The sequence below is a fragment of the Delphinus delphis genome, chromosome 4 (genome assembly GCF_949987515.2).
Source record: "Delphinus delphis chromosome 4, mDelDel1.2, whole genome shotgun sequence".
NCBI lineage: Eukaryota > Metazoa > Chordata > Mammalia > Artiodactyla > Delphinidae > Delphinus > Delphinus delphis.
This window is the reverse complement of record NC_082686.1, coordinates 73,303,428-73,591,785: the sequence shown is the minus strand read 5'-3', so window position 1 is coordinate 73,591,785 and position 288,358 is coordinate 73,303,428. Positions and strand designations below refer to the sequence as shown.

General features: G+C 46.2%; 1 protein-coding gene and 2 pseudogenes across 1 annotated transcript; 1 reads left to right on the top strand and 2 right to left on the bottom strand.

Annotated features, from left to right (window-relative positions):
- Positions 1-91,851: 91,851 nt before the first annotated feature.
- On the bottom strand, positions 91,852-282,033 carry XXYLT1 (xyloside xylosyltransferase 1). Its single transcript, XM_060010913.1, has 4 exons — positions 281,434-282,033; positions 249,234-249,381; positions 166,902-167,034; positions 91,852-93,403 (listed from the first exon to the last, which is right to left on the bottom strand). The coding sequence occupies exons 1-4, from the start codon at positions 281,935-281,937 to the stop codon at positions 93,007-93,009; spliced, it is 1,182 nt and encodes a 393-aa protein (XP_059866896.1). The 5' UTR covers positions 281,938-282,033; the 3' UTR covers positions 91,852-93,006.
- On the bottom strand, positions 169,147-169,949 carry LOC132424130 (NADH dehydrogenase [ubiquinone] flavoprotein 2, mitochondrial pseudogene; annotated as a pseudogene).
- Positions 281,936-285,078, top strand: LOC132424408 (heterogeneous nuclear ribonucleoprotein D-like pseudogene; annotated as a pseudogene).
- The last annotated feature ends 3,280 nt before the right edge of the window (positions 285,079-288,358 follow it).

Genomic DNA, 288,358 nt, shown 5'->3' with positions numbered 1-288,358 from the left:
ATTTTTAGGTTTACAGAAAGGTTGAAAAGGGTACAGAGTTCCCATATACTCTTCCTTTGTGCCTTTTTAACAACTGATAATACTCCTCATGTGGATGTTCCACAATTTATTAAACAAATCCCTACTGATAGTTATTTAGGTTACTTGCAATCATTTACAATGACAAAAGTTTGCAATTAATGCTCTTAAACATGAGTTATCTTGTACATGTGTAGGTATATCTGTAAGATAAGTTCATAAAGGTAGATTTGCTGGATCCATGTGTAGGTATATCTGTAAGATAAGTTCATAAAGGTAGATTTGCTGGATCAAAGGGTTGTGTAACTTTTTGCAGGATGTTGCTAGTGCTCTTCAGAACAGTTGTACCCACTTACACCCCCGTTAATAAGAGTGTAACAGAGCTTGTTTCTTCCCACCCTCACTACTTCACCACATTTTCCAGCTTTATTATCTTTGCCAGTCTGACAGGCAGTGGTTGTAGATCATTGTAATTTAATTTGCATTTCATTTTTATAAATGAAGTTGAATATCTTTTCATTTATTTAAAAATTATTTGTATTTTCTCTTCTGTGCATTTTCTATTCACATCATTTGCCCATTTTTCTATTGGGCTGTAGGTCTTTTTTTTATGGCTTTGTAGGGGTTCTTAAATATTAAGAGGCTTTTATTTATGATATAATTTGTAATTTTCCTAATTTATATCCAGACTTTATGATGTTTCTTTCTATACTGAGCTTTTTTTAAAAAATTATGTACCTAAATTTATGTGTTTCTTATGGATTCTGGGTTTGCAGTTATAGTGAGAAAGAACTTCCCTACACTGAAAAATGAAAAACAAAAAATCTCTCATGGTCTCCTATAATATTTTTATATTTAAACATTTGATCCATTTGGAAATTTATTTTGATGCAAAACATGAAGTATAGATCCAAGTTAATTTTTTTCCAGACAACTAATGATTGTACCAATTCTATTTATTAAATAATCCATATTTGTATCACTTATTTGAAATGCCTTTAACTTGCTGGTGTATTTTTTTTTTTTTTTTTTTTTTTTGGTTCTCGGGCCTCTCACTGTTGTGGCCTCTCCCGTTGCGGAGCACAGGCTCTGGACACGCAGGCTCAGCGGCCATGGCTCACGGGCCCAGCCGCTCCACGGCATGTGGGATCTTCCCAGACCGGGGCACGAACCCGTGTCCCCTGCATCAGCAGGCAGACTCTCAACCACTGCGCCACCAGGGAAGCCCTTGCTGGTGTATTCTTTTGGCTAATACTTCATTTTGGATTTCTATGCATTGATAATCAAAAGTGAAACGGGTTTGCAGTTTTCTTTCTTGTGTGTGCTTTTCTGGGTTTTGGTATCAATGTTATGTGTCATAAAAAGAATTTCCCTGTGCTCTGGAATAACAAGTAGCATTACTGCTATCTATCCTTTTAGATTTTCATGGAATTCTCCTGTGAAACCATCCGAGTCTCCTGATATTTTTAGTAGCTGTTTGACAATATTTTCTCTCTGTTCTTTATTAATTTTTCCATTTACATGTTCTGTTTGGGGGTAAGTTTGGGCAATATATACTCTCTTATAAAATAATCTATTTCATCCAGATTTTCAAAATGATTTGCATAGAGTGGAACAAAGTAACATCATACAACCCTCTTAGTTTGCTCTGTATCTGAGAATATTACCCTCTTATCAAGAAATAAGTTAATAACTAAATACATTAAAGATTTTCTAATCTTTAGATTAGAAAAATAATAAAAATTAATAAATCTGAGAACTGCTTCTTTAAGGTAAAAAAAAGATGAACTATTGGCCAACCTGATTAACCACTAATCTTTTTACTATCTCCATAGTTTTGCTCTTTCCAGAATGTCATATAGTTAGAATCATTTGGTTGTGTAGCCTTTACAGGTTGACTTCTTTCACTTAGTGAGATGCATTTAAGATTTATGTGTCTTTTAGTGACTTGATATCTCATTTCTTTTTAGCACTGAATAATATTCTATTGTGTGGATGTACCACAGTTTATTTATCCATTCACCTACTGGAGGACATCTTTGTTGTTTCCACGTTTTAGCAATTATGAATAAAACTGCTATAAACTCTTGTTTGTAGATCTTCATGTGGACATCTTAGTCAGCTAGGGCTGCTGTAACAAGATACCATAGACTGGGTGGTTTAAAAAACAGACATTGATTTCTCACAGTTCTGGAGGCTGGAATTCCACAGTCAGGGTGCTAGCATGGTCAGGTTCTGGTGAGAGCCCCCTTCCTGGCTTGTAGACAGCTGCCTTCTTCCTGAATCCTCACCAGTGGAGATCTGGTCTCTTCTTAAAAGGACACTAATCCCATCATGAGGACCCCACCATCATGACCACCTCTAAAACTAATCACCTCCCAAAAGTCCCATCTCAAAATACTGTCACATTGGGGATTAGGGCTTCAATACATGAATTTTTAAAGGACACAAATATTCAGTCCTTAACAGTAGACATCTGCTTTCAACTTATGTGGGTAAGTAGCAAGTAGTGTCATGCTGGCAAGAGTGTATTAGCCTGGTAAGAAACCCCCAAACTGTCTTCCAAGGTGGCTGTACCATTTTCCATTCCCACCAGCAATGAATGAGAGCTCCTGTTACACCACATCCTCACCAGCATGTGGTGTTGTCAGTGTTCTGGAGTTTGGCCATTCTAACTGGTATGTAGTGGTATCTCATTGTTGTTTCAGTTTGCTTTTCCCTAATGGTATATGGTGTGGAACCTTTTTTCATATGCTTATTTACCATCTGTATATCTTTTTTTTTGGTGAGGTGTCTGTTTAGGTCTTTTGCCCACTTTTTAATCAAGTTGTTTGTTTCCTTATCATTGAGTTTTAAGAGTTCTTTGCATACTTTGGATAGCAGTCCTTTATGAGATATAATTTTTGCAAATATTTTTTCCCAGTCTATGTGTTGTTTTCTCATTCTCTTGTATCTTTCACAGAGTGGAAGTTTCTAACTCACAGAGTTGTCCACACTTAAGCCTTCAGCAATCATTGATTACAATTCAGGTTTTCCTAACTTGGTACTGGTTCCCATGGAGGGTTCTGCTCTACTAAGTGGTGATTCTCTGTCTCTTCAGTTTTGGGGGCAGTGGTTTGCCCTGTGATCTCCCTTCTCTGACTGATCTAAGAAGAGTTGTTGATTTTTCAGTTCGTTCAGACTTTTACTTGTTATTAGGATCAATTGGCAAGTTCCAAGCTCTTACATGCTAGGCCAGGACCCAGAAGAACAAAATTTGGTTTTATTTTTTTTAATTTAAATAATAGGGATTTTTGCTTCTAGTTTTATCCATTTTTATTTGTATTGCATTGAGATCAAAGAAAGTCTATAGTAGTTCTACTTCCTGGAACTTACTGAGCTTGCCCTTGTGGGTAGCAATAAGGTTTGATCATAGCCATCATATTTTATGTTGATTTTTGTTTCAGCACAGTCTGGAGGAAGGCCTGAGTCAAGGTGGTGGGGAAATGTAAGGAGAGGTCTGGGTATAGTAACAATTCTGTTCTATTTAGCTGTGGAGAAAACAGTGCCAGCTATAATTTTTGTTTGCCCTGAGCCCTTTCACTTTCTCTTTTCTTCTGCTAATAGAACCCTTCCTTAAAAGTGGGAGCCCATGGAATTCGCTGGTGGCACAGTGGTTAAGAATCCACTTGCCAATACAGGGACATGGGTTTGAGCCCTGGTCCAGGAAGATCCCACATGACACTGAGCAACTAAGCCTGTGCGCCACAACTACTGAGCATGCACTCTAGAGCCTGAGAGCCATACTGAGCCCATGTGACACAACTACTGAAGCCCACGCACCTAGAGCCCATACTCCACAAGAGAAGCCACCACAATGAGAAGCCCATGAACCACAACAAAGAGTAGCCCCTGCTCACCACAGCTAGTGAAAGACCACATGCAGCAACAAAGACCCAACACAGCCAAAAATTTTTAAATAACATAAAATAAATAAATTTTTTTTAAATGTAGCCTCATCCACCAGAAGGCAGACAGCAGAAGCAAGAAGAACAAAAATCCTGCAGCCTGTGGAATGAAAACCACATTCACAGAAAGACAGAGGAAATGAAAAGGCAGAGGACTATGATGAAGGAATAAGATAAAACCCCAGAAAAACAACTACATGAAGTGGAGACAGGCAAATTCCAGAAAAATAATTCATAATAATGATAGTGAAGATGATCCAGGACCTCGGAAAAAGAATGGAGGTAAAGACTGAGAAGATGCAAGAAATGTTTAACAAAGACCTAGAAGAATTAAAGAACAAACAAATAGAGATCAACAATACAATAACTGAAATGAAAAATACACTAGAAGGAAACAATAGCAGAATAACTGAGGCAGAAGAATGGGTAAGTGACATGGAAGACAGAATGGTGGAATTCACTGCTGTCATAAAGAACAGAATAAAGACAAAAGAATGAAAAGAAATGAAGACAGCCTAAGAGACTTCTGGGACAATATTAAATGCACCAACATTCACATTATAAGGGTTCCAGAAGGTGAAGAGAGAGAGAAAGGACCCAAGAAAATATCTGAAGAGATTATAGTCAAAAACTTCCCTAACATGGGAAGGGAAACAGCCACCCAAGTCCAGGAAATGCAGAGAGTCCCAGGCAGGATAAACCCAAGGAGAAACATGCCAAGACACAGAGTAATCAAATTGACAAAAGTTAAAGACAAAGAAAAATTATTAAAAGCAACAAGGGAAAAATGACAACATACAAGGGAACTCCCGTAAGTTTAACAGCTGATTTCTCAGAAGAAACTCTACAAGCCAGAAGGGAGTGGCATGATATATTTAAAGTGATGAAAGGGAAGAACCTACAACCAAGATTACTCTACCCAGCAAGGTTCTCATTCAGATTCGACAGAGAAATCAAAAGCTTTACAAACAAGCAAAAGCTAAGAGAATTCAGAAGCACCAAACCAGCTCTACAACAAATGCTAAAGGAACTTCTCTAAGTGGGAAACACAAGAGAAGAAAAGGACCTACAAAAACAAACCCAAAACAGTTAAGAAAATGATAATAGGAACATACATATTGATAATTACCTTAAATGGGAATGGATTAAATGCTCCAATCAAAAGACACAGGCTCACTGAATGGATACAAAAACAAGACCCATATACATGCGGTCTACCAGAGACAAACTTCACACCGAGGGACACATACAGACTGAAAGTGAGGGGCTGGAAAAGAATTTTCCACACAAACTGAAATCAAAAGAAACCTGGAGTAGCAATACTCATATCAGATAAAATAGACTTTAAAATAAAGAATGTTACAAGAGACAGAGAAGGACACTACATAATGATCAACTGATCAGTCTGAGAAGAAGATATAAAAATTATAAATATATACAGACCCAACGTAGGAGCACCTCAATATATAAAGCAAATGCTAACAGCTATAAAAGAGGAAATCAACAGTAACACAATAATAGTGGGGGATTTTAACACCTCACTTAAACCAATGGAAAGATCAAGCAGACAGAAAATTAATAAGGAAACACAAGCTTTAAAGGACACAATAGACCAGATAGATTTAATTGATATTTATACAACATACCATCCAAAAACAGCAGATTACACTTTCTTCTCAAGAGCACAAAGAATATTCTCCAGGATAGATCACATCTTGGGTCACAAATCAAGTCTCAGTAAATTTAAGAAAATTGAAATCATTTCAAGCATCGTTTCTGACCATGATGCTATGAGATTAGAAATAAATTACAGGAAAAAAACATAAAAAATACAAATACATGGAGGCTAAACCTTACATTACTAAATAACCAACAGATCACTGAAGAAATCAAAGAGGAAATCAAAAAATACCTAGAGACAAATGACAACAAAAACAAGACGATCCAAAACTTTTGGGATATAGCAAAAGCAGTTCTAAGAGGGAAGTTTATAGCAATACAATCCTACCTCAAGAAACAAGAAAAATCTCAAAATAAACAAACTAACATTACACCTAAAGGAACTAGAGAAAGAAGAACAAACAAAACCCAAAGTTAGTAGAAGGAAAGAAATCATAAAGATCAGAGCAGAGATAAATGAAATGGAAACAAAGAAAATAATAGCAAAGATCAATAAAACTAAAAGCTGGTTCTTTGAGAAGGTAAAATTGATAAACGTTTACCCAGACTCATCAAGAAAAAGAAGGCAAGGACTCAAATCAATTAAATTAGAAACGAAAAAGGAGAAGTTACAATGGACACCGCAGAAATACAAAGCATCCTAAAGACTACAACAAGCAACTCTATGCCAATCAAATGGACAACCTGGAAGAAATGGACAAAATATAGAAAGATATAGCCTTCCAAGATTGAACCAGGAAGAAATAGAAAATAGGAACAGACCAATCCCAAGTGATTAAATTGAAACTGTGATTAAAAAATCTTCTAACAAACAGAAGGCCAGGAACAGATGGTTTCACAAGAGAATTCTATCAAACATTTAGAGAAGAGCTAACACCCATCTTTCTCAAACTTTTCCAAAAAACTGCAGAGGAAGGAACACTCCCAAACTCGTTCTACGAGGCCACCATCACCATTATATGAAAACCAGACAAGATACTACAAAAAAAATTACAGACCAATATCATTGATGAATATAGATACAAAAATCCTCAACAAAACACTATCAAACAGAATCCAGCAGCACATTAAAAGGATTATACACCATGATCAAGTGGGATTTATCCCAGGGATGCAAGGATTCTTCAATATACGCAAATCAATCAATGTGATACACCATATTAACAAATTGAAGAATAAAAACCATATGATCATCTCAGTAGATGCAGAACAAGCTTTTGACAAAATTCAACACCCATTTATGATAAAAACTCTCCAGAAAGTGGGCATAGAGGGAACCAACCTCAACATAATAAGAGCCATATACGACAAACCCACAGCAAACATCATTCTCAATGGTGAAAAAATTGAAAGCATTTCCTCTAAGATCAGGAAAAGACAAAGATGTCCACTCTTGCCACTATTATCCAACATAGTTTTGGAAGTCCTAGCCATCGCAATCAGAGAAGAAAAAGAAATAAAAGGAATCCAAATCAGAAAAGAAGAAGTAAAACTGTCACTGTTTGCAGGTGACATGATACTATACATAGATAATCCTAAAGATGCGACCAGAAAACTACCAGAGCTAATGGATGAATTTGGTAAAGTTGCAGGATATAAAATTAATGCACAGAAATCTCTTGCATTTCTATATACTAACAATGAAAGATCAGAAAGAGAAATTAAGGAAACAATCCCATTGCAACAAAAAGAATAAAATACCCAGGAATAAACCTACCTAAGGAGGTAAAAGACCTGTACTCAGAAAACTATAAGACACTGATGAAAGAAATCAAAGATGACACAAACAGATGGAGAGATATACCATGTTCTTGGACTGGAAGAATCAATGTTGTGAAAATGAATATACTAAATCAATCTACAGATTCAATGAAGCCCTATCAAATTACCAATGGCATTTTTTACAGAACTAGAACAAAAAAAATCTTAAAATTTGTATGGAGACACAAAAGACCCTGAATACCATAAGGAATCTTGAGGGAAAAAACGGAGCTGGAGAAATCAGACTCCCTGACTTCAGACTATACTACAAAGCTACAGTAATCAAGACAATCTGGTACTGGCATAAAAACAGAAATATAGATCAATGGAACACGATAGAAAGGCCAGAGATAAACCCACACACATGTGGTCACCTAATCTATGTCAAAGGTGGCAAGGGTATGCAATGGAGAAAACACGGCCTCTTCAATAAGTGGTGCTGGGAGAACTGGACAGCTACAAGTAAAAGAATGAAACTAGAACACTTCCTAACACCATACACAAAAATAAACTCAAAATGGATTAAAGACCTAAATGTAAGGCCAGACACTATCAAAGTCTTAGAGGAAAACATAGGAAGAACACTCTTTGACATAAATCACAGCAAGATCTTTTCTGACCCACCTTCTAGAGTAATGGAATTAAAAACAAAAATAAATAAATGGTACCTAATGAAACTTAAAAGCTTTTGCACAGCAAAGGAAACTATAAACAAGATGAAAAGACAACCCTCAGAATGGGAGAAAATATTTACCAATGAACCAACGGACAAAGGAGTAATCTCCAAAATATACAAACAGCTCATGCAGCTCAATATTAAAAAAGAAAAAAACCCAATCAAAAAAATAAACAGAAGACATAAATAGACATTTATCCAAAGAAGACATACAGATGGCCAAGAGGCACATAAAAAAGACTCAACATCACTAATTATTAGAGAAATGCAAATAAAAACTACAATTAGGTATCACCTCACACAGATCAGAATGGGCATCATAAGAAAATCTACAAACAGTAAATGCTGGAGAGGGTATGGAGAAAAGGGAACCCTCTTGCATTGTTGGTGGGAATGGAAATTGATACAGCCATTATGGAGAACAGTATGGAGGTTCCTTAAAAAACTAAAAATAGAATTACCATATGACCCAGCAATCCCACTACTGGGCATATACTATGAGAAAACCATAATTCAAAAAGACACATGCACCACAATGTTCATAGCAGCAGTATTTACAATAGTCAGGACATGGAAGCAACCTAAATGCCTATCGACAGACTAATGGATAAAGAAGATGTAGTACATATATACAAAGGAATATTACTGAGCCATAAAAAGGAAAGATATTGGGTCATTTGTATAGATGTGGATGGACCTAGAAACTGTCATACAGAGTGAAGTAAGTAAGAACAAGAAAAATATTGTATATTAACGCATATATGTGGAATCTAGATAAACGGTACAGATGAACTGGTTTGCAAAGCAGAAGTAGAGACACAGATGTAGAGAACATATGTATGGACACCAAGAGGGAAAAGTGGGGTGGGGGTGGGGGTGTTATGAATTGGGAGATTGGAATTGACATATATGCACTGATATGTACGAAATAGATAACTAATAAGAACCAGCTGTATAAAAAAATAAATAAAATTTTTAACAAAAGCTATACATAAAAAAAGGAATAATTTCTATAGCCCTTGGGAGGAACTAAAGTTCCTTGACTTTGTTTAATAGCTAAATTATTGTTTTTTTTTCTTTATTTTAAACATCTTTATTGACATATATTTGCTTTACAATGGTGTGTTAGTTTCTGCTTTATAACAAAGTAAATCAGTTATACATATACATATGTTCCCATATCTCTTCACTCTTGCATCTCCCTCCCTCCCACCCTCCCTATACCACCCTTCTAGGTGGTCACAAACCACTGAGCTGATCTCCCTGTGCTATGCGGCTACTTCCCACTAGCTATCTATTTTACTTTGGTAGTGTATATATGTCCATGCCACTCTCTCACTTTGTCACAGCTTACCCTTCCCCCTCCCCATATCCTCAAGTCCATGCTCTAGTAGGTCTGTGTCTTTATTCCCATCTTACTCCTAGGTTTTTCATGACTTTTTATTTTTTCTTACATTCCATATATATGTATTAGCATACGGTATTTGTTTTTCTCTTTCTGACTTACTTCACTCTGTATGGCAGACTCTAGGTCCATCCACCTCACTACAAATAACTCAGTTTCGTTTCTTTTTATGGCTGAGTAATATTCTATTGTATATATGTGCCACATCTTCTTTATCCATTCATCTGTTGATGGACACTTAGGTGGCTTCCATTCTTGGCTATTGTAAATAGAGCTGCAATGAACATTTTGGTACATGACTTTTTTAATTTTTATTTTTGCTGTACGTGGGCCTCTCACTGCCATGGCCCCTCCTGTTGCAGAGCACAGGCTCCGGACACGCAGGCTCAGCGGCCATGGCTAATGGGCCCAGCCACTCCGTGGCATGTGGGGTCTACCCAGACCGGGGCACGAACCCGTGTCCCCTGCATCAGCAGGCGGACTCTCAACCACTGCGCCACCAGGGCAGTGACTCTTTTTGAATTATGGTTTTCTCAGGGTATATACCCAGGAGTGGGATTGCTGGGTCATATTGTCGTTCTATTGGTAGTTTTCTAAGGAACCTCTATACTGTTATCCATAGTGGCTGTATCAATTTACATTCCCACCAGCAGTGCAAGAGGGTTGGTTCCCTTATCTCCACACCCTCTCCAGCATTTATTGTTTCTAGATTTTTTGATGATGGCCATTCTGACCGGTGTGAGATGATATCTCATTGTAGTTTTGATTTCCATTTCTCTAATGATTAATGATGCTGAGCATTCTTTCATGTGTTTGTTGGCAATCTGTATATCTTCTTTGGAGAAAAGTCTATTTAGGTCTTCTGCCCATTTTTGGATTGAGTTATTTGTTTTTTTGTTATTGAGCTGCATGAGCTGCTTGTAAATCTTGGCGATTAATCCTTTGTCCATTGATTCATTGGCAAATATTTTCTCCCATTCTGAGGGTCGTCTTTTCATCTTGTTTATGGTTTCCTTTGCTGTGCAAAAGCTTTGAAGTTTCATTAGGTCTCATTTGTTTATTTTTGTTTTTATTTCCATTTCTCTAGGAGGTGGGTCAAAAAGAATCTTGCTGTGATTTATATAATAGACTGTTCTACCTATGTTTTCCTCTAAGAGTTTGATAGTGTCTGGCCTTACATTTAGGTCTTTAATCCATTTTGAGTTTAGTTTTGTGTATGGTGTTAGGGAGTGTTCTAATTTCATACTTTTACATGTACCTGTCCAGTTTTCCCAGCACCACTTATTGAAGAGGCTGTCTTTTCTCCACTGTATATTCTTGCCTCCTTTATCAAAGATAATGTGACCATATGTGTGTGGGTTTATCTCTGGGCTTTCTATCCTGTTCCATTGATCTATATTTCTGTTTGTGTGTCAGTACCATACTGTCTTGATTCCTGTAGCTTTGTAGTATAGTCTGAAGTCAGGGAGCCTGATTCTTCCACCCCATTTTTCGTTCTGAAGGTTGCTTTGGCTATTCGGGGTGTTTTGTGTTTCCATACAAATTGTGAAATGTTTTGTTCTAGTTCTGTGAAAAATGCCAGTGGTAGTTTGATAGGGATTGCATTGAATCTGTAGATTGCTTTGGGTAGTAGAGTCATTTTCACAATGTTGATTCTTCCAATGCAAGAACATGGTATATCTCTCCATCTATTTGTATCATCCTTAATTTCTTTCATCAGTGTCATAATTTTCTGCATACATGTCTTTTGTCTCCTTAGGTAGGTTTATTCCTAGATATATTATTTTTTTTCTTGCAGTGGTAAATGGGACTGTTTTCTTAATTTCATTTTCAGGTATTTCATCATTAGTGTATAAGAATGGCAGAGATTTCTGTGCGTTAATTTTGTATCCTGCTACTTTACCAAATTCATTGATTAGCTCTAGTAGTTTTCTGGTAGCATCTTTAGGATTCTCTATGTATAGTATAATGTCATTTGCAAAAAGTAACAGCTTTACTTCTTCTTTTCCGATTTGGATTCCTTTTATTTCCTTTTCTTCTCTGATTGCTGTGGCTAAAACTTCCAAAACTATTTTGAATAAGAGTGGTGAGAGTGGGCAACCTTGTCTTGTTCCTAATCTTAGTGGAAATGCTTTCAATTTTTCACCATTAAGCACGATGTTGGCTGTGGGTTTGTCATATATGGCCTTTATTATGTTGAGGAAAGTTCCCTCTATGCCTACTTTCAGCAGGGTTTTTATCATAAATGGGTGTTGAATTCTGTTGAAAGCTTTCTCTGCATCTATTGAGATGATCATATGGTTTTTCTCCTTCAGTTTGTTAATATGGTGTATCACGTTGATTGATGTGTGTATATTGAAGAATCCTTGTATTCCTGGAATAAACCCCACTTGATCATGGTGTATGATCCTTTCAATGTACTGTTGGATTCTGTTTGCTAGTAGTTTGTTGAGGATTTTTGCATCTATGTTCATCAGAGACATTGGCCTGTAGGTTTCTTTCTTTGTGACCTCCTTGTCTGGTTTTGGTATCAGGGTGATGGTGGCCTCGTAGAATGAGTTTGGGAGTGTTCCTCCCTCTGCTATATTTTGGAAGAGTTTGAGAAGGATAGGTGTTAACTCTTCTCTAAATGTTTGATAGAATTTGCCTGTGAAGCCATCTGGTCCTGGGCTTTTGTTTGTTGGAAGATTTTTAATCACAGTTTCAATTTCAGTGCTTGTGATTGGTCTGTTCATTTTCTATTTCTTCCTGGTTCAGTCTCAGCAAGTTGTGCATTTCTAAGAATTTGTCCATTTCTTCCAGTTTGTCCATTTTATTGGCATAGAGTTGCTTGTAGTAATCTGTCATGATCTTTTGTCTTTCTTCAGTGTCAGTTGTTACTTCTCCTTTTTCATTTCTAATTCTATTGATTTGAGTCTTCTCCCTTTTTTTCTTGATGAGTCTGGCTAATGGTTTATCCATTTTGTTTATCTTCTCAAAGAACCAGCTTTTAGTTTTTTTGATCTTTGCTATCATTTCCTTCATTTATTTCTGAGCTGATCTTTATGATTTCTTTCCTTCTGCTCACTTTGGGGTTTTTTTGTTCTTCTTTCTCTAATTGCTTTAGGTGCAAGGTTAGGTTGTTTATTTAACATGCTTCCAGTTTCTTAAGGTAGGATTGTTGCTGTAAACTTCCCTCTTAGAACTGCTTTTGCTGCATCCCATAGGTTTTGGTTCGTCATGTCTCCATTTTCATTTGTTTCTAGGTATTTTTTGATTTCCTCTTTGATTTCTTCAGTGATTACTTCGTTATTAAGTAGTGTATTGTTTAGCCTCCATGTGTTTGTATTTTTGACAGATCTTTTCCTGTATTTGATATCTAGTCTCATAGTGTTGTGGTCGGAAAAGATACTTGATACGATTTCAATTTTCTTAAATTTACCAAGGCTAGATTTGTGACCCAAGATATGATCTATCCTGGAGAATGTTCCATGAGCACTTGAGAAAAATGTGTATTCTGTTGTTTTTGGATGGAATGTCCTATAAATATCAGTTAAGTCCACCTTTTTTAATGTATCATTTAAAGCTTGTGTTTCCTTATTTATTTTCATTTTGGATGATCTGTCCATTGGTGACAGTGGGGTGTTAAAGTCCCCTACTATGATTGTGTTACTGTCGATTTCCCCTTTTATGTTTATTTGTATTTGCCTTATGTATTGAGGTGCTCCTATGTTGGGTGCATAAATATTTACAATTGTTATATCTTCTTGGATCGATCCCTTGATCATTAAGTAGTTTCCTTCTTTGTCTCTTTTAATAGTCTTTATTTTAAAGTCTCTTTTGTCTGATATGAGAATTGCTACTCCAGCTTTCTTCTGATTTCCATTTGCATGGAATATCTTTTTCCATCCCCTCACTTCAGTCTGTATGTGTCCCTAGGTCTGAAGTGGTTCTCTTGTAGACAGCATATATACGGGTCTTGTTTTTGTATCCATTCATCCAGTCTATGTCTTTTGGTGGGAGCATTTAATCCTTTTACATTTAAGGTAATTATCGATATGTATTTTCCTATTCCCATTGTCTTAATTGTTTTGAGTTTGTTGTTATAGGTCTTTTCCTTCTCTTGTGTTTCTTGCCTAGAGAAGTTCCTTTAGCATTTGTTGTAAAGCTGGTTTGGTGGTGCTGAACTCTCTCAGCTTTTGCTTGTCTGTAAAGGTTTTAATTTCTCCATCAAATCTGAATGAGATGCTCGCTGAGTAGAGTAATCTTTGTTGCAGGTTTTTCTCCTTCATCACTTTATATATATCCTGCCACTCCCTTCTTGCTTGCTGAGTTTCTGCTGACAGATCAGCTGTTAACCTTATGGGGATTCCCTTGTGTGTTATTTGTTGTTTTTCCCTTACTGCTTTTAATATGTTTTCTTTGTATTTAATTTTTGGCAGTTTTATTAATATGTGTCTTGGCGTGTTTCTCCTTGAATTTATCCTGTATGGAACTCTCTGTGCTTCCTGGACTTGATTGACTATTTCCTTTCCCATATTAGGGAAGTTTTCAACTATAATCTCTTCAAATATTTTCTCAGTCTCTTTCTTTTTCTCTTCTTCTTCTGGGACCCCTGTAATTTGAATGTTGGTGCATTTAATGTTGTCCCAGGCGTCTCTGAGATTGTTCTCAGTTCTCTTCATTCCTTTTTCTTTATTCTGCTCTGCAGTAGTTATTTCCACTATTTTATCTTCCAGGTGACTTATCCGTTCTTCTGCCTCAGTTATTCTGCTATTGATCCCTTCTAGAGTATTTTTCATTGCATTTATTGTGTTGTTCATCATTGCTTGCTTCCTCTTTAGTTCTTCTAGGTCCTTGTTAAATGTTTCTTGCATTTTGTCTATTCTATTTCCAAGATTTTGGATCATCTTTACTATCATTATTCTGAATTCTTTTTCAGGCAGACTGCCTATTTCCTCTTCATTTGTTAGGTCTGGTGGGTTTTTATCTTGCTCCTTCATCTGCTGTGTGTTTTTCTGTCTTTTCATTTTGCTTATCTTACTGTGTTTGGGGTCTCCTTTCTGCTGGCTGCAGGTTCGTAGTTCCTGTTGTTTTTGGTGTCTGTCCCCAGTGGCTTAGGTTGTTTCAGTGGGTTGTGTAGGTTTCCTGGTGGAGGGGACTAGTGCCTGTGTTCTGGTGGATGAGGCTGAATCTTGCCTTTCTGTGGGCAGGTCCACGTCTAGTGGTGTGTTTTGGGGTGTCTGTGGCCTTATTATGATTTTAGGCAGCCTCTCTGCTAATGGATGGGGCTGTGTTCCTGTCTTGCTACTTGTTTGGCATAGGGTATCCAGCACTGTATCTTGCTGGTCATTGAGTGAAGCTGGGTCTTGGTGTTGAGATGGAGATCTCTGGGAGATTTTTGCTGTTTGATATTACATGGAGCTGGGAGATCTCTTGTGGACCAGTGTCCTGAAGTTGGCTCTCCCACCTCAGTGGCACATCCCTGATGCCTGGCTGGAGCACCAAGAGCCTGTCCTCCACACAGCATTTAAGGCAGTTCCTGCGGCCATATGCTGTGGAGTTACTAAATGTCAACAATTCCCCTAAATATGTTATTCATCTCAAGTTCAACTGCATATCACCTGAGCACCTAAGCGCGGAGCCCGCTACAGCTTCGGATGCGGCACCAGCACAGTCCGATTGTCCCAGTGTAGTGGCAAAAGCTTCCTACTTGCAACCAATCCTGGTGTTGAAGCCAGTGTTATGTCTCTATTACTTTTTCTTGCTTGAGTTTTTCCTTTGTTTCTTCATTTTTTCATTTCTCTGATTAAATTTGTCTTTTGGAACTCGAGGAAGGCCTAGGAGGCTAAAGTTTTCCTATGAACAAGAGGCAGGTGGAGGACATGGGGCAGGGGACTGTGGACCTCTGCACTGGGAAGGCCGCATAGGGTCCTGCTCAGTTACGCAAGTGCATCTGAGAGCAGGTGGTTGGGAGTACAGGAAAGAGAGGTGGTAGGTGTGCCACCCTGGCATTAAAAGACTGCTTATGCACCAGTAGAACACAGTTGTTTTGCAGAGAAACTTCCCTCCCTTCCAACCAGGAAGAGTGTTGATACTGTAGGCCTAACAACAAGAGCTAATGTTAAATGAGTGTATGTGAGGGACCAGGCACAGTGCTAAACACTTTGTATGCATGCACTGACTCATTTAACCCTCCCAATCCTGTGGGGTATGTGCTCTCATTATCCTCATTTTACAGATGAGGAAATTGAAGCACAGAGAGGTCATATAATATGCCCTGGGTCACGCAGCTGGGAAGCACTGGAGCTTCAGTTAACCCAGGAACTTTGCTTCCAGACACTATGTGATCAATTACTATTTTCAAAGGAGAGGCTGTTCAGTGGAGACAGTCACTCAACACTTGGTTTACAGTCATGTATAGGAGGATTTGGTGGGAGGAGACCATATTGGGAGCTGGGTGCTGCCTCCACCATCTTCTTTCACAGGAGTCATGAGTTGGGAGTTGGCCCTTCTCCTGTCCTGCTCTCCATGACAGCTGGGTGAGTGGCTGGGAGAGATTACCCCTTCTATCCCCGTTTCCTTCCAGACCAGCACAGACTAGGTGGCCCCCAGATCTTTGCTCAACTGAAACTTGACTTTAATTTGCCAAAAATATGCAAAACCATGGGCAATTCATGCTCCTCCCTAGAAAGTTTCTTGACTTGGCAAACATAACCAATCCCATCCACTGACCTCAATGTTTTTTCTCCCTTTCCCTCCAGCTCAGGAGTCCCCAATCCTAGCTGTTTATTAAAGCCATTTGTGGCACTTTTAGAAATGTCCATGTCTGGGCTCTCAAATCAGTTAGATTCCAATGTGGGTGGAGGGGCATCAGGTGATTCTACTGCAGAGCCAGGCTGAGAATCACTGCTCCCATCTCCTTACAACATCCCAATCAAAGCCACAGGTCAGGGTCATTTCTTTCTCTCCTCAAACAAGATAAATCAGGGGCACTATACTGAGAATGATTTTAAAAGCAATTGCTTCTCCAAAGACCATTTTTACCCAGACCAACACTACATAAGATATTCCAGGTTGGGCAGGCTGATCCTCAGGCCCCTGAGTGGTCTGTCAGGCTGGGGGGGAGGCGTAGCACATGTTCTGGGGAAATTGCATGGCAATATGGCCCATTAAACTCAGTTGAACACCTGCCTCATCTGAGAGAGACCCAGGCTTTCCAGAAGAACTGGAGCAAAGCCCTTATCAGCCAGGAATGCCAGCTGGGACAGGGTCCAGGATTCGGTTGGAAGTAGGTCCAGAATTTATAAATTAAACAAGATAATTGCATTCTGTGAAGTGTTAGAACCCATCTCTTATAAGTAATGGAAAATGAGAAATTTTCCTCAGCAGAAACAGAGGGAGTTACAAGGAACCATGATTTAAGTTCTGGGCTCTCTTCAGCCCAGAGACAAGTTCCCCTTACACAGACATCTAATTCTCTAGTACCAGGACAAAGGTGAAGTAACAGGATGGGCCCTAAATTTTCAGATCAAAAAAAAAACTGGATTTGAAGGCCAGTGCTGCCCTCCACTCACTCCTGGCAGGTGTGACCTGGCTTCCCCATTTCTCTGGCCTTTGTTCTCCCAATCTTTGCAAAGAGTGCATCAGACCCAAGAACACTCAGATTCCCCTAGCTCAAAGGCTCTGGGGTTTCTCCCTTCCTGTGGAAAGGACTTTTCCTCTCCTACTCTCATTCTGGAATAGCCAGCAAGCTTCATGGATAGTTCTTACTCCTGAGAAATTTACCCTGTGGACTTCAAGGGACAAGTTCTCTGGAGAATATGAACTTTGTTTAACATCTTTTAATTGCCAGTAGCCTGTGATCCTGAAGGAAAGGGTATGACTCCTCTGAGGTCCCTCCCCCATAGGAGTTCTGGGGTTCTGACCTTTATGATTGCTTTCTTTCTACTAACTTTGGGTTTTGCTTGTTCTTCTTTATGGAATTCCTTTAGGTGTAAGGTTAGGTTGGTTACTTGAGATTTTTCTTGTTTCCCAAGGTAAGCTTATACCACTATAAACTTCCCTCTTAGAACTGCTTTTGCTGCAGCCGATAGGTTTTGGATTGTTGTCTTTTTGTTTTCATTTGTCTCTAGGTAATTTTTAATTTACTCTTTGATTTCTTCAGTGATCCATTGGTTGTTCAGTAGCATATTGTTTAGCCTCCATGTGTTTGTGTTTTTTGCAGTTTTTTTCTTATAGTTGATTTCTAGCCTCATAGCCTTGTGGTCAGGAAAGATGCCTGATATGATTTCAGTTTTCTTAAATTGACTCAGGCTTTCTTTTTTGTCCAGCATGTGATCTGTTTTGGACAATATTCCATGTGCACTTGAAAAGGCTGTGTATTCTGCTGCTTTCAGATGGAATGCTCTATATGTATCACTTAAGTTCATCTGATCTAATGTGTCATTTAATGTCAGTGTTTCCTTACTGATTTTCTGTCTGGATGATCTGTCCATTGATGTAAGTGGGGTGTTAAAGTCCCCCACAATTATTGTTACTGTCAATTTCTCCTTTTATGTCTTTTAACATTTGCCTTATATATTGAGGTGCTCCTGTGTTGGGTGTATATATATTTACAATTGTTACATCTTCTTCTTGAATTGATTCCTTGATCATTATGTAGTGTCCTTTTTTGTCTCTTGTGACAGTCTTTACTTTAAAGTCTACTCTGTCTGATATAAGTACTGCTACTCCAGCTTTCATTTGATTTCCATTCACATGGAATACCTTTTTCCATCCCCTCACTTTCAGTGTGTAGGTGTCTCTAGGTCCGAAGTGAGTCTCTTGTAGCCAGCAAATATACAGGTCTTATTTTTGTATCCATTAAGCCAGTCTCTGTCTCTTGGTTGGAGCATTTAGTCCATTTACATTTAAGGTAATTATCAATATGTATGTTCCTCTTGCCATTTTGTTCATTGTTTTGGATTTGTTTTTGTAGGTCTTTTTTCTCCTTTCTTCTTTTGTTCTCTTCTCTTGTGATGTGATGAATATCTTTAATTTTATGTGTGGATTCCTTTATCTTTTTTATGTGTATAGCTGTTATAGATTTTTGTTTTGTGCTTACCATGAGGTTTTTATATAGGAGTCTGTATTTATACATGCTTGTTTTAAGTTGCTGATCTCTTAATTTCAAATGCATTTTAGTGACCCTGCATTTGTACTCTCCTCTTCTCACAATTGCTGTTTTTAATATTGTATTTTACATCTAATTGTTTTATGTATCCCTTAACTGCTTATTGTGGACAAAAATGATTTTACTACTTTTGTCTTTTAACCTCCCTACTAGCTTTGTGGGTGGATGATTTCCTACCTTTATTGTATGTTTGCTTTTACCAGTGAGATTTTCCATTTTGTAATTTTCTTGTTTCTTGTTGTGGCCTTTTCTTTTCTATCTAGAGAAGTTTTTTTAGCATTTGTGTAAAGCTGGTTTGGTAGTGCCAAATTCTTTTAGCTTTTGCTTGCCTATATAGCTTTTTTTTAATTATTATTCACTCAGTAAACTGCAAGTTTTATTTCTAAGGAAGTAGGGAGAATAGCTATTGGCACCTATGCTCTGTTGGGATTTTGGGTAGTTCATGGAACTGAAGGTCAGGAACATCTCAGGGATTCACAGAAAGTCTCTTTAGGAAGCTGTTGTGGGATAATTTTGCCCTGCTTCTTCAATCCCTGGGAGCCCACTCAAGATTCAAATTCCCAGGAGAAAGAGTCTAAATTTAAGTTTGCCTTAGCTGCTCGCTGGGGGATCGGAAAAGTGGACCTCCATTGTTGACTCTCCACCAATTATAAGGACTGGGCCAGGATCCTTCCTCAAAAGAAGGGATTCTGGGCAGAAAAAAGTCACAAGTGTCTCCCAGGCTTCATTTGTTGTCTCATTTTGTTCTCTTTCTTCCAGCCCCAGATTCTTCTTAGCAGAGAGAAGGCATGGTAGGGTGTGGAGTGGAAACAACAGTGTTTTTGAAATTAACACACCTGGGTTTACTCACAGTTCTGCATTTACCAGGTGTATGACATTGGACCTGTATTACTTCACTTGGCTGAGCCTCAGTTTCCCCAGCTATTGGAAAGGGGATAATCTTACGTGCCTTAAAATTGGTTGTGAGGATTAACATAGTGGAATTGCCACAGTCTCAGTATCACTAGTCTTGAGGATGAATAGGGCCACTTTGACAGTGGTAATCTAAGTTTCACTGGTTCTCCATGACCTGTGAACCCCCACTTCCGCTGCTTCAAGTATTTGTGAGGGCAGTTAGGGAATGCCCTACACTACATAGCTTTTGATATCTCCATCAAAACTGAACAAGAGTCTTCCTGGGTAGAGTATTCTTGGTTGTGGGTTTTTCTCTTCCATCACTTTAAGTATATCATTCCACTCCCTTCTGACCTGCAGAGTTTCTGCTGAAAAATCAGCTGATAGCCTTATGGGAGTTCCCTTGTATGTTATTTGTTGCTTTTCCCTTGTTGCTGTTAATATTCTTTCTTTAACTTTCATTTTTGTCATTTTGATTACAATGTGTCATGGTGTATTCCTCTGTGGGTTAATCCTGTATGGGATTCTGCATTTCCTGGACTTGAGTGACTGTTTCCTTCCATGAGATAAGGAAGTTTTCAGCTATTATGTCTTCAAATATGTTCTCAGGCCCTTTGTCTCTCTCTTCTCCTCTGGGACCCCTATAATATTAGCATGCTTGGTGTTGTCCCAAAGGTCTCTTAAACCAGCCTCATTTCTTTTCATTCTTTTTTCTTTTTTCTGTTCAGTGGTGATTTCCTCTACTCTGTCTTCCAGCTCACTGATCCATTCTTCTGTATCACTAAGTCTACTACTGATTCCTTCTACTGTATTTTTCATTTCAGTTATTGTATTTTCATCTCTGTTTGGTTGTTCTTTACATTTTCTGACTCTTTGTTAAAAACTTCTAGCTTCTTCCTTTGTGCATCCATTCTTATCCCGAGTTCTTTGATCATCTTTATGATCCTCACTCTGAACTCTTTTTTGGATAGATTGCCTATCTCCTCTTCACTTAGTTCTTCTTCTGGGGTTTTATCTTTTTCCTTCATCTGGAACATGTTCCTCTGACCCCTCATTTTGCCAAAGTTGCTGTTTGCATTTTTATGTATCTGGTATGTTAGTTACAGTTCCTGACCTTGGAGAAGTGGCCTTTTATAGGAGATGTCCCATGTGCCCCATTAGAGCACTCCCCTCTCATCACCCAAGCTATGTGCCCTAGGGATTCCCCCAATGAGGGCTGCATGTGTCCTTATGTTGTGGCAGGCTGACTCTGTGGGTGATCTGGTATGCTTGTTTGGCCCCTAGTCCAGTTGGTTGCCAGACCCAGCCTTGTGCAGAGGCTGCCAGCTGCTGGTTGGCAGGGCCTGGTCATGAGACAGCTGACTGCAGAACCCCAGGGCTAGTGCTGGCTCTCTGATTGGTGGAGTCAGGGTCCAGAAAACTCCAGGGCAGTTGCCTGCCCACTGGTGAGTGAAGCTGGGTTCTGGAGTTAGGACCAGACTACTGGCAAACAGAGCCAGAACCTGGAGTATGGCTAGAGAGCCCAAGGATCCCAGAGCTGGTGTCAGATCGATTGGGGGCAGGGGGAGGTTTCTGACACATTTGGGTGAGAGGTATGGTGTGTCCCAATGCTTGTGTTGGCCTGCTAGTGGGCAGGGCCAGGGCCCAGCTGGTAATAGGGCAGGGTTGGTCCTACTGTGGGCAAGCTCAGTCCACACGTTGCTGGATTGTGGTTTTCTTGCATCTGTTGCTTGCCCACTAGTGGGTCAAGTTCAGTCCTGGCCCTCTGGTGGGCAGGGTCATGTCAAGAGGCAAGTCTAGGTAGCTGTGGGCTCAGGAAGACATTAGGCAGCCTGTCTTCTGATGGGTGGGGTTATGTCCCCATTGAGTTATTTGCCCAGTCTGAGGTGTCCAGCTTTGGTGCCTACAGGATGTTGGGTGGGGCCAGGCCTTGGTGATAATGAGCTACAGGGAGAACCACAATGGCATCCGCCAGTACCAGTGTCCATGCAGCAGAAGAAGCTCCCAAAAGTAGTTGCCACTAGTGTTTATGTCCCCAGGGTCAGCCACAGCTGCCCCCCACTTCTCTGGGAGACTCTCCAAGACCAGGAGGTATGTCTGGCTTAGACTTCTATCAAATTACTACTTTTACCCTGGGTTCTGGAGTGTGAGATTGTTTGTGTGCCTTTTAAGAGTAAGTCTTTATTTCCCCCAGTCCTTTGGGGCTCCTGAAATTAAGCCCCACTGGTCATCAAGGTCAAATACTCTGGGGAATCACCTTCTGGGTTCAGGACCCACAGGCTGGGGAGCCCAACATGGGACTCAGAACTCTCACTGCTCTGGAGAATCACTGCAATATAATAATTCTCCAGGTTGTGGGTCACCCACCCAGGGTTATGGGACTTGATTATATTGCACGTCTGCTCCTCCTACCTGTCTCATTGTGGTTTGTTCTTTATGTCTTTAGTTATAGAAGATCTTTTCTGGTAGGTTCTGTTCTTTTTCATTGATGGTTGTTCTGCTGATAATTGTGATTTTGGTATGTTTGTGAGAGGAGGTGAGCTCAGGATCTTTCTACTCTGTCATCTTAGCCAATTACCAAAAGATATTTTTGGTTGTTAACATATATTTGATTTACAATGTTGTATTAGTTTCAGGTGTACAGAAAAGTGATTTATTTATATATGTATTTTCAGATTCTTTTTCATTATAGGTTATTACAAAATATAGAATACAGTACCCTGTGCTATACAGTAAATTGTTGATTATTTTATATATAGTATTGTGTATAATCCCAAACTCCTATTTATCCCTTGCCCACCCACCACTTTCCATTTCAGTAACCATAAGTTTCTTTTCTATGTCTGAGTCTGTTTCTGTTTCTGTAAATAAATACATGTATATTATTTCTTAGATTCTACATATAAGTGATATCATATATTTGTCTTTCTCTGTATGACTTATTTCACTTAATATGATAATCTCTAGGTCCAACCATGTTGCTGCAAATGGCAGTATTTCATTCTTTTCATAATGGAGAAGTATTCCATTGTATATATGTACCACATCTTCTTTATCCATTCATCTGTTGATGCACACTTAGATTGCTTCCATGTCTTGGCTATTGTAAAGATTGCTGCTATGAACATTGTGGTGCATGTATCTTTTTGAATTAAAGTTTTCATTTTTTCCAGATATATGCCTAGGAGTGGGATTGCTGGATCATATGGTAGTTCTATTTTTAGTTTCTTTTTAAAGAACCTTGATACTGTTTTCCATAGTGGCTGCACCAATTTACATTCTCACCACCAGTGTAGTAGGGTTCCCTTTTCTCCACACCCTCTCCAGCATTTATTATTTGTAGACTTTTTAATGATAGTTATTCTAATTGGTGTGAGGTGATACCTCATTGTAGTTTTGATTTGCATTTCTCTAATACTAGCGATTTTGAGCATCTTTTCAGGTGCCTGTTGACCATCTGTATATCTTCTTTGGAGAAATGTCTATTTAGGACTTCTTCCCATTTCTTGGTTGGGTTGTGGGGTTTTTTGATATTGAGTTGCATGAGCTCTTTGTATAGTTTAGAAATTAACCCTTTGTCAGCCATGTAGCTTGCAAATATTTTCTACCCCTTTTGTAGGTTGTCTTTTTGTTTTGTTTCCTTTGCTGTGCAAAAGTTTTTAAGTTTGATTAGATCCCATTTGGGTTTTCTTGCTTTTATTTCTTTTGCCTTGCCTGATCTAAGAAATATTGCTACAATTTAGTCTGAAAATGTTTTACCTAAGTTTTCTTCTAGGAGTTTTCTGGTGTCATGTCTTTGATTTTTAAACATAAATTTTGAGCTTATTTTTGTATATGGTATGAGGGAGTGTTCTAATTTCATTGATTTACATGTGGCTGTCCAGCTTTCCCAACACCACTTGTTCTCAGTTATATACTCTTGCCTCCTTTTTCAAAGATTAACTGACGATAGGTGTGTGGGTTGATTCTGGGCTCTCTATTCTCTTCCATAGATCTATATGTTTGTTTTTTGCCAATATCACATTGTTTTGATAACTGTAGATTTGTAGTATTGTCTGAAGTCTGGGAGTCTTATGCCTCTAGTTTTGTTCTTTTTTCTCAGAATTGCTTTGGCAATTCTGGGTCTTCTGTGATTCTATATAATTTTTATGATTATTTATTCTAGTTCTGTGAAAATATCATGGGTAATTTGATAGGGACAGTATTTCTGTAGATTGCTCTGGGTAGCTTGGCCATTTTAGCAATATTACTTCTTCCAATCCAAGAACATGGGATATCTTTCCATTGCAGTGAATCATTTTCAACTTCCTTTATCAGTGTTTTATAATTCTCACTATAAAGATCTTTCACTGCCTTGGTTAGTTTTATTCCTAGGTATTTTATTTTTTGATGCAATTTTAAATGGGAATTTTTTTTTTACTTTCTCTTTCTGATATTTCATGGCTAATGTAAGTAAATGCAACAGATTTCTGTATATTAATCTTGTATCCTGCTATATTACTGAATTCATTTGTTACTTCTAATAGTTTTTGTGTGGCATCTTTAGGGTTTTCTATATAGAGTGTCTTGTCATCTACATATAATGACAATTTTACCTCTTCCTTCCAATTTGGATACATTTTATTTCTTTTTCTTATGTGATTGCTGTGGCTAGGACTTCTAATACTGCATTGAATAGAAGTGGTGAGAATGAGCATCCTTGTCTTGGAATCGTGAATTTAGTAGGACAGCTTTCAGCTTTTCACCATTTAGTATTATGTTGGCTATGATTTTGTCATAAAATAGCTTTTATTATGTTGAGATATGTTCCACCTATACCCACTTTGGTGAGAGTTTTTATCATGAATGGATGTTGAATTTTATCAGATGCTCTTTCTTCACCTATTGATATGACCATGAGTTTTTGTTTTTCCTTTTGTTAATGTGGTGTATCACATTAATTGATTTGTGTATGTTGAATCACCCTGGATTGAATCCAACTTCATCATGGTGTATAATCCTTTTTATGTATTGTTGGCTTCAGTTTGCTCATATTTTGTTGAGGATTTTTGCATCTATATCCATCAAAGATATTGGCCTGTAATTTTCTTTTTTTCTTTTTTTTTGTAGGGTCTCTTTCTGGTTTTGTATCAAGTTGATGGTGGCTTCATAGAATGAATTTGGGAGTGTTCCCTCCTCTTCAGTCTTTTGGAAGAGTTTGAGAAGGATTGGTATAAGTTCTTCTTTGTATATTTGATAGAATTCTCCAGTGAAGCCATCCCATCATGGACTTTTGTTTGCAGGGAGGTTTTTTTTTTTAGTACAGATTCTATTTCACTTCTAGCAATCAGTCTGTTCAAATTATCTGTTTCTTCTTGGCTCAGTTGTGGTTGGCTGTATTTTTCTAGAAACTTGTCCATTTCTTCTACATTGTCCAATTTTTTTGGCATATAACTATTTGTAGTATTTTCTTATTTTTTTTTTTGTATTTCTGTGGTATCAGTTGTTGTTTCTCCTCTTTAATTTCTTATTTTGTTTATTTGAGTCCTCTCTTCTTTTTGGTGAGCCTGGCCAGGGGTTTGTTGATTTTGTTTATCCTTTCAAACAAACAGCTCTGGGATTTATTGATCTTTTCTATGTTTTTATTTCTCTTTTATTTATTTCCTCTCCGATTTTATTATTTTCTTCCTACTGTTGACTTTGGGTTTTGTTTGTTCTTCATTTTCTAATTCTTTTAGGTGTTAGGTTAGGTTGTTTATTTGAAATTTTTCTTGTTTCTCAATGAAGGCCTGTATCGCTATGAACTTTCCTCTTAGAACTGCTTTTGTTGTAACCCATAGATGTTGTAAGGTGGTGTTTTCATTATCATTTTGTCTCAAGGTATATCTGATTTCCTCTTTGATTCCATTATTGACCCATTGTGTTTTTAGAAGCATGTTGTTTAGTCTTCATGTGTTCTTTTTGCCCCCACTTTTCTTTCTGTGGTTGATTTATAGTTTCATACCATTGTGGTCAGAAAAGATGCTTGAAACAATTTCTAGTCTCTTAAATTTGTTGAGGCTTGTTTTATGTCCTAGTATGTGGTCTATCCTAGAGAATGTTCCATGCATGCTTAAAAAGAATGTGCATTCTGTGTTTTTGTTTTTGTTTGTTTGTTTTGGGTATATATTGTCCTGTAGATACCAATTATGTCCAACTGTTTTATTGTGTCATTTAGGATCTCTGTTACTTATTGATTTTCTGTCTGGAAGATCTGTCCTTTGATGTCAGGGGCTGTTAAAGTCTCCTACTATTGTGTTCTTGTCAACTTCTCACTTTATGTCTGTTAGTATTTGTTTTATGTATTTAGGTACTCCTATATTGGGTGCATATATGTTAACAAGTGTAATATCCTCTTCTTTTAATGCCTCCTTTATCATTATTTAGTGTCCTTCTTTGTCTTTCTTTATGGGCTTTTTAAAAAGTCTCTTTTGTCTGATATGAGTATTGTCTACCTCCACTTTCATGTCCTTTCCATTTGCATGAAATATCTTTTTCCATCTCTTAACTTTCAATCTATATGTTTCTTTCAGCCTAAAGTGAGACTCTTGTAGGCAGCATGCTGTAGGTTCTTATTTTTTTATCCAATCTGCCACTCAATGTCTTTTGATTGAGGCATTTAGTCCATTGACATTTAAAGTAATTATTGATAAGTATGTATTTATTGTCATTTTAAACCTTGTTTTCCAGTGGATTTTGTAGTTCTTTTTTCTTTCTTCTTTTTGTTTTTACTTTTCTGGTTTTATAGTTTTCTTTTGTATTATAGTTGTGTTCCTTTCTTTTTGGTTTTTGTGACTCTTTTATTTTTTTGATTTGTGGTTATGCTGGTTTTCATGTATGTTAACCCATAACTATATCTACTTTTTGTAAACTGATAGTCATACAAGTTCAAACACATTCTAAAAGATCTACTTTTTTTACTCCCCTCCCCACACTTTGTGACTTTGATATCCTATTTTACATCTTTATGTTTGTCCATTTGCTATTATTATAGTTACAATTGCTTTTATGAAAAATTTTAATTGTTTTTTAATCTATGTACTGGCTTAAGTTATCTTCAATCCTTTTACATATTTGCCTTTCCTATTATGTTTTTTCCTTTCCTATGGATTCTTTCTCTTTTCTGTTTAGAGAAGACCTTACAATATTTCTTTTAGGGTAGGTTTAGCACTGCTGCATTGTTTTGTTGTTCTTTGTTTCCCCTCCTATTCTAAATGATAATCTTGCTGGGTAGAGTATTCTAGGTTGCAGGCTTTTCCCTTTCAGGGCTTCAAATATATCATGCCACTCTCTTCTGGATGGCAAAGTTTCTGTACAGAAATTAGCTGATAGCCTCATTGGGACTCTCTTGTAAATGACTGATTTTTCTCTCACTGCCTTTAGAATACTCTCTTTTTCTTCAACTTTTTCCAATTTAATTATGTTTTGCTGTGGGTCTGTTTGGGTTCATCTTCTTTGGGACCCTCTGTGCTTCCTATACCTAAATATCTGTTTCCTTCTTTAGGTTTGGGAAGTTTTTAGCCATAATTTCTTCAAATACATTTTTGATCCCCCTTTCTCTTTCTTTTCCTTCTGGAACCCCTATAGTTTGGTGTGCTTTATATTATCCCATAGATCTTGTATGTTGCTTTCATTTTTTTCATTTGTCTTTCTGTCTGCTGATTGGGTTATTTCCATTATTCTAGCTTCCAGATCACTTATTCATTCTTCTGTACTATTTAGTCTGCTATTGATTGCTTCTAGATTGGTTTCTATCTCAGCAATTGTATTGTCTAATTTTGATTGGTTCCTCTTTATAGTTTCTAGTACCTTCTTACAGTGATCTGCACTTCTTTTGATAATCTTTCTTAATTCCTTTAGTATTTTTAGTACTTCCTTTTTGGACCTGGGGTCTGGTAGAATGGAGAGGTCTGTTTCATTGTTTGTTCTTTCAGGGGATTTCTCTTGCTCTTTTAATTGGCAGTAGTTCCTGTGCTTTTTCATTTTACTTAAGTTTCTCTGACTCTGTATTTAGGAGAAAAAGTTATCTACTGTGGTCTTGAAGGCTGTTTTTCTGTGGCAGCATCCCTGTGTAGACTGTGTGCATCCAAAATTTTTGGTGTGAGGACTGTTTTCGGTATGGATGCCAGCTATGTCTTTCCTCAGAGTGTGCTGGTCATTGTCCCCTTGGTAGGAGGTGTATTTTTTGTTGTGGTGATTAGAGCCTGCACTGGTTGTTGGGCAAATCCTCCTCTTTGTTCTATGGCTGTCACAGCCCTGTCAGGGGCAGGGTCTGGTCCCCAGTTGTTGGAGTAGAAACCCCCAGATCTGGCTGTAAGCTGTGGTGTGAGGTAGGTGGGACTGGAGCCCTCCCACTGGGAAATGAATCACTGCATATTCCTCCCACAGGGCTTTTTACCATGGACATGAGATTCTGTTACACTGCCCACCACCCTCTGTGTGGATCAACAAAGTCCACTGCTCGTGGACCCGCCTCCAGACTTGGCTCCAATACCCTGCCTCCCATGAGTGAGCCCTCACAAAGCCTGCCATGGCCAGAGCTGCATGCTACTATGAGAACAGTGACAGTGGGTATCTTATGACAGACCCACATCCCACCCTGCATGTGCTGATAAAGGGGCTCCTATGGCAGACCTGTACCATTTTGCACATGTTAACAATGGTGGCCTGGACCACACCCTAGGCCCTTCAGGCTGTCTCTGCACAGCTAAACTGAGTCTTCTCTCAGGGTCTGTACTCTGAAACCCGAGTTTCAGTACCTAGCCACTGCACGTACTAGCAGGCACGTGTTTCGGGCTGGGAGGTGCGGTGACCATGGCAGCCATTACTGCCAGTCTCTCTTTGCCCTGATTGCTAGCAAACCAGCACCTGCACACTCCTCTTGAGCAAAGTACAGGTGACTCCACCACCGTATATGCCCAGGTGGACCTCCCTGCCAGTGAAGGGGATTCCCAGGGCAAGGGAACTTTTCCTCTTTCACAGCTTCCTCCCAGGGGCACAGGTTCCATTCCAATTCCTTCCTTTTTTTTTTTCTTTTTTCATTCTACCTGGTTATGTGGGGATCTTTCTTGCAGTTTTGGTTGTATAAAAGATCTTCTGCCAGCTTTCAGTTGGTTTTCTGTGAGAATTGTTCCACATGTAAATGTATTATTATGTGTTTGTGGGGGGAGGTGAGCTCCACATCCTACTCCACCATCTTGATCTCTGCCCCTGAAAGATTTTTTTTAAGTTGGCAAGAGTTAAAATATCACCAAGACAATTATCCAAGGTATGTAGTGCTTTTTTATTTTGCAATATCTTAGATTCACAGAAAAGTTGTAGAGATAGTACAGAAAGTCTCCCTACACCCTTCACCCAGCTTCCCTCATGTTCATGTCTTACATAATAGATACATTTATCAAAACTGAGAGGTTAACGTTGGTACAATTAAATTATAGACTTTATTTGGATTTTACTAATGTCCTTTTTTTGTTCCAGCATCCAATCCAGGAGACCACATCATTATGTTTCCTCAGTGTCTTACCGTCTGTGACAATTTTTCAGAGCCTGCTGCTGTAAATCAGGGGTTCTCAGCCCTGACTGTCCACTAGAATCACTTAGGAAGCCTTTGAGGAGCACCAAGGCCAGAGCCACTCACCAATTACACCAGAGTTGCTGGGTGTGGCCGGGACCAGTATCAGTTTTTCTGTAGCTCCAGGTGATTCTGATGTGCAGCCAGCCAGAGTTAACATATCAGAATTCCTACTCATCCAGCCAAAGTTCTTCTTAGCATGAGCCAATGACTATTTATAACTTAATTTTTAATGACACATGAATATTTAAATACATTTCTTACATAGTGCTTACTAGTGCTTTATAACTATTTTATCACATCAGAACATTGCAGACAAAGGTTGTCTCTTTTAATTACCCCTCAGTTATAGGGATAATTAAGAGACTTCCCCTTCTCCAGAAACACAGACACTCACCCTTATGACTTTGGTTTGTATCTTTACTGACTTTTTTCTATGATTTTTCATCAAAACATTAGGAAACAAGATGGCACTGTGTGTTTATGGTTTTAAATGTGTTTATGGTTTTAAATGGTATCATGTAACATTCTACAGTATGTTTTTTCACTTGATATGTCTCAGAGATTTATCCACATTGTGATTATAAGTCTAGCTCATTCATTTTAATAGTTTCATAGTATTTCATAGTATGAAAATACACTAACTTGTTTATTTATGGACATTTAACTTATATCTCTGTGTTTGCTCTTGCAAGCCCTGCTGCCATGTGCATCCTTTGGTATGTCACAGAATGCTCCTTACAGTATAGCATTTATGTCAATAAATACAACACCATCTGGTTTCCAGCATGTTTCTATGTAAAAGAATGAATATCTAGAAATAGAAGTGTTAGACCTCAAAGGGTGTGGAGTCTGCATGTTTTGTTTTAGTTGATATTATCTTATTCCCATCCTTACCAGCTTTCCCAATTGATTCTCACTTTATTCTCCCAGAAGCAGTGTATGAGAGTACCAGTTATCCCAACATCTTTGCCAACACTTAATTTATCAAACTTTTTAATGCTTGCCAACAAACAGGTAATAAATGTTATCTCATTCTTTTAATTTGCATTCAGTGACTATTTTAATAGAACTGTAAAACACCAGAGTTGAAAGAGACCTCATTGATCATATAGTCCAACCCCTCTGTTTAAAGAAGAATTTTTTAAATTGCATGTAAGTAATACATGAACACATTATCATGATGAAAGTCTAAAATGAAATTGCAATGTATTGAATAAAAATGAAAGTCCTCTTTTGCATCTTCCTCTGACCCCCTTACTGAGAAGTAAACTAATGTTGATTTGTTGGTATATTATGATGGCTCATTTACTACATATGTATCAATACATGCATATGTAAATGCACAAAAAATATAGCAGGTGGAGATGGTGTTTTATGTAAAAGGAATATAGCTCTGTGTATTTTTCTGTGGTTATCATTTTCTCAAAACAACATATCTTAGAAACCTTTCCATATCAGCACACAAAGGTTGGTCTATTTTTAAACTGTTGCCTAAAATTCTATAGTATGGCATGTATTAGCTATTTATTGCTGTGTAACAAATTATCCCCCAATTTAGCACTTTAAAACAACACACATTTATTATCTACTCAGTTTCTGAGACCAGGAATCTGGGAACAACTTATCCTGGTGGTTCTGGATCAGAGTCTCTCATGAGGTTGCAGTTGAACTGTGGGCCAGGGCTACAGTCAACTGAAGACTTGGCTGGGAGTAAAACATTGGCGTACAAGGTATAAGCCATCACTTACATGGGTATTGGCAAGAAGACTCAGTCTTTCTGTGCATGGGGCTTTCTATAAGGCTGCTCACAGCAAGGCAGCTTCCTTAGTGATGAGAAAGAGGGAGAGAACCCAAGATGGAAGCTGATGTCTTTTTATAGCCTAAGTTCAAGAATGGCATGCCATCACTCTGCCATGTGCTATTGGCTATTGGTCATGCATAACAACCCTGGTTCAATGGGAGAGGACTACACCTGGGGCAATACCAGGAGGTGGGGTCATTGAGGGCCAACTTGGATGTTGGCTACCACATGAGGTTACTGTGGTGGTTTTCAGGTTTTCAAAGTCACATGCAGCGCTGCCATGAACATACTTGGGCATGCTTCTTGATGCACCTGTACTTCTCTCCAAGTCTTAAAGTAGAATTGTGTTCTTTTTCATTTTCAAATAGGGAAATTGAAACTAGAGAAAAGCGACTTCTCCAAGGTTACACTGCTAGTCCCCTGCTAGTCCAGGATTACAACTTCAATCACCTGACTTTCAGTCCATTCCACCTCCAGAGCCTTTCTGTGGGCAAGGTAAATATGGGCTGAGATTTCAAAACATAACCTGAGATAAAGCCTCACTGGTAATTGTCAACAGTCATTTCCCAGAATACCAGCAAATGTGTAACGGCGAATGTTGCTTTGTAGGTGCTAAATATACGTCACTGCACTCAAAGGCTAGCTTAGCCAATGTGTGAATCCCTGGTCTGCCTTGATTAAAAAGAAGCTGATGGAAACAAGGAATCCTTTCTGTGCCATAATCAACAGAAACACTGGAGTCAGACAGACCTGTATTTGAATTCCAGCTCTAGCTCTATGACGGTGAGCCAGCCACGTAATTCCTCTGATCCTGTTTTTTCACCTATAAAATGGGAATGTGCAGAGTACCTATTGCACAGGGTCGTGCTGAGGATTACTCGTGCTGATATATGTGATGCGCCAGCTCAGGGGCTGGCCTGCTCCATGGAGGAGCACCATGGGGCTGCTATTCTCTGTACTTTTCCTGGTGGACCCACTTGAGCTATCCATCAAGCTTCCTGAATGAATGAACTACAATTTTCTAACAATAAGTGATGCAGACAGAGCCTAGTTTATACCCTTTTCACATCTCCTGATTCTCTGCTGTTTACACTGACCACTATATTGTGGCCTGTGTTTCCTGTTGCAAGCGATCCAGATATTTGGTGAATGGGTGTGCAGTAAGCATGGAGCCCACTGAGGGCTGCCCTCCAGCTCGGTACACAGTGCTCTTGCTGGCCCAGGTGTGGGTGGTAGTTGTCTATGCTACTCTCCCATCAGGCCTAACCTGAATCTTCCTCACCTCTGCGACTCTAGCTCCAGCAGAGGGCCCCAGCACCTTAGAAGTGTCTGGAATGAATGAACGAATAACTGAATGAATGAAAAGAGATCAATTTAACCAAATCAAGTGAAATAGGGGTTGTCATAATGGACATCTTTGGGACATCAGATAATCACCTGGATTTTGATTTAAGATGTTAAGAGGTTTGGGGGATGTGGAATAACTTTGAGTTCTCAGATGTCCAGCAGAAGGAAGGAGGGTAGAGTAGGACAAGAAGATGGAAGAGGGGCAGGTGGGGAGCTAGTTTCTATGTGGTCATTTTATGGTGCCCTTGGGACTTACAGAATAGACATCATCTACTGGGTGGAGCTTGAGAGAGACACCATGACTTTTCACCAGCTGATAAGCAAATGGACTTTTGACCATAGGTCACTGGATTTCCTTGAGCTTCAGGAAAGGATTTCTGGGACCCCAACTGTTCTTTAGCATGTAAAGGACACACAGGGTTTCTGCCCAGCACCAGACAAGGACAGAGATGTATAGATATAAAGGGGAAGTGACAAATGTCACAGGCAAGTGATTCCCAAGGCCATTACCAGAAGGACACAAGCATTCTCTCTCTTTTAGGATCCTGGAAGGTCCAATGACACCCCCACAGGGAACATGTGAGTTTGGCTTCCCAACCCTACCCCTCGCCCCAGCATTTCCTCCACAGCCCTGAAGAAGACCCAGCTCCTGGAGGGAGGCTGGCTCACTGGCTTCAGTGGCAAAGACTCATTTCCTCCTCTGCTTGGGAAGCTGCAGGGAGCCAGACTGGGTCCATCAGCTGCCCTCGCTGGCTCAGAGGGAGGTGCACCCCTGGAGGGACCTAGGTGGGAAGGGCAGGGGCTCCAGGGTACCCATGCAGCGCTAGCGCTCAGCGCAGCCACAGTGCCACTCCTGGCGAGGCTCCGTGGGGCACGCCAGGCACTAACCCTGACAGGCAAAGGCCTGCACAGGCCAAGTTTCACACAGTGCTCTCGCTCCAAACCCCTCCACTGTTCTTCCTCGGGAAGCTTCCTGTTGAAAGATAAATGTTTTGCCCGTGACCAAATGGATTGATATTTATTTATTTTCCTTTCCTTCCAGGCCTGTGCCAGCCCAGACAGGTCAAAGGGCAGGATTCCAAGCAGCTGAGATGATCTCTAGAGAAACCTGGAACTTCCCTGTGACACAAGTGTGGCAGAAAGAGGCAGGCCCAGGGGTTGCCAGCACCCCACGATCCCTTGGCAAGTGGGGCACCCCTCAGGGTGGGAAGGGGCCCCTACCTGTTTGGTGAACCTGGCCACTGGTTCCTGAATCTCTGCTTTCAAGGGCCTTGAGTGGCTTATGTCCCAGGAACATGGAGTCATCACAGAGCACTTACATCCAAAATCCATTTTCCTTCAAAAGAGTGCCCTGGTCAGAGTAAGTAAAGGCGATCCTGTACACTTTGGTAAATCAGTGATTGATCTATACTGTAACTGGGCCTTTAGAACTGACAGTGAGCTTCCCGATGTGATTCTCACAGGAGAGCGCTGCAGAGTTCCTGGAAAATCCCCTATCGACCCTGCCAGGAAACAGGGGTTCCACAGAGGTGACTGTGGCGGACAAGTAAAGACAATTCCAAAGTGTAAACATATTTTTTATAATTTAGATATAAAACATCAGAAGAACACTGTACTTACCTTATACTCTGAAATAAATTGAACAAAACAGTGAAGTCAAAGACAAATATTGTATGATACCACTTATGTGTGGAATCTAAAAAATAATACAATTGAATCTATGTACAAAACAAAAACAGACTCATGGACAGAAAACAAACTTATGGTTACCAAAGGGGAAAGAGGGCGGGGCAGGGATAAATTAGGAGTATGGGACTGACAGATACACACTACTAAACATAAAATAGATAAGCAACAAGGACTTGCTGTAATATGGCAACACAGGGAACTATATTCAATATCTTATAATAACCTGTAATGGAAAATAATCTGGAAATATATATATAACTGAAGCACTTTGCTGTCCACCTGAAACTAACACAATATTATAAATCAACTCTACTCAGTTTTTTAAATTGAGCATAATTTGATAGCTCAGGCCCACTGGGGAGGGTGGAGCAAGTGCCCCTACACAGGTGGCCCCCGAGAGTCCTGCATTTGAGTTCCTGCTGTTGTTGGCTTATTATAATTTTGTGACCTGCCCCTTTGTCAAGCTGTCAGCATGTGACCCTCAGCAGCTTCTCTACCTCCTTGAAGTTACTGCTTCCAGGATTGGATCCAAAATGTGGTACATGGGGAGGGGCCGAGGGGGCAGGGGAGGGGGCGAGGAAGTGTGGTTCTACCTTCGTCCTCCATCCTGGAGTGTGTAACTTCTCTGCTGTGGACCCCAGGCTCCCCATCTGAAATACAGGGAATTAGAAAAAGTGACTCCGTAAGGCTCTAAGCTTGGGAATTCCCATGAGGATGCTCTGAAGTGATCTCAAACTCAGCGTATCAACCCGAATGAGATTAAACTGTGGTTGTCTGTGTAGCTACCTCACTCCTCCTGTAATCGGTGCCCTCCTATGGGCAGGGACCATCTTATAGTCATCCTCCAGCGCCTGGCAGGTAGCAGGGCTGTGATATACAAGGGTGGACAAGCAAATGGACCGGCCAGCTGAGACCGAAGCACTGATTCTCTCCAGCTGTGAACCTCTCACCTGTCTCCTCAGCTCAGTCACAAGCTCTCTGGGAGCGAAGAATAGATCTTTTCTTCACGAGGTCTCCAAGCAGGGCTGATGGGCACTCAGGGTGCACTTGTGTGTCCAGGTCAGTTGTGAAAATACTGAAAAACTTCCGTACAGTTGCTGCCTGAGCCCTAGAGTGCCCCCCACCCCTAGATGCCCAGCACCTCATCCAATGCCCCCAGCTCCCTGTCTGGCTGCTAAAGGGTGATGTCTGGCCTAGCAGGGCCTCCAGGACTCTGCTCCAGCTCTATGGCTGCATCCTTCTCACTGGTCAGTGTATTGCCGTGCTATTGTTAAATGTCCGAGCGATGGACCAGCCCGATGCAGATGATAGGGATGCAGCAGGTGCCTGGTAAATGCTATTTGTTACCTGAGAATCGATATATGTGGGCTCTGGTCTCCCAGTGGACTGACGGAGTTCTCAGCAAGGAAGTGGGCAGTGTGCTGCCTGATGCCCAAAGACAAGTTTACAGGGTCCCTGGCTGGACAACATAAGGCCCTCCAAGGACACCCGCAGGGGAAGGAAAGTATAGACTTGCTGTCCTTGCCACTCTCATCCCTGTCAATCCATCCGTCCGTCCATCCATCTGTCCACCCATCCACTGTTTGGGGCCCACACTTCAGGCACATCAGCTCCAGGAAGACCAGAGAGCAGGTCATGCCATACAGTGAGCTGGGCCAGGCGGGCAGGGGCAGTAGGAAGAGGTCAGACTTGGTGCTGGGGGTCGGAGTCGGGGTCGCTGGTCTGAGCCCCAGCCCTCTGACCAGCCTGGCGGCCAGACTCTCGGAGCCTGTATTTCCTCTTCGGCACAAGTAACAGAGTTAAACCTACTTTTAGCTTGTTGTGAGGCCTGGTGAGTCTAACGAAGGCTCTGATCTGGGCCCACAGTTGGGGCTTCTCCTCTAGATGGAATCTTATTTGGAGAAATCAGGACTTGAAAAATGACAGAGTGGTTACACAGGTATGTCTTGTTTGCAAAGACGCATCGAGCTGTACACTTATGTATGCCCTTCTGTACGCAAGGTAGATACAGTAAAAAGCTAAAACACCAAACGTTCTCAGGCATCGAAAATATTATCAGGAAAAAAGTTGAGATGCTAAAACAGATAGCTGAGAAAAATCTAGGATTTTAGTCGGTTTTAGTCGATTTAGTCGATTTTAGCAGGGGGTCAGTACATTCCAGGCCACGGATCATTATAAACAAAGGTAGGACAGGCTTTTCACAAGGCTGTGGGAGGACAGGGGTAAGGCGGGCACGGGGCCAGGACAAGGCCCTGAGCTATGTGAGGAGGTCTGTGTAAGAAGCCATGCAGCAGTGGGCAGGGGAAATGAACGCCAAGAGCCTCTCAGGACCTCCCATGTTCCTGAAGCCTGGATGCCCCAAGGCAGGCACAGATGGAATCCTCCGGACAACTTCTCTCTGCAACTCATCCAGCTCCTCTCCAGGTTTTCTCCTCTGCAGGTGGAGGGGCCCAGGGCCTGGCGAGGCCACCCCTGTCCACGTGGGAAAAGTGGAGGTAGGTCCAAGAGACAGAATCTCCTTCCTCACCGTGGGGAGAGGAGGGGTGTGTGTCTCCTTCAGCTCCTGGGTCAGCCTTCCCGCCTGGGGCCTCAGAGAAGCCTCAGAGACAGGACCCCTCCTTTCCGGGGCCAAATCTTCAGATCAATGGGTTCATGCCACCGAGGTTGTGCAGACAATCCCCCACTACACCCCTCTCCTCCTGGAAGAGCTCTTTCTGGAGCAGCTGAAATGGTGTAGGTAACTTTCTGTGCTTTCCCAGGGAAGTCAGAAGTCAGAGACAGCCGGCCAAGCTCTTGTGGGTTCATTCATCTGGATACCAGATGGGAGGGGCAGAAAGAGGGCTCCTTAAAGCAAAAGGAAATGAGAGCTGAAGACAAAGTCTGCAAGCAGCCAGAGGCCCGCCCACCTGTAGCAGCCGAGGCTTGTTGGTCCCAAAATCTGTTCTCCACTGTTCCATGGGATATTTAGCTGAGAATATGGCCACTCAGAAGGAAGACTACATTTCCCAGCGTTTCTTACAGTAGATATGGCCATGTGACTAACATCTAGTTAACAGGTAAGTGCCATTTCAGGGACGTTTATTTAAAGGGAAGAGATAGACCTTTTCTCCTTTTCCTCCTTGGTGTCTGGAATGTGGGTTTAATGGCTGGAACTGGAGCAGCCATTTTGGACCATGAGGTAATCTTGGGACTGAAGCAATATATAGAAAAGCAACAAGGCAGAAGGATACTGTGGGTTCTTGACCTCATGGAGCTGCTATACTAGCACTAGGCCACCTACCTCTGACTAGTTATGTGAAAAGAAAGAGCCTTGTATTTTGCTTAAGTCATTTGCTGTTTTGGATTTCTCTGGTACTAACAGTCAAACTTAATATTACACCATTTTTCAAGGTGCAAATCCAGCCTCCTCCAAGAAACGCTGCCAGATGGTGTGTTGCTACTTGCAAAGTCCTTTCACATGCATTTAAAAAAATCCATTTCCTGTTTTCTGCACAATCACCTCTAGGTAGGTATTATTGCCAGCATACCACAGGTAAGGAGGAGGAGGCGGCTCAGGGGGTAAACGGTTTTCTGGTTTGGCAACACTCTTCAGCTTAAATATGAATTACTAATGCCTGTGTTGATCTCCCCTCCTGCCCGTGATCTTCTCCGTGGCCCAGAGGGGGCTGATTCAACTCTGATTCCCTCCAGGGCTGAGGGCTCCACCCACAGCTGGTGCTCTGTAAATTTGTGCCAAATTGATTTACTGTGTATGCAGCAAGTTCTCCTCCATCCAAAGACATTGATTTCTTCTAAACTCCATTTCTCTCTTTGACATTCTCTAAGAAAGGGAGAAAAACTCCAAGGAGAGAAAAGAGCTTGGTCCTTTTGGGTGAATCTTTGGCCTGTAGAGGGCCAGGTGGCCAAGGCTTGGTAGTGTATGAAGGGACCTGCTCTGGGGTGTCAGAGGACCCAGGACAAAGTACCAGGGACCCGGAGCTGGGGCTGCAAGAGAAAAGTGTGGGGAGGAGGGGCCTCTGAAGCTGGGGGCCTGGCAAGGGTTCCACCCAGCTCCCTCTCTGGGGGCAGGGAGGTGGGCATGCAGAGCCCAGGGAAAGCAATGAAAGGAGCTGGTTTCATAGCCAGATGGTTTTTGCAAGTATTACTTCATTGAACCTCACAGCACTCCTCTGGAGTTGGGTGGCAGGCAATTTCATCTTTTGAAGGGGATGGAGAGCTGAAGGAGGAGAAAGAAAACGAAATCTGGTGACCCGGCTATGAGGAAAAAACACTGCCCCAGATTTGCAAATCTCCTGCGAGGAAGGAGGGACCCAAGGATTCTACCTCATGATGAAAATAACTGTTCTCCCCCCATATTCAACCAATGGCTCTTTACTGGGTCCATAGGCCAGCAACTTTGATCTGCCCAACAATTCCTGGAGGACAGAGGCAGGCATTGCCCCTTTCAACAGATGAGGAACCTGAAACCCAGAAAGGGAAAGTGACTTGCCCAAGGTCACACAGCAAGGGCAGGGGCAAAACCAGGACTGCAGTCACTTCTTGGTCTTAGCAATGGAGAAGGGGCCTTGTGTGCCACAGGCTCCCATAACCATGTACAGATGTAACCTGGGACTTCAGACTCCTTCTTCTGGCACCTTCTGTTGACAAGGGCTTACGTAGGAGACTGGCTTCCCTGGAGAGACAGTACTGCTTGTCCTAAGCATCCCAAGACCCTACTTGGGTGCTACTTTATTCATTCATTCATTCATTCATTCATTCATTCATTTATGGTTGCATTGGGTCTTCGTTGCTGTGCATGGGCTTTCTCTAGTTGCGGCGAGCGGGGGCTGCTCTTCATTGCGGTGTGCGGGCTTCTCATTGCGGTGGCTTCTTTTGTGGAGCACGGGCTCTAGGAGTGCAGGCTTCAGTAGTTGTGGCACACGGGCTCAGTAGTTGTGGTGCACAGGCTTAGTTGCTCTGCAGCACATGGGATCTTCCCAGACCAGGGCTTGAACCCGTGTCCCCTGCACTGGCAGGCGGATTCTTAACCACTGTGCCACCAGGGAAGCCCCTCGGATGCTACTTTCTTCAAGGAGTTGTCATTCATCTTCCCTCCCCCACGGTCCTCCAATACGTGTGACACACTGTCTGTGCCCTGTCACTCGTGTCACATATAATCCTTGACCCAGGTCTTGGCTCTCTGACTACTGGGTGCACCCAGGGCGTGACCGCCATGCCTGGGTACCCCTCACGCTCCTTGGGTATGAGAGACGAGTTGGAGTGACCTCCTGATGGAATGAAGTCAGCTGTGGCTGTGAGATGCTGGGCCAGAGGATGCCGCTAAGTGCCTGTGGTATACACTGGGCCCTGGGAGGGCAGTCTCGAAGGCTGGGGGTATGCGAAGGAATGGCAGCCTCTCAGCAGTGCTCTAGGCCAGGCCTTTCCCTGAGGGGTTTGCAGAGCTAAGGAGAAGCATCCATGAAACAACCCAGGGTCCGTCTCCCAGTGATTGTAGCTGCAGTCCTTTAAGAAACCTGCTAGTGGAGACTGTTTCAGATGCCCAGGAAGGGCCCCTTCTGCAAAGGAGAGGCGCCAAGCCAGACCCCATCACCCAGATGGGCCTTCCTGAGCTGCCCTGGAGTCTGTCTGTCTGGGGGCGATGGGCTCAGCCCCGGCAGCCACAGTCCCATCACACTCTGCCGGGGCGCTGAGCAGTGTAACACCCTCCCCCAAATCCTGGGCTCCCACCTCCATGCCGTGGTTGATAGCTGTAAGTGTAATTTAAATAAATAGCAGCACAAAGCCAACCACAACGAGTAATCTTATTTTTTTTTGCGGTACACGGGCCTCTCACTGTTGTGGCCCCTCCCGTTGCGGAGCACAGGCTGCGGATGCGCAGGCTCAGCGGCCATGGCTCACGGGCCCAGCCACTCCGCGGCATGTGGGATCCTCCCGGACCGGGGCACGAACCTGCGTCCCTGTATCAGCAGGCAGACTCTCAACCACTGCGCCACCAGGGAAGCCCCACAATGAGTAATCTTAAAACTAATAAGAACCTTAAGCCAAAAGGATCGTTTTCCCTCTTGTGTCTTAATGCTGCTTTCCGGGGTGGGGGCAGATGGCTGGCTGCTCAGGGGCTGGAGAGCAAACGAGGTGAGGGCACACGCCTCACCCTCACCCTTGGTCCTTCTCTGTCTTCCCAGACGTTTCTAAGTGTGATTTTGTTTGTTTGTTTGTTTTTTAACATCTTTATTGGAGTATAATTGCTTTACAATGGTGTGTTAGTTTCTGCTTTATATCAAAGTGAATCAATTATACATATACATATGTTCCCATTATCTCTTCCCTCTTGCATCTCCCTCCCTCCCACCCTCCCTATCCCACCCATCTAGGTCACAAAGCACCAAGCTGATCTCCCTGTGCCATGCGGCTTCTTCCCACTAGCTATCTATTTTACGTTTGGTAGTTTTGAGGAACGCAAAAACGCTAGACACACAGGCCCAGTCACATATATGAAAGAGGTTATCTCTTCATTTCTTATTAACTTCAGCCCACAACTTCCTCAAAGACATCTCCCAGGACTGCAGCATCTAAATGCTTCTGCACATGAACTTTATTCCTTTGATTTCCCCTTCATGGTGTTTCAGCAGGATTTTGCAACAGCATTCTCACTCTGCTCGGCTCCCTGCCCCCAGCCCTCCTTGGAGGGCCCCTTCTAAAACTCCAACGGGGTCTTCGCTCTCCTGCGTCAAATTCTTCCATGGCTCTCCAATACCCAGAGCAGGCTCTCAGCCTACACAGCAGAATCACCTGGGAGCTTTAAAAAAAAATTGATGCTTAAGCCCCAACCAGACCAATTAAATCAGAATTTGGAGGGCAGGCACTAATCATTTCTTTTTTTTTAACATCTTTATTGGAGTGTAATTGCTTTACAATGGTGTGTTAGTTTCTGCTGTGTAACAGTGAATCAGCTATACATATACATATATCCCTATATTTCCTCCCTCTTGCGTCTTCCTCCCTATCCCACCCCTCTAGGTGGTCACAAAGTACTGAGCTGATCTCCCTGTGCCATGCAGCTGCTTCCCACTAGCTATCTATTTTACATTTGGGAGTGTATATATGTCCATGCAACTCTCTCACTTCAGCCCAGCTTACCCTCCCCCCTCCCTGTCTCCTCAAGTCCATTCTCTACGTCTGCATCTTTATTCCTGTCCTGCCCGTAGGTTCATCAGAACCATTTTTATTTTTTTTAGATTCCATATATATGTGTTAGCATATGGTATTTGTTTTTCTCTTTCTGACTTACTTCACTCTGTATGACAGACTCTAGGTCCATCCACCTCACTACAAATAACTCAATTTCATTTCTTTTTATGGCTCAGTAATATTCCATTATATATATGCAGGCACTAATCATTTTTAAAAGCTCGCAGGTAATTCAAATACAGAGCCATTGGTCTAAAGGGTAAAGTAAAGAGAGAGAAAGCTCCTCTAATCCAGAAGGAATTAGAGAATTAGCAAAGCACCATTTGCAACCACTGATAGAATAATGGACACCTGCAAGTCAATAGATGCTAAAACCATTGGGTGAGAGGTCTTTGAGGAGCAGGATATTCACACAGTCCCCAAATAATACTCTGTGTGCCGGGTATAAAAAGATGAGACTAGAACAGTGTGCTCAGAATGTGGTCCCCTGGGGTGGCAGCAGCATCACCACCTGGGAGCAAATTCTCGGGCCCACCTGGGACCCGCTGAACAGAAACTCTAGCACTTGGGGCTCCAGTGATGGTTTAACACAGCCTCCAGGTGATGTGGGTTTGAGAACCACTTCGCTCAAGGACCTCTGGGGCGGGCATCACCAGGAGCTGCTCAGACCCCCTTAGGAAAGAAGGATTCATCATCCCTGGTGCTAAGAGCATGGTCAGACAGCAGCCTGCACGCGGCCCGTGAGGCTGGGCTGAGCCGAAGAAACCTGCCTGGAGCAAGATCTCCCCTCCCTCCGGGGCCGTCCCACAGTGGGTGAGTGATCAACTTAGTGGTATAAATGTCTGGCCCCTCCCCCCAACACAGGACAACACCGAAGCAACCCCGCCCCCGCCCCCGCCCCCGCTCCCAGCCCCTGGAGTCAGCTGAAGCTTCCACTTCTTCCCTTATGCAATCCTGCGTCCACCCTTCCCCTCCCCCGCACAGGTGTAGCTCCTAACAGCTCTTGGCTGTACGACCCCGAGAGGCTGCTCTTCATCTCAGAGTCCATTTCCGAGAGAGGCTGTGCTAGCAGCTCCGGAGGGGTCTGCCCCGAGTCGTCATCGGCAGCGCCGTCTGCTTCGTCCTCACCACGCGAATCACTCGCTCACTGTGTGCAGAGCCGGCAGCGGAGAACGCTAAGTGCATTTTTCCCTTCAGTTCTCAGGCCCACCCTGCGTCTCCGTCTCACAGGTGAGGCTCAGAGAGGTGAAGGTGGAGGGCCAGGGCTGGTCTCTCTGACGCCAGTATCACTCTTCTATCTACCAAGCTTCCATCTACTCACTCTTCTGTCTCCCAGGGGTGCCCACACTCATGAGGGTCTGTGGGATCAGGGTGGGGTGTAGAGGGGCCGGGAACAGGGTCCCAGAAGCTTGATACACTCGGGGAAGTGCTGGGCTGACCCCAGGCTTTCCACGGTAACCCCTGAGCCAGCAGCCAGGGCTCTTGAACCACTCAAACAAACAGTCCTGAGCGGGGGGGCTTCCCTGGTGGCGCAGTGGTTGGGAGTCCACCTGCCGATGCAGGGGACACGGGTTCGTGCCCCGGTCCGGGAGGATCCCACATGCCACGGAGCGGCTGGGCCCGTGAGCCATGGCCGCTGAGCCTGCGCGTCCGGAGCCTGTGCTCCGCAACGGGAGAGGCCACAACAGTAAGAGGCCTGCGTACCGCAAAAATAACGAAGAAAAACAAAAAAACCAGTCGTGAGGGGAAGCAAGCACATGTATGTCTGTAATATAAGGCCGACTATGACGGGCACCAGGAATGAGAACGGGGAGGGGGCACAGGGAGGGCAACGGGAGAACTGGGGGAGACTTCCTGCGGCGGGTGAGGTGCTGGACACCAAGCAGAAACCCAGGAAGACCAAATACTTGGTGAGCCTGGGGTGTGGGGTGGCAGCCAGGCCACAGAGCAGCCGTGGCACAGAGACGGGGCCAGGGCCCAAACAGCTCTGCAGGGGCAGCTACCCTGGGGGGCTGAGTGGAGGAGCTCCATGCATGGGGAGGGCTTGCCCGGGCCCAGAAGGCGATGGGAACAGCTGCAGCTCATGCCCAGAAAGGGAGAAAGAACACAAGCCGATCCCAGGCCTCTCTACCCTCCTGGGAGATGCACGGTGGGGAGGGAAGGGCAGGGGGCTCAGAATCAGATGCTCTGGCCACATCTCAGCTCCACCACTTGCTGACTGTGAAGCTTTGAGTCAGTAATTTAATATCAGTAAGCCTCATATTCCTCATCTGTTAAATTGGTGCAATATGCCCTCCTCTCAGAGTTTTTCATTAGGTTTAAATAACATGAGAGATGTAAAAAGCGCCTGGAACACAGGAGGCCCATAATGTTTTTTCCATCCTGTTTTACTTTACCCTGTGGCCAGTGACTTGGAAATAAACATGAAATGACCACAATTATCCCTGGAATCAGCCAGGTCATACCGAATGGTCCCTACCTGCAAAAGGTTCTTACCCATCCTTGAAGATACTCTAAAACAGCAATTCTTTAAAAAGGATTCTGTGATGAAATAAATTTGACACATCTTAGAATAAAAATAGACATAGTTCTCTCCTGCAGGACTTCTCAGAGCCTTTAATATGTACACAAGAACACTGCAAATCTCTGAGAAAGGGATCCAGTATGGGGCTAGGATTTTCCGAACATTTGTCCAAGAAACCTTCTGACTTCTGACCACAAATTTTTTTTTTTTTTAAATAGCCATTAACATGTTCTGAGAGATGCTGATCTAAGCTCATTCCGTTCCTTTACAGATGGAAAATTGAGGCCCAGAGGGATGAATTAACATACTCAGGGTCACAGAGAAACAGAGCTGGGATGAGAACCCAGCCCTCCACCATTTCCAGGAGCCCGGAAAACGGTAGGAGGTGTTTCCTGACATTCTTGAGCAAGATGGGGTGGGGGCGGGGGCAGGTACTGGGGGGTTAAGGGTGCCGTGCTTGGTTTCTCCAGTGGAAGCAGGTCACACAACAGCCCGCTGCCATTCACACCTGTCATTATTAGGGAGTTCCTGATTATGCCGGTCCCTTCATATTCTGTTGCACCAGTGACTGCCTGAGTTTACCAGCAATTTCTGTATAATCTGAGCTGTGTACCTAGCTCTTCACTTGCCTAGCTGCCAGCAAGGCTCCATGAAAGTGAGGAGTATGTCAGTGAGGCGTGGTGCTGTCAGCCTCCAGTGCTGCGTGTGTGGCGGGCAGTGAAACGGGCAGGGGACAGCTTGACACCAAGGCCACTTACAGGCATGAAGAGACTAAAAGGCAGCCTCTTCCCTCTGCAAGGAAGGCTTTCCTTCTCCTAGCAATATCGGTGGAGATATCCCACTTCTCCAAGCAAGCTGCCACTTCTCCGTGTTTAGGCAAGACTGAGCCGACTGATGATACTTTTAGCTAAGAACAGACATTTGGCAGCTAGAGTCAGGCCCTCATGTTGCTCTGCTGTTCATGCACTGGGAATGTGGTCTTTAGGCTCCAGGGACTGTCAGAAAGGGAGGGGCCTTCCAATCGCACTGCCAGGTAGCCAACCAGCCACATAACCAACCAACCAACCAGCAATCGGCCCATTCATCCAACTGTATATCCAAGAGGAATATGCAAAGAATTGTATAAGTAGTGATATAGTGGTATATGCTTAACCACTGGCAATCTGGGGGAAAAAGCCCTGGTTTGTGCTGTTTGCCACTTTCTGCAGTGTAAATATTCTCACTGTGGTCGAATTCAAACTACCAATGTGATGTCATCAATGCAGAGTCAAGAAAGATGCTCAGTAGCCTGATTTTATTTTTTTATTATTATTTTTTTTTTTTTGCGGTACGCGGGCCTCTCACTGTTGTGGCCTCTCCAGTTGCGGAGCACAGGCTCCAGATGCGCAGGCTCAGCGGCCATGGCTCACGGGCCCAGCCGCTCCGCGGCATGTGAGATCTTCCCGGACCGGGGCACTTTCTCGCGTCCCCTGCATCGGCAGGCGGACTCTCAACTACTGCGCCACCAGGGAAGCCCCCAGTAGCCTGATTTTAGATGGTATTTCCACCATACAGATACAGATAACTTCAAGAGCATAGATAATTATAAAATGGTGTAAAATCATTAGGAAGTGATGTTTTGAGTATCCGTTATTTTTGCTATTAAGATAATTTAATTGAAAGTTTATATAGTGATGGTTGTATTTAACAACCTAAAAGGTAGTTCTGATCACTAACTCCAATGTATGGGTGTATGTGCATGGGGGTGGGGGACAGTTGTCCTGACACCAACCAGAAATTCTTAAGACACAACCTGACCATTCTACAGTTTAACTCAATTCTGACACTATCTACCCAGAGACAGCATCAGATCCCCCAGGTTAAGGGCTCAGCACTACAAAACTGCCCCCTCCCCAACTTCAGATACCAGTCACAAGTCTAGACTGTCACCTGTGCTTGAGACTGACCAGCCATAGATCAGAGGTTCCCATGACCCCATTCTTGGGTTCAGTTAATTTGCTAGAGCAGTTCAGGGAATTCAGAGAAATATTTTACTGACTAGATTACCAGGTTATATAAAAAGATATAACTTAGGACCAACAGATGGACGAGATGCATAGGGTGAGGTATGTGGGAGGGACTCCCATGTCCTCTCCAGGTGTGCCATTCTACCTGAATCTCTATGTGTTCAACCAGGAAACTCTCCAAATTCCATCCTTTTGGGGTTTTGTGGAGGCTTCATACATAGGCATGGTTCATTAAATCATTGGCCATTGGTGACTGATCCAACCTTCAGCCCCTCTCCCCTCCCCAGGGGTCAAAGGGTGGGACAGGTGGCATTGAAAGTTCCAACCCCAGTCACAGGGTTGTTTCCTCTTGCAACCAGCCTCCATCCTTAGGTGACCTAGGGACATCCCAAAAGTCACCTCATTAACATAACAAAAGACACCTTTATCCCTCAATATCACACAACCACATTGCAAAATTCCTGACAAATTATCAGCTCTTGTAAGCTGATATGAGCCAGCCCCAGCACAAAGTAGATTTAGGGCACAGGGGAGAAAGTTGTTCGCTACTGGGGACAGGCATTGAAAAGAGATCGCTAGTGATATGACAGCCAAAAGTTTTAAATCTATAGTGGTGGGAGAAGACCAGTCTGATTTAGCTGAGTCTGAGTTCATGTTGATTGCACTGATATAGTCCTTCTGGCATTCTTTGGATTGGGCATTATGTCCTCCAGTTCTGGGAACTTTTCTTATGTTATTTCTTCTATTTTCTCACATGTCTTATATTATTCCTCTGGTAATGTCCTCCCAATTACTTTCTCTGATTTCTCTTTCTAGAGCTCCTATTGGACCTTCTGAAATTATATTCTAATTTATTATTTTTTATTGATGTATAGTTGATTTACAATGTTGTGTTAGTTTCTGCTGTACAGTAAAGTAATTCAGTTATACATATGTACACACTTTTTTATACTTTTTCCATTATGGTTTATCACAGGATACTGAATATAGTTCCCTGTGCTATACAGCAGGACCTTGTTGTTTATCCATTCTATATATAATAGTTTGCATCTGCTAATCCCAAACTCCCAATCCATCCCACTCCCATCCCTCCTCCCCCTTGGCAACCACAAGTCTGTTGGCTATGTCTGTGAGTCTGTTTCTGTTTTATAAATAAGTTCATTTATGTCATATTTTACATTCCACATATAAGTGATATCATACGGTATTTCTCTTTCTCTGTCTGACTTACTTCATTTAGTATGATAATATCTAGGTCTATCCATGTTGTTGCAAATGGCATTATTTCATTCTTTTTTATGGCTGAGTAATATTCCATTGTATATATGTACCACATCTTTATCCATTCATCTGTTGATGGACATCCAGGTTGTTTCCATGTCTTGGCTATTGTGAATAGTGCTGCTATGAACATAAGGATACACGTATCTTTTTGAGTTATAGTTTTGTCTGGACATATGCTCAGAGGTGGGACTGCTGGATCATATGACAGCTCTATTTTTAGTTTTTTGAGGAACCTCCATATTGCTTTTGCACCAATTTACATTCCCAAAAACAGTGTAGGAGGGTTCCCTTTTTTGTACCCTATCCATCATTTGTTATTTGTAGATTTTTCAATGAAGGCCATTCTGACTGGTGTGAGGTGGTACCTCACTGTGGTTTTGATTTGCATTTCACTAATAATTAATGATGTTGAGCATCCTTTCATGTGCCCCTTGACCATCTGTATATCCTCCTTGGAGAGATGTCTGTTTAGGGCTTCTGCTCATTTTTTGATTCAGTTGTTTCTTTTTATGATATTGAGCTCCATGAGCTGTTTGTATATTTTGCAGATTAATCCTTTGTTGCTTCTTTGTAAATATTTTCTCTCATTCTTTTTTTTTAACATCTTTATTGGAGTATAATTGCTTTACAATGGTGTGTTAGTTTCTGCTTTACAACAAAATGAATCAGTTATATATATACATATATTCCCATATCTCTTCCCTCCTGCGTCTCCCTCCTTCCCACCCTCCCTATCCCACCACTCCAGGTGATCACAGAGCACCGAGCTGATCTCCCTGGGCTATGTGGCTGCTTCCCACTAGCTATCTACCTTACGTTTCGTAGTGTGTATATGTCCATGCCTCTCTCTCGCTTTGTCACAGCTTACCCTTCCCCCTCCCCATATCCTCAAGTCCATTCTCTAGTAGGTCTGTGTCTTTATTTCTGTCTTACCCCTAGGTTCTTCATGACATTTTTTTTTCTTAAATTCCATATATATGTGTTAGCATACAGTATTTGTCTCTCGCTATCTGACTGACTTCACTCTGTATGAAAGACTCTAGGTCTATCAACCTCATTACAAATAGCTCAATTTCATTTCTTTTTATGGCTGAGTAGTATTCCATTGTATACATGTGCCACATCTTCTTTATCCATTCATCCGATGATGGACACTTAGGTTATTTCCATCTCCAGGCTATTGTAAATAGAGCGGCAATGAACATTTTGGTACATGACTCTTTTTGAATTTTGGTTTTCTCAGGGTATATGCCCAGTAGTGGGATTGCTGGTTCATGTGGTAGTTCTATCTGTAGTTTTTTAAGGAACCTCCATACTGTTCTCCACAGTGGCTGTATCAATTTACATTCCCACCAACAGTGCAAAAGGGTTCCCTTTTCTCCACACCCTCTCCAGCATTTATTGTTTCTAGATTTTTTGATGATGGCCATTCTGACTGGTGTGAGATGATAGCTCATTGTAGTTTTGATTTGCATTTCTCTAATTATTCGTGTTGTTGAGCATTCTTTCATGTGTTTGTTGGCAGTCTGTATATCTTCTTTGGAGAAATGTCTATTGAGGTCTTCTGCCCATTTTTGGATTGGGTTGTTTGTTTTTTTGTTATTGAGCTGCATGAGCTGCTTATAAATATTGGAGATTAATCCTTTGTCAGTTGCTTCATTTGTAAATATTTTCTCCCATTCTGAGGGTTGTCTTTTGGTCTTGTTTATGGTTTCCTTTGCTGTGCAAAAGCTTTGAAGTTTCATTAGGTCCCATTTGTTTATTTTTGTTTTTATTTCCTTTCTGTAGGAGGTGGGTCAAAAAGGATCTTGCTGTGATTTATGTCATAGAGTGTCCTGCCTATGTTTTCCTCTAAGAGTTTGATAGTTTCTGGCCTTACATTTAGGTCTTTAACCCATTTTGAGCTTATTTTTGTGTATGGTGTTAGGGAGTGATCTAATTTCATACTTTTACATGTACCGGTCCAGTTTTCCCAGCACCACTTATTGAAGAGGCTATCCTTTCTCCACTGTACATTCCTGCCTCCTTTATCAAAGATAAGGTGACCATATGTGTGTGGGTTTATCTTTGGGCTTTCTATCCTGTTCCATTGATCTATCTTTCTGTTTTTGTGCCAGTACCATACTGTCTTGATTACTGTAGTTTTGTAGTATAGTCTGAAGTCAGGGAGCCTGATTCCTCCAGCTTCGTTTTTTGTTCTCAAGATTGCTTTGGCTATTCGGGGTCTTTTGTGTTTCCATACAAATTGTGAAAAGTTTTGTTCTAGTTCTGTGAAAAATGCCAGTGGTAGTTTGATAGGGATTGCATTGAATCTGTAGATTGCTTTGGGTAGTAGAGTCATTTTCACAATGTTGATTCTTCCAATCCAAGAACATGGTATATCTCTCCATCTATTTGTATCATCTTTAATTTCTTTCATCAGTGTCTTATAATTTTCTGCATACAGGTCTTTTGTCTCCTTAGTTAGGTTTATTCCTAGATATTTTATTCTTTTTGTTGCAATGGTAAATGGGAGTGTTTTCTTGATTTCATTTTCAGATTTTTCTTCATTAGTGTATAGAAATGCCAGAGATTTCACTGCATTAATTTTGTATCCTGCAACTTTACCAAATACATTGATTAGCTCTAGTAGTTTTGTGGTAGCATCTTTAGGATTCTCTATGTATACTATCATGTCATCTACAAAGAGTGACAGCTTTACTTCTTCTTTTACCATTTGGATTGCTTTTCTTCTCTGATTGCTGTGGCTAAAACTTCCAAAACTATGTTGAATAAGAGTGGTGAGAGTGGGCAACCTTGTCTTGTTCCTGATCTTAGTGGAAATGCTTTCAGTTTTTCACCATTGACGACGATGTTGGCTGTGGGTTTGTCATATATGGCCTTTATTATGTTGAGGAAAGATCCCTCTATACCTACTTTCTGCAGGGTTTTTATCATAAATGGGTGTTGAATTTTGTCAAAAGCTTTTCTGCATCTATTGAGATGATCATATGGTTTTTCTCCTTCAGTTTGTTAATATGGTGTATCACGTTGATTGATTTGCGTATATTGAAGAATCCTTGCATTCCTGGAATAAACCCCACCTTATCATGGTATATGATCCTTTTAATGTGCTGTTGGATTCTGTTTGCTAGTATTTTGTTGAGGATTTTTGCATCTATGTTCATCAGTGATATTGGCCTGTAGTTTTCTTTCTTTGTGACATCCTTGTCTGGTTTTGGTATCAGGGTGATGGTGGCCTTGTAGAATGAGTTTGGGAGTGTTCCTCCCTCTGCTATATTTTGGAAGAGTTTGAGAAGGATAGGTGTTAGCTCTTCTCTAAATGTTTCATAGAATTTGCCTGTGAAGCCCTCTGGGCCTGGGCTTTTGTTTGTCGAAAGATTTTTAATCACAGTTTCAGTTTCAGTGCTTGTGATTGGTCTGTTCATATTTTCTATTTCTTCCTGATTCAGTCTTGGCTGGTTGTGCATTTCTACGAATTTGTCCATTTCTTCCAGTTTGTCCATTTTATTGGCATAAAGTTGCTTGTAGTAATCTCTCATGATCTTTTGTCTTTCTGCAGTGTCAGGTGTTACTTCTCCTTTTTCATTTCTAAATCTGTTGATTTGAGTGTTCTCCCTTTTTTTCTTGATGAGTCTGGCTAATGGTTTATCCATTTTGTTTATCTTCTCAAAGAACCAGCTTTTAGTTTTATTGATCTTTGCTATCGTTTCCTTCATTTCTTTTTCATTTATTTCTGATCTGATTTTTATGATTTCTTTCCTTCTGCTAACTTTGGGGTTTTTTTGTTCTTCTTTCTCTAACTGCCTTAGGTGCAAGGTTAGGTTGTTTATTTGAGATGTTTCCTGTTTCTTAAGGTAGGATTGTATTACTATAAACTTCCCTCTTAGAACTGCTTTTGCTGCATCCCATAGATTTTGGGTCGTCGTGTCTCTATTGTCATTTGTTTCTAGGTATTTTTTAATTTCCTCTTTGATTTCTTCAGTGATCACTTCGTTATTAAGTAGTGTATTGTTTAGCCTCCATGTGTTTGTATTTTTGACAGATCTTTTCCTGTAATTGATATCTAGTCTCATGGCGTTGTGGTCGGAAAAGAAACTTGATACAATTTCAATTTTCTTAAATTTACCAAGTCTTGATTTGTGACCCAAGATATGATCTATCCTGGAGAATGTTCCATGAGCACCTGAGAAAAATGTATATTCTGTTTTTTTGGATGGAATGTCCTATAAATATCAGTTAAGTCCACCTTGTTTAATGTATCATTTAAAGCTTGTGTTTCCTTATTTATTTTCATTTTGGATGATCTGTCCATTGGTGAAAGTGGGGTGTTAAAGTCCCCTACTATGAATGTGTTACTGTCATTTTCCCCTTTTATGGCTGTTAGTATTTGCCTTATGTATTGAGGTGCTCCTATGTTGGGTGCATAAATATTTACAATTGTTATATCTTCTTCTTGTATCGATCCCTTGATAATTATGTAGTGTCCTTCTTTGTCTCTTCTAATAGTCTTTATTTTAAAGTCTATTTTGTCTGATATGAGGATTGCTACTCCAGCTTTCTTTTGGTTTCCATTTGCATGAAATATCTTTTTCCATCCCCTTACTTTCAGTCTGTATGTGTCTCTAGGTATGAAGTGGGTCTCTTGTAGACAGCAAATATATGGGTCTTGATTTGTATCCATTCAGCCAATCTGTGTCTTTTGGTGGGAGTATTAATCCATTTAAATTCAAGGTAATTATTGATATGTATGTTCCTATTCCCATTTTCTTAATTGTTTTGGGTTTGTTATTGTAGGTCTTTTCCTTCTCTTGTGTTTCTTGCCTAGAGAAGTTCCTTTAGCAGTTGTTGTAGAGCTGGTTTGGTGTTGCTGAACTCTCTCAGCTTTTGCTTGTCTGTAAAGGTTTTAATTTCTCCATCAAATCTGAATGAGATCCTTGCTGGGTAGAGTAATCTTGGTTGCAGATTTTTCTCCTTCATCACTTTAAATATGTCCTGCCTGTCCCTTCTGGCTTGCAGGGTTTCTGCTGAAAGATCATCTGTTAACCTTGTGGGGATTCCCTTGTGTGTTATTTGTTGTTTTTCCCTTGCTGCTTTTAATATTTTTTCTTTGTATTTAATTTTTGACAGTTTGATAAATATGTGTCTTGGTGTATTTCTCCTTGAATTTATCCTGTATGGGTCTCTCTATGCTTCCTGGATTTGATTAACTATTTCCTTTCCCATATTAGGTAAGTTTTCAACTATAATCTCTTCAAATATTTTCTCAGTCCCTTTCTTTTTCTATTCTTCTCCTGGAACCCCTATAATTTGAATGTTGGTGTGTTTAATGTTGTCCCAGAGGTCTCTGAGACTGTCCTCAGTTCTTCTCATTCTTTTTTCTTTATTCTGCTCTGCAGTAGTTATTTCCACTATTTTATCTTCCAGGTCACTTATCCATTCTTCTGCCTCAGTTATCCTGCTATTGATCGCATCTAGAGTATTTTTCATTTCATTTATTGTGTTGTTCATCATTGTTTGTTTCATCTTTAGTTATTCTAGGTCTTTGTTAAATGTTTCTTGCATTTTGTCTATTCTATTTCCAAGATTTTGGATCATCTTTACTCTCATTATTCTGAATTCTTTTTCAGGTAGACTGCCTGTTTCCTCTTCATTTGTTAGGTCTGGTGGGTTTTTATCTTGCTCCTTCATCTGCTGTGTGTTTTTCTGTCTTCTCATTTTGCTTATCTTACTGTGTTTGGGGTCTTCTTTTTGCAGGCTGCGGGTTCGTGGTTCCCATTGTTTTTGGTGTCCCCAGTGGCTAAGGTTGGTTCAGTGGGTTTTGTAGGCTTCCTGGTGGAGGGGACTAGTGCCTGTGTTCTGGTGGATGAGGCTGGATCTTGTCTTTCTGGTGGGCAGGTCCACATCTAGTGGTGTGTTTTGGGGTGTCTGTGGACTTATGATTTTAGGCAGCCTCTCTGCTAATGGGTGGGGCTGTGTTCCTGTCTTGTTAGTTGTTTGGCATAGGATGTTCAGCACTGTAGCTTGCTGGTCGTTGAGTGAAGGTGGGTGCTGGTGTTGAGATGGAGATCTCTAGGAGATTTTCGCCATTTGATATTATGTGGAGCTGGGAGGTCTCTTGTGGACCAGTGTCCTGAAGTTGGCTCTCCCACCTCAGAGGCACAGCACTGACTCCTGGCTGCAGCACCATGAGCCTCTCTTTCTAGCAAAGATCCAGGCTTCTCTACGTGGGAATCTCCCTCTGGCTGTCCATGCACAGGGGTAGGGTGGGGGTGATCACCCACCGGTCCAATGTGGCAACCATGCCGGAGATCCTGGCTGGTCTCTTCTGCCTTTCCAGCCACGACCAGGGAGTGGACTGGGTCTCCTCCTCCAGCCCTCCCAAAGGGAAGGACCTCTCAGTTTTCTGGAAGGAAAGGGTGCAGGGGAGCTGGGTGGGTGTCTCTGGTCTTACTCTCTTCAGAGGGATGGTTCCCCAGGAAGTTCGTGCCCCCTTTTAACCCCCAGCTTTAGACGGTTTCAACAGCATAGCTTTCTTGAGAAAATGCTTGTCATGGCAACAGCTCCAGCCAACTCAGGCAGACTCTGGCTCACCAGCCCAGCCGGAGCGGGAGGAGAAAGGGGAGGCTATTTTCTCTCATTCTGAGGGTTGTCTTTTCATCTTGTTTATATTTTCCTTTGCTGTGCAAAAGCTTTTAAGTTTCATTAGGTCCCATTTTTAAATTTTTGTTTTTATTTTCATTACTCTAGGAGGTGGATCAAAAAAAGATCTTGCTGTGATTTATGTCAAAGTGTGTTCTTCCTATGTTTTTCCTCTAATAGTTTTATAGTGTCCAGTCTTACATTTAGGTCTTTAATCCATTTTGAGTTTATTTTTGTGCATGGTGTTGGGGAGTGTTCTAATTTCATTCTTTTACATGTAGCTGTCCAGTTTTCCCAGCACCACTCATTGAAGAGGCTGTCTTTTCTCCATTGCATACCCTTGCCACCTTTGACATAGATTAGGTGACCATATGTGTGTGGGTTTATCTCTGGGCTTTCTATCCTGTACCATTGATCTATATTTCTGTTTTTGTGCCAGCACCATACTGTCTTGATTATTGTTGACTTGTAGTATAATATGAAGTCAGGGAGCCTGATTCCTCCAGCTCCAATTTTCTTTCTCAAGATTGCTTTGGCTTTTCAGAGTCTTTTGTGTTTCCATACAAATTGTAAAATATTTTTTTCTAATTCTGTAAAGAATGCCATTGGTAATTTTATAGAGATTGCATTGAATCTGTAGTATAATACCCAACTGCTTTGGGTAGTATATTCATTTTCACAATATTGATTCTTCAATCCAAAAATGTGGTATGTCTCTCCATCTGTTTGTCATCTTTGATTTCTTTCATCAGTGTCTGATAGTTTTCTGAGTACAGGTGTTTTGCCTCCTTAGGTAGGTTTATTCCTAGGTATTTTATTCTTTTTGTTGTGATGGTAAACAGAATTGTTTCCTTAAGTTCTCTTTCTGATCTTTTGTTCTTAGTGTATAGGAATGCAAGAGATTTCTGTGCATTAGTTTTGTATCCTGCAACTTTACCAAATTCATTGATTAGCTCTAGTAGTTTTCTGGTGGCATCTTTAGGATTTTCTATGTATAGAATCATGTTATATGCAAACAGTGACAGTTTTACTTCCTCTTTTCCAATTTGTATTTTTTATTTCCTTTTCTTCTCTGATTGCTGAGGCTAGGACTTCCATAACTATGTTGAGTAAGAGTGGAGATAGTGGACATCCTTCTCTTGTTCCTGATCTTAGTGGAAATGCTTTCAATTCTTCACCATTGAGAATGATGTTTGCTGTGGGTTTGTCATATATGGCCTTTATTACGTTGAGGTAGGTTCCCTCTATGCCCACTTTCTGGAGAGTTTTTATCACAAATGGGTGTTGAATTTTGTGAAAAGCTTTTCCTGCATCTATTGAGATGATCATACGGTTTTTATTCCTTAATTTGTTAATATGGTGTATCACATTGATTGATGTGCATATATTGAAGAATCCTTGCATTCCTGGAACAAATCCCACTTGATCATGGTGTATGATCCTTTTAATGTGTTGTTGGATTCTGTTTGCTAGTATTTTGTTGAGGATCTTTGCGTCTATATTCATCAGTGATATTGGTCTGTAAGTTTCTTTTTTTGTGATGTCTTTGTCTGGTTTTGGTATAATAGTGATGGTGGCCTCGTAGAACAAATTTGGGAGTGTTCCTCCCTCTGCAATTTCTTGGAAGATTTTGAGAAGGATGGGCGTTAGCTCTTCTCTAAATGTTTGATAGAATTCACCTGTGAAGCCATCTGGTCCTGGACTTGTGTTTGTTGGAAGACTTTTAATTACAGTTTCAATTTCACTACCTGTGATACGTCTGTTTATATTTTCCAGTTCTTCTTGGTTCAGTCTTGGAAAATTGTACCTTTCCAAGAATTTGTCCATTTCTTCATTTTATTGGCATATAGTTCCTTGTAGTAGTCTCTTATAATCCTTTGTATTTCTGCAGTGTCAGTTGTAATTTCTCCTTTTTCATGTCTAATTTTATTAAGTCCCCTCCCTTTTTTTCTTGATGAGTCTGGCTAAAGGTTTATCAAATTTGTTTAACATCTCAATGAACCAGCTTTTAGTTTTATTGATCTTTGCTATCATCTTCTTCATTTTTATTTCATTTATTTCTGCTCTGATCTTTATGCTTTCTTTCCTACTACTGACTTTGGGTTTTCTTTGTTCTTCTTTCTCTAGTTGCTTTAGGTGTAAGGTTAGATTGTTTATTTGAGATTTTTCTTGTTTATTAAGGTGAGATTGAATTGCTATAAATTTCCCTCCTAGGACTGCTTTTGCAGGTTTTGGATCATTGTGTTTCCACTGTCATTTGTTTCTATGTATTTTTTAAAATTTCCTCTTGGATTTCTCCAGTGATCTCTTGGTTATTTAGTAGCACACTATTTAGCCTCCATGTATTCGTGTTTTTTACTATTTTTTTTTTCCTGTAATTGATTTCTAATCTCATAACATTGTGGTCAGAAAAGGTGCTTGATATGATTTCAGTTTTCTTAAATTTTCTGAGGCTTTATTTGTGACCCAAGATGTGATCTATCCTGCACAATGTTCTGTGTGCACTTGAGAAGAAAGTGTATTCTGCCACTTGTGGGTGGAATGTCCTATAAATGTCAATCAAATCTATCTGGTCTATTGTGTCATTTAAAGCTTGTGTTTCCTTATTTATTTTGTTTGGATCTGTCCATTCGTGTAAGTGGGGTGTTAAAGTACCCCACTATTACTGTGTTGCTGTCGATTTCTCCTTTTATGGTTGTTGGTATTTGCCTTATGTATTGAGGTGCTCCTATGTTGGGTGCATAAATATTATAATTGTTATATCTTCTCAGATTGATCCCTTGATCATTATGTAGTGTCCTTCCTTATCTCTCACAACAGTCTTTATTTTAACATCTATTTTATCTGATATGAGTATTGCTACTCCAGCTTTCTTTTGATTTCCATTTGCATGGAATATCTTTTTCCATCCTCTCACTTTCAGTCTGTATGTGTCCCTAGCACTGAAGTGGTCTCTTGTAGACAGCATATATATATGGGTCTTGTTTTTGTATCCATTCAGCCAGTCTGAGTCTTTTGGTTGGGGCATTTAATCCATTTATATTTAAGGTAATTATCGATATGTATGTTCCTATTACCATTTTGTTAATTATTTTAGGTTTGTTTTTGTGGGTCTTTTTCTTCTCTGTGTTTCCCACCTAGAGAAGTTCCTTTAGCATTTGTTGTAAAGCTGGTTTGGGGATGCTGAATTCTCTTAGCTTTTTCTTGTCTGTAAAGCATTTGATTTCTCCATCAAATCTGAATGAGATCTTTGTTGGGTGGAGTAATCTTGGTTGCAGGTTCTTCTCTTTCATCACTTTGAATATATCCTGCCATTCCCTTCTGGCCTGCAGAGTTTCTGTTGAAAAATCAGCTGATAACCTTATGGGGATTCCCTTGTATGTTATTCTTTTGCTTTTCCCTTGCTGCTTTTAATATTTTTTCCTTGAATTTAATGTTTGTTAGTTTGATTAATATGTTTCTTGTTGTGTTTCTCCTTGGGTTTATCCTGTATGGGACTCTCTGCACTTCCTGGACTTGGGTGGCTATTTCCTTTCCCATGTTAGGGACGTTTTTGACTATAATCTCTTCAAATATTTTCTCAGACCCTTTCTTTTTCTCTTCTTCTTCTGGGACCCCTATAATTTGAATGTTGGTGTGTTTAGTGTTGTCCCAGAGGTCTCTGAGACTGTCTTCAATTCTTTCATTCTTTTTACTTTATTCTGCTCCTCAGCAGTTATTTCCACCATTCTATCTTCCAGCTCACTTATTCATTCTTCTGCCTCAGTTATTCTCCTGTTGATTCCTTCTAGTGTATTTTTCATTTCAGTTATTGTGTTGTTCTTCTCTGTTTGTTTGTTCTTTAGTTCTTCTAGGTCTTTGTTAAACATTTCTTGTATTTTCTCGATCCGTGCCTCCATTCTATTTCCAAGATTTTGGATCATCTTTATTATCATTACTCTGAATTCTTTTTCAGGTAGATTGCCTATTTCCTCTTCATTGGCTATTGTGAATAGGAAAGCAAGGCTTAGAGAGGTAGTGAATTTCCCAATTCAATAATGAATTTCCCATTCATTATTGGTTTTTACTTTGCTCCTTCATCAGTAACATATTTTTTTGCCAGCCGTCTTTTTTTTTCATGGGTGGGACTGTGTTGCTGTCTTACTGGTTGTTTTGCCTGAGGCTTTCAGCACTGGAGTTTGTAGGCTATTGGGTAGAGCTGGGTCTTGGTGCCAAGATGAGGACCTCTGGGAGACCTCACTCTGATTGATATTTCCTGGGGTTTGAGGTTCTCTGAAGTCCAGTGGTTCAGACTCGGTGCTCCCACCACAGGAGCTCAGGCCCAGCCCCCAGCCCGTGAACCAAGATCCTTCAAGCTGTGCAGGGTGGCAATAAAAAAAAGGGCAGAACGATAACAAAGAGTAAAAAATAAAATAAGATTAGAAAACTAACAGATATGTTAGAAAAAATAAAATATAAATAAACAACAACCAGAAGGTAAACAGAACCACTTTAGAAAAAAACAGAAGGAAAAAAAAAGCCAGAAAAGGCCTTGGCTGTGGGGGACAGGGCTTAGGTGGGGGTGGGGCTTAGGCAGGGGTGGGACCTAGGCTTAGGACCCAGGTGCCAGAAAAGGCCTTGCGGGGTGCGGGTGGGGGGGCGGGGGGGCTGGGCTTAGGCTCAGCCTGGCCAGAGGGCCTCCGGAGTGCCTCTGGACTTGGAGTGCGAATGATCAGGCCCGGGACCTCAGCAGGCTCCCCGTTCACCTCTGCTCTTCTTACCCCCTGCCACGCCCCTAGGACCCACATGGCAGAGGGGGCCACAGAGGGCAGAGGACCATGTCCAGGACACCAGCAGGCTCCCTGGGGCTCGAGTGGGCAGGGGAAATGCAAGCTGCATTCCCTCCCTGATCCTCCGATCCCCAAGGTTCCCTCCCCATTCATCTCTACTCTTCTTACCCCATCTCCCTCCCACACCCCTAGGACCCATGTGGCAGGAGGGGGCCCCTGAGGGTGGAGGACCTGGCCCAGGACCCCAGCAGGCTTCCCGGGGCCTCAGTGAGCAGGGGAAAGGCCAGCCGTGTTCCCACGCCCCACCCCTCCCCCATCCTCCAAACCTCCGAGGGTCCCTCCAGGCACGGGAACCCCTCCCCTCCCACGGCCACCCCTCAGGGGCACTGGTCCCATCTGACCTCCACTTCTCCTCCCCCCTTGCTTCCCCCCACATCCTACCTGGTCACTCTGTGGTTCCTCCCATCCCCTTGGGTGTCGAGGTTCCCCACCAGCATCTGGTAGGTGCCCTAGTTGTGGGGAGATGCTAACTCAGCATCAGCATTTCTCTAATAAATAGCAATGTTGAGCATCTTTTCCTGTGCCTGTTGGTCATCTGTATGTCTTCTTTGAAGAAATGTCTATTTAGGTCTTCTGCCCATTTTTTAATCAGGTTGTTTTTTGTTGTTGTTGAGTTGTATGAGCTCAACATACATGTTTTTATATTTTGGAAACTAAGCCCTTGTCAGTCACAACATTTGTAAATATTTTCTCCCAGTCTGTAGGTTGTCTTTTGATTTTATTTATGGTTTCCTTTGCTGTACAGAAGCTTGTAAATTTGATTAGGTCCCATTTGTTTATTTTTGCTTTTGTTTCTATTGCCTTGGGAGACTGACCTAAGAAAACATTGGTACAATTTATGTCAGAGAATGTTTTGCCTGAGTTTGTCTTCTAGGAGTTTCATGGTGTCATGTCTTATATTTAAGTCTTTAAACCATTTTGAGTTTATTTTTGTGTATGATGTGAGGGTGTGTTCTAACTTCATTGATATACATGCAGCTGTCCAACTATCCCAATACTACTTGTTGAAGAGACTCTTTTTTCCATTGTATACTGCCTCCTTTGTCTAGGATTAATTGACTGTAGGTGTGTGGGTTTATTTCTGGGCTCTCTGTTCTCTTGCATTGGTCAATATGTCTGTTTTTTGCCAATATCATGTTGTTTTGATAACTGTAGCCTTGTAGTGTTGTTTGAAGTCTGGGAGTCTTATGCCTCTAGTTTTGTTCTTTTTTTCTCAGGATTACTTTGGCAATTCTGGGTCTTCTGGTTCTATATTAGGATTATTGGTTCTAGTTCTGTTAAAATTGTCATAGGTAATTTGATAGGAATCACATTAAATCTGTAGATTGCTCTGGGTAGCTTGGCCATTTTAACAATATTAATTCTTCCAATCCAACAGCATGGGGTATCTTTCCATTTCTGTGAATCATCTTCAATTTCAATTTCCTAAATATTTTATAGTTCTCACTGTATAGGTCTTTCACTGCCTTGGTTAAGTTTATTCCTAGGTATTTTATTTTTTGATGCAGTTTTAAATGAGATTGTTTTCTTACTTTCTGACATTTCATGGCTAGTGTAAAGAAATGCAACAGTTTTCTGTATATTAGTCTTGTATCCTGTTACATTACTGAATTCATTTATTACTTCTAATAGTTTTTGTGTGGAGTCTTTAGGGTTTTCGATATATAGTATCATGTCATCTGCATAGACCTTCTAATTAAAAAAAACTTTACTGCTTTCCACCTTTGTCCTCCACCCCGTTTTCCGGTGATCTTTCCCAAATTTATCATTCAACCCTATTATTAAATTTTTTATTTTAGTATCATTTCTAATTTCCAAGAATATGTTATGATCTCTGGCTGTTCCTTTTTTTAATAGCTTCTATTTGTGTCTCATGAATTTAATACCGTCTCTTCTTAGGATATTATCATTTATTTTGACATTTTCTTTATCTCTGGGTATTATCTACTTCTTCTGGGTGCCTTTTTTTGATTGTCTTGATCTGTGTTGTGTTGGAGGTTTTCCTCAAATATTTGATGGAACTTGACTGTGCCTTTGTGTCCAAATGTTATGGGAAACTAAGGCACAGGTGGGATGTAGGAGACTGGCGAGCTGCCTTGTGGGGTGAGCAGGTCCATGGTATTTTCACTTGGGGTCCCAAAGTCAGTAGCTGTGGGTACTGGGCACTTCAGTTTCTCTAGAGAATAGAAAGCTCCTCCTCTTCCTGCCTGCCCAAGGATAGATGCCTAGCTTCTAGGGAAGAGGCTGGGGCAGGCTCATCTGTCAGGTTACAAATTCTTGTTTAGTCTGTTGTACTTAGGGCTTCGTCACTGCCCTCCCACTCTCAGGCCTCCCTGGTTCATTATTCAGAAAACAAAGTTCCAGTTTCCTGCCAGATTGGGGAAAGGGTACTCATTGGTGAGTATCTGGGCAAGGACTACTTTTCCTCACATGGATTTTCAAAATCCTCTCCCTCTTTTCAGCTCCCATTTCCCTGGCATCACCCCCATCTTTCTCATCTAGTGCCCCCTACTCCTGTGCTTCACAGGGGTTCTGTAAGGTGGACCAGATTCCTTCCTGCTGGTACCCCCTGACCTCAGGTGCTTAGATTTGGGCTTTCTCCTCTCTGCTAAATCATTTCTCGTCCCTCTGTCTACTTCCCATCTTCATATATTGTGGTTTGAAGTTACAGACTTCTCCTCACTTCATCAGACTTGGAGTTTTATTTTAGGTTTTTGTTTTATATTGTTTTGGAGGTGATTTTCAAGAGGATAAGGAGGCGGGTACAATATGGCCTCATTTAACCATCCTGAAACCACAAATCTGACTCTCAGATGGATAGCCCATAACCAATCTCTCCCCTGAACTCTGACAGTATGTTTGAAACTTCTACTTGGTTGTTTTTTTAAAAAAAGAATCTCACATTTGTTTTCAACAAGACACGATTTCTTCTCCCCTTAAAAAAAAAAAAAAAAAAAAGGGCTGCTTCTCTCTAAGCCTTCTCTATCTTAAGAAAGGCATGCATCAAATTGCTCGAGCTGAAAACACACGAGAAAGCTGTAATCCCCCTCTTTTATTCATACCAGCCTGCCTGCAGCCCTTTTCCTTGGCAAGGCCTGGCTGCTACCCCTTCAAAATATATCCCGTTCTTTCATTTCTTATTCCACCTTAACTGGTCACCAGTTCAAGCCTACATCTTTCTATCACCTTTTGCCTAAACTGTTTTATCACCTCCTAACCAGTCTTCCTCCTGACACACTTGCCCACCTATACTCTACTTTCTATACAATGACCAGATCATGTCACTTCCCTAATTCAAATTCTCCAGTGTCTTCCCATCACACTTTGGATAAAACCCCATTCCTTCCTGTGGAAGATGAGGCCCTCCTGATATGACCTCTCATTCTGACCCTACCTCCCTCCCTGGCCCTCCTCTCTGTCCTCAGCTACCCTGGCCCTCTGACAGTCTTTTTCCTTCCTTGGTGCCTTTGTTATTGCTGTTCCCTCTGCCTGGCATCCTCTTCCCCCAGGGTTTCACAGGGCTGTCTCCTTGTTCAGTTCTTGGTTCAAATGTCACCTACTTCCCTGACCATTAGTTCTAAAGCAGCACCTCCCACTCCAGTCACTATGAAATCACCTTTATACCACTCATCACTGTGTAAGATGATCTTGCTTGTTTATTGGTTTATTTCTTTGTTACCTGTCTCTTTTCATTAGAAGATAAGCTCCATGAGGGCAGGGACCATGTCTCTCCTGATCACTGCTGTATCTCTAGTGCCTTGAATAGTGTTTGATACACAGCAGGAACCAAATAAAGACTTGTTGAATGATAGAAAAGCTGGAAGCCAGGAGTCCTTTGCTATCGTACCAGTTCTACAACTTTCAGGCTAGGCAAGCTTAAGCAAAGAACTTGACCTCTGTGAGCTTCAGTTTATCTTATATGTACCATGGGGATAATGGTCCTTTCCTTTCCATCTTTGATGGCGGGGGGAGGTGGTTGGTACACTGTTGTAAGGCTAAATGAGGTGGTGAAAGTGGAGACCCTCTGCAAGAGCTTGTTTATGAACTGTGAAATCCTCTGAACATGTACAGGAAGGCTCCCATTTGCATACTTCCCCTGCCACTCCATTTATCCCAAGAGGGAGTGGAAGTGAAAGGAGGGCTGGAAAGGGAAGAGGGTAACTGGGTTTAATATTTAATACCCTTATTTCAGAGAGAAAGGCCCCACTGCCATTTGTACAGCAGGAAGCCGCTGGATGGTGTGTCTATAGTTGTTACACACTCCAGACCTGAGGCTAGTGGGGCTCCTGTGCTTCCCTGCAAGCTGAACCCAGAGAGGGCTTAAGCCAACCTGGTGTCAATCTGTGACCAGAGACTTCTTGGATTACACTCACTCAGCTGTAGTCCAGAGCATCTATAGTGTTTGTCGATGACCTCTATTTTTGTCTTCTTTTTCTTTTTGCGTTATGCGGGCCTCTCACTGTTGTGGCCTCCTCCGTTGCAGAGCACAGGCTCCGGACACGCAGGCTCGGCGGTCATGACTCACGGGCCCAGCCGCTCCGCGGCATGTGGGATCTTCCGGGACCGGGGCACGAACCCGTGTCCCCTGCATCGGCAGGCGGACTCTCAACCACTGCGCCACCAGGGAAGCCCCATTTTTCTTTTTTTTTTTAAGAAAAAGAAATCACAGCAAGCACTGTCTGGTACTGGTAAATGTCAGGATGGCTCTTTCTCCATTTTGCTAAGATCACTAACCTTATTTTTAATGTTGGCTGTAATTTTTTTAAAGGATTTTTTTGCTTTCTAATGCGGCTTTTATTAATCCCCCTCCCTTCTCAGGGTTTTAGCCCACGTGTGTGGCTTGAACTGGGAGCTGAGCAGCACATGGGCTAGAACTACAAATCAAATCCCTGTGGCAGCATGAGTTTCCATCAAGCCCCTTTTCACCAACTTTCAAGCCAGACCCAGCCTGATTCCCCTTCCCCAAACCATCTCCCTCCCTTCCGGCTCTCTGTTTGCCTGTGGGATGCCTAGTGTGACTTTCTTTAGTACTTCTTACAAGAAGTTAAGATTACCACATGGAAAGGGGGGAAGGGAGAGTGATGAGAGTATGGAAGGGATTTTCATAGGATCCTGGTCCTGTAGTTTTTAGACAGGAGTCTCCTTTCTAGAAGTAGGCAGAGCCTCTAGAACTGGAACCTGAAAATGCTCAGGTGTAGAGGGTAAATGTTTCTTAATGAGGTTAATTGTGGAGAAAAGGGCAGGGAATAGGCTTGGAAATCGAGAATCTTAGGGTCATCAGGAACACCAAGGTCAGACCATTCGAGCTCCCATCTGTTGCTGAACATTCATCTCATGTTCTCTCACAAGAGGCTGTGCAGCCTCTGCTGGCATACCTTCAGTGACGTGGAGCTCAATACCTCTCTAAGCCTCTCTTTCCCACTCTACCTGCACCTCAGGATTATCCTCCTCGGTCCCACTGAGCAGGGCTAAGGGAACATTTGTGGGCATCCTCTAATCAGATACTGGAAATTTTATGGGCAAAACAATTGCCACAGGGACTGTCAAGTCCCAGGAATTAATTTAGCTTGAAGAAAGGACCAATGTAAGTGCAGAATATTCATTAAATGGGGACACAGAGGGAGCTTTCCTGGCATGAGTGTTGACTTCTGGGCCTCCACCCATCTTCCCCAATTTGGCTCTAATGCTACATCCTCCCAGTTACCCAGTGCTCTTCCATTGCCCCTCCTTTGGCCCTTACTGGGATTCTATGATGTGGGCAACTCTGGGCCTCTCTCCACTCTTCCCTCTTGCTCCAAAACCCACTGGTACCATTTTTCTTCTCTACTCAAGTTGTGAGCATGGTTTTCACTTATTCATGCAATCAAAATGACAAAGATTGAATGAGTGCCCACCATGTGTCAGGGTGCTGGGGGCACAAGGATGCAGGGGTTCCTGCCTTCGAGCTGTGCAGAGATTACCAGCAGAGTTGGAAGATTGGCAAGGCAGCAAGGTTACAGTGGTGTCTGGCCAACAAACCCGTGGGCTCCACGTGACCCAGTCCCAGCCTTTTGTGGCATCCAACATCATGTAGTCCAGCAGCCAAAGTTAAATGCAACAGCAAGGTCAATCTCTATTTATGTTTTGTGAAAAACGGGAAAGGTGATCCCATTCATAATGCCCTGCCACCAGTGTCATCATCTCTTATACTTCCTGGAAAATTCCTCATGTCTCCACATGCCCCCCGTACTCTGGATCCCTCACTCATGATTCTTTCCTTAAAACAGGCCCTAGCACTTCTCTGTCCTTTCCCCCTGATAGTCCAGGCCTCACAGCCGCCTGTCAAGGGGCCCCTGGATTCCTGCTTCCCTCTGCAGGCCAGGCCGGAGACTATAGGATGCTACGAGTCAGAGGGTCCCGGACCTCCTAAATGCCTGCTGCGCAGGAGATGTGGCCCTCTGCTCAGCGTGACTGCTTTCTCTTACAAGAAACCCTTGACACACGAAATTCTCCACACTGTTACAGAGGGATGCACAAGTGTTGTGGGTGACAGAGCAGGGATATCTAACCTCAGGTGGGAGTTCAGAGGAGGCTTCCTCTGGCCCTGAGCTGAACAGTCATGGAGGAACAGGACCGGGCCATTTGTTCCTTCATCTTCAAAGGCTATTGACTAGAAAGACTGGATGTGGATCAAAGCGAGCTCTTCCCCTGAAGGCAGATCCACAGATGTGAGGCAGCAGCCACTCTCTGCACTTCATACATTTTCCACTTTCTTGCCATTTGGTACCAAGTGACAGCAAGCACAGGTTTCAGACTCCCCCACTGAGTAGGTAGGTCAAGGGCAGTCATCCAGACTCCACTTGCCTCACCCAGACTATGCCTGGGGGGCTTCCCCACCCCATTGGTGACTCCCTAGAATACGAAGATGTCAGGTTGGATTTTATTTAGTTATTTATTAAAGTATTGTTGATTTAAAATAGTGTGTTAGTTTCAGGTATACAGCAAAGTGATTCAGATTATTTTCTATTATAGGTTATTGCAAGACTGAATATAGTTCCCTGAGCTATACACTAAATCCTTGTTGCATATCTATTTTATGTATAGTATTTTGTATCTGTTAATCCCACACTCCTAATTTATTCCTCCCCCCTCCTTTCCCCTTTGGTAACCATAAGTTTGTTTTCTGTGTCTGTGTGTCTATTTCTGTTTTGTATATAAGTTCATTTCTATCATTGTTTTTTAGATTCCATGTATAAGCGATATCATATATTTGTCTTTCTCTGTCTGGCTTACTTCACTTAGTATGATAATCTCTAGGTTCATCCATGTTGCTGCAAACGGCAGTATTTCATTCTTTTTTATGGCTGAGTAATATTCCATTGTATATATATACCACATCTTTATCCATTCATCTGCTGATGGACATCTGAGTTGCTTCCATGTCTTGGCTATTGTAAATAGTACTTCTATGAACATTGGGGTGTATGTATCTTTTCAAATTAGAGTTTTCGTCTTTGCCAGACATATGCCCAGAAGTGGGATTGCTGGATCATGTGGTAGTTCAATTTTTAGCGTTTTAAGGAACTTCCATACTGTTTTTCATAGTGGCTGCACCAATTTACATTCCCACCAATAGTGTAGGAGGGTTTCCTTTTCTCCACACCCTCTCCAGCATTTATTATTTGTAGACTTTTTGACAATGGCCATTCTGACTGGTGTGAGATGATGCTTCATTGTGGTTTTTATTTGCATTTCTCTAATAATTAGTGATGTGAAACATCTCTTCATGTGCCTGTTGGCCACCTGTATGTCTTTGAAGAAATATCTGAGTCTTCTGCCCATTTTTTGACTGTTTTTTGGGTTTTTTTTTTGATACTGAGTTGTACGAGCTGTTTGTGTGTGTGTGTGTGTGTGTGTGTGTGTGTGTGTGTGTGTGTATGCATATATATGTATATACTTTTTTTTTGGCCATGCCACACACCATGTGGGATCTTAGCTCCCCAACTAGGGATAGAACCTGAGCCCCCTGCATTGGAAGCATGGAGTCTTAACCACTGGAACACCAGAAAAATCCCTGTATATCTTGGATATTAACCCCTTGTTGGTCATATCATTTACAAATATTTTCTCCCATTCCATAAGTGGTATTTTCATTTTGTTGATGGTTTCTTTTGCTGTGCAAAAGCTTGTAAGTTTAATTAGGTCCCATTTGTTTATTATTGCTTTTAACTCTTTTTGTCTTGGGACACTGATCTATGAAAATATTGCTACAATTTATGTCTGAGAATGTTTTGCCTATGTTCTCTTCTAGGAGTTTTCTGGTGTCATGTCTTATATTTAGGTCTTTAAACCTAAATTTTGAGTTTATTTTTGTATATGGTGTGAGGGTGTGTTCTAATTTCATTGATTTACATGTAGCTGTCCAGGTTTCCCAACACCACTTGCTAAAGAGACTCTTTTCTCCATTGTATATTCTTGCCTATTTGTCAAAGATTAATTGACCATGGGTGTGTGGGTTTATTTCTGGGCTCTCTATTTCATTGATCTGTATGTCTGTTTTGGTGCCAATACCATGCTGTTTTGATTACTGTAGCTTTGTAGTATTGTCTGAAGTCTGGGAGGAATATGCCTCCAGCTTTTTTCTCTTTCAGGATTGCCTTAGCAATTCGAAGTCTTTTTGTGGTTCCATATAAATTTTAGGATTTGTTCTAGTTCTGTGAAAAATGTCATGGGTATTTTGATAGGGATCACATTAAATCTGTAGATTGCTTTGGGTAGTACGGACATTTTAACAGTATTAATTCTTCTAATCCAAGACCAAAGGATATCTCTCCATTTCTTTTCATCAACTTCAGTTTCCTTTATCAATGTTTTATAGTTTTCAGCAGATAGGTCTTTCACTTCCTTGGTTAAATTTATTCCTAGATATTTTATTGTTTTTTCTGACATGATTTTGAATGGGATTGTTTTTTTACTTTCTCTTTCTGATATTATTTCATTGTTAGCATAAAGAAATGCAACAGATTTCTGTATATTAATCTTGTATCCTGCTACCTTGCTGAATTCATTTATTTCTTCTAATAGTTTTTGTGTGGCGCCTTTAGGGTTTTCTGTGTATAGAGGAGTATCATGTCATCTGCAAATAGTGACTGTTTTACCTCTTCCCTTCCAATTTGAATAATTTTTAATTTATTTTTATTGTCTGATTGCTGTGGCTAGGACTTCCAATACTATGTGGGATAGAAGTGGTGAGAGTGGGATCCTTGTCTTGGAATCCTGAATTTAGCAGAATGGCTTTTAGCTTTTCACCACTGTGTACTATGTTGGCTATGGGTTCATCATAAATGGCCTTTATTATGTTGATATATGTTCCATCTATACCCACTCTGGTGAGAGTTTTTATCATGAATACATTTCATCAAATGCTTTTTCTGCATTGATCATATTGTTTTTGTCTTTCTTTTTATTGCTGTGGTGTATCAAATTGATTGATTTGTATGATGAACAATCCTTGCAACACTGGAATGAATCCAACTTTATCATGGTGTATGATCCTTTTTATATATTGTCGGATTTGGTTTGCTCATATTTTGTTGAGGATTTTTGCATCTATATTCATCAAAGATATTGGCCTGTAATTTTGGTTTTTTTGTAGTGTGTCTGGTCTTGTATCAGGGTGGTGGTGGCTTCATAGAATGACTTTGGGAGTGTTTCCTCCTCTTCAATCTTTTGGAAGTGTTTGAGAAGGATCAGTATAAGTTTTTTGTATGTTTGATAGAATTCCCCAATGAAGCCATCTGGTCCTGGACTTTTGTTTGCAGGGATTTTTTTTTTTTTAAAGAGATTCTATTCACTTCTAGTGATTGGTCTGTTCAAATTACCTGTTTCTTCCTGACTCAGTTTTGGAAGACTGTATATTTCTAGAAACTTGTCCGTTTCTTCTAGGTTGTCCGATTTGTTGGTACATAACTGTTTGTAGTATTTTCTTATGGTTTTTTGTATTTCTGCGGTACTGATTGTTATTTCTCCTCTTTCATTTCTTATTTTGTTTATTTGTGTTCTCTTTCTTTTCTTCTTGGTGAGCCTAGCTAGAGTTTTATCAATTTTGTTTAAATTTTCAAAAATGACAGCTCTTGGTGTTATTGATCTTTCCTATTTTTTTGATCTCTCTTTTATGTATTTCCTCTCTGATCTTATTTCTTTCTTTCTGCTGACTTTGAGTTTTATTTGTTCTTCTTTTTACAATTATTTTAGGTGGTAGGTTAGGTTGTTTGAGATTTTTCTTGTGTTTTGAGGAAGGCATGTATCACTATGAACTTCCCTCTTAGAACCGCTTTTGCTGCATCCCATAGATGCTGTGAGGTTCATTTTTATTTGTCTCGAGGTATTTTCTGATTTCCTCTTTGATTTTATTGTTGACCCACTTGATTTTTAGTAGCATGCTGTTTAGTCTCCATGTGATCATTTTATTCCTGTTTTTCTCTCTGTGGTTGATGTCTAGTCTCATACCTTTGTGGTCAGAAAAGATGCTTGAAATGATTTCAGTCCTCTTAAATCTGTTGAGGATTGTTTTGTGTCTGAGTATGTGGTCAGTCCTAGAGAATGTTCCATGTGCACTTGAATAGAATGTGTATTCTGGGTTTTTTTGGATGTAGTGTCCTGTAGATACAATTAAGTCCAACTGTTCTATTATGTCATTTATGACCTCTGTTGTCTTATTGATTTTTCTGTCTGGAAGATATGTCCATTGATGTCAAAGGGATATTAAAATCTCCTGTTATAATTGTATTCCTGTTATTTCTCCCTTTATATCTGCTTGTATTTGTTCTGTGTATTTAAGTGTTCCTATATTGGGTGCATATATGTTAACCAGTGTAATATCCTCTTGTACTGATCCCTGTATCATTATATAGTGTCCTTCTTTGTCTTTCTTTATGGACTTTGTTTCAGAGTCTATTGTGTCTGATATGAGTATTGCCTCCTCTCACTTTCTTTTCATTTCCATTTGCATGAAATACCTTTTTCCATGCCCTCCCTTTCAATCTATGTGTGTCTTTCACCATAAAGTGGGTCTCTTACAGGCTGCATATTGAAGGTCCATTTTTTTTTTAATCCAATCTGCCACTCAATGTCTTTCGATTGGGGCATGTAGGCCATTGACATTTAAAGTAATTACTGATAAGTATGTATTTATTGTCATTTTAAACCTTTTTTTTCCAGTTGACTTTGTAGTTCTTCTTTGTTCCTTTCTCCTTTTTGTTTTTCCTTCTGTGGTTTGATGGGAGTGTTTTTGGTATTATGCTTGTGTCCCTTTTTTTTTTTTTCCAGTTTCTGTGAATCTATTGTAAGTTTTTGAGTTGTGGTTACCCTGGTTTTCAAGTACATTAGCCGATAACTGTATCTACTTGCTTTAGACTGGTAGTCATATAGGTTCAAACACACTCTAAGAGGTCTACATTATTTTACCCCCCTCCCCCACATTCTGTGATTTTGGTGTCCTATTTTACATCTTTTTTCCCATTTTTAAAAAAATTATACTTGATTTACAATGTGTGTTAGTTTCAGTTGTGTTAGTTTCAGGTGTATAGCAAAGTGATTCTGTTATACACACACACACACATATATTTTTTTCAGGTTCTTTTCCCTTCTAGGTTATTACAAAATATTGAGTATAGTTCCCTGTGCTATACAGGAGGTCCTTGTTGGTGATCTACTTTATATATAATAGTGTATATGTTAATCCCAAACTCCTAATTTATTCCTCCCCCCTCCTTTCCCCTTTGGTAACCATAAGTTTGTTTTCTGTGTCTGTGTGTCTATTTCTGTTTTGTATATAAGTTCATTTCTATCAGTTTTTTAGATTCCATGTATAAGTGATATCATATATTTGTCTTTCTCTGTCTGGCTTACTTCACTTAGTATGATAATCTCTAGGTTCATCCATGTTGCTGCAAATGGCAGTATTTCATTCTTTTTATGGCTGAGTAATATTCCATTGTATATATATATATCACATCTTTACATCTTTATCCATTCATCTGCTGATGGACATCTGAGTTGCTTCCATGTCTTGGCTATTGTAAATAGTGCTGCTATGAACACTAGGGTGCATGTATCTTTTCGAATTATGGTGTTCTCCAGATATATGCCCAGTAGTGAGACTGCTGGATCATATGGTAATTCTATTTTTAGTTTTCTAAGGACCCTCCATACTGTTCTCCATAGTGACTGTATCAATTTACATTCCCACCAACAGTGTAGGAGGGTTCCTTTTTCTCTACACCCTCTCCAGTATTTATTATTTGTAGACTTTTTGATTGATGGCCATTCTGACTGGTGTGAGGTGATACCTCATTGTAGTTTTGATTTGCATTTATTTCTCTAATAGTTAGTGATATTGAGCATTTCTTTTCAAGGGCCTTTTGGCCATCTGTTTGTCTTCTTTGGAGAAATGTCTATCTAGATCTTCTGCCCATTTTTTGAGTGGGTTGTTTGTCTTTTTGATATTGAGCTGCATGAGCTGTTTGTATATTTTGGAGATTAATCCCTGGTTGGCTGCATCATTTGCAAATATTTTCTCCCATAGGTGGTCTTTTTGTCGTGTTTATGGTTTCCTTTGCTGTGCAAAAACTTTTAAGTTTAATTAGGTCCCGATGATTAGGTTTTCAAGTATGTTAACCCATAACTAAATCTACCTACTTTAGACTGGTAGTCATATAGGCTCAAATACATTATAAGAGGTCTACATTTTGTTACTCCCCTGCCCCACCCACATTCTGTGCTTTTGATGTCCTATTTTACATCTTCACATTTATCCTTTTGCTACTAATGTAGTAGTTATACCTTTTACAGTTTTTTGATTGTTTTTTTTAACATATGTACTGGCTTATTTAAGTGATATTCAATCCTTTTATTTATTTGCCTTTCCTATTGTGATTTTCCCTTTCCTATAGATTCTTCTTTGTTTTCTATTTAGAAAAGATCTTTCAATATTTCTTCTAGGGTAGGTTTAGTATTGCTGTATTCTTTTAGTTTTTGCTTGTCTGAGAAATTCTTTTTTTCCTTTTTTTTTTTTTTTTTTTTTTTTTTGCGGTACTTGGGCCTCTCACTGTTGTGGCCTCTCCTGTTGCGGAGCAGAGGCTTCGGACGTGCAGGCTCAGCGGCCATGGCTCACGGGTCTAGCCGCTCTGCAGCATGTGGGATCTTCCCGGACCAGAGCACGAATCCGTGTCCCCTGCATCGGCAGGTGGACTGTCAACCACTGCGCCACCAGGGAAGCCCATCTATGACTATTCTAAATGATAATCTTGCTGGGTAGAGTATCGCAGGTTGCCTTTTTGCCTTTCAAGATTTTGGATATACAGTGCCACTCCCTTCTGGCCTACAAAGTTTCTGTAGAGAAGTCATCTGATAGTTTTTTGGAGGTTCCCTTGTAACTGATTCTTTGGTTTTCTCTTGCTGCCTTTAGAATCCCCTCTTTAATAGTGTCCTGGTGTGGGTCTGTTTGGTTTCATCTTGTTTGGGACCCTCTGTGCTTCCTTAATATCTCTTTCCTTCTATAGCTTGGGGAGATTTTCAGCCATAATTTCTTCAAATACATTTTTGATCCCCCTTTCTCTTTTTTCCCCTTCTGGAACCCCTATTATATGTAGGTTGGCACCGCTTATATTATCCCATAGATCTCATGTGTTGCTTTCGTTTTTTTTTTTCCCATTTGTCTTTCTGTCTGCTTTTCTGATTGGGTGATTTCCAGTATTCTATCTTCCAGATCACTTATTTGTTCTTCTGCATTATTTAGTGTGCTATTCATTGCTTCTAGATTGGTTTTTTTTTAACATCTTTATTGGAGTATAATTGCTTTACAATGGTGTGTTAGTTTCTGCTTTATAACAAAGTGAATCAGTTATACATATACATATGTTCCCATATCTCTTCCCTCTTGTGTCTCCTTCACTCCCACCCTCCCTATCCCACCCCTCCAGGCGGTCACAAAGCACCCAGATGATCTCCCTGTGCTATGTGGCTGCTTCCCACTAGCTATCTACCTTACGTCTGGTAGTGTATATATGTCCATGCCTCTCTCTTGCTTTGGCACACTTTACCTTTCCCCCTTCCCATATCCTCAAGTCCATTCTCTAGTAGGTCTAGTAGGACACAGTCTTTAATCCTATCTTACCCCTAGGTTCTTCATGACAGTTTTTTTTCCTTAAATTCCATATATATGTGTTAGCATACGGTATTTGTCTTTCTCTTTCTGACTTACTTCACTCTGTATGAAAGACTCTAGGTCTATCCACCTCATTACAAAAAGCTCAATTTCGTTTCCTTTTATGGCTGAGTAATATTCCATTGTATATATGTGCCACATCTTCTTTATCCATTCATCCGATGATGGACACTTAGGTTGTTTCCATCTCCAGGCTATTGTAAATAGAGCGGCAATGAACATTTTGGTACATGACTCTTTTTGAATTATGGTTTTCTCAGGGTATATGCCCAGTAGTGGGATTGCTGGGTCATATGGTAGTTCTATTTGTAGTTTTTTAAGGAACCTCCATACTGTTCTCCACAGTGGCTGTATCAATTTACATTCCCACCAACAGTGCAAGAGGATTCCCTTTTTTCCACACCCTCTCCAGCATTTATTGTTTCTAGATTTTTTGATGATTACCATTCTGAGTGGTGTGAGATGATAGCTCACTGTAGTTTTGATTTGCATTTCTCTAATTATTCGTGTTGTTGAGCATTCTTTCATGTGTTTGTTGGCAGTCTGTATATCTTCTTTGGAGAAATGTCTATTGAGGTCTTCTGCCCATTTTTGGATTGGGTTGTTTGTTTTTTTGTTATTAAGCTGCATGAGCTGCTTATAAACTTTGGAGATTAATCCTTTGTCAGTTGCTTCATTTGCAAATATTTTCTCCCATTCTGAGGGTTGTCTTTTGGTCTTGTTTATGGTTTCCTTTGCTGTGCAAAAGCTTTGAAGTTTCATTAGATCCCATTTGTTTATTTTTGTTTTTATTTCCATTTCTCTAGGAGGTGGGTCAAAAATGATCTTGCTGTGATTTATGTCATAGAGTGTCCTGCCTACGTTTTCCTCTAAGAGTTTGATAGTTTCTGGCCTTACATTTAGGTCTTTAATACATTTTGAGCTTATTTTTGTGTATGGTGTTAGGGAGTGATCTAATTTCATACTTTTACATGTAGCTGTCCAGTTCTCCCAGCACCACTTATTGAAGAGGCTGTCCTTTCTCCACTGTACATTCCTGCCTCCTTTATCAAAGACAAGGTGACCATATGTGCGTGGGTGTATCTCTGGACTTTCTATCCTGTTCCACTGATCTATCTTTCTGTTTTTGTGCCAGTACCATACTGTCTTGATTACGTAGCTTTGTAGTATAGTCTGAAGTCAGGGAGCCTGATTCCTCTAGCTCCGTTTTTCGTTCTCAAGATTGCTTTGGCTATTCGGGGTCTTTTGTGTTTCCATACAAATTGTGAAAAGTTTTGTTCTAGTTCTGTGAAAAATGCCAGTGGTAGTTTGATAGGGATTGCATTGAATCTGTAGATTGCTTTGGGTAGTAGAGTCATTTTCACAGTGTTGATTCTTCCAATCCAAGAACATGGTGTATCTCTCGATCTATTTGTATCATCTTTAATTTCTTTCATCAGTGTCTTATAATCTTCTGCATACAGGTCTTTTGTCTCCTTAGGTAGGTTTATTCCTAGATATTTTATTCTTTTTGTTGCAGTGGTAAATGGGAGTGTTTTCTTGATTTCACTTTCAGATTTTTCATCATTAGTGTATAGAAATGCCAGAGATTTCTGTGCATTAATTTTGTATCCTGCTACTTGACCAAATTCATTGATTAGCTCTAGTAGTTTTCTGGTAGCATCTTTAGGATTCTCTATGTATAGTATCAAGTCATCTGCAAACAGCGACAGCCTTACTTCCTCTTTTCCAATTTGGATTCCTTTTATTTCCTTTTCTTCTCTGATTGCTGTGGCTAAAACTTCCAAAACTATGTTGAATAAAAGTGGTGAGAGTGGGCAACCTTGTCTTGTTCCTGATCTTAGTGGAAATGCTTTCAGTTTTTCACCATTGAGGACGATGTTGGCTGTGGGTTGTGCATAATGGCCTTTATTATGTTGAGGAAAGTTCCCTCTATGCCTACTTTCTGCAGGGGTTTTTATCATAAATGCGTGTTGAATTCCGTCGAAAGCTTTCTCTGCATCTATTGAGATGATCATATGGTTATTCTCCTTCAATTTTTTAATATGGTGTATCACGTTGATTGATTTGTGTATATTGAAGAATCCTTGCATTCCTGGGATAAACCTCACTTGATCATGGTATATGATCCTTTTAATGTGCTGTTGGATTCTGTTTGCTAGTATTTTGTTGAATATTTTTGCATCCATGTTCATCAGTGATATTGGCCTGTAGTTTTCTTTCTTTGTGACATCCTTGTCTGGTTTTGGTATCAGGGTGATGGTGGCCTCGTAGAATGAGTTTGGGAGTGTTCCTCCCTCTGCTATATTTTGGAAGAGTTTGAGAAGGATATGTGTTAGCTCTTCTCTAAATGTTTGATAGACTTCGCCTGTGAAGCCGTCTGGGCCTGGGCTTTTGTTTGTCAGAAGATTTTTAATCACAGTTTCAATTTCAATGCTTGTGATTGGTCTGTTCATATTTTCTATTTCTTCCTGGTTCAGTCTCAGCAGGTTGTGCATTTCTAAGAATTTGTCCATTTCTTCCAGGTTGTCCATATTATTGGCATAGAGTTGCTTGTAGTAATCTCTCATGATCTTTTGTCTTTCTGCAGTGTCAGTTGTTACTTCTCCTTTTTCATTTCTAATTCTATTGATTTGAGTCTTCTCCCCTTTTTTCTTGATGAGTCTGGCTAATGGTTTATCCATCTTGTTTATCTTCTCAAAGAACCAGCTTTTAGTTTTATTGATCTTTGCTATCGTTTCCTTCATTTCTTTTTCATTTATTTCTGATCTGATTTTTATGATCTTTCCTTCTGCTAACTTTGGGGTTTTTTTGTTCTTCTTTCTCTAATTGCTTTAGGTGCAAGGTTAGGTTGTTTATTCGAGATGTTTCCTGTTTCTTAAGGTAGGATTGTATTGCTATAAACTTCCCTCTTAGAACTGCTTTTGCTGCATCCCATAGATTTTGGGTCGTCCTGTCTCCATTGTCATTTGTTTCTAGGTATTTTTTGATTTACTCTTTGATTTCTTCAGTGATCACTTCGTTAAGTAGTGTATTGTTTAGCCTCCATGTGTTTGTATTTTTGACAGATCTTTTCCTGTAATTGATATCTAGTCTCATAGCATTGTGGTCAGAAAAGATACTTGATACAATTTCAATTTTCTTAAATTTACCAAGGCTTGATTTGTGACCCAAGATATGATCTATCCTGGAGAATGTTCCATGAGCACTTGAGAAAAATGTGTATTCTGTTGTTTTTGGATGGAATGTCCTATAAATATCAATTAAGTCCATCTTGCTTAATGTATTATTTAAAGCCTGTGTTTCCTTATTTTCATTTTGGATGATCTGTCCATTGGTGAAAGTGGGGTGTTAAAGTCCCCTACTATGAATGTGTTACTGTCGATTTCCCCTTTTATGGCTGTTAGTATTTGCCTTATGTATTGAGGTGCTCCTTTGTTGGGTGCGTATATATTTAGAATTGTTATATATTCTTCTTGGATCAATCCCTTGATCGTTATGTAGTGTCCTTCTTTGTCTCTTCTAATAGTCTTTATTTTAAAGTCTCTTTTGTCTGATATGAGAATTGCTACTCCAGCTTTTTTTTGGTTTCCATTTGCATGAAATATCTTTTTCCATCCCCTTACTTTCAGTCTGTATGTGTCTCTAGGTCTGAAGTGGGTCTCTTGTAGACAGCATATATATGGGTCTTGTTTTTGTATCCATTCAGCCAATCTGTGTCTTTTGGTGGCAGCATTTTTATCTTGGCAGTTGAGTTAACTTGGCAGTTGGTTCTTCTTTATAGTTTCTAGTTTCTTATTGCAGTGATCTGCATTTGTATCAGTAATCTTTCTTAATTCCGTCAGTATTTTTACTGCCTCCTTTTTGAACTTGGGGTCTAGTAGACCGGTGCCGTCTGTTTCCTTGTTCTTTCAAAGGATTTCTCTTGCTCTTTTAATTGGGAGTAGTTCCTGTACTTTTCCATTTTACTTAGCTTTCTCTATCTCTATGAATTTAGGAGAAACTGTTATCTACTGTGGTCTTGAAGGGCTCTTTATGTGACAGCATCCCTGTGTAGATGGTGTGAGTCCAATATTTTTGGTGCAAGGGCTGTTTTCGGTATGGATGCCATCTAGATCTTTCCTCAGAGTGTGTTGGCCATTATCCCCTTAATAAGGGGAGAGTGTGATTAGTGTTGTGGTGACCAGAGCCTGTACTGGATGTTGGGCAGAGCCTCCTCTGTGCTTTGGGGCTGTCATAGCACTGTCAGGAGTGAGGTCTGCTCCCCAGTTGTTGGAGTAGAAACCTTGAGGGTCAGGTTTCATAAGCCTCCATTGCCCTTGAGTGCATGCTCTGTCCCAAAGGAGGTGATCACTGAAGCAAGTGAGGCTTGTGTGGTCACGGAGAACCTAGATGCTTGCACAGGTGGCGCATGTGTTTCTGCCCAGAAGCAGCCCAAGGTCATGTCAGTTTCTCTGTTGTGTTTGTCCCAAACCTAGTGCTAGGCTGTGGTGTGTGTGGGTCAGCACTGGGGGCCAGGAACTGTGGCTACAGGAATTGAAGTGGTTGTGCTACTGCCTGGGACCTGGGCTGCCTCTTTGGCAGGCTTCTCTCAGGACTTGTGAGCCCCAGATCTGGCTCCAAGCTGAGGTGTGGGGTGGGCAGAGCTGGAGCGCACTGAACCACTGTGCACTCCTCCCCAAGGGCTGTCCACCCGAGACGTGAGTTTCTGTGGCACCACCTGGTGTTCGCTCCAACAAAGTCAGATGTGGCCTGACCCGCCTTCACTGTGCACGCCAACGAAGTCTGCCCAGAGGACCTGCCCTGCTGTGCACATGCTGAGAGTGGGCTCTGAGGTTCAGACTGGACCACACTCGTTGAGGGCAGAGTCCAGGCCCCTCCAGCCCCTCGATCTGTCCCAGTGGACCTCCCAGCAGATGAAGGGGCTCCCCAGGGCAAGGGCCTACCCCTGTGGACCTTCTATCTTTTTTATTTATTTATTTTAGTTTTTTCTTTTTTGGTTGTGTTGGGTCTTCATTTCTGTGTGAGGGCTTTCTCTAGTTGCGGTGAGCGGGGGCCACTCTTCATCGTGGTGCGCGGGCCTTTCACTGTCGTGGCCTCTCTTGTTGCGGAGCACAGGCTCCAGACGCGCAGGCTCAGTAGTTGTGGCTCACGGGCCCAGTTGCTCCGCGGCATGTGGGATCTTCCCAGACCAGGGCTCAAACCCGTGTCCCCTGCATTGGCAGGCAGATTCTCAACCACTGTGCCACGAGGGAAGCCCTGGACCTTCTATCTTTCATAGATCCCTCCCAGGGGCGCTGGCTCCACCCTGTCTTTTTTTTTTTTTGGTCCTACCTGGTTATGTGGAGATCTTTCTTACAGCTTTGTTTGTATAAGAGTTCTTCTGCCAGTTTCCAGTTTGTTTTCTCTGAGAATTGTTCCACATGTACATTTTCTTGGATGTGTTTGTGGGGGGAAGTGAGCTCCACTTCATCCTACTCTACCATCTTGATCCCTCCTCCCCAACGTGGATTTTAAATGTTTATTTCCAGCTAGGCCTTGAAGTACAGACTCTGATCCAACTCCTTTCTGTTACAAAGGATGTAGGTAAGATTAGAGATGGGATGTAAGGTGCTCGGGGTCACACGGCAAGTCGGTGGCTGTAGCAGGGCAAGACTGAGAACCCTAGCAGCCCAAGTCCCACCCAGATCCTGGATAGAACAAAGTCCTTAGCTCATACTTATCCACAGAGCTCAGGGAATTACCTCATTCCCAGAAAATGGCAGCTCCCTTTATCTATCATAGTAATAGCCACCATGTGTTGGAACTCTGGTCTGTGAGTTGGGACCAGAGACTACGATACTTATGTTATTTCACTTAGTCCTCACAATGGCCAGCAGGTGGGTATAACTGGGAGACTCAGAGAGGTCAAGTATGTGCCTCAAGGCCACACAGCCATGCTCTCTCTCACCAGGGGTTGGGGTTCTTGTCGCATACTCCAGGACACATCCCTCACCCCTAGTCCAGGTCCTAGGGTACCCCTCTGTATGCACCCATAGCCCCTTCTCAGAGCACCCATGGTAGTGAGACTACCTCACTCTGTGAGAACTTCTGCTGGAGTAGGGATTGGCTCACACTCCTCACCACTGTGACCCCAGAATCTAACCCCCAGCGGGGGCTTGGTAAATATCTATGACACATACAGATGAACAGTGTCACAGGTGGGGTATCAGCTTGGGTCCCCCTCCTCCAAAGCCTGTGCTCTCTGCACAGAATTATTCCTCTGTCCTTTTCCCTACAGTACACGGGAGGTAACCCCAGTAGAGGCTCACAACTTTAACATCAGCCCTGGCAACGGCAGATGCTCCCTTGTGTTTGGTGGGGTTCCTGACCTTTGGAGAGCACCCCACCTGTCAAGTTGGCCAAGGTATTGCTCTTCCTGCCAACTGGAATCCCTACAGCCTGTCTGTGCGCCCTGGGCCACACACAGATCTTGGAGAGTGCAGAGGCAGGTAGGATCCAAGTCTGGAGGGAAGGGACAGCAGATAAGGCCTTGCTCCCTACAAACATCAGATGACCTTCCCTTGTGTTGCCAGTAGGACTGGCCTGGCACCTTGGGGTATGCTGGCTGTAAGAGCAGGACAGTGTCACCAGGGAGCCTGGGCCTGGACTCCTGCTCAAAGAAGGGGCCAGGAAACCCAGAAGAGGGCAGAGCTGAAGCAGGAAATGCCCACAGCTGAAGGACTTTGAGAGAAAGAGCAAAGAGTAGTTCAGAGGAAAGCCAAGGAGGAAGATGCAGGAGGAGGGCTGTGGGCAGCTGGGCTGCAGGGCCAGGGCTTCCAGAGTGGACACTGGTGTGTTGCCCAGAATCCCCCTGGAGCAGCCTGTGTCATGACTGGACAGGAGAGGGTTGAAGGCCCTGCTGCCAGGCTCCATCCAGGGCTCCTCTGCAAGGCTGCCCCAGCTCCGGAGTTCTGTACGAGACTGGTTGAGGCCTTCATCATGACTGCTTCACAGCTCAGCTTCTCCCTGCCCAGTCCTGCTCCCCTCCTCGCCCACAGAACCCTCCCCAGGAAGCCTCCTGCACATAAGTCACCTCAGAGCCTGCTTCCTGGGGGGGCAGCATAAGCCCTGTAAGGAGAGGTGGGGAGTCATGTGAGATCATAGCACACAGTGGTTTGGACACAGGCTGAGATGGTGGGAGCCCCAGCTGGGAAGTTTCAAAGCATGTGGGGTGGTAGTAGGGGATCCTGGGGACCCCTGGGGAAGGAGGCTGGGCCAGGGAAGGCGGGTGGGAGAGGAGAGGCCACGGGCTCCCAGGGAGATGCTGCAGGGGAGGAGGGTTGTCATGGCTTCCTGGATTAGAGATAAGGTTAGTTTCCCTGAAAGGTAGGACAGGATGAGATGGACCCAAGTTTACACTGAAGCTGCCTGTGACTGTGAACAGGGACTTACCTCTTTTTTTTTTTTTTTTTTTTTTGCGGTACACGGGCCTCTCACTGCTGTGGCCTCTCCTGTCGCGGAGCACAGGCTCCGGACGCGCAGGCTCAGCGGCCATGGCTCACAGGCTCAGCCGCTCCGCGGCATGTGGGATCTTCCCGGACCGGGGCACGAACCCGTGTCCCCTGCATCGGCAGGCGGACTCTCAACCACTGCGCCACCAGGGAAGCCCTAGGACTTACATTTTTCAAAGCATGTGTTCACTTAGCCTTGGAAGATTATCGACATCTCTGCCACTTTAGGGCTCAGATTGTTGCTAACAAAAGAGGATTACTTACATCTCTGACAGCGCGCCTTCAAGCACAGAAGCTCTCCACACATCTAGCAGGAGCCCTTAGCCCAGCTTCGTGCTTCGGGTAAAAGCATTCTGTGCTTTGGGAAGTGCCAGGCCCAGGTTGGATGAGGGTTAGAGCGTTACAGCTTCCTGGCTGCCTGGGATGTGACAGAGGAGGCCTTCCTGAGAGAGGGCAGGATGACATAATGGGGGAACACTGGGTTCTGCCTGGGGCAGCTTGGATGTGGTTCTTGTCTTTCCTTTTGTTGACGTGGTCTATCATATGGATTGATTTGAACATACTGAACCATCCTTGCAACCCTGGAATGAATCCGACTAGATCATGGTGTATGATCCTTTCTATGTGTTGTTGGCTTCAGTTTGCTCACATTTTGTTGAGGATTTTTGCATCTATATTCATCAAAGATATTGGCCTATAATTTTGTGTTCTTTTGTAGTGTCTCTGTCTGATTTTGTATCAGGGCGATAGTAGCTTCGTAGAATAACTTTGGGAATGTTCCCTCCTCCTCAGTCTTTTGGAGGAGTTTGAGAAGGATCAGTATAAGTTCTGTATGTTTGGTATAATTCCCCAGTGAAGCCATCGGGTCCTGGACTTCTGTTTGCAGGGAGTTGGTTTTTTTTTTTTTTTTTTTTTTTTTTAAATTACAGATTCGATTTCACTTCTAGTGATCAGTCTGTTCATGTTATCTTTCTTCTTGACTCAGTTTTGGCACCCAGAGGGACTCCACACCAGGGCCAGAAACACCCCAGGCTCTGCTCTGTGTTGCATGGTCCTGCTCAGGCCTGTGTACAGGGAGCGGGGTTCAGAGGATTTGCCCCAGTCCTCCCATGAGGGAAGGGGGGCTGGAGATAGCAGCTGGCCTCTAAGGCGCTGAGAATGTGGGGTGCTCGCGAGGCTGCAGGGTCTGCATGGAGCAGACAGGTCTCCCTCAGAATGCGGGTACACCTGGAGACACCCTGGGAGCTGAGCCAGCCCCAGTTAAAGAAGCCTTCACGCCGGAAGTGTTTTTGATCTTAAGCACCTTAGGGAGTGACTGGCCAGTCCGCTCAATGTGTCCTGCAGGGCATCTCTACTGGCTGGGGGACTCAAGGCTCAGGCCTCCCCAGGGTGAGACCCGTGGTGGTGTGGGTCCATCTATCAAGCAGCTCTGCCTGGGAGGCACTCGGGCTGGTCACATGAGCTGAAAGCTCAGACAAGATTTTTGGTTCTCTCTCGATTTTAAATACCACTCCCGGCCCCCCAGTTTGTCTGTATTCCTCACTTTGCCTATCCTGTTTGAGGGGAAGGGAGTGTGCTAACAGTATACTTTGAGTGAGTTTCCATTTGAATGGTCATAAATTCCAAGTTGGTGACTGGTGAGTGAAAGTCTGAAGGTTCTGCATTTGATTTCAACTCCCTGCCATGTGCACCCCAATGCATGCAGAAAAACATGTTACTTCCAACAGAGCCAGGGCGGGGGGCTGCTTGGAGATCTAGGCCAGTCCACTTATCCCCTTGTTTTCACAAATGAAGAAACTGATCCTAGAGAGGGGTGAGGGTTTACCCAAGGACCCCCAACCTCCTGGGCACACCCAGGCCTCTGCAGAGTGGCGTGGCTAACAGAAACTCAGAGAGCCTACAGGCGAGTGTCTGGTCACCCAGTGAGTTTAGGGATGACATTTAATGTGCCCCAAATGGCTCATTTATTATTTTAAAACAGTGTTTTCAGTAGTAACTCTAAGAATTCCCTTGCATCTGTGTATTATTTCTCAGCCTACCAAGCCCTTACACAACTCTTTGCTTCCAACAACACTGCTTTGAAGGAGTTCTCGTTACTTGTGTCTAGAAATGAGGAAAGAGGTGATCTTGCTTGTCCAAGATTGCCCAGGTAGTGAGGGCAGAACGTGGACTCAAAGCCAGGCCTGTCTCAGGTGAGAGGTTCTCTCTATCGTACCACCTTGCTTACTCAGAAATCTCTGCTCGCCCTGCCAAACTCCATGTTCAGCCCAACCTCGGGGCTCCATGCTGAGATCAGGTCTTAGGATAAGTAGAGGTTTGGCCTTTGGTTAAAACGTGCCAAGTCACGGCTGCACTTGCCCCCTTAGCCCATGAGCCCCCGGGGTATCCTACGTTGGGCCCACTGAACCAGCACGTCACTCCTTAGCTTGATGAGATGTTATGGAAAGGGGGATGCTGTAGTTTGGTTTTGACACATATACAAGAATAAATCTCTTCAGCGAGGCCGCAAGCCTTCCAAAGGCCATTGTCATTTGTGTACACACAAAAGATGACGGTATCAGAAATGAAAACAGTCTAGAGATGCTATTATGAGGTCCTTTTTATTTGGAGAACTAGGGCATCCATAGGGAAAGTTGAAAACCCAGAGCCTATTTAACCAAGATTATGTTTTCTTATCGATGATGGTAACCATGGCCAACTGTGAGCTGTAAAGTGGCTGGGATGATGCTTACCTGTAATTGGAGGGAAAGCGGGTTGGCTAGAATTTTATAGCCTTTATTGTTTATCTTTAAAAGTAGTTTTCACTATGGAAAATATAGAAGTAAATACAGATGAAAATTAAAAAGCACTTAATCCTACTACCCAGAAAGGTTCTCTTTTTGGATTTCTGTTCAATTCATACTACAGGCATATGTTCCACTCACACAGCACAATTAATTATGTTTGTGTTGCATTGATTATAACAGGATCCCAATCAGGAACCAGCCTTCCAGGATTTGTCAAAAAGTTGCTTGTGGAAAAGCACAGGAGCACATGATGGCTTTGTTAGTCTGGCTGGGTTTCCTGTTGAGTTATTTTGCTGTTCACCATGGAGTTGTAAGGTCAAGGTTACTTGTGACAGAGAAGGGGGAAACTCCTGAGTAGGTGACCTCAAAGGTCACCTACTGTTTGGCTTTTGCCCATTTTGATCAATCAGTTTATTGCTTTTTCCTTGTAATGACAAAATTCATTCATAGCTAAAGAAATACTGTAACTACTGAAATTATTGCAGGAAAAATACCTTTGCTATTGTGAGTCTAAAATGCTCCAGTGTTTCACTCACTATTTTCCCCATTAAAATAATTGGTTTTTTTAATGTGGTGTTTGAAACACGTGATTATTTTTAGGAGTTAAACTAATGAAATACAGCGGAACAGGCAAGCTTTCTGTCTCTTTATATATTTACATACACATATACATAATTTAAAAAATAAAATTAGGATCATACTATGCATATAATCTTATATTTTGCATTCGTTACTGAATAGCATATTATAAGCATTTTCCAAGGCATTTGTCAAAAATATGATTTTTCTTTTACATCTTTATTGGGGTATAATTGCTTTACAATGGTGTGTTAGTTTCTGCTTTATAACAAAGTGAATCAGTTATACATATACATATATTCCCATATCTCTTCCCTCTTGCGGCTCCCTCCCTCCCACCATCCCTATCGCACCCCTCTAGGTCACAAAGCACTGAGCTGATCTCCCTGTGCTATGCGGCTGCTTCCCACTAGCTATGTACCTTACGTTTGGTAGTGTACATATGTCCATGCCACTCTCTCACTTTGTCACAGCTTACCCTTCCCCCTCCCCATGTCCTCAAGTCCATTCTCTAGTAGGTCTGTGTCTTTATTCCTGTCTTACCCCTAGGTGCTTCATGACATTTTTTGCTTTCTTAAATTCCATATATATGTGTTAGCATACGGTATTTGTCTTTCTCTTTCTGACTTACTTCACTCTGTATGACAGACTCTAGGTCCATCCACCTCATTACAAATAGCTCAATTTCGTTTCCTTTTACGGCTGAGTAATATTCCATTGTATATACGTGCCACATCTTCTTTATGCATTCATCCGATGATGGACACAGGTCGTTTCCATCTCTGGGCTATTGTGAATAGAGCTGCAATGAACATTTTGGTACATGACTCTTTTTGAATTACGGTTTTTCAGGGTATATGCCCAGTAGTGGGATTGCTGGGTCATATGGTAGTTCTATTTGTAGTTTTTTAAGGAACCTCCATACCGTTCTCCATAGTGGCTGTACCAATTCATATTCCCAGCAGCAGTGCAAGAGTGTTCCCTTTTCTCCACACCCTCTCCAATTTATTGTTTCTAGATTTTTTGATGATGGCCATTCTGACCAGTGTGAGATGATATCTCATTGTAGTTTTGATTTGCATTTCTCTAATGGTTAATGATGTTGAGCATTCTTTCATGTGTTTGTTGGCAGTCTGTATATCTTCTTTGGAGAAATGTCTATTGAGGTCTTCTGCCCATTTTTGGATTGGGTTGTTTGTATTTTTGTTATTGAGCTGCATGAGCTCCTTAAAATTTTGGAGATTAATCCTTTGTCAGTTGATTCATTTGCAAATATTTTCTCCCATTCTGAGGGTTGTCTTTGGTCTTCTTTATGGTTTCCTTTGCTGTGCAAAAGCTTTGAAGTTTCATTAGATCCCATTTGTTTATTTTTGTTTTTATTTCCATTTCTCTAGGAGGTGGGTCAAAAAGAACCTTGCTGTGATTTATGTCATAGAGTGTTCTGCCTGTGTTTTCCTCTAAGAGTTTGATGGTTTCTGGCCTTACATTTAGGTCTTTAATCCATTTTGAGCTTATTTTTGTATATGGTGTTAGGGAGTGATCTAATCTCATACTTTTACATGTACCTGTCCAGTCTTCCCAGCACGACTTATTAAAGAAGCTATCCTTTCTCCACTGTACATTCCTGCCTCCTTTATCAAAGATAAGGTGACCATATGTACGTGGGTGTATCTCTGGGCTTTCTATCCTGCTCCACTGATCTATCTTTCTGTTTTTGTGCCAGTACCATACTGTCTTGATTACGGTAGCTTTGTAGTATAGTCTGAAGTCAGGGAGCCTGATTCCTCTAGCTACGTTTTTCGTTCTCAAGATTGCTTTGGCTATTCGGGGTTTTTTGTGTTTCCATAAAAATTGTGAAATTTTTTGTTCTAGTTCTGTGAAAAATGCCAGTGGTAGTTTGATAGGGATTACATTGAATCTGTAGATTGCTTTGGGTAGTAGAGTCATCTTCACAATGTTGATTCTTCCAATCCAAGAACATGGTGTATCTCTCCATCTATTTGTATCATCTTTAATTTCTTTCATCAGTGTCTTATAATTTTCTGCATACAGGTCTTTTGTCTCCTTAGGTAGGTTTATTCCTAGATATTTTATTCTTTTTGTTGCAATGGTAAATGGGAGTGTTTTCTTGATTTCACTTTCAGATTTTTCATCATTAGTGTATAGGAATGCCAGAGATTTCTGTGCATTAATTCTGTATCCTGCTACTTTACCAAATTCATTGATTAGCTCTAGTAGTTTTGTGGTAGCATCTTTAGGATTCTCTATGTATAGTATCATGTCATCTGCAAACAGCGACAGCTTTACTTCTTCTTTTCTGATTTGGATTCCTTTTATTTCCTTTTCTTCTCTGATTGCTGTGGCTAAAACTTCCAAAACTATGTTGAATAAGAGTGGTGAGAGTGGGCAACCTTGTCTTGTTCCTGATCTTAGTGGAAATGCTTTCAGTTTTTCACCATTGAGGACGATGTTGGCAGTGGGTTTGTCATATATGGCCTTTATTATGTTGAGGAAAGTTCCCTCTATGCCTACTTTCTGCAGGGTTTTTATCATAAATGGGTGTTGAATCTTGTCGAAAGCTTTCTCTGCATCTATTGAGATGATCATATGGTTTTTCTCCTTCAATTTGTTAATATGGTGTATCACGTTGATTGATTTGCGTGTATTGAAGAATCCTTGCATTCCTGGAATAAACCCCACTTGATCATGGTGTATGATCCTTTTAATGTGCTGTTTGATTCTGTTTGCTAGTATTTTGTTGAATATTTTTGCATCTATGTTCATCAGTGATATTGGCCTGTAGGTTTCTTCCTTTGTGACATCCTTGTCTGGTTTTGGTATCAGGGTGATGGTGGCCTCGTAGAATGAGTTTGGGAGTGTTCCTCCCTCTGCTATATTTTGGAAGAGTTTGAGAAGGATATGTGTTAGCTCTTCTCTAAATGTTTGATAGAATTCGTCTGCGAAGCCATCTGGTCCTGGGCTTTTGTTTGTCGGAAGATTTTTAATCACAGTTTCAATTTCAATGCTTGTGATTGGTCTGTTCATATTTTCTATTTCTTCCTGGTTCAGTCTTGGCAGGTTGTGCATTTCTAAGAATTTGTCCATTTCTTCCAGGTTGTCCATATTATTGGCATAGAGCTGCTTGTAGTAATCTCTCATGATCTTTTGTCTTTCTGCAGTGTCAGTTGTTACTTCTCCTTTTTCATTACTAATTCTATTGATTTGAGTCTTCTCCCCTTTTTTCTTGATGAGTCTGGCTAATGGTTTATCCATTTTGTTTATCTTCTCAAAGAACCACGTTTTAGTTTTATTGATCTTTGCTATCGTTTCCTTCATTTCTTTTTCATTTATTTCTGATCTGATTTTTATGATTTCTTTCCTTCTGCTAACTTTGGGGTTTTTTTGTTCTTCTTTCTCTAATTGCTTTATGTGCAAGGTTAGGTTGTTTATTCGAGATGTTTCCTGTTTCTTAAGGTAGGATTGTATTGCTATAAACTTCCCTCTTAGAACTGCTTTTGCTGCATCCCATAGATTTTGGGTCATCGTGTCTCCATTGTCATTTGTTTCTAGGTATTTTTTGATTTCCTCTTTGATTCCTTCAGTGATCACTTTGTTATTAAGTAGTGTATTGTTTAGCCTCCATGTGTTTGTATTTTTGACAGATCGTTTCCTGTAATTGATATCTAGTCTCATAGCGTTGTGGTCAGAAAAGATATTGATACAATTTCAATTTTCTTAAATTTACCAAGACTTGATTTGTGACCCAGGATATGATCTATCCTGGAGAATGTTCCATGAGCACTTGAGAAAAATGTGTATTCTGTTGTTTTGGATGGAATGTCCTATAAATATCAATTAAGTCCATCTTGCTTAATGTATCATTTAAAGCTTGTGTTTCCTTATTTATTTTCATCTTGGATGATCTGTCCATTGGTGAAAGTGGGGTGTTAAAGTCCCCTACTATGAATGTGTTACTGTCGATTTCCCCTTTTATGGCTGTTAGTATTTGCCTTATATATTGAGGTGCTCCTATGTTGGGTGCATCAATATTTACAATTGTTATATCTTCTTCTTGGATCGATCCCTTGATCATTATGTAGTGTCCTCCTTTGTCTCTTCTAATAGTCTTTATTTTAAAGTCTCTTTTGTCTGATATGAGAATTGCTACTCCAGCTTTCTTTTGGTTTCCATTTGCATGGAATATCTTTTTCCATCCCCTTACCTTCAGTCTGTATGTGTCTCTAGGTCTGAAGTGGGTCTCTTGTATACAGCATATATATGGGTCTTGTTTTTGTATCCATTCAGCCAGTCTGTGTCTTTTGTGGGAGCATTTAGTCCATTTACATTCAAGGTAATTATCGATATGTATGTTCCTATTCCCATTTTCTTAATTGTTTTGGGTTCGTTATTGTAGGTCTTTTCCTTCTCTTGTGTTTCTTGCCTAGAGAAGTTCCTTTAGCAGTTGTTGTAAAGCTGGTTTGGTGGTGCTGAACTCTCTCAGCTTTTGCTTGTCTGTAAAGGTTTTAATTTCTCCATCAAATCTGAATGAGATCCTTGCTGGATAGAGTAATCTTTGTTGCAGGTTTTTCTCCTTCATCACTTTAAATATGTCCTGCCAGTCCCTTCTGGCTTGCAGAGTTTCTGCTGACAGATCAGCTGTTAACCTTATGGGGATTCCCTTGTGTGTTATTTGTTGTTTTTCTCTTGCTGCTTTTAATGTGTTTTCTTTGTATTTAATTTTTGACAGTTTGATTAATATGTGTCTTGGCATATTTCTCCTTGGATTTATCCTGTATGGGACTCTCTGTGCGTCCAGGACTTGATTAACTGTTTCCTTTCCCATATTAGAGAAGTTTTCAACTATAATCTCTTCAAATATTTTCTCAGTCCATTTCTTTTTCTCTTCTTCTTCTGGAACCCCTATAATTTGAATGTTGGTGTGTTTAATGTTGTCCCAGAGGTCTCTGAGACTGTCCTCAGTTCTTTTCATTCTTTTTTCTTTATTCTGCTCTGCAGTAGTTATTTCCACTATATTATCTTCCAGGTCACTTATCCGTTCTTCTGCCTCTATTGATCCCATCTAAAGTATTTGTAATTTCATTTATTGTGTTGTTCATCGTTGCTTGTTTCATCCTTCATTCTTCTAGGTCCTTGTTAAATGTTTCTTGCATTTTCTCTATTGTATTTCCTAGATTTTGGATCATCTTTACTATCATTATTCTGAATTCTTTTTCAGGCAGACTGCCTATTTCCTCTTTATTTGTTAGTTCTGGTGGGTTTTTATCTTGCTCCTTCATCTGCTGTGTGTTTTTCTGTTTTCTCATTTTGCTTATCTTACTGTGTTTGGGGTCTCCTTGTGGCAGGCTGCAGGTTCGTAGTTCCTGTTGTTTTTGGTGTCTGTCCCCAGTGGCTAAAGTTGGTTCAGTGGGTTGTGTAGGTTTCCTGGTGGAGGGGACTAGTGCCTGTGTTCTGGTGGATGAGGCTGGAGCTTGTCTTTCTGGTGGGCAGGTCCACGTCTGGTGGTGTGTTTTGGGGTGTCTGTGGCCTTATTATGATTTTAGGCAGCCTCTCTGCTAATGGGTGGGGTTGTGTTCCTGTTGCTGGTTGTTTGGCATAGGGTATCCCACACTGTAGCTTGCTGGTCGTTGAGTGAAGCTGGGTGCTGGTGTTGAGATGGAGATCTCTGGGAGATTTTCGCCGTTTGATATTATGTGGAGCTGGGAGGTCTCTGGTGGACCCGTGTCCTGAACTTGGCTCTCCCACCTCACAGGAACAGCACTGAATCCTGGCTGCAGCACCAAGAGCCTTTCATCCACATGGCTCAGAATAAAAGGGAGAAAAAGTAGAAAGAAAGGAAGGAAGCAAAGGAGGGAGGAAGGGAGGAAGGAGGGAAGGAAAGAAAGAAAGAAAGAAAAGATAAAATAAAATAAGATAAAATAAAGTTATTAAAATAAAAAATAATTATTAAGAAAAAAAAATCTTTTTAAGAAAGAAACGGACGGATAGAACACTAGGACAAATGGTGGAAGCAAAGCTATACAGACAAAATGTCACACAGAAGCATACACATACACAGTCACAAAAAGAGGAAAAGGGGAAAAAATAATAAATCTTGCTCTCAAAGTCCACCTCCTTAATTTGGGATGATTCGTTGTCTATTCATGTATTCCACAGATGCAGGGTACATCAAGTTGATTGTGGAGCTTTAATCCGCTGCTTCTGAGGCTGCTGGGAGAGATTTCCCGTTCTCTTCTTTGTTCTCACAGCTCCCAGGGCTCAGTTTTGGATTTGGCCCCGCCTCTGCATGTAGGTCGCCTGAGGGCGTCTGTTCTTCGCTCAGATAGGACGGGGTTAAAGAAGCAGCTGCTTCGGGGACTCTGGCTCACTCAGGCTGGGGGGAGGGAGAGGTACAGAGTGCGGGGTGAGCCTGCGGTAGCAGAGGCCAGCATGACGTTGCACCAGCCTGAGGTGCACCGTGCATTCTCCTGGGGAAGTTGTCCCTGGATCCCAGGACCCTGGCAGTGGCGGGCTGCACAGGCTCCCTGGAAGACGGGTGTGGATTGTGACCTGTGCTCGCACACAGGCTTCTTGGTGGCGGCAGCAGTAGCCTTAGCGTCTCATGCCCGTCTCTGGGGTCCGCACTTTTAGCCGCGGCTCGTGCCCATCGCTGGAGCTCCTTTAAGCAGCGCTCTTAATTCCCTCTCCTCGCGCACCAGGAAACAAAGAGGGAAGAAAAAGTCTCTTGCCTCTTCGGCAGGTCCAGACTTTTCCCTGGACTCTGCCTGGCTAGCCGTGGCACACTAACCCCCTGCAGGCTGTGTTCACACCACCAACCCCAGTCCTCTCCCTGCGCTCCGATCGAAGCCCGAACCTCAGCTCCCAGGCCCGCCTGCCCCGGCAGGTGAGCAGACAAGCCTCTCGGGCTGGTGAGTGCTGGTCGGCCCTCTGTGCCGGAATCTCTCCGCTTTGCCCTCCGCACCCCTGTCGCTGTCGCTGTGTTCTCCTCTGAGGCTCTGAAGCTTCCCCCCTCCACCACCTGCAGTCTCCGCCCGCAAAGGGGCTTCCTAGTGTGTGGAAACCTTTCCTCCTTCACGGCTCCCTCCCACTGGTGCAGGTCCTGTCCCTATCCTTTTGTCTCTGTTTATTCTTTTCTCTTTTGCTCTACCCAGGTACGTGGGGACTTTCTTGCCTTTTGGGAGGTCTGAGGTCTTCTGCCAGCATTCAGTAGGTGTTCTGTAGTTGTTCCACGTGTAGATGTATTTCTGGTTTATCTGTGGGGAGGATGGTGATCTCCGCGTCTTATTCTTCCGCCATCTTCCCCTCCCACCCAAAAATATGATTTTTAATGCCTAAAGTATTCCATTATATAGCTGTAACACACATTATTTATCCACTCCCCTATTCAGCATTTTGTTGCTCCCAATTTTTTTCTATTATAAAAAAGGCTGTGGTAAACAGTGACTCTGTCCACATCTCTTATTTTACTGCAATAAATTTTAGAATCTGAATTACCTTAATGAGGTTTTCACAAGTATCAGTGATAGTGTGTCATTATCACACGTAATACAATGCTAGGCACACAGCAGACATTCAATAATTGGTAGCAGTTGGACTTTCCTGGTGGCGCAGTGGTTGAGAATCTGCCTGCCAGTGCAGGGGACACAGGTTCAATCCCTAGTCCAGGAAGGTCCCACATGCCACGGAGCAATTGAGCCCGTGCACCACAACTACTGAGCCTGTGCTCTAGATCCCACGAGCCACAACTACTGAAGCCCGTGCACCCAGAGCCCATGCTCCGCAACAAGAGAAGCCACCGCAATGAGAAGCCCGTGCACTGCAACAGTAGCTCCTCACTCGCTGCAACCAGAGAAAGCCTGCACGCAGCCACAAAGACCCAACACAGCCAATAAATAAGTAAGTAAGTAAGATTGCTGTCTCTCAAAAACCACTAAAAAATAATTGGTAGCAATAAATAGGAAATCAAGTCCCTAAGCGGACAGACCTGTTCTGTCAGAGCTGAGAGTTAGGAGAGACGTGTGTTCCGTTTCATCAGGGGATGATGTAGGCAGACAGTTGGGGTAAGCAGATGAGAAGGGATGCGGTGGTGGGTTTTGCTCCCAGAATTAGACCGGCCTGTCAATACCTGAAATGAAATAATTCTCCATTTTGAGCCCAATATAACCTTCTCAGATGTGGTCCCCCTTAGGCCCCAGAGACCCACTGTGAGCACACTTACTAGCTTAATCACGTGGGGAGGCAGACTCTGAACGACATTGATCACACTCTTGATTCAGATCCTTCAGGTAGCTGGAAACTGTGATCAGAGAGCAAACAACATAAATCATTGTGTTCTCAAAGATTATTTATTAGCTATTCTCACTCACGGTGGAAAAAAATAAAATAAATGAAATTGAATTAAAATAAGATGAAAATCCAACAACACTTCTTTCCCGAGGACCCCAGGTGGATTATACAAAATGGACCAATAGAGGCTTCATATTTGTAGCTCACTTACAGGAGAACTCATTAAAGCAGAAATCAAGTAATGACAGCCTAATTTCTTGTAAGGTATAGGGTCTGACCTGGTGCGATAAAGTCACACAGATGATTCTTCCAAATAAAGAGACTAGAATGCTTATAAGTCTAAGAGCGACACCCCTTCCAAGCTGCACGGTTACACTAGGGCACTGCTGGGCTCCTCTTTGGAATGAGTCTTCCCAATCCAGACAATTCCATCACCTGTCCTTGCGGGTGGCCAGTCTCTTTGATGGCAGATTTGATTTCAGAGCAGAGTCTGGTCACCTGGAGCTGGATCAGATGAATAAGGGATAATGAGGTTCTGTGATGCAGTTGGGAGGTAAATGCTGTGAAGGTTAAAATAATGAGATCCGGTTTTCTTACGTGGGCCACAGGTGCTGTTGAGGGCCCTCCCCAAAGAGGTGGGATCTTTACATCTCCACCAGGTGCCACGAGCATCGTGAGACTAACCACACGGCCTCCTAGGATGCGCGTGTGGAAGGCCAGCATTCCTTTGGATGCTTAAACTCTGGGCTGGTTGTTAAAACCCTGGCTCATGCATTTAGAGCTCACTGGGAGCTACAGCAGTACTGTTTGCTCTGTCTCGCCTGTCGATGTAAAATAAGTTTATATTTGGTCTAAGAAAGCCCAGTTCTTAAAAGGATTTCCATTCTTTGGGGGCTGAAGGCAAGAGGCACCGTTTTGTTTTTCTTCCTTCTTTTCAAATGCTCGCTTCCTAGCCCACCGGAAGAGGTCTATGTGTTTGTCCTTCATGACGCCTGGTCCTTGGAGGCAGAGGGTCCAGAGCACCAGTGGGGGCAAAGGGTCCAGTCGTCATGGGATGGCTTCAGGACAGCGATGTGTGCTGGGAGAGCTGCAGCACCTGATCACAAGGACGTCCTTGCCGTGTCTCTCTAGGAGTTCAGACACTGCCCCAGGCCTGTCCGAGAGGCGCCCCTCTCCTTCCCCAGATCGGGTGAGGAGGCGCCTAGGCCTCTGGGATAGGGGTGTTGCAGTTCCCATGGTAGATCCTGACGTGGCCCTCACACCGGAAGTAGGCATCGAAGACGTCGCTGTAGCCATGGTCCCTCCACCAGGTGCAAAGCTGCCGGTTCCAGGTACAGTCCAGCACGTGGAAGAGCTCAGGGTGCTCCATGCCAATCATGGTGAAGAAGTCCTGGTCCCCGAGGTGACCCCGGAAGTGGTACTTGTTGGCCAGCTGCTGCACCTGTGCTGGCTCCAGCAGGCGGCCGTACAGTGGGGACTGGCGCATGGCCTCCAGGTTGAGCAGCATCACCCCGCTGTTGAAGCCGGGGAGCCCCTCAGGGGGAGGGCCCCCGACCTGGGTCTTGGGGTTCTCATGACGGAACTGCCAGAATGTGTGCCTGGGAAGGGGAAAGAGAACAGATTTAGCCTGACGTGTGTGTGTGTGGGTGGGAACAGTCTGCCAGTCCTGTTCCTCTGGGTCCTCACAACCACCCAGGAGGGAGGTTCCATTTTCACTCGTTTTACAGCGACGAGGACTGAGCCATTCTGAGGCTCAGAATCTGTATCACACTGCCAGCAAGAGGCAGAGCCGGCCTGAGTCTCCCAAGTCCAAGCCTCACGTTCTTCCCACCACCCTCAGGATGACATCATCAGCTCCATCAATCACATCTGTACAGACTTCGTGAGCACCAGGCACTACATCCTATGAGACGGGTGTTCTCAGAGGCAATATGTCACCTCACGCCTGAGGAAACTGCACAGAGAGGTTCAGAGACTTCCCCAAAGCCACACAATCAGCAAATAGCACAAGCAGGGACTCAACCCAGGCATCCGGCTCCAGCGTCCACTTCTGAGGTTAGTAACAATCTAGGTGGAACTTTCCACCCCCTTGTTTTTGTCTGTGATCTTGAAAAGGAGAGGAGAGAGAAAAGTTGGGAAACAGTTCTGAATGGTGATCAGGTAAAGACATAGGGAGCTAAACACAGGCTGAATCAAAATCATTTTTTTGCTTCAGAACAAGTCTCATTCATTAAAACCCCATGCCTAGCATTTCTGAAACAGCTCAGGTCCACCGGTGGGTCAAGTGAAAGTGGCTATGGGACAGCCAAGTAGAATTATAGCAATTTTAGAGAGCAGGTCCACTCAATTTCAGTTTCTCTCTAGGCAGATTTAGAAATCTGCTCTAAGTCCACTGGATGTTAGAGCCAAGGGGCCCCTCCTAGGTCCTTTATCCAGATGTTTCCATCTGGAGACAGGAAGTCAGATCCAGAAATCTCCCCGTGGGTGACAAGGTTAGAGCACGAGCCACTGTGTTCTCTAGCCTCTTTAACAGCAAGTTCCTGCACAGAATGGGCACAGGAAGGGGCAAAGAGAGACCCAGGCTCCATTCCTGCAGAGATGCTGTAACAGCAGAGGGGCTTCGACTTGGAGGAAGGAGGAAAGACGGAGGACCCTCTGTCGTGGGCAAGGGCAGGAGTGGGCTGGGGCGTGTCCTGCATCAGGCTCCATCCCACCTGTTTTACCAGCTTTGCCTCTTCCCTAGAGTCCGTAGGATGGGGATGCAGCATAGCAAAACCAGCTCTGCCCCCGGCCTGGAAATGCCACCCTCTGGCCTCCCACAGAGCAGCTTCCTGACCAACGACAGGGAGGAGCTGTGCAGTGAAGTGGGCAGTACAGGGGAAAGAAAACCAGAGGCCTGACCCGGGGTGGGCCACCCTGATGCATTTTCCAGTTCAACACATTTCTCCAGGTCTGGGAATAGAGAAAGCTTCCTTGAGGTCTCGCATATCACAAGGGGGCCGAGAGTTTGCTCCTGGCCAGGGTAAAGCATTCCATTTGGACATTCTTACAAGTGGAATACACAGGTTCATTGTCTGAATTTCACCATAATTGGACTGTGAATGGAACAGAGCTCTGGTGCCTACTTGGTGATAACAACCTTGGCAAAAATAAGCTTCCAAAGCAAACAGAGATGCTAGATCTTTCTAGCCACTAAAGCCTGCAGTGATGGGATCATAGCAGGGTTAGAATGCCGTTTGACAACTGTTAGTTCATTTTACCATATTTCTTCCAAATAGTTAATTTCAGGAACAGGTTGCAAACCAGCTAAAATTCTACCAAATAGACCTGGGCTACCACGGCATGGTAGAGGAGGGACCCTCAAACCAGGCGAGGTTTTTTTTGTTTTTTCACTATTCTAGTTGGAAATTTTATTACCCCACTCTCAGTAACCGATAGAGCAACTAGACAAAGGATGTGGAAGATCTGAATAAAGCTATCAACCAACTTGACCTAGTCGACATCTGTGGAACTCTCTACTCTACAACAGCAGCAGAACACACATTCTTTTCTCCTGCAAATGGAACATTCACCAAGATAGACCATACGCTGGAGGACAAAACAAGTCTCAGTACATTGAAAAAAGTTAAAAGTCATATAAAGAATGCTCCCTAACCAAAATGGAACTGCACTTGAAATAAACTAGAGAAAATTTCTAAATATTTAGAAATTAAGCAACACACCTTTAAAACAATCCACTGGCCAAAGAAGAAATCATAAGGAAAATCAAAGTATTGCAAATTGAATGAATAGTCCTGTACCCTTTCATTTTCAAAAGCAGGTGACCAGCTGTCCCATGTCCTGAGAAACTGTCCTAGTCTCAGGCAAACCAGGACGGTTGGTCATCCATTGAAATGTCTGGGTTCAGACTACAAGTTATGTGTCACCTTAGGTACAGGGCTTCTCTCTCCCGCTATCTTTTTTAAGGGGAGGGCTGTTCTATTGCCAAAGCACTGGATTCATTCTCCAGAGAGGAGAGACCCAGGGGAAAGGAGAAGATGGCAGCCAAGAGGCAGAGTCGGTGCGCGTGGAGCCCCTGGACACCTCATGCCCCATCAAGCCCACCGGTCCTTCTGTACTTCCCCCACGGTCTGTCCTCCCCTCCCAGAGGACGGGCGGGGGAACGTGGCACGGGCTGGTGGTGTGGGCGCGGCGGTCACGTCTGTGAGGTCCCCCAGCACCGCCATCGCCTCTGCCTGCTCAGCACCTGGCACAGTAGCGCCTCAGGAACCATGAAGTGATGATAAGGACTGAGGAAAAGGTCAGTGCAGCTCAGGCTACATGGCCTCCGATGTCACCTGGCACCAGGGGCAGGAAGAGGTCAGGACAGTTGCCGCTGCCGAGAAAAAACCTGCTGCTTCTCTGAGCCCTGGATCCACCGCTGCCAGGTCTGTTTTGGGGGAGAGGAACAGGGACCCACGAGAGGGTGCTCAGATGTTTGAGAAAGGTTCAGAAGGGTTTCAACCCTTGAGCAAGCTGGGAGCAGAGGGGCCATTGGCAGCCCCAGGACGCCCTTACCAACCTCAGCAGGGAAGCTCCCCCAGCTCTTCTTGTCTACACAAGAGTGACCTGGCACCGGACTTGCTGGGCTCCGGAGGGCAGGGCCAGAGGCGGAGAGGTAGGTGGAATCCTTCCAGGCGGAGACCATAACCTAGGTGGCTCTTAGGGAACGTGCTGCCTAGGACCACTGCTTAATCAAGACATAAGAGGCATTTTATGACAAAGAGCCAGAAAGAACCAGGTCTGGGACATCAGTACATTATGATTTGTAAGGAGAAGCCAGGGAGGGAAAGGAAATTGGAAATGCAAGCTGCCTGGGGTGTCTGAAGCAGAAACACAGCCTGAAAATGAACCAACGATTCTCTAAGTACAAAATTACTGCCGTTATTTAAAGTGTTCCTACTACCCCAAGACGCACCCAGAAAAACCGAGCAGCTGCTTAGGGGAATGGTGGGTTTCTCAGGCTTCCACGGCAGCTGGTCCTTGTGGAGGAGCTGTGCTAGGCTTGGGGTAGAGAGTGATAGAGGGACGTGGAAGGGATGAGAACTCACGTAGGGGCCTCTGATCCCACGTGGCGTGGCCTAACGGGGCGGGGTCTCCACTTCCACAGCCGCGGCAGCACATGTGGGCTGCAAAGCCCTCTTACGATTCTCTACCTCACTCCTCTCCCAGCAGTTCAGGGACATTGTTGCCTGCATTTTAACAGAGCGAACAGAGGCCCTCGGTTGTGAGGGGCAGGGCCCCGACTCGGATCCAGGGCCTCTGACCTCCAAGGTCCCTTTAATCTTTGACTACTTCAGATTCCACCACAGGCTAATGTTCCAAGGAGCAGCACTTGGATTTCAATAGTATTTCTGACTTTGGTTGGCAGACCCCAAGGCCACGGGTGCTGGGGACCAGGCCATCAGGTGAGGCAGCAGCTGCTGGCTTGGAGGGTGGTGGTCAGAGAGCACCCCAGACCCTTGCCTTCCTCGCGGGGCCTGGGCTGACCATGTGTATTCCCAGGGCACTGCCAGTAGCACGTGCTGAGGCTGCAGGAAACGTCTGTATGAATGAAGGAATCCGATTCTGAGAGCTTCCAGAAGTTTCTCAGATTAACCTCCATGGCCACAGCCCAGCCATGTGGTGCTGCCTAATTGTTTCATTTGGGCCTGTGTGGAGTCTTGTTCCCACCCCCATGGTCACCTGGAGACCCACACTAGAGGGGATAAGGTTTCTTCCCCCTTAGAAATAAACTTAACTGTAAAACGAGGCCTAGTGCAGATGGTCCGTTGTAAATACCGAGTCCTTCCAGAAGTCGACGAGGCTTGCTGGGAGAGCACAAGTGAGGAGCCTTCAGGCACATTCTACTAGTTATGGGTGATGCATTTTCTAATTTTTTTATATCGAATACATCCTAATTAATAATCATAAAAAGGACTATTAAAAGCTAGTGGACTAGTTCTAGTGAGGAAAACCCATCCTTACAGGAAGGGGTGTTTGAAGTATTATAGTTTTGAAAAAGCAGAGCCATCTCCTCCCTCAGGTCTTTTCTCTGATGATCTTTTCTCTGATGATCATTGCTAAGGTCACTCCAACAAGTCTCTCAACCAGAGGCCCTGGCTGAGAACCTAAAGCTCACGCTCTCCAGAAAAGGACTCACGTTGCCGTGAATCTCCCTTCCTCCTCCCCACACACCACCCCAAATCACAGACTCTCTTGCCTCCCTGTTTCTTCATGATTTTTTTCTCCTGGGTTGGCCTTTCTCAGCTCCTAAGGCTCAGTTTTCTACTTTCACTTCCAAGAGGGGAGAAGCAAAGATGGGAACACACACTGGGCCCGGGCAGTCTGCACAGCACCCCTCAGGAAGGTTCTGGAAGCCTGTGCCGACTCAGGTTGAGTTCAAGCCGTAGGTTCTCAGGCTGAGAAGGCCCTGTTGTAGGTGTGGGATTCACAAGGACGGCCTCACACGCGGCACATCTCACCATGGCTCACCCCTTGAGTGTGCCTCAGAGTCAAGGGCAAAGTCTCTAAGGAGCAAGGGAGGCCGGCCTCTACCCGGGGAAAGCTTGCCGTCTAATCAGCAAAGACTGGAATCAGGAAACACTACTTCCCTCATGGCCGTGCTTGTGTACCAGGCCCAATCAGCTCTTGTTTGGCTTGGAAGGGACCCTGTTTTCCAGTCGTCTGAGAGGAAAGGCCAGGAGTGAAGAGCCATGCTCAGAGGCAGCCCAGCGTTCCACCCAGCCCCGGTCCTGAGAGGTGACGGGACAGTTCTAGGGGATGATTTCACAGCAGTGGCACTGTCTCTCCATCCTGCCTTGGGCTGAGGCTGAGGTTCTGTGGGACGCGCGCTGACCCTTCATTCTCTAGGGGAACCACTGTCTTGTGGTATCCAACTGGAGAGGGCGTGGACCGCGTGGGGCTGTGGGCTCCGCGAAGCTTTAAACTGCCTGTTGCTCTAGGGCATTTCTTACCACCGAGAGTCACAGCTGACCCTTGTTAGGATCTCCTGCTGGCAAGGCCTGAAGCAGGGAGGTCTCTGACTCCGCTGGTCTGAGAGGGTACGAAATGTTCCCAAAGTCACACAGGTTATCAGTGGTAGGACTGACAGGGACCCCCTCGTCGGCACTGGTCAGTCAGCAGAGAGATGCCCAAAAGTCCACTCTCCCGTGTCTCCTAGTTCTTCATGAGATGAACAGGAACAACAAAGAGCACACTGAACTGAGATCAATTGCCGATCACTCAGCTATTTAACAGACCCAACCCATACAGAGGTGAGTGGAACATCCCTGCCCTCAGGAAACAGGCAGTGCAGCATGGAGCTGAGACCTGGGTGTGAACACACCAGCGGTGGTGGTCCTGGGGTGGGGCTGGGGGGCTGCGCCTGGACCCTGGACGCCTGGGCTAGGGACCAGCGGGGTGAGCCCCTGGGCCTCTCAGGGCCTTGGTTTGCTCAGCGATCGCGTAGGGATGGGGATGAGACACCCCTTAGGGCCGTCCTGGACTCCAGGAGCAAACACATGCCAGACCCTGCCCAGCGCCTGGGCTGTCACCATGGGTGCTCAGCACCGAAGGCAGACGCCCTTCCTGCCCAGGCTCTTCTCAGGGTGTGGTGGTATCTCAGGGACCAGCCCTCGTCCACCAGCCAGGCGTCTGCAGGTTTTTGTTTAGACACGGCTTCCTGCTCCAGGGAGTCTGGAATGACTGTCTGTCTCGTTACCAAAGCAGCACCGGCTATGATCTGTCCACCTCTGTGGGACTCTAAAACCTGGCAGAGCACTGGAATCATGGAGCGTGAACACCCCTGCTGGCAAGGCTCTGACCTGCTGCAGGACAGCTCTCCTGACGCCCCCAGTCCTCCTTTGCTCTGGAGCCCTATGGGCGGCTTCAGTGGACCTGAGGCCTCCCCTGGCACAGCACCACCAGGGCGCCAGCCGCTCCCCCGTGCCCTCAGGAGGGGTGGGATGCCCCTTCCTAAAGCATCCATCCCCATCCCTGGCCCTCCTGTCGTTCCCCGGCCCGCCGGCCGGACGTCTCGGCTTTCCTCCCACACCTGCTGTCCTAGAGCTGTGAACAGGTGGGTGGGGCTGGAGAACCCATCACCACTCAATCTGACAAATGGCTCTAGAGCACTGAGGTGCCGCCACTGGGCTGGGCCCTGGAGGGCTGCATGGCAAGGAACTGGGGGAGGCACAAGGGACAGAGATGATGGAGGAAGAGGCATTGCAGGGTTCAGCCAGGCAGACGGAGCTCGGAGGGGCTTCAGGCCTAGGCTACCTCAGGGGTGGCGGAGCTGCCAACAGCACGGCAGGGCTGGGAGGATGCAGAGGGGAGTGACCCCGTTCAGTCTCGAACAGATGCCCAGCAGGAAGCTGGACACAGGTGTGTCACAAGCACAGTGCAAAGCAGGCAGGACAGAATTCTGGAGAGTGCTGACATTTAGGGAATGGAGGATGAGGAGTGAGGACACAGGTAGGACCTCTGAGTAGCCTGTCCCCAACACTGACACGGGCCGTGGGGCCCCCTGAGGAGCTGCACCGACCTCCAGCTGGACCTGCAGGCCCACTGTGTGCACTTTAACCCTGCATGCCCCAGCCCTGTGTCCCAGGTGCCCGAAGCGCCCCCAGCCTTCCTCCTTCACCTTCATCCCCATCCAATCCAGTGGCCTCCAGGCCTTCTCTCCCCAGGTGCTGCCCTCCAAACCCTCTTACTGACAGCAACTGCCCATTCTCTGCCTCCCATCTGAACAAACACGGATCAGGACAGAATGACACCCCAGACAGCACTAAGTATCTCCAGCCCTCCCTCCCCAAGTAGAAGCCAATCCTGCTGCCACTCCCCCAGACTGCAGGGATGCACGCTGCCTCCCCCGACACACCCTTCCAGAGCTGTCCCCCCACCACGCACTGCAGCCACACCATCAGTCTAGCTGCCTCCTTGCCTCCCTGCTCATCACCTCTGCCCACCACCCATACCCTCTTCTTCTCTGCTCCATCCCTAGGGCAGCCTCAGTAATTTCAACAGCCGTGATAAGAGCTTCACCTTGGCCTCAGGGTTCTTCAAGCCCTAACTAACTGAGCTAGCCACTTGGCTCCCCCTTCTGTGCACCTTGCCACCAGAAGGCACTCTTCTCCAGATTTAATGTGATTCTTATCAAATTACCCATGACTTCTTTTCCACAGAATTAGAACAAGCAATCCTAAAATTTATATGAAACCATAAAAGACCCAGAATTGCCAAAGCAATTCTGAGGAAAAAGAACAAAGCAGGAGGCATAAGACTCCCAGACTTCAGACAATACTACAAAGCTACAGTAATCAAAACAGCATGGTACTGGCACAAAAACAGACATATGGATCAATGGAACAGAATAGAGAGCCCAGAAATAAACTCACACACCTATGGTCAATTAGTCTTCGACAACGGTGGCAAGAATATACAATGGGAAAAAAACCAGTCTCTTCAACAAGTAGTGTTGGGATAGTTGGACAGCCGGATGTAAATCAATGAAGTTAGAACACACCCTCACACCATACACAAAAATAAACTCAAAATGGCATAAAGAGGGCTTCCCTGGTGGCACAGTGGTTGAGAGTCTGCCTGCCGATGCAGGGGATACGGGTTCGTGCCCCGGTCCGGGAAGATCCCGCATGCCGCAGAGCGGCTGAGCCTGCGCGTCTGGAGCCTGTGCTCCGCAACGGGAGAGGCCACAACAGTGAGAGGCCCGCATACAGCAAAAAAAAAAAAAAAAAAAAAATTGGCGTAAAGAATTATAAGACATGACACCATACAATTCTTAGAAGAGTACACAGGCAAAACATTCTCTGACATAATCATACCAATGTTTTCTTAGGTCAGTCTCCCAAGGCAATAGAAATAAAAGCAAAAACAAACAAATGGGACCTAATCAAACTTACAAGCTTTTGTACAGCAAAGGAAACCATAAACAAAATGAAAAGAGAACCTATGGACTGGGAGAAAATATTTGCAAGCAATGCAACCAACAAGGGCTTAATTTCCAAAATACAGAAACAGCTCATACAACTCAATAACAGAAAAACAAACAACCCAATCAAAAAATGGGCACAAGACCCAGACAGACATTTCTCCAAAGAAGACATACAGATGGCCAACAGGCACATGGAAAGATGCTCAACGCAGCTAATTATTAGATAAATGCAAATAAAAATAACAATAAGGTATCACCTCATACTGGTCAGAATGGCCATCATTAAAAAATCTACAAATAACAAACGCTAGAGAGGGTATGGAGAAAAGGGAACCCTCCCACACTGCTGGTGGGAATGTAAGTAGGTGCAGCCACTATGGAAAACAGTAAGGAGGTTCCTCAAAAAACTAAAAATAGAGTTGCCATATGATCCAGCAATCCCACTCCTGGGTATACATCCAGACAAAACTATAGTTCAAAAAGATACATGCACCTCTATGTTCACAGCAGTACTATTCACAACAGCCAAGACATGGAAACAACCTAAATGTCCATCAACACATGAATGGATAAAGATGTGGTACATATATACAATGGACTACTACTTAGCCATAAAAAAGAATGAACTAATGCCATTTGCAGAAACATGGGTGGACACAGAGATGATCCTACTAAGTGAAGTCAGAAAGAGAAAGACAAATACCGTATGATATCACTTACGTGTGGAATCTAAAATATGACACAAACGAATTTATCTATGAAACAGAAATAGACTCACAGACATAGAGAACAGACTTCTTGTTGCCAAGGGGGAGGAGGAGATGGGGCGAGATGGACTGGGCGTTTGGGATTAGCAAACGCAAACTATTATACATAGGATGGATAAAACAACAAGGTCCTACAGTATAGCACAGGGAACTATATTCAACTACTGTATAGCACAGGGAACTGTTCAATACCCTGTGATAGACCATAATGGAAAAGAATATGAAAAAGAATGTATATATATGTATAACTGAATCATTTTTCTATGCAGCATTAACACATCACTGTTTATCAACTATACTTAATAAAATTAAAAAAAAAAAGGCACTCTCCTCCAGGGACAGGGAGCTGAGATAGATCCCCTCTGACCACATACCCATGGAAGCTGCCAGTTGGCCCCTTGGGAGTCTCTGGGGCCCACCTCTCCTTATTTTCTAGATTGTCAGTCTTTCCTGGCTCCCCTGGTTCCCCCCCACAGTCTGAACTGCCCCCCAGCACCTCACCACATGCCTGGAACGTGACAGTGTTGAAAGCCGTAGAGAATGGAGACCCAGAAATGCTGCAGGAGATGCCCGAGACCTTTGAGAGGTGAGTGATGGAGCCTAAGAGGCCAGACACTTGGCCCTGGGGACACAAGAGCAGGGGGAGCAGAGGCAGGGCAGGCAGATACACCAGCAGCAAAGAGAGGGCAGAGGGAAGCGTATTTACAGAGAGGGAAGCGAAGCCACATGTCAAGGGAAAGGGATGCGTGTGCCAGACTGAAGAGACAGGAAACAGGATGAATGGCAGGGTGGCACTTTGAGGAACGCTAATCATGATAATGGCTAATATTTAGTGAGTACTATGTGCCAGGCCGTTTTAAGTTCTCATGTAACGTTTGTAACAAACCCATGAGGTAAGAACTATTATCTCCATTTTATAGATAAGTGTGAAAGGAAGATATAAAACATTTGCCCAAGGTCAGAGGAGCCAGGCAGAAGAGTTTGCCGAGAAGAGGGAAATCCTGGGACGCATCTGAGCCTGAAGGAGGGACAGAAGTAAGAAGGTGCAGTGGCTCTGAGGTGGGAGCAAGGGATATTTTAAAAGCTCATTTTTGGTCAACTCTAAATCTTGGGAAGGTAAGAGGTGAAGTCATCTCAGAAGATAGAGGAACTGGGGTGCAAGAAGGGCCTGAGAAAGGGAAATCGTCTATGAGGGCCCCTCGGAAATGCAATAAGGAATCAATAAAAGATGAATGAAAGAACTTGCTGGAGTAGCGAGGGCGTGAGGAAGCTCTGGATTGATAACCAGGGTATGCCTTATTCACCTTTATGTCTTGAGAGCCTAGCATGGGCATTTGATTCCCAGCACACCCGTGAGAACTGCTAAGTTTCAAATGAATGGATTAAAGAATGAATGAACAAAAGAATAAGGGACTGTAAGATCAGATAGCAGAAATTTAAAAGAGGAGAATGTTGATGAAGGTGGTAGAACAAAAGTTCAGAAAGGCAGTTGGGAGACAGCGCGCCCTGGACCCTGTGAGCTGGGGCCATGCGGTCTTCACCCGGGGAAGCCAGGTCTCCAGGGTGAGGACAGAGAAGGCAAGGGAGCAAAGGTGGTCCCATGAGCTCTAGAATCCACACCTGTGATGAGATGCGGGTGTGACAAAGGTGAGCCATGAAGAGCCGCAGATGGTAACCTGACCCAGTGGCGCCCACAGCCCTGTGGACAGTGTCCTTCCCAGCGCTGGCTCTGGAAGAGCCCCTAGCTTCCAAGTAGCGGGGCTTGTACATCACTGCTAGGGAGCAGCTCAGATCTGGTGTGAGCCCTGGGACCAACCAGGAGACTGCAGGGCCTGCAGCCAGCAGGCTGGGTTGGTCACAACCCACGTGCAGGGGGCCCCAGCTCAGCTCCACAATCCTGCCCTTTCCCAGAAGTCGGGCTGAGGGAGGGACTTTCATCAGGGTGAAGACAAAGCCAGAGAGAGTCACCTTCAGAATTGGCTCACTGCTCCCAACAGCCCCGTGGCACTAGGGGACACAGGAGAGAAGTGCCCAGGACACATGCCGGGTGTTTTCCGGGGCAGTCAGCAGAGCGTAGGCGTGTGCAGTAAGGGTGATGGGGAGGACCACGGGTGGAATTTAACCTCGTGCCCGAATTAAGCTCAACACCAGTCCAGCCCGGTGTCCTTCACCCTGGTGTGGCTGAGCCGGGCACAAAGGCAACCGAGCTCCAGGAAAATGTGTTACTTCCCAAGCCCAGAAGCAGTCTGTGAGCTGTCCCACTTCACCTCAGCTGACCTCTGCCTGCCCCTGCTCGCTGTCCCACACACTGTGGCATGGGTCTTGGTCAAGGGTAAAACAAGTGATCAGCATGTTGACACAAACACTGGGGATCTCCTCTCACCTGTCAGGCACACGGCAAGGCACCGCAGGGGGACAGCGACGGGCCAGACACAGGCCCTGCCCCACGGGAGCCTATCACGGGCAACAGCACTTCTCAGATGTCACCATGCCAGGGACTCACCTGAGATCTTGTTAAAATGCAGATTCTCATTCAGATGCTGCATTTCTGACAAGCTCCCAGGTAATGCTGATGCTGCTGGCCCGACGATCATACTCAGAGGGGAAAAAAGAGGTATTTTTAATAATCTTATAAAGAAATGAAAACCACGTGAGTAGCAGTGATATTTTATCATGAAAATGGCCATGAAATAGGTGGCTCGGCCACTTGCAAATTTTTATGCTAATATTTGCTGAGCCTTCTCACGTTGCACAGTCCTGGGGGGCTGCTGGGGAGATGCTTCCTGGAAGCAGGGCGCTTATGGTGCCAGGAGGGAGGGCCCAGGTCTGCCGCCTTCCATCCCCAGGGATTAGCAGTCAGTCTGGGGTGGAGGGGGAGGCAGGTATGTATTAGCTGTCCACTGACTTGAAAAAAAGTGCCGGTGCGTGACGGGGTTAAGAGGTTCTGAGGCAGACAGTCCGCGTTCAAATCCCGGTGCTTTGCTCACTAACCTGCACAAGGTGCTACAGTGCTTTGTGCTTCAGTCTTCCCGTATGGAAACAGGGTTGTTGTGAGGATTTTATGAGATAACGCAGGTAAAACAATCCCATCAGATGAGATGATGGAAGCCAAAGACACACGTCACCTTCAGTGGGAAGCAGTGTGGATTCTCTGTGGCTCTGTTCCCACCCCTGCCCCATTGAGATGACCCCTGGGGTCTCTCCTCCAGTTTCCCCAGCACCAGAGGCCTCTGTCCTCATCAACTCCTTCTCACCCATATCCCTAAGTCTTCAGCAAATGTTCCAAGCCCGGTACAGACCAAGCGCCGCACCTGAAATAATGAGGAGGAGGAAGAGGAGTTGCCATCACTTGGGCAGCCCTTACTCAGCTTTACATACATTCTCTCAATCCCTCACGACAACATCTATGGTCAGTAAGGATGAGGAAGTGAAGGCTCAGAGAGGTTAAGCAATGTGCTTATGGTCACACAGCCCTCTTGCGAGGCTAAGCCCAGAGGTGAGGCTGCGGGGCAGGAGGAAGTGCCCTCCCTGCTCAGTGTTGCGCTCCCAGAGGGGCCCATGAAGTTGTGGAGCCTACAGGGTGGGCTCTCAATCTCCTGTGCTCTCACCAAGTTCAGAGCTGGAATGAGAAAGAACTCAGAGAATGGATTCTCAGGGGAGGTCTGGTTGGTAGAGCAGAAGACAGGATAGGGGATTCCACACACCAAGACTGGGGGTGGGGTGTGAATTTCGTCAGACCAGTTCCAACCGTGGAGCAGGCTATGTAAGGGTAGAGGGATAGCAGGAGTGAGCCAGTGTGCTCCCTGCCCCAGGTGCACTTAGATAGAGGCAGGAAGCCTGGTTTCAGTCGTGGCTCTGGCCCTGGAACCAAAATCCCGTAGGTGAAAAAACCTATAGAGATCACCCAGGAACACAGAGAGTGGAAGCAACTTGCACAAGATCCCCCAGCTGAGACGTAACAGCTCACATGCCCGGGCACCACAAAGCTGCCTGAGGGCCCTCCCACACCAGCAAGACGGCAGCCTCAGCTTTTGTCTCATGCTTTTCCAGATTCTGACCAAGGAAAACCACACACTTTTTTAGGGTCATAGGACATCAGTTCTTTCCCTAAAATACTTAGGTCAGCCCTTGCTGCCTGTTCTTCACTTGCCGTCATCTAGTAAGTTTAATCACCCAAGGATGCTCTCTGCAAACCCCCCACCCCTGCACACAATCCCAGGACCCCAACAGCCTTCGGAACCCAACCGCAGGGACCCATCCCAGCGGCCTAGAGTGTGCAGGGCACTGAGGACACAAAGGTGAATCACACAGAGACCTCTGTCCCGCAGGAACCACTTAGGATGGGACAAGTAGTCACCACACTGGGGACGGCTCACCTTGGCTCTGGGCAGGGAAGTCTCTCTGGCAATGCCGGAGACGGGCATCCTGCCAGCCAAAGGAGCTCAGGGTAAGAAAGGGAGGCCACAGAGGCAGCCACTCCCAAATTCTCTCAAAACACTGAAACCCTCCAGAGTCCATGCTTCATCTGTGTGGCCGCAATGTCTTCATGTGGACAAAGGGCCATCCCCATGAGACTTAAATTATTCAAGCATTCTGAATCCTCCTGCATGAGGTCAAGTAGGCAAAGAAATTGTTGTCACTTGGAAGTTCAGGTTGAGGACAAAAGGAGGCTCAGTGGGGTCCCTGCAGGATGGTTCAGAGAAGGGGTGTGTGCTCTGGAGAGAGAATATCTAGGTTTGCCCCCAAGGCTCCACCCCTTTCCAGCCTCTCTGCAAGGGACAGTGACTTGGGACCAGTGTCAGAGAGTCCCATCCCCAGCCCTGGCCCCGCAGTGAAGTCAGAGAGAAAGGGAGCAGGCGTTCACCTCCCTGTGCCCCTCGCATCCCAAGAGCCCTGCCCTGCCTGTGGGCTGTGGTGGGCACTTATGAGCCACCATCTGTGTATGGTGACAAGCTGATAGAGTCCAGGACAGATGAAGGGAGACCACCCCCATCCTGGGCTCATTCTGACCATTCCCCCAGCGGCTGGCCCGGTTTAGTTCATGCTCTTGGGCCCCTGAGAGCCTCGTCCTTTGCGGGTGGTGATGGCACAACCAATGTGCTCAGCACAGGAAAGAGGCCCTGGATGGCGGGGCTGGCCCGGAGGCAGCCATGCCTTCACCTCTGCCTTGTGTGCTGTGTGGGCCTCCTGCAACTCCGTGGTGGCCCAGATGCAGAAGGACTCTGGGGCTCTTTAAGCCTCTCCTCACGCAAGGGCAGCACGGGGGCCGTGTGCAGGGCGGGGTGGGGCGGCAGCATTAGAGGTCATCTGTACGGAGCACACCTGAGCCACACAGGCCTGGCCTCCAGCCCACCCAAACACGCAGCTTGTTCCTGGCCTGCCAGCGTCCCCTCACGGCTGGCTGCCTTCTGTGGTCCGAAGCCCCGCGGCTTGGCCCTCCACTGCGCTGTCTTCTCTGTTTCCTTTCTTTTAAAGAAGGAAAGAAGAAGAAATTCCACAAAACAAGCTGTCCTCCTGACAGGCCAGCTCAGATCGCAGTTGAGCTAGGCTGAATCAAAGAGCAACGTTACCAGGGGGTTATCAGAACTGTCTGGCTCAGAAAATAAACAACTCCTCAAAGATGGCCTGGAATCTTGGCAGCTCCCTGTGCGTGGGTTGCTGGGACTGAGGCCCCTCCCGGTCTCTAAACATGCCAGGGGGTCCAGCAGAGACCGCAGACCTGCAGTTCCATTCAACAAGCACAGGGATTCAGAGCAGGGGCTGTGGAGTCAGGCCTGGGCTGCCGTCTCAGGGCTGCCCCTTCCCAGAGGTAGGGCCTGCAGCCAGTTACTTAACCCTCTTGAGTGTGGTCATCTGTAAACCTGAGAGGATGAGATCTCTTTGAGGCTTAAGTTGAAGTGCCAGGGGAGAGCCTGGCACATTTATTAATTGAAGAAATACTTACTGAAAACCTACTATGTGCTAGACACCATTCTAGGCCCTGGGATACAACAGTAAACAGGAAAGACAACTATAATTCCTACCCTCGTGGAGCTCAGTGTCTGGGAAGGATGCAGACCAGCCAACAGGCAATCACAATTCTGGGTGATAAGAGACAGGATGGCGCAGCAATGGGGAGTTTTAAGACCCCCAAAGAGAGGCTCCTCACCCAGTCTTGAGGGGTTCAAGGAAGCCTTCCTGGAGAAACTGGTATGTGAGCCCCGATGTGAAGACTCAGGCAGGTGAAGAGCAGAGGTGGGCCACAGTGCACCTGGCCTGGGGAACTGAGCACAGTCCAGCCTGGCTGGACTGAGATGGGCGGCGGGCAGGGGCCAGACTAGGAAGGGTCCTGTGAGGAAGGTCAGGGAGGCTGACCTTGATGCCGAGGATAACAAAGGGTTAAAGCAAGGCAGCCTGTGTATGACGAAGGTCACCGGCTGGGCGAGGGATGGCCTGGAGAAGGCAGGGCTGGAAGCAGCCAGACAGCTGGGGGCTGCCGCAGTGACCCAGGGGAGCATGGCAGTGGTGTCAGGGCAGGAGGGAAGCGGAGCATTCAGGAGATGGTCAGCAGGCGCGGGACAGGACCTGAGGACTGACAGGTGGATAGAGGGACTGACGGAGGGTAGGAGCTCCGAGCCCAGGTTTCTGTCCTGAGCACTCTGGGCGTGGCATAAATGGCAACAGCTACATAACCATGATCACCGACTGGCGCAGGGACACGGGCCAGGTCATTGCCCTGTCTGGGCCTCGTTCTCCTGCCTGTACAGCAAGGAGACGCGCCCAGCGCAGACCTGTGTGTCTCTGTGCCACCCCCAACAACCGCCTGAGTGCCGGCACATGCTCACTCGTCCCGCCTTTGTGCATTTCTCCAAACACAGGACCAGGCCGGGAGGACGCAGACAGGGACAGCTGTGAGACGCTGGCCGGCGTGGCCCATTAAATGCCGACTTCTTTGCAGACGACGTAGAGCAAACCTGCCTTTCCCCTGCTTCTTCTGGACCACAGTCACCCTCACCTCGTCCAGGGCTGGTGAGCGTCCCTTGCTTCCCTGCCACATGGGGCCGATTTCCTAGGGAGATGTTCTCCCCTTTAATATGGAAGCGTGCCCCTTAGCTGCCTCCTTGGATCTGATCTGCTCAAGTCTCTTCTCTATGCCTTCTAGATGGATCACCAGAATCTTGCCGAGTCTGGGGGTCTCCCTCTAAAGGCAGAGAAGGATGGGAACTACCCTGGCCCTCTGTCCCCACCCAGCTCTCTACTCAGGCGCCCACAGGAATGCCTGGGGCTCCTGGAGCTGGAAGAGCGCTGTGGAGAGGAACTGCAGCCCCACAGCACTCAGGGCCTGGGACTTCTCAGCTCTCTCTGCGGTGGAGGGCCGGAGCCTAGCCTGAACCAGAACCACCAACTGGATTTGAGTGCCCATGAAGAGGGGAATTAAAAAAAGACAGATCAAAACTGGCCTTAAAATTAGACGCTAGTCTAAGCCACTACCTGCGGAGAGAGATTAGAATCCTCTGCAACGACAGCAGGCTGCTGGACTCCTGGAGCTGTTCTTCTGGAATTCTCTGGCTGTTCAGGGGGCAGCTCTTCCTCCCCCAGGGCTCCTGGCCACCCTCTCCCTGCCTTTCTCCCCATGGCCGTTCAGGCTGCCCAGTTGCTGACTGAGGAAGAAGCGTCCTGACTAGAACCACAGCCCAAAGAATCAGGTGCTTATTTGCACCCCAGGGGGCCCTCATCCTGAAAATTCTGGTACTGCCAAGGGTCAGGGGGGGTGCTGAGCTGCTCTGCTCTCCGCCCTGTGTGGAACCTGCAGGGCCGTTTTGCTGGGGAGGCCCCAAGTTCCCAACTAGTTCCCAGCCTGAGAAAAAGCAAGAAACCTGGGCTGCGGACACACCTTGGGAAGGAGGCAAAGAAGACAAGGAATGAACCCACACAGCAGAGCCGGGCCAGGCCCCACGGAGCCCAGCGCCAGCACCCTGCCCACAGCTGCACCATACCACGGGTGGGCCTGCATCTTCAACACTCCCTTTCCCTGCCAGACCTCCTCCTTCCCCTCCCCAGAGCCGCCTGGCTCCTCGCCCAAGACCTAGACACCTGCCCACACGCACAGAGCCCACAGGGGCCCGATCAGGTCTCCTGCCGTTCATTCCGCCCAGACGCATGTGCGCAGGGCTGCTGACCCAGGATGCTCCCCCTCCTCGCTCAGAGCCGGACTCCTCGTGGGATCTCAGGAAACTTCTACCAAACGAAGCCCTTCTAGCCTCTGCCCTCCTCCTCAGAGGCCATCCAGGTGCAGATGTCTCCAGGAGCCGGCTCCGAGTTGCCCGCTTCTCCCAGCAGCCCCAGTCTCCGGATGCAGATGCATGGGGCCACAAGGCCCGTGAAGGTGCCGATTCTTCCCTCTTCACGCCGTCTGCTCGTCCACATGGGCAGGAACCTCGAGGCTGCACGGTCAGGGGCCCCTCTCGCATGGGCTGGGCAGGTATTGCTGATGCCGTTCTGAGCAGACGGTGCTGCCTCTCCTCCGTGGCACTCCCGTGTGACTCGGCTCAAGTCTACCCCTAGGAAGGTTTTCTCAGCTAAGTCCGCTCTTCCTCTTCCCGGCTCAGGCTTCTCTTCCCTAAGAGCTGTGTGGTGAATGGCAGGGCTGTGCAAACCTTACTGTGCACACAAAATGTCTGTCTGGAGATCCAGTTAAATGTAGCTGGGGTTCAGCAGGTGAGAGGAGTGGGATCCTGCATTTCTGACAAGCTCCCAGGTGATGCTGCTGTGGTCCACAGGCAACACTTTGGGGAGTGAGAAAGTAGACGAAAGAGACTTGGGATGTCTGCAATGTTCCTGCATTACGTGAGGTAATGCAGAGCCGAGAGCCCCTGAAGCCACGGGTGCCCACAAATGCAAGTTCTGTTCCTTTTGCTTCAGTTTTCTCCCTGTAATAGTAGGAACGAGAGACCTCGCGAGAGGTATTGCCAGAGAATTAAATGAAATAACATCTGAAGACCGTGCTGCACAGCAGGTGACAGATGATGAGAGTTCTCCCTCCTTTCCTTCTGCTGCTAGCCCTGTGTCTGGCACATAACCTGTGTCCCATATGATCAGGGAGGGGGCTGGGAGGGCCCGGAGGCCTGTCTCTTAGACGAAGGGTCTCCACACCCAGCTCTGAGTGCCTGTGCGTGTGGTACTGGAGAAGTGGGCTGTTCAGGTCATGCTGAAGGGTGATTCCTCAAGCGATTTTGTTACTTGGATACATGTGCATGAGCAAGAACGCCTGCTAACACGTGGGAGGGGTCATACAGAGCAAGGACCTACAGATGGCAGCCAGCCTGGAGAGCCCTGGGTAAGGCCCCAAGCCCTGCTGCCTCTTGGTCGGGGCAGCGACCACCGGAGACTTGGTCTGATTCTCACTGCAGGTCAGCAGCTCAATAGAAGAAAGGTAGGTGCTTTTAGAATCTGCATTAACCAGTCTGGCCAGGGAAAGGACCATTCATCAGAACCCCTCCTTTTTCCTGGCCTATAGGTACTCAAGCTGCTTCAGAGATCTTGCTTGTTTCCAGAAAAAGGCTAGGGGCTCAGGGAACCAAGCTCAACATGTGATATATAGCAGTGTTGCTTCTAAGGTTTAAGGCAAAGGCAAGAGGAGAAATTAGACTGATGGCCAATTCATCTTCAGTAAGCATTTACTGACAGCCAGTCTGCATCGTAGCCTCCCTTGCCCCCCCCACATATACTTAATGTTTTCTGATTAAGATCAAAAGTAAACCCCTTTGATCTTAATCAGAAAATGACGCTGTTTCAGCTCATACAACTCAATATCAAAAGAACAAACAACCCAATCAAAAATGGGCAGAAGACCTAAATAGACATTTCTCCAAAGAAGACATGCAAATAGCCAACAGGCACTTGAAAAGATACTCAACATTGCTAATTATTAGAGAAATGCAAATCAAAACCACAATGAAGCAGCACCTCACACCTGTCAGAATGGCCATCATCAAAAAGTCTACAAAGAATAAATGCTGGAGAGGGTGTGGAGAAAAGGGAACCCTCCTGCACTGTTGGTGGGAATGTAATTTCGTACAACCACTATGGAGAACAGTATGGAGGTTCCTTAAAAAACTAAAAATAAAGCTACCATATAATCCTGCAATCCCACTCCTGGGTATATATGTGGAAAAGATAAAAAGTCTAATTTGAAGAGATATATGCACCCCAATGTTCATAACAGCATTATTTACAATAGCCAAGACATGGAAACAACCCAAATGCCCATCAACAGATGACTGGCTTAAGAAGATGTGGTACATATGCACAATGGAACGCCACTCAGCCATAAAAAGAATGAAATATTGCCATTTGCAGCAACATGGATGGACCTAGATAATATCATATTAAGTGAAGTCAGTCAGACAGAAAAAGACAAATATTGTAGATATCACATATATGTGGAAACTAAAAAATAATACCAATGAGTCTATATACAAAACAGAAAGAGACTCACAGACATAGAAAACAAACATGTTTACCAAAAGGGAAAGGGCGGGGAACAGGGATAAATTAGGAGTATGGGATTAACAGATACAAACTACTACGCATAAAATGGATAGGCAACAGGAATTTACTGTATAGCACAGGGAGCTATATTCAATATCTTATAATATCCTATAATGGAAAATAATCTGAAAAATACATAAATATAAATGAATCACTTTGCTGTATACCTGAAACTAACATGATATTGTAAATCAACTATACTTTAATTCAAAAAGAATAATGCTGTTTCATCATACTTGTAGAGGGTACCTGCTGAGACTGGGGGATCCCTCTGGCATGGTACCAGCCCACATCCAGTGCAGAGGGACACATGTGGCCAGAGAGGGAGCACTGAAAGTGATGGTGGTGCAAACACAGAGGTCAAGGGCTCTGAGTAGCAGAGATGACATGTGAGCCCCAGAAGCCATGCTCTGTTCCCAGAGTGCATCCCTAATATACATACACACATGTGCACATGCACACACATACACACATGTATTTCCTCTGCCTTCGGGAAGCTGAGGTTCAACTTCCCAGCTAGTTCTGAGTTCTGCTTTCTTCAGAAAGAGGTACAAATTTGCCAGGAGGCCATTCCTCCTCCAGCCCCGGCCCTTCTCCATGCCCTGATAACATTTCACGCAGCTATTTAAGAAGCAGGGTTAAGGTTTCTTTTAACTGGCTATTAAAATCAGAGCACAGAGACAAGTTTTGTAAAGCTTGGTTTCCATAAAGGATAACTTTTCTTCTGTGGGTTTAAAAAAATGAGAATCTTGATGGAAACTGTAGGCAGCCACATAAACAGTAAAGCCCACTCAGTCTTCCAGATGCCGACAGAATGTGAGGATCTTTTCCCTGAGGTTAAAAGGAATGCAAATTCATATGATTTGTTTCCAAATTTTTAAGAAAGGTGAAAATGCTAGTAAGACTGCTGTGAACTCAGATGACACCTCCAAGTGCAGGCTGTACTGATTTTTACCTCGCCACACTCCTAAGAAGACCTTCCCTTGGCATCCAGCTTCTGAGGCTTCCTCTTTCTCTGTTCTTGTCTTCAAAAGAACAGGAAATGCCAGCAGGTTTGTTTTTCTCTGCCCCCGGGGTGCTCCCATCCCTTTTATCAGAACAGTGGAAACTTCAAGTTAGAGGCAGCCCCTGGGACTAGTTTCAGAGCTGAGCTGGTTTTGTTGTAAAAATACATACATACATATGCTCACATGCACGCGCGCGCACACACACACACATACACTGGTAGCTGACATTTACTAAATGCTTATTACATGCCAGCCACTTTAAAAACAACTTACATGAATTATTTCATCCTCACGACTTTGTGACGTAGGTTACAACAATGGCAATGATAATGGCAAACACTTATAAAGCAGCACGTGTCAGCACACGTAAGCACGTTCTAAGTGTTTCACACACTTGACGCATTTACTCTTCACAAGCTTGTAAGGTAGGCGCTATTATTATCCTCACTTTATAGGTGAGGAACCTGAGGCTTACAGAGGTTAAGAAATTTAGCTGAAGCCACTCACCTAATAAGTGGTGAAGCCTGGGTTCAAATACAGGCAGCCAGGCCCCAGCGCCCCTCTGACAATTCCATCCTCGCCACCCCTCAGTGGACAGGAGCGCCCTGGGGTCATTCCATCTAGACAGGCACAGCCCTGAGCATCTACTCTGCGCAGTCCTGCTGCTCCCTCCAGGGGCTCCTTGTTCAGCAAGGGAGTGTGGGTGCATTAAAGACCTTTACACAGAGCAGTCAGCTGGGCTGAAAGACCTCTTCAAACCAAATGTTCCAGACAGAGAAAGATCAGATTAGTGGAGGGAAATCAAGAAAGTCCCATGGAAAAAGAGATAAGCAACAAAGATATACTGTATATCCTTGTTTTGTTTTTTAATTCATATATATATTTTAAAATCAAACACAATTAAATAGAATATGGCTTAAGTACATGAATACTTCGCTTTAGAATAACAGAGGTGGCACATAGTACCAAAAACTCACACACAGCCTTTCCACTTCTTCTGTTGATGAAACAGTGTGCATCTATACAATCAAATACTGCAGTGGAGTAAATTCTCTAGTCATTCAAGACTTTCTCAAAGACAGGTGATTAATAATTATACATTCATATGTACATATATATATACAGAGAATTATAGCCACTATCTTCTAATAACCTATAATGGAGTATAATCAGCAAAAATACTAAATCACTATGTTGTACACCTGAAACTAAATAATATAATCTTGTAAATCAACTATAATTAATTTAAAAACAAAGAAAGAAAGGCCCATGGAGAGTACAGTGAATGAGGAAGGACTGACAGAGGCCCGGTGTTGGGGGTGGAGGGGTGAGTGCTCCAGGGGCCTGGAGGCGACAGAGTGGCGGAGGAGACAAATACTGTGAGTCCACACGTATGAACCACCTAGAACAGGTCAATTCACAGGCACAGAAAGGAGACTAGAGGGTACTAGAGGCGGAGGGCAGGGGGATACGGAGCTATTGCTTAACAGGTACAGAGCTTCTGTCTGGGGGTTATGAAAATATTTCGGAAATAGTGGTGATGGTTGCACAACACTGTGAATGGAATTAATGCCAATGACGGAACACTTAAAAACAGTTAAAATGGCAAATTTTATGTTATATATATTTTAACACACACACACACACACACACACACGCTGAGGAGAAGCAGCCAGTGGGCCCAGACTGTCAAGGTCCCGGGAACCACCCTGTCACTGCGCTGCCCCGCTGCTGAGCCCAGGTGCCAGGGCTGTCATTCCTTCCCTTCGGGATCTGAGAGCTGGAGCCCTGGTGCCCGGCGATAGAATCCGACGGCCTGACAGCCTTGCTCTTTGCCTGCGTCCCTAAGGCCAGCTGCTCAGTGGACCCCACCCGGGGCCTCTCTGCCCTCAGGCTGCCAGTCTCCGAGCCGCCTCAGGGCCCTCGGGGGCCCGCAGAGCTGTGGCTTTCCTTTTCTCACCGCTTCAAGTTCTGCAATCACAATCTGTTTTCCAAAGCCGTGGCAGCAGCAGACTGTAATTAACGTGGAACGTTCTGAGGGAGCGGAGGACATGTGGGACAGAGGTCAGGCTCTCCAACAACAACGCTTTCTGCTGCAAGAGGACTGTTTTCTCCTCTCCTTCTCCCTTCCCGGGATGTCAAAACAATAAACCTCTGGGAGACAAAGAAATAAACCTGTCCTGCTTCACACGTACAAAGCAGGCCCTGGTGCAGGTGCGGGGACCCGCATACGGGGCAACAGTTGGACAGACGGTGCTCTGCCTCGCTCACCACCTGGGCCTCCTGACCGCAGAGACACACCTACAAACATACACCATCGAAGCTCCCATCAACCCAGCAGGGCCATATGGGGCCTGCACTGTCAGTCTGCATGCAGTCAAGTCACTAGAAGGAAAGTCCACTTTTTAAAAAAATAATAAACTGGTTCATAAGCCCCTTTTCCTGTGAAAGTGAGCAAAGACAGAACTATTGAATAGAGAAATAAATGCACTAACTGTATTTGAAATCCTGTCCAGTATAGAGGTTCTTGAGAAAAATTTCTGTTTTTCAGGTGTAGCTTTGGTGACATTTGGGATCTGTTTATTGCCGGGCACAAAAAGGAGAGGGAAGAAAAAAAGTCTCACTTATCTATACTTAAAAAAAAAAAAAAAAAGGAAGCCAGATTAAATAAAGTACCATAAATAATTCTCCAGAAGAAAAGTTTGGTGGAATCTGGAATTTCGAACTCCTATATAAAATCTTCTGAGAGGCTGCCTTTGAAATGAATCTTTGCCACTGCTTCATATCACTGCTATATGACTGCTCACAACACGTGGTCCAGCCATGTCCGTCCCCCTCTCCCCCCGTGGCCTGTGGACCTCTGACAGACAGGGCTAGGTGGACAGGGCAGGTGGACAGGGCTAGTTTCCTATTCATCTCTGAATCTCTGGTCTGCAACTAGCTTGGGATCTTGCTCAGAAAGTGTGGCCTATACCCATACATGGAAGTGAGTTACAACTCAGCATTCTGACTGCCAAAATAACAAGATGGCATGATTTAGCTAGGGCGGCGTCAGGGTTCAACCCCTCTCGCAGAAGGCAGATGTCTACAGAGTCTTCTGTGTTGACCCTGGGGTGACGTCATGCTCCTCACTGCCTCTGGAATTAACTGCAACTCCTTAGCACAATACACGAGACTCCCACGACCCAGCCCCTGCCTGTGTCTGACCACATCCTCTGCTGCCCCCCAGCCCTGCCCCTTGTGCTCATCCAGCCCGGAGCAGCTGGAGTCCCTGCACGTGCCACCTACCAAGGCCTCTGTGCTGCTGTTCGTCTCGGCCGCAGTGTCCTTATCCCTCCTCTTCATTAAAGCCCAGCTCAGAGGCCACAGCCTCTGTGTAGTTCCTTCCTCCGGGCCTTGGACACGTCCGTGGTTACGGTGCCTATAATCATCCTGTGTGCCTCTCTGACCGATCAAGCTGGGAGTTCTTGGAGGACAGGGCCTGTGTCTCTTTATATCTGAATCCCTGCTGCCTAGCCCAGTGCCTGGCAGGAAGTAGGGACTCAGTCTATATTTATTAAAGTGAATTTTTCTAGACAGGCACACTCTCACCCCCACATAGTAAGGATAAAACATGCCTTTTCCGCAACGGCTAGACTCCACACTGTGACCACCCAGCCAAGGCCGTGGCCAGTGTCTGTGAAGGGCTTTGGGAGCAACGGAAGCCACAGCCAGCCTCAGTGGGGTAGCCACAGAGCACCTCACAGCATAAGATAGTGAGGCTGCAACCAATAAATACCTCGTTAGCTTCAGAGCCTGCTGGGCCACTTGCCAGGGCCGTGCTATACCCTTTCAGAGCCTGGACGTGCACCACCAGACTGAACGTAATCTACTTAATTAATTTACAGCACAGAATAAACACTGTACCCTCAGTGCTGCCCTCATTCAAGCTGCTCAAATCACATTGGGAAAAACCCACAGTGTCTCCCTGGCAGGTTAGCACCATCACTCCCAGGGCATCGCCATGGTGAAACTGGTAAACACACCCCCTTTTGCAAAACCTCTCCCTTCCCTCTTATTAATTTTTCTAGAAATGTATACAACTTTCATCTGCTTTAAGTAAATGTTTGCAAACGTTAATTAGCCCCAGGGATACTCCCTTTGTACACTATACATTTCAGTGAGATTTGGGCAAAATATGGTGGTCATACATGTATTTCTGATTAGCATATGTTCTGAATGAAAATGAGAGCACCTGGCCCTTAACTAAGATGAAATATATGAAATTGGGATGTGTCAGAAAACATGCCTGCAGGTCTGGTTCTGATCCTGCATTTTTCGAACAGTGAAGTTAGACTGAATGTTTTCTGATTTGGCTACTTTTGACATCTCTAAGGAATGAAAAGCCAGTACCTGATGGGGACAACGAGGGCTAAAGCTAGTGACCATCAGTGCTCCAGGCAGCGGATGGAAGGTGAGGCTTAGAATCTTACACGGAAATGGCGATTTCCTCAGGACAAGAGACTGGGATTTGGGGCCATGAGGGTGGGCCTCGTTTCTCAATGCCAGCCATCCATCCGGTGGTTTGGTTGCAAGAAAGGCAATTCCACCCAGCAGCCTATATTCATCATTTCTGGAATAGTAAGGCATACACGCTGTCAGGGCCCAGAGAGAATCAATCTAGGTAAGGCAAGAGAGGGGTTAGATTTTAAAAGGAAAATGTTCTTTGCCTTTCAAAGCCTTTCAAGGGTTACTGACATTCACCATCTCTGTGCTCTTACCTACTCAGATAAATGAGGGAAGAGGCGATGCTCTGTGACACCTCTGGAATCCACCAAGGGGCAAGTTGCTAGGCAAGAGAACTGTGATTCAGGGCTTGGGCCACTAGAATAAAAACTAAGAGAAACAATGCAGTCCTGTCAAGTAGCCAATCTGAATGGCATCCTTTGACCTCATGGAATAAAAGAGAGCCCCTGTAGTATCTCAGAAGAAAACAGGAGCAGGGGTCATGCCTCTGACTGCTGAGCAGGGCCAGCAGAGGCCGACGGTACCCCCTGTTCCTGCCAAGCCGTGTGTTCAGACACGGCCATCCAACAAGCGTACAGAAATACCACGCTCTAAAGGCACATAGCTTCCAGTCTGTTGTTTGGAATTCTGAACACGACTTCCCATAAAAACTATCTCCTCATGGTGTTCGGGTTCCTTCTTATACATGAAACACAGAATGACCTAGAGTTTAGAATGGGAGGACCAATGGTGAAGGGAAAAGGGGCATTCATGGCCATGAAACTGACTGGTCAGCAGGGGCACTCTGGGACCACATTTCCATGATGATGGCCAGGAGGGATCCACGTGTGTGCGCGCGTGTGTGTGTTTTGTGGGAGAGCACGTCTGTGAGAGAAACATGGGGCTCCAGAAACAGAAACTCAGGGAAGGAACTGAAAGACAAGGAGAAGTACCAAGCAGAGGTGAGGATTCTGAGTCCCAGTAACTCCTCAGTTGAAGTCTTTCTCTCTAAAAGGACTCACTTCCCAGGTGGGAACAAGGGTGAGCTGTTTCGCTGAGGCCAGGAGAGGGGAGGGGGGGCAGCAACAGACTCCCGCTGTTTGCTGGACCGGGATGCCCGTAACTCAGCTGTTCGCTATGATTAAGGAACACTATGCAGGACCACGTGTTCACCAAGCAGGGTCAAGACCTCCAGCGCCCATAGGGCCAGACGGTGACGTGAGCCAGTGAGACTGGGGCAGTGTGTGTGGCAGAGGTGCTGGGGAGGGCTGGAGAGTATGGGCCATCAACACAGCCGCCACGCCTCAGTCCTGGCCATGGGACCTGGAGAGAAGGCAGACACAGGGCTGTCCTGCCTTCTGAGTTTTAAATAAAAGTATAAAATACCCTGATTTTAAATGGTGGCAACTAATGCATATTAAGAAAAAAATGCCACAGGAAAAAAAGAAAACCAAAACACTCTTCTGCCTGGTTGGTGGGATACTAGTTTGCAGCCCCTTTCCCAGTGCCTATAGTCAGAAAAAACTGTTTGGTTCTTTGGTTCCCAAAGCTAGTTACAGACCAGAATCACTTAGGGTGTAGGTCCAAAATGCAGATTTAGAGACCCACCGTAGACCAACTGAATCCGAATCCCTCTGGGAGAAACCTAGGAACCTGTATCTTGAGGTTGTGATTATGATGTGGCCGCACTGACTCTGAGGAACCCCTGACATGTTTGTGTTACTTTCCTTGGCTTCGCAGGTATAACCAAACCCTCACTTTTGTCTCATACCTCTAGCTCATAATGAGAAAATAATATTATAAGAAAAATAAAATGATAACACCACAAAAAATACCGACCAAGGCTTCTAACACTTCTCTCCAGGGAAAGGACAGAGGCAAGCGTATGGGAGACCTGGGACACAGCTGTTGCCTAGTGTGTAAAATTGTGTCTTCTCTAAAAGCTTTATAAAACTTTAATATTCTACTCTATAATATACCCATATATATTTTAATATACCAATTTTCCCCCTACCAAATCTTTGAGAAAAACTGACTCTGGAGGAAGATGCAGTATGTTTATCCTGTGATTTGGAGAGCCCCCAAGAATTCCCCCAGCACAAGTGTTTCGGGATGTTTAGCAAAGTTTGAGAAGCACACACATATCTACAGATCTATAATCCACACTATTTCATTTCATCTAGGCCCACTGGCAAAATGCCACAGTAAGTCCACAGGTGGGAGGCTACATGCAGAATTATTTGGCTTCTATTAAGACTTCTATTTAAATTTCTGCTCCAAAAAAGGCATGTGTGTATGTTAGAAACGTGTTAGATGGGGGAGAAAATGATGACATAATGACAAGAAATCATCCTTCAACAACATACAGCTTTCAAAGGTTAATGGCTTAAGAGCGGTTTATTTACATTTTTTTTTTTTTTAATAAAAAAGAAGCAGTCAAAGGAAATTAGGCGCTTAAACTGCTCTGAAGGCCCTGCTCATCTGGGCAGCGAGGGTCACTTCTGGAGGATTTGCTCACTGTGCGGCTTTGTGGACTCCTTGGGAAATAACAACCCATCCCGGAAGCTCCAGCCACGTGTATATACCTCCTGTCTACACACAGGCCCCAGAGCAATGGCCTGCAGACCTGTTTCAGCCCCCCAGTGGGGTCTGAGGAACCTGAGTGCTATCTACAGGCAGCAGAGCCCCTGCAGGCATTCTGCCATTGTCTGCATTGTGGGGCTTCAAGGAAACCAAGGTATTCCTGCTGGGCTTAACTTTTCCTTTCTTGGTGACATCGCCAACTGCCACCAGCCTTTAAAGTCACACCTCCTGTTTTCCTACCTTCTCTTACCCTAATATCATTACTTCTTAGTAAGCTTAAAGCTAGGTTCCCTGGAGATATTACATTTTAGTAAGTGTGAGAATTCCTGATTAATTTCGGGCAGCATTTCACTGCTGTGTAGCACTTAACTATTGATCTGAATGCCCCAGGTGTTGATTCCTATGGAAAAGATGCTTTAAATTAAATGTGGGCTCTTTATGTCACAGTGCCCAACCTGTCATGAATAAAGTGATGATCACACAATCAATAAAGTTACTTCATATTATTACACTAAGGAAAGTGATAAAAGCTCTTTGTGGAAGCCAAATACACACCGTCATTCCCTCAGCCACTAATGTTCACGATGGAGAGATGCTCTGGCTTTATTCTCACCCTCACCCCACCCCCAAGAAAGTTCTGCCCCAGCTGGGACCCAAACCCACCTTCTCTCAAGGGATCAGCCACTTCCTCTCTGGGAGCCTCAAAATGGTGTCTAAGTCCCCTCAGCTGGAACGTTCCAGAGCTCAGTGCTTCTAAGCTGTTGTGAGGGAGGAGCCTCGAGAAGGTTCTCCCACCTGCATGCAGCCCCGGGAGTGGCACAGGCGAGACCCCTGCTGGCGAGGCGTGACCCTGCACCCACACCAAGGGGAGGGGGGCCTCCCAGCAAAGAAGCTCTCAGGGTGCCGCATCCTCTTTCCAGCTTGCTTTCACCACTGTCTCCTCTGACTCAGGATATAATCCACTCCCCCTCCTATACCGACACGCTGGACAGCCCACTCCCCAGACAGGCGACAGAACCCGACCGTCAGCACTTACCCCCCCTGGGCCTCAGCTGAATTCTCAGACCACCCCCTAGAAGGATGGGGGCGGGGAGGGGAGAACACACTTGGAGCCCTGGATACCTGGCCAGGGTGCCCACACATGACAAACTTCCTGCTTCCGATGGTAATAAAATCAGGGGCTCCTCGGAGTCTTCTGTTGCTAACAGGATTAGAAAATAAAAATAAATCCCAAACACACAGAGGCACGCTGCCTCTGCCTTGTGGAGAGAGAACATTAGTTCTGTTTTGCCTAGAACGACCTTCCACCTTCCGATGACAGCTTCCCTTCAACAAGACTAAAAGCTGCCTCCAAACCCCTTTCAAAAAGAAGCAAGGGGGCCACAAGGTGCCAGGGTGCAAAACTGACAACAGCAATCTGTACTCTCCCCACCGTTAACCCCTTCCCAGTGTTTCCCACTTGGAGTGGATCTGATGATCAAGTTCGGTCAGGGCTTTAACCCTCCCGGCCTCAGGAGGCAGGCTCGGGGGAGAAGGCCACCTCACACCTTAAAGGGACACGTCGCCCTCCAGCCACGGCCTCCTGGGCAGCAGGACCCTTCTTCCACGCCGGCTGCTTGACACGACACAACAAACAAAAACAGTCCTGTCGCGGTGACACAGCTCTAACGCCATTCAGCTCTCACAAAATCGAGCTCTGTCCCATTTGAAGTATGGTGACAACATCCCTCCCCCACTGACCCGGCTTCAGCAGCCTTCTGTCCTCACCCCGCCCGCACGGGGGAGCCGAGCCTCTCAACTCACCGGCCTGCAGGGGGCACCCTGGGTCGCCGGCTCGGACTTCCAGTTCTGGGCCGCGTCAACCACAGCCTACCGTCCCTCCCTCCGCTCTTGTTTTTCTTTACTAAATATAACTGCATATTCAACCAACCAGGCATAAACATTAATTAGAAGTGCAAGTCACTACATTTACAAAAACATGCCATCTGAGCAAGACATAAAAAAAGCCTAAGAACTAGGTATAAGTGGAACCTTTCTCAAAAACCTTCAACTGTTATCGAATCGCTGACTTTAACTCTTACTCATTTGAGACTTAGTAAAATCTTTCTCCTTTAAAAAAAATCAATTTCTTGTTTGTAAAATACATGTTCAAAATAAAAAAGCTGGAAAACTCTATAAACCATAAAGAGAGAATAACACACACAACAATCTCTCTCTCATACACACGCACAGAGACCCGAAGCTAGAATTCAGGGTGTTTCAGCAAAGCAAACCCCAGGATTGCCCTCTACCACATGCTACTGTTACAGTCATTTCCCACAAAGTGTTTATCAATAAGAAGTAAGGCAGCTATCATCTTGTAAATCAAGCATCACGCTCAGAGTTTTACCTGCGTTTTCTTTAGTTCTCAAAACAACCCCAAAGGCAGTAGTATTATTTCCAATATATCAACAAGGTAGCAAAGTCTCAGGGAAGTGAAATAAACTAGAAAATGGCACAGTTGGGATTTTAGATCACTGCAGTCCATCTACCCTAAAAACACATGCTCTCTGCATCACACCAGATGCTTTCTCTTTTGTTTTTACAGACCTCCACTCCTGAGCACGAGCAGTTTTAAAAAGGAAGGCACATGCATGGTGCTTCCACGTGAGACGCCAACACCTCCACAGTCACCTTCATTACAACTAAGAAGTTCCTGGAGAGAGAGAGAGAGAGAGAGAGAGAGAGAGAGAGAGAGAGAGAGAGAGAGAGAGAGAGAGGGAGGGAGGGAGGGAGGGAGGGAGGGAGAGAGAGAGAGAGGAGAGGGGAGAGAGAGAGAGAGAGAGAGAGAGAGAGGAGAGAGGGGGAGAGAGAGAGAGAGAGAGAGAGAGAGAGAGAGAGAGAGAGAGAGAGAGAGAGAGAGAGAGAGAGAGTTCGTTTGCTAGGGCTGCTGTAACAAAGTACCACAAACTGGGTAGCTAAACAACAGACATTTCTTGTCCCACAGTTTTAGAGGCTAGAAGTCTGAGATCAAGGTGTCAGCAGGGTTGTTCCTCCTGGGGGCTGTGAGAACCCCATCTGCTGCCTGCCTCTCCCCTGGCTTCTGGTGGTTTGTTAGCGATCTTTGGTGTCCTTCGCTTATAGAAGCAAAGCCCGATCTCTGCCTTCACGTCCACATGGCACTCTCCCTGTGTAAGTATGCCTGTGTCCCGATTTCCCCTTTTAGTAAGGACATCAATCATATTGTATTAGGACACACCCTCATGATATCACCTTAACTAATTATATCTGTAATGACCCTATTTCTAAATAAGGTCACATTCTGAGGCACTGGGGGTTAGGACTCCAACATATGAATTTGTGGGGGAACACAATTCAACACATAACAGTGAGTGAGAAAGAGAGACATATGGGGCAGGGAGGCAGAGGATGGAAGGGAGGATCGAAGGGAGAGAGTAAGAGAGGGAGGAGGGGAGGGAGAGGGAGGGAGAGCTGGAAAGGAGAGGAGGGGGCTGGGCTGACTGGGGCTGGGCTGTGTGCACTCCCTCTGGCCAGGACACATCCCCAGGGCAGGTGTGGGATGTGGGATGGTGTCGGTGTTTCTTATGAAAGGGGTGCCCCATCATTGTGAACATCTGTAAGCAGTAGGTAAGGGACATGCTAATTGTGACCAAGTTTGAATACCACTGTGCCATCGCTGGCCCACCCACTGTCCACCACTGGTAGTGACTCTTGAATCATATATTGTCCCACAGAATTCTTCAAGCTGGTAAGGCTGACAGATGGGCTTTGAATATAAGCTGCCTCAGAGAACCTTGGGGTGAACTTACCTGTCAAGACAGAATAGAATTTTCAAAAATACAAACTCAACTTAAAGATTTAAAATAGAGGTAAGGTGTCCTTATCCCATGCCTCTTGCAGGGAAAAAATACGTAAATATAAGACATCATTTGCTCACCCCAATGGTGAAAGCTTGCTTCAAATAGAGCAGGCATGCTATATATGCGAAGTGTACATTAAGATGGGCTGTAAACGCCGTAGGAACTCATTTCTTCTGGTTTACTTGGCATTACTGTCGCTGCATAAATGTTGTGCAAATGATGTTGGTGCTAGTATCAATCAGCAAATTGGTATACCACATCAGCTGAAGTGAGAAGAAATGGTTGTAATTATTCTTAAAACCAACAGGACCTTTTCTAACAAACAAGAGAAGCCATAGACTAAGAAACCGAAACAAGGCTTGCTGACACCTCAGTGACATTTTGGCAAAAGGATACAGGAATCCAGGTCAGATTCTGTGAACTGTTACAGCTCAACACAGGGCAACTGATAAACACCGGTTTAATGGATGCCAGTGGGTTTTCCAGGCCCGGGAAGATCTGCACACACCATCCACTCTTCCCACTCCTGGCACCTGTACTGCTCCCCTGTGAGGCAACACGGGGCAGGGCCGATACACCCACCCTGCCCCCGCTGGGACCACGCACATACTCATCGCCAGGCCCCAGGAGGTGGGGGAACCACACAAGGCAGCCAAGAGAACACAGGTTTTGGAGTCTGATCTGCTTTTCAGCTGCAAGCCATGCCACTCACTAGCTGAGCTCTTTGAGCTTCAGCTCCCTGTAAGATGGGAATATTATTACACGTCTAGAGGCTGCTGTAAAGATTAAACAGCATTTTGTACAAGTAGCCGTCGCACAGAGCCTGGCCATAGAGCCAGTCCTCGGGCAGTGGAACTTTCTGCCCTTCTTCCCTTCCATGAGAAGGATGGAGCCCTCTCAGGGAACAATCTCCATCTGACTGGACTGCAAGTATGAGATTTAAACAGAGGTGGAGATCCAGCGGGAGCTCAGAAGACCCCCAACATCTGGCACTGTCTTCTGACAAGCAAGTAAGAAAGTGTTGAAAGTGTATTTGGGGAAGAGGGGTGTACTAACATACATTTACACTTCTTATGTGCCAGGCACTGTTCTAAGAACTTTATATACTTTATAATAGTTGAATTCTCACAACAGTGAGGTAGGTTTTATCCTTATCCTTACTTAACAGAGGAGGAAACTGAGGCACAGAGAGGTTAAGTGGCTTGCCTAAGGTCACAGAATAAGTGGTGGAGTCAGGACCAAACCCAGGCAGTGTGGACCTAGCACCCATGAGCTTAACCACACTACTACGCTGCCCTTTCTTGTCCGAATCCTTTCTCTGCAGCTGGTTTGGGATTTCCCCCTCAGTTTAATGGATGTTTTGCTCCACTTTTTGCTATTGTTGTTGGAGCTAGATATAATTTTTTATTGAAGTATAGGTGATTTACAATGCTGTATTAATTTTCCCTTCACTTTTTTTTTTAACATCTTTATTGGAGTATAATCGCTTTACAATGGTGTGTTAGTTTCTGCTTTGTAACAAAGTGAATCAGTTACACATTCCCTTCACTTTTTTTTTGTTTTTTTTTTGTGGTACACAGGCCTCTCACTGTTGTGGCCTCTCCCGTTGCGGAGCACAGGCTCCGGATGCGCAGGCTCAGCGGCCATGGCTCACGGGCCTAGCCACTCCGCGGCATGTGGGATCCTCCCGGACCGGGGCACGAACCCGTGTCCCCGGCATCGGCAGGCGGACTCTCAACCACTGTGCCGCCAGGGAAGCCCCTCCCTTCACTTTTTTTTTTTTTGCGGTACGCGGGCCTCTCACTGTTGTGGCCTCTCCTGTTGCGGAGCACAGGCTCCGGATGCGCAGGCTCAGCGGCCATGGCTCACGGGCCCAGTCGCTCCGCGGCATGTGGGATCCTCCCGGACCGGGGCACGAACCCGTGTCCCCGGCATCGGCAGGCGGACTCTCAACCACTGCACCACCAGGGAAGCCCTCCCTTCACTTTTTAATCATTCACTCCACAAACAATTGTTGACACTGACTCTGAGCCAGAAGCTGGGAAGACGCAGCTGGGCTGGGAGGGAGGCCTGTAGGGCATCCACAGGCCTAATGAATGGGCAGAAAGGGGCGAGGGCCAGGAGAGGAGGAGAGAAAAGTGCTCTGGGTGTTCAGATAGGGCGAGAGTGGTCTCCTGTGGCTGATGGTCACAGGATGCTATGGAGAAGGTGTGATCGAGCTGGCCGTGAAAGACAGAGAGGGTTTCGCAAGGGGGAGACAAGTGAAGAGAAGCCCCCCAGGAGGCAGCGGGGGCTCAAGCAAAGATAAGAAGGTGAGCGCCTGGCACAGCAGTTAAGGAAGCATGAGCGTCCAATCTGGCTGGAGCGCACCGGGCCAGTCACAAAGGCCTTGGATGCCAGGCCCCACAGGGGCTAAAATTCACAGTGCATCCCAGCACTCAGTTATGGAAGCAGGGTGAGGATCTGCTGTAGAACTCCCTCTGGATTCTGCTCCATAAGGCTGGTAACCCATCCTCCTGCAAAAACCGTGCCCCATTCCAAACCCTCTCCAGGAAAGCTACAGGGGGCCACCTTCTCTCTCCTCAACCTGGAGCCCTGAATACAGCTGCCCTGACTTGTCCCCCCAAAACAGGGGGCCTGAGGGATGATTACTGCCTGCAGAGCTGGGAGAAGCCGAGAATCATGAGCCTCCTAACTCCCACCCACATTGAATCTCTTTTTATTTCCTTGCATGTAATAAATAAACCGTTTTGAGCACCTCCTCTGCATAAGGTGCTGTGTCAGGATCTGAGAGGAGGTCAAGAGGCTGCTGCCCAGGGCACACGATAGCTCCTGAATTCCATTTTGCCCCTTTTTCAAATCACCCCTTGCCTCCAGGCACTAAACTCCCTGCCAGTTCTGCAGCCAGAAGTTGCTTTCAGCTTTCACACCCCCAAACTCAGAACTCTCCCACAGGCCCCCTTGAGACCCAAATCATTGTCATTTCTCTGACACCTAAAACACATCCCCCCTCCCCCGCCCCCGCAAGGCCCACAGGCAGTCATGTTACACAACCATGGCATGAGCAGGAAAAAGTGCTTGCTAATTACAGGGCTGGGAGAACATCCCTTTTCATGTTTAATAATGAGGACCAGAATCGGACATGAAATCCTAATGACCCACAACAAACACCGTCTCATACTGAAGCTGGCATGACTTAGTTCAGTCATATTTCCTGCACCTCTATCGAGCTTGTCACTCTGGAATCAGGCAAAACTAGGTAAAAATAACAATATAAAGCTTTTGGAGCACTCAGGAAGGCAGCAATGCTTTATGTGCCTAGAACGGCAGAGAGACGTGAAGGAACTCTGTCAGCGCAGTGGAAACACGTCCCTGGGGAGAGAAGAACCTACCCACAGAGGTGGCCACCACATACAGAAGGCACTGCAGCCCGGTCTGGGAAGAACCCGGGGTCTGGCCTCTGTGCCGTCATTCCCTGGGGCTGGGTGGAGGCTGAATTCTGGACTGTGAGTGCAGAATGCCCCCACCCATCCCCACCGGTCAAAATCCTACCTGTCTGAGGTAGACATGCAGTTGGTTCTCCCCAGACCTCCTTCTCACTCTCCTCTCAGGAGATCAGACCTGGGGAAACTACGTTTCGCAGACTCCCAGGCAGCCGGAGCTCTGCGTGTAAGTCAGGGTCTGCCGAGCACAAGTCCATGAGATGTGGAGGGAGGGAATGCAGCTCCTGGCTGTCACTGCTGGTCACCCCGAAACCAGATGTCCTGCTGCCGCTTCCAGGTATCCAAGAAGCAGGGCAGTGGAGGCAGCTTCTTGTCCAAACTCTAATCCCTGGACCTCACCTTAGGGTTGAGATCCTTCAGCTTCCTGGAGAGTCCAGTAACAGCTGTGGGGCTGGCAGCTGTACAATCTAGGAGTCATTCAAAAGGCCCAGCCTAGAACCAGCCCCTTCACCGATGCTATAAGCACCGAATTCCCAGTACTAAACCCCTTCTGCTTATAACACCTGAGTGGATTCTGTTTCCAGCACTGACCCCTGGTGGATAAACCACCTGGATAAACCGAGCAAGTCCGAATGCCACGGAACCATGGTAGAAATGCTCCCGGGAGCACTGCTATTTAAACTAGTCAGTCCCCAGGGCAGCTCTGGAGGAAGGCCCTAGGTATTCTCACCTTGGAGCTGAGACGGAGGGTGGGGGGAATGGGGGGCATGTCTGTGTGGAGGTAGATGGCGGAAAGCGCAGGCCAAGTGTGTCCGTGCCAGGACCGGGGCTCCGTTACCTAGAGGCTGACGAGGTCTGAACTCAGTGTGAAAACTGGAGAAGTGGAGCCAGTAGCCAGGCTCAAAGGAGAAAGGCTGAAGCTGGGTGACAGAGCCAGTGGTGAGCAGCTGGGAACACAGAAGTGTGCACGGGACTGAGAGTCAGGGCAGCTGAAGCATCCAGGGTCTGCCAGGCAGGCAGCTGGGGTGCTGGAGCAGCCTGGTGATTAGTGGGACCCCGGGGTTCCCATGAGGCTCAACGACAGGGAGAACCAATTGGATTTGGGTGTGCTGAGTTTTCTTAAACTGAGGTATCCCTGTCACCAAGGGAGAGGGGTGCTGCATTCTGTTAGGTGACATTACTAAGAGACCTCACGGTCAAGAGGCAAGAACCTGTGCTACTGTGAGCCGTCTAGTCCATACAATACTGGATCTACTGGTGCATCTCAAAAGTGTGCAATGGCAGCAACATTTCTGGGCAAGTGGTACTATTTTTTTTTCTCACAGCTTTAATCAATGTGCTTTAAGCCAGTGCTTCTCAACCTTTAATGTGCATCCGAATCCCTTGCGGGGGGTGGGGGTGGGGGTCTTTTGAAAATGCAGGGTCTGATTCAGTGGGTCTGGGTGCAGTCCAAGATTCTGTATTGCTGGTGCAGACCACACGATGAGTAGCCAGACTTGAAGCTTGGTAAGCATCAGTTAACATGTGAACTACTTACAGATGCATTACCAAGTGCCAAGTGTCTGTTCCCTATTTCACGGATGCAGATTTCACATCAGCAAAAAGTTAAGGAGCTAGCCCAGGGCCTCTCAAGGGACAAGGAGCAACTAACCCACACGCCAGCCTGCCAGCTCTCACCTGCTTACAGCTCTGTTTTCTGCTTTCCCTTACCCTACCCTGGGCCCTTGGGAGAATGTGATTTAATTTCTCATTTCTGTGGACTCTAAAACCTGTGCCAGGGCAGAGAGGTGGGGAAGAGAAGGGAGGGGGAGGGGAGGGAGACAGAGATGGAGGAGGGAGGGGGAGGGGAGGGGGAAGGGCACTGAGAGCCGACTGTCACCCAGGACCAGGTGAAGGCTGTTTACACCGTTTCTTGCCAGTTGACCCAGAGTCTTGTTGGTCCCTTCCCCTGGGATCCTAGGAGGCAATTCATGGCAGAACAAGGCAAATGGCAAATAATCGTATGAAGGATGCTCAGACTCGACAGGAGTCAGAGAAATGAAAATCAAAGTAACAAGGAGATATTACTGTTTACCCATCAGAAGGCTAACACTAACAAGGAAGTAACCATGCTGTGGGGATGGGGAAACAGGTACTCTCACCAACTGCTAATGGAAATGAGAACTGCTGTAGTTTTTTGGGAACACAATCTGGAAACGTCTATCAAAAATAAAAATACTGGGTTCCCTAGTGGCGCAGTGATTGAGAATCCGCCTGCCAATGCAGGGGACACAGGTTCGAGCCCTGGTCCAGGAAGATCCCACATGCTGCGGAGTAACTGAGCCCGTGCGCTACAACTACTGAGCCTGTGCTCCAGAGCCCGTGAGCCACAACTACTGAGCCCGCGAGCCACAACTACTGAAGCCTGCATGCCTAGAACCTCTGCTCCGTAACAAGAGAAGCCACTGCAATGAGAAGCCCGTGCACCACAACGAAGAGTAGCCCCCGCTCGCCACAACTAGAGAAAGCCCGTGCACAGCAACAAAGACCCAACACAGCCAAAACTAAATAAAATAAATTTATAAAAAGAAATAAAATAAAATAAAAATACTATACCCTTCAGCTCAGCGCTCCTACTCTTGGGAATCTACCCCTGGGAAATAAAAGCAGTAGTTCGTAAGGATACACACACATATACAAGGATGTTTATGGAAGCAGTTTATGGATGTCTATGGAGGTAGTTATTTGTAAAAAAACAAAACTGCAGACAAAGTGAATACCCATCAATATAAGAATGGTTGAATAAAATAAAGACCATCCCTTCCAGGGAATAAAAAGAATGAAATAGGAGGTATACCAGCTGGCTTGGAGGGATTTTTCTATGAATTATTGATGAATAAGAAAAGCAGTATGCAGTGAATGTGATTAATTTTATAAAAAATTACTTAAAAAATCTTGCAGACATATGTATATGTTTATGTGTGTGTCTAACTGTATAATTTTTATAAGCATAGTTAAAAGTATGGAAAGATGCCAAGTTATTTAAATGAGTTATTTATGTGGAGCTCGCACAGGGAAACAACGAACACAAAACCAGTGCGTCTCTCCCTATGCCATTCTGTGTGTGTGTGTGTGTCTCTCTCTCTTTCTCTCTCTCACACACACACATGTTCCTGCATTGAAGAATGATGAAGTATGAAAAGGTCACAATGTGTGGAGTCCTTGCTCTCCTCCATCCACGCTGCCAACTTACAAGGCTGCTGGAAGGGCAGACCTGCCGCTCTGCCACACTGCTGTTTCCAGCAGATTTCCTCCATTGCCTGCAAGGTGTGAATCTGGAAGGTGTCGTGCCAGCAGTCACGACAGCCCAGCTACATGCCAACTAAGCTCTTTTTTCTACAGAAGAGGCCCATGTTTTCACTGATAGGCTCTTGCTGCTACCATTACCACCATCACCATCCTGCTCACCCAGAGAAATGAAGGCTAAGACCAAAAGCATGGGCCGCACATGGGGAGAGAGGCCAGTGGCCTCCCCTTTCCCTGATCCTCTTCATCCTTTGGGGTGCCTCCTGGAGCCCGAGCCTGGATTGGCTCAGTCCTTGTGGGCAGCTGTCCCTAAGGACACCGTGGAGGGCGCCATCACAGGCCAATAGGTGTAGAGGTAAATGGCCGTCTCATTCTCCACTCAGGGCTGGAGTTGCCACTCCCTAAAGCCCACGTCACAGCCTCCTCATCAGAGGAACACAAATTTCCAGGCAGAGGAAATTCACTCTGCTCTGGACAACATTCTATTTTCTGAAAACTCTCCTTTTAGTGAGTTCCTTTTTACATTGTGCTGAATGTCACCCCGTCCAAGCTTCTACTCTCTGGTCTAAGTCCTGCCCCTGCCCCCGCCCCCGGAGACATAAGGAACAAGCGTATTTCCTCTCTCACATGAAGACAGGGATCATATCCCCATGGGCTCTCTCTTATCTTGACTAAACATCCCCAGTTCCTCAGACTGGTGCTGAGCATACATCTCAGGAATTTCCTGATGGCAGGTCAAGTTGTTACTCCTCCAGTGAAGCCCAGGGATTTTGACAGGATACGAGCAAAGACGCCATGTGTCCAAGCCCTCCAAAGGAACAACCCTGCACCATCTCCAGCAGAAGAAATCTGAAGGAGATACGGAGCAGGCTGGGGAGGCAGGCAGTTCCAAAGGCCCTTCTAATTCCCCAAGAGCCTTCATCTGAAGAACGTGAAGGAGGCCCACCACTGGTGTTCCAACACAAATCACTGCAACCCAGCTTCCACGCTCAGTCCCAAGTGCATCCCACTGAGCTTGTCTGGCCGTGACTTACACAGGGAAGGCTGCACAGATTAAACCAGGCATGGACAGGAGGAACGGGGAGAGGCAATTAAGCTGTGTGTCCTCGAGAAGGCAATGAGCGTCTTGGCTCCCTTACAACTGCCTGCTGAAGGGCTGTGGGCTGGAGCGAGGGCGCTGGGCACAGCAGGCTCATTGGCTGGCTGTGGGCGCCTGGGCCACCACAGGAGAAATGAACCAATTCAGATTTAGAGAGACCTGGGCCTGGGATTTTAGAGCTTCAATCCTAGAAAGAGCTTTCAAGGATAAAGACAACAGTGGGTCTTTAGAACTTCCCAAGAAGCGGAGGCAGTAAGCTTTCAAAATTTAGTTCCTTGAAGAAGGAATCTTAGTAGGGTTCTAAGAGCACTGTGTTCATCAGGGATCTGTGTTATTAGCTGAGCAACATCGGGCAGGTCACTTCCCTGCTTCGAACCTCAGTCCTGCCTTTGATAAAACAGATATCACTTCCAGGCAATGAAACAGAAATAAAGATCCAATAAGGAAAATTACTATGTACACTGGATTGCTATATGACTGGCAGTTAAAGGTATCCAGTAAGAGATAGGGTAGCTAGTAACTAGTATGAAACTATGGTGACCAGGTGATAGCTTTGAGCCGCTTTTCCCAACAAGATGAAAAAAATGGACTAGATAGAAACTGAGTGAGCATTAAAGCTGATTGCAAGTATAACTGTGTCCCTCGCTCAGGCCCCGCACAGAGGAGGCGGCTGCCACTGGGAGATGGGCTAAGGACATTCCACAGCCATCGGATGGATGCTCCCAAGGGGAGGGGAGAAGGGGCAGTTTCAACCCCGCTCCCCCGGAACAATGCTGAGTCTCCTGAATGCCTCTTTTGTTCCACGCAGCACAAAAATCACAAATATTTTCTAACTACCCTGTGTTTTTGTAGCTGTTTGTTCTCTTCTCAAAGGTCCTAAGATCACAGAAAGACTTCCAAGAACAATAGCTAGTAACCTGCTCTATGCAGTTGAAACAACAAAGCTGAGGGTTTCTGGCTGAAGAAGGGAAGGCTGGCAGAAGGGTCCAGGCTGGGCCAGTGGGGTGCAGCCCTGTCCCTGTGCTCCCCCTGGAACGGGAAGTTCTCACTGGGTCTGCAGGATTCCTGTGGGATGATTGGGGCACTTGCTGCATTTCTCCAGGATCAGATTCCAGTCAAAACTCACATGGTCTCTCTGCTCTCTGAAAATGAAAAGCTTAGGTTTCTACCCTGTTTTCTGTCTAAGGCCTCCATCAAGGCCCCAGGAAGGGGATGATCTGCTCAAAGAAGTAAACAGCCTAGACGTCCAGCGGAGGGCCTCCCCTCTGCCACTCTGCTGCTGTAGCTGTCCCATCCTCTTGGGGTGTCCTCCCTTCAAACACCACTGTCGCCCCTCGCTGCTCAAATGCCCCCACACGGACCACGGAGAAGGACAGCTTAGTAAAGAGCCTCAGACTGTGCGTGGAATCATGGCTCCACTACTTCTTGGCTCTGAGGCTGACCTTGAATGAGCATGTCAACGATCTGTGCCTCAGTGGTCTCATCTGGAAAATGGGGGTAATAATAATGATTTCACAGAATTGCTGTGAGGATTAAATAACATTCCACATAAAGTGCTTAGCACAGTGCCTGGCACAGGGTGTGCACCCATAAACGTTACCTTTATCATTCCCATCAGCAGTAACAGTACAAGTACAAGCAACTCTGTGTTCCTATTGGCGTCACTAGCATTAGTAATACTTCATCAGTGTTCTCCTCAGAGGAGTTGGGGTCCGTGAAGAGTGCTTGGTAATTGCTAAAAAGCAAAAGCTCAGCCCCTGTTTCCACCTGGTTCTGATTTCACTCAAGATGTCCCTTCTCTGCGGCTCAGTCACTGGAGGGGAGGACAAGGTGAGCCCCATGCCAGCCCTTAGGGTGCTTACTGGAAGAATGGCGTGGGGGTGAGGCCCTGGGCAATACAGCTCCTGCACCCCGTGCCCTGCCCCGCACCCGAGTTTCCGCAGAGCCAAGGCTCCAGGACTTGTTTCCCGGAACGCTCACCTGCCACGGGGCCTGGGCAGTGCTCCCTGCTCCGTAGTCACAGGCAGGGCTGCGCAAGTCACGGGTTAAGGGTGGCCAAGGTTGGAGTCGGGGGGCGGGGGGCCCATGAGCTATGTCTGTCCGCTGCCACCTCCTCCTTGAGCCCCTCCCCTGCGGCCCCCAAACCTGAACCCACATACCTGCATCATGGCATCCTCAGTTCAGCTGACACGTTGCCCTTGGAAACACTACACTTACTGAAAGTCTCACTGAGGTACGTGGAGGCCTTGGAGTCACCAGCGGGTCTGAGGCTGCCGGGCCAGCCAGGTGTCTGTCTTTCCACCTGAGGACGTGGTCAACCCTACCCTCAGGCCGGCCTGGGCCCTGTCTGGCTGCAGCTGCCCACGACTTCCAGGCAGAAACAGCCAAGTACCGCCCCAGCTTAAAATTCAGAACAGACAGGTTAGGAGAGGAGGGGGTCCCTCTAGTGCAGAGAGGAAGTGAAGGAAGTCTGGGTCCCTGTGTCAGAACTGGTGCAGAGAGGCACCCGGGACCCCCTGGCTTGTCCCAGCTCTGCTCCTTTACCTCCTACTGGCCCTCACACGCTCCTGAGCGCCCTCAGAGCACAGATTCCCTGGGCATTCGTTCCTCTACTGAACAGCCCCTGAAGGCCTGTTGGCTGCCCGGCCCAGCCAACTCTTACCTGTCTCTACACCTCACTATCAAACTCCCATGGACCACAGCAGAGTGCTCTCTCCTCCCTAAACCTGCTCTGTACTTTCTAACCACTGGGGTTTGGGGCTGAGACACGCTGGTTGCGCACTGGAAAGCGACACCCCAAACTAGAAAGGCGGAAGGCCTATAGCTGAGACTCCATGAAAAACAGGGTAGAAATCTAAGGTTCACCCCAGTTCTGCCATCAACTGGCCCTGCAACCTTAAACGAGGCTGACCCCTCTCCAGGCCTCGGGGTCCTTAATATAAATAGCAGGTACAGGACCCAGTCATCTCCAAAGGTACTTCTGGCACTGAGACTCCATGAGAAACTGAAGATCCCAGGGCCCTTGTTCGTCATCCTTGCTCCCCATGCAGACAGGGGAGGTAGGCTCTCTGATCTCCCCCTTCCCGCCCCTCCTCTCCAGGCTCCAGGGGAAGGTGGAAAAACCAGCTCAGTGTCTAGCCAGGAAGTAGCCCATGGCTGAGCACCGGCAGCCAGGCCCAGCAGTCTCCACAAGAGGATGAGAAGGGCTGGCTCCCAAGCCCTGCTTCCCCTGAGCAGCCAGGCTCAACTCCCCTGGAGGCAAGTCTCTCCAAGGGGAGAGGGGACTTGAAGAGGTGACAGCCAGCGCTAATGACCACAAATTAGCAGGGAAGCTGAGAGAAGGAGAGATGACAGCCCAGCTTCTTTTTTAACCTTATCAATGGCACATAAACCTGCCTCACAGCCCCATCAGCGTGACAGCCAGGATGGATGTGCTACCCTCGGCATCACAGCGCCTGAGAAGGAAAAGAGCATCTGGTGTCCCAACATCACTGTGCCTGGGACTGCTTGCAGCACTCCAAGAAGAACGCTCTGCACACTGTGCTCAGGGCAGGGCGTGTGACACGCTGGAAAGGACACGGGGCTGTAAGCCAGGAGGCCCGGGTACCGGGCAGGCTCTGCACGAACCAGCTGGGTAACCTTGACAGTCACTTTCCTCTGGTCTCATTTTCCTACACTGAGAAATGAAGGAGCTGGGTGAGATGACTTCTATGTTCCCATTCAGCTGTGACATTCTAGAAGTCTACTAAATGGGAATGAGAATCAGTGCTAATCAGCTAGAACGAATTCAACCAATATTTTTAGGTATCTCTAACTTGCAAAAAAAAAAAAAAAAAAGATCCTACATATTTTTTTTCTGAATGGCTGGGGATGCTACAGACAGAAGAAGGAATCTATCGCAGTGGATATAAGCCCCCCACCACCCCAGCACAAGAGGCTTTTTGCCTGAAGCCTGCGGTGGGCATCTACCCCCTAGAACCTCACTGTCCACAAGCCCACCCAACCCTCTGAGCTGGCTGATATAATTAGAGTGGGATTAACCTGTATCAATATTCCCTCTTCCGACTGATGAGGCTTTGGGGACTCTGGGACAGCATCGAAGTACTACTGTCTGAGTCATTAACATCTGTAACATAACAGAGAACTCTCCCTGGAACATCTCTGGAGGCAGAAGACAAGTGAGTCCCAAGGGTTAGAAGGCCTGCGTCTGGAGAAGCTCGTCCACTGAATTATTAATGAAACCCTGAACGCTGCTCAAGTTTCCCATGACAGATGGCTTTGCAAGCTGATGGTTCTGAGGCCAATTAAGAACGATTGTGGATTCCGAGGCAGTGCCACCAACAGTGAGTGTCTTCAAATGTCTCCAGAATCTGCTGCAGAACATTTGGTCAGCTGTCTCCTCGAACACAGACGTGATAATCGCAAAGGAGGAAGGGGTGCCAGATGCTATGGGCTCTGGGACCACCGCCCCACACCAACTCCTGTCCTACAGCACAGAGCATCACCAGAGCCCTAGTTACAGAGTGCTAGAGCAGAAGGGGCCTTCAGAGGTCTCTGCATAAGCAGGCTCTGTGGAGTAGCAAAGCCTCGGGAAAGTAGGCGCCACGTGAAAAAAGGAATCTGGGTCCAAAAGTTTAAAAAAGGTTGCACTCAATGAAGCCAGGCCAGATTGCATACTCTAGAACTTCTCAGAGCCTTTAATGTGCTCTGTGAATTGAGAAAAGGACACATATATTTACATAAAATATTCAATTTCCCAAACTTATCTCATCATGAGATCCTTTTCTCCAGGACATGTTCAGAGATTGGTTTTCCACGGAGCTCACCTTGAGAAATGTAACCCTAGACCACACAGCCCTCATTTTACAGACGAAGAGACCGAGGACCAGAGCAGTCACAGTGAGCCGGAGCCTAAGCAGAGCGCTTCATGCTAAACGGTCATGTTCCAGGTGCTTGGCACTGCTTTAGGGTAAACGTCAAGGCTTTCTCCAGGAGCTGACAAAAGAGCTGGGGGCCGAAATGCTTCTGGGAAAACAATGGGCGTGAATCTAAGCCCTAGGACCAACCTGGAGGGAAATGGTTTGTATTAACAGTGTGAGAGAGTTCTGATACCTTCTGGCTTGGTACAGAAGAACACTTTCTTCCCTGTTAATAATTTGCTTAATGTTTCTATGTCTGCCCTGCTAGACTGTGAGCTCCAAGGGGTAGGGACCATGCCTATTTTATTCATGAATGCAGCCCCTACCGCTGGCACAGGGCCTGGCAAGCAGACAGCGCTCGGTAAATATTTGCTGACCGATGGACTAATGAACACGTGCCTTAATATCTACTTCCAAGGACTCAAGACACCTTGACGATGAGCCCTCTTGCTTCCAGATGCAAGAGCCCCATGGAGAAATGAATACAGACTGTTCCTCAGCACCATGGGCCTGCCCCTGCTGCTTGGGGATGTGGTCAGCCAGGCTCCCACTAAAGCCGACCAGAGTGCAGAAAGGGCTTGACTCCAGAAAGGCTGGAGTCAGAGCCAGCATTGGAACCATCTTCACGGATGCAAGACACATCTGTATTTCCTAACAATGATGCAGGGTGAGCAAGGTAGCCACGAGTTATCTGAAATATGTGGGAGAAAGCAGATGCAGTAGGAACATATGGTATCCCAACTTCCTTCAAGCCAACCCAGGATCCATTCATTTATTACATATTTACTGACCAGTTACTCACGAGGAAAAAGAAAGAAATGAAAGGCTTGGTCTCCGCCCTCAAGAAGCTTATAGCCTAGAACGAGAGAAAAGATGTGTGTAGAAGTAACCACAGAACAAAGACGACAGTTACCAGAAATACACAGAGAAACTCTTTCCCTAAGAATAGGACAAAGAGTCTGATTTTGACAGAAAGCTGCAGTGATATTAAATTTGGGGCCTGAAAAAGGATGCTTGTAGCCTCCACTCCTCCCTTTGACTACAACAGTCCCAAAAATGTAAGGGATGAGGTGAAGGTGGGGAAAGCCTGGGGCCCGGATTCCTTTCATTCCCATCCCCTTCCTCTGGAGGCCTCAGGAGTTAGGACGCAGCCCAGGGCAGGCCTCCTTAGGAAGTGCTATGAAATAGCAGGGGCCTAGCCAGCAGGGTCCTAACCAGGAGGGGTGTGGGAGGGAGCTTCCAGGAGGGGCGGAGTAGCAGAGCCCAGGGTGAGCAGAGGAGGGCTGTGACAGCCATCCTCCAGGCTGGCCACCTGCTTCAAACCTCTTGGGGTGGGGAGTGGTTCCCAATGAGAATCTAAGCTCAGTGAATTTCCCGGTAGTACTGGGTGGCCCTCAGGCTTCCAAATACAAATTATCCCAACAACGTCAAGAAACCACATTGCTTTTCAACCGAAATCCTGTCTGAAATAAGCTGAAATGTCCACAATCAGGATCTGCGGCCAGCAGTGGGGTCAGACCGCAAGGCCCTGATGGCGTCAGTCTGGAAGCAGGGGCTGAGCCCTGCATGGGGACAATCCCAGGAGTCAGGGGCTTTCAGTCCACACACACCCATCTTCCACAACAGCGGAGCTCGATCAGACGACAGCGCCCGCTATCAGGGAAAGTGGGCAGAGGGCAGTTCTGGGCAAGACAGACAAAGGAGAGCCCTGTCCGTGAGTCCTTTCCTTCGCCCTTGTCACGAAACGGTCTCCTCTGAGAAGTGACGGTGAAAACAGGAGAGAGGATGTCTGGAGATGGAAATGGAAATATGGGGGCTGCTGTTCCTTGAGGGGGCCCCTGAGCTCAACTAAGGGTGGCCTTAATATGCACATGCCCACTGAGCCTCCCTGAATGGGAGAGACGCAGAGGAAACAGTGCTACCCAGGAATCACGGTAGTGGGGCCTGAGAGGGGCCAGGAAGACAAGGGACACCGTGAAACCAACATGAGGGTGCGTTATCTAGACTGCAGCTGGAGGCATGGGTGCTCAGTCTAGCCAGAACCCAGACGAACGTACAGGGGCCTCCCAGAACTGCTCTCCAAATGGCCAGGAGGTTGGCGCCTTCGCCCCCAGTTCCCATGCCCTACAGATGCCCCAGGGCGTGTCTGAGCTCTCACGAGACCGCTCACTACAACTGGAGCTGAAATCTGAGCTGGCCGAGGGCATGTGACTCCACAGGCTTCTGCTGCAAAAATGTATCACGTATTTCACCATATCTATTTTTTTTCTTGGTCTCCAAGAAGCTAAGCGCTGACTGAATCCTCAATAAAAGCAATTAAAATATCTTACTTTTTACTTCCTCTTCCTAGATTAAAAAAAATCTTTTTTCTATTTTAACATTACCTATAATATCTCCTTTATTAGATGCCACCTTAAAAATCTTTGCAAGTAGATGGGGGTCTGAGGTATAAATAAATCAATAAAAATACGTGAATTAAAATTTTGATTCAAGCAACTTTTTGGCAAGTTCATGACAACCCTTGAGATCACAGAGCAAGATAGCAGGGAGAACTATAAAACGACATCTAGGAATTACTGCTCTGCAGTCAGCAAATGAAAACTGTCAACACCGACAAACGGCCACATCACATACACACTCTGTAAGGTTATTTTTAAATTTCTCTTTTGTCGTAGACCTTCCTTGAGCAAGCTGATGCAGTCTTCCTTTCCTTTCCTTTTATTTTTTAATGGGCTGCGTTCCACTCCTAATTCACGGAGGTGGAAACCCACTCCCACTGTCAGCCTGAGGCAGGGTAAGGCCCTGCCCAAAGGCCATCAGACTCCGTCTGAAGAAGCTGCACCAGCACCATAGCAATGGGGGGCGGGGGCGGGTATTTATTCATCCGCCCGCCCTCCCGGTGCTGGGCTGGCCTATGGGTACAGATGAGGCCGAGACACCACCTGTGCTTGAGAACGCACAGTCCACTAGGCGCTAACAGAATCACATCCCCCCTGGTGGAGGAAGGTCAGAGTCGCCCCCTCATTGGTAACCCAGACCTGTCATTCTGCAGTTCCTTCATTCACTTAGCGAATGTTCTCAGAGACCCTGCGTGCCAAGCACTGTGTCAAGTACTGGAGACATAGAGGTGATGAAGACACAAGTCCTGTCCTCTAGGAAGGAGCTCACGGATTTAGACTGGACCTTCCAACTCTGACATTCCTCAGTCCTGTTCAGTCTTGACAAAGACCCCACAGGACAAGAGACTTCCAGGGAAACAAACATGCAGGAACAGAACGTCCATTCTTGAGAAAGAGGTGATACAGGAAAACAGACAGTCCTGAAGGGCTCCTCCTCCTTCTCTCAACCTGATCCCACCCCCCCAGGCCCCGACCCAGAGAAAACAGTCAACAACAAGGCCACATGTCTGTCAGCTGGCAGGGGGGTGGGTGTGGGGGTGAGGGTGGTGTGGGGGGGGGGTGACTCCGCCTCTCAGAAGCCCTCGTTCTGCCCTGGTCGCCTAGTGGAAAAACACTGGAAATCTGGTGGGAGGTGATTTGATTTTCTTGCCTGGTTGTGATGCAATTATAATGCTATAAAGCAGAGGGGCCAAAACACTCTCAGAGGGAAACAGAAAGAAAAGAGTCCTTTCATCTTCGTCTGTACCCTTCTGCAACTCGAGGACAGCAACCAACACCTGGTCCATTTTACAGAATGCTCTCCTTGTGGATTTTCAGGACCAGGCTAAGAAATTAAAAGAAGAGGGTCTGAGGGGTAAGGGTGGGAAGAACTTGAGCTACCCGGGAGGGGAATCGTCTTTTGGAAGAGTCCTTGGGAAAAGACTCAGCTCCCAAGTAAATCTGAATGTTCAGAGATTAGTGCTTGAAAGAGAGGCCTTGGGAAGGCAGGGACAGCAAAACCGAAATCTAAGCTTTTGGAATTCTCTCCCAGTGGACAGATGATCAGAAAGGAATCTGAAGTGTCTCTGAAATGATTATGTAAATCATCAAAAGAGGTGATTGTGCAAATGTATAATCTCCCATCACACAGAACGATATACTATCAGAACTGGAAGGGAGCGTAAAGATCAGTAAATCCACCTCCCATTGGACAGACCATTAGTGAACCCAGAGTCCAGAGAAGTGAAAGAGCCTGGCATGCCAGGAGCCCAGACCCCACGGGGACCATGACCTGTAACTGCGCATGGGCACACCGCTGGCTGCTGGCTGACTCAGGGACACATGTGTTCCAGGCCTGCTAATGCCAACATGGATAGCTCAGAGCCAGTGCGGCCCCCAGGAGGCAAATGACCAACCAAAGCCTGCATGTCCCCCAGTGTCTCCAACCTCACAAACAGACACCATCACCCACCAGAATGTCCAAGCCAGAACTCTGAGTAGCATCCTTGACCCCATGGTGCCCTCGCCCTCTTACCCAACTCTCCCTCCCTAAATCTCACCCCTGGCCCAGGCATTCATGCTCTCACTCCTCTCCAGACTAATCTCTATCAGGCAGCCAACCTGACCTTCCTAAAATGAAATGAAATCAGGCCTCCCCCTCCCCCCACAGGACAAAGAACAGATGCACTCCATGTCTGACCCTGCCCCTGCCCACCTTGGCACCCGGGACTGAACTCTCACAGTTCCCTGAAGCCCCCTGGCCGCTGCCGGTGCAGCAGTAAAACTCTCTTTACCTAAAATGTCCTTTCTTCTTGGCCAATTCCTATTTGTCTTCCAATAAGTCACCTTTTCCTGATGCCTGCCCTGATTACCCCTAGTTGAGTTCAGGAGCCTCTCGATGTGTTTACAGAGCCCCCATCACAATACTGATATCCGTTCATTATTTGCTTACGTGAATGTCTCACCCATTGTACTGTAAGCTCCTTGATGGGGGAAACTTTTATTTCTGTCTCTTCAGATACCAAAACACTGGCACACAATAAATGTTTGCAGTGAAAGAAAGAATGAATGAATGAACGAATGAGTGAAAGCAACCACCAACACCGAAAGATTAGTCAAGCTGTCTTGTCCCAGTGGCCAAGAAAGGAATCCAAATGCAAGCTGAGTCATTTTAATTCTCTTGGAAAATAAAAGGGCAGCTCGATCATAAAAGTGAAAAGAATTTTTCATCTTAAAAAAAATGACTTTATACAGATTTGTCAGTTACTTATGTGTGTTCCATTCTGGAAAAAATATTGCGTGGGGGAAAGGTGATAGGATACAGATAGACAGGGAGAGCATTAAAAGATGTCTCCTTCCGTGAAAAACAAAGTTTAGCACATACATTGACGTCTACACTTAAATTGCAGCAGTATATCTACTCCCACGCTTGTTTTTTTTATAACACTTTTATCGACACATAATTCACACACCATACAAATCATCCATTTAAAGTATAAAATTCAGTGGTCTTTAGTATATTTACAGAGTTGTGCAGGTATCACCACAATCAACTTTAGACCATTTTCATCACCTCAAAAAGAAAGCCAGTCCCCGTTAGCGATCACTACCACAAACTAACCAAACCCAACTGCCCCAGCCCTAAGCAACTATTTTGGCCTATTCAGGACATTTCATACAAATGAAAGCATAGACTATGTGGTCTTTTGTGACTGGCTTCTTTCATTAAGCATAATGTTTTCATTTCATCCACGTTGCAGCATGTGTCAACACTTCATTCCTTTTTATGGCCGAATAATATTCCCTTATATGGATATACCACATTTTACTTATACATCATCAGTTGATGGACATTTGGGATGTTTCCACCGTGTGCCTCTCATGAATAATGCTGCTGTGAGCACTCATGTACAAGCTTTTGAGTGGACATATATTTTCAATTTCTTGGGCACATATACATAGGAGGAGAATGGCTGGGTTATGTGGCTAACTATGTTTAACTTTTTGAGGAACAGCCAGGCTGTTTTCCAAAGTGACTGCACCATTTTATGTCCCCATCAGCAGTGCGTGAGGGTTCCAATTTCTCCATATCCTTGCCAACACTTGTTACTGTCTGTCTTTTTCATTACAGTCATCCCAGTAGGTGTGTAGTGGTATCTCACTGTGGTTCTGATTTCCATTTCTCTGATGACTAATGATGCCGAGTATCTTCTTTTGTGCTTTTTGGCCATTTGTATATCTCTCCTGCTTTCTTTCCAGGCTCAGCAAATACTCAGTGTAATGCACTTTTCCCAGGACTTCCTGGTAGATCTCTGGGTCCCTCTCTGAGGAACACTGGGTACAGCTCCTGCAGCTCCTCTGTGGAAAGGACTCACTCACTAGCCCTTTGGAGATGACTCTGGAGCTGACTTTGAAGTGACAATGATTCAACTCAATAGACAGGGGACCGTGCAGCCTGAGGTCTTCTAGAAACTACTAGGAGGGGCTTGGCTGGGAGTGAAAGGTTCAGAGATGAGTGAGGATAGAACTTGCTTGCTTTCAAAAACTTTACATTCGAGCTGTGGTGACACCACAGCCATAAGCAAGGAGCTTCAGAAGCAAAGGGAAAGGGAGATGTGCTTCCACCTTACGGGGGATGCGTAGATCAGGGAAGCCTTCGTGCAAGTAGCTATGCTTGAGCTCAGCTTACAAAACAAGTAGGATTTCAACAGCTGGAGTTGGGGAAGGGCATACCACGCCGAGGAGAGGCATGCGCAAAGCCTTGGAGGGAAAGGAGAACAGAGGTAACGGGCGATCTTGAGGGGCTGGACTCAGGCCAGCACCTTTGAGAATCTGAACAGATGCACCCAGACCCACACACAGCTCACTGTGCATACAGCTTCAGGGCAGGGGGAGGGGAGTGGATGGAAATGGGTCTGAAAGATCAGGTTGAAGCCAGATCAAAAGGGGCCTTCACACCATACTGTATGTGGCTTTGTCCTGCAAGCCACAAGGAAGGGAGGACAACAGGGCCCCATGGTGGCAGGATCCCCAAGGGTCTGCGCAGCTCAGGACCTGCAAATGCAATGCCACGGCCAAGACCTGCAAGCGGCAACATTCAGGCGCCTCCCTCCATGATGCCATGCGGCCCCCTCCCCTGCAGCCTGCCCTCAGAAATGAATCACAAAAGCTGACCTGTTCCTCCAGCTTGTTCCTCCACCACTGCTGGGAGCAGCAGCCTCTCTCTGGCACAAGCATCCTAACTGCCAAAGCTCTGACCCCCATGTGGCTCAATCACCCTAGAATCAGAACCCGAACCAGCTGGAGAAGGTCTCTCTTCTCACCTCCTTCCCCATCCCCACTCATTTCTAAACACACACAGTCATCACCCATGAAAGGGCCATGCAGGCCACTGCCAGCACGACACGTGCTCTGACTTGGTCTCCCACAATGCAGGTGGGTTTTTCAGCTCTAGCTCCACGTTCTCACCCGCACCATGCAAGCAAGGGCAGGCCCTGGCTTTGCAGCTACCCGTCCTGCAGCAAACTAGATATATAGCATTTGGCTTGCTATCTCATGGCTATTTCCGTTACTGCAGCAAAATGCACACATCAGCAGTCATGAAGAATGGCTTGGAATCTGCTGCAGCAGGAAAATGCATCTACAGAAAGCCCCACTCCATTTGTAAGACACTTTTTCTACTCTCTTTCCTCCACGGTGGTTACAAGTCAATGACGCAGTGACGCTTCAAACTGCGAGGTGAGAATCTCCTTCTGAGAAGACTGTTCTCTGAGCGTGAGCTGGGTAGGGCTGGGCTGGCAGAGCAGCCAGCAGGTGACAAAATGCTATGGTAAGTGTTTATCAGTGGCCCGGCATAGCAGGCTATTTTCACCACACAGGATGCAATGTTACGATACAGTAAAAAGAATACCGGATTACGCTTCAGGCCTGGGGCCTCCATGTTCTAGTTTTATGACTTCGGGTAAATTCTGTAAAATGGGGACACTAACTCCCTGGTTCTCCCCTAAGGGCCTCAGCGACTACATGTGGCAATAAAGAAGTCTGGGCAGGTGGTCAGCATCTGGGAGGGCCAACAGGAAGATGCCAGAAGCCAGCCAAGCCAGCAAGACTTCAGAGAGCGAAGCAGGGCCTCCCTCCTAAAGAACTAAGGAACCCAACAGGGCTGAGGCAGTAGGAACTCAGGCGTGGGGGCTGAGGCTGGAGCCTGGCTGCTGGGCCGGAGGCTGCGGGCCCAGGGCCTGCCTGGTGCTGTCGCTGGGCCATGTCTGCACCGTACACATTCAGCCTCAGGAGCTCTCCCCCACCTTCAGGGTCCTCAACCTCAGTACCACGAGGGCAGCTGGCCCACGTCTGACTCCTTTCTGTGTCCCCAGCGCCCGTGGCTGCCTCGACAGAGCAGGCCCCCAACACCAGCGATAAGCTTCATTCTTATTTCAACTTTAAGGAAAAGGTACCAGACGAACCACATGGGTCCTTGGCGCCTCCAGGTGACCACATACTCCACAGTCAGAGCGTCAGCCCGAGCGCAGGGCTCAACACTGGGGCCCCAGGGAAGGGGCCGGCCTCAGCCACAGGTCAGTGAGGGAGCAGCTGCAAAACCCGGATGCCGATTCTCACGTTGTCAGTGCCTGCCCTCAATTCCTGTCTAAACAGACCCAACAGCACGGGACACAACGCTTCCTTCGCATCCTCTCAGAAACACAGACCACCACCACCGTCCCCCCCCGCCCCCCCAAGCAGGAAACAGACTGAGATTCTCGCAGGCAGCTAAGCATAGCGAGTCATCTCAGGAGAGCGTTCCTTCTTTGGGGGCTGGACAACCACAAAGGGGCACCCCTGGGGCCCATCAGTGCCAACCTGCACACCCAGGAAACAAGGGCAGCACAGGGGTCAGGGGCGGTGTCAAGGTCTGAACCCGGTCTCCACATTTACAGGCTGTAACACCCTGGGCGTGAGTTTTGCCTTTCTGGGCCTCTATTCCGTCATCTGTAACATGGGGAGAGAAACAGTGCTGACCTCATGGAGCTGGGATAATTAAACGTCCAAACACTTTGAACGGTGCTTGACACATGACCCACGTTCACTAGTTATGAATTATTATTGTTATTACACAGTCTACTTCTGTTCCCCCTTAATTTAAACTGCAACAAAGGGGAAAAAAAGCTTCAGAGGCGCCAATGACATCGGCCTCGCTGGGGAGAGGATGTATAGCCTTCTTGATGTACCAAGTCAGAGTGAAGAGGCAAGGAGTGATGCCACATCTTTATTCTTCATTTACAGAGAGGAGACCCCGATGAAGCTGGATGCTTAAAGTCTAATAATAAATTAATCTTTCAGAGACGTATGTAGCACTGTAAGGTTTCTGCAGATTTTCTAACTCTGTGAGACACACAATATGACTCTCGTTTTACCACTGAAGAAAGTGTAGAAGACAATTCAGTTTGCTTCATTTCACGCATAATCCTCTATCAAAACCGTATATTCCGACAAACTGGATTTTCTAGTTTAACAAAGGCAGAAGTAGCGACATTCTGTAAACTGAATCTTCCGGTTAATGGAGTTCCAGGGAAACAGAATCTTACAGCATCTTATCCAGAAAGACCTTTTTTGGGGTGGAGGTGGTGATGGTCTCAGGGGCCATGGAATGCGGACAGTGCAGACAAGGAATCAGGCAGATCAAGGAGCATGAAATGGGGAGAGAGAGGCAGCTGAAGCTTGAAATGCAACTCCTGCTACACGGGAAGGCGGCTGCTAGGCTGTGACGAGCAGCGGAAAGTTAACGTTTCCCGAATTACATCGGAGTCACAGCAGCTACATCTGCAGGTAGACAGCTTTGCCAGCTCTGTGGAGGGAGAAGAAGGGAGGGGACTTTCTCCCACAGTAGGAAGAAGAAAACATGCTGGCGCGTCCAATAGGTGCCCAACAGTTCTAGAAGGACTGCAGGCAAACACGTGACCAAAGACCGCCTAGAGAAATTGTCCCATAAGTGACAGCATCTACCGGGCCCTAAAAGAATGTGTCAGCCCCCAGAAAACCAGATTTTCAGCCTCTCAAATGATAACGTTCCATATTTTAACCACCTCTGCTGGAAGAACCACCACAAGGAGACGATCTGCTGTTTAAACCTCTCGGATGCGTTTTCCTTGCGAACAGTCACCATGTGCCGCGTTGCGTATTTAACACAACTGCTTTACTAATTTTACAAATACTCACACAGCACTTGTACCTGGCGTTGTTCTAGGCACTGGACAAGCATTAACTTGTTCAATCCTCACAGTTCCATCCCTACCCACGAGGAAGGTACTGTTTTACAGATGATGCCCCCAGGCACAGTGAGGTCAAGGGGCCAGTTCAAGGTCACTCAGGCAGTGAGTGGCAGAGCCAGAATGCAACCCCAGTCCGGCCTGTGCCCTGAACCTCTCCACTATGCTGCCTCGAGAGCATCACCCTCAGCCCAGTTCTGAGAGAGAGGAATGAGGTGACCCAGCTTCCCGAACCTTCCTCTCTGCAAATGCTGGGACCCCCTGCTCCCCAGAACCTCCTGGCCGGCTGCACAGTCAGAGCCCTGGATGCCAGGGCAGAACGACAGCTGCACACCAGCATCCCCTGCGTGCGAAGCTTAAGCTTTTCAAAACCCCTGGAGATCAGCCCAGATGTGTACCAGAGACATCTAGGGGTTCAGTGCACTTTTATCCCCATATAAAATTTAAGCTGATTTTTAGGTGATGATAGAAGCAGTATGGTCTCAAAGCTGCCTTAGAGAAATCCCCCAAAGCTGTGACTAACGCCCCATGGCCATGAAATCCAGCTGTCAGGAAGCTCCAGGGAGCAGAGGCCCTTGGAGCTAACAGCTGTGAAAATGTACTGTCCTCACCTGGCGGGAACACCAGAAGGGGCAGGCCCCACCCAGACGGCAGGAAGAAAGAGCAGGTCTTTAGGACAGCATGGTTTGGAAAAGAGTGACAGACTGTGCTCGTCCCTGCTTGAAGCTGCTAACATCCATCTCACCCTGGTTCTCTGGCCTGAGACGGCCAAGTCAGCCCACCCGTCAGGAGAAATGACACAAACACAGAGAATCTATTTTTTCCTTAAAATGGAGACGGCAGACTATAAGCGAAGAGGGGAAAGCAAGAGAAAGTGGTCTGCGCAGCCACATCTGGGTAAGTCCCTAAGTCCCTGCAGGCCCTGAAGTCCTTCCAGGCGACTCCCAACAAACTGAAACATTTCTTCCAGAGCCTGGCTGTCCCAAAGCTTTCTTCTTTGTCCCTTTCTTCTTTGAATAGCTCCAGACATCCTGAAAACCTTGCTGGTCCCTGTGCTCAGAACATGAGCATGACCCCTGCTGATCATTATGCCCCTGGGCTGCGTGCAAGGCCCGGGAACGGGGTCCTGTAGGGAGTCGGCACACACATTTGTATCCCTGCAGCAGTCAGTCAACCCTTGGAGGCTGGGTGGGACTCAGGGAAAGCTACAAGCGGGGGCCCTGGTTTCCCAGGTAAGAAAAGCGTGCCCACGGAGCCTTGCTCCAGAGTGGTCTCCTTCCTGCTGCTTGGTGCCTGGGCCAAGATGGAAGGCTTTTCCATCCGTATTTCCAACTTGCTGATGTTCAGAAGTGGAATGACCTTCCTTGTGTGAGGGAAGGGCTATTAGCCACACAAAAGATCACTCAGAGGAAATGAGAGCTTCTCTGCACATCTGAATATCTGAAGGACTTTTGCGGGGAGGAGTACACACACACACACACACACACACACACACACACACACACACACCTTTGTGTGGCCCCAGAGTACCAAAGTGAGGACGATGGGTAGAAACCACAGGGAAGCAATTTTTATTTAACTTTATATACAGAGAAACATTCCAGTGAACTTGACCAGCAATAAAATAATGGGCTGCTCTGGAAGTGGCAAGTTCTCCATCACGGGAGGTAATCAAGCTGAGACCTAATAAGTCAGGGACGCTTTAGGGAGAATTTAAACACAGGAAGAGATGCCCTCAGCTGTTTCTCCTATTCCTGAGATTCTGTAATTATTTTAACAGAATCTATAATTGTCTGTTTGAGTTAGGAGAGACATTTCAATTCATCCTTCTCAGGTTATAAAAGAGGAACCCAGGGCAGGTAGAGAGGAGGTGACTTGACTGGAGCCACCCAGGGCTGTCTCTCCGTCCCCTCATCCAGCACCCATTCAGCAGGATGAGGCAGGCTTGTTAAGCATGTCAGTGAGAGCAAAGAGGCAGCAAGGAGATGGGAGGGAAGGAGGCAAAGTACAGGTGGATTAAATTTCCAAGAGCTGGTGACACTCTGAGCACCTTCACACCACCCTGGAGACCCCAGGCTGGCTCTGTACACAGTCCCCAGGCCTCAGCACCAGGAGGTTGAGACCACAGGAGAGATACTATAGTAGAAACGGGCTGCTCTTGCAGTAAAGAGCAGGAAGGGATTTCTGTAAATTATGGGGTAGGTACTGAAACTCATCAGATTCAAAGACACCCACAGTAAATCTTTCCTATCATCTTAGATGGGTCACGGATGAGGAATGGATGGATGGAGGGAGGGAAGGAAAGAAGGAAGAAAGGAAAATGCTCTAATGCCTCCCTAACAGTAAGAGATATTTAATCCAAGTCAAGCTGCAGACTAACACAAAAATGAAGCCCATGTCCTCTAATAACTAAAAACATTCCCTCTTTGGTATAAAAGCTATGAGTGGCCTGACCAGACACAATTCACACTAAAACCTACACCACTGAGATTCTGCCAAAACCCAAAATCCCAAGAAACAGACTGAGAATAGCCATCCACAAGTCTCTTTAATTACACACTCATCACAGCATCCATCACCAGGGACATCACTGTGCTGTGAGGAAAAGTGATAAAACTATTTTTGCCAGAGGGACCTGTACAGGTCAGAGCAGAAATCCAGCCTTTACCAAATATAACTGTGAACAGAGGTAGGAGGGCAGTTTGCACGGGGCTCAAACACTAAGGAGGAACTTGAGCGCTCTTAAAGTTTTTAATGGAGAGACTGTGCGTCTTTAACATGCAAGTAAGTACAGTCTTTCCTGGGTATGTGTGGGGCACTGGTGCCAGGACCCCCCCCCAGGAATACCAAAATCTGTGGATGCTCGAGTTCTTTATATAAAATGGAGTAGTACTTGCATATAAACTACATATATCCTCCCATGTACTTTAAATCATCTCTAGATTACTTATCATATCTAACACAATGTAAATAGTTGTAAATACAATAAAATTCTATGTTAATAGTTGCCAGTGTGTGGCAAATTCAAGTTTCGCTTTTTGGAATTTTCTGGATTTTTTTTTGACCTGTGTTTGATTGAATCATGGATGTGGAACCTGGGAATAGTAGTTGGAGGGGTGCAACTGTATATGCTGTAAATTCCAAAAAAGGGGACTCAGGCTGGGAGATGGCTGGGCGTGAGGCTGCAAAACCTCTCCAGATCTGCTGCCTCATAATTCAGGAAACAGAGGGCAGGGGCCAGGAACGAGCCCTCTGGGACCTCAGGCACAGAGGAGACAGGGACCCGAGCTCTAGTCCTGACCATGTGACTGAGTGACGCTGGGCAAATCTAACCCACGCCCAAATCAGTCTCTTCTGCAAAACAGGGATAAAACTATCTGCCTTCCCACTTTGCTGAGTTAGTATGAGGAGCAGATGTGAAACCAACCTGGAAACAGTTGAGCCCTGCTCGAGCCTAAGGGACTGCAGTGCTGTTCCAACCACTGGCAGGAACTAAGAAGCTGCGGCGGGAAGCTCACAGCTCACAGCACGCACCTGAGCTGCCAGCAAGGAGACCACATGGCTGTCCAAGGACCTGGACAAGAAAGGATCAAACGGAGGTCTGAGGAAGCAAATAGCTTATTCTTTGCCTCTGAACAAAAGCCTTCGTCACACGAGTCTAGATGCAGAAGACAGGTTCTCAAACTGAGACATGACCCCAGAGAACAAGTGTCTAGAAGGAGGTGGACAGACTTTAACTCGGTCAGGTACCGGGAGGCTGTCCATAAGCTCAGGCTTAGCTGTGGGCAGCCCTGGTCACCCCGCACGGTTATGCCAGGCCATGGTGCCCATGCGCCTCAGAGACCGTGCTCGTATCAGCCAGCTTGGAGAAGCCGGGGCAGAGAAGGGGCCCTGAGACAGTGGAGTGAGAGAGAGAGTGGAGTGTGACACTCCTCTGGGGTATGGGGGTGGAGTGGCACGCAGGGATGGTCACATTATAAGGAGAAGCTTGAAATGCTTTAATACTGGTACTTCGAAAACCCTTGACACCGTATGCTGTGAGCTGTTTTCAGTCTGTAATTTCCAAAACACAGATGGCTACTCACGGTCAGCTCCAATCTGGCCAGTTTCTGCACCTTTGCCATTGGGTTTTCCACACTGGTCTCTGGACCACGGAATAGAAAAGCAAAGTCATATTTTTGATCATGGCCAAGGGCATGCAACTGGCCTGGAACCCCAAAGACTGTGAAAAGAAAAGGGTCAGCGGCAGCTTCGTATAATACAGGATGCAGCCTCTTCCTGCACAGCACGCTGCCTTTCCAAGCCCGGACAAAGTCCTCCTGGCTTCAAAAGGAGGCCCCACCTCCCGCTCTGCAGTATCCCCTCTGGGGACATTGTCCACTACTGACCAGCACCAAGGGAAGATGTGGATTGTGTAGGACGGCGGGCTGGGGGGCGCGCACGTTGCTCACTGAGCACCTCTGTGCCTGGTGTTGTGTGATGTGTATATGACATCACTTCATTCTCAACTGTTCATTGAGCACCCACAGGACTAAGCCAGTGATGCTCAAACAGGGGAAAGTGAAGGCAGAAACTCCAACATCAGGATCACCAAGAAGGCTTTTCCAAACACATCCTTTCACCTGCATTGCAACACGTGAGTCACATATCTCAAATATGCCATGGCACAGGGAGCAGAAATCACTTTATAGCCAATATGCTGGGCATATCCCCATTTCACAGATGAGGAAACTGAGGCTTTAAAAGGTTTCAATATATTATGCAAAGTAATATGACTAGCAAAGTGGTGGAACCAGGAGTCTACCCAGCTCTGTCTGACTTCAAGGTCGGATAATTTCCCGACATTCTAGTCTATCTTCACAATGCAATGAGAGCATGTACAATATAACCCCAGAAAACCAAGTGATTTGGTTTTATCCCTATGGCTAAAGTTCAGTCTCCTCTACTTCCTTGATCCTTCATGCCATTATTTGAAAATAATAACCAAGCCTTAAAACTCCAAGATGTTCTTAGAGGACCAGAGTTGGACGATGGCTACGGGAATGGTTTCAGTTCAAGGCTTCCAAATTGTACTTTGAGACTGGGAGAGAGAATGGTAATGTTTTATCAGCCAAGGGCCCCGTCTGCAAAGAGTTCATACCTTTGTCGGGGGACACACACACACACACACACACACACACACGAAGCATCTGGCCTCCAAGTTATGACCTGCTGAACGATCTCAGAGCAGTTAGCGCTGAGGAGTGGGGTTTACAGCTGGGAGCAAGGAGGCCCTCAGTGGGCTCTCTGGAAGTGGGGGCTTCCCACGTGGGCCTTGAAGGACGACCGGGGCGAAGAGCAGGATGGAGGGAGAGCATCCTAGGCAGAGGGAAGGTCATCCCCAAAGGCCACACATGTGGGTGAGCACCTGTTTGGGAGATAGCAGGGGTTCAGGGTTCCTGTACAAAAGGTACAGGGAGCTGGTGGGATGGGGGAAGGTGGGGATGTGGGGAAAGGCAGACTGCAAAGGTCCCCGAGTGGCGGGCTAAGGCGTGTGGACTTTAGAATTGGCACAACGCCTGGCATACAGGAGGTGGTCAAGAGAGTGTGTGAGAGTTAAGTCATCAGTTAATTTGGGGCCAGGGAGGACAGGGATGGGGTAGGCTGCCCCTTGGCTGCAAAACACGCAGCTGTCAGTGAGCCAAGACACGGTGTCCAGCGTGAAATGAAACTGAAAATCAAGTGGACACTCTGGCTAAGGAGCTTCTAGGCAGCAGATAACGGTGTGAGTGATGCAGAGGGAACCAGGGCCTTCAGCGTCAGAAAGAGCAGCAGGAAGGAAGCAAGGTCCGGAGGTACCTCTGAGTTACGGGAGTGCGACCGCTGAGAATTTTACAGGGTGCTCAGTCCCTCGGCTGCAGGCAGGGCCTGCTGTCCAGACTGTATACTCTTGAGGGTGGGGCCTGTGGCTTGTCCACTGAGTCTGGTGTAGAGAAGGCCCTCAACAGATACCTGTGGAATCCTTAACAGCTAAGCTACTAGTCACCAAGTTAGCATGGATAAACTCAAATGTCCTGGGATGACAGGACAAGGGCCACCTCCCCAAAATGCACCCAAGACCGAAATGTCCAGCTCTCGTTAATTGCCTAAGGTCTTCATCTTGGGTGAAGCCAGGGCCAGCCCCGTGAAATCCGCAGAGTCTGAGTTTCCACTCCATTCCCCTCCTGGAGTTGGGCTGTGCTGGGCTGGGCTGCCCTCACCTACAGCCCCAGCTGGTTGCTCCCAGACGAGGACCCCTCCCAGCTTCTGGAGATTCTGCTCTAGATGTAATACAAGTCCATGCAGGAGGCAGAGGCGACATTTCCTGAGCCCTCCTCCCGCATCTGGGAGTGCACAGAAGCACAGGGTCAGCCTTTCCCAGTCACAGGCTGAAAGCGTGCAGCCCTGGCGAAATTCTGACATGCGGCGAGTGCACACTAAAAGCTCTGGGGAATTTTTGAGACCAGCCAAGAATCAATAGTGAAAACAAAGCATTTACACTTTTGAGAGGCAGTCGTCTCACCTTCACTTCTTTCCTCTGATTCCTTCCACATGGAATTATGGCCAAATCCCAGTGGTTAGTTCCCAAGTTAGTATCTACATAGTCTGAGCACTACCCAAGAGGGAAGCTCAATCTTCCCATTCAATCCAGGGCCAATCACAACTCCCGCACTGACACGGAAAACCAGGAGAAGTGGGGGGCAGGCCTGGTAAGACGCATTCACAGAGATGGGCTGCTTTCACTCTTCACCTTGGCAGTCCAGTCAATAGCCAAATTCCAGCCCAAGAATGGCCCAACATCCCCTTCCTGGTTCTAACAGATGGTGAATCCAGATACACTGCCAACCTCAGCAGTATTTCTGACCCTAACTACCTTAGCCTCTCACAGCTTCCTCCCCCTGCCTCATTCCCGGCCCAGTCTTTTTTTTTTTTTTTTTTGCGGTACGCGGGCCTCTCACTGTTGTGGCCTCTCCTCGTTGCTGAGCACAGGCTCCAGACGCGCAGGCCCAGCGGCCACGGCTCACAGGCCCAGACGCTCCACGGCACGTGGGGTTTTCCCCGACCGGGGCACGAACCCGTGTCCCCTGCATCGGCAGGCGGACTCTCAACCACTGCGCCACCAGGGAAGCCCGTCCGGCCCAGTCTTTTTCCTTACATCCTTCCCTGATCTGCCGCCTCGAGCTTAGAGTGGTAACACATCCTCGGGTGGCCCAGGACAGACTTGGTTTGCCCTTGAGGTCCTGGGGTGATTATGAACAGCATTCCCTTTTCACTCTCAAAGTATTCTAGTTTAAACAATAAATTAATGGTGAAATTAAATGGTCACCCCACCCATGCTGCACTTCCTCCAGGACTACTTCTCACAATGTTTATCTTTAATTACAACAGTCAGCCGGATCTAGAAAGTGGAGACTCATCCAGGCTACATCCAGCTTCCTTCCCTCCTTCTCTCCTTTCCTTTAAATTTTAACCCCCATTTTGTTCCAAAAGGATTTATCTTAGCTAGCAAAGATGCCAGCAGGCATCCTATAGAGAGCCACAAGCTTACTACAGGTGTACCCAAGTTTGGCTCTAAGATTTCTGTTAGTGAACTGAAAGCAAAGGACATGTAAACAGTTGTACAGAAGGGGAAACCAATTCATTATCCAGGAGAAATAGGACTATTCGTGACTCTAAGACCAGGGAGAAGAGTCTCCAGCTGGGCCGTCAAGGAAGCCATTCTGTGTGTATTGACAACATCCCAACATCCTCACTTCCATGCCTGTGCAGACAGCAAGGCCCGGGGGCTGGAGTCTCCGTGGGCCATCACTTCCCTGGCTTGTTCACGAGGCAGCACCGAACAGACAGGATGGTGGATGAGAAGCAGTGAATGTACAACTGCCGCATGACTCCAGGCCTCTCCTCCTTCCCTCTTGCCTTGGGTTTCTCTCCTCCTCTCCTCCCCGTCTAGACCTTCAAGCTCCTCAAAGCACCTTCAGACACTGAGAGTAGTTCACAGATGTTCGCATACACATTAAAGTAGTTGCCCACTCTGATAAATCGTAAGTCTGGGGATCTTTTTATTTCCTTCCCAAATTACACTTCTGGACGAGAATTATGATTGGCCTTGGCATTTTATGATTAGGTAAGTGTGAGGTCAATTAGGAAAATCATTTGATGGAATTTTAAATTACCAATAAAAATCAACTATTTCAAGTATAGGGAGAAAATATTTGAGGAAAAGTTTGAGCACCCAAAAACTTTTACCATCAGCCTCCAAGGACCAGCCAACGACCGACCAAAGCCTTCGGAAGGTCCAGGCCAACTGGAGGAGGCATTTGGTCAATTTTTTGCCTCAATGAACTTTCAGACCCAAAGTCTCAAACTGGCAGTTCTTGGGCTGAATCTGGTGCACCATTTTGTTTTGTTTGGCCAGCAGACTGTTTGCTTAATTGCCACTATTTTAAAATCAGGAGATTTTACATTAATAACACATATTTCTGGCTTTTTTTAGAAAAAAAAAAAATCAAAACACCAGGCAACACTGGGCCCATATTCATGCAAAATAAACAAGATAATCAAAAACACCACTTAAGGGCTTCCCTGGTGGCGCAGTGGTTGAGAGTTCGCCTGCCGATGCAGGGGACACAGGTTCGTGCCCCGGTCCGGGAGGATCCCACATGCCGCAGAGCGGCTAGGCCCATGAGCCATGGCCGCTGAGCCTGCGCGTCCGGAGCCTGTGCTCCGCAACGGAAGAGGCCACAACAGTGAGAGGCCTGCGTACCGCAAAAAAAAAAAAAAAAAACACCAGTTAAGAACCAGGGCATAGATGGGTTTTCAATCAACGGCTCTCCTTCCTTCTGTGTCACAATCCATCTTTAAACCTTCAAAAACTTGTATTACTTCCTGGAGGCATTTACCTGAAACTAAACTGCTACAGGCTGGATCCTGAGTTCCTGAATCACAAATGATTCTTGTGCCTGTTACAAGGTATTATGTTCACTGGATGATCCTCTTTTCTTTTCAGAGCCTAACCAGATGTTCTCTCATTTTACACTTTTTAAAACAAAAAGCCACTCAGTATCTGATCCTGAATGTGACATGGCACGTGGACTGGAGACTGGGGCTCCTTTGCTCTGGTCTGTGCAGGTGGCTGGTGGGCACCTATCCTCACAGATATTCCATTTACCCACACATCTCTCCTACGTTCCAGCTGGCTGTTTCAGCCCCCTCTGCACCAACAAGGCCTCAAAGGCTCTCTCTACTCCTTTTATACAAAATGTATTGCTTGATCATCTATCTGATGCATTTAACCTTTGACAGCAGCTGAAAGGATGTGAGGTGTCAGTGGAAAGGGGGCCTGAAGGACCAAAGTCACGCCGTATTCTTCCCAAACCCTGCTGACATCTTGGCAGGAAAGAGGAGGCAGAAGAAATGCGGATGCCTCTCCTCTCCTCTAGTCATTCCTTCTAAACACACGACTCACCTTTATGCTTCTACCTTGCTTACACGCCAACTTCCAGGCTGAGAGCTGAATACCAATGAACTACAGTTACATTATTAGGAACATGAAAATCTTGTTCGCTGCTGAGCCAAGTTAGAGCACTAGAATTAGACTGTCTTCTTTACAGTTCCAAGCTCATGATCCTTGGGTCCAACAAGATAAGATGGTCCTAGCAGTTAGGGAAAGGGTTGCCCTTGCTTATACTCTGTGTAGACACCGGGCTTCATGTTATTAAGGGAGACAGTGTTTCCTTACAGGACCAAGCGGTCAAGGAGAACCAGAGAAGCACCCAAGTGCACTGGCACGCACTCCACGCTGCCTGGCAGTAATGAGGCCCCATGAGCATCTCCATGACCTCACGTTTCTGAAAACCCATCAGGAGCAGCACGCCTCATAATGAGTGCTCATCTGCAGAGGTGGGGACAGGCAGATTATTATACAGGAAGCAATTCTGGTTCCTAAATATGCAGCTCCTTTTACAAACAGTGACAGAAAAGTCTTGAAGACAAGCACACCAGGGACGGCTAGGTGCCTGGATCAACACGCTCCTACGGGCAGCTCCTTGATGGTCAGTTCTGCCCCCTCCAAACAGAAGATCATGGGAACGCTCTACGATCAACAGCAAATGGCTTGTTTAAAGAAGTCCCTCAACGCAGGAGTTGGAGGTAAGGCGTTCAGTTCAAACTCAAGTCCAGTTTAAAAGCTTGATATTTCTGCAATATCAATTCTGCAGCTAACCTAGTGGCAGAGGCCTGGGGACTGAATATCCATCACACTTAATCACCTGCAGAAATGCAGTCATGTGGCTGAAATGTGTACCCGAGGTAGCCACGGAGCCATATTGAAATTCTCCTCACGTGGAGCCAGCCATGCCTAACTTAGCCCTGTTCACACACTGTTTGTCACAGAAAGTTCCTCTTGTACCTACGTCACTGTGATTCAACTCTATTTTGCCTCTTTTCCCCAGGAAGATGCTTACAGATAAGTCTTTTTTGCCGCCTAGATTACAAATGAGGTTCTCTCAACAAGATGTTTATTTGGCAAAAGAAACAAGTTGTAATGCAAAAAAAGGATAGTCCTCCCGGGCCTGTCATCCTTTGCTGGGCCTCCGTTGGAGCACCTGCCCAGGCCCACCCCCCAGGGAAGCCATCCAGGGCGGCAGTCCCTCCAGCTAGGCTGCCAGCTCCCGGAGGACAGGGTCTAGTTTCTCTCTCCTGCTCAGCCAGGCTCACAGTAAAAGCCCACTGGGGGAGTCTTCTATTTGTGCACAGGGCCAGGTCCGTCCTAAGCACGCTTCCTGGAGGCTATACCCACATAGCAAATCCAAGGGCCCTTCCAGAGACCTTTCAGAAGAAAGAAGCATCACACACACACACACACACACACACACACACACACCTTAGAATTCTGAAGGCAGAATATTAAACTGAGGATGACGTTGGCCACACAGTGAAGCTCTCAGTCCCACGTATTTGTGGCTCATCCAAGGGAAACCTCTGAACAGCAGCACTGACTTGGCGTTTGCACCTTTGGCATTTGTGTCTTTACTGAATTTCATCTGCCCTATCTCCCTCACGTTATAATCTCCATGAAAGCAGGAACCATGTGTTCTACCTCGTAATTCCTCAAAGCACCTAATCTTACGGTTCACACGCGATGAACCCAATAAAAATTAAGAATAACAATGTTTCCTGTGGATTGTCGTTAAAAAGAAAAATGTGAAAGCAGTTTCTATAAAAACGCCAGTGATGGACTCTAGACCCTTACTTAACAGCTGGCCAACACACTGCTGAGGAAGCATCCTCTGATTAAACGATGGTTCCTTCATGTGTTCAATCAACAGCTACTACGTGCCTGGCACTCGGTCTGCACACCCTAAAGTTAGCATGCAACCTGGCCTCACCCCATCCGCTCCTTCATTTCCTCATTCATTCTTCCAATGACATCTGTGTCAGTCAGGTACCATGCCATGGATCTTACTTATTGATTCAGTAGTGCCAGAGGACTCATAATGCACAGGATGACAGAAGAGCTGAAATGAGTAGTGTTTTCAGAGGAGGGAAGCCCCTCACATGGTCCCCACCAGGACCTCATCTCAGCCTGAGCATTCAGCCTTTGGGAGCCTCCCTGACCCCCGTGGCCTTCAGATGACAGCAGATGTTCACAGCTTCCCTGGCGGGCACAGCCGTCAGAGAGGAAATAATTACATTAACAGTAACAGAATTCCACTCAGGTTTTCTGTATGCAGCTTTTTCCTTTTAAAATATATTTTCCCAGTGGGGTCATTAAAAAATAATGAGCTTCTAATAGATATTTTTATCTCCACCGCAGGGCAGGTATTTCTCTCCCCTTTTGCTAGTGATTCCTGGAGGGGCTACACCACTGCCTGCAGGTTACACGGGCTCCGCAAAAGCAGCCAGCCCTGTCTTCCAAATCCCAGGGAAGAAGGAATACGGGGCTTCTTTATCAGTCACTAGTTTAAAAGCCGGCAAGCTTTTTTCTCTTTACTCAGATTTAACTCTAATAGAAACTGACAGGTTCAATCTTGGTTAATTTTTTAAAAAACACGAGAACGAAGAGGCAAGAAGTTGATCCTCAGGTGTCAGGAGAAAATCTACTACCTTTCACCTCCAAGCCCCGTGCTTACTCATCCTGGAACGACGGCGGGGACAGGTTCTCTTACAAGCAGAGCTTCATGCCTAGTGAGCAATGGACCTGAATTTATATTGGCCATAGAATCTTCAAGACACTACTGCTACATTAACATCCTGACATAAGACAATCTGGAGAGTGATGGAAGATGCTGCTTGGCTAGGTGTTAGAGCCATGTCCTTCTGTTTTCCTCCCTCATACAAACTGATTTCAGACAGAGAAACTTGAAGACAAAATGACACCACGAGTTCACACAACCTCTCAGCTCCAAACCCAGAAACAAGCACATAGAATTGTTTTTTTTAAAAATAATGGATTTTAAATGACATTTACTGATGAAATGGTATGCTGTCTGGGTTTGCTTCAAAATAATGGGGGTGGCTGGGGAGGAGGGAAGAGGAAAAGTGGATGGGGGTAAAGATGAAACAAGGTTGGCTCAGAGTTGATAATTACTGAAGCTCCATGAACATTACAATACTGAAGCACCCAGAATACTAGACTCTAGACAGAACACATGATTCTGTCCACCTCTATGTTGGAAGTTTTCCAAAATAAAACGTAAAAAAAAAAAAAAATTATATTGGGAGACTAGCAATGTTTAATAAAGGAATACTGAGTTAGGTATAAGGATGGCCAAGATACACTGTTTAGCAAATAAAAAAAGATGCACAAGGGTATATAAAGTATGAGTCCACTTATACACACTACGCACACACACACACACACACAACTGATAAATCTGTAGAAAATTTCTGGAAAAATAATAATCCTCGCATACTGTTTGAATTTTTAATGAAAATGTATTACTCTTATATAATAATATTTTAAATTCAAGGAATGTAGCAGGGGAAGGGAAATAATAGGGGTGAAAAATGAGATGAACATCTCCATGAACCAGAAACCACTAGAGCCAAGGGCTGGAGTCCAGAAGCAGGTAGTGACCGGAAGGTCATGCTCTGGAGGGCACTGAAATACCGCAGGCCCCCAGCCAGGCTCACGGTGTGAAACAGGGGACCGGTGCCTGCCTCAGGCACAGTCTGTCCTCCTCACGTCCCCCGCCCCCCCTTTTCCTTCCTCCTCTGCTGCGATCTTCTGTATGCCTACCTTCCACCTCTCTGAGCTCTTGGTTTCTGATAGAGGCATGTTAACATGTCACTCCATCATTGTGGACTCTGTTTTCTCCTTGTAATACTGTCAGTTTCTGTTCTGCAAGTACCTTATATTGCTTAGGGTATATAGTAAAAGTATAAAACAAGCCTGCATAGATGCTAAATTGCTGAGGGTGCTTTCCTCAGGGGAGGGAGGGAAGAAGGGGAACACAGCGACAACACCCTAGCTGCAAGGAGTCCAGGAAAGAGAGTCTCCAGCCTGTTTGTCTTCCATAAAGGGAGGCAGGCTTCTATGGCAGGACATTCCTCAAACATGGGAAGGGGGTTCAGATGCTGAGAAGCCAAAGTATCAGCACTAATTATGCTAAATTATCAGTTGCTCCAGTTTCACATACCATGAGGAAGCTGAACCTCAGAGGTTAAATGATTTCCCTAAGGTCACAGAACCAAGTGGCTGAGTGGGACTGGATAAAATTGCTGCCACCAGTAGGAAGTGCTACTCTGTGCCAGGCACACTGTTTAATTTAGCCTCCAGTCAACTCCACCATATACAGTACTGTACAGTGCTATAATCTCCAGGTCTCAGATAAAGAAACTGAAGCTCAGAGAGATCAAGAAACTTCCCCAAGGTCACACAGCCTTGAGTGGCAGAGGTGGTATCAGTCCACTTCCTCCCCTCCTACTTCTGTGCTAGTCCTCACCTCCTTCCCAATGTCCCGGAGAGCCCTTCTCCAGTCCCAGGAGTGGGATAAAGCAGCCTGCAAATACGCTGGACATTTTCATTCCAAGCATCTGGAAAGAGGTTAGGCTGGCACAAATGCTATCAATAAAAAGCACATGACCTAAAAAGGTAAAAGAGTGGACACTATTCAAATATTTACCACAAAAGCAAATTCCTGCCTGGTGGGGTTATCAGCAGCTGACAGGATTAGCCTGCTGCTTCCACCTCATGGTGGGTTTGGGCTCAAACCAGCACACAGCCAGCCTGTGGAGCCAAGAGAGAATGAACCGGAAGCCCACGGCCCCCACCAACAAAGCTGCCATTCAGCAGCTCCTCAGGCGGCAGCTTCAAGACAGAGTGACCATGACCAATGGCTGTGACCCCAGCTCCTCAACACACAGACAGACACACACACACACATTCACACACTCACTCATTCCAGGCTCAGCAGGGGCCCTGTGACCTGGCTAAGCCACTGCCAGGCTTCCTAGCCCCAGGGGCCTCCCCGGACGACCCAGGCCACAGTCTGGGCCCCCTGCAGGGGGTGGGTGGTGGACCTCAGGCCTGGTGCCTCACGGAGACTTTAAGGGCTGCCTCCCAGCCTCCCACACTCCCAGCCTCCCAGCCTCCCTCCCTCCGAGCCTCCCACCCTCCCAGCCTCCCTCCTTCCCAGCCTCCCACCCTCCCACCTTCCCAGCCTCCCACCCTCCCAGCCTCCCTCCCTCCCTCCCTCCCAGCCTCCCTCCCTCCCAGCCTTCCTCCCTCCCAGCCTCCCACCCTCCCAGCCTCCCTCCCTCCCTGCCTCCCACCCGTTTCCCTCATAAGCTCCAGTTCCATACGCTTTGTTCCTGCTCACTCAAGGATCTTATAAAAAAGCCAGCTCACAGTCCTCTGCTGAAAAGGGAGGGTTTAACACTTTGGCAGGGGTAGAACTGCCAGATTTAGCCAAGAAAGAAGGGAAGAAAGGGAAGGGAGAGAGGGAGAGAAGGGAGGAAGGGAACCCAACAGGATACCCAGTTAAATTTAAATTTCAGATAAACAACAAATACTTGTGTAAGTATAACCCTATACAATATTTGGGATATACTTACCTAAAACAAGTATTCGTTGTTTATCTGAAATTTGATTTAACTGGGTATCCTGCATTTTAACTGGCAATCCTATATGGTTGGGAGTGGGGTAGAAGAGGAGGTATACAGAAAAACACATCAGCAGGAAAGGAAAACACAGATGCAGTTGCGATGATTAAGGAAGGAGGGAGACAACGCCTTTACTGAGAGTCTCTTCTACACCAGAAACTTGCATGTGCATTATTTCATTTGAGTGTTCCAGTAATTCTGTGTATTAGCCATATTTATCCCCACTTACAGATGAAAACACAGAAGTTCAAAGAATCAGCTGACTTGCAAAGTGTCACATGGGTAATTCATGAAAGGCAGGACTATAATCCACGGCTTCTGAGTATAATCTGAGCGCTATTTCTTCTACATATGGCTGCTTTGCCTGCTGATACACCCTTATAATTTTTATAGGTTGTACACAGAGCAGATCCAACAGTTTTCTTTACTTTTCCAATACATTCATAAGGAAGTAAATTCTAAACGGCATCCTGGACTAACACATATTTGCAAAATACAGTCGTCTACTTACAGAGATCATTCTATTTACAGAGAAAGCACTAGACCCTTCTCTCCTTGGGGCCACTAATCGCAACTAACCACATTGCCCAGCTAACCATAGTTCCCTGACAAAGAGGCAGAGAAAGAGTCAAGACAAGAAGGACAATGTTCCACCCAAGATGACCACTGCTCCCCTGTTTTCAGATGAGGAAGGTCATGAGATATTTGACTCAACAAAATCTTACAGGGACCCAAGAGGAAAAGGCTCCTCTATCCCTATGCTAGCATCCCACGAGCCATTATTTTCCCGAAAACACAGTTGATTTGGTGTTATGTTCTGGGGGGGAAATTGTTTTTTAAAAAGCTATCTGTCAAAAGGACAGTGGGAAATACTTTCTCCTCCAGCCCCCCAAGCCTCTAACATCTGTGGCACACAATCGAAGGGAAACAGCCATAAAAATGACTTAATATGTGCCTTTTTTGAAGTACAGTAACTGTCGGACAAGTGACTATAAAAAGAACACAGCTGAGACGGTCTAGATTTATTTCTGCTTAGTGAGTTTCCAGATCAGAATGTGCTCTGTGCATCAGTTGTTTTGCTTTTGTGCTGTTTGGTTTCTAAATTTTCCTTTCTTTTCACAGATGCTAGCAGCTTCTGTTTATGATAAAATCCTGCCCATCTCACAGTCCACACTCAGGGAGACCATGTGGCAGTCAGGCCCCACTGCCAGTTCCTGGGGGAGGGTGGTGCCCACACAGGTGGGCAGACAGCCGCGGGGATTCCCCACCAGCTACGATGGCCAAGTCCATGGAGATGGGGCTGAGCCTGTTCACAAGGGCTCCGCTCTGCCTACCCTTGCTCAGGCCCTGTTTACTCCCCTGCCTTCACCCCTCCTCTTGCTTCTCCCACCCCTCCCTACAAACACATAGGCACAGACTCCAAAGTGGCAGACAACTAACACTTGATCTTTTGGGCCACTGGAGCCTCCAGTTTTCTGTGGAAGATGGCAAAAAACCACACTCTGTTTCCACCCCAGCCAGCACCATTCTCAGCCTGAAACAAATACCCAAAGGCAATTATCCAGAACCCCGGGGCGCAGATTAGCTCAGGGCAGTCATTTGCAGACTTAATTATCAGAGGTGTTTAGAAACATTTCAGCTGGAGGGGGGGTGGAAGCGGGGGGGGGGGGGGGGGGGGGGGGCCGAACATGGACGGACTTTTAATTTCTGTTGATTCTGAGGGCGCAAGCCCTACAAACAAGGCATTTTTTGGACTCTACCAGCTGCCCTGACGCAGGGGTCTCTTCTGTCTCATCGTAGAGAATGATAATTAAAGATTCTGAAGGTGAGAAAAACTCAACTTCATTTTGGATCTAAAATCTTTCCAAGATTTCTCTTGAAAAAGCCAATTAAATTGATTTAAGTTTCACTGTTTTTAAAATCCTCAAGGTACAGAAAACATGAATTCTGGCCAACACCATTTAAATAAGTGTGATCAGGTTTCCATATATATTACATGAGAAGATTCCAAACTGAGGCTTGGAGGCCTCAGGGCTCTAACTGCACTTAATAGCAAGCCTGGTTTAAGGATCCCTGGGGCACTGGCCCTACCGAGCAGGGAGGATCTCACCAGCTGACAAGCAACCTCAGGCCAAGGAAAGACTGTGCGGAAATGGTGAGGGCTGGAAGGGCTGGGATCACAAATGCCAGGGCTGAAAGAGGGAGGTCTCGGAGCCCACCTGCTCCCATTCCCAGACGGAGGAGCCCAAGCATGGCGGCTGGGCAGGCACCAGCACGTAGCATATCAGACTCTGAGTGCTTCTTCCATCTCCTCCCAGGATCTTCGTTCCCTGACCAGGGACCTAACCCGTGTCCCCTTGCAGTGGAAGCGTGGAGTCTTAACCACTGGACTGCCAAGGAAGTCCCTCCTCTCTCTGTTAAATCAAGACCCCCAGACATAAGATACACCTTGTATGAAGGTGAGGGAATGAGGCAGGGAGGCTGCTATGAGTACCAGGGCAGATGTTTGCCCAAACCTCCCCCTTCCCCACACACAGCAGAGTAAAGGGCTCCACTCTGTCACTCTGGGGCAACCTGCAAGAGGATTACGTAAGGGAGAACAGCCCACCAGGCCCAGGAGTTATCGACTCATTCAGAGGCCTTGCAGGAATTTCCTGTTGTGTGATCTGGGTCTTGCAAATAACTACAACCAAGCCGAGGCTGTCACTCTCCTCTGTCTTAGAGGAAATGCGTGTCCTTGAGTCACCAGTTGCCGGTGCCCTGCAGCTCTCCAAAGACTGGGCCTAGCTCTGAGAATGCCCACACGGAGCCAGCAGGAGGGTGTGTACTGAGAACGAAGGGTGGGCCAGCCCAGGGGGCAGTGAAATCCCAGGCCGTGGGCCTAGTTTTTAACAAAAACCTACATGTGTTTCTGCTTTTCCTTTCCTTTTTCAATTTTTTTAAATTGTAAGACATATATTACGTACAAAGGAGTACATGCAGACACACTCCCTCAAGTGCAGCACAAAAGAAATGCAGCCCTCCAGCGGCAATCCCCAGCCGTGTCTGCGTCCCCACCACTCCTCCGCTCCCTCCAGAGGCAACGGTCATGCTGGCTTTGGGAACCATCATTTCCTTGGTTCTCCTTATGATGTTCACCACTTGCGTATATATCCCTAAAGATTACATTTCCATTTTGCCTATCAATGCACATAGCTAGCTCCCCGTCTGCTCGTTTTATCTTTATATAATACTCAGTTAGATGAATATGTTATAGTTATCCATTCTGCTGTCTATGAGCATTTAGGTTGTTTTCAGTTTGGGCTACTACAAATAATGCCGCGACGAACACTCTTGAATGTGTCTCCTGGTCCTCAGGTGCTGGAGTTTCTTTATGCTGCACACCTGACAGGGAAACACTGCAGCACCAGAACGCGCGTTTCACTAGCAGATGCCAATCTGTGTTCCAAAATTATGCTGCCTCTCCCTCTCTGAAAGACACTGATAAACCCACTCCACTTATACAGAGGAGGGGGTCACGGTGACTCGAGGCCAAGAAAACCTAGTTCATCACCAGACTGGCAAGTTAAAGCTGTATCTTGACACCTTCTCTGTAAGACAAAGCCCAAGATTTTAAAATTCTGAGCTGAGCCAGAACCACAATCCAAATGGCTGGGCTTTTCCACAAGAAAAAATGTCACAAACTCCGCCAAATGAATGAAGTAACATCTATGGATTCGCTGCAGACCCACCTGCCCACACTACTAAATATAAGCAATAAGTACAAACGTGTCCCTGAGATATTCAGCACAGAAAGACTGCAGACGGATCAGTCCCCATCTGCCGAGGGCGGAGGGGGAGTGAGGAGGGGTCCTGGAGGCCCCCCACCAGCTGCTGCCACATACCTGTATACTGGCTGCATCTCCCTCGCTATGCCAATGACGGCGCCGGGCAGGAAGTTATCGAACTCCTCAAACAATTCCCGGATGTTGGTCTTGTACTTTAGGTCTAGGTCCAGCTGAATTATCCGCAGGATCTCTGGAGGAAAGAACAATACAATAATGAGACAGACACACATCCTGGGAGGCTCAGCCACTGACAGAAAATGAAGTGGAAGGTGCAGAAAAGGGTACTGGATTATTCTTGCTGTCACTGAATAATGCAAAGACACTGCTTGAAACAAAGGCCCTTCATCTACCAGCAAGCCCCCACTCACTAGAAGCCTTCATAAAAAACAGTGGCCCTGGAGATTTCCTTCCAATTGCAGACATACAGTTTCTGTAAAACTAGGCAACCAGATCCTCCAGTTTAGGCCACTGCCCTGGTGTAACTGTCAACAGAGCACCATTTCATTCTCAGAAGTATCTGATTTAGATGACACAGTACACGGACACCCTACTGAAAACTCAAAGCATACAGGTGTTTCTCTTTGGGGTACAGGTAGTAAGTGACCCACAGAAGTCATTATTGCTTCAGGTTCTTATTCCTATATATTTCTGCAAACCTAGGTATGTGTGGAGTTAGGATGCTGACCCAGAGAAAAACAGCTAAAAGACCTCAGATACTGTTTTTGGGGTTTTTTTTTTTAACATCTTTATTGGAGTATAATTGCTTTACAGTGCTGTGTTAGTTTCTGCTTTATAACAAAGTGAATCAGTTACACATATACATATGTCCCCATATCCCCTCCCCTCTTGCGTCTCCCTCCCACCCTCCCTATCACACCCCTCTAGGTGGTCACAAAGCAGGGAGCTGATCTCCCTGTGCCATGCAGCTGCTTCCCACTAGCTAGCTATTTTACATTTGGTAGTGTATATATGTCCATGCCACTCCCTCACTTCGTCCCAGCTTACCCTTCCCTCTCCCCATGTCTTCAAGTCCATTCCCTACGTCTGTGTCTTTATTCCTGTCCTGCCCCTAGGATCACAAGAACCTTTTTTTTTTTAGATTCCATATATATGTGTTAGCATACGGTATGTGTTTTTCTCTTTCTGACTTAGCTCACTCTGTATGACAGACTCTAGGTCCATCCACCTCAGTACAAATTACTCAATTTCTCAAAAACTAGTTTTTAAAGACAGTCTTAAAAATAATCATATTCATAAGCATCATAGTTACTAGTCTGTCATAAGATCAAGGCCCAAACAGTGACTCTGAGAAATCCTGGAACAACTGGATTAGTTTAGATCTATCCCTGAATTAAAGCTGGCTGTTCATTTTTTATTCCAGCTTGTAAAACTCATATCTAGTTTCTTGAACTGGACGTTGTACACAAAGGGTTTTATTCTTTCTTCCAAGTTGTAATATGCATTCAGCTGAGGAGTAGATTTCCCATATCCACCGAACTTTCCAACTCAAGTTCCACTTCCAGTTTCCTCCCCCAATTAGTTTTTGTATACTTGCAGGGTCAGGTTTTGTTTTGTACCTTCCTTCTTTAAAAATGATAAACAGTACTTCTAGAGACAACTACCCTGTCCTCGTCACACCTACAGTCTGCTTGATGTGTCATTTACCAGTTGAAATTACAGTAACAATTGTGTGCCGTAAATATAAAAATGTTTAAAGAGAATACTGACAAATAAGGTTTATAGAAATATCATATTAACTTAAGACTTGGCTATGACTAAAGATGGGAGAGCAAAATGTATTTGAAATTTGACAGAATTTTTACTTCACAATAACCTAATATTACTGATAAAAGTGAAGGGGCGGGCTTCCCTGGTGGCGCAGTGGTGGAGAGTCCGCCTGCCGATGCAGGGGACACGGGTTCGTGCCCCCGTCCGGAGGATCCCATGTGCCGCGGAGCGGCTGGGCCCGTGAGCCATGGCCACTGAGCCTGCGCGTCCGGAGCCTGTGCTCCGCAACGGGAGAGGCCACAGCAGTGAGAGGCCCGCATACCGCCAAAAAAAAAAAAAAAAAGTGAAGGGGCAGTTGAAAATGGGTAATATTGAAATAACTGTTAACTAGCTTATGGAATAATGTGTTCATAGTTAGCCAAAGACAGCAGACGACTAAAATGGTGCTCTGAAGTTCTGACGTGGCACTTACAACTGCAGGTTGCTAGGTTACAAGCAAGGTGTACACAGACGGAAATGAACAAATAATATAAAAAGTCTATGTAGATAGGAGATTCGTATTTTATTTCTCCAGTGACATATTTACAGTTGAATATAAATTAAAGGCGTGCTTGCACACCAAAGCCAGGTCCTTTAGGTGGTTCAGTCAAAGAGGTAAGACCTCCGGCTGGCTCACATGAGAAACGTCCACTCCTTGGCCCAGGTTTTGGGATTCTGCCAGCCTTGAATTCATCAATAATTTTTTCAACATCCTTAGGTGTCAGATCCTCAAAGTAGCTGTCATTTATTTGAACCATTGGTGTGTTTACACAGGCCCCTGAACATTCCACTTCTGTAAGAGTGAAAAGTTTGTCTGGTGTAGTCTCTCCAACCCTTATACCAAGCTTTTTCTGAATGACCTCCAGTATGCTGTCGGAGTTACGAGGCACGCAAGGGAAGCACGCAAGGCGTAGTAGTGCAGACTTGAACATGTTTTCCAACTGGCTTTCGGTTATACACTGTATAAAAAGTTGCTACTTCATATACTCTCATTGGAGGTACTTGTAAAACTTCTGCAACCTTGTTCATAGCAGAGATGGGCAGCCATCCACTCTGTCTTTGGGCTAAATCCAGGACTGGAAGCGCAGCTGCTGCTTTATGCCCTTCTGGGTAGTTTTTTACAATTGCCTCTATCCTCTTATAGTTTTCCGGTGTGAAATCAAATGGAGCATCTGGGTTATTCTCAGGAGTATCTCTCTGCACAAATAAGAGCTCCAGAGAGCTGGAGTTCTCTCCGGCTCCATTCTGCACAGCTGTCTTATGCAAATTCCTTATATGTCTTCCCCACTGGGCAGCGAACCCAGCCGCGCGGGCCCAGAGCACCACGGAGAGGAACATGGCAGGCCGAACTGTGGGCCTTCGGGCCGCGCCAGGCCTACTGTTATGTTTTTAATCCACTGTCTGAAAGACTAACTGAGCTATAATTAGACAGACCGACTCTCACAATCACCTGGCTCTTAAGAGCTGTTTGCTTCCGTTGCCCCCAGATGACTCAGGGGCGAGAAGGGAGGAGAGAGGCGCTGTGATCATTCTCCATCCTTCATCCAACAGGACTGTCTGAGCTCCTGGGCCAGTGGTGGCAGCAGGGGACCACACACCAAGCTGACTGGGCCCTGCCCTCAGGGAGGGACACTCAGGTGACCGAAAACAGTAAGGGGGGACCTAGTGCTGACGTGACGTGGAAGAGGGTTAAGTGATGAAGGAGAAAGAGTAGTACTAAGAGAAGGCCTGGCCTGGGAATCAGACCACAAGGGAGCAGATTCCAGTTCTGCTGCTGATTAATTCTGTGACCCTGGGGAAATAATTTCACTTCTCTAAACCTTAGTTTTTTCATTTGTTAGTGCAGATGATACAGTGTGCCTCATGAGGCTGTGATGCCGAGAAGACGAGATAACAGGTGGGAAACGTCATCCAGGCTGTAGGCACCACAGGAACCCAGGGTCTGGACAGTAGGGAACACTCACTAGAGCCTGAGGCAGTTGAGGAAGACTGAACGGAAGAAGGGGACTTGGGCAGGCGAGGAGCAGTGAGGTAACAGCACCACCTACCCAGAATGCCGGGCTCCCCCCTCAACTCTCCACCACGCTTTCACGGCGGCCCAGCTGCAGAGCACGGCGCTGTCAGGACCCACTGCCCGTGGAAGCCCCCTGAAGACAGGGACCCCATCTTCGGCATCTTGGCCTCCGTCCACTCATAGTGCGGGGCTTGGCATTCAGTAAATACTTAGGAACGTTTGTGGAATTCAACAGTCATTCTCTAGATTAGTTTATGAAGAAATCACAAGAAAACTGATTCATTTGTCTCTGTTCCACTTTCCTTTGTGATGCAGAAACAAATCAGTAATTGATATCCCATATGAGTTTTCTGAAAAAAAAAAAGTGCCAGTAGGTGAGAATCCAGCTGCCCAGGCCAGAGGGGAGCAGGCTGCTTCTTGGGCCCCTGTGGGAAGGGGGTAGATGAGAATGGGCCCCAGGCCAGTTCGGACCCAGCGGCCTGCCTGCCTTCACACTGCCCACCCCACACGTAAACGTGAGCAAAACTGCCACTTCCCCTCCTGCACTAAAGACAATAATCACAACTACCTAGAAACTAGGAAGGGTGATGACCCAGGAGCCTGGAGGTCAGCAAGCCCATGTGCTGACGTGGCTGCCTCCTAGACGCTGCCCTAAACCGAGAAGGAGAAGAGAAACAGGCCACAAGGTGGAGTCTCGGGGCCCCTGCTGCTCTCAGAGGTGGCGCTGGAGAACAGAGGTAAGGAACCTGATGGTGACCTTAGGGAAGGCCACTGTGTCCCAGGAGAGAGTGTCCAGGCATGAGTTGCAGCCATCAAGAAGTCATGACGGGGAGGCCCCACCACACACACCCCTCCAGCCATTTCTCTCTTTCAGTCCATCTCCTGCGTCCCGAGCTCCCAAATCCAGGGTTTCAGGCAGCTCTCACACACGGTAGAGCAGAGCCCTCATGAGACAGGGACAGAATGGCACCATCATCCCAAACAGAGAAATCACATCATCGCCGGGGGTGGGGATGGTGAGAGGACAAAAGGGTGTTTGACCTGGAGATGGGAGGCCTCAAGGAAGTATGGTGGTAGTTCTGTGGCACCGTCAGGGCTATGAAAGAAAGGGAACTCTCATCCTCACGGCCCTGGGAGTACTTCCAATAACATCGGCGAATGCCACATAAGACGCACCCTTTCTCTGAGTGGTTCATAAGTGTCTGGTATTATTATACAGGCAACAGTTTTATTTCTCGTAACCACCCGACATGTTAAGTGGAGTTATTCCCATGTTTAAATGAAGAACCAGAGGCTTAGAAAGGTTAAAAACAATAGCCCAAGGTCCCACAACCAGCAAGTCTCGGAGCTGGGATCTGAACCCGGGTCTGCTTGACTTGAAAGCCCAGCATGCTCTTCCCAGTAGACTCTGATTCTGCTTGTGACGGGAGAGGAGCTGCTGGGAGGTAAGTTTTAGCTCCACCGCTACCCACACAGGAGGCCTGGGAGCACGGAGAAGTGCCAAAGACCTTGATAGACAAAAAGCAGAGCGACAGCCTGGCCAGATGAGAATTATGAGGAAGCCCTCTATATAAAAGCGGTAATTTCACTATAATTAGAGAAATTCCTGATCGAGGGGCCATGCGGTCTGTCAATCAGTCATTCTTCCTTGAAGGCTTACCATGTGCTATGTGTACTCTCTGGTCTTTCAAGATCATCTAAATCCTACTTAATCTGCCTGAAGCAATCCGAATACCTCCTTCCCTGGCCTGCCTGGACAGGACCTGGGCAGAGGGCCGAGCTCAAGGACATCAGATTCTCTTGAGGAGACCAGCTAATGCATTTGGGCAGAGCCTGGCCTTGTCTTAATATGCCCCTCAGTAAATCTGAGCACTTTCCCAGACCTTTAGGCACTGGCTGGGAGTGAACTTGGGAAGGTGACGTGCAGCCCTAAGACACAGGACTTTGAGATGCTTTAATATTTTTTATAACTCCTCCTTGGTAAAGCACCTTTCAGGAAGGATTTGCTTAAGCTTGGGAAGACTTCTTTCGAGAGAGAGGCTTCGCCACACAAGGTTAACTGATTAGGAAGGAAAGAGGCAGCAGCTCCAGCATGAAGTGACCCCTTCACACCAATGTGAAAGGACTGACCCAGTTGTCAACTTTCAGGCTGAGGCAGGAGGACACTCCCTTCTGTTCAGGGAGACCGACAGCTCCCAGCACAGCCTGCACTAACACGCAGGCATCTGTCCAGACGGTTATCCTTTTATGTAATTGTGAAATAAGATGCCAAGTTGTAAATGTCGCTGCTGAAAAGAGGAAGATGCTTACCAGGAAGGCTGGAATTCATTAGGATGAGATGTTTTAAAGGGCCCTGTTCCTCTGGTCCTTGATATAGTCATTTCTGTGGGAACTACATCCGGCGCGTTTTATACATAATGCTGAAAGACTGTTTTGAGGATGAAACAAGGTTGATATGTGGAGTAGCAGCCACAGTGATGGCCCGGAGAAGATGCTGGTTGGAGGACAGCTGTAATGACAGCAAGTAAGACCACTGAAATGTAAGGAATAAATGAATGAGATAACTGCTCCCAAAGAAAAGAGGAGATGAAATCTATAAAGCACTGGGGAGAATGTTTGAGCAAAAGGAGGAGGAGTAGTCTACAAAACGCAAAAAAAGGTCTCGCATCTCAGGCTGGTTGAATGTCCGCCATGTCACAATCCCATGAGAAGAAAGCAGAAAAGGTAGTGGACAGAATAATCTAGGATAATGCATTTGAAAAGGGAACCTGATAATAACTGAGGCCAATATACCCATTTACAGATGGGGAAACCGAGGACCAAAGAAGCAGAAGGACTTGCCAGGGATTACACAGTCCAGCTAAGTGGCCAAGCTGATCCCAGGACTCAGGTCTTCTGACTCCCTAGCCAATGGTCTCATGTTAACTAGCCCCCCTGCCACCACCCACTCCCAGCATGGACCATGAACCCCTAGGGAGCAGAAGATATTGTGTAATGGCCCAAAGGGTTGTGCACAAGACTTGCCAGGCACCCAACACAACTAGCTCATGGAGGATCCGCAAATTACCCATGAAAATGTAAACCTGCAGATTAATAAGTAGTAGCCAAAGAAAAGAAAGACTTCCATGACCCACACAGTTTGTAGTCAACTTTTGGAAACGGGAAAATGGCTCTCCATAGTCTCACATTAACCTCAGGCAGAGATGTTAAAAAAACAAACAAATCTTTACATTCCTCTAAGAACACACCTTGAGCTGTGCTAAATTCAAAGGGAGGCAGGAACCTGACTTAGCATCTCAGAGCCACCCATGGGGACTCAAGCTAACCGCCCCGTGCGAGAGCCACAGCGGCCAGCAACCACGCAATGTCCTCCCCGTGCCCACCATCCTCTGTTCTAGGCAGACCTGTGCATTCCCAGGAATGTGTCTGCTGCTACATTCAATCAGTTGGGTGAGGGGCATTCCGACCAGCCCCTCAGGCTTAAAATCTTCTCACAGACATGTTTAAATCACAAAAGCAAGAACTGAAGTATCAGTGTGTGCCTAGGTCACGTTCTCAGGTAGAAGGAAGCTTGGCTCACGTGTTAGGAAGAGACCTGTGTGTGCACCTGGTATTTGAGGAACACACTTGTGGCTGGTCAGCCTCCTCAGGTGAGTTCAACTCCCTGATGCTGGTTGCCCAGGCCTCTTGGTAAATGATGGAACCTGGAAGAGCTTCCGGCATCCCCACCTCATGGCTCAGCAGCCGGAGCTTTAAACGCTGGTTTCCACGGAGGACAATAGCTTGGCAAGAGCTCAGAAAAGCTGACCTGGGCTATTTCAGGAAATGCAAGAATTGCTGCCTACAAGGTATAGAAGGTGGTTCAGGGTTCACACAGGACTGGTGAATGTGTGATCACAAGATAGGATCCACTGAAGTATGTCAACTCAAACTGGGAAAAGATGCTCAGGACCGAGGTGGGCTTTCTGGTCTAAGACATACTTCCTCTTGAGCTTCAACTCCAGGGGATAAAGTAAAACATGTGGCGCCGTCTTCACAAGAGGAAGTCAGCTCGCCTCGTCCTCTCATGCTCCAGTTTCAGGCTGACAACATGGTGCCACTCGGTTCGAACAAGTTGGAAAAGGAAAGACAAGATCCCAAGTGCCGGCTCAAAATGCGCTTTCAAGACCTTCAAATCCCCATTACCATCATCACCGCCCTGACCCTGGATGGCACTGAGGAGGTTCCAACTGCCCGGGTGATTGCTCTTGGGGTTCAGAAAGCCCACCCCCGCTGCTGTGTCTGAGGCCCTGAGCACCAGCCTGGCTGGGCTGTAGGGTTGATGCCTCTGCACAAGTGCACCGCAGAAGGCAATGTCCACGGCCTTAAAACCAGCTGGGAGGTTCCCAAGTCAACATTCCCCGATGGAAACAGGCTTGAGACAGCTCATCATCAGCCTCCAATTAAACCAGCCACAAGGCATGTCATCTGACCATGGATGGAATTACAATCCGGAGTGAGTAATTAAGGATACCCCCAAACAAACAAAAGGATTTTAAAAAACCTCCTTTCCTCTCCCCTCCCTTCTCCTATCCCCAGAAACCACAGACACATCTTAACACACACAAAACAACACAAAACATAATAGGTCAGGAAATGATGAGAAGGTAAGACTCACTTAGGTGAGCCCTGAGCCCCCCATCCTGGGCAGCAGACGGGCCTTCTCCAGGGGCAGATGAACCATGCAAACACCTTCTCCCCCTTTGTGTTTTGAAAGAGCATCAGAGCTTCCCAGAGATAAATATTTATAAAACATTAGAAGGCCCTCACCTCTGAACATCAGCCCAAGCTTTCCACTAACCCGGAGGGGGCTTGGGGAGGAAGGGAAATGATGACAGCTCCAAGCAATGCGGGGCATCACGAGGCTGAGGACCTGGAAGCAGCTGCTTAGAAAGGGAGCTCACTTTCTCATTGTCTGCTTGGCGAGATTGCAGCAATTTGCCACCTGCTTTATCATCATCTGGAGCTTGTTAATTGCTGCTCAGCAGCACCTCTGGCCTGTAGGACCCAAAGGGCACCTGAAAGGGGTGGAGACTTCCTCTAAGGGTAAGAGGCTCCTGACCGGGGAGGAGACAGTCCCGACGTGCCACACCAGCCACACCAGCCCAGCATTTCCCGCTAGAGGGCTTCAGGCTGGGTGTGACGGAGGGCCCGCCATTCCACTGCACAGACCCAAGCTGTGTCCCCGAGGGGGTCCGAGGGTGGAATGCGCCGGGGCGGTTCTCACATCCAACAGGGAACTTGGGTCGCCTCCCAGCTGGGCTTCTCCATTCCCTTCCCCGTGCAAGGCCCAGCTGCAGGACAGCTGGCTAACTGTGGGAATAGCTGGCACGAAGGAACACAGTGGAACATGCCAAGCGTCCAAGGGGCTCCTCCAGCCTGCTCAGAAACGCTCCTTCCCTCGGAGCAGAGAGAGTGTGTCTGTGCCAGGCCCATTGCTGGGGCTTTACAGCTACTGACCCAGCGCACGAACCTCCACTCTGCTCTGCTGGGTGGGTATCAGGACCCCCCATCTTCAAATGAGGAAGTTGAGGCTCAGAGAGTTTTGGCGACTCACCTAGGACAACCTGGCAAGGAAGCGTCAGAGTTGAGAGCAAGCACAGATTTGCCTCATACAGGTTTCTGAGAAAACCCTTCAGACATCTCTGAAGTCCCTTTTCAAATTCTGTTATCTTTAAAAACAAGAAATGCTGCCACACCAAGAGCAAATATACCAGACAGATGCAGAGCATCTCAGGCAGAGACTGGGTTTCCCATGGGCAGAGCTGGGCTTTCCCACAGCCACTTCCCTCAAGGCCCCCACCCTCGAGGAACTTGAAGACTATTGGGGTACCCTTTCATTGAGCAAGGGCCAATGGAGAAGTTTCAGGAAAAGGAGGTTTCATACCACAAAATTAAGTCGAAAGGAAGTTCTGAAGCCCCATACTTGCTCGGAAGCCCCGCGCTTCCCTGCCTTGCAGGTCCCTGGATGGCCAGGATACAGCAGTGCTCGGGTCTGCAGGCTCAGCGCAGCCAGGAAGTCCCCCAGGCTAATCTATGCTTTCCACATCAGCAGCCGGCCCCTCCCCTGAGGGAGGAGGGGAAGGGAAAGGAAACTGAGTTCACAAGAGTGATTAATACAACCTGTTAGCAGCTCTGGTGAAAGGCTTTGGGGCCAAGAGGTTGAAATTAATGACCAGAGTCAGTTTTATGTATTAACTACAAAGCAAATTGTTTCTTCTAGCCCTACTCAACCCTCTCAAAATTAAGCGTGGAGTGTTAGCTATGGCTCAGCGGTAACATTTTTTACAACTATCAGCTCCTGTTTTGTGGACAAGACAAGGTATTATGAAAAGACACGGTTTTCCCTTCAGCAACAGTGCAACGGGAGTCTCCTCCCTCATCCTTAGCACCTTCTGTGACTTGGTATAAATCATATCCTTTAGGATAGGACAGAATTTATTTTGAACTTGGCTGAAAAACTTCAGGAACATATATAAGAAGACAACACATAAAACACCCAGCCTCAATTTTCCTCCCACTTATATTGCCAACATGAAATTACAGCTCATGTACTTCTTTATGAAGTTCAATATGCTGGGGAAATTGAATTTTAGACTTGAAAAGCAGAACAGCAGAATATCCCCCTTTCTTTCATTTCTATGGTATGGATGTCCATGGTCCCTGCTGGCCTCTCCACAGCTTACAGCTCTCTGATGTCTGCTATAGACTTTATTTCTTGTCTCTGGTGTAAACTCTCCTTCCTGTTGGGGGCAGGACCACACTGCGACTTTGTTCACCAACACGGAGTCTATGCCTGGTCTCTGCTCTTTTCACGGCTTTTTTCACGGACCCCTAGGGATGGCAGCTGTAGAAAGCAGAATTAATAGGTATTTTCTGGAAATAGCGATACAGCAGTTACCATGGGTCTGCCCAAACGGTCAAAGCAGGACTTTGCAAATTCCTCATTCTGAGGTTTTTACTGGAAGTGTGTGGCTCTTGCTTCTAATCCCATCTGCCCTCTCTCTTTCCATCTTCCAGCCACTCTCTTCCTCTGCGCTGGCATTTGAACCTACCCCAGACCCACAGATTCCATTCAGAATTAGGGAAACTAACAAAGGTTTTGTCCCATTGCCTCGCAGTTCCTCATCCCCAAGCTCCGCCCGGACACACGCTCCTGTCCCTGGGCCTGGCCAGCACCCCCCGCCCGCTTCGGTTCACTCAGATGACAATGACAATAACAGGACTGATTCCTTATATTTTACAGCACACAGCGATGTTCCCAGATCACAAAACTCTTTCCCATGCTTTGGCTCATTTAATCTTTACAACAAGCCTAGGGGGCAGGTGCATCTCTGTGGGTTGGGTCCAACTGCACATAGCAGAAGACCTAAAGTAACAATGGTTTAAACACACATAAGACCATAGCTAAGCCATCCAGGGATGGGATGGCTGCTTTGTGAAGTTATCAAGGGTCCAGGCTCCTTCTACCTTTTCATTCTGCTATCCTAGGTCTGGTTTCCATCCTCAAGGTCACCTCATGGTTCAAGATGGCTACTGATGCTCCAGCCAACCTGGCTGCATTCCAGGCAACAGAAAGGAGGAAGGAGGAAAGGCCCTCCTTCTTCTTTGCCCTCTGCAATAAGGCAGACCTTTTAGGCAACCTTCCTGGAAGTCCTTAACAATTCTTCTTATATCACACCAGACAAAATTTAGTCACATGGCCACACCTAGCTGCAAGGGAAGCTGTGGAATATATTCTTTTACTGGGCATAATGCTGCTCCCAAATAAATGGGATTCAGTTAAAAATGAAAAAGGAGAGAATAGAGCAGCAACTAGCAGTTCCACAGCAAGCAAGTATTCATTCCACCCACTCTGGAGATGAAGAAGTAGAGGCTCAAAGAGATTAGGTTTCGCTAAGGTCACATGGTCAATAATGGCAACACAGGAACTAAGTCCACATCATCTGACCCATGTCCAGACTCTTTTTCCTTGTTCACAAAGTCCCTGTGGCTGCAGTGGAGCCACTAGCGTGTTCCTGCCTGGATGCCTGTCTGCTCACCTTCCAGACCGTTGCTCAGCCCTCACCTGTTCCGTGATGGCCTACCATCGCCTACCTACCTACCTACCTACCTACCTACTGAGATCTGCGCCTGCCAGTCCTGGATGCCATAGTGAAGGATGCCTGTCCTTCATCGCCTGCCTCTCACTTCCCTCCCTGCCTGGCTCCTTGCCCTGTGCCCCAACATGTGCCTTCAAATCTGGGCATGGTCACTAGTAAGGTGAGCCAAGCCAGCGCCAACCCAGACCCCCGCGAGCTGAAGCACACCCCAAAACTCTGTAATGCCCGTGGAGTTCTGTGAGAAGGATGCCTCACCTGGGCCCTGCCCCACAAGGATCGTTGGCATCTCCTAACACTGTTTCCGGTGGTGAACCTCTTGTGTGGCCGGCGCCTTGTTCCATTCTGACACTGAAATCACACTTCCTGCACGTTGCGTGGCTGTGCGCTAGAGCAGAGACCTTCAGGTCTCTGACAACAACACCTAAGCAAGCACAGGCAGTTTTGCTTTCAAGGTACCAGCACCCTGGCCACTTCTTTCACTTCACAAAAAACAAAGGCTTCTGATTTGGGCAGCAGTTCTTCCTGCTGTGAACAATGGATCCGTCCCTCTTTCCTGGGGCTGAACTGCCTGAGTCCCTTTCACCCAGCAGACTCATCCTTCTCCAATGGGGCTTACAGCTCACCACCACCCTCAGACTCAAGGCTGTGGGTCTCCTTCAGCATCCTCTCCAGCTGATACAGTGGGAGGACCTGCAAGAGAGGGATGGGCACCACCGAGATGCTTACACCAGGAGGGAAAGTGGATCAGGCAGAGAAGAGCCAACACTTCCCCAAGGGGAGAAAGCCTGCCCTCGGGCACACGCCTGACTTCTCCCTGGCATCATGAGGGAGTTGAGGAAAGAGAGGCCCCCATCATTCCTTGTGCCCAGAAATCCACATTATGGCAACTTGCAAGGAGAAAAACCAGTTTCTCTACTTTATGAACCCAGAAATACCTCTCTGAGACAGGTGAAGATCTACCCATCCCCTTACCTTTTGAAGCAGGAGAAAAAAATCTGTTTTTCTTTCTAAATCATTAAAAGGTTTTAGTCTTTTCAGGAGGAAAACCTGTGACGGTTCGCAAACTGACTTGGCTATGGTCAAATTGCTCTCCAGTTTTCCTGCCTCCTGAGAAAATGTTACATTATTTTGACTTTTATGCTACATTACAAAAAGAAAGATGGAAACCATAGCAAAATGAATAGACAAACTACAGACTGAGAGAAAATATTTGCAAATGATGCTACCGACAAGGGTTTAATTTCCAAAATATGCAAACAGCTCATACAACTCAATAACAAAAAAACCACACAACCCAATAATAAAAAAAAAATGGGCAGAAGACCTAAATAGACATTTCTCCAAAGAAGACATACAGATGGCCAAAAGGTACATGAAACGATGCTCAACATTACTAATTATCAGAGAAATGCAAATCAAAACTACAGTGAGGTACCACCTCACACCTGTCAGAATGCCCATCGTCAAAAAGTCTACAAATGGGCTTCCCTGGTGGCGCAGTAGTTGAGAGTCCGCCTGCTGATGCAGGGGACACGGGTTTGTGCCCCGGTCCGGGAAGATCCCACATGCCGCGGAGCGGTTGGGCCCGTGAGCCATGGCCGCTGAGCCTGCGCGTCCGGAGCCTGTGCTCCGCAACGCGAGAGGCCACAACAGTGAGAGGCCCGGTTACCGCAAAAAAAAAGTCTACAAATAACAAATGCTGCAGAGGGAGAAAAGCAAAGGAAAAATTTACACTCTTACACTGTTGGTGGGAATACAAATTTGTGCAGCCACTATGGAGAACAGTATGGAGGTGCCTTAAAAAACTAAAATAGAGTCACCATATGATGCAGCAATCCCACTCCTGGGCATATTTCTGGAGAATACTCTAATTCGAAAAGATCCATGCACCCCAATGTTCGTAGCAGCACTACTTACAGTAGCCAAGACATGGAAGCAACCTAAATGCCCATCAACAGATGAATGGATAAAGAAGATGTGGTACATATATACAATGGCATATTACTCAGCCATAAAAAAGAATGAAATAATGCCATTTGCAGCAACATGGACAGACCTAGAGATTATCATACTAAGTGAAGTAAATCAGAAAGAGAAAGACAAATATTATATGAGATCACTTATATGTGGAATGTAAAATATGATACAAATGAACTTATTTCCAAAACAGAAAGAGACTCACAGACATAGAAAACACACCTATGGTTACCAAAGGGTAAGGGGGGAGGGAGAGATAAATTAGATGTTTGGGATTAACAGATACACACTACTGTATATAAAATAGATAACCAACAAGGACCTACTGTATAGCACAGGGAACTATATTTAATATCCTGCAATAAACCATAACGGAAAAGAATATGAAAAAGAATACACACACACATATATATACACACACATATATATAACTCAATCACTTTGCTATACACCAGAAACTAATATAAAACCGTAAATCAACCATACATACTTCAGTAAGAAATAAAATGAACTATCTATCATCATCTATAAAATGATGACGTTCCCATATGCCTGGGAACAAGGTACTGGGCTAGCTCATTTTTATATATTTTACCTAATTTAATCCTTACAAGTAGGGTTTATTGTCCCCATTTTATAGTTTTCTCCCATCCAAAATACAGTCTATGTTTCATTGCTTTCATCCTTGTTTACCAAGGTTAAGAGGAGCCCCTCCTACCATGAATCTAAGAAGAATTACCCAAGAATGTGGAGTAGTCAAAAGACTGGCCCCTATGCTGGGAGTCCAGATTCCAATTTTCATTCGAAATCCTTTTTATAAATTGTTCCCATCACAGACGCAACAATTGAAAAGATTCTACCAAATTGTACTTATGCACTGATTGATTCATTCACTTGTTTTAATTTTAATTTCATTTAATTAATTTAGTTTCTGGTTTTTAATTAAATAAAATTATTTGTTTTAATTTTTAAATTAAAGACATAAAATATAATGCCAAATTGACATCATTGCAGATGAAAGCAAAGAAAAAAAAATTTAACCTCTAAATATTTTAGTAGGTACTTCTACCAAACAAGGACACTCTCATCATAACAGGACAACCATCAAACCCAGGAAATTAACATTAATACATCACTACCACTTAATCTACAGCCCCATTCAAAATTTGTCAATTGTCCAAAAACAAAAAGAAAATTTATGGTCCAGGATGGCATATGGTTGTCATGTATCTTCAATATGAAATAGTTCCTTAGTCTTTTCTTGTCTTCTGGGACCTGGGACAATTTGAGGAGCACAGGCCAATGATTTAGTAAAATCTCCCTAAATTTGGGTTTGCTAACGTTTCCTTCTGATTCGATTCAGGTTATGCATCTTTGTCAGGAACAGCACAGAAGTGACGCTGGGTTCTTCTCACTCCATCTTATCAGGAGGCACAACATGTCAATTTATCCCATTATTGGTGATGTTAGTTTTGATCCCCTGTTTTTTTAAAACAAGTAATGAAATGTGCTCTGCCTTATTTAATGAAATGTGGACTTAGGAACTCTGGGCAAGTGTGAGTAGGCAGGGTGCTAGGTTACAGCCCTGGCTCACAGGCCTGACTCTGCCGCTGTGTCTGGCCTTGGACGAGCCACTTCTTCTCTGAACATCAGTTTTCCCAGACTGTAAAGACAAGGGCACTGGAGCAGATGCTCTCCCAACCCCTCCCAGCCCTGCATCCTTGTGACTCTGAATAGAGGTGGCCTTTTCCCCTCACTCATAGCCCAACTGCTTGTCCTCAGAATAGCACAGATATATTAGGCACAGAAGATACTCCTCACTGTGTTGACCTTAGCCATGCCAAGCCAAGCAAGCCATAGTCCCTACTGTGTGCCCAGTACTATGTTAAGTGTGGAGGAGGTTCAGAAATGAATGACATTGTTCATAGCCGCAAAATATCCAAATATAGTAGCATTTTCATTATATATTCTCTGCTGCTGCCACTGCTGTTTCCAATGTTTCCTTATACCCATTCTCCATGACTATTCAACATGACCATATGGAAACTAACACTTACTTAGTACCTACTAGGTGCCAGACGCTGGAATACTTTTAAATCTCCCAATTTCCATTTAACAAATGGAAATAACTTGCCTAAGGTCACACAGCTAGAGAGTGACAGAGCAGGAACGCACATCAGGCCTTTCTAGCCCTAGAGTCTGAGCTATTTGGCCACATCATACTCCCTTTAAACGTGTTTACTTTAAAACTATCCCACACCCTGTGCCAGTTACCTGTAGCTGCGTAACAAACCACCCCAAAACTTAGTGGTTTAAAACAGTGTACGATTATCCCCTACAGTTCTGTGGGTCAGCTAGGCTCAGCTGGGCTGTCCTCAGCTGGGGTCTCCCATATGGACACCGGGAGATGGTGGCCGAGGCTACAGTCTTCCAAAGACTCAGCCAGGCTGGACGGCCACATCACACATTTTGCTTGCGGTTGATGCTGGCTGCTGGCAAAGAGCCCAGCTGGGGCTGTCAACCAGAGCACTTTCATGTGGGCTCCCCCTGGGGTCTTGGCTTCTCCCAGCAGGGCAGCTGGATTCCAAAAAGGAGCTTGCCAAGAACAAGTGTTCCAAGAGACCCAGGCTGAAACTGCACAGAGCTTAGAAGTCAGGCTGCATCACTTCCGCTGGGTCTTATCCACCAAAAACAAGCTACAGAGCCTACCTGAATTCCAGGAGAGGGGGCTGCACACAGGTGTGAATGCTGGGAGGCGTGGCTCCTTAGGAGGTTGTCTTTGGGGACCAGCTACCACATTCCCTCACCCCATAGTGGAATTACAGATTATTTTAAATTTCTTCTTTATGCTATTCTAAATATCCTACCATATATATGTATTTTTGTAATGACAAAAATAAATATATTAAAACATTTAATATTGTAATTATAATGTTATCAGTATGTCAAATATACACTAATGTATTATATATTTATGTGTGTGTGTATATATATATACACACACACATATGCAACTTTTAAAATTTTAAAAATGTGTATTTTTAAAATACTTGTCCATCTTTTCAAAAAGGACATGTATTGCTTTTAAATTAAAAACATTTGTAAAGGGATTAATTAACTACCTCACAGAAAATACCCATTTTCTGGCAAAGTCGATCACATGTAAGGCATTTTGCCATGACCTCAAGTTACTTTAAGATTCTTCTCAAGGTGGCCAGTTACCCATTTTTATAATCTTTTTCCTAAGGCAAGTCCATCTAGAAACTTCTGCCTTCCTCCTAGTTCACCACAAGGTGGTTTTCTGAGTTTCCAAATGCATTTTTTAAAGAAAAAGCAAACAATAAGCTGGGAGTTACTCTCAACTGGTTTCTTTTTCCTGTTATTTATCTAATTGTATTTGTGCTACATTTTCCCCAACTCCTCTTGCCAAGTAAATCTTGGAAGTTCAAGGCAAATGGCAGGTGCTTTGGGTACCTGAGCAGCTTAGAAAGACCCTCAAGTCTATTGGGATGAGTCTCTCAGAGGCCAAGTTGCATTCTCAGAGCTCCAGGCCTAGAGGAATCCCCAAAAGAAAGATCAGCCTTAGAGATACATGAGGACGCAAGATCACAGACGGGAAAGTTCAGTCAACCCTCAGCGGCAAGGAAGGTGGCCTGAGGAAGAGCAACCCCCCTCCTGCCAGGTGAGTGACTGTGTACCCCTGTGGACAATGATGGCTGAAGGCAATAAAGCTGTCACTGCCCCAGATGTAGAGACCCTCTAAACCCAACATCCAAGCAGCCAGGGGGCCTCCCTCCGAATCACGTCTGCCGAAGGACACTGCTGAGCCTGGACTGGAAACTTCTGAAATTGAGTATGGAGAGAGCAGGGAACCCAGGCAGGAGATGACAAAAGTGGGACTGAATTCTCCTGCTGGCCTGCCTTCCCAAAGGAGGGCAGGCTCTGACCAGCCAAGCACGGGCATCTGTGAGCAGCGTCCGCATGCATCAGTGGCTCTGGGAGCCGGAGGACGCTGATTTGTTGAGTCAGTCAGTGCTATTTTTACCCACTCACTTTCCAACCATAAACCCACACTTCAGATTTCATTGTTTGGGGTGGATTAAGAAATTCGACTTGGCCTTTCTTGTGGTTTCATTTCCTGAATGCCTGCATGAAGGAAAAACTTCAGCATTCCTATGGAAACATATGACGTTTTAACCTTTTCTTGGCAGGAGGGTGTCGGTGATTGGTGTCTTGCCTGCTCTCTAAACCTACACCGCTCTGATTAAGCAGGGAGGCCATGGCCTGCCCCTTCTCTCCTCTACCCAGGCAGGTGGAGTCCTACAGGTTAGTGTTTATGGTCTGGCTCCTGGAATGCTAGGTCAGGGCAAATCTGCCTTACGAATATTCCAGTCCAACATTAGGAGATGAAGTTGCCTCTGTGCAATTCATATAACAGCTAATTGTGACATCATTAGAGTTCTTGGTGATAAACATCCAGGTACAGAGTTTGGTAACTGCCGGTGATGGAAGAGTCGAACAATCTTAAAACTATTCCCAAACGATTTCAATTACAAAGCCAGACGTGACTGTGTGGTCACAGAAACAACGAACACGTACCAAAAGAAAAAAGAATGTTTCTTTTCTGTGGAAGCCAGGACGAGTCTTATTTTCTTTATAAAATACTTCTACTTTCACTTATATCTGAAGTACAGTCGTGATGCTGGGTAACTTTAATTCCTTGAATATAAACAAGGTTTCTACAACTTCAGGGTCTTCCTGACTGACAAAAACACTTCTAGCTCAGGCAGAGCTGTGAGTTTCTATTCAAGGACAGAGCTTTCTCCTTTTTGAAAGAAAAATCTGGAACCGCACCAAATTTTCCTTCTGCATCTAATGAGAGGCTTCAGATGCTGTAATAAAAATGGAAACTCAATACTGCTAGAAATAAATCAAGCACTCAGGAGGAAAAATGCTGCCCCAGGAAGCTGATCACTAGGCACTGCCGGGCATGAGCACGGCCCTGCATTCCCGCCCAGGAGAAGCGCCACGCCAGCCCCTCCGAGGGACCATCCCACCAGCAGCACACGCGGCCGGCGCGCACTGCACAGAGTTCTAAGACACCGGATGCCTCCCTGTTCGTGACGAACAACTCTGCATTCTTTCGATCATTCAACAAATATTTATTACCCCCCAACTGTATGCCAGGCACTGTTCTGGCCACTGCAGATATATCAGGGAAGCGACAGGCAAGGGCTCTGCTTCTGTGTCACTCTCTGTCTGCACATGATGACTACAGACAGCAGTAGGTGCTGTGGAGAAGAGAAACAGTGACGGGGGCAACATGGCACTGTGAAGGGCTACAAAAGTTGGGGAAACAGACAGGGTCTTTGGGACAAGCAGCACTTGAGCTGAGACCTGCAAGATGGGGAAACAGAAATGCAAAGACCTGGGGGAAGCAAAGGCAAAGGGAGCCACTAGTGAAAAATCAGGGAACATCTTTAGTGCATCTGAGTGAAAAAAGGCGAGAGAGGTATGAAAGTCGTGGCAAGGCAGACATCAGACCTGCAGGGCAGGGGAGCAGCCTGATTTGGCAACGTCCCTGCTCTGTAGACTCGGCACCTCTCTGTGTCTCCGGCCCCGCCCAGCTGTCCTGGTGCCTAATTGGATGTGCCCCTTGGCACCCTGCTGTCTGGGCTATGCTCCTAGCAGCTCAACTGGAGAGATGTAATCCCCCCACCATCAACCACTTAGGGAGCCGCTTCTCTCCATCACATAACCTTTGGGAGGCTGGGGTCCAAAGACAGAGGCTTGGAGGCTATTCCTAGAAGCAGACAATACCAGGAAGACTTAGGGGCACGTGTGCTCTCTTTCCTCGTCATTATGGGCTGAGTCTGGTCCTGGCCTCGGCTCTCTTCTGTGCTATTACCAAAACAATTCCTTTCCTCTCACCAACCGAGCTGGGGAAAGCTGCACATTCAGGCAAACCAAGGCATAATGAGGGTGGAAAAATAACACCGTGGGTCCTTTACCCCTTCCACGTGTTAACACCTGGGAGAGATCAGGTTAAGTGATCACCAGGAGCAGAAATAACTGAAAAGCAGCCATAAAAGGGCTCTCCGCGGCCTAACAGCCAACTGGCAAGGAGTAGGGGGTATCTGTGTACTTCATTCATTCAATTATTAGTTGAATAAGCATATAATACCTGGCACTCTGATTAGGATAAGCAAAACGAGGTCCCTGCCTTCAAACTGCTGATAGGCTAGGGATGGAAATTAACTAACAAAAATAATAATCTCAGGAGGCCTGTGATAAGTGCTCAGGAAGGGAGGGGCAGTGCTGCAGGGACAGTGAGGGGACAGTGAGAAGAGATGGGATTCAGCGGGGCCTCGTCTTAGCCTGCTCCAGCTGCCGTAACAAAAGGCCACAATCTGGGTGGCTTAAACCGCACTGATCTTCTCTCAGTTCTGGAGGCTGGAGCCCATGATCAAGGTGCTGGCAAATTCGGTTTCTGACAAGAGCTCTCGCCCCAACTTGCAGATGCCACCTTCCCGCTGTCCTTACGCGGCCTTCCATCTGTGCTCACTCAGAGACGGTACTGTGCTGTTGCTCCCTCTTTGCTAAGGACAGCAATCCCGCGGGGCCAGAGCCCCACCCTTATGACCTCATTTAACCCTAATAAATCCCAAGGGCCCCATCTCCAAATACCAGCGCCCTGGAAGCTAAGCTTCAACATAGGAATTTGGGGGGATACAATCCAGTCCATAATAGGCTTTGAAAGACGCATATGAACCAGAGTCTGTCTACGTGGGAAACGGCATTACAGAAAAGCAAAGGCAGAGACGTGAGAGCCTGGAAGACTTCTGGAGAAAGCAGAAAGCAAGCCAGTTTGGCTGGAGTAAAGGATATGTGAGGGACACAGGGGGAGATGAGGCCGGAAAGACAGTCTGGGGGCACGTCATGGAGGATTCCAGTGCCACATCTCGGCAGGGAACCAGGGAAGTTACTGATCATAAGACTGACAGGATCAGGCCTGCAGACTGCATGGCTCTCCCCATCCAGGCTGGGGACGGGGACAGTTAAAAGGCAGCTGCAGTGGGCAAGACGAGAGGTCTCTGCTTTGAAGCAGAGGCTGTACTTTAAAGCCATGGCTCAGAAGGGTGTGCTGCTGAGGACACGTGAGCTCGAGCTTTTCTGGGACTGGCCAACTGGAGCCCACCCAGGAAGCAAAGCTGAGGTCCCTATACCCGGGGCTGCGTACCCCAAACTCCCCTCTGCGCGGCAAGAAACCGCACAAGTCCCTTGACAGAAACACTTCTCCTCTCTCAAGCTGCCCAGTGGGGAGCCCTGGCACAGCACAGCATGGCACGGCCAGCTAGGAGGCAGGGCCACGCCCAGCTACTTGTGGCCACAGAGGGCTGGGCTCCAAAGGGAGCATTCCAAAGGGATGTAGAAAGTGGGGGCTCTCTCCAGTGAGGCTGAAGTCAACCGCTTCCCACCAGATCAAACCTCCCTGTGCCCTTCCGGGCTGACTCTGGAGATAGGGAAACTGCAAGAACAGGACCAGAGCTGCCTGAGCCACCCGCTGCCCTGCCCTCCAAAGGGCCCACTGGTGGAAGGAAGGAAGAGAGGCCTCCAGAGGTTCCAGGGAGCTAGACATACCCTGTGAGCCACGGGCGGTAGTCCTGACAGCACAGATGAGACGCTGTGGTTTCCTGGTGAGGCTAGGAAGCCGGCGTCGCTCACAAGGTGTCAGTTACACGTGGTGTGCCTCGCTGTGGCCCCTGAGTCCACTTGCTCATCTGCAGAACAAGGGGCTAGGCCTAGGTGGTCCCCCAGACCCCTGTGGGTTCTAACCCTAGGACCACCATCACAGCACACACACCACGGAGGCAGCCGACCTAGGCGGCTCCTGATGCCAAACAACATTCTGAGTTTCATGAGACCTGGCAGAAGAACATCTCCCAGGGGGCCCTCAATGTGCGCCTAAAAACTGGCATGGAACTGCACTGTATTAACTGGATCCTATTTTCTCAATGATTAAAAGCATCATTTCAAAGCTCTTTCATTTTCCTGTCTGGTTTTCAAATATCCAGTGAGCTTCCTATTTCTCCCAATTACCTTCCCCCACCACCCCTGCTACAGCAGTCAAACAACTCAGGCTAAAGGGAATCATATTTTAAAGGATGCAGGAACTGCCCCTCCCCACTCAGCACCTGCTTGCCATCCAGGGGAGGCACCAGCTCCCACCACAGAGCCATTTTTATTGTCTATCAGAGGCCACAACCACCCTTCCCTGAAGGAAAGGGGCCAGGTGTCACTCTCGGGGTGTCTTCCACAGGTGGCGAGTAGATCACAGAACCTGTGTCTGCAGGGATGCTGTTGACACAGCCCTTGGCTTTCTCACTTTGCAGGGGGCAGAGTCACCTAGCTTGGCAGAAAGACAGGAAACCCATGGCACAAAGAGGACCCAAGTCACACGGATGCTGCTTTGGTGATTTTTTTTTTTTTTTTTTTTAATGCAGATTGTGGATGATCCCATCCATCAGTTTCTTAAAAACCAAGTCTCAGGGCTTCCCTGGTGGTGCAGTGGTTAAGAATCCGCCTGCCAATGCAGGGGACACGGGTTCAATCCCTGGTCTGGGAAGATCCCACATGCTGCGGAGCAACTAAGCCCACGAGCCACAACTACTGAGCCCACGTGCCACAACTACTGAAGCCCGTGCGCCTAGAGCCCATGCTCCGCAACAAGAGAAGCCTGCGCACCTCAACGAAGAGTAGCCCCCTCTCACTGCAACTAGAGAAAGCCCACACACAGCAACAAAGACCCAACACCGCCAAAAATAAATAAAATAAAATAAATAAACTAAAAAAAAAACTTTAAAAAACCAAGTTTCAGAGTAGCCAGGAAACAGCCTTGCCACTGGCAGTCAGGAGAAGCTCATTCTCCCTACCCCATTTCTGTCTCAAGTCTCCAGCCCTTCAAAAAAGGATAAGCCTTTCACCTATGAGGGGCTGAGAAGAAGGATCCTGGACTGAGGACCCCCATGGACCCAGTCCAAGGACTTGCCTGGGCTCTCTTGCTCTAGGCACTCCTCTTAGGACTTCTGTACCATTTGCAATTATATATTTAATTGTTTACTTATTTAGGGTCGGCCCCTCCAGGGAGACTGTATGCTCCATGAGGATTTATAATGTGAGCACCGAGCACAGCACTTGACACATTCAACAACTGCTGTTTTGAAAAAGAGGAAATACAAGATGTTCCCAGAACCAGACTCACTTGGGAGGGAGCTACCCTCTTAAGAAGCTCAGTGGCTGGTGGAGGCGACTATAAAACAGTCATTCCTCAGAGCCAGCAGGGCTGGGCCCTAAGGGTCACAGAGGTGGACAGCAAATTCTGCTGGGGAGGAAGGTCAGAGAAAGACACCCAGGAGGTAAGGCTCAACCCACCTTCTTAGACGACAAGTGGCAAGACCTCACAGGGAACAGGAGGGGCCTCAGGTTGACAGAGCACAAGGCAAAGCTGACCGATGGGAAAGGAAGCCGCCTGGAGCACTGGAGTAGGATCCTGGAGGCCCACAGGTCAGTGTCGCTGGGCACTGGGGGGGATAACAATTTACTAACCAGAATGTAAGTATTTCAGATTTTTTACAGCTGGATGGTCATGCAGTACGCACTGACGGAGCCCCAGCCCTGTGGACAGGAACAGGGGGCAGAAGCCATCAAGACGTATGTATGAGGTATTTCATGATGTATGTAAGTTAAATCATCATGCTGCACACCTTAAACTTATACAGGGTTGTGTGTCGATTATATCTCAATAAAACTGGAAGAGAAAAAAACAAAATTGTACATATAATTTTGCCTACTGCCAAACAAATAAAATCATTTAATAACTAAAAGTAGAGGTCGGGGTATAAGGGAGAACTGGTGAGACTTTGTGACAATCTAAGGGGGAAGGAGGAAGGAAGGGAATCTAAGATGAGTCTGTTGCTTCTGGCTCAGGCAACCTATCATTTGCCAGGATACGAAACGGCAAATCTGGGGAAAGGAAGACAGTCAGTTCTGGGTTACCTGTTGATTTTGCTGTATCTATGGGTATTCAGATGGGGATTTCCAGGGCCAGTGCTAACTGAGACTTTTTTTTTTGCGGTACATGGGCCTCTCACTGTTGTGCCCTCTCCCGTTGCGGAGCACAGGCTCCGGACGCACAGGCTCAGAGGCCATGGCTCACAGGCCTAGCCGCTCCGCGGCATGTGGGATCCTCCCGGACCGGGGCACGAACCCGTGTCCCCTGCATTGGCAGGCGGACTCTCAACCACTGCGCCACCAGGGAAGCCCCTAACTGAGACTTTTTAAAACAGGTATCCAGTGGACATGGTGGTAAGAACATTACCAGTGCTCACCCACACCCTGTTCTCCTGGCTTCTTGCAGTTGGGTGGGCGTATGACTAGTACCTGGCTGATAGACTGTGAGCAGAGGTGATGGGTGTTACTTCTAAACAGTAACAGTGAAAGCCACTGCACCGCCCTATCCCCTCTCCCTTTGCAAGCCTGTGTTCCAGGGGGGCGTGGCTACAGGATGGAAGTAGTCTGAATCCCTGGGTTGTTGCTTGAAAGGAAGTTGCCCTAGAGAGTGGCTACACCCAGAGTGAAATTTTCTTGGGAAAAAACCAAATATATATTAAGGCACTGAGATTTCAGGGCGAGTTTGTTACTGCAGCCCAGTCTAGCCTAGCCTTCCTACTGCAAGAGTCATCAGTGTTCAGTGTACAGGCAGCAGCTGAGGTCAAGCCATGGACCAGGTAAGCGTGCACCATCTTTCATCTGCCCACACACCTGAAGGGAGAAGAGGCACCCCTGCCCCACTCTGGGGTACAGATTATAATCTTGGGTGGAAGGGGGCTATACAGACTGTCTAAATCCCCTCCAGGCAACTCTGATATTTGCATTCATCCTCCACCCCCATGATCTGAGCATAACTGGATGAAATGAGGAGAGAAGCAGATCTTGGGAACATGAATCCCAGTTCTAGGCCTCAGTCTCAACACAACAATCCATGCTTGTGAGCCATCAGTGTGCACCACCTCTCTCATATGCCAGGATAACTTGATTGATTTATCACGTCTATTAAGCTCCCTTGGCTTCCCCAGTCCCTCACATTTGGAGAAGCACTGACATTGAGGAGGCTGGAGAAGTGGAGGAGACTGACATTAGTTTGTATCTCGCAGTACAGCCTGCATGTGCTACCTCCCTTTTGCCCACCTAGGGACTCAACATGCAAAAGGCAGAAGTCTGGGGCTGGAACTGACAACGTGAATAGCTCAGTAAGAAGATGCAAGTCACTGTTCCCATAGCAACACTCCTGACCTCACAGAACATATGCCTACAGTGTCTGCTGAAAATGTGATTTTAGACGTAGGACATGGTCAATTACTCAGAACCAATGGGAAGGAACTCTCAAATCCCTCACAGCTGATGTCCCCTCTCCAGCACATCAGTGACCACGTACCACATCCTCTCTCTGGGCCTTCACACTAGCACAACCAGCCAGGAGTCCCTGCTCGCGGCAGCTCTGCCCCTTCCTCAGGCTGGCGCAGGTGTCCTCCTGCCAAACTCCTCACCCTCGTATCCATGCAGAAATACCTGCTCCCTGACAGTATTCGTCTATACAGTTCTACTCTCTGCTCGTGGAATTATTTAGGCATTCGTGTGTCTGTATGGTATGTGCTGTGTCCCACCCTCCTTTTATCCCCAGCCCAGGGAACAGGATCTGAAGGAGGCCCTCGACTGCAAGAGGACCTCAAGTGCATGAATTCAGGACACTCTCTTCAGATTTACTCTGTTAAATATTTCCACCAAGGACTTGTTAGAAGGTAGAGAAGCAGACCCATCAGACTCAAGGTCAGGAAGCAGAGACAAAGAATGGTCGTGTGACTCCAGTTTTTGATATTTCACTGCTGACAGCTTTCAAGCCTCATGCCTCCTCTTCCCCTTCTGCCCCACACCTGGGCAAGCTGACAAGAAAGACCGGGGGCTCCCTCCTTTGATGCTGGTGGGATGTTCAAACCACACCATCCCTGGCCTGTGCAGAACCTTCACCCCAACCGCACCCCACAACCACCATAAAAACCCCACGCCGGTCTCCTTTTCCTACTCTTGCAAGTCATCTCAGACCAGTTTGGGAAGTCTGCCCTGCTCTCCCCAGGAAGTCTCATTATGTGCTCTCAAATTTGGGGGGGGGGATCTACTCTGGTACACGCGGGTGGCCACAAAAAGGGGATACACAGGGATTTGCTGTGTCTGCAAGCACTGCATCTCCAGCAGGATGCAGCCATCAACTAAGAACCCCTGTGAGGCTCTGTCAACAGAGGCATACGAGAATACCGCCTTGCTCTGTCCTCCAGTTTGCATCCGTCCCTCTCGCAGTGCCCGCCTCTGAAGTACTGTGTTCCAATCTGGACCCCATATTTGAAGGGGGGCAGAGACCAACTGAAGCATCCCCAGAAGCAGGCATCCGGGCTGTGACAGTCTAGAAATACTTCCTTTGGGGAACACACGAGGAAACCGGGGCTGTTTCCCCTGATTGAAAGTGGCCTTTGATTTTCTAAAAGAAAGGAACTAGGCTTCTTCATCAAGGTCAAGAGTTGGTATAAGCGTCAACATATAAAAGCAGGTTTTGGACAATGTAAAAAAGAACTTTCTAAAACCAAAACATGTCTGAAGATGAAAGAGGCTGCTTCTGGCGGCGGCAGTTCCCTGTCATTAGGAGTCCAAGCAGGTTGTACTGCACAACCTCATGCTTCAGGATGCCACGGGGATAATTCAAGAACTGACGAAAGAATCGAACCTTCCAGTTTTTTCCAACCTTGAAATTCTCTGACCCAACGTAGCTACTCCCGTATCCCCTTCAAAAACTGCAATGTTCAATAGTCTGACCAGAAAAAGGATAGGGAAGTTCAAGGACTGGTTTGTAGTCACGTCCTATTTAAACCGAACCTGAATCTCAGCCAAAGAACCAGTGAGCTAAAGAGATGTGTGTGTGTGTGTGTGTGTATGTGCGTGCCCACGCGCACACGCGCATGGAAACAGGTGGGGGGTAGGGAGAAATGGTGACGAGATACAAACTCCAGAGTGGACGCTATCAGGTTACAAATGGATAATCCATCCCAAGAAACAGAAACAAACTAGCCTGATATACCCAGAGGAAAGCAGTTTCTAAAGGGGAGCTCAATTTCATCCTTCCTGGGAGCGAAACACTAAAAGGCGATTTCCCAAATTTCACTCAGAGTAAGTAATAAAGATGTGGCACAAATTTTAAAGCAAGCCACGATTAGCAAATGATTTCCTCAGTGTGGCTTCTGCCCCGGGAAGCCCTGTGCGTGCTGTGTGACTGGTGTGAACCTCTGAGAACGCTGTGTTCCCCACGTGGCATCTCGTTTCCCCTCCCTTCCACTTTGTCTCCCTCACACGTGGGCAGCCCCAGGCCGGGACAGAACAGGACGGGGGTGAAGTGGAGAGACAGAGCTGCTGGTGAGCAGCACCATGGAGAGATGGGGCTCTGGGGTCCCTGGGAAAGCACTCTTGACCTTGCAGAGAAAGGAGGGGAGCAGAAGAGGTGCACGGAGGGGAGGGAGACGTGCAGCACATCTGGGAGGGTTTGACTCAGATGGGCAGATTCATTCCTGTAACTCCAGATCCCCAGATCTGCGCTGATGCTGGGGGAGGGGGTGGCACAGACAGTCCCTCAGTAATCAGAGAGGTCACTTCCATCCTGGAGACCTGGCTGGTCAGGGCCAACAAGGAAGGAGTCTCAAAGGTTTGGGGATGATTTATTCCTCTGGCCTGCTTGGTCCTCAAAACTTCTTTCCTTTGCCTGATGCCTCCCCTGATTCCCAAGCCATTTCCTGTTGCTTTTCTCATTTCATCATTCCCTTTTGAACAATTTCCTCTTCCTTTTTCTTTCTATGGGGGCTGTATTCCTCTTCCTGGCTCTGTAGCCCTTGGAAACAAGCAAACAGATAAGGGTCAGCCTCTGGGGACAGTCCCAGTGGCCCCCCCCCCCAGAGCATGATGTGGCCCCATCTGGCCAAGAGGACCAGGCGGCAGTGGTGGCCGGAGCAGCCAGCGCCACTGCAAACGCGACCAAGCTCAAGGCCACCCCCGGCTCCCGGCTCCACACACACCAAAGGCAGATTAGAAAGGCATCCGCTGCTCCTACACCCCACAATGGCGCATCTGCTCTCCAAGAGCAACAGCAGTACCGGCACTCCTTAGGAGAAACCACAAGAACTCTACTGCTATCACAGGATTTTGTTCATAAGAGGTTTTCACAGACAAAGTGGTATAAGACCTTTAGCTGTAAGGAAAAAGCAAGTGACATGGTTCCTCCCCGCTTGGCTAATGAGGGCTGACCACAAACCAAAATATAAAATGCCCAGTTGATTCCAAAGAATTAAGTTTAGACAAAAGACTTGGGGTGAAGGTTTCCCATGTGTCCGATGGGCAGTGAACAGAAATGGGCCAGGTGTTTAGAACTTAGAGTCCATTTTCTCTAATAAAAGACATAAAAGCGTTCATTTATTTCAGAAGTCAATGTTTGGTAAAGCTCTGCTTCCTCCTCTCTGAAGAGGACACCTATGTGAATGAAAACAATTTCCCTCTTCGCACTGGCCACCAGGCTGAAGAGCTGCTTCTGCAGCTATGCATGTCTTTCCATCTTTTTCTATGGGACCTAAGCTTTCATTTTCTATATATTTACTCCCTGGCCCTGGATCTCTATTTGCTTTTATCTTTTTAACTTTGTTATCTTAGTGAGCACCTCAAATGCTCTGAGGAATAAAGCAAGGGATTAAGTAAGAAGATGGTAATAGATATCAACGATAATAGTACATTATCATTGTTTGTATGCCTACCATGTGCCAGATACTGTTTTAAAGTCTTCCTGTTATATACACTCATTTGGTTGCCACAACAACCCTGGAGATAAGCATATTATTATTATCCTCCCTTAGCAAAGGAGGAAATCTGGGCCTGGAGTGGTTATGTGCCCACAGGCGGTATCCGGCAAAGCTAGGGTTTGAACCATTGAAGTTTTCCTCCACAGGCCATACCCCTACGCAATGTGCTCTACATTGGAAATATGAGGGGGAGGTGAATGAATTGTAATAATTAACTCACAGACAATGGTTAAGCTCTCAGGCTAGATTCTGAAGTTAGTTCCAAATGAGCTGCAGTATTTTTCTTCATGGCCCTGGTCCCCCAAGATCTCCAGTGAAATGAGCTACTACACTTTCTATCTAAGGGACGCCCCACTCCTCCAGGCCAATTCCAGACCGGCATGACTAAAAACTGCCATATGCTGAGGTCCCGCCTCGTGCCAGACACGGTGAAGAGCACGTTAAGTAATTAATCCAAATCCCGATTCTTAGTTATCATGTTCCCGAATACTGTGGCAGCCAGTAAACCAGGTATGTGCTCATGGGCAAGTCACCTGATCTCTCCTGCCGGACTTTTTCATGTTTAAGATGGGAAAACTACAGTACCTGCTTTCTGATCTCACATGGTGGCTGTGTGGATTAGGGGTGAGCACCCATAAAGCACTTAGAGCAGTGGCCAGCATCTGGTAATCGCTCAGTTAACGTCAGCTCTTGCTGCTGCTGCTGCCGCTGCTACCTGATAATGACAACTACATAAAGCAACCTGTTTATCTATCAAAGCAATAAGAGTAGCTGTCACTCTACAAGGGACTGGAACGCAGCATCTTCATTCTAAAAGTTCTAAGTCTCAAATCACTCTCCAAATAAATCAGTCAGCCCTGTATGCAAGGGGCCAAGCCTCAGGCCAGAGAGCCAGACCCACTAGATGAGCAGAGTGTGTCACTCCCAAGGCCAAAACTTGTAAACAGCTCTGCAGAGGAGAAAACCATCCTGCTGGTGTTTCATTCTCCTTCCTCCTCCTGGAAACCTAGCAATAAGCCAAGGTCTGCTTTCACCATGAAGAGGTGAAGATAATAGGAAAAGTCTTGGTGGAAGGGGGGAAATTTAAAAAAAGAACAAAAGACCTTACGTTTTTCATCCCTTTATGTGAAATCTATTATTTTTTCTCCCAACAATAATAACTACCTCCCTATAGAAGGTCAGACTTTAAACCATTAAGTTGGGGCTGCCAAACAGCTCCGTGAACACAAAAAGCTCTACTGAGAATTCCTAGCATGCTTGGTGCTAAAGCACGTACTGAGGATAAAAGAACTTCCCAACCTAGAGAACAAGTAGAAAAAATTAACTATGTTACTGAAGCTTACATCATGTTTTCAGTTACTTCATCTCCTTTATTTTCTATAAAACCCTGTGAGGTACATATGATCCTCCTCATTTACAAATAAAGAAACCGGGGCTCAGGCATGATAGATAAATGAAGACGTTCACACAACCAGTGGGCAGCAAAGCTAGGCTGAGGTTCAGGTTTGGGAACTCTAAACTCATCACCCTGTTCCCCCTACTGTCTGCCTCCCACTGAACTCTTGGATTCCGACTGGGATTGGCCTGCTCTGGGGCTCTCTGTGAAACCAGTTTCAACTGTTGTAGCCACAGAAGAAGGTCAAGTCATTTCCAGGAATCCAGAGGACTCAGGCCTCTCCACACGGGGATCAGGACTCTGCTGTGTTTGTGAACAAGAAGGAAGTGAAACTGCCCAAAACCCAATCGTTACCTCAGTCCACAGGAAAGGGGTAATTTGGAAGCAATTCAGATTCCAGCCCTCAAACCCCCAAGAGCTGAAGGGAACTAGTGTGAGGGTTGAATAGCCAGAAAAAGGTTGAAGGCCTGAGACTTCCCAGAGTCAAGGAGTTCCGTGACCCACTTGGTGCACCTAGGTCATCTGTGAGGCATCTCATTTTAAGAGAGAAGCACCATCCTACATTCTGGAATAAAAATCCTCTGTTAGAAGACAGGCTGAGTTTATCATCTTGAGAGGGGGAGAAGGAAAAAAACAAAGATAAAAATTAATGGCCGAATTTGTGCAACACTACCTGGCATATATAAATGCATTTAATCTTTATGATGGCCCTGTGGGGTCCACCAGAGACAGTCAGAGCAAGATACACAGATGAGCCCTGCACCGAGGCCACCTATGGAGAACCCCATCTTTTATTAACAGTGAGTTAATTCAGTGCAAAGGAACAAAGGACAAGCTTGGTGATTGCTTCATTCCCACAATGACACTACACGAATTTTTCAGATAACACCTTCCAAAAAATGCTAGGTGTAGAATGCAGACTGGTTGTTAACACAGCATGTGGAGCCCTCCACACTTCAGCTGATTTCCTTTTGTATTTCAAACTGTCAAATGCCACTTGATCATAACAAGGGGCTAACAGAACAGCAGCCATCTTCCCTGTCTTTGCCTTTAAACTGAAAACACGACTGAAATCCCAGCTCCCCTCAGTGGCTATCACCATATCCCCAGACCAGCTTAAAAGAAATGGCCTCCTAAAAGGTAAGGCAGACAGCTAGGGGGAAGCAGCCACACAGCACAGGGAGATCAGCTTGGTGCTTTGTGACCGCCTGGAGGGGTGGGATAGGGAGGGTGGGAGGGAGGGAGACGCAAGAGGGAAGAGATATGGGAACATACGTATATGTATAACTGATTCACTTTGTTATAAAGCAGAAACTAACACACCATTGTAAAGCAATTATACTCCAATAAAGATGTAAAAAAAAAAAAAAAGAAATGGCCTCCTAATTCTGAAAGTTTAACAAAATCCTCGACCTTGGATTGAGTGTCGTGTGCAGCGTGTGCACATGGCCCACCCAGCTGAGGTGTCACGTGCAGCCACTGGCCCTGAGGACTCTGTCTGAAGTGCCGGGTGTGAGGCCTCTGCTTGAGGCACCCTTTGAGCAAGTGACACCAGACTAAGCACAAATGAAAAGAGAAAGGGAAAAAAGATTTCCCTGCTCTGCATTTTCACGAGTTGGATCATATGATATGTGGACTTTTGTGAGCGGCTTCTTCCATTTAGCATAACGTCTTCCATTTCGCATAAGGTCTTCCATTTCACATAAGGTGAAAACTTCTCTCTCAAGGGGACTTCCACAGAATCTCTCCACCATCCCAGTGCACCCCACCCGCCCATCCCCACCCCTCCATTGGTGGGGACCCTGAGTGAATGTGTCTTTTCCCTCTGGAGCCTCCAAGCTGGGAAGAGCTGAGGAACCACTAGTTCAAGGGAAGCAATCACAGCTTGCGGGATCTTGGTTCCCAGGCCAGAGGTCAGGCCCAAGCTCCCGTGGTAGGAGCTCCGAGTCCAAACTGCTGGACTAACACACAACCACGGAACCCAGGGAATAATATTAATCGGAGTGAGACCTCCCGGAGGTCCTCCTCTCAGCACCAAGACCCGGCTCTATCCAACTGCCTGCAATCTCCAGTGCTGGATGTCTCAGGCCAAGCAACCAGTAAGACAGGAATACAGCGCAATCCATCAAAAAAAAAAAAAAAAAAAGAAACAACAAAAAACTATGATACAGACAAAGGAGCAAGGTAAAAACCTACAAGACCAAATAAATGAAGATGAAATAGGCAGCCTACCGGAAAAAGAATTCACAGTAATGATAGTAAAGATGATCCAAAATCTTGGAAAAATAATGGAGAAAATACAAGAAACATTTAACAAGGATCTAGAGGAACTACAGAGCAAACAGTGATGAACAACACAATAACTGAAATGAAAAACACTCTAGAAGGAAGCAATAGCAGAATAACTGAGGCAGAAGAATGGATAAGTGAGATGGAAGATAAAATGGTGGAGATAACTGCCAGGGAGCAGAATAAAGAAAAAAGAATGGAAAGAATTGAGGACAGTCTCAGAGACCTCTGGGACAACATTAAACGCACCAACATTCAAATTATAGGGGTCTGAGAAGAAAAAGAGAAAAAGAAAGGGTCTGAGAAAATATTTGAAGAGGTTATCATTGAAAACTTCCCTAACATGGGAAAGGAAATAATCAAGTCCAGGAAGTGCAGAGAGTACCATACAGGATAAACACAAAGAGAAACACACCAAGACACATATTAATCAAACTATCAAAAATTAAACACAAAGAAAAAATATTGAAAGCAGCAAGGGAAAAGCAACAAATAACATACAAGGGACTACACATAAGGTTAACAGCTGATCTTTCAGCAGAAACTCTGCAAGCCAGAAGGGAGTGGCGGGACATATATAAAGTGATGAAAGGGAAAAACCTGCAACCCAGTACTCTACCCAGAAAGGATCTCATTCACATTCGATGGAGAAATTAAAACCTTTACAGACAAGCAAAAGTTAAGAGAATTCAGCACCACCAAACCAGCTTTACAACAACTGCTAAAGGAACTTCTCTAGGCAAGAAACACAAGAGAAGGAAAAGACCTACAAAAACAAACCCCAAACAATTAAGAAAATGGGAATAGGAACATATATATCGATAATTACCTTAAATGTACATGGATTAAATGCTCCCACCAAAAGACACAGACTGGCTGAATGGATACACAAACAAGACCATATATACGCTGTCTGCAAGAGACCCACTTCAGACCTAGGGACACATACAGACTGAAAGTGAGGGGATGGAAAAAGATATTCCATGCAAATGGAAACAAAAAGAAAGCTGGAGTAGCAATCCTCATATCAAACAAAACAGACTTTAAAATAAAGACTATTACAAGAGACAAAGAAGGACACTACATAATGATCAAGGGATCAATCCAAGAAGAAGATATAACAATTGTAAACATTTATGCACCCAAAATAGGAGCACCTCAATACATAAGGCAAATGCTAACAGCCATAAAAGAGGAAATAAACAGTAACACACTAATAGTAGGGGACTTTAACACCCCACTTTCACCAATGGACAGATCATCCAAAATGAAAATAAATAAACACAAGCTTCAAATGACACATTAAACAAGATGGACTTCATTGATATTTATAGGACATTCCAACCAAAAACAAGAGAATACACATTTTTCTCAAGTGCTCATGGAATATTCTCCAGGATAGACCATATCTTGTGTCACAAATCTAGCCTTGGTAAATTTAAGAAAATTGAAATCATATCAAGTATCTTTTCCGACCACAACACTATGAGATATCAATTACAGGAAAAACCTGTAAAAAATACAAACACATGGAGGCTAAACAATACACTACTAAATAACCAAGAGATCACTGAAGAAATCAAAGAGGAAGTCAAAAAATACCAAGACACAAATGACAATGAAAACACAATGACCCAAAACCTATGGGATGCAGCAAAAGCAGTTCTAAGAAGGAAGTTTACAGCAGTACAATCCTACCTCAAAAAACAAGAAAAATCTCAAATAAACAACCTAACCTTACACCTAAAGCAATTAGAGAAAGAAGAAGAGAAAAAACCCGAAGTTAGCAGAAGGAACGAAATCATAAAGATCAAATCAGAAATAAATGAAAAAGAAATGAAGGAACGAATAGCAAAGATCAATAAAACTAAAAGCTGGTTCTTGGAGAAGATAAACAAAATTGATAAACCATTAGCCAGACTCATGAAGAAAAAAACGGACAAGACTCAAATCAACAGAATTAGAAATTAAAAAGGAGAAGTAACAACTGACACTGCAGAAATACAAAGGCTCATGAGAGATTGCTACAAGCAACTATGCCAATAAAATGGACAACCTGGAAGAAATGGACAAATTCTTAGAAAAGCACAACCTTCCCAGACTGAAGCAGGAAAAAATAGAAAATATAAACAGACCAATCACAAGCACTGAAACTGAAACTGTGATTAAAAATCTTCCAACAAACAGAAGTCCGAGACCAGATGGCTTCACAGGCAAATTCTATCAAACATTTAGAGAAGAGCTAACACCTATCCTTCTCAAACTCTTCCAAAATATAGCAGAGGGGGAAACACTCCCAAACTCATTCTACGGGGCCACCATCACCCTGATACCAAAACCAGACAGAGATGTCACAAAAAAAGAAAACTACAGGCCAATATCTCTGATGAACACAGATGCAAAAATTCTCAACAAAATACTAGCAAACAAAATCCAACAGCACATTGAAAGGATCATACACCATGATCAAGTGGGGTTTATCCCAGGAATGAAAGGATTCTTCAATATATGCAAATCAATCAATGTGATATACCATATTAACAAACTGAAGGAAAAAACCCATATGATCATCTCAATAGATGCAGAAAATGCTTCTGACAAAATTCAACACCCATTTATGATAAAAGTCCTCCAGAAAGTAGGCACAGAGGGAACTTACCTCAACATAATAAAGGCCATATTAGACAAACCCACAGCCAACATCGTTCTCAATGGTGAAAAACTGAAACCATTTCCTCTTAGATCAGGAACAAGACAAGGTTGCCCACTCTCACCACTATTATTCAACATAGTTTTGGAGTTTTAACCACAGCAATCAGAGAAGAAAAAGAAATTAAAGGAATCCTAATCAAAAAAGAAGAAGTAAAGCTGTCACTGTTTGCAGATGACAGGATACTATACATAGAGAATCCTAAAGATGCTACCAGAAAACTACTAGAGCTAATCAATGAATTTGGTAGAGTAGCAGGATACAAAATTAATGCACAGAAATCTCTGGCATTCCTATACACTAATGATGAAAAATCTGAAAGAGAAATTAAGGAAACACTCCCATTTATCATTACAACAAAAAGAATAAAATACCTAGGAATAAACCTACCTCAGGAGACAAAAGACCTGTATGCAGAAAACCATAAGATGCTGATGAAAGAATTTAAAGATGATACAAACAGATGGAGAGATATACTACGTTCTTGGATTGGAAGAATCAACATTGTGAAAATGACTCTACTACCCAAAGCAATCTACAGATTCAGTGCAATCCCTATCAAAATACCAGTGGCATTTTTCACAGAACTAGAACAAAAAATTTCACAATTTGTATGGAAACACAAAAGACCCCAAATAGCCAAAGTAATCTTGAGAAAGAAAAATGGAGCTGGAGGAATGAGGCTCCCTGACTTCAGACTATACTACAAAGCTACAGGAATCAAGACAGTATGGTACTGGCACACAAACAGAAATATAGATCAATGGAACAGGATAGAAAGCCCAGAGATAAACCCATGCACACATGGTCACCTTACCTTTGATAAAGGAGGCAAGAGTATACAATGGAGGAAAGACAGGCTCTTCAATAAGTGGTGTTGGGAAAACTGGACAGCTACATGTAAAAGAATGAAATTAGAACACTTCCTAATACCATACACAAAAATAAACTCAAAATGGATTAAAGACCTAAATGTAAGGCCAGACACAATAAAACTCTTAGAGGAAAACATAGGCAGAGCACTCTATGACATAAATCACAGCAAGATCCTTTTTTGACCCACCTCCTAGAGAAATGGAAATTAAAACAAAAATAAACAAATGGGACCTAATGAAACTTAAAAGCTTTTGCAGAGCAAAGGAAACCATAAACAAGACGAAAAGACAACCTTCAGAATGGGAGAAAATATTTGCAAACAACGCAACTGACAAAGGGTTAATCTCCAAAACTTACAAGCAGCTCATGCAGCTCAATATGAAAAAGCCAAACAACCCAACCCAAAAATGGTCAGAAGACCTAAATAGACATTTTTCCAAAGAAGATATACAGATTGCCAACAAACACATGAAAGGATGCTCAACATCACTAATCACTAGAGAAATGCAAATCAAAAGTACAATGAGGTATCACCTCACACCAGTCAGAATGGCCATCATCAAAAAATCTACAAACAATAGGGCTTCCCTGGTGGCACAGTGGTTGAGAGTCCGCCTGCCGATGCAGGGGACACGGGTTTGTGCTCCGGTCCGGGAAGATCCCACATGCCATGGAGCAGCTGGGCCCTTGAGCCATGGCCACTAAGCCTGCGCGCCCGGAGCCTATGCTCCGCGACGGAAGAGGCCACAACAGTGAGAGGCCCATGTACGGCTAAAAAAAAAAAAAAAAAAATCTACAAACAATAAATGCTGGAGAGGGTGTGGAGAAAAGGGAACCCTCTTGCACTGTTGGTGGGAATGTAAATTGATACAGCCACTAGGGAGAACAGTATGGAGGTTGCTTAAAGAAGTAAAAATAGAATTACCATATGACCCAGCAATCCCACTACTGGGCATATACCCTGAGAAAACTATAATTCAAAAAGAGACATACACCACAATGTTCATTGCAGCTCTATTTACAACAGCCAGGACATGGAAGCAACCTAAGTGTCCATCGACAGATGAATGGATAAGGAAGATGTGGCACATATATACAATGGAATATTATTCAGCCATAAAACGAAACGAAATTGAGTTATTTGTAGTGAGGTGGACGGACCTAGAGTCTGTCATATAGAGTGAAGTAAGTCAGAAAGAGAAAAACAAATACCGTATGCTAACACATATATATAGAATCTAAAAAAAAAAAAAAATGGTTCTGATGAACCTAGGGGGCAGTACAGGAATAACGACACAGACGTAGAGAATGGACTTTAGGACATGGGGCGGGGGCAGGGTAAACTGGGACGAAGTGAGAGAGTAACACTGACATATATACACTACCAAATGTGAAATAGATAGCTAGTGGGAAGCAGCTGCTTAGCACAGGGAAACCAGTTAGAAGGGTGGGATAGAGAAGGTGGGAGGGAGACGCAAGAGGGAAGGGATATAAGGATATACATATGCATAAGGCTGGTTCACTTTGCTGTGCAGCGGAGACTGGCACAACATTGTAAAGCAATTATACTCCAATAAAGATGTTAAAAAAAAAAGAAAATCCTCAGAATGATTCAGAAGAACCCCTCCCCCCAAGCTACCTCATGAGTCTATCTGATTCAGGTCTGTTTACCCAGAAACAAGGTCACTCCCTCTTCAGGTCTCACTGAACAATCAACACAACCCCTCCAACTCCCACACAGCTTGTAAAATTTCCAATATTCAAATTAGCACAGATGCTGTGGGCTGAGAAAATATTCTGGGGAAATCACCAATCCTGAAGGAAGTGTCTATAATTCAGTTAAGGAAAAAATCTGAAGTTCCTCCCTCATGTCAAATCACTCTTATCTTCACCAAGAAAATGGACTACATTAAAAAGAAGAGTTTTATATAGTCCTGTATCTTAAACAATCCCTTCAGTTTCATTTTCTCAAATGCTGGGTATTTTCTTTGGCTCACTTTACAGGCTGTACACATCAGAAGTCGTAGCAAGGAAGGCTTGGTGTCCCTTCTGGCTACCCTTCCACAAAGTATCAACAGCTCCGCAAATGACCTCACTCCAGTTAAAGAGAAAGAAGAGAGAAGGGAAAAGGAAAGAAAAAAGGGGAGAAAGGAATGAAAGGATGGGGAGTCCTGGAGTATTGAGAAGAAAGACTGTTCTGAGAAATACAGAATAAGCCGGGTTTTGGAAAGCTCATGGTGTCAGAACTTAGAAGACTAAAGAATGGAAAAAGCAGCCTGGGTGGGGAATGTTCCATCATGATAATGTGACTAGTAGAACACGAAACTGTAAGCACACCTACAGGGAACGGAGAGGAATAACAGCCTGGAAGGGACCTTCCCCAGAACCAGCACCGGGAGGAGAGACACACCAGAGCAGAAAGCCAGCCGCTGGTATCTTTGTTTGGGTCCTGCTTCCGGAGGAAAGCTGTGGTCTGGAGGAGTTTTTGATCTGTTTTTGTTTTTTCACTTTGATCTCTGAAGTTCCTTAATGACCATGGGTAATGAGGTCAATTTGTGCTAATTTATAAAAAGCAGCTTTCTGACTTTAGAGCTGTGGCACAAATGACTCTAGCCCTCCGCTCTGAGGTCGTGGAGTTACCGGGACAGGCTGACCTGGCCGGAGAGGCAGGTCGACCCGTCCGCTGGATGCTGAGGGACACAGTGGGGACAGTGGCTTCACTATCTTCTTTCAGGGCCCTCCTGAATGTTGAAAATGAGCCCTGGCTCTTATTCCTCTCACAGGGGGCTCATATCCCTACTCTGCACCTGGATACCCACCTCTCCTTTCACAACAAGCCCAGAAGCCCCTCCAGCCCCTCTTCCCTCCTCTCCTCAGTCGCTTTCACTCAGATCTGTAACCTCTATATTTTCCTGTGAAGGCCTTATCCTCCCTTAGCATCTGAAGACTTCAGACTATAGAGCTTTTCCAGCTCCACCATCCCTGACACCTGCCCTGAGGGCTAAACTCCCCCCTTACTTAAAAATTCCAAGCCACTTCCCTCCTAAATGCCTGGACTGGCTTCTTCAGCGCCTTCTGGTACATACTATGTTTCCCTGAACTTGAAAGCCACCGCAGAGCTGCTCCCCAGACTATGTCATCCTCCTCTTCAAAACCTTCCAAAGCTGGCTCCTTGACCACATGCCACAAACAGAACTCTTCTTTGGGCTTTGATGTGCTCCATGGGGATCTTCAAATCCAGGCCACTCTCCAGTCCATCCCACAGAAGAATGCATGAAAAAGCACTTAAGTCACTAGTTGAAAATGCAAACCATGTTTCTCCCTTGCTGAAAACTCCATCAATGGTCACAAATCCCACTGTCCACAGGATAAAGTCCCCAGCTCTCAATCCTGCATGGCCCGGCCCCACTCACCCCTCTAGTCTGCAGTGCCCTGGGCTCCAGCAACACTGGTTAGGCCTCCGTGTTTAGGGCACATCAAACACCTTCCATCCCCAAAGACTCTATTTCCCCTGTACTCTCAGGCTGTACCCCTCCTGCTCTGCTTTCTGGACCAGCGAAATCCCACCCATCCGTCAGTCTCACCTTAAATGTCACCCTCTCAAGGAAGCCTTTCTAGCACCCCCCACACACAAACCCCGAATCCCCACTAACACAGCACCTGCAGCTCCCCTCACTGCCCTTCTCACAACTGCATCTAATTAACCACCTGCTCAATTATCTGATTAATGTCTATTTGCACTGTGCGCTCCATGAGGACAGAGGTCACATCTGTTTTTCTAAACCCTGTATCCCTAGCACTTAGGGCAGGATTTGGCTCACAGCTGGAATTCAATAAATCTTTGCTGAATGAATGAGGGAATGAAGTCTGGTGACAGCTCCTCCATCTACCTGAGTCCACTTACTGGCAATATTGGCTGAAGATTTGCTTCTGATTCCCCCAAATTCCTCTACTGTGTTACTTCTTTCGATATCTTCTCCACAGGCATTACCCCATCCAATTTTTTCAGGAAATTTCAAATTATCTATGTAGCACTGTGAGGAACCATAAGAAGACAGTCCATCAGTCAGAGAGGCAATCTCCCCCAATATCTTGACTTAATATTTACTGGTGTGACTTAACTCAAGAGCTGCGGCATATAGAAGGAGAAAGAAATGGGATTCCGCCTCTGGAAACTATTCCACTAAGCTTCTGAGATTGTAATTGCATTGCACGCAAACTGAAGTAGAATCCCAGTTGCCTGGAACTTTTCATTTGTAGCCAGAAGTGAATGATGCAGGCTGCATTCCAGTGAACACACTCTTAATATTATGGCAAGACTTGAGGCTAAGGACATGCCTGGACATGATTAACAAAGTTGTGTACTTGTAAATTAGATGAATGCCAGGAAATATTTAAGACTTCCCTATCTCACTAAACACTTCAAAGATACGTCCTTGTTTACTGTCAACCTTTTACCCCCCAATTAAAAAAAGAAAGGGCAAATTCTTTCTCTCTGACAAAGGCCCTACTAAGAAATTCACTGTGATATTAAATGCATCCAAAGGATGCGAGTTCAACTAACGCCTCAACTAGTTTCCTTGGCTCTAAATTTAGATGTAAGAATAAAGCCCTGTCCTTAGGAAAGGTTCGATTCCAGAGATACCACCTCTAGACAGGAAAAACGTCTAAAGGACAGAATTAAATTAGCGTACCTCCCAAAGGTATAGTTAATAGAAACAGTCTCTAGCTAGCTAGCCACAAATGTAGGACTTGCCCTTTACTCTCTGGGGAAGGAAATCCAGGAAGCGAGACTGAAACAATCCTCTGTGCTGCCTGGAGAAGACTGTGGGGCGGCAGGACCACAGGGACGTGCATTCCAGCAATGCTATATCTGATCTGCAAACTTTCTTCTGCAGTTTCCTCTCATTTCCTAAGCTGGGCAGGCAGTGAGGTAAGGTATGCTGGCCCCAGGGAACTCTCCAGAAATCCAGATTCCTGCAAAGGCCCCAGTGAGGTGAGCTCTGCCAGGCACTTTCCAGACTAAGGGCCAAAGATGCCTCCCGGGTGCACATGGTCTTTCCAACCTTAGACCCTCAGGAGTCTGAGGCCCCAATCACCAGCCAGCACTGGGTGATCATAGAGGCCTATCCAGCTCAAGGTTCAACATCCAAACCTGCTTGCTCCCATTTCTGTCCACAGTGCACTATCTCAGAACCACAGAATCTTGGGGTTGGAGGGTCAGAATTTCTTCCAATCCTTTTACTCCATCAAGCGCTTACTCAGACATTTTGTGACTTAACTTGACGGAGACATCTCAGAGCCAGGAGGTGCAGCCTGCAAGAACAGCATCAGACTGACCTGAGTTCAAGTTCTGCTCTAGCTCTCACCAGATGTGTGATCTTGAGTCACTTCATCTCCGACCCTTACTTTCCTCACACAATAACAGTCAGCAATAATTATGCTCACATCCATTGAGCACTTACTATATACTAGTCACTGTGCTGAGTACTTTACACTGATTAGGTAATTCAAACCACCCGAGAACCTTATGAGTTGAGTACTATGTTATTGCCATTTTAAGTAAGAAACCAAGATCTAAAACATATGTGACTTGCCCACTATGCTACACAGACAGAGGGGCAACCTCTAGTGATCCAAGCTTAAAAATTAAAAAATTAAATTAAAAGAATATATACTGAGCAAAGACATCAGAGGCCACACACTGGAGACGAGACAGATTTCACAGATTTACTCCAGGCAACTACTAAACAAAGAAAAGAACAAATAAATAGAAACAACAACAATTGGGGGAAAATATCAGAAACCAGAGTTGCTACAATATATTATCAAAATGTTGTTTTCAACAAAAATCATGAGACATGCAAAGAAACAGTAAAGTGTGACCCATACAAAGGAAATGTAGCAGTTAATAGAAACTATTAAAAATGTATCCAGATGTTGGATTTAGCAGACAAAAAATTCAAAGTATATATTATAAATATGTCCAAAGAACTAAATGAAAGCATGTTTAAAGAATTATAAGAAAATGTGATAAGAATGAATCAACAAATAAAGATTTTTAATAAAGATAAAAAAAATTTTTAAAACCAAATGAAAATTCTGGAGTTGAAGAGTTCAGTAACTGAAATGAAAAGGTACTAGAGGGGCTCAACATAAGATTCAAGATGGCAAAAGACAGAATCAGTGAACTTGGATATAAAGAAACTGAAATTATCCAATCTGAAGAATAGACAGAAAATATTATAGAAAAATGAACCAGAGTCTCAGGGACCTGTGGGACAACATCAAATATACCATATACATGTAATGAGAGTCTCAGAAGGAGTAGGCAAGGGGAGATAGAAGGAAAACTATTTGTAGGAATAATGACTGAAAATTTCCTAAACTTGATGAAAAACATCAATCTACACATGCAAGAAGCTCAACGAACACCAGGAAGGATAAATACTAGGAATTCTATAACTAGACAAAGCATAATCAAACTCTTCAAAGAGAAAGAGAAAATCTTGAAAGCAGTAAAAGAAAAATATCTAGCAAAAGTGAAAACAAGATAAAGCATTGCCAGATAAATAACAACACAGAAACTCATCGTTCAGACTAGCCATGTAAGTAAGAAATACTAAAAGAAGTCCTTCAGGCTAAAAGGAAATGATGTCAGATGCTAATCTGAATCCACAGGAAGAAATAAAGAGCACCATATTAAAGATGTGTTAATATAAAATACATAAAATTTTTTCTCATTTCTTTACTTAACTTAAAAAACATAAAATTGTATGAAGCAAAATGATAACATTGTATTGTTGGAATTATAACATATATACATATAATTAATATGGCAAGAGTCGCACAAAAGGAGGGAAGGAGAATGCAGCTTCACTGGAGCAAAGTCTGATTTTACAGGAATTAAGTTCCTACTAGTCTGAAGTAGATAGTGAGAAGTTGAGATGCACACTGTAAGCCCTAGAGCAACCACTAAGAAAATAACTCAAAAAATACAGTAAAAATATCAAAAGATATTTGAATTGAATTGAAATGCTACACTAAAATATTTTTATTTAACATAAAAAGAAGGCAATCACAGAAGAACACAGGTACAAAAAAAAGACAGAAGACATACAGAAAACAAATAGCAAAATGGTAAACGTAAATCCAACCGTATCAATCAATTATATGAACATCCTAAACAAAGGCAGGAATTGCCAGGTGGATAAAAAGCAAGATCCAAACTATGTGTTGTCAATAAATGACACACGTTAGATTCAAAGACACAAATAGGTTAAAAGTAAAATGGGATGAGCTGTACCATGCAAACAATAACCGTAAGAAAGCTGGAGTGGCCAAGTTAATAAGAGACAAAATAGACTTTAACACAAGCATTATTATCAGAGATAAGGAGGAACATTCCAAAATGATAAAAGGGTCAATACATCAGGAAGATGTAACGATTATACATGCATATGCACCTAAAAACAGATCCCCAAAATACATGAAGCAACAACTAACAGACCTGAAAGGAGAAATAGAGGATTCAACAACTATAGTTGGAAATTTAAATACTCCATTCTTGCTAACTGATAGAAAAACTACACAAAATATTAGCAAGGATATAGAAGCCTTGAACAATACAATCAACCAGCTTCACCTAATTGATATATATAGAACACTCCATCCAGTGATTGCAGAATATACAATGCATAGACTCAGCACACTGAAGTACACATGGAAGATTCCCTGGGATAGATTATACGCTAGTCCATAAACAAGTCTTAATAAATTTAAAAAGTCTGAAATTCTATCAAGTATGTTCTCTGTTTACGAGTAGAAATCAACAACAGAAAGAACCTGGGAAATCTCCAAATGTTTAGAAATTATACACTTCGAAATAACCCACTGGTCAAAAAAGAAATGACAAAAGAAATCAGAAAACATTTTCAACTCAGTGAAAATGAAAACACAGCATGTCAAAATATGTGAGATACTGGACTTCCCTGGTGGTGCAGTGGTTAAGAATCCGCCTGCCAATGCAGGGGACATGGGTTCAAGCCCTGGTCCTGGAAGATACTACATGACACGGAGCAACTAAGCCCGTGCGCCACAACTACTGAGCCTGAGCTCTAGAGCCCGTGAGCCACAACTACTGAGGCCTCATGCCACAACTACTGAAGCCCGCATGCCTAGAGCCCATGCTCCACAACAAGAGAAGCCACCTCACTGAGAAACCCGTGCACCACAACTAAGAGTAGCCCCTGCTCACTACAACTAGAGAAAGCCTGCATGCAGCAACGAAGACCCAACGCAGCCAAAATTAAATAACTTAATTAATTTTTTTAAAATATGTGGGATACAGCTAAAGCAATGCTTAGAGGAAAATGTATAGCTTTAAATGCCTGTATCAGAAAAGAAGGCTCTCAAACAAATAACCTAATCTTCACCTTAAGAAACAAGAAACAGAAGAACAAACTAAAATCCAAAGCAATCAGAGGAAAGTAAATCAAAAAGAGTTGAGTAGAAATCAACTAAAGAGAAAACAGAAAAACTCTAGAGAAAACAAGAAACAAAAAGTTGGTTCTTTCTAAAGATCAAAAAAAATGACAAATCCTTGACTGATGAGGGAGAGAGAAAAAATGAAAGAGAGAGAAAGGAGATAAATATTACAAAATGATGAATGAAAGAAGGGCCACCATTATCAATCCTAAAGAACAACTTTATGCCAACAAATTAGACAGCTTAGATAAAATGGAAATCTATAGAAAGACATAAATTACCAAAACTGACTCAAGAAGAAATAGATGATATGAATAGGTTGATAAGAAGAAACTTATTTCATAACTTAAAATCTTCCCACAAAAAAAAGCACAAGCCCAGATGATTTCACAGGTGAATCCTATTAAATATTTAAAGAAGAAATAATACAAACCCTTTGCAAAATCTTTCAGAAAATAGGAGAAAGAGACACTTCCCAACTCATTCTATGAGACCAAAAACACCACAAGGGAAGAAAATTTTAATTCTTAACAAAATATTAGTAAACCCTACCTACCAACATATAAAAAATATTATATAGGATAACCAAGTGGGGATTTACTTCAGGAATGCAAGGTTGGTGTAACATCCAAAATTAATTAATGCAATACATCATACTGATAGAATAAAGGACAAAACCACTGATCATCTCAAAAGATAAGATAAAAACTCTCAATAAACTGGGAAAATAAGGGAATTTCTTCAACCTGATAAAGGGCATCTATCAGTTTTTTTAAAAACCTATAGGTAACCATAATACATAAATGGTGAGAGACTGAATGCTTTCCTCCTAGGATTGGGAACAGGGCAAGAATGCCTGCTTTTGCCACTTCTATACAACGCTGTAGTGCAATAAGGCAAAAGGATAATATTAAAAATTCTAATCGTCATCATCATCTAATTAATTAAAGGCATCCAGATTGGAAAGGAAGAATTAAAACTGTCTTTGTTCACAGATGACATTATCCTGCATGTTAAAAATCCCAAGGAATCCATACAGAAAAACTACTAGAATTGATCACCTCCCAGAGGTCCAACCTCCAAATGCTACCACATTTGGGGATTAGAATTTCAACATGTGAATTGTGGGCAGACATAAATATTCAGTCCACTGCACCTAAGAATTTACCCAACAAAAATGAAAACATATGTTCACACAAAACACACACATATTATATAGGATAATATAGGATAATATATCCAATTATATAGGATAATGTTCATAATAGCATTATTCATAATAACACAAAATGGAAACAATCCAAATGTCTATCAACTTGTGAATACATGAACAAAATGTAGTATATCAACACAATGGAATACTACTCAACAATTAAAAGGAATGAACTACCAATACATACTACAACATGAATGAACCTCAAAAAGATTATGCTAAGTAAAGAACCCAGATGCAAAAGATAACATATTGTATGATTCCCTACATATGAAGTTTTCAAAAAAGGTAAATTTATAGAGAAAGAAAGATCAGTGATTGCCTATGGCTAAGGGTGGGAACAGGGATTAACTACAAACAAGCACAAGGTAACTTTTTGGAGTGATGGAAAGGTCCTAAAACTGAATTGCAGTGATAGCTGCATAACTCTAAAAATTTACCGAAATCATTGAACTGTGCATTTACAATGGCTAAAATTTATGGTATGTAAATTGTACCTCAACAAAACTGGGAGGAAAAAAAGACAATGTATGTTTAAAAAGGTTTTTTAACCTTAAAATATAGCAGCTGCTATTACAACGGTTACTGATGCTATTAAATGTTGTGGTGTTGGGCCTTTCCAAGTGGAAGCCCTCCAGTGATAAACTTTGCTACTGTCTCATGAATGTCCTCTTAAATGAATTTAAATAAATCACGTAGAACAGTGCCTGGGTCTTAGTAAGCATTATGTAAATACAGGCATATCTCGGGGATATTGTGGGTTCTGTTCCAGGCCAGTGCAATAAAGCAAATATCACAGAAAAGCAAGCCACATGCGTTTTTTGGTTTTCCAGCACATATAAAAGTTATGTTTACACTATACTACAGTCTATTAAGTATGCAATAGCATTATGTCTTAAAAGTATACATACTTTAGTTAAAAAAAATACTTTATTGCTAAAAAAAATCTGAGCCTTCTGCGAGTCATAATCTTTTTGCTGGTGGAGGGTCTAGATAGCTGCTGACTGATCAGGGTGGCTGAGACAATTTCTTAAAATAAGACAACAATAAAGTTTCCCACACTGACTGACTCTTCCTTTCATGAACAATTTCTCTGGAGCATGCAATGTCATTTGACAGCGTTTTACCCACAGTAGTATTTCTTTCAAAATTGGAGTCAATCCTCTCAAACCCTACTGCTGCTTCATCTACTAAGTTGATGCGGTATTCTACACCTTCTGTTGTTATTTCGACAATCTTCACAGCTTCTTTACCAGGAGTAGATTCCATCTCAAGAAACAACTTTCTCATCTAGAAGAAGCAACTCCTCATCTCTTCAAGTTTTATCATAAGATTGCAGCAATTCACTCACATCTTCAGGTTCCACTTTTAATTCTAGTTCTCTGGCTATTTCTACCACATGTGCAGTTACTTCCTCCACTGAAGTCTTGAACCCCTCAAAGTCATCCACAAGGGTTAGAATCAACTTCTTCCCGACTCCTGTTAATGTTGATATTTTGACCTCTTCCCATGATTCATGAATGTTCTTAATTATGTCTAGAATGGTAAATCCTTTCCGGAAGGTTGTCAGTTGACTTTTCCCTGATCCATCAAAGGAATCACTATCTATGGCAGCTATAGCCTTACAAAATGTCTTTCCTGTTTTTAAAAATTGAAGTATAGTTGACTGACAATGTTGTGTTAGTTGCAGGTGTACAGCAAAGTGATACAGACATATATACACATATATATATATATATATTCTTTTTCAGAGTCTTTTCCCTTATGGGTTATTATAAAATATCGAGTATAGTTCCCTGTGCTATATAGTAGGTCCTTGTTGGTTATCTATTTTATATATAGCACTGTGTATACGTTAATCCCAAACTCCTTATTTATCCCTCTCCCTTTACTCTTTGGTAGCCATAAGTTTGTTTTCTATGTGTGTGAGTCTGTTCTCATTTCACAGATAAGTTCATTTGTGTCATGTTTTAGATTCCGCATATAAGCGATATCATATGATACTTGTTGTTCTCTGTCTGACCTACTTCACTTAGTATGATAATCTCTATGTTAAGTCTTTTTTTTAACATCTTTATTGGAGTATAATTGCTTTACAATGGTGTGTTAGTTTCTGCTTTATAACAAAGTGAATCAGTTATACATATACATATATCCCCATATCGCTTCCCTCTTATGTCTCCCTCCCTCCAACCCTCCCTATCCCACCCCTCTAGGTGGTCATAAAACACCGAGCTGATCTCCCTGTGGTATGCAGCTGCTTCCCACTAGCTAGCTATTTTACGTTTGGTAGTGTATATATGTCCATGCCACTCTCTCACTTTGTCCCAGCTTACCCTTCCCCCTCCCCATGTCCTCAAGTCCATTCTCTAGTAGGTTTGCGTCTTTATTCCCGTCTTGTCCCTAGGTTCTTCATGACCACTTTTTTTTTTTTTTAGATTCCATATATACGTGTTAGCATACGGTATTTGTTTTTCCCTTTCTGACTTACTTCACTCTGTATGACAGACTCTAGGTCCATCCACCTCACTACAAATAACTCAATTTCGTTTTTTTTATGGCTGAGTAATATTCCATTGTATATATGTGCCACATCTTCTTTATCCATTCATCTGTTGATGGACACTTAGGTTGCTTCCATGTCCTGGCTATTGTAAATAGAACAGCAATGAACATTGTGGTACATGACTCTTTTTGAATTATGGTTTTCTCTGGGTATATGCCCAGTAGTGGCATTGCTGGGTGGTATGGTAGTTCTATTTTCAGTTTTTTAAGGAACCTCCATAATGTTCTCTATAGTGGCTGTATCAATTTACATTCCCACCAACAGTGCAAGAGGGTTCCCTTTTCTCCACACTCTCTCCAGCATTTATTGTTTGTAGATTTTTTGATGATGGCCATTCTGAACCGGTGTGAGATGATACCTCATTGTAGTTTTGATTTGCATTTCTCTAATGATTAATGATGTTGAGCATTCTTTCATGTGTTTGTTAGCAATCTGTATATCTTCTTTGGAGAAATGTCTATTGAGGTCTTCTGCCCATTTTTGGATTGGGTTGTTTGTTTTTTTTTGATATTGAGTTGCATGAGCTGCTTGTAAATTTTAGAGATTAAACCTCTGTCAGTTGCTTCATTTGCAAATACTTTCTCCCATTCTGAGGGTTGTCTTTTCGTCTTGTTTATGGTTTCCTTTACTGTGCAAAAGCTCTTAAGTCTTTCTTAAATAATAAGACTTGAAGGTCAAAATTACTCCTGATCCATGGGCTACAGAGCAGATGTTGTGTTAGCAGGCATGAAAACAACATTAGTCTCATTGTACATCTCCATCAAAGTTCTTCAATGAACAGGTGCATTTTCAAGGAGCAGTAATATATTTTTTTTAATATATAGATATATTTATTTATTTATATTTTTGGCTGTGTTGGGTCTTCATTGCGGTGTGTGGTCTTCTCATGGCGGGCTTTTCTTATTGAGCATGGGCTCTGGGCGTGCAGGCTTCAGTAGTTGTGGCATGTGGCTCAGTAGTTGTGGCTCATGGGCTCTACAGCACAGGTTCAGTAGTTGTGACCCATGGGCTTAGTTGCCCTGCATCATGTGGGATCTTCCTGGACCAGGGCTCGAACCTGTGTCCCCTGCACTGGCAGGCAGATTCAACCATTGCACCACCAGGGAAGCCCAGCAGCAATATTTTGAAAGGGATCCTTTTGTCTGAGGAGTAGGTCTCAATGGTGTGCTTAAAATGTTCTGTAAACCATGTTATAAACAGATGTGCTGTCACTGAGGCTTTGTTGTTCCATTTCTAGAACACAGGCAGAGTAGATTTAGCATAATTCTTAAGGGCCCTAGGATTTTCAACATTAAACAAGCATTGTCTTCAATTTAAAGTCACCAGCTGCATGAGCCCCTAACAAGGAAGTCAGCCTGGCTTCTGAAGCTTTGAAGCCAGGCATTGATTTCTCCTCTCCAGCTATGAAAGTGCTAGACGGCATCTACTTCCAATATAAGGCTGTTTCATCTACATGGAAAATGTGTTGTTTAGTATAGCCACCTTCATTAGTTATCTTAGCTAGATCTTCTGGATAACCTGCTGCAGCTTCTACCTCAGCACTTGCTGTTTCACCTTGTACTTTTATGTTACGGAGATGTCTTCCTTCCAAAAACCTCATGAACCAACCTCTGCTAGCTTCGAACTTCTTTTCTGCAGCTTCCTCACCTCTCTCAGCCTTTATAGAACTGAAGAGAGTTCGAGCCTTGCTCTGGATTATGCTTTGGCTTGGAATACGTGGCTGATTTGATCTTCTATCCAGACCACTAAAACTTTCTCCGTATCAGCAACAAGGCTGTTTCACTTTCTTATCATTCTTGTATTCACTGGAGCAGCACTTTTAATTTCCTTTAAGAGCTTTTCCTTTGCAATCACAACTTGGCTAACTGATGTAAGAGGCCTAGCTTTCATCCTACCCGGGCTTTCACCATGTCTTCTTCACTGAATTTAATCATTTCTAGCTTCGATTGAAAGTAAAATGTGTGACTCTTCCTTTCACCTGAGCACATAGAGGCCATTGTAGGGTAATTATTTGGCCTAAATTCAATATCGTTGTCTCAGGGACAGAGAGGCCCGAGGAGAGAGAGAGAGACAGGGAAACGGTTGCTGGAGCAGTCAAAATGCATACAACATTTATCAAGTTCACCATCTTATACGGGTGCGGTTCATGGTGCCCCAAAACAACTACAATAGTAACATGGAAGATCACTGATCACAGATCACCATACCAAAATGTGACACAGAGACATGAAGTAAGCAAATGCTGTTGGAAAAATGGTGCCAGTAGACCTGGAAGATGTAGGGTTGCCACAGGCCTTCAATTTGTAAAAAACCAAAAAACAGAAAACAGCAAAAAAAAAGGGGGGGGCTTCCCTGGTGGCGCAGTGGTTGAGAGTCCGCCTGCCGATGCAGGGGACACGGGTTCGTGCCCCGGTCCAGGAAGATCCCACATGCTGCTGAGCGGATAGGCCCGTGAGTCATGGCCACTGAGCCTGCACGTCTGGAGACTGTGCTCCGCAATGGGAGAGGCCACAATAGTGAAAGGCCCGCGTACCGAAAAAAAAAAAAAATGCAGCATCTGCAAAGCACAATAAAGCAAAGTGCAATAAAACAAGTTCGGTCTATATTCACTACAGTCTACCCTTGAACAACACAGGTTTGAACTGTGCAATTGCACTTACATGCAGTTTTTCAATAAATACGTACTACAGCACTACCTGATCTGAGGTTGGTTGAATCCGCAGAAGTGGAACCACAGATATGGCGGGCTGACTATAAAGTTATAGCAGATTTTCAACTGCTTGGAGGGTTGGTGCCCCTAACCTCTGCATTATTCAAGGGTCAACTATATTATCATTATTATTATTATCATCCTCAATGTCCTTATTATTAATGTGACAGGCATGCCTTGAAGTGCTCTGAGAAGGTGATCCTGAGCCCTCCAGGGGTGGCCATTGTGGACTCCTTCCCCAGAGGCTCTAGGGCAGCCAGAATTGTTCCTAAAAGGAGTCCCACTGAAAAGTGGCCACATTTCTTCCATTGGATAGAGCCTCTTTTAGCTTAAAAAAAAAAAAAAAAGCCATCTGTTTCTTATTTGTTCCTTTGTTCTTGGAACCATTCAGATGCCTGAGGAAAGGCCACTCCTAGTGTATTGTAAAAGAAAAAGATCCAGGAATGACAAGCCTTTGTGTCCCATTTGCTCAGCTCTTAAAGCACCCCCTTCTGCCCACCCCACCAACTCGGCTCACAGAGCTCTCTGGAACAGCTCTGAGGGGCAGGGCAGTGCTGTACTGGGAGCCCTGCCTTCCATGCACCCCAGCTGAGCCCCTCCTGGCAGGCCCAACCTCTCCGGAGGGCAGGATTTCAGCAATCCCAGACACAGCTGCAGGCTTTCGGCTCGGTAAGCCATCCAGGGTGCTTAAGTGAGCCTGAGACTTGCCCTGACCTTCAAGTCACAGTCCCTTTTCCTCCTCACTGGAGGTGACCCAGTGTGTGTCTGGGATTCTGTCTCAGTTTCCTTGCCTAGCACTGCTGTTCCTTCCGGCCCAAGGCCACAGCCTGCTTTCCCAGATCACCTACAACTTCCCTTCTTCAGAAAGCTGAACCCCATCCCCTGTACAAGGGCCTTGGCCAAAAAGTACCCTAAACATCGGCCTCTCAAAACACCCGGTAGGTTGCCATGCCCTCTAGAGCAGTGCTGTCTAATAGAAATTTCTACAGTGATGGAAATGTTCCATATCTGTGCTGTTCAATGCAGTACCTACTAATCACATTTGGCTATTAAGCACATCAAATATGACTAGTGTGACAAGGAACTGAATTTTTAACTTCATTTACTTTTAATTAATTTTTAAGTAGCCACATGTGTCCAGTGGCTACTGATTCAGACAGCACAGCTCTAGATACTGAACACTGGCCTAGCAATGCCCTTGGGTGCTCCCTAACCTCATCCACTGACCCTGTCCCATTCCCTGACAGCACACACGGGCGCTGGCTTCCTCTGCATCCCTTCCAGCATTATCACAGGACCAGCAACCCAGACATATACAGATACTCCCCCGGGGCAACAGGCGTGCTCATGGGGGTCTGAGAACTGTTCCTTTAATATTTCAGCAAAGCATCTTAGGGGAAAAACACATACACAGAGGGAGAGACCACACAAATGAGTCAGACTGGTGACACAAACATGAAGGATGGATGAGGCCCCTGCTTTCTCTTTTGAAATCTGAATAAATAATGTGCCTGGAATTTTGTCATAATTTCACTATTATACTAAGAGTTGGGGCCCAGATTATGTAAAACAAAATGTAAGAGTCACATCAGACAGGAAAGAGAGATTATCATAAAATGCATTGCAGGAACTAAAATACCAATGTAATGAATAATATTAGAATGAGATAAGACTAAATCAACTATAATTTCAAGTCCTTAATTGTCTTTTCATGCAAATTTTTTAAAAAGTAGCAGGTTTCAAGACAGGCAGAGCAACTAGCAGAAGGAAAATCCTTTGTTTTGCGAGTGTTGGTCAATTTTTAAAAAGCCAGTATTGGTCACTTATCTCACAGCATAATCACCTTGGATTGAAAAAAATCAATATGCATCGAGGCAATTATTTTCTGTACCTACTGAACTGGCAATGAGTTTTCATGGCTCAATTAGTTTTTAGCTTAAAACAATAGCAGCCAGTCTATTTCTATCTGAGATATTTACAGCAAAAATGAATGCTGGGCTTCCCTGGTGGCGCAGTGGTTGAGAGTCCGCCTGCCGATGCAGGGGACACGGCTTCGTGCCCCGGTCCGGGAAGATCCCACATGCCACGGAGCGGCTGGGCCCGTGAGCCATGGCCGCTGAGCCTGCGTGTCCTGAGCCTGTGCTCCTCAACGGGAGAGGCCACAACAGTGAGAGGCCCGCGTACAGCAAAAAAAAAAAAAAAAAAAAAAAAAAAAAAAAAATGCTATTACAAATTGTTTTAGGGAAAAGACAGACTGAGAGTCAAATATGAGCGGTATAATATTAAAATGTTTTAATCCTTTGGTTCAGTAATCTTACTGTGATGATTTGTGAAATAATATTCGAAAAGAAAAACTATATACCTGAAGATATTCCCAAGCATCATAATCTAAAATGGCAAAAACTGAAACACTCTAAATAAATTAAATGTCCTATAAAAAGGGAAATGATTAAATATCCACTTCACTCAGGCTCACACTTGTCCGTGATCCAGTGAGAGAGCTCGTCAAGGTCACGGATGATATCCACGTTGCTAAATCCAGCCCTCATCATACTAACCAGTCATCAGCATTCGACACAAGTGATCACTCTCCCTCTCTAGAAATGCTCTGCTCATTTGGCCTCAAACATTTCCCTAATCCAGACCAGGAGCTTATAGAAAAGCAAACCCAGAGGCTTCCCTGCAAGGACCTGCAGGCTCAAAACTGGGGGGAAGCTTAACACGGGCCCCACCCACTCATTACCTTCCATTCAAGTTGGAGACAGAAGCCAACCTGGGCTGCACCTGGCTCCAGTGCTAATCACAGGCTTCACCTCAGCTCTCCCTTATCCATATGATCACACTAGCCAAACTGAGACGAATTCATAACGGCAGGTAATCCAATAACTGTTCAACTGGGGCTTGGAGATAGAAAGCGTATGCCAGGTTCACCCAATTCTGTCTGACTTGGATTATAAAAACTAAGTTGCATTTCCTGACTGTGGAGTAATTATTGGGGAAAACATCCCAGAAGTATGCTTCACAAGGGAGGGATGCAAACTAAGGAGGTCATAATTGGCACAGCTGATTCATATAAAGGATGAGTAACTCTAAGAAGGAAATAGGCTCCTAGAGAGGAGTGGTGCAATGTAGAACATCTCCTCTCACTCCCCCCAGAGTTTTAAAAAAGAGCCAAGCAGGAGCAAGCTGCCCAGGCGTTTCATCCTGGGGAAGGCCAAGTGCCTGAAGAAGGAGTCCTAGGACTCCTTGATAACCTTAACTTACTCCATAGTAAGTAAAGGTTATCAAGTACAGCGACTCCAGGGCCTGGGTGTCAGGAGAGCCAGGCTGTAGGGATGTCCCAACCGGAGCCACACGAACAAGAGCAGGAAGAGTGAGCACCCATATAACACTTGTTGTGCGCCCCGTATCATCCAAGCACGGTAAATATATTAACTCAATCATCTTCAAAGCAGATACTATTATTTTCATAACTAAGTGACAGAGCTGCCTTTAAATCCAGGCAGTGTTGTTCCAGTGCTCTTAACTATTATGTAACACATAACAAAACCTTTAACACAAACACCCCAGTCATCAGAGAAAAGTTTCATGGTGTTCGCAAGGTCAGGGCACCCACAGTTCTTGATACCCAATTTGGGAAGTGACTCTTCTGTCAAGGGAGCAAAACACTCCCTCCACTCCCCACAGAGAACATTGATCACTACAGAAAATTCAGATAAAAGCCGCAGAGTCCTCAGATGGGAGCACAAACACCAGTTCTCGAGTTAATAAGTAAATATTGATAGGCATTTTGCCAAGCACACTGGAAAAAATAAATCTCTATAAAAATCAACTGATAGAGGCTGCTGCTTGGAAATAAATTTTTTAAAATAGATTTATTTGTTTATTTATTTATTGTTGTGTTGGGTCTTCATTGATGCGTGCAGGCTTTCTTTAGTTGCGATGCGTGGGCTTCTCATTGCGGTGGCTTCTTTTGCTGTGGACCATGGGCTCTGGCATGCGGGCTTCAGTAGTTGTGGCACGTGGGCTCAGTAGCTGTGGCTCACGGGCTCTAGAGCACAGGCTCAGTAGTTGTGGTGCACGGGCTTAGTTGCTCCACAGCATGTGGGATCTTCCCAGACCAGGGCTCGAACCCGTGTCCCCAGCATTGGCAGGTGGATCCTTAACCACTGAGCCACCAGGGAAGTCCCGGAAATAAATTTTGATCAATTGCATTACCAGGGATGGAAATTAATCTGCAACGTGAATGAAGAGTTGGGATATGTGGATGCCGCCCTTGGGCCCGGGCACCGGTGTGGGAGCAGAACAAGGGCCCACGAAGAGGCCCCATTGGTGGGAACAGAAGCAGAAAACATCCACAGTCTGTTCCCTTAGCCCCTGGCTCAGGGGTCCCACCACGACCTTGGGAAAGAGGAAGTGGGATTTTATCCAAAACCCCTCAAAATATAACCTCTGTGGCTCTGTATACCTATGGATAGAACTGATCATTTCCAACAGATCTTGTTGCCACCTTCATAAAGGTCCAAGCTAAAGGGTCTCTCTAGGGGTTATCATCCACCTGTCTCCCACCAGGACTCAAGGTGTCCCCTTGAAGATGGACATCCTGGCAAAGCTCAGACTGCAGACATCCCCAGCCCCGTGACACACTCATGTTGGATGTTAGATAAGTCCTTGCCCTTCTGTGTTCACTGAAAATGAGAGAACTGGACTTATCGACCATGAACGTGCTTCCCAAACTAGTGTTTGAGGAACAGTAGCCTGAAAGCCATTTAGGATGATGTGGAAAGAAGTGTTCCATGAGTGCATCAATCTGGGAACTGTTGCTTAATCAAAGTTAAATAGATTTCCTTGTTGCTGTTCTCCAAGTCTCCAGTGTGAGGAAGCACACTATCATTCTCCAAGGAGGGAATGAATGCTGTGTTTGCACATATTTTTCCATCACTGCTTTTCACATTTCCTGTAACGGTCTTCCCTGGAGCATGCAGTTTAGGGAATGCTGTTCTGCAAGATCTGTTTCAGATCCAGTGCTCTGGAAGACCATGGAGCAGCCAGGGTAGCAGCCCAGGGCTGGAGTCATTATGCCTGGCCTTGAACTCCAGCTCCAACCCAGCCAGCTGGGTAACACTGGCCATGTTACTTAACCGGCTTCCTTAGCCATAAAATGGGATAAATGACCCATTCCCAAGGGTGGGTCACGTGAGATAATTCATCAAAGTGCATAGCACAGTTCACTGGAAGCAGTAGTGGAAACAGTGGTAGTGGAATTCCATTAACTCCTTTGGAATCAAGCCTGGAAAATGCTTTTCCTGGTGCTTACCAAGAGACGTGCACCAGAACACAGAACTTGCCTTTTGTCCTTACAACTTGGCTCCTGCCAAGTAAGAGTTTTTTGTTTTTTGTTTTTAACATCTTTATTGGAGTATAATTGCTTTACAATATTGTGTTAGTTTCTGCTGTATAACAAAGTGAATCATCTGTATGTATACATATATCCCCATAACCCCTCCCTCTCACGTTTCCTTCCCACCTCCCCAACCCACCCCACTAGGTGGTCACAAAGCACGGAGCTGATCTCCCTGTGCAATGCAGCTGCTTCCCACTAGCTATTTTACATCTGGTGGTGTATATATGTCAACGCTACTCTCTCACCTCGTCCCAGTTTACCATTCCCCCTCCCTGTGTCTTCAAGTCCATTCTCTACATCTGTGTCTTTATTCGCATCCTGCCCATAGGTTCATCAGAACCATTTTTTTTTTTTAGATTCCATATATATGTGTTAGCATACAGTATTTGTTTTTCTCTTTCTGACTTACTTCACTCTGTATGACAAACTCTAGGTCCGTCCACCTCACTACAAATAACTCAGTTTCGTTTCTTTTTACAGCTGAGTAATATTCCATTGTATATGTGCCACATCTTCTTTATCCATCATCTGTCAATGGACACTTAGGTTGCTTCCATGTCCTGGCTATTGTAAATAGTGCTGCAATGAACATTGTGGTACATGTCTCTTTTTGAATTATGGTTTTCTCAGGGTATATGCCCAGTAATGCAATTGCTGGTCATATGGTAGTTCTATTTTTAGTTTTTTAAGGAACCTCCATATTGTTCTCCATAGTGGCTGTATCAATTTACATTTCCATCAACAATGCAAGAGGGTTCCCTTTTCTCCACACCCTCTCTAGCATTTATTGTTTGTAGATTTTTTGATGATGGCCATTCTGACCCGTGTGAGGTGATACCTCATTGTAGCTTTGATTTGCATTTCTCTAATGATTAGTGATGTTGAGCATCCTTTCATGTGTTTGTTGGCAATCTGTATATCTTCTTTGGGGAAATGTCTATTTAGATCTTCTGCCCTTTTTTGGTTTGGGTTGTTTGTTGTTTTTGATACTGAGCTGCATGAGCTCCTTGTATATTTTGGAGATTAATCCTTTGTCAGTTGCTTCGTTTGCAAATATTTTCTCCCATTCTGAGGGTTGCCTTTAGTCTTCTTTACGGTTTCCTTTGCTGTGCAAAAGCTTTCAAGTTTCATTAGGTCCCATTTGTTTATTTTTGTTTTTATTTCCATTTCCAGGAGGTGGGTCAAAAAGGATCTTGTCAAAGAGTATTCTTCCTATGTTTTCCTCTAAGAGTTTTATAGTGTCTGGCCTTACATTTAGGTCTTTAAACCATTTTGAGTTTATTTTTGTGTATGGCGTTAGGAAATGTTCTAATTTCATACATTTAGGTCTTTAATCCATTTTGAGTTTATTTTTGTGGATGGTGTTAGGAAGTGTTCTAATTTCATTCTTTTACATGTAGCTGTCCAGTTTTCCCAGCACCACTTATTGAGGAGGCTGGTTTTTTCTCCATTGTATATTCTTGCCTCCTTTATGAAAGATAAGGTGACCATAGGTGCATGGGTTTATCTCTGGGCTTCCTATCCTGTTCCATTGATCTATATTTCTGTTTGTGTGCCAGTACCATACTGTCTTGACTCCTGTAGCTTTGTAGTATAGTCTGAAGTCAGGGAGCCTCATTCCTCCAGCTCCACTTTTCTTTCTCAAGATTACTTTGGCTATTTGGGGTCTTTTGTGTTTCCATACAAATTGTGAAATTTTTTGTTCTAGTTCTGTGAAAAATGCCATTGGTATTTTGATAGGGATTGCATTGAATCTGTAGATTGCTTTGGGTAGTAGAGTCATTTTCACAATGTTGATTCTTCCAATCCAAGAACATGGTATATCTCTCCATCTGTTTGTATCATCTTTAATTTCTTTCATCAGCATCTTATGGTTTTCTGCATACAGGTCTTTTGTCTCCTGAGGTAGGTTTATTCCTAGGTATTTTATTCTTTTTGTTGCAATGGTAAATGGGAGTGTTTCCTTAATTTCTCTTTCAGATTTTTCATCGTTAGTGTATAGGAATGCCAGAGATTTCTGTGCATTAATTTTGTATCCTGCTACTCTACCAAATTCATTGATTAGCTCTAGTAGTTTTCTGGTAGCATCTTTAGGATTCTCCAAGTACAGGTATAGTATCCTGTCATCTGCAAACAGTGACAGTTTTACTTCTTCTTTTCTGATTTATATTCCTTTTATTTCTTTTTCTTCTCTGATTGCTGTGGCTAAAACTTCCAAAACTATGTTGAATAACAGTGGTGAGAGTGGGCAACCTCATCTTGTTCCTGATTTTAGAGGAAATGGTTTCAGTTTTTCACCACTGAGAATGATGTTGGTGTGGGTTTGTCATATATGGCCTTTATTATGTTGAGGTAAGTTCCCTCTATGCCTACTTTCTGGAGGTTTTTTATCAAAAATGGGTGTTGAATTTTGTTGAAAGCATTTTCTGCATCTATTGAGATGATCATATGGTGTTTATCCTTCAGTTTGTTAATACGGTATATCACATTGATTGATTTGCATATATTGAAGAATCCTTTCATTCCTGGGATAAACCCCACTTGATCATGGTGTATGATCCTTTCAATGTGATGTTGGATTCTGTTTGCTAGTATTTTGTTGAGGATTTTTGCATCTATGTTCATCAGTGATACTGGCCTGTAGTTTTCTTTTTTTTGTGACATCTCTGTCTGGTTTTGGTATCAGGGTGATGGTGGCCTTGTAGAATGAGTTTGGGAGTGTTCCTCCCTCTGCTATATTTTGGAAGACTTTCAGAAGGATAGGTGTTAGCTCTTCTCTAAACGTTTGATAGAATTCGCCTGTGAAGCCATCTGGTCCTGGGCTTTTGTATGCTGGAAGATTTTTAATCACAGTTTCCCAAGTAAGAGCTTTGGTGACCAGTGCTCACTGACCTGCAGTCAACTGACTCATGTGAACCCCCTCCTGGACTCTGTAGGGCAGATCCATGACTACATTGTGACATGCAGTAAACCTGGAAATATCTGTTTAGACTGGGCTGGGAAGAGGGGGTCAAACAACCTTGTCCCATTCTGACTTCATCAGCCACTCGTTTAAGGATAAAAGTCACTTGGTGGAAAGAGCCCTCGACCACAAGAAGGAAATCTGGGTTCCCATCCCTGGTCCAATATGAGCCCCAGGGTCTAATGTGCTCTTGTGCTCCACCACTAGCCACCTCTCTGGACCTCAGTCTCCCCATCAGTAATATTTAGGGATGAAGTGAACATAGGTTCTCAGTTGGAGATGAACATTAGACTTATTCAGGGCACTCTCTGGAAATAATCCTGTCTAGACCCAACCCCAGAGCTACTGAGTCAAAAATTTCTATTTTCACTGCATATAAAAATCACCTCGGGCTTCCCTGGTGGCACAGTGGTTGAGAGTCCGCCTGCCCATGCAGGGGACACGGGTTCGTGCCCCGGTCTGGGAAGATTCCACATGCTGCGGATCGGCTGGGCCGGTGAGCCATGGCCGCTGAGCCTGCGCGTCCGGAGCCTGTGCTCCGCAACGGGAGAGGCCACAACAGTGAGAGGCCCACGTACCGCAAAAAAAAAAAAAAAAAAAAAATCACCTCAATTTTTTAAAAAAAATCTCTCAGTGTTGGAACCCAGGCAAAGTATTTTGAAAAAAACTCCCTGGGTGACTCCAATCCAAAAAACTTGCCTGCATGATCACAAGCATCCCTTCAAGCATCTTATAAAAGGCCACCCGACTTCTGGGTTCCTCTATGAAAAAGATGTCGAACATACTGCCTTTCAAATCATTGGCTGGACGAGGTCAGGATTGTTGGGAAGGGCCCTCAGTTCCTGCAGAGAGAGGTGCTCTGTATATCCTGGGAAGCCCAGCACACACTTTTACCCAGCTGCTTCTGAGACATTCCATACAGCTACCTATCTCTGCAAGTCCAGCTCAACCCTCTGCCTTTAAGCCATCCTAACACTCTCTCAAACCATGTGCGAAAAAAAGCAAGCACCAACTATCCCAGATCCTCCTCCCCAATTCTATACTCACTTCATCCCAAGCCTTGTCTTGGGGCTGTTCCTTGCTGATGATCCCATTTCTGCCCTTCTGGACTTCGACTCTGTACTGGAGTCTCAGGCTTCCCTTCCACAAGGACCCTTGCTTGGGTTCACTCCACTGGCTTGTCACACTTTGGGCTATCTCAGGTAGAACACCTATCCTGGCTGGCCCCATACACATCCCAGGGACCATCTAAAGCTCACAGAACCTGACTGGCCAAGGGATAAAGGCATCATAACCTGAGGCCCAGAGGGACCCAAAGCCTTGGCATTCTCTTTAATTCTGAGTTTGGGCCTTCGCCACCTCTCTGCCCCTCTCCTCCATCCACACAGGTAACTGAGTGCTGACTAAGAGCCAAGAGTACAAAGGAATCGGATGAGGCCAATTTCATACTTGGAACAAGTTTCTGGAGTGTTGAATCTCACTCTGTTCCAGTTGTCAGCACAAAGGGCTATAGAGAGACATAATAACGTGAAAACAAAAGAAATAAATGTAAGTGTTTAGAACTAATCCTAAAATCAACACACAATGGAATAGAGCAGAGATTGCAATGTAACCTTAAGGAGACCAACTAGGTCCCTGGCCAAGAAAATTGGCAGTAACCTGATAGAATACCTTAATAAGTCTTAAATTATAAGCTGTCAATCAAAAGACTGAGACTCTCAGAAGCGAATGTGACGCGCCCATCTGAGCCCTGTTTTGGGAGGAGGAAACCACAGGCATGGGCTTTAGAGCACGTGGTTTCACTGCCCACCATCCCGTCCATCTTCCCTTACATTTCTATGTACACACTCCCATATGTATAGCCTGACATGTCTACCGGCAGCCCCAAAGATGAAAACCTAGGAATCCTGAGAACACTGTCAATTTGGCGTCCACAAGCCCAAGCTAAAAGGATATCCTCAGACTATCAGCTCCCTAGCTTCTAAACTTCTGTATCCAGAGTCACTCACTTGAGTCACCTCGAAAGAAGAGTTGCTTTAGATGAATTCAGAGAAGAAAGTAGGCCAGAACAATTCTTAAGGATGACAATAGTTCATTTCTCTATTAACACTGCAATTTACAGACTGCTTCATCAGAAATCAAGAAATAATGTTTTTTATAATCTTGAAGTGAAGAAGACTTTTCTAGGTGGGACACAAAATCTAAAAGTCACAAAGGACTGACACATCTGAGAACACAATTATTTTTAGACTTCATGGGAGAAAAAAGAGTCAAAAGGTAACGAACTGGGCTTCCCTGGTGGCGCATTGGTTGAGAGTCCACCGGCCGATGCAGGGGACACGCGTTCGTGCCCCGGTCCAGGAAGATCCCACATGCTGCGGAGCGGCTGGGCCCGTGAGCCATGGCCGCTGAGCCTGCGCATCCGGAGCCTGTGCTCCGCAATGGGAGAGGCCACAGCAGTGAGAGGCCCGCGTACCACAAAAAAAAAGGTAACAAACTATAAAAAAAATATTTTCAATGTATATCAGGGACAAAGAAAAAAACCCTAATTTCCTTAATAAATAAAGAACTCCTTGAAATCAGTAAGAAAAAGTCAACAACTCAACAGAAAAATGGGCTAAGGATATAAATAGTTCCAAGAAAAGTAAATGCAGTGGTTCCTACCATATTCAAGGAGATCCAATTTCACTCAAAATAAGAGCAAGAAAAATTAATATTCCATTAGATACAATTTTTCACCTATAAAATTGGCAAAGATCAAATAGTTTGCTTAACATTCTGAGCTGGGTATGGGGAAACAGACAATCTCATTCATGCTGGTGGATTTAGAAATTGATATAAACATGATGGAGGGCCATTTGGCAACATCTACCAAAATTTTAAATGCACACACCTTTGACTCAGCAATTTCACTTTTAAGGATTCATCCAACAAAATCCTACATATGTGTAAACTCACTGGTGAACAAGGTAGTAACTGCAGCATTGTTTTTAATTATAAAATTTGGAAATGATCTAAGGGTACATCAACAAGGGACTAGTTAAGTAAATTAAATTCCATACAATAAAATACTCTGTAGGGTGGGGGAGGGATGGATTGGGAGTTTGGGATTAGCAGATGCAAACTGTTATATATAGAATGGATAAACAACAAGGTCCTACTGTATAGCACAGTATATTCAATATCCTGTGATAAACCATGAGAAAAAATATGAAAAAGAATGTATATACATGTATCACTGAATCTCTTTGCTGTACAGAAGAAATTAATACAACATTGTAAATCAACTCTACTTCAAAAAAATAAACTTATAAAAATAAAATACTCTGTAGCTATAAAAAGAATGAGGCACCCCTAAAAACACTGATTTGAAAATATCAACAAGACATTAAGTGAAAAAGAAATAAGGTGCAGAAACATTCCAGGGAGTTGAGGACTTGGTGGCAGGAATGAGGGTAAGAAGACTTATTTTCTCTGTATACCCTTCTGTGTTTTCTGAATTTTCGACCATGTGGCGGTGCTTGAAAATAAGACAACAAAAATTTAAAATGAGTTTCATCAATGTAGTAAATCTATATGCATCGATATCTAGACGTCTATCATATTATTAAGTGGGGGAAAAAAGCACATCTCGTTTATATTAAAAAAAAAACCTCTTTTGGGGCTTCCCTGGTGGCGCAGTGGTTGAGAATCTGCCTGCTAATGCAGGGGACACGGGTTCGAGCCCTGGTCTGGGAGGATCCCACATGCCGTGGAGCAACTGGGCCCATGAGCCACAACTACTGAGCCTGCGCGTCTGGAGCCTGTGCTCCGCAACAAGAGAGGCCGCGCTAGTGAGAGGCCCGCACACCGTGATGAAGAGTGGCCCCCGCTTGCCACAACTAGAGAAAGCCCAACGCACAGAAATGAAGATCCAACACAGCAAAAATTAATTAATTAATTAACTCCTACCCCCCCCCAAAAAAAACCCTCTTTTGTTGTCTGTTGACATATGTGTGTTCATAAGCGCATAGAAAAAGGCTTAAAATGAAACATACAATCTATTTACAGTGCTCACCCTTGAGGAGGGGAGTAGAATTGGGGTAGGAAAGAGGGAACCAAGGAATCTGTGCACTGGTTACCTTTAAAAATCTGCATTTTAAAGATTTTTCTAATTGACCACCCATAACTTTTTGTTTTGACTACTGTATTCTTTATTTCCAGAAGTTCTATTTGGTTGTTTTTCAAATATGTTAGGTCATTTTTTTAAAGTTCCCTTCAGGTATTCTCAGGCTTGTCTTTTGTTTCTTTAAACACGGTTAGTATACATTTTTTATGATCCGAATCTGATAATTCCAACATCTGAAGTCTTAAAGGGTCTACTTCTGCTGTTTCTTGTTTTTGCTGGTTCTCACTCATTGTACTTTATTTTCTTTGTGTTTGGTTCTTTTGAGCTGGGCACTGTTCATCGTTCTTGAAAGTTATTTGTGAGAAAGTAGGTGGCCAGGGCAACGTTCAACTAAGGTCCTGCCAGGTTTATGGATCATCCAGACCCCCTTTTAGTTGTAAAAAGCAGGCCCTGGAGTCAGGCAGTCCATGTTCTGTCCAGCTCTCCCATCAGTGCGGTGTCTTGGGACAATTTACCTTTTCCCTCTGGGCCCAGTTTTCTCACCTGTAAAGTAGGGAACTGTACCTCCCTCTGAGCTAATGGGAGTTAATACAATGTAGTAAGGCACTCAGCACATGCCTGGCACAAGGTGAGGCTTCTCTAAATCATGGCATCTATCATCACTGTAACATTGTACAACAAGGATCTGACCCAAGGAGATGGCAGCAAGAATATGGAGAAGGGGAGGGCAGCTGGGAGGGAACAACTGGGAATGGGGTCTCCCCCTAAGGAGCCTGTAGGCTTTGCGGGACCAAGAGCCATGCAGGCTGCATCTCAGCGCTTCTCACAGGCCACCTAGTCCACAGCAGGTGTTAACAAAAGTGTTATAGAAAGTAAGACACGTGTGAAAGGGACTGTGTGATAAACAGTGTGCCCCCTGGGCCCTCAGGTCCTCCAAGCTTGCTACCCAGAGAGTGATCGCCCACAGAAAGACCACTTGGAAGTCACAGAGGCCCAAAGAAGAGGGGCAGAGTGCCACCAAGGCAACACCCTGGCTCCTAGAGCCCCCGCCCCCAAAGAGGGACGACGTGTCAGCGACAATTAGACAGGAACAGACAGCAGATTCCGTGCAGAGCAGCCCCAAAGAAACTCTAACTGCCCTCTGGCTGCAATTCCTGCTCACACCTCTGTGCTGCTTGGATATGAACGTTCACACAAGTGTCCTCCACTGCCGGACCTTCATGACCATTATTTGTTAATTCAATGACTTGTACCCACCACGGCACCTCACTGAAAACCCTTTTGAGTCCACATATCCTTCAAGAGAGCAGCAGACGCAACTCCAACCCCAGGCCTGGGACAGACAGCAATACAAAAGGGGAGCATGCTGGCACTAGAGAAAACCCACAAAAGAAGCGAGTCTAACAACACTGAAATCTCATTTTCTAGAATACAAGGAACAGAGATCTGGCAATCCCTTGGCATTTAAAGTAAGGTACAGGGGCTTCCCTGGTGGCGCAGTGGTTGAGAATCTGCCTGCTAATGCAGGGGACATGGGTTCGAGCCCTGGTCTGGGAGGATCCCACATGCCGCGGAGCAACTGGGCCCGTGAGCCACAACTACTGAGCCTGCGCGTCTGGAGCCTGTGCTCCGCAACAAGAGAGGCCACGATAGTGAGAGGCCCGCGCACCGCGATGAAGAGTGGCCCCTGCTTGCCACAACTAGAGAAAGCCCTCGCACAGAAACGAAGACCAAACAAAGCCAAAATAAATAAATTAATTAATACCCTGTCTTGAAAAACCTCACAGAGACCCACAGAGTTACCCTATAAAAAAAAAAAAAAAAAAAAGTAAGGTGCAACAGCCTGACAAAACCATCCTCTCTGCTGTTAGTGTCTCTTCAACACAATTCCTCTGTGCAGTGTTTTTCCGTAAATCTATTACCGATTCTTCACAGCCCCCCGCTGCGGAACGCTGGGACTGTCATTCTTGATGCTGAAGGGGCTGGAGGCCAGGTAACTGCTGTGCTTCTTGTCTGAAGTCACCCAGGAACCTGGGACATTTAGTCAGGTCAGCCCCTGGAACAGAAGCTGGCACTAACATCAGGGACATCGGTCAACAGCTCAGCAAGTGATGGGGGAGGATTACGACCCTGAGGAAGTCACACGTGTGGCAGACACAGCACAAGGGAGGAGACGAGGAAAGTGCTTTGAAAAGCCTCGCATTTTAATTTCTAACAGAACCTGGAATTTGCTGCACACAGTGTTCTAGAAAACTGTCCTCATCTTAAGCAAATCTGGTGTGAACCTGTGGCTAAAAGGGCAGCATGCGCATACATGTACACTCACACGCTGGCATCTCCACCTTCCGGTCAGCAGAACTGCCAGCCAGGTCAAGAAAGATGAAAGGTGACCGGACGACCCATCCTAGCAGGCAGGGTGGTGGGCGGGGACTACAGTCTCATGGGTCACTCAGGCAACCTGAGTATCTCATTCCCACCCCACCCCCCATGTTCTTTAAAAACCAAGCTGTACTAAACATGCTTGATGTACGGCTACCCTGGTGATCCAGCTGCCCTGCAGAATCTAGCCAGGCTGGGAAACGCAGGCGCGGATAGTCAGGAAGCATCTACCGTACTTCCCGAAGGTGCTGTGATGCCATTTTCAGATATCCCACAAAAGAGAAGCACCAATAATCTCAGTTAGGGAGAGTTTATAAAGCAGTTTCACATGTATCATCTCAATCATCCAAGACAATCAGGACATGGTTTCTATGCCAAGTTGGTAGGGCAGAAAAGAGGGGAAGAAGGAGAGAAGACCTATAGACTAAGACTCAAGCGACACTCACACATTGCTGGTAGGCATGTAAAACGGTACGGCCACTCTGGAAAAGCCTGGCAATTTCTTATAAAACTAAGCATGGAACTACTCTAAGACCAAGCTACTGTTCTTTCAGGCATTTATTCCAGAGAAATAACAATTTATGTTCACACAAAAACCTGTATGCAAATGTCCTAGCAGCTTTTTTCATAATAACCCCAAACTGGAAACAACCCAGATGTCCTTAAATGTGTGAATGGTGAAACACACTGGGGCATATCTATACTACTGAATTCTACTCAGCAATAAAAAGGAATGGATTTTGATACACGTAACAACTTGAAAGAGTCTCCAGAGAATTATGTTGAGTGAAAAAAAAGTCAGTCTTAAAAGGTTACATACTTTATGATTCCATTTATATAGCATTCTTGAAATGACAAAAGTATAGAAAATGGAAAACAGATGAGTGCTTGCCAGGGCTGGGGTGGGGAGTGTGAGGAGTGGATGTGGCTCTAAAAGGGCAACATGAAGGAGGAGACTTGTGATGACGGAATGCTCTGTATCTTGACTACATCAATGTCAGTATCGTAGTTGTCATGTACTGTAGTCTTGCAAGATGGTACCACTGGGTGAAAGTTGGTAAAGGATCTCTATATTCTTTCTTACAACTACATATTCATCTACAAATATCTCAAATTTAAAAGTTTAATTTACAAAAAGAGAGAGAGGAAGACTTAAGAGACATGTAGCCCTTGTCTGAATCCCGATTTGAACAACCCTATGAAAACACATTTCTAAGACAACTGAAGAATGTGAACACTGCTTGGATATTAGACGGTAATAAGGAATTGTTCATTTTGTTAAATGTAATAAAGATACTGTGTTTATGTTTAAAAAAAGGTACTTATCTGTCAGAGATACTTATCAAAGTATTTAAGAATAAAATAATATGATATCTGGTGTGTGCTTTGAAATAACCCAGGGTTGAGGGAGAAGGCAGTGGGTGGGAGTAGAGATGAAATAAGATAGGCCATGAGTTGATAACTATTGAAGCTGGGTGATGGGTATGAGAGAGTTCATTACGTTATTCTACTTTTGTATATATTTGAATTTTTCATAATAAAAGGTGCAGGAAAAGTCCCAGAGAGGACACTCACTGCCTTGCCTAAGGCCACACCGTCAGTAAGAAAGAGAAATAGATGTCAGAGGCACCCAGCTAAGTTGTGAGCTCAGAGCTGTGGCTCTCTACTCAGGGTCGGGCACTAAGCAGCCCGGCAGCGCAATCATGGAGGCCTCAGGGGCCCAGGAGACCCAACCTTCATCAGAGATGCCACGTGTCAGGCTGAGCGGGAGGCTCGAGCCTATCCTGCCCTTCTTCAACAGAAGATACAGACGTTCTCAGAGGCCACGCAACAGAAGAACCACGTGTTCATCTGATCCACCTTGGAAAATGGCCAGATCAGCCCTCCCTGCCCTCTGTGTGTACAGATGGCCCACCCTGTACGAGAGGCCACTGCAGGGAGAAAAGGCAGGCCACGCCCAAATGCCACCTTCTTCTCAAAGCCTTGCCCAGATTCCTTGGCCAAAGGTGCGCCCTCCTTTATCCTCTCACAGCTCTGTGCTTACACCCCCTGATCAGTTACCTGTTGCCGCGTAACAGGCTAATCCCAAACCCTGCGGCTGAAAACGGCAAACATTCATGATCTCACAGCACTTGAGACGCCTCAGCCACAGCTTAGTAGATGCACAGGCGGCAACCGTCTCAGCGTTCACTCAAGTGGCTGTTGGTGGGCCTCAGGTCCTCTGGGCTGCTGGCCAGAGACCTCAATTCCTGACCATGCAGGCCACTCCACAGGGCAGCTCGTAACATGGCAGCCGGCTTCCTCCAGGGCAAGGGCTCAGAGAGAAAAAAGATCTCCAAGATGGAGGCCACAGTCTGTAGTAACATGACCTCAGAATCTTTGCCATATTCTACACACTAGGAGTCAGTAAGTCCAGCTCACACTCAGGTGAAGGGCATGAACCCCAGGAGGTGGGGATCAGTGGGAAGCAGCTTAGAGGCTGCCTACGACACCCCCCAAAGTCCATGCCTCTATGACAGGAATTTTAAATTCCTTCACTAGAAAGGTCATGAGGGCGAGACCCACATCTGATGCACGCCTTTCCCCTTCCCCTCCCCTCCAGGGCCACCTCAGACAGCTGCTCTGTGTCTTGAGAGCAGCAATCACACACCTGTCCCCTCTCACACTCTTGCTGAAGGGGTAGGCACCCGTGGCCGGGTTTGGGACTACATGGGCCCACCTGCGCTGGTCCCAGCTGACAGGATCAATGACAAAAAATGTCAACAATTCACGGCCTGGAGGCTGGCCAGAAGATTCTCTTTCAGGCTCTGAAATGGAAACTACCAAGAGATGATGCCTGTTGTGGGGAAGTTATAACAAACCAAAGCCCCACGCAAGCTTCAGTTCTGTGGGAACAGAAAAAAACACTTTTTAAAAAAGCAGTATAGGGCTTCCCTGGTGGCGCAGTGGTTGAGAGTCCACATGCCGATGCAGGGGATGCGGGTTCGTGCCCCAGTCCAGGAGGATCCCATATGCCGCAGAGCGGCTGGGCCCGTGAGCCATGACCGCTGAGCCTGCGCGTCCAGAGCCCGTGCTCCGCAATGGGAGAGGCCACAACAGTGAGAGGCCCACGTATTGCCAAAAAAATAATAATAATAATAAAAAAAATAAAAGAAGTCAGTTCTGAAGTAAGGCAAGAAGCTGGTGCGAGGCAGAGAAGCCACAAAGCCAAGGTTTAAAGCCACCTTTAGAGCTACTGAGATAGCTCCCTGAGCGACAAGCAGCTCTAGAACAGTATCTTATCACCAGAACTCCACACCCACGTGGTTGACTCTATTCACTTAGTGGAATCCCTTGCCTGCTGAGAGTGCTTATCCACATGCGATGGGAATCATCCCCACCCATCCACCAAGGGCTTTCAGATTTTACAAAAAAGTTCAGGTTCACGTCATGTCCCATCCACTTGACTTAGGACTCTCAAGAGGTTTTCACCCCCCAAAGGTCCAGGTCCAGAGGCTGCCCTGCGGACACCCTGCATGCTTGCAGAGGCTGCCCTCTGGAAGCCCTTCTGCTAGGCAGCGCGGTGACTGGGGGGTTATGTGGGAAGGCATTACGCACCAAAGGAAGAGCTGAGCAAGGCCAGGAAGTAGGAAAGCCGAGGGCACGTTTGACCACAAACTATTTCAGGCAGCCACTCGGGCTGGAAAACAGCATGGCTATGGGGAGCAGCCAGAAATTCTGCTGAAGGGAGTGGGTAAGGCGGCTAACAGGGGCAGCAAGGCTTCAATCCCTGCAGCGCTCTCTCTCTCTGGAGGCCCAGGCACAGCCAGGCACATTCCAAAGGACGTCGGGAGCCAGAGTAAGTGGGTGGGGAAAAGGAAGGAAGAGCAGGCCTGAGATTCATTCCAAGATGCTTAACCAAGAGGACCTGGTCATCAGCAATTACACACACGGCTTGCGTAGAGAAATAGAGTCTTCTCCTGCCAGGGGACGATGCACAAAGACAGGGACAAGGAGAAGATGCTCGTTAATGTACTTAATGTCAACCCCAGAGGTGCTTGCTGGACACGCTGGACTGATGGATTTGGGATCTGCTGCCACCTGAAGAGACAGCATCCCTAGAGCACGATGGCCTCCGCCCAGGCTGAGAGGCGGGCTGCCCAGCACCACCCTCACCCAGAATACCTGCCCTTCTCCTCCCTCACCCTCAACCCCGCAGCCTTCAAGGCCTGGCAGAAACCCACCTCATCCTCCTCAACGAAGTATCCCCTCTGAACGCTGGCAGAACTGATGGTATCTGGTCCATTCTCCATGCAAATAATCTGACACCATCTCCCCAGACCAGCCCCAGGGCTGCTGACCTCCAACCTCTGGCTCTGCGAGCACCCATTCGCTTGGGCTCTCTCCCAACCAGAAGGCAAGCACCCGGAGGGCAGGGCAGCTGCACCCACTCAGCGCTCAGTGTATGGCAAGAGATAGCCACCCCTTCACAGGTGACAAGTTACCGAGAATAAACGCTGCTTAACCTCTTGACATCAATAAATGCTGGCTGATACCTTTGACTGGTAGCCAAGAATTTAAAAGAGGATCTTGAAAAGTCAAAAGGCAGAATCTAATGGGGGGACCAAAATGGAAGGTACTACTGTTCAATTTGGCAACTGTCTTCATTAGCTTGCAAAGAGCCCCTGGCATTAAGTTAACAGAAAGTGGTCTGTGTCACCTTATTACTTTTAGCATTTTATGAGAAATCTGCTCAGTTGTCCCCTTTCAGAATAAGAAGACTGAAATGCCTCAAATTTGTTCCATAGGAGCTGCCAGAAAACGGTTTTCACTGCAACCACTGGACACATGTTCATAACTTTTGTTCAGTATTTACTCAGATGTTTTCACCCAGGCAAGCTCCTGAGTATCTGTTTTTCCTTTTGCTTTCTTCCACAGGAGAACTCCTGCCCCTCATGCCACGCTGAACACTGGCAGTCAGGGCACCATAGGCTGCAGCAGGCAATCAGGACCCACCGTGCTTCCTCAAGACTTGAGGGGACCCATCAAGAAGTGGTCGTCCAGAAAACCCAAGCTCGTGGTTGTGACTAACTCACAAAAAACATCCAGGTTCTCTGCAATTTATCAGAAGCTGCTGGACTTCATCCCCAGGCAGTTCCAAATGGGCTTAAGAAAATGTGCTGAGGCAGTGAGTCGGCTCTGTCATACGAAGGTGACCCACAAAATAGGCTAATTCAAGATACACGCTTAGGGGCTTCCCTGGTGGCGCAGTGGTTAAGAATCCACCTGCCGATGCAGGGGACACGGGTTCAAGCCCTGGCCCGGGAAGATCCCACATGCTGCGGAGCAACTAAGCCCGTGTGCCACAACTACTGAGCCTGTGCTCTAGAGCCCGTGAGCCACAACTACTGAGCCTGCGCACCTAGAGCCCGTGCTCCACAAGAAAAGCCACCACAGTAAGAAGCCCGCGCACCGCAACGAAGAACAGCCCTCGCTCGCCGCAACTAGAGAAAGCCCACGCACAGCAACGAAGACCCAACGCAGCCAAAAATAAATAATTAATTTTTTTTTTTAAAAAAGATACATGGCTAACAGAAACGTATTCATTTAATTCACTTGACAGAGATTTCCTGAATGCCCACTATGTGCGTGGTATTATTCTAGGCACCCGGAGCAGAGCAATGAACAAAACACATAAGACTCGCTGCCCTCGTGGAACCTACATTTGGGTACGGGAGACAGACGATCAAAGACGAAAGTAGAATACATTCTCTGTCAGATGGGATAAGGACTATGAAGAGAAATAAAGCCCTGTAGGGGTCACAGCAGGGTGCTCCACAGGGAGTGAGTACACTGTTAACACAGGATGGCTCAGGGATGCCTCACCAAGGAGGCGACAACTGGACAAAGATCTGAAGGAGGTGGGGGAGCAAAGCCCTGAGGATCCCTGGGGGGGCTGGTCCAGGCAGAGGGGGCAGGGAAGCTGGTGCGGCTGCAGGAGGATGAACAAAGCAGAGCTCCGGAGGAGAGGAGCAGAGTGGAGCTGACCGGCAGACCCTTAAACAGGACTTCAACCCACAGGCATCGGAGGCAACGTAAAGACAGGGAACCAAGAGCGGTGAGGCTAGAACGGCTGGTTTCCAGCTACGATGCCACTGAAAGCCCCTGCGAGGTTGCTAAAATGGCCAGATTGTGGTCCATAGCCATAAGTGGCCAGTCTACACTCTGGATCTTATCCAACCCCTCAGGCTGTAGGTGAGGACCTGCACCCTGGCCAGGGAAAGGCCTTGCCCACGGGGCTCACAGAAAGGTGGCAACAGAGTTAGAAATTGCAGTCAGCTGTACCTGGGGTGGCCTTCAGGGCCTCACAGAACGGGCCGGCTTCCTCTTTCCCAGGACAGCCCTTCAGAAGGCATCCAGTCTTCACAGACTTAGAGAACAGACTTATGGTTGCCAAGGGGGAGGGATGGAGGGGGAGTTTGCGGTCAGCAGAAGCAAAGTATTACATATAGAATGGATAAACAAGGACCTACTGTCTAGCGCAGGGAACTATATTCAATATCCTGTGATAAACCATAATGGAAAAAAAATATGAAAAAGAATGTGTATGTATGTGTATAAGTGAATCACTTTGCTGTACAGCAGAAACTAACACAACATCGTGAATCGACTCTACTTCAATAAAGAAAAAGAAGGCAGCAAGTCTTCTCCGGTGCGCAGGTCCGGTTCCCTCAAGGGTCCGTTTCGAGACGGCACGGCCGCCCTCTGGGTCCCCCTGCCCTGAAACCAGCTCGTCACTGCCACAAAGGGTGCCCTGCTTGCGGAAGGGCACCAGACTTACATCGCCCTCCTTCTAAACGACTCTGTTCCCCATGGCCCCACCACGTTTCGTGACCCAGAGAAAGTTTTCCTCACGCTTCTAGGTCTGAGGCAGACTTTGGGCAGGCCCAAAGCTACTTCAGACTTGCTCAGGAAGTCGTTGTGGTATAAGCAACAAAGAAGCGAGTAATTAAAGTGGCAGGCCCAGCCGGAGGCTCCCCGGGCTGCGCTGCAGGGAGAAGAGGAAAGTCTGACAGGAAGTGCCTTTCCCTGCGGGCTGAGGCGTCCTGCACCGCTTGCCCACCACCACCCCACCCCCACCCCCCTCCACCTCCCTCCACCCCCCCCCCCCCCCCCCCCCCCGAGAGAGCTACGCCAGTGTGGTGTGTTTACTACTCTAGTTCGAGGGCAGCATTTCTTAAAGTGAGTCCCGTGAAACAGCCCTGCCTCAGAATGTGAATAAGGATTCCTCAGAAAGGGGTTCTGTGATAAGTTACATTTGAGAAATACTGGGTGAAACTAAGTTAAACTTTTTTTTTTTTTTTCAACTTCAGCACTTACCAGAGCTTTTGATGTGCTGCTATGCACTGGACCCGCCGAGAGGAGAGGTACTAGTGACATATGTTATTAGTCCCAGGGACTATGACTCTGCAGACGCCATCTCAGTCCCCGTCCAACCCTATGACGTCTGTACAGTCATTTATCCCCATTTTCTAAACAGAGAGTCAGCGGTACGGAGAAGCGAGGCTGTTCACCCAGAGCCTCTGTTAGGAGTCAGGAGGGGGTTAGGCAGTCCGAGATGTTACCTTGACCAGAGAACTCGGAGAAGCCCAGTGAGCCCTCCTGAGGAGGCTTCTGAGACATCTAGGCACCCCAGCAGTCACGGCGGGTGGGAAAGTCAAGTACCACCTTGTTATCAGCTGGGCTGCGATGCAGGACTCCCTGGCAAACCAGGCTGGAGAACGTGGCTGAGGCCCAAAGTCTCAGCAGGACCTCACTCTCCTCCCGCACAGGTAAGCCTGAGGGGTGCGGGAGAGAGAGGGCAACGATGCTCCCCACCCCGCCCTGCTGAGGCAGCCCTGTTCCCACCACGTCTCCTGTCTCAGGAGCCAGCAGAAAACTCCAGAGAGAAGGGAAGGCACACTCATGCATGAGACCTCTTACACAGTGACCGTGCCCACTAGTAAACAGGGTCCTCAGGCCAGTCTACATCACCGTCCTCTGGAGAGGAATCGGGGAACGGAGAGAGGCCCCCTCACCACAGCCAATTCCACATCCACACTAAACCAGCCCTCAGGTCCCTTCATCCCTGGAGTACGCAGAGGCCGTGGGACTAACTGTGGGTACAGCTGCCGCCTTTCCCATTAAGGATTTCAGGAACTGGCAAACCAGTTAAAACAGCATCAATGAGTTTAGGGGGTCCCTTGCTTCTGCTTTCTCCCGATACTGAGCCTGATGGGGTAGGGGCAGAGAAGAGGCCACCCCCAGGATCCCCACCCCTTCTCCACTGCACCCCAGGTTCCAGAATGTATGTACATCCTGCTGCAGGACCCCTCCTACCAGACACATGTCTGCCTCACTGAGGGATGATTAAACATTGGTTATAGACGAGCTTCCTGATTTGGGTTCTAACTGAGCGAAATTATAAAGTTCCAAAACCCAGCCTTAAAAGCCTTCTCTGTTTATAAAACTGCTATGAGACAACAGTGGAGAATATTAATGACCCCCCACGGTAGTGAGTAAGAGCACAAAAAGCACAGAACAAAGAAGCCCACACTGGATATAGCTTTTACTACATTTGTCAAATTTCACCCAAGGAAAAAAGAAAAACAGGAGATGGAATTTTAAAGGCTTTCTGCAAAAGACTGCACACTGATTCAGTGTTTCAAAGCAGAAATGAATGAATGAGAGCTGCCCGTGTGGATTTTCCCATTTTGGTTTTATCTCCAGCCTGCAGGCTTCCTAGCCCTGACTCCATTCTTTCTCACGTGGGCCTGTAAACCTGGGCTGAGATGCACCCGTGCACGAATTACCTGAGATTCACACCAGCTTTTTCCATCCAGCGCCGCCAACCCAAAGTAGGTCCAAGAATGTCCTCACAAGAGTCCAATCGTCTGCCTCTGGCCTCAGGACACCAAGGCCCCAGGGACAGATCGCTGAAAGAAGGGTGCTCAGGGGTGATGGTACCCATGATGCCAGGAGAAAGGGTGCTGGGAGCAGGACTGAGCCACCCTCTACTCATCACCAGTTGCCTTTTCATTCTGTTCTACAACAGCAAGTATCACACGTGTCTTCAAGAATGTGACTCTGGGGCAGAGGACACTCAGGGCCCAAGTCCTACACTTTCAGGGAGTTTACAACATTTTGCATTTGCCTGATTTTTTTTTTTTTTTTTTTTTTTTGCGGTACACAGGCCTCTCACTATTGTGGCCTCTCCCGTTGCGGAGCACAGGCTCCGGACCCGCAGGCTCAGCGGCCATGGCTCACGGGCCCAGACGCTCCGCAGCATGTGGGATCTTCCGGGACCGGGGCACGAACCTGTGTTCCCTGCATCGGCAGGCGGACTCTCAACCACTGCGCCACCAGGGAAGCCCCTGCCTGATCTTTTTACTCACAAATCTCCTTAGGAAGCATGAGCAGGATGGGGCTGACCATGTTGGTAATAATAATGTGCTATGATTGCACAGATTTCAAGTACTCTGATTCTGGGAGCTGGTCTTGGGAGGTGCGGGGGGAGAAGCATTTTAAGCTGCATTACTCTATTTCCGGCTCACAGTAACCCTGAGGGGAAGGCAGGTCAGGGATGGCAATCCTCACCTGGGAGACAAGAGGTCACATGACTTGCCCAGGATCATCCAGAAAATCTCCTTCTCCCATATCAGAGGCTCTTTCCAAAAGGCAAAAGTGGGTGGCCTAAGTCTGAGAATAACTCCAGCCCCACACCCTTCAGTGCTGTGTTTGGAGGCCCGTCTCATACTGCCACAATTACTGGGCACTCACCACGTGCCAGGCACAGTACTGAGGGCTATCGGAGGTATCATCTCATTAATTCTCGGAATGCCCTGACCACAGGCCAAGTCAGGAGAGGCTGCGACACTCGAACCCACCCCTCCTCTGTGTAGACACAGGATTGTACAGAACTTCAGTCCTCAACTGCAGGCCGGGAAACCAACAGAAACACAAGGCGCCTGGAAACACGACCCTATAACGGGCACAAACCAGAGCGGGCAGCTGCCCAGACTCCACTGGGGCCCAAGGTCTATAAACGCCCATCTCCCATGGAGTCGGTTTCTATACCCCTAGCTCAACAGACACCAGGGTAAAAATGGTCAGGTGCCCAGGCTAGCCGACAGAAGCCAAGTAGATACACAGCTAAAGCCGAGCTCTACGGCCCAGGCCTGGGTTCCAGGGCCCAGGAGCCAGACTCATGGGGTCTAGGAAGGAAAGTACTAGAAGAGGAGAGGAGGGTCTCCTCGACCTTTCCAGGACTGAGACCTCATCAAGGTCTAATCAGGCAGTTGGCCTCCTTCCTCCCAACCTCCTTCTGCCTAGACTCAGGGGTTTCTCAAGACATGCCTGAGCCTATCTCCAAAAGACCCCAGGAGAGCACCAGGCTCCAAAATCCTTTTTTCCTCCTTCCTTCCACCTTTCCCTCAACCTCATTTGTCATATTCATCCCATTCCCTTGGGTCATCTATCTCCATTCAGTGTCAGAGGAAAGCAATCAGACTGGAGGCTAATTCACACCAAGTTCAGTTAGCACTGGACTGACTGCGCAAGAGGTTCCATGGCAGAAATATCTGCCTTGGTTTTACGGGGGTTTATGAGCTCAGAGTGGAAGACTGTCTGCTCTGCCTACTCTCATAGACTCTTCACTTCCTTTTGTTCCTGACCCACAGAGTTGCTAAAAGCTGAAATTAGTTCGTAACTGTTCCCACAGCAGCCAGTGTAACACCATCTGCAGCCCCTCTCATGGAAAGAGGGAGGCAGTGCAAAAGCTGGGATGCCTGTCAGGTCTCACCCGGCACTGCAGTTCCCCTTCTGGATGTGACATGCTTGGTACACACGTGCACATGCACATACACACACACTCCAGATTAGCTGCTGCTTGAGGCCAGGGAGTCCACCTGTGGGTCTCTCACAGCCTGTCCAGCCAATGGACACCCAGAAAAGATATGCAGCTGGACACCAACAGCTCCCCCGGTAATCCACTCCCAGCCTCAGACCCATCGTAAAGCATGGATCTGGTCAAGTTCCTCCCTGCCGGAATGTTCACAAAGGCTCTGTCCCCTGTGTTCAGAGCAAGCCCCCCGTCTGGCATCCAAGCCCCCATACACATGCAAACCCCCTTCGCCCATCTCTTCCATCACTGCTTCCCAGCACGTGCCCTAATGTGTTTGTCAAAAGAGGTGGTGTGCTGTCTCCCACTCACTCACCACACGCTTCCCACCTGCCCGCACTGCTCACTACCTGTTTCCACCATGACATCTTACCCACCCTTCAAAGGCTACCTCAAGTACCACCTTCCCCTATGAAGTCCTCCTACTTCCTGCCAAATGCCTGGGACTCATCCTCTCCTGAATGCTCAGCACGGTGTGGATCTCCCTGGTGGTCTTCATGACGTCCTGCCTAGTTGTTGGACCATGCCACCCATCCCACCACCAGGAGCCCACCAAGCGGCAACCCAGCAAACATCTCTGGGACACCCGGAGTGCCCAGCACCATGTCGTGCAAACATCAGACCCTTGGCAAAGGATGTCTACTGGCGAAGGGTTGACCACAGGACAGGAGAGCCTTCCAAGAAAGTCTCCCGGGGCCTGTGGCCAACCCTACCCACTGCTGACTGTCTGGGCACCTGCCTTCCCTGCCCAGGGGATCCCCACCTCAACCATGGACCAGGCATCATGGCTCAATCTGGGTAAGGGCTGTTTTTACGGTCCGTGTCTCTAAGCCGGGGCCAATAGCTCCTTGGAGCTGTGTGACAAGGAGAGGGAAGCTGCTCTTTGCACCCTCCAGCTCCAGTTGGGAAAAAAATATTTTCTTTTCCATTGCGTAACGCTTCCAGTGGCGACAAACCCAACACCACTGACAGGAGATAAAAGCCCTGTGGGTGTGAGTGAGGAGAGCGAGAGGCTGCGTGTCTGTGTATGTAGGGTACGTGGGCAGGCAAGTGTGAGCGGCAGGGCCAGCCAGCCACACGTGGCTCCTCCGACAAGCAATGGAAGAAAAACAAGGTCTGACTAAAATCAGAGCCAGTGCGTTCCACCAGCAAGGCCCCTTCATTTGTCTCTGAGGATGTGGTCTGAGCCGAAGGGGACAGTCGGGGCAAAACACAAGGGGTTAACCATCGCCCACCCAGCCCAGCCAGGCCCCCTCCGCAGGGCTGCAGCAAGGGGCCCAGAAGAGGAGAGGAGGCCACGCTTTGGAAGCCTCAAGGGGCTGCGCGGGTATGAGAGGCTGGCATGCAGGTCTCGCTGTCAGAACGAGCGCGGTTGGCCAAGGCCTCAGGAACCTGCGGGGAGGCCCAGCTCACCCTAGAACTCGGCGAAGTGGCCTGCCCTCAGCTCCTAGCTTCCTCTCCTGTCATGTGGGGACAGCAACTGAAGCTTGAATACAGCTGCCTCAGGTCCCCCTGAGAGGCCAGACAACAACGGGCTTAGCAAACTGTACAGAACCTGGCACGTGCAGGCTGAGACAGTGGGGCTGGGGCAGTTGACACAGGCTGGCTCTGTAAGGCTCACCTTTGGCCCACGAATTCCACCTGAGGGGAGCTAGCCTAAGGAAATAACCCTAAGTAAAGAAAAGAATCTTTATGCATGAGGGAATTCATCACAGTGTAATTGATGATTGTAGGAAAAAACAGAAAGCATCTAGGTAGCTGAGAACACAGAAATGATAAGATGAACTAAGGTTCATCTACTCAATGGAATCAGTCCAAAAATTTTCAAACACTGTGATTACACAGAAAACGGTGATGAGTGACATCAACTGAAAAAGTCATAATACAGATCTACTCGTACTATTTCTTTCATTTTTGAGCTTAAGCTGAAATGAAGGTTCGATTTCATAGGCTGATATATAGAAAAGACTCACTCAAAATGCTTTAAATATGTAGTATAACTCCTACTTTGCTTAAATTTTCAAAAAGCTACGTGCTGGGAAGATATTAGAAGATAATCAGAATTAACAGTAATGATATTTATGTAGTAATAAAGGGATAACTTTTTTTCTATTTTAATGTAGTTTTCAGATTTTTTTTTTATGAATGACTGTTACTTTAAAAATAGAAAAATAAGTAAACGTACTGTAACGGCAGTTTGAGTACAGAAGGGTAACACTTATGCTTCAGAAAGGGGAGGGGAAAAGAGGCTTCAATGCACGGATGGAAACAACCTGGAGTTTGGGGGCAAACACCTGACAGGACCTCCTGAGACATGACTCAGGGGAACACAAGCTTTTCTGACCCAGCTCTCCCAGGCAAGACCAAGGGTTTATGATCCACCCACATCCCATTCTCACTTTCCCAGAGGAAAAAGAACACTGTAAAAGAAACAAAATAAACCAAAATAGCAAGAATGCAGCAATTACACAAGAACAAAACAATCAACAAAGCACAAAACAGGGGCTGCCCTGGTGGCCCAGTGGTTAGAATCCGCCTGCCAATTCAGGGGACACGGGTTTGAGCCCTGATCCGGGAAGATCCCACATGCCGTGAGGCAATTAAGCCCATGTGCCACAACTACTGAGCCTGCGCTCTAGCGCCCACAAGCCACAACTATTGAGCCTGTGCTCTAGAGCCCGCGAGCCACAACTACTGAGGCTGCATGCTGCAACTGCTGAAGCCCGTGCGCCTGGAGCCCATGCTCTACAACAAGAGCAGCCACTGCAATGAGAAGCCCGCGCACCGCAACAAAGAGTAGCCCCTGCTCGCCACAACTAGAGAAAGCCTGCACGCAGCAACGAAGACCCAACACAGCCAAAAATAAAAACAAATAAATTAATTTAGAAAAAAAAGCACAAAACAACAGCCATTTCTATGATTGAAAACAATGAATACAAAAAAGGCAGCAATAAAGAGCCATGACACACTCAAGACAGCACTAATGGTGCTGGAAAACAAAGCATCCTTCCGAAAATTGCAAGAATTCCAAAAGATCTGCCTGGTAGGAGCTCTGCAACACTGCCAAGTGCTGTGCAGCAGCCAGACTGCTCGGTGGAAACACCCAAACTCCGAGGGGAACTCCAGGACTGTGCGTTTTATTTGATGATTATCAAACTTTAGTTAACTCCTAATAACGTGCTTCTAAGGAAGTGGACTTTGAGTGGATGTAAAAATGAACCTCTGGCAGTGAATCATTTGCCTAAAGAACCCAAGAAAAGAGTCCGTGTTTGGGTCGGCACATCTCACACAGCTCCTTCCCCACCCCCTGACATCGGGCCCTCAGAGCCCACAGATCACCTGGAGGGACACCTGTGATCTGATCTACTGCATGGACAACAAAGCTCCAGGCAAAGCCTCTTCTCCGCAGACATGGCCCCAGGGGCAAGGCCAGGCTCTGGGGCAGGGCAGAGTGAGCGAGGCAGAGGGGCAGCAAGCTGGGTCCCTAACTCTTGTCATCTGCACTTACAGTTCACAGCCTGGTCCATGCCAGGGCTGTGAGGCAGCAGTATCTTCTCTGTCCTGACAGCCCTCTCCCTCTGGGTGCCCCAAAGCAAAACCTGGCCTAGAGTTTAGCACATGATGGGCAGAGACCTACCAGCTGATGAGGAAAGGAGGGAGAAAGAGGGAAAGGAAGGTCAGGCACGCCTCCTCCCAGATCTCCCAGTCCTTTGCCAGTTCTTCTGTCACAGAGCTTCATTCAAGGCCAATTGTGCATGCAGGACAACAGGACTGGGCAGCCCCTAAGGCCCATCTAGTCAAGACGTTTCAAAGTGCAAGTTTAACCACCAAACCTTTTGCCCAAATAGAACCCTGCTCCCAAGCCTGATCTACAGAGCGATCAAGATGGACTTCTAGGAGTGATGTGGGGATGGGAGACAGAGGCAGGGAAAGGGTAGACCCCTCTTCCTTCTCTCCCCAGAACTACAGAATCCCATAGGAGATTCCCGTAACCCTGGACTCTTCACTAGTTCAGACTCCTCATTTCTAGGTGGGGAAACTGAGGCCTCAGCAAAGACACACAGGGGTTAGAGGGAGAGCTGGGACCAGCACCCACGTCTGTCTTCTCCCCTGGAATCCAGAAGAGGAGGAGCCACACCTTCCTCTAGTCTGAGAGGCCCACGGCACCTGCACAGGGCCTGCCCAGAGAGATCACACCTGCCCACCTGAGGGGAGAGAAATAACTGCTCATCACTCAACTCCTCGGTCAGCTCTCATGTGTAACCTCCAGGGCTGTGGCAGAGCGGGGGAGACTTGGGGAGCTGACCGAGCTGCACCTGGTCTCCTCACAGAATCACAAACGCCAGCTCTCCTCCCCGTGTCCTTTAGGTGAGTTTGTCCCCCATCTCCTTCAGACCTGAGCTCACTGAAGCTCCCTGAGCTCTTGCCTTACAGCTAAGAGAACAATCAGAGGCCTCTGTGATGCAGGAACTTGCCCTACAGAGACAAAGTCCCAGCCAAAACGGTGGGCTAGATCTTCCTGTGCTCTGACAACCTGCCAACAGGAGCCCAGCCTCATCCTCTGACTCCTGGGTTCCTGCTTCACCAGGAATTCAAATGGTGGTGCTCCTGACTCCTCTCCCACCCTGGGCTGCTGGGCTTGAGCAGCGGGCCTCCACCAAGCGGCCGGGCTGGCCCCTCAGCTGTCAGGTCCCGCCTGGTCTGGGAACCTCAGAAAACTCAACTAGTCACAGTTTGGATAGCTGCTACCCCCAGACCCCAGAACTCCCCTCGTCACCCCTAAAATGCTCAGCTCATGGTTCACCGCAGCCAGAAATGGGGGCTGGGGGCAATACCCAGCGCTCCAGAATCAATCATGGGCAATTCGGAGGAAATGAACCCAGAAGTCTGGAACACCCCATGAATAAGACCCTCACCCCCTTCAAGTCTTCTAATCCTAGGATAACCTGCCAGCACTTCCACACAAGGCCAACCTACCACAGATCAGACAATCACATCTCTTCTGCCCTGGAGGGACTAAAGCCCAGAAAATACTTTAACCATGCATCAGCGTTTCAGAAAAAGTCTTATTACTAAGTCATAATTTGCACCTCTAACACCTATAGATTTGATATTTTAAAGTCAGATGAGTACAGGTTCAAACCAGAAAAAGCAGGATCAACAGACTGGGATGGAGGGTTATCTAGTCCAACCTGCCATTTTACAGATAAGCAAACTGAGTCCCAGAGGGGGCTGCGTATAAGGAGCAGAATCCGAGCTGGAGCCCAGATGCCCCGATCCAGGGACTCCACACTGCACAACTCACACCGTGAACTTGTGAATGGACTCCAGGAGCTGTGCAGCCCAGGGCCCTGCCCTAGAGTCTCTGTGCAGGAAACTCTGCACATAGAGGGCTTGGCTGGCCCCCTCGCCCTCTCCCTCGTGTTGGAGTGGAGCTCTTCTCTCTGATATGGGACACCAGCAGTATTGAGGCCAGGAAAACAGATGCAAAGTCACACCCCAGGGGCTACTGCCCCGCAGCTCAGGTTACCTTTGGGCATGATCTGATGCATGGCCACTGAAAGGAAGAAGATGGAGTCGCTGTAGTAGGTCCCGGAGCCAGCACTGAAGTGCTTCTGCATGGCCTCCACGACGGGGAAGAGCCTGTCCGTCAGCACACCAACGTCATGGAAGACAACCTGCAGAAGGGCACGGGAAATGGCGGAAGTGAGTACCCTACCCGGGCACCCGGCACGCGCGCCGGTTGAGGAGGGGGCAGACCTCTCCAGGGCCCACGAGCAGGGGGCCCACGAGCATAGGACTTGGAATCCCTAAGAGCTAACAAAACAGGGAGCAGTGGGGAGTCCGCAGAGGCTGGCTATGGGGACGGGGATGCCGAGTGTGAGGGTGTGCAGGCAGGCACGTGGGGTGTAGTGGAAGAGGACTGCGAGCCTGAATGGGGAATGGGAGCAGCTTCTGAACTTCAAACTGGGCCACCCTGGAGGAAGCTCTGTGCCCAGACTGGAAACCAGGTTAAAGCACGCTCCACTGCACGCGAGAGGCGCTCAATAAACGCACCCAGTCTTCAACGCTCACAGACATCTGCTGATGACCTTCCACCTCCCTCTTCCCTGGTGGCTAACAGGACAGGAGGAGCCTGCGAAACGGCCATGAGCTGCTCGGCCGCCACCACCCAGACTCCAGGGCCAAGAACCTGCCTGAACAGGGCGCCGACAGTGAAAGGAGGGGCCGTGCGAGGCCCCATCTGGCTAGCCTACACTCTCAGTGGCACTGCCCGCAGGAGAAAAGACAGGTGTGGGTGGTGCCCGAGAAGTCCCCAAAGCAGTTAGGCTCCATTTTGTCGCTTACCTCTGCCCTTTCCCTCGACTCTGCCCGGGCCAGCCCACGGTGTCACCCACCCAGCCCACAGTCCCAGAGGCGTCAGTGGTCAGACGGTTGGAATAAGCACCTCTGAAGGCCCTGCAGCGGCCAGCTGCCCCGTCTGCTTCTTCCTAGTTTAGGTTCTGCTTTTGGCCAGAAATCTGTTTTTGTCTTAACTCACTTAAGTGTTTGCTTTTTATCCTCAGATCCACTTAAATTTCTAAAACACTTAGAAAAGTGTTTTAGAAAAGTGTTTTAAAAACTTAAAAAAGAAATATTTTAGGGCTTCCCTGGTGGCACAGTGGTTGAGAGTCTGCCTACCGGTGCAGGGGACACGGGTTCGTGCCCCGGTCCGGGAAGATCCCACATGCCGCGGAGCGGCTGGGCCCGTGAGCCATGGCCACTGAGCCTGCGCGTCCGGAGCCTGTGCTCCGCAACGGGAGAGGCCACAACAGTGAGAAGCCCGCGTACAGCAAAAAAAAAAAAAAAAAAAGAAAGAAATCTTTCATATTCTGTTAGTCCTTATCATTCCCTAGCTGGAACTCTTTAAATTTTTTATCTCTTCATAAAAGTCTTTTTACAACTTCTTGACATTTCCCTTCTAATGCACTATTTTCCTTTATCCTTTTACTGACTGCTTTTTTTCTTCTATTTGACTTTTTCCTTTTTTGTAATCTCTCAGCCTGGGATGGGGACTCCAGACCTGTTCTGCTGTTTCTCAACACAGGTACCAAACTATGGCTTTGGCCTCGTACACCCCACACACCTCACACACCTGACATCCTGGCTGCATGGGAATCACAAACCCCACAAGCTTTCCCACCTCCTGCCTTGCCCCCCTCCAAGCCAGACTCTGTTGTGCCCCTTGAGTAATTTTCCAAACGTACAAATTCATTTCTCTCTCTCCTTGGCTTCAAAACTTCATATGGCTCCTCAGTGCCCTGGGTTACAGTCCAAATGCCCCAGCAAGGCCCTGCACTAGTGGCTCTGGCTACCCCTCAACTCTCCCTCCCCTGGGGACTGAGCAGAACTGAACCAGGCAGTCCTTACCCTGCCCACCACACCTTGGTGTCCTTTGTCCTTAAGTGTTGCACCTGCCCTGTGCATTGTCTGGAACTCATTCTCCCAGCCACCAGCTGCCGGGTGAACTCCCATCCAGTCTTCCAGCCTTGGTAGGCACCTACTCCAGCCTCCCCATGGCCTCCCACAATTCATCACGCTGCCCTGCACGCCCTGTGTCATAGGGAGGAAGGCGCCATTTCCTTGTCCGTCTCCTCTGCAGGTCCTGTTTCTGCATCGGTAGGATGGGGCACTCCTGGAGGCCAGGGGCTATGACTGCTCTTTGCCCTGGGCCCAACCCCAAGCCATCAGGACAGGCTCGCTGAATTAAATGAGCTGCATTTTGCACAAGTTACTAGACCTCTCGGAGACTCAATTTCTTCATGGATAACACAGTAATGATGACACCTCCATCCCAGGTGGCTGTTAGGACCACTTGGGACAAGCAGATAAAACACCTAGCCCATAGCCTCTTCAATAAGTGGTGCTGGGAAAACTGGACAGCTACATGTAAAAGGAAGAATGAACACTCCCTAACACCATACACAAAAATAAACTCAAAATGGATTAAAGACCTAAATGTAAGGCCAGACACTATAAAACTATAAAACTCTTAGAGGAAAACATAGGCAGAACACTCTATGACATAAACCATAGCAAGATCCTTTTTGACCCACCTCCTAGAGAAATGGAAATAAAAACAAAAATTAAAAAATGGGACCTAATGAAACTTAAAAAGCTTTTGCACAGCAAAGGAAACCATAAACAAGACGAAAAGACAACCCTCAGAATGGGAGAAAATATCTGCAAACGAAGCAACTGACAGAGGATTAATCTCCAAAATTTACAAGCAGCTCATGCAGCTCAGTATCAAAAAAACAAACAACCCAATCCAAAAATGGGCAGAAGACCTAAATAGACATTTCTCCAAAGAAGATATACAGATTGCCAACAAACACATGAAAGGATGCTCAACATCACTAATCATTACAGAAATGCACATCAAAACTACAGTGAGGTATCACCTCACACCAGTCAGAATGGCCATCATCAAAAACTCTACAAACAATAAATGCTGGAGAGGGTGTGGAGCAAAGGGAACCCTCTTGCACTGTTGGTGGGAATGTAAATTGATACAGCCACTATGGAGAACAGTATGGAGGTTCCTTAAAAAACTAAAAATAGAACCACCATACAACCCAGCAATGCCACTACTGGGCATATACCCTGAGAAAACCATAATTCAAAAAGAGTCATGTACCAAAATGTTCATTGCAGCTCTATTTACAATAGCCAGGACATGGAAGCAACCTAAAAGTGTCCATCGACAGATGAATGGATAAAGAAGATGTGGCACATATATACAATGGAATATTACTCAGCCATAAAAGGAAACGGATTTGAGTTATTTGTAGTGAGGTGGATGGACCTAGAGTCTGTCATACAGAGTGAAGTAAGTCAGAAAGAGAAAAAGAAATACCATATGGTAACACATATATATGGAATCTAATTTAAAAAAAATGTTTCTGAAGAACCTAGGGGCAGGACAGGAATAAAGACACAGACGTAGACAATGGACTTGAGGACATGGGGAGGGGGAAGGGTAAGCTGGGACAAAGTGAGAGAGTGGCATGGACATATACACTACCAAATGTAAAATAGATAGCTAGTGGGAAGCAGCCGCATAGCACAGGGAGATCAGCTCCATGCTCTGTGACCACCTAGAGGGGTGGGATAGGGAGGGTGGGAGGGAGACACAAGAGGGAGGGGATATGAGGGTATATGTATATGTATAGTTGATTCACTTCGTTATAAAGCAGAAACTAACACACCACTGTAAAGAAATTATACTCCAATAAAGACGTTAAAAAAAAAAAAAAATAGGGGCTTCCCTGGTGGCGCAGTGGTTGAGAGTCTGCCTGCCGATGCAGGGAACATGGGTTTGTGCCCCGGTCTGGGAGGATCCCACATGCCGCGGAGCAGCTGGGCCCGGGAGCCATGGCCACTGAGCCTGCGCGTCTGGATCCTGTGCTCCGCAACGGGAGAGGCCACAATAGTTAGAGGCCTGCGTACCGCAAAAATAAATAAATAAATAAATAAATAGATAGATAATAAATAGAGATAACCATAAAAAAAATTTTTTAAAAAAAACCTAGCCCAGGGGTTTCCACGCTGCACTTATTCCTAAGTGTTAGTTAGCATCCTGTGCCCACCCTCACCCCCTCCTCGGTCCCCTGAATTCCCTCAGTTCACAGATCAGTCTTCACTCATGAGCCAGCTTTTCCCTCTGAGCCTCATTACACCTCCAACCACTGCTAGAAGCTGGAATTTGACAAGAAGCTGGAAGCTGACAAGAGGGCCTTCAGAAATGGAAGCCTCTGTATTCATTAAAAAGGAAAATATGTACATATGGATATGTACAAACACACACACACATGCACGCACACGTGCGCGCACACATACACACACCCACACACACACTGAGCAGGGCCTGCCACAGCTAAGTTACGAGGGAGAGAGAGAAGCGGCCAGCTTCCTCCCCTACCTGGGCCCCCATCTCACCCCAGAGCTTCACAGGAGACAATTACATCCCATCAGCATTAATAGATTTATGAGGACAAACTGTACTAGGTATGTTGTTCCAAACACTGTACGGCAGAGCCCGCTCCAATGAATACTTCAGAAAATAGATCTACTTAAAGATAAATTAGTATGTTCCATGGAATATACTTTCTGCAGCAAGAAGCAAACCACAGACACTGCAAGTGTGAATCAAAACACCCAGGCCTGCCAGTGTCTAAAACAGGTTTGCAAACTGTGGTCTCCTAAGGGCAGGGATGGAGTCTGGCACTCTCTGAAGCCCCCAGCCCAGCCAGGGGCTGGTGTCTGGCAGGCGGAAGCGAAGCAAGAGTGATGGAAAGAGAGGAAAAAAGAGGGAGGGGGGAGAGAACATGGCACCCCTCCCTCTGCTCCTCCTCCTTTTCAAATCCCTCACTTCAGAGGCTGCAGGAAGAAGTACCACATAACCTAGAAACCCAGGACCACAAGGTGACACCCATATTGAAGGCAACTGACCAAAGAGAAGAACCAAGACAACAGTTTACACCGAGCATATTTTTTTAGGGATGTAGATTTAAAAGCCAAATCATTACTTGTACCTTTTATTAATAAATTTATACATATTTTAAATTAAAAATCCTATCCGTTATTATTTCCACCCCCCACCCTGCTTACAAACTGACTTTTTTCAAACGCTTCACGTGCCTCCTCAACATGAATGCCTTCGTCAATCCCAGAGTCAAGCTGAGTCATCCAGAGTAGTTTTTCAGCACACGTCATCCTCGGCATCCATTCAAGATGTTTTGGATCCAGCCCCTTATAAATGTTTTTGTGAGCTCTTTAAAACACTTGCTCATATCAATATTCCACATTTATAATTATGAGATCAAAATCCCAGAAACAGTGGCTAAATCTGTGTGAAGTTGCTTTGCCTCCTTTTACCTTTAATGAATGCTGTCAAGTACATCCTAGAAGCGCCCCCATTCAATAATGACTGAGGGGCTTCCCTGGTGGCGCAGTGGTTGAGAGTCCGCCTGCCGATGCAGGGGACATGGGTTCGTGCCCCGGTCCGGGAAGATCCCACATGCCGTGGAGCGGCTGGGTCCGTGAGCCATGGCCGCTGAGCCTGCACATCCGGAGCCTGTGCTCCGCAATGGGAGAGGCCACAACAGTGAGAGGTCCGCGTACCGCAAAAAGAAAAAAAAAAATAATGACTGAGGCTGCTTCAGGCTAAGGTGGTCTCAAGCTGTACTCTGTTGTTCGAAATAAAGCATGTAGTTCAGAGAGTGCCGTGTAAAATAAGAGACTGGAAAGACTCATCTCTCTTGCAAAGGACAATCTGGGGAAGGGCGGAGAGGTGAAGCTTGCCTCACAACCACCACGCACAGCACCTTCTCAACACTTCCTACACGGGAGGCCAGAGCCCCCAGAACGGCAGAGCCTGGTGCCCGGCAGGGGCAGAGGTCTAGGCCCTGGTCTCGTTGGCACAGACAGGCCTAAAGAGCCAGACCACTGCTCCGCTGCACAGCCACTGGGGACATAAGCCATGCCAAGCCGCAGCTGAACGTGGTAGAGAAAACTCATGTAGCACTTGGTGTGCCCACTGGGAATCAGGACACACTGAGCTCTTGGAGCCAAGGAGGGAGGCAGTGGGGCCGGCCCTGCACAAAGGGAGACGCCAGGCTTCCAGGAAACGCCAATGTCTGCCTGAAGAGCAGCAGCTCCTCCAGCGGCAGGCACAGGGCCACGGGGCGGCCACAGCACCTCCCCATGCTCGGATGTCCCTGGAGGAGCTGTTGAAGGACAGAGTGCCAGCGCAGCGCTCTGGGAAGCCTGTTCAAATCGCCAGGGTCCACGCACCGCAGGAACAGCAAATAGGCGTCCGCTTCTCCCGAGGGGCTGCCGGGGCACTCGGCAGGAGGGCTGCATGCCAACATCTGGACTCGGCAGGAAAGTGCTGATGGCAACGTCCTCCAGGGGGTTGGCAAAGTCGCCGCCCACAGGGCTATCACCCTGCTCTGTGGGCACCAGTTTTGGGTGGAATCACACCTGTGCTGGGCAGTCCAGTCGGGGCTGGAGCAGGCAGTTCTGGGTTCAGATGGGAACTCCACCACTTCATCACCTGGCAACCCTGGTCAAAATACCAAAACTACCTCGTCTACAAAATGGGAGAGAATCATGGCGGTGGTCTCACAGGCTTTGGTGAGGAATGTAGGAGGAGCTCAATAAAGGAGAGTTGACACTATCACTCCCTTCCTCCCACTATAGCTAGAATGCCTTTCCCATGCAAGAATACCTAGATTTGATAAAAGAATACACTCTGTAATCAACAACCCAAGATACGATACGGCAATAATCGGAGCTGCCTGGCTCTGCAGCCTTCGGCCGGCGTGGGGTGTCGGGGGGGGTTACCGAGTGGACCCCACCACAGGCCGGTCAGCTCCCACAAGCACATTCCTCGTTTGTGTAATCTGAGTAATCAATTTCAACAACAGTTGGAGGGGAAATGATTTCCTGGGAAAAAAAAATTTGTTTTCTCATTGATGTGCACTATGAATGTGAAGGCATATTTTTACAATGGAAAGAAAAACCTGCTAACAGACTGGCAGTCTTTCCATCCTACAAACATGCCAAAGACATTTATTACACCTCAGGGCTTTGCACCAGCTGTTCCCTCTGTCAGAACACTCTCCCCCAGAATCATCGCATGCCTAGGTCCTTCTAGCTCTTCTGGTGCTGGTTCAAATGTCACCCCCTGAGAGCTTCCCCGACCAAACAAGGAGCTACTCTCCCCAGCCCCCCAGCCCCCCAACACACAACCAGTCCTGGCTATTCAATTATCAGATTTCTTTTCTCCAGAGCATGTATTACCACCTGACACGTTAATTTTTAAGTATTTAGTCATTTTTTGCTGTCTCTCCCCAGGTCCCAACCAGCCTATGAGGCACCATGAAGGGAGGACCTTGCCTTTCCTGCTCATCGCTATGCACCCAGCTCTTAGCAAACCGCTTCATGCCCTGTAGAAGTTGAGCAACTGCTTGTTGTAGGAAGGAATGAGCAAATGGATGAGCAGAGATAAAGGCATCCAGAGAGGAGGGGTGACAATGACAACCTGCCCCAGGACGCAAAGCGGTGGCCCTGCAGGTCTGGAGAACTTGGAGGCTCCTTCTTAACCCCAGGATCTCTCCCGGGCCTGTCACGTGCTTCCCCACTTCCATCCTGGCTCTTCTCCCAAAGGAGAGGAGTTTCTTCCCCATGGGACTTATTCTAAACCATCAGGAATATGGGTCTTCTTTGCACCTTTAGCCTGCTGGTTAGAATGTCAGGCAGGCCTGGGCTGCAATATCTCACTTTGTCAGAAGGAGAGCTGTTGCCCATTACATTTTGTACCCAACCTGCAAGCTGCTTCAGAATAACTATGCCCTAGCTTTTAATTTTATGTCAGAAATGATATCAAAGGTGTCTCCTTAAATGAATGAACGTCCTGGACAAAGGAGCTATAGAGAGATGACTGAAAGATGGGTAGAGCAACGGAGAGATACACTGATTTCTTTTTTTCAAATCACTACAAAGTCCTAAACACACTATCAGTTATCAGTGGCTGCATGTTGTCCCCCTCCAATAACTTTAGCTCCCTTTGAAAACAAAGATCTCCCAGGATAAGTGAAAAACACCGTAAATTTGTTAGTTTTAAATGAAAAAACCAAAAATTATCATTGATGAGCAGTTTTCATGAGAAAAGAAAATTGTAAATCCCCAGGTTGCCCCCCCACCATGCCACCTGTCCTGTTGCTCATCTTCTGCAAGATGTCCTAGATATAATTCGATTGTGTCAGGCAGAACCGCAAGCAGCTGAAGAGGAAAAAAGAAGCCAGCCCACCTAATTTCCAAAGTAATTTCTAACACCATTCTCATGACCCAGTTTACTAACAGCGCAAAAGCTACCGCCCCTCCCGCTACCCTCACTACAGGGCGTCCTTGTCCAGTTCCTTCCCCGCCGCCACGTCCACCTCACACTTACTGCGCCATCAGCAGTGTCTGGATAACCAGGTGTACAGTTAATGTTCTGGGACCCCTACAAGATTCCCAACATTGCAGCAGAGATGGGCCGCATTCCAGTTCTCCAAAACCTCGGTATGACCGAGGTAGGATAAGACGAGGAAGAAACAGAACATAAGACGGGAAGGCCTGGCACCCGTAGAGAAGGCCCCCTGGACGGTGGGTGACTGACAACAGAACAACCTCACCAGGGCGGGTGTGTCCAGCAAGCCTGTGAGCTCCAGCCGTACTGCCAGGAGGGTGGTCTGGACCCGAGGTCCCGCATCTTCAGTGCGTGCAGGCCCTCCCTGGGGAGTCTGGTAAAAAGGCAGACTCCTGGGTCCTGACCCCAGACATTGAGGCTCAAGACTCTTTATTTAAAAGCCACCCCAGGGCTTCCCTGGTGGCGCAGTGGTTGAGAGTCCGTCTGCTCATGCAGGGGACACGGGTTCGTGTCCCAGTCCTGGAAGATCCCACATGCCGCATGGCCACTGAGCCTCCGCGTCCAGAGCCTGTGCTCCGCAACGGGAGAGGCCACAACAGTGAGAGGCCCGCTTACGGCAAAAAAAAAAAAAAAAAAGCCACCCCAAGTGATTCTACTGCAGGCGGCCCCTAGATGATTTGAGAAGGGGGGTGACAGAGGGCCCCACTCGACTCAGTGCCAGTCGGCCTGCCTCAGGGAACTGGATGGGTTCAGCTCTGGATACACGTGCAGCATGGCCCTGGGCAACCTCCAGAGTCTGTCCAAAGGAGAAGACCAAGGTAGCAAAAGCGTGAGGAGCAGCTGAAGGACCTGTGGGTGTCTGCCTAGCGGCAAGGGTGGGGGGACTTATATAATCTCACACACGTGCCAAGTCGTTCTCTCCAGCCCCGCCCTCTGTCCCCGCTCATGTTTGCACCATGTTTCATTTTCTTGCCTGTAATGGAGGATAAATGGCAACGATTAACCCCATCCCCCTGTGAGACCTCAACTGTCTGTTGACTCAGGAGCCCTAACAAGGAATCAAGGAAGAGCAGGCCATCACGTCTGGAGGAGAGGAGGCCCCAGGCTCAGGAACTGGACCCGGTGCCCTCTGTGTGTCCAGTTGGCTACACCAACTTTGCTTCCCCCTTACCCAGAGCTCGTCCACCTCACCTCCAGTGGTGGGACAGTCTTGGGCAAGCAGATAGAGATGAAGACCTTGTTTGCACAGCAAGGTGTAAACGTTATATATACAAAAACAAGCAAGAAAAAGGTTGGTCTGTCTTGCAGGTGCTCCACTCTTAGACCTTGAAACACCTGGGCCTTCCCAGTGGATTTCCAGGATGACCACCAGGAACTACAGCAAATCACTGGGACGGAGGGTGAGCAAGGATCCAAGAAAACACAAACACGCCGAGAGGAGTAGAAGAGACAGAGGAATGGGCCCAGACGCCCCTCCAGGGCTAACTCCAAATGAACGATAAGGCGACTCCAAAGGAAAAGTGGGGGCAAAAAAAAAAAGAAAAGGTGCGTGCTATCTTTCCGGGGTCTGCACGTGTCCATGACCAGCTGACAAACAGTGCCATTGGACGGGCCACAAGCCCTTGCTGAGATTCGTGACACAGCTGTGGGGTTCCATGAGCATAAACCTATAATTTCTACAGCGCAGTCCATCCAACTCCCACAGCCCCACGGCCGTCCCCACCACCCGCTGTCCCGCCTCCCACTCCCAGGGCCGGTCTCTCAGCACTGAGCAGTCATTCTTACATGCACCCAGTCGCCCCCTACCTTTTCCAGCACTCACTGAAGAATCTGTTTAGTGATCTCAAATAATCTGTACATAGTGGGTATAAACATTCCTTAATTCACTTCTTTTATAAATTAGGAGGTTTGGATTGTTTAGATTTAATACTGCATCTTCCTGACAGTTGGAACCAGTTTTCTACAGAATAATGTTTTCCACCCCACAAGAAAAGAAAAGGTATGAAAGAGAAAGAAAGTAGGGAAGGGAGAAGAGATGGAAGGAGAGTAGTGACCCTGCAGTAAAAGGACTTTATTGTGAAATCTTAGGGTAAGTGTCCCAGCCCGCCCACCCACCAAGGAGTTGGGCTGTCAGGTCTTCTTCACCAGATTCCTTGATTTGTCCTTTTTTGTGTGGTCATCTCCCATGACCTATGACCTCCCAAGGAACACTGCCATTGTACACAAGTGACATCCAAAAGGATGCGCTTAGCCAGCTTCCTGCTTCCACTGGGCAGGCGGGAAGGTGGCCTCAGCCAGGCCTCCCACACCCGCTCCTCGATCCATACTACCCACCTCCCTTCCTGGCTCTCTGGGGTGGGGACACAGCGGGCGCCCAAGCAGGGGATCCGTGGCCCGCAGAGCACCCGGCCGAGCTCAGACTAGCCAGCCAGGACAGCGTCCATCGTTTTCTGAGGCTGCCTGCTCTCCTAGGTTTCCTGAAACCCCCTCGTCCCATGCCCCCCGAGATGTGGTCCACACCTCTGGAGGGGTACAAAAGGGACTTCTAAAGAGGCAAAGAGACCAACCACTTTAATGCTCATAGACTTACTTTGATATGTAAAACACTAGAAAAATTAATTTAAAAAACACTTTAGAACTATGATTTCACAGATATTACCTAAGGAGAGGCTAAGGAGAAAAAAAGTGAGTCAGTTTAAAATACATATTACGCAGCTAATGCTGTAGGCAGTTCTAGGATATTAGCAAAAACAGCGAAGGAAACAATCAATGGCCCGACTCTGGGGACACTGCTCATGTCCATCACTTCCTTTCGAGGGTGAGATGATGTGTTTAAGATGCTGAGTGCAGCACGGGCAGCCAGGAGGCGCCCACAGGCTGAGTCCCTGCATTCCCCAAGGTCACACATGCTGACGTCAGGACCGGATCTCCTGACGCCCCGTCTGCAGCCTGTCCACTAAGTCCCCGCCTTAACTTCAAGCTGAGACTGTCTCTCCCCCGGCCACATCCCATTCCCAGCACTGCTCTGAGCCCTGCCACACGAGGTACTGGCACCTGCTCATCGAGGGACCACAAAGAAACAAAAGGAAACAAGGGTCAGGCAGCAATGTGGACAGCCAGGAGTCCATCTAACCCTCACCAATACCATGCCCTTCATGAAGAAGGTAGCCATGGCCCTCGGAGAGGCGGAGCCACCCGCCCCAGGTGACCTGGTGGATGGCAGAGGCCCAGATTTGAGGCCGGGCCTTTCTGATTCCAGAATGTGAACAACCTCCGTGGCCTGCCCTCACGCCACTTTTCTTATTTTATCCCCTCGCCGAGGGGCAGAGCCCCGCTGAGTGTGCACACTACAACCCCAGCTCTGTCAAAGAGGTACACGTCGTTTACAGCCCTCTCGAGGCCACAAGCCCGTGTCCGAATAAACTCTTCTCCTGGATGGGCCCAGCATCCCCCCACCTCTCCCCAGACCCCCAGCTTCCACCTGCTCCCCTAGGCTAGGACACTGGCCTCCTAACGGTCTCCACTTCATTCTGTCCAGGGTGACCCTTCTCTGCTCAAAACCCAGAAGCGGCCCCTCCCATTACTCCAACAAAGCCAGAACCCTCACTGGGACCGGCCTGGACCTGCCCTCCTCCCGCTAAGCCTGCCCCCGTCCTACCACGCCCTCCCGTGACTCCCACGGCTGCAGCCCACGGCCCCCCTGCTGCTCCTCAAACATGCCAGGCACCTGCCACCCGAACACTCTTCCTCAGTAGCTGCCTGGCCAGCACCCTCACTCCTCCAGGCCTCTGCTCCAACGCCACCTTCTCAGTGACGGAGCCCCTGCCTGTCCAACTAAAGATCGTGACAGCCCTGCACCCCTCATCCTGCTAACATCCTAACTCACCTCGGAGGACGCGGTACAGTTTACTCATCTGCTTCTCAAGGAACAACAAAAAGATGAAATGAACCCCAGCCCTTTGTGAGCCCTTACTACACTGTGTCCCAGGCAGCAAAGCAGACATATTATTGGCTCGTTTACTTCTCTTCCTGCCAGAAGGTAAGCTCCACAAGGGCAGGGGTTTCGACTCTTCCTCTGTTCACTGACACACCCAGTGTGTATCAGTGTCCTGGGACAGTGTGGCCACCTCTCAGGCACACAGTAAATTCTGGTTCCATGGAAACGGCAGCAATGCCGCAGGGGCTCACACGGGCCTTGGAAAGAAAGCAGCACTCCTCTGCCGCTGGCTTCCGTGAGGTCCCCGACCTGCTGACAGGTCCCCTCTGTCAGCATTAATCTGCTTTGGCCTTCGGCCCTGGGATCTGAGGCCCTTCCCCCAAGTTGTATGAGAGCACAGACCGTTCTACTGAGGGGACAGCCAGGTCACTGGTGAGCGCCAGGCCCCTGCCGCCCTGCAAAGCAGCCACCCAGCCTCCACCCCGATCTGCCAGCTGCCCACGGCTCAGGCCCAGCAGCTGTGGCTAGGATCGTGGAGACCCCTCTGCTGGCTGCAAAAGCCAAAGTGGGTGAGCAACACGGGCAGAGCCAAGAGGCCATGTGTACAAGTCACTGACTCGACCCCTCATGTCTCAGAGAGGGAAAGCGAGGGCCATTGAGGGAGGCAGGGCTCTCCCCAGGTTACATGGCCAGTCACGGGCAGAGCCAGCCCCAAAGCCAGGCCCTGCGCCTCCCAGACAAAGGCACTCCACCTGCAGCTGGAAGCACCCTCCTCTACAGAGATTCGTGAAACGCCGGGGAAGCCTGGGTCAGGTCTCCACACAGTCAGAGAGCTTGCAGTGGCGCTGAGGAACACTCGAGTCTGCCCTCAAAACTTCCCTCCTTCCCTATGCCCAAAGTTGTCCTCAAGCTTCCACCCCCTGTCACAAAGGCAGCCGGACTCACACCAGGAAAAGGGAGGCTACGCCAAGTGCTCGGCAGAACTCGGGGTGGGCAGGGAGACCGCTGCCCTGGAGAAGAGCTTGGCAGGATCTGGGAAAGATGCACCTGGACCAGGAAAAGCCCTTCCAGGTGTGGAGTCTGGAGAAACTCAAGCACATATGCGTATGCAGATGTGCACCCAGATGTTCACTGCAGCAATGACTGTGAAGACAAAAAAGTTGGGGTAACCAGAGGGAAAATGGATAAACTGATGTCTCCCCAAAATGAAATCCTATATGGCAGTTAAAATGGCCAAACAAGACCTGCCTGTATCAACATGAATACATCTCAAACCTATAATGTCGAGTGAAAAAAGAAATGGCGAGAGGATATAGAAATGGGAGCATTTATATAACTGTTTAAGATATACAAAGCAATATATATATTTTACACATATGTGTATATATGTGTGTGTGCATGAACACATACGTATGGGGTAAAAGTATAAAGACAAATTCCACAAAGTATACCACCTCCTTGTGTGTGACAGTGAACACCGCTGAGGCAGCGGGGAGACATGGGGGTGGGCTTTAGCTAGATCTATAATGTTTTATTTCTTTAAAAAAAGAATCTAAGCAAAGAGAGCAAACTGTTAGCCCCTATTTAACTTATATAGTAGGAAAATAGGTATCATATTTTTTCTCAATTTTTCTATATTTTGATACTTCATAATTTAATGTATAAGGATAAAATGTTAAAAAAAATTGTTATTGAAGTATAGTTGATTTACAATATTGTGCTAGTTTCAGGTGGACAGCAAAGTGATTCAGTTATATATATGTTTTTTCAGATTATTTTCCATTGTAGGTTATTACAAGATAGTGAATATAGTTCCCTGTGTTATACAGTAAATCCTTGTTGCTTAAGAAACATTTTTTTAATAAAATACCACATAAGAGGAGAGAAAGCAAGCCTGTGCCGTGTAAATTAGCTGGCAAACCCTTTATTATAGAAAAGCCAAGAGAGTGAGCTTGAGGAGCACCACTGCTGGGTCCTGACTTTCTAATATTAATTTGTAGACACAGGACCATTTAGGACTGTAAAGTGTTCCTTGTAAGGAGTCAAGAAAGTGTTCCTGGGAACAATTCAAAAGAAGTAAAAAAACAAAAACAAACAAACAAAAAAAGCACATACAGAGATGTTCTCTGTGGTGTTATTTATGGTGTGAAAAATCAGGAACTTACAGAACTGCTTACAAAAGAAATAGGACAGTAACTTATACTATACCCATACAAACAAAAAGGGCAAGATGAGACAGAAAATGGGAAGATGTTTACGAGATGCACCGCCACGTGTGGGTCCCGTATTAAGTGAAATGAGCAGAAAACCCCTTCTCCGGCTACAAAAAAGGTACCCGGCCAGTGGACAAGGCTCGAAGGGAACCTGGACAAATGAAGATGGTACATCCGATCTACAGTTTTATACTCTTGGTAGAAGCCGGGCGCAAAGGGGCTGCTGTCACTGCTCCCGTCTGCCCACCCTTCTCTAAGCCCTTCCTCCTCGCCCCCCTCCCCAGGTCCAGGACTCTGATTTCTCAGAGCTGAAGACTCGTGGGGGGCAGCAAGAAACCCCTCGCATTTTTTCCAGGTCCTAAAAGATCCCCCAAAGATTTCCAGAAATCCATTCCAGATGCTGCGCACGTCACAGAACAGGGCTCCAAGTCAACAGCTCCAGAGACAGCAAGGTCCTACCTCACCTCCCAGAGCCAGGGGCTTGAGACAGAGCTTTCCCCTGAGTAAAGAGAAATGCTTTCAGTCTCCATCTGCCCTCAAAGCATTACGGCTCTGTGAGAGCCACACCGGTGACTAACTTCAGTTGCTCATGTTTCTGATCAAAGCAAAAGCTGTTCGGGGAGCCAGAAGAACAGAGGAGGAACCGCAGCTGACCCCCTAACGCCCCACTTCTGCAAACACTGCTCTCCACACTCTTTGAGCTATTTAACAGGCCAGTCGCCACAGCTGAAGGAAGTCGCTAGCCAGGTTGGGTCTTAGGCGGGAACACGTGGAAGAAGTGAGGCTCGCAGACAAGCCCACACCAGGGAGCCCCTTCCACTGGAGACTGCAGGTGACTGGTGCCCCTGAGGCTGGGCAGCATGTAGCTGGGCACCCCATGCCCCGTCCATCACCTGCTCCTGGCTGAGTGAGCCACAGCACAGCCAGACCCCGAGTGGGCGGGCGATCAGGGATCTGAGACTTTGGCCAAGACTCAGGCATCAGCAGTGCCCAACCCCGGGGACCCAGGACCGAAGTCTCACTCTACACGGACCACAGGTTAAAATCACCTTGAAACAGACAGACAGCAGCCAAAATCGCAAGCATCTCGCCCTGCCAACCGCAGGCGCACAGGTCCATCTCCCTCCAGGGGTACTCCCATATCAAGGTCTCCTCCCCAGCAGCCGTTCTCCCAAGAAGAAAGCTTGCTCCTTCCCCACTGTGAGAGAGCTGGAGACCACAGGCTGTAACGCTGCTGGGCGGACCCCAGGCCTCAGTCACCCTCTCACTTACTCAGCACATACGCCAACTGTAATAAAGTGTGCAGACCGGGCCGCCTCTGTGCCAAACTTGCTCTTTTATAAGACAGACCTGAGCATTCAAGCGGCCGGCTCGCACAGCCCAGGCTGGGGGGTGGCCACCTGCACCAGGATCTGACCTGGGACACAGGATGAGCAGGTGCACACCAGCAGGGCAGGGCCACGAGGTGGTATTCTCAGGGTGGACCCAGACAGGGTACTGCCGCTGGGAGGGAGAAAGCACACCTGGACGGCCTTCACTGAGGATGGGGCCACCGTGCCTCAGGTCCACAGCAGACCCCTCGTATGTGCTGGGCACAAAGAGGTCCTGTAGACACATTGCATCACTGCATTTCATCCCCATGCCAACATCTTGAGGTGGGTGATGGTATTGTGCCCCTCGTGCAGATGAGGAAGGAGATCAGCTACCCATCCCTCCCAGAGGGATGCGGTGGGCCTGGAACCTGCCCAGGTCCATCTGTAGCCAACACCACGCTCATTCGAGAAGCTCCTGCCCACCCCTGCGCCAGGCCACACCGAGAGGGACAGAAAGCCAACACGGAGCCCGGCCTCAAGGCCTCCCATCTGACAGCTTCACCATCACCGCAGACAGCACAGGGGAGAAAAGAGGCATCAGAAGACAGGCTCAGGCAACAGGTCTCCAGAGAGAGTGGACTCTCCAGGGAGGGCGAGTGGGATGGTAAATCAGAAAAAGGTACCAGAGAGCCTCCTGCGCCACGTGCATCACCTCACATAACGGGAGCCCACTCCCCGGCACCCGGAGATCCTTGTGATACAGCAGGACTGGGTTTGATGGGGGTGCAGACCAAGGCAGGAGACAGCAGCGGGGTCCTTATACCTCCACCCCACACATACACACACAGGCTCAGCCCCCCTCCAGCCCCGCGTGCGCTGCGCCTTTCAGAAGGCTCTGGGGCCTGCACCTGAGGAGCCCAATCAACTGGATTCTGGAGCAGCTGCTCAGCGGGCAGGAAGCAAGCAAGGCCATTCGATGTACACAAAACGCAGGAGACCGCAGGGCAGTCACAGGGGGGTGAGATCTGAAAAATGTGTCAGGCTGGGGACAAAACCAGAAGACAAGCACACAGAGACCAGCACAGCCCAGAACTGGCTTCAGAACCAACGAAACGGACAGCAGGCAGGGAGGCGGTGTGGGCAGGAGACCTGGTCCCAGGCCCCTGTCCGCGGACTAGCTGTGTAGCCTTGAGCAAGGCATTTGGCGTCTCTGGGCCCGTTTCCTCCCAGGTAACATGAGGGGAGAGGACTACGTGGCCTTTCCAGTTTCCCCTGCTCCGACCTCTTGTACCTGCTGCCATATGAGGGAAGGGGGGCTCCAAACACCACGGTCCTCTAAGATCCCACATCCTCGACAGAGGCTCCCAGCTGGTTCTCAGGGCAGAACTTGGAGGAGAAATGAGAGAGCCGCTCTGAGCAGGCTGAAGTTCCCCTGCTCTTCTCACACCACCCGGTGACCAGGGAAAGAGGACACGTGTGTGAGGCCCCAGGGAGCAGCAGGCACCAGCGAACTGTGGGAGACCTCCTGGGGGAACCCCAGCTCTCCCAGAGCACCCCCTGCTTGGAGGGCCTGGAACGAACCACCAAAACAAACAGACATCACAGGCATTAGGGCACAGAGCTTACGAGTCCGAAAGATCGGCTCCCATCCAGGCTCCACCACTTCAGGACCTCAGACAGACTCAGGATCCTCATCTGGGAAACCTCTTCCTAGGGAAGAATCCCTCCCTCCTCACAGGACTGATCACTCTAAGGTTAATAAGAGCACGAAGGTGGAATCCAGCAGGGGGCCCACCACTTAAATGGCGGCAGCTGTGCGATAACAACACTGATGCTGCGAGACCCCTGAGAGAGTCTGGGCACTTCCACACCCAGCCCCCTAATCCTGAGGTGCAGCCTGGCTTGGGGCAGAGGCCGGGAAATGAACCAATATCCCCCAGAGGGACAAAGCAGAGTCGGCAAGCAGGACTTGGGAGGCTATCCCAGAGAGAGATAAACAATGGCTTCAAGACCCCCCAGTCTCCTACCCTCCCACTCGGGAAAAGTCTGGAAAGGACACGTGTTTTACAGCTTGCCAAGTCCAGTTTCAACATGCCAGTAAGAGAGCTACGGAGTATCACTCAGGCTAGAATGTCCCTGCCCATCTTACAGATAAGAAACTGAGGTTCAGAGACACTGAAAGCCTTGCCAGTGGAAGCCGAGGTCAGGGAGAGCCCTGGAACCCAGGATCACGATACCTGGGCAGGACTCTGAGAGTGAGCCGATGGGCAGGGGCTGGGCTGCTTACAGGAGAGGCTGAAAAGCAGCCCCAGGCACTGCTCACCAGCTGGAGGCTTTGGGCAGATCAGTGGCCATTGCAGCCCCATCCTCCCTATTTGCATAAGGTGAGAGAGAAAAGCCAAGCCCCTCCCACCTCCTCCAGACGCCCATCAGTATCTCTGCATAGTAATACACGGCGGGGGGAGGGATCGTTTTGAAACCCAGGAAGAAGTCTCCAAACACACACCTGGATCTTCCAAGCTGGTTTCAGACTGGACAACTTCCTGTCTGGAGGACCTGCGTTAAAAGATGCAAGGAAGACTTTATGTAAATCAAGAGGCCTCTCTAGAGGGCAAGGACTCCCAATGTTGCCATCCACACCCTAAGGTGTGAGAGCACGCTCAAAGAACGACTGATGGAGCCGCGGGCTCTGCAGCCCACCTGCGCCAGCTCGGGTCTGACTCTACACCAGGCCCTGTAGTGCACCATATCCTGAGACACAGAAGGAAACAAGACAGCCCTGCCCCCAGGAGCTTGCACAGGGGCCAACTTCAGCACAGCGGGACTCAGAAGAGAAGGGCTAATGCAGGGTGAGGCGGTCAAGGACGGCCTCCTCACGTAGTTGGCACCCACCGGAGCCTAATCTTGAAGGGCGAAAAGAATTAACCAGATAAAGGTGGGCTGGGTGTTCAGGAGAGGAAGCACCTGAGCTAAGTCCCAGAGGCATGGAGAGGCTCCCACAATTACGGGCAGCTCGGTAAGCAGAGACACACGACAGCCAGCCACTCCCCGAGATGGCCAGCCTCACAGGCGCTGCAGCTCCCTCCACCTGTTCCGGAGCCCTGACGCCCCACCAGCCAGATGGCCCCTCCGTCCCGTGCTCTCCTCCCCCATCTTCTGGTCATGACTCTCCTCCCAGGTACAGGAGACAAAGACGGCCTATTGCCCAAGCTGCCTCCATTCCCTCCTCTGCAAGATTGGGAGAGTCCCACCCCAACTTACAATGGATGCACATCCCCAAAGCTCCCTGACTCCTACAGCCCCTCCTCCACGCTCACAAAGACAGCCCCAGTCCACGTGGAATCCCCCGCCTGGTGTCTTCCTGCCCCCCAGACAGTGGCGGCCAGGGGCGCCCGGAACAAAGCTTGCACTCTACCTGATCCTGTACGGGTTATCAAACAATATCAACTAATCCACCTGTCCACCTGCCAGAGCTGGTGAAGCCCCTCCAGAATCCTACAGTCACCAGGACTCAAGGAGCCCGACCGTCTGGGCAGGTCTCACGGAGCCCACGTCCTGGACTGCCATGCTGATCTGGTAAGAACCGGGCCCCCTCAGAGCAGTTGGTGGGGTATGAGCCACAGAGGGTGAGGCCCAAGACCCCACTCAGAGGGATGGGTGGGAAAGGGAAATGAGCAAGCTCTGGGGGATGTGGGTCTCCCCTGTAGCCTGGCTTTTTAAAATCGCTTACAGGTTATACTTCGCTGAAGTCCCAAAAAGATTATGAACAACTGCTGTGTGCAATGAGACCGAGAAAACAAACACCATTAAGAAGAGGTAAGCAAAACAGGAAACATTCTCACTTTACTAGCAACAAGTTTGAACTGGAACCTTCTAGAAACTTCTAGAATTGGAACTTCTAGAAAGGAACATTCACAAAGAAGATGCAGCAAAGCACAGTCCAGCTTCCCCATCCTGATAAGAAACAGTGGCACCTGCTCCAGACCACAGGCCAAAGCAAGCTAGCATTTGCTGAGCCTCTGCCCAGAGTAAGGCACATGTTAGGCACGGTAGGCAAGGGAGAGCTGGTGATCAGGCCCTCTTCCTTCTAGCAGAAGAGAGAAAGCATGGACACATCTGAGCACCAAATGAGGCCACAGCCTGGGGTGCTTTCAGAGAGAGGCAAACAGTGCACTGTTAAGGGAAACGGGGGACGGAGGGAGGGTCAGAGAAGGAGAGAACACTGTAGTTTGGGGAACTGAGGAAGACTTGAAAGAACATGAGAACACCCTGTGCTACGGTCTGATTGTGTCCCCCCCAAAATTCATATGTTGACATACGAACCCCCAATGGGATGGTACGAGGAGGTGAGGCCTTTGGGAGGTGCTTAGGTCATGAGGGTGGAACCCTCATGAGTGGGATTCGTGCTCTTATAAATGAGGCTCCAGAGAGCATCCTAGCCCCTTCCACCACATGAGGACGCAGTGAGAAGTCGGCAGCCTGCAAACAGGAAGAGGGCCTTTGGCAGAGCCCAACCGCGCTGGCATCCAATCTTGGGCTTCCAGCCTTCAGCACTTGTGAGAAATAAACTTCTATTGTTTAGAAGCCACCCAGTCTGTGGTATTTTGTCATAACAACCTGAACAGACTAAGACACCCTGAAATACACCTGGGCATAACGGTGATTTCTGAGCTCAATTCACGGCTCTCCAGTTGAATCAAAGGTGTCGTGCCTTCCGAAATGATGAGAAAAGGGTCCTCCCCCCAACACCTACTCAGGTACCATTTGTGGCAGTCACCACTAATTAGCCACCTGCCATGTTCCAGGGCCCCGGTGGTGCCTCACTTTTGCCTTACAGCCACTCTGGGAAGGTCCTGTGTGAAGGGTCAGAGGCTCAGAGGGCTTACATCCAGGGTCCCCCTGTTCCCGCATTTGGGCCCAGGTCTCAGGCTCCAAGCCACACGCTCCTGCCCTGGGGCCTCTCCGTGGCAGGAACAGGACAGACTCCTCTGGTGCGGGAAGCGTGGTGAACCCCATCGAGGAGAGAAGAGGAGACCGAGGGAGAACAGTGTGCGCCCATCAGGGACCAGTGCAGGGCAACAGAGGCCAGCCTCTCGGACACATTGTCCCACCAGCAGGCGGATCACTTAATCACGGCTGCTTAACAGTAATTACCCCAATAAAGAAAACAAATGGCTTTAATTTAAAAGACATTACGTTAACAGCAGGCTTTGTGCCAGCCAACGGGGCCTGGCTCAGCTGCTCAGAACAGGCACCTGAAACGGGAATGGGAGCACACAGAGCTGCCTCTTGGGGCCAGGCTTGACCATCCTGACCAGCCATCCTGGCTGCCCTGAGCGACCCACAGGCCAGTGTGAGCGGCCCCAAGGCCAAAGGCAAGAGGCCTGGACCGGGAAAGGTGTGAGGAGGGGAAGCAGGGAGTTCTCCTGCCCTGCCAGGTACCCTGAGAGCCTGCCTGCTGCCGCGGGGATGGGCGGCTTCCCTTCCGCCCCTCCAGTCACAGCTGGGCTCCTCCTCTCCGATGGCGACCTCACTCAGCCAGAGACAGACTGGGGAAGCTGCCACTCACCATGGGGACATGGCTGGAGGTGGGGATCCGAGCCCCTCTGATTGCTGAGGACGCGGAGGCTCCAGGCAGTTAGGCAACAAGGGGCCTTCCAGACCCAGCACCCAGGTCACAGCACTCTCCCCACCATGCTGTCCTCTCACCCAAGTCCCCACCAAGAGCGAGGATACCCGGGGCCGCTGACAGAACGCAAACCCTGCGACTCTGGCGAACTCACCGTAGGTGAGGGGCTCCACCTTCGAGCTGCTCCAGGAGGCACAGTTCCCCTTGTTAAGCGGAAGCGTGCCTCCCTTTACCGGAGGGCCCGTGCTAGGTGTGCTGGGGACCCCACAGGAAAGGATGTGCCCTGGGGAGCTGCGAGGCCCGTGGGCAGCGCCCAGCTGGGGTCATAGGGCAGGGAAACAAGGAGGGGCGAGGAGGATCGGGATGCGCAGAGACCCACCCCGCACCCCATCCACTCTCTTCTCTCCGGCTGTGCCGCAGAGAAGCACTGAAGCCTTCTCCATCCATCCCAGCTTGTTTTCCATCCACCTTTTTCTAAGGGCCTCATCAAAACAGGTTTACACCTCCCCCCACCGCCACCCCCACCCCACCCCCGTTCAGGAAGGAAATGACCGCCCATAATCGCCAGGCAGATTCCCTTTCATTTCAGTCTTCCCTTCTAAAACCCGGGGCGGGGGGGTGGTCAGTCAGAAAGGGGAACGCTCGCGGAGAATGAACAAAAACAGCTCTGCCTGCGCCTCAGGCTTCCGTGGAGGGAGAGGCAGAGCGGGCTCCAGCCGAGCAAACGCGGTGCAGCGGCGCCCTCAACTGGCCGCGCGGAGCGCCGCACACGACTCGATGCGCAGGGGACGTGACCCCGCCTGGGAGCAGCAGGGCAAGCTCTCCCCCTACTGGGTGTCAGCGAGGATGCGGTGACCACCAAGGAGGGCAGGCCCAGTGTGGGCTGCACTCCTGCAGCTCCTTCTCCATCGGCCTGGGAGCACCGCGCGGATTCTAGCCCTGGAGCTCCCTCCAGCGCTCAGCCCCAAGCAGAGGACAAACCACGTGGTTTCCCTCGGAGGAATACAGCTCCCCCAATACTAACTCCCCGGTCGTCTCAGGCACTGGATAGCTGGAAAGTTGGCCCCAGGGAACAGCAGAGGTTTGGCTCGCTAGAGATCAGGGTGGTGTCGCCCCTCCCCTTCCCAAGGCAGAGGGATCCTTGGAGACACAGGAAGAGGCTCTGCTGGGATGGGTGAAAGCGACCCTGCATCCTGTCCACTCTGCTGTGGGGTTTAGGGTGAGCTGGCTCTCACCCACCCTCCCTAAAGGGCCAGAGTCTGCTGAAAACACTGACAAACAGAAGAGGGAAGGGCTTGGGCTGCGTCTAACCCCAGCGCTGTGCGCACTGCATAAATCACTGCCTTGCCGCCCAGGATCTATCAGCTCACCGGGAGGACGCTGCACCCACAGGTTCAGAGTTTCCTTCCCGCTCCAATGCTTGGTGATTCTGCAAGGCTCTGGCAGCAAGCACAGTCTTTATTCAGAGTGAATGTTTATTGGGGGCATCCGGGCAGGAGGATGATACAGATTGCACACCTCAATGGCTCCCTGTTTTGTCCTGCCCTCCTACTCCCCAAAGCATGTGATACAGTCCAGCCCCAAGGCTTAGTGTGGGAGCTCAAGTATGTCACCGGATCTCTCAGCCTTGAAGGCTCCTTCACAGGGCGCAGTGATGCTCAAGTGAGACATTTCTGCAAGCACTTTCATAAGCTCTAAGTGCTGAACAAATATTGTTACTATTCTCCTAATCCAGTCTTCATACTAATAACACCTCCTCATTGATTTTAGGCATATTATTACTGTACACATCAAAAATCTCCAAACTGTGCTCTTCAGAAACAAGTGTTTCCAGAGATGTTACAACATCTTTCAGGATGGGGAGGGGAGTCAAGATACCTGGATTTTCTTGTAAAATGTATTTTGGTAAATATGTAAGAAATATACCAAATACATTTAGTTGTCTGTCCTTATCAGTACCTAATCATCTCACCTTTAGTCATTAGGGAAATGCAAATCAAAACCACAACGAGGACTTCCCTGGTGGCACAGTGGTTAAGAATCCACCTGCCAATTCAGTGGACATGGGTTCAATCCCTGGTCCAGGAAGATCCCACATGCCGCGGAGCAACTAAGCACATGCGCCACAACTACTGAGCCTGCACTCTAGAGCCCGCGTGCCACAACTACTGAGCCCACATGCCACAACTACTAAAGCTCGTGTGCCTAGAGCCCGTGCTCCACAACAAGAGAAGCCACCGCAATGAGAAGCCTGCAACTAGAGCAAGTGCAGGTGCAGCAACAAAGATCCTACCCAGCCAAAAATAAAATAAATAAATAAATTTATACTTAAAAAAACACAATAGATGCTACCTCACACCCAGTAGGATGGCTAGAATCAAGACAGACAACAAGTGCTGGCAAAGATGTGGAGAAATCAGAACCTCACACATTGCTGATGAGAATGTAAAATAATAAGACAGCTCCTCTGGAGAAGTCTGGCAGTTCCTCACATTCACTATATGACTGAGCTATTCCATGCCCAGGTATATATATACCCAAGAGATCTGAAAACATACATCCTCACAAAAAGTTGTAAATGAATGTTCACAGCAAATTATTCACAATAGCCAATAAGTGGAAACTCAAATGTCCATCAACAAATGAATGAATGAACAAAATGTGGTATAGCCGTACAATGGAATATTATTCACCCATATAAAGGCATGAAGTACTGACACATGCTGCAACATGAACCTTAAAAACATTACGCTAAGCGAAAGAAGCCAGACACAAAAGGTCCGTTTATATGAAATGTTCAGAATAGGCAAATTTACAGAAAGCAGGTTAGTGGTTGCCAGGGCTGAGAGAAAAGGCAGAATGGGAATGACTGCTGATACGTATGGAGTTTCTTTTTGGGGTGATGAAATGTTCTGGAATAACTGAACAACCTTGTAAATATATTAAAAACCACTGAATTGTATATTTTTGATATTAAGCAATCTGTCTACAAAACCAATAATAAGATATATTTCTGAGTCTAATGACATCATGAAAGAACTGTATTTCAATGATCTGTGACAATGTTACAGTAAGGGAGATCTCAAATTTTTCTAGTTTTGTTGAACTGTATATTTTATTTTATTATTATTTTTTTTTTTGCAGTACGCGGACCTCTCACTGCTGTGGCCTCTCCCGTTGCGGAGCACAGGCTCCGGACGCGCAGGCTCAGCGGCCATGGCTCACGGGCCCAGCCGCTCCGCCGCATGTGGGATCCTCCCAGACCGGGGCACGAACCCGTGTCCCCTGCATCGGCAGGCGGACTCTCAACCACTGCGCCACCAGGGAAGCGCCCGAACTGTATATTTTAAAAGGGTGAATTTCATGGGATGTGAATTACATCTCAGGTTTTTTTTAACCGCAAGAAAATGTAATCATCTGTCTTTCAAAAGAATGACCTATTGGAACAGAGAACAGTCAAGTAATCATAAACAATGACTGTTACCCAAAGCTGGAACACTTCATACATGCACTGAAGCCCCACAGCAAAATCACCCAGGTGTCAGTGTATTTCGTCTACATGATGATCGCTGGTCTTATGTTATGGGCTTTGCCTTATAATTTCAACAAATACCTGTGAAATTATCCAGAGTATAGTGTACATGACACAATAATGCCACACAAAGGTCTTCCCTACAGACCCATAACTAAAGCTTTCCATGAGAAACATGCACTGGTACACAAACTATTACAGTTGTATTACGAGCATATTATAATTTAAAAGAGTTCCATTGCATTTGGTAAATTCTCCAAATTCTATAGTATAAAATGTCAGTCAATCTTTTCAAAGAGCCTCTCACTTCAGGATACATTTCTTTGATCACCTCTTTCCCAGACGGTCATAACTTAGTCAAAAGGTTCCTTCTGGTCAAGGTTCCTGCTGCTGTGACATGCCGGAGAAGCTGCACAGCTCTGTCACCTGTTTGTCATTAGCTTAATTGAGACAGCCAGCATGGAGGTCTTTACCCTCAGGCTTCTTTCAAGCCCCGACTGTGAGCTGAGGCTTTTCAAAGCCACTCACAGTTTTGCTCTTGCAGTAAAAGAAACTGCAAATTCAGAAGAGGTGTGCAAAGAGCTTTAACACTTTTCTTGTTAGCCCAGTCCTCAGCACACGCTCCTCCTGAAATCCAACAGTCTCTTTTAAGTGTGGAAAGCACAAGGCCTCCTTCTTGTTCCTACGTGTCATCTGGAGACAAAGCAACCCAGCCTCGTGCTCTGAGGAGGCTGAAATTTCATGTATGAGGGGCAGATCCCCGAGGACTCTTCTATGATTTCTTGGGTTGAATTAATATAGCTATCAATCAGTCGACTATAAAATATTACTGAGAGCCTAGAAAGTGCCAGGAACTGTGCTAAAAATATAATGGTGATGGAGGAGGAGGGAACACCTCTGTTTCCATTGTTTCGCACCATCCATATGGAGGACCCCCCTAACTTGACCAGCACTCCCTGCCTCCCGCCCCCTCCTCAGCCCTCCTCCCCGACCTGTGCACACTACCACCTCCCTTAGGGAAGGAAGAGAAACTGCTGCGATGGGCGAGTTTGGGAGGCAGGCTGCCCCATCCTCCTCTCCTCTCCTCTGAATTAGCCTCCGAGAGACTGCCCTCCCTGCAAGGCGGCCAGCGGCCGTCCAGAGCTGCCTGTCCTTTCAGAAGTCTGTCTGGTCTGTACCCCGGGTTGGGAGGCGCCTGTCCCTGTGTCTGCCACTCCCAACTCAGGCCAGAAACAGGGGTGACATTTACGGGGTGCCTGTCCACTTCAGCAGATGAAGAAGGTAAGTAATGCTCTGCCCCCCATGGAGATGATACTCTAGTAGGGAGCGGCAGAATGCAAACTAGGAAACGGGGTAGTGACTTTCCAAACTTGCTTCCTGATGTCCAAAGAGCTCTCCCTCTCACTTCCTTCAGCCCCTGCTCAGAGGTCACTAAATCCACGAGGCCTTCCCTGACCAGCTGTACAAAACAGCCCACAACTCCGCACCCCAACACAGGAACACTCCCTGTGTCCTTATCCACCTTTACTTTTGTCTATACAATGGATCACGATCTGACTCACTCTACATGGACAGGTTTGTTTGTTTAAAGTCGATCTCGCACACACCCCCAGAACCCCAGAATGGAAGCTCCATGAGGGCAGGGACTGGCTCTCTTCCTACTGGCACAGGCACCTAAAACAGGGCCTGGTGCCAGGGAAGCACCCAAGAACATCTGCTGAATGAATGAGCACATGAGTACGTGCTACAAACAAGGTGATGGGAAAGATAACGAGGGCTAGGGTGGCTGCGGCTTTAGAAAAGGGGTTCGGGGAAGGCCTTTCTGAGTCGTCACCATCTGAGTGATAACACAGTGACGGCACGAGAGAAGCAGCACAAGAAGCAATCCTGCTGTACCCCTGAGGGTGTCCGCACAGTGCTGGGTAAGCTCCCCCAGGCCTCTGCAAGGGGCTGGCCACCCCGAAAAGGAGAGAGGAGATGGCTACAGGGTCCCGTCAGTGCTGAGTCCCCAGAAGTCGGCAGAGTAGAACCGTGTTGTGAGGCTGGACACACAACAACGGATGCATTAGCACTGGACTCCCTGCACAAAACAGCAAGGCTGCGTTTAATCCTTACCGCCCCGTGGGGGATGGGTGTTTAATCCTCATTTTACAGGAGGCCTGGGAGGCCCTGAGAGGCGAGGGGGGTTGCCCACAGTCACCAGCTAGTAACTGGCCACTGGGGTTTAAACTCAGTGCTGTCTCCCTCCCTCAGGACCACGTTGTGCCCAACCCAGCAGGTTTAGCAACAGGACAGGCTGTACGTGGGGGTGATGCTAAGCGACACAGGTACCTGGGTGGCAGGGGGCTGTGCCTGTGCCCCCTCTGTGTCCCCTGCATTTGTGCATTCAGGGTCCAACACACGACAGGTGCTTAGTCATTCATAGGGCTTCGACATGCGTGGTAGCCTCCTGAGGGAGATGACTGGTTGCCTACCCCAAAGCTTCCCCTCCTCTCCTTATTAACTATTTTTAACGGGAACTCTGCTTTGGTTCTTCCTCCATCCTGCGGCTGCAACACAGATGTGATGACTAAGGCTCTAGCAGCCATTCTGGCCCATGAGGACAAGGGCCACCCTGTGGGGATGGTAAAACAGAGCTGGAGGGGCCTAGGACCCTGATGATGGCATGAAGCTCCTGGGCCAGCCCGGAACGCCTCCTACTCTGGACTCCATTTAGATGAGAAATAAAGCTCCATGTTGCTTAAGCTACCACTATGTGGGATTCCCATGGCATATTCTATCAAACTTAATGCAAAAGGAAGCCTTATGGAACACAAGTCTGGACCTAAGTTTTAGAAGGGTGAGATCCCACTGGACAGACAGAATGAGACAATAGATGGCTCGGAAGCAAAGCGAGCAAAGCTCCAGGAGAAGGGACGGCGTCTCCTGCAGCTTAGTGGGGAAAGGCTGGACAAGGAAGCTGCAGCCAGCTGCTGTGGGGCTAGAATGTTGGAATGACCTGGATGACAGGGAGCCGGGAGCCAGGGGGTTCTGAGTGGTGTGATAAAAGCCCCATTTTAACAAGATGACAGCAGAGCCAGGATAGCCTGAATGAAAGGCGAATGCTCCCTGAAGGTCTACTATGTGTCAGGCATTGTGCTCCCAGGGCAGGCTGCACAGGGGCAAGGATGCCTGAGCTGGGTCTGAAGGTGGGCAGGAAAGCATCAGGCCCTCCTGTATCCCTTTTACAGCAAGGACTTCCATGCCTGCTGCCACAGCCTCGTACAAATTCAGATTTCCGGGCCCCATCAGGAGATTCTGACCCACAGGCTGGGGCAGGGTCCATGAGTCTGTATTTTGAATAACTGTCCCCAGGAGATTCTGATGCAGTTAGTCCATAGACTTATTAAATGAGCTAGAAGCAGCTCCTATCCTGGTACCTCGAACATAACAGGTTTGGATGTTTATTAAATAAGTGAACAAATAATATATTTCCATACTGTTAGGAGATAACAAACCAGTGGATTTTGAAAGACTTTCAATAATAAGTGGAAACAAGATTTTTCTGTTTAAGTGAATAGCTTTTTAGCTAGTATTTAATTAACCAAAATGTAATCTAAAGTCACTAGTAATATTCTATGATCAATTTCTGCAGCCATTTCGGCTCCACCATTTCTGTGACACTTGAAAATGGCCTGAGAAGAGACCTCTGAGTGTGAGCACGAGTCCTAGGCCGGCTCACTGCAGCCCTGCCCTGCATCCCGCACACCTGGCGGAGTCCCAGATCCCACCCTGAGGGAGGAAGAGCTTTCAGGCTGTCTCCAGACAGCCGGGTGGGCCAGGAGCTGCCTTCCTCTTCCCAAGGTGTTCTTACACACTTTAGGGCAACTCTCCCTGGGAGTGGACTGTTCTTTTACCTTATCTTACAAGAGAGAAGTGCTCCTTAAAGGCGGAACATGGTACAAAGAGAAAAACATTGGCCTAGGACTTGAGTCTAGCCCCCAGCCTTGTCAGTAACTCACCAAGTGGCCTTAGGCAAGTTTCCTCACCTGGGTTGCTATATGCTCTTGAAGATCCCTTCCAGCTGTGATGCAACTGGGGTGAGAATTTCTAGTGTCATTCTTCCTAACTAATACTGAAAAAATAATTCTCATATAAGATGCACTCCCATATGTAAGACATGATGCTCGCTGCTAAGAATACACTTAAGAGAGGTCAGGGTCCAAGCCCTTAAGGAGTTTACAGTCTAGCAAGGTAGACAAATAACTCATTCAATAATTACATAACGACAAGTGTGAGAAATGTTACTAAGGAAAAGTCCTTGGTGTGATGAGAATGTACAATGGGGGCTCAGGAAAGGTTTACCAAGGAAATAACATTTTGCTGAGACCTGAAAGCAGAGTACCAGTTAAGGAAGTGGGGGTGGGGTGGGAGGTACTCCAGGTAGAGGGAAAGGCATGTGTGAAGTGGTACCAGAAGACACATTCCAAACCTGAGGAAGAATTAAATGACAACTAAAATGAGGCAAACCTTTTAGGACTACATATTTAAAGAAAAAAATAAAACAAAAAGAGCACCTTTTGTCACAAACAGAAAACAGATTCACAAAAAATCATTCAAAAGAACAGGAGCAATTTTAGCTAGAACTGATAAACCCTTATCTGAACACAGCCATCTGGCTGAAAGCCCCCAGACCCTCGTTCCTCATGCCTCAGTAGGGGTGGTGTCAATTCCCTCAGGTCATCTGCAGCTGCCTCAGGCCTTGGGTGATGGCTAAGGCTGTCAGAACTGGGCCCAGCAGAGGGAAGGAGTCAAAGCATGAAACACGGACTCCAAGAAGGGAAGCTGGCCCTGAGACTGGACCTGCCCTGGACAAGTATTTCCGGTGCCCACTATGTGCCAGGCATAGGGGTGGGAGATAAGACGTCATAGAGTCTACAGCACCAGGGAGGTACACGAGGAAGAGGAAGATGTGCCTTTTGAATGGGGGTTCCTTGGACGGCTCCAAGGAGGGGATGGTATCCAAAGATGGGCAAGACTCGGCGACGCACACAGAAAGGGTATCCTGACAGTGGAATGACAGAAGCAGAGGCATGTAGGCTGGAAAGCACTGAGTTTGCAACAAGATACTGTGGCTGGAGCTCGAGAAGGGGACAGTAGAGCCCTAGCAAATGGAGGAGATAGGCCTGAGTTGTGATCTCTGACTCAGAAAGTGAAGAGACGACATGCCGGTCTTCAAGGCGGTGTCTGGAGAGCCGGTCAAATCCCAGCTCTGCCCAGACTGGCCCTATGATCAAGGGCCCTTGGTTTTCTCCCTTGGACTAGCACAGAATTTCTCAAACATTAAAGTCCCAAGGACCACCTGGAACAGGTTGCCAGGCCCTACTTCCAGAGACTGCAATTAGGGCAAATGCGATGGGCCCCAGGCTGAAAAACCCCAAGTCAGACAGTGGGTGTCAAGGGCCTGGCCAGCCACAAGCTCCAGGACCTGGATTCTTGGCCTCCTGTACCATGGAATCCAGGCCCAGGTACCTCTCCCTGACTACGGTGGGTGTTCCAGATGGGCTCATTTGTTCTGGGCAGAAGACAGACTTTTGATGCTATGGGGGGAAGCTGGAAAGGAGAGCTGTGGAGGGCTGCACACAGATTGTCCCCAAGTCTATGGACATTCCTGGGGGAAGGTGAAAACTAAGTAAAGAGTGGCCAAGGGCCCAGGAAGGAAGGAAGGACATTCTGGGTGAAAAGTATAGCTTATGTAAAGGCACATTCAGTACAGTTAAGATCTAAGGTGCACAGAGGGGGAGGACAAGAAGGTAGGCAGAAGAGGAGAGCCAGGGCCACAACACAGACAGCCTTACCAAGAAATTAGAACTTGATTCTGAAGACAACAAACAACAGACCCCTGAACCCTGCAGGATCCTGGCATCAGCTCCCCTTAGTCACTCATTGGGCACAAACACATGGAACACTACTCTTGCCTCACCGCCCATCCCCCCACCATCAGGCTCCATCCTTTAAGATCACCTACTATTTCTATCCCAAAATCAGACCTTGGATCCCCTCTGTGCAACTGTTAGGTCAAAACGAGGCAAGCAATTTAACTGAGACCATTAACTCTAAGTTAGGAATCCAATCTCTGACAAGCAGAGCCAGGAGGTGAAGCGAGATGATGGGGATGCAGGTGGGTCCAGCCTGGGACAAGGTGACTAGCTCTGCTCTCCCCAGATCTTATCTGTACCTCCTGGGAGGAACCCGGTGCTTCTCTAAATGGGTTCAGGACCCTTGAGGGTAGGGGAGAAGGGGGCACACAGAGGAGATGAGATGGTTCACACTGGCTGGGTTTGGGCTTGACGTTCCGACTGAAATACCTTAGAGAAATGAGCTATGAGAAATGTCACTGTAACCTGAACAATTCAAGCGGCCGAAGACCCTGTCCAGCAGACTCTGCACCAGAAGCATATTGGTACGTTCAAATGACCTGCTCCATCCTCAAAAGTAAAAGACTGAGGCGCTTCCCTGGTGGCACAGTGGTTAAGAAGCCGCCTGCCAATGAAGGAGACACGGGTTCAAGCCCTGGTCCGGGAAGATCCCACATGCCGCGGAGCAACTAAGCCCGTGAGCCACAACTACTGAAGCCCGCGCACCTGGAGCCCGTGTTCCCAACAAGAGAAGCCACCACAATGAGAAGCCTGCGCACCACAAGGAAGAGTAGCCCCCGCTCGCCGCAACCAGAGAAAAGCCCGCGCGCAGCAACGAAGACCCATCGCAGCCAAAAACAAAATAAACAAAATAAATTTATTTAAAAAAAAAGTCAAAGACTGAGAAGAATAAAAAGAGGGGCAGGCTCTGAAGGCACTGACTGCTGAATCCTGTAACGCTAGCAAAGACGGGGAGTGCCAATTCTCAAGGAGGCCGCAGTTAAAGGGGGAGACGCGGTCAGGGTAGTCGGCTAACAACGAGGCTCCCGGACACGCCCCCGGACGACGCCTCCAGCGTGCTGTGAATGCACACTTCAGCCAGGGGGATCGGGTTGAGAGGGTAGGCTTCTACTGGCGTTGGCAGTGGGCAGCGCAACGAAGACACCTCCCTCCTGACCCCTGGAGATTGGCCGGGCGCGCGCGCTGACCGAGCCACCCGCCCGGAACCTCCGGCTGAGGCCCCGCTCACCTTGCACTTGAAGCCGGCAGCGGGCGGTAGCAGCTCCCGCAGCAGGGCCTTGGCCACCTCGCGGCTGGTCTCCTCGCTCACGAAGTGCAGGTTAAGCACCTCGTGCGCCTCGAACTTAGCGAGGCGCAACAGGGAGCGGATCGCGACGCGGGCCTTGGCCTGCAGCGCGGCATTGTGTTCCGCCTTGGTGAACATCATCAGCAGGTGATAGTCCACCGGCCCGGCCCCGCCGCCCTCCAGGCTCTTGGCCTTAGCACCCGGGGCCGGCGCCACGGAGCCCTGCGCCAGCTCCGGCACCAGCGGCGAGGGCGCGGCGGGGGCTCCGGCGCGGGCCTCCTTCAGCCTCTTGGTGGCGCTGGAGAAGGTCTCCCGGCCGGAGCCGAGGTAGTAGAAGGCACAGACGGCAAGCGCCGCGGCCAGCAGCAGCGCGCAGTAGTGGGAGCGCACAGCGCCCAGACGCGCCATGGCCCGAGCGCATGGGGGCGCGCCTCGGAGGAGACCCATGCGCCACCCTCCCGCGGACAGGGCGGCCGGGGAGCCGCAGCGGAGAACAGTACCTCTACAGCTACTTAGTAGCCCCGGCGGCGGGCGGCAGCCATGGCGGAGGCGGAGCCGCGCTGCCAATCCGCGGGCGCTGATGCGCCGAGAGGCGGGGCCAGGACTGCCCGGCAGCCGCTGGGTCCTAGGCTCAGAAGGATTACATCGGGGATGCGCCGCGGGTCCGCAGGAGCCGCCCCAGAGTGGTCAGAGAAGCCGGTGAGGACTCGGGCATACAAGCCAGCTGGCTGTACCGTCCGTGAAAAATGGCCCTCTTAAGTGCCCAGCCCCAGACGCTAGAAACCGAAGCTAAGACTTCGGTAGCAAAAAGACTAAACTGGACTCACAAAGAAAAGTTTTCTCTATATACCTTTTCCACCCTAATTTCTTGAAGGCTTTAAGTCCTCTCCCCGACTCCTTTCACACCTTGGAGACTATCTGGGGCTAAAGAATTTAAACTAGCAACTCCCTCCCTATTCTCGGTGAAGTAGGATTGACACCCGAGGTGTAAATGGCCTGCTCACCTCACTTGGCACCTCTGAGGCGGACCAGAGGCAATCTAAAGGATACTTTTTTTTTTTTTTTAACTTTAACACTTTAAAAGAGGCTTAATATGTACCCGGTAGTTTTGCAAATTCTTAACTGAAGCATAACTGAGGTCACTTGCCCCGGGTCACACAGTGGCAGGTTTGGCAATATAGCTGGACACTGCCAACTACATAAAAACCCATTAACTTGAGTCTTCTGAGGACCAATGACACACTACAGTGTTTACGTAAACATGTACAAGTGGTCTGCATGCTTGAAAGAGGTGCAGGTGAAAACGCAGGCACAAATGCAATCACAAATTCTCTCACCCGTTTACTGTGCCATGCCATTATTTCTCAAAGTGTGGTCCCCAGAACCACAATTTATCTCGTTTTTAACTCTTCTTCTTTTCAGTTGGAGCAACACTTCTCTGAAAAACCTTGGACCTCTAAAGAATGCTTAGCAACATGTTCAATACATGCTACTCACCTTGGGGGGGGGTGGGGAACAATGGCAGAATTATCTCACTTTAGTAACACGTATTACTTTAGTTCATTTAATCCACACAGCTGTAAGAGGTAGAGGTATTATTTGCTTATTTGCACTTTACAATTGAGGAAATTGAGATTTAGAGAAGTGAACTGCCCAAATCTAGTTGGCTAGTAAATAATGGATCCCCGCTCAAGCCATACCACTTCCAAAGCCCAAACTTCCAGCCAAGATTAGCACTGAAAGTGATAACTCAGACTTCGAGTTGTGTGTATTTTACCACAAGCTTCAGCAGATGACATTGTGGTTAAGAGAGCTGGATTTGGGCATGTGCGGGGGGAAGCAAGATGGCAGAGTAGGAAGACCCTGAGCACAGCTGCTCCCACAGGCACCAGAGAGCTGGATTAACAGCTAACTAGGAGTCGTTAGACTTCAAGGGAGGTAATCGCTCTGAGCTGCAATCATACCCCTATGTAACATGGGGCTAATATTAGTACTTATGCCTCATAGGGTTATGAGAGATAATAGATAAAAAGCAGTTGGAATAGTGTCTGACACTTAGTAAACAATAAATATAAACTATGCTAGAAACACCAAACTCTAAAACAAAGTCTAAATATCCAACAAGTACAAAATACAGTTTAGCAACCATAGCTTTTCTAGAGTGTTTACAAATTCTAAACCCCAAATATCCATTAAGACTTTATTACATGTACCACAGAATCTCCACCACTGTGTGCTACCATTGTATTATTACATTCTAATTATTGTTCATTAATAAGGGGGAAATAATGCTGGAATTGTACCTTTTAGTCCACCCACCTACACAATCAATAAGGTGGATTTTTCCTCTGCCATTTATTCTGGAATTTATTCAACAAATATATTTTTTCAGACCTTTATAAGATCACTACTCCTGGAATTTATGGATAACAAATGAAGAACAAGATAATTTAAATTTTACATAGGAAGTCAGTAGACACAGGAAAATACTCAAGAGACTGGTCTTTTCTCCAAGCTTCTTCATCCTCAATTCTTTGACTATAAAGAAAAATTAATGTGTTATGTGAATCAGTAGGATGACGGTGAAATGTTTATTGGAGGCTTGAGCTGGGATACAAGCAAGAAAGATCTGACTGAATATTTGTCTCGATTTGCAGAAGTTGTAGACTGCACAGTGAAAACAGATCCAGTCGCTGGAAGATCAAGAGGATTTGGATTTGTGCATTTCAAAGATGCTGCTAGTGTTGATAAGGTTTTGAAACTGAAAGAACACAAGCTGGATGGCAAATTGATAGACCCTAAAAGGGCCAAAGCTTGGGGAAGGAACCCCCCAAAAAGGTTTTTGTGGGTGGATTGAGCCCAGATACTTTGGAAGAACAAATTAAAGAATATTTTGGAGCCTTTGGAGAGATTGAAAATATTGAACTTCCCATGGATACAAAAACAAATGAAAGAAGAGGATTTTGTTTTATTACATATACAGACGGAGAGCCAGTAAAGAAATTGGTGGAAAGCAGATATCAAATTGGTTCTGGGAAGTGTGAAATCAAAGTTGCACAACCCAAAGAGGTATGTAGGCAGCAACAGCAACAACAAAAAGGAGGAAGAGGTGCTGCAGCTGGTGGACGAGGAGGTACTAGGGGTCGTGGCCAAGGTCAGGGCCAAAACTGGAACCAAGGATTTAATAACTATTATGATCAAGGATATGGAAATTACAATAGTGCTTATGGTGGTGATCAAAACTATAGTGGCTATGGCAGCTATGGTTATACTGGGTATAACTATGGGAACTATGGATATGCACGGATATGCAGACTACAGTGGGCAACAGAGCACTTATGGCAAGGCATCTCGAGGGGATGGCAATCACCAAAATAATTACCAGCCATATTAAAAAGGGACGTTGGAGAAAACAGGAAGAGATTGCTAAAGCAGCCCATCTTGCAAGGACAACATTGAAGTTTGGTCTTCTATTGATCTAAGATGATAATTTTGTAAAAGACTTTCTAGCGTACAAGACACAACTGTGTCCAACTGTATGTAGCCGCCAATTAGTTTTGTTTTTACTTTGTCTTTTGCTATCTGTGTTATGACTCGATGTGGATTTGTGTTTATACAAATTTTATTTGTATGATTTCATGTTAAACCTCAAATAAATGCGATTGTTTTTCTGAGTCAGGTACTAAATAGCTCTGTAAAAGTGTAATTTTAAATAAGTGATAATTAAGGTACAGTTTATTTTGTAGGGAGTGTTGATCCATAGGGAGAAACTGTGGTCCTTTACGAATAGCCAGCTGCAGTGTCTACTCTGTTCCCCGTATTTGTTAGATGTATTCTGTCTTTTAAGGCTTCATTTCCCTGTCAACTGAGGTTTCCACGTAACTTTAAGTAATGTTTTCTCTCTGTATATCTGGAGCCTTTGTCATGAAAGTTTCTGCGGCTTAGTTATAGTGTGTGATTAGTGGAAGCTTTCTAGTAGACCATAAGTCTTCTGGTTATATTTTGAAAAGTAGCTTTTTAATGGCACAAAGCATGCTGTTAGCTCCTTTTATGAATAGAAAATATTTTGCCTTGTTCTTGTCTCTGGGAAGGCATTTGTTATGACTTGCTGTATTCAGTGGTCTGCTGGAAAGAGCTTTGACTAATCATAATAGCATAACTTTGTTTTCTTGATTAAAATGTCTAGATATACCCAGGGGAAAAAAGCACTTGAACTGTGTTACAGGAGCTACAGTTTAAGAATATCAGATGTAGTTACATTTAACACAAGGATTTTGGCAAATAGGTACGAAGTTATTAAAGTCTGAACAAAAGTTAGATTAAAATATTTGAAGTAGCAGCTGAGTAACTAAAGTAGTTGTACACTATTCTGTTGGTATTATGTCACAGCAAGCACCAAACTGAACAAAATGTTTTCTGTTGGGGCATTTTTAGGAAGCTATATTGGGTGTTAGCTGTTATGTGGTGTGAGTTCTTAGAAAAAGTCACGGTAGTAAGTTTCATTATTTTTAGCGCAGTTAGTGCATGAGCTGGGTAGTTATGCATATCCATATTCAGACATAAGGAATAGTGGGGAAAGGTATCCCTTAAATCTTATATAAATGAAAATCTAAGTGTGACCAACTCATGTCATTACAACAGATCTTCCTGGTGCATTAAAAAGAAAAACAGTTTTAGCTATAGATTTTGGAGGATGACCTGGGTAAATTCCAGTTTTGAATTTTACATTGTGTAGTTACTGAATTTAAGGTCTCTGTTTTTGTTTCTGTGGTTCCATGTTAGCCATTAGGATTGGCATACATGTTAACGTGTGGAATAGCTGACCTCACCTTCAACCAAGTGTTAATTTTTTTTATGCTAATGAACCTGCCTTTTTTATCTGGTGCCTGCAACTTTCTTTGTTCCAATGATGTTTGTACTCGCTGGACAATCAAGTTATGCTTTCGGCCTTCTTTTGCTCCTGTTTTGCTCTTTGATCTTACACCTAGGCCAAGTACCAATGCTGACTATTGCAAAGGACTGTTTAATTCTTTCAACATGCAACCTTAGGGAACAGAAAGGAGATTTTCACTTTAAGTTATGTTGTCAGTCAGTAGATACAGTGACTTTAGGGCAGTGAATCCTGTAAATTCAAATTTATGATTAGATGACAAGTTGACATTGAGATTGTCCTTTCCCTTATCAAAAATGAATAAAGTCTTTTTAAACAAAAAGAGAATGTAGTGTGTCAGATGTTATGCGCTATTTTCTCAGCTTAAAATAGATATATCTGGGTGTATAACAATATGACTAAATAGACAAGAACTTGGTCAGCAAGTGACCCTTCAGTTCTAACTTTAACTGTGATCAAGTTCTCTGACTTCTAGCCAGGGGAGATGGTTTTTTCTGTTGTATGATTTCTGCATCTGTAATGTAACGTAGAAATCTGACAGTTTAGCAGGCTTTTTTCTTTATTGACCACTACCCAATATTGTCAAAGATACAGAGAAAAAGACACTCCTCTACAGTAGATGGGGGTGTGTATATTGACACAACTTTCCTGGAGGGAACTCTGGCAATACTAAAATCTTTCTAAGAGAACTTTCAGTTCTCTCTCCTATCCAGATGAATGTTTCTTTCTGAGACAAGGGTCTCAAATTTTGATTGGCATTGGAAACCATGGGGAGCTTGGTAAGAACACAATGGCTCAGGCCCTATTATCTTCAATGAGCCTGGGCCTCCACGGTGATTCTTTTACAAGCCAAAGTTTGAAAAGCACTGCCCTAGCTCTTCACCGAGCCAACCGCTCTGGCTTCAGACCTTGGCTTAGATGTCACTGCCTTGAGGAATGGTCTCTAAACACCAACGCGTCCAGTGTCCAGAGGAGGCACCATCCTCAGGGATCCCATGAGGGCCACCTATGAACTGCCCAGTCCTATCTTTCTCCACTGCAAGAAGGCAAGACTTCAAGAGAACAGGTAGTGTGTGTTTTTTTTTTTTTAACCATAATATCCCCAGTACCTAACACAGTGCCTGACTCATTGAATGAGCCTCAAAAATATACCCACCCATTGTGAACCAGCATTTTCACATCTAGGAACTCATCCTAAGGAAATAAGGAAGAATGTGCTCAAATATTTAGCCATAAGGGTAATGAAGAACTAGGTTTATGATGACAAGATATTGAAATCAAATGTTCATCAGTAAAGTGAAACTAAAATAAAGATGCTGTCATTAAAAGTGATGTATTCAACAAACTATAAGGGAAATTTTTTAAAGTGATAAATAGAAGAACCTATAGACTCAAGAGATATTATTAGCCAATTGCAATGAATGGAACTTACATGAATTGATTTGAAAAATCTTTTTTTAAAGCACACACCTAAGACATTGGGAAAATTTGAATATTGACTATATAGTTTCATATTTTAAGGAAGGTGACATGATTTTTTTAAAACAGTCCTTTTTTCCCCCTTTATGTTTTTAACTTTTTATTTTATATTGGAGGAGAGCTGATTAACAAATGTTGTGTTAGTTTCAGGTGTACAGCAAAGTGATTCAGTTATACATATACATGTATCTTTTTCGGATTCTTTTCCCATTTAGGTTGTTACCTAATATTGAGCAGTGTTCCCTGCAGTTACACAGTAGGTCCCTGCTGGTGATCTGTTTTAAATATAGCCGCGTGTACAAGTCAGTCCCAAACTCCCTAACGCACGCCAACCCCCCACCACCCTTCCCCTCTGGTAACCCTAAGTTTGTTCTGTTTTCTGTTTTGTAAATAAGTTCATTTGTATCATTTTTTTTTAAGATTCTGCATAATAAGCGCTATCATACGATATTTAGAGACATACTCAACGATTTGCTGAGATGTCTGGCATTTGGTTTA

Bases quoted from the DNA above. Each gene is read 5' to 3' on its own strand.
- XXYLT1 (XM_060010913.1), bottom strand. From the start codon at position 281,937: ATGGGTCTCCTCCGAGGCGCGCCCCCATGCGCTCGGGCCATGGCGCGT. The intron at 249,382-281,433 runs GTGAGCGGGGCC...GCCCTTCTGCAG, and splicing joins CTGCCGGCTTCAAGTGCAAG to GTTGTCTTCCATGACGTTGG. The intron at 167,035-249,233 runs GTAACCTGAGCT...TCTTTCCTCCAG, and splicing joins GCATCAGATCATGCCCAAAG to AGATCCTGCGGATAATTCAG.